Source organism: Myxine glutinosa, chromosome 10 (genome assembly GCF_964187855.1).
Source record: "Myxine glutinosa chromosome 10, kmMyxGlut1.1, whole genome shotgun sequence".
Lineage (NCBI taxonomy): Eukaryota > Metazoa > Chordata > Myxini > Myxiniformes > Myxinidae > Myxine > Myxine glutinosa.
This window is the reverse complement of record NC_136270.1, coordinates 16,409,928-16,682,337: the sequence shown is the minus strand read 5'-3', so window position 1 is coordinate 16,682,337 and position 272,410 is coordinate 16,409,928. Positions and strand designations below refer to the sequence as shown.

Genomic DNA, 272,410 nt, shown 5'->3' with positions numbered 1-272,410 from the left:
GCAGACAATGGGGAGAGGGGAGCTGGAAGGCGTGCGGACAATGGGGAGAGGGGAGCTGGACGGGTTGCGGACAATGGGGAGAGGGGAGCTAGACGGGGTGCGGACAATGGGAAGAGGGGAGCTGGATGGGGTGCGGACAATGGGGAGAGGCGAGCTGGATGGGGTGCGGACAATGGGGAGAGGCGAGCTGGACGGGGTGCGGACAATGGGGAGAGGCGAGCTGGACGGGGTGCGGACAATGGGGAGAGGGGAGCTGGACGGGGTGCGGACAATGGGGAGAGGGGAGAGGGGAGCTGGACGGGGTGCGGACAATGGGGAGAGGGGAGCTGGACGGGTTGCGGACAATGGGGAGAGGGGAGCTAGACGGGGTGCGGACAATGGGGAGAAGATAGCTGGAAGGCGTGAGGACAATGGGGAGAGGGTAGCTAGAAGGCGTGCAGACAATGGGGAGAGGGGAGCTGGACAGGGTGCGGACAATGGGGAGAGGGGACCTGGACGTGGTGCAGACAATGGGGAGAGGGGAGCTGGACGGGGTGCAGACAATGGGGAGAGTGGATCTGGAAGGCGTGCTGACAATGGGGAGAGGGGAGCTGGAAGGCGTGCTGACAATGGGGAGAGGGGAGCTGGAAGGCGTGCTGACAATGGGGAGAGGGGAGCTGGATGGGGTGCGGACAATGGGGAGAGGGTAGCTGGAAAACGTGCGGACAATGGGGAGAGGGGATCTGGAAGGCGTGCGGACAATGGGGAGAGGGGATCTGGAAGTCGTGCTGACAATGGGGAGAGGGAAAGTGGAAGGCGTTCGGACAATGGGGAGAGGGGAGGTGGAAGGCGTTCGGACAATGGGGAGAGGGGAGGTGGAAGGCGTTCGGACAATGGGGAGAGGGGATCTGGAAGGCGTGCTGACAATGGGGAGAGGGGATCTGGAAGGCGTGCTGACAATGGGGAGAGGGGAGTTGGAAGGCGTGCTGACAATGGGTAGAGGGGATCTGGAAGGCGTGCTGACAATGGGGAGAGGGAGCTGGAAGGCGTGCTGACAATGGGGAGAGGGGAGCTGGAAGGCGTGCTGACAATGGGGAGAGGGGAGCTGGAAGGCATGCGGACAATGGGGAGAGGGGAGCTGGAAGGCGTGCTGACAATGGGGAGAGGGGATCTGGAAGGCGTGCTGACAATGGGTAGAGGGGAGTTGGAAGGCGTGCTGACAATGGGGAGGGGATCTGGAAGGCGTGCTGACATTGGGGAGAGGGGATCTGGAAGGCGTGCTGACAATGGGGAGAGGGAGCTGGAAGGCGTGCTGACAATGGGGAGAGGGAGCTGGATGGTGTGCTGACAATGGGGAGAGGGAGCTGGCAGGCGTGCTGACAATGGGGAGAGGGGAGCTGGAAGGCATGCGGACAATGGGGATAAGGGAGCTGGAAGGCGTGCGGACAATGGGGAGAGGGAATCTGGAAGGCGTGCTAACAATGGGGAGAGGGGAGCTGGAAGACGTGCGGACAATGGGGAGAGGGGAGCTGGAAGACGTGCGGACAATGGGGAGAGGGGAGCTGGAAGACGTGCGGACAATGGGGAGAGGGGAGCTGGAAGGTGTGCGGACAATGGGGAGAGGGGAGCTGGACCGGGTGAGGACAATGGGGAGAGGTTAGCTACAAGGCATGCGGACAATGGGAAGAGGGGGCTGGAAGGCGTGTGGACAATGGGAAAAGGGGTGCTGGAAGGCGTGCGGACAATGAGGAGAAGGAAGCTGGATGGGGTGCGGACAATGGGGAGAGGTTAGCTCAATGGGGAGAGGGGAGCTGGAAGGCGTGCGGACAATGGGGAGAGGGGAGGTGGATGGGGTGCGGACAATGGGGAGAGGGGAGCTGGACGGGGTGCGGACAATGGGGAGAGGGGAGCTGGCCGGGGTGCGGACAATGGGGAGAGGGGAGCTGGCTGGGGTGCGGACAATGGGGAGAGGGTAGCTGGAAGACGTGCGGACAATGGGGAGAGGGGAGTTGGAAGGCGTGCGGACAATGGCGAGAGGGGAGCTGGAAGGCGTGCGGACAATGGGGAGAGGTTAGCTACGAGGCGTGCGGACAATGGGGAGAGGGGAGAGGGGAGAGGGGAGCTGGAAGGCATGCGGACAATGAGAAGGGAGCTGGAAGGTGTGCGGACAATGGGGAGAGGGGAGCTGGACGGCATGCAGACAGTGGGGGGGGGGGGGGAGGGGAAAAGAGCTGGACGGGGTGCGGACAATGGGGAGAGGGGAGCTGGACGGGGTGCGGACAATGGGGAGAGGGGAGCTGGACGGGGTGCGGACAATGGGGAGAGGGGAGCTGGACGGGGTACGGACAATGGGGAGAGGGGAGCTGGAAGGCGTGCTGACAATGGGGGGAGGGGAGCTGGACGGGGTGCGGACAATGGGGAGAGGGGAGCTGGAAGGCGTGCGGACAGTGGGGAGAGGGGAGCTGTACGGCATGCAGACAGTGGGGGTGGGGGGGCGGGGAGGGGAAAAGAGTTGGAAGGCGTGCTGACAATGGGTAGAGGGGATCTGGAAGGCGTGCTGAAAATGGGGGGAGGGAGCTGGAAGGCGTGCTGACAATGGGGAGAGGGAGCTGGAAGGCATGCTGACAATGGGGAGAGGAGAGCTGGAAGGCGTGCTGACAATGGGGAGAGGGGAGCTTGAAGGCGTGCGGACAATGGGGAGAGGGGAGCTGGAAGGCGTGCTGACAATGGGGAGAGGGGATCTGGAAGGCGTGCTGACAATGGGGAGAGGGGAGTTGGAAGGCGTGCTGACAATGGGGAGAGGGGATCTGGAAGGCGTGCTGACATTGGGGAGAGGGGATCTGGAAGGCGTGCTGACATTGGGGAGAGGGGATCTGGAAGCCGTGCTGACAATGGGGAGAGGGAGCTGGAAGGCGTGCTGACAATGGGGAGAGGGAGCTGGAAGGCGTGCTGACAATGGGGAGAGGGAGCTGGAAGGCGTGCTGACAATGGGGAGAGGGGAGCTGGAAGGCGTGCGGACAATGGGGAGAGGGGAGCTGGAAGGCGTGCGGACAATGGGGAGAGGGGATCTGGAAGGCGTGCTGACAATGGGGAGGGGAGCTGGAAGACGTGCGGACAATGGGGAGAGGGGAGCTGAAAGGCGTGCGGACAATGGGGAGAGGGGAGCTGGACCGGGTGAGGACAATGGGGAGAGGTTAGCTACAAGGCATGCGGACAATGGGAAGAGGGGGCTGGAAGGCGTGTGGACAATGGGAAAAGGGGTGCTGGAAGGCGTGCGGACAATGGGGAGAAGGAAGCTGGATGGGGTGCGGACAATGGGGAGAGGTTAGCTCAATGGGGAGAGGTGAGCTGGCCGGGGTGCGGACAATGGGGAGAGGGTAGCTGGACGGGGTGCAGACAATGGGGAGAGGGTAGCTGGAAGACGTGCGGACAATGAGGAGAGGGGAGTTGGAAGGCGTGCGGACAATGGGGAGAGGGGAGCTGGAAGGCGTGCTGACAATGGGGAGAGGGGATCTGGAAGGCGTGCTGACATTGGGGAGAGGGGATCTGCAAAGGCGTGATGACAATGGGGAGAGGGAGCTGGAAGGCGTGCTGACAATGGGGAGAGGGAGCTGGAAGGCGTGCTGACAATGGGGAGAGGGGAGCTGGAAGGCGTGCGGACAATGGGGAGAGGGGAGCTGGAAGGCGTGCGGACAATGGGGAGAGGGGAGCTGGAAGGCGTGCGGACAATGGGGAGAGGGGATCTGGAAGGCGTGCAGACAATGGGGAGAGGGGAGCTGGAAGGCGTGCGGACAATGGGGAGAGGGGAGCTGGAAGGCGTGCGGACAATGGGGAGAGGGGAGCTGGAAGGCGTGCGGACAATGGGGAGAGGGGAGCTGGAAGGCGTGCGGACAATGGGGAGAGGGGAGCTGGAAGGCGTGCGGGCAATGGGAAGAGGGGAGCTGGATGGGGTGCGGACAATGGGGAGAGGCGAGCTGGAAGGCGTGCGGGCAATGGGAAGAGGGGAGCTGGACGGGGTGCGGACAATGGGGAGAGGGGAGCTGGACGGGGTGCGGACAATGGGGAGAGGGGAGAGGGGAGCTGGACGGGGTGCGGACAATGGGGAGAGGGGAGCTGGACGGGTTGCGGACAATGGGGAGAGGGGAGCTAGACGGGGTGCGGACAATGGGGAGAAGATAGCTGGAAGGCGTGCAGACAATGGGGAGAGGGGAGCTGGACGGGGTGCGGACAATGGGGAGAGGGGAGCTGGACGTGGTGCAGACAATGGGGAGAGGGTACCTGGTCGTGGTGCAGACAATGGGGAGAGGGGAGCTGGATGGGGTGCGGACAATGGGGAGAGTGGATCTGGAAGGCGTGCTGACAATGGGGAGAGGGGAGCTGGAAGACGTGCGGACAATGGGGAGAGGGGAGCTGGAAGGCGTGCGGACAATGGGGAGAGGGGAGCTGGACGGGGTGCTGACAATGGGGAGAGGGGAGCTGGATGGGGTGCGGACAATGGGGAGAGGGTAGCTGGAAAACGTGCGGACAATAGGGAGAGGGGAGCTGGAAGGCGTGCGGACAATGGGGAGAGGGGAGCTGGACAGGGTGCGGACAATGGGGAGAGGGGAGCTGGACGGGGTGCGGACAATGGGGAGAGGGGAGCTGTACGGGGTGCGGACAATGGGGAGAGGGTAGCTGGAAAACGTGCGGACAATGGGGAGAGGGGATCTGGAAGGCGTGCGGACAATGGGGAGAGGGGATCTGGAAGTCGTGCTGACAATGGGGAGAGGGGAGGTGGAAGGCGTTCGGACAATGGTGAGAGGGGAGGTGGAAGGCGTTCGGACAATGGGGAGAGGGGAGGTGGAAGGCGTTCGGACAATGGGGAGAGGGGATCTGGAAGGCGTGCTGACAATGGGGAGAGGGGATCTGGAAGGCGTGCTGACAATGGGGAGAGGGAGCTGGAAGGCGTGCTGACAATGGGGAGAGGGGAGCTGGAAGGCGTGCTGACAATGGGGAGAGGGGAGCTGGAAGGCATGCGGACAATGGGGAGAGGGGAGTTGGAAGGCGTGCTGACAATGGGTAGAGGGGATCTGGAAGGCGTGCTGACAATGGGGAGAGGGAGCTGGAAGGCGTGCTGACAATGGGGAGAGGGGAGCTGGAAGGCGTGCTGACAATGGGGAGAGGGGAGCTGGAAGGCATGCGGACAATGGGGAGAGGGGAGCTGGAAGGCGTGCTGACAATGGGGAGAGGGGATCTGGAAGGCGTGCTGACAATGGGAAAAGGGGTGCTGGAAGGCGTGCGGACAATGGGGAGAAGGAAGCTGGATGGGGTGCGGACAATGGGGAGAGGTTAGCTCAATGGGGAGAGGGGAGCTGGAAGGCGTGCGGACAATGGGGAGAGGGGAGATGGATGGGGTGCGGACAATGGGGAGAGGGGAGCTGGCCGGGGTGCGGACAATGGGGAGAGGGGAGCTGGCTGGGGTGCGGACAATGGGGAGAGGGTAGCTGGAAGACGTGCGGACAATGGCGAGAGGGGAGCTGGAAGGCGTGCGGACAATGGGGAGAGGTTAGCTACGAGGCGTGCGTACAATGGGGAGAGGGGAGAGGGGAGCTGGAAGGCGTGCGGACAATGAGGAGAAGGGAGCTGGAAGGTGTGCGGACAATGGGGAGAGGGGAGCTGGACGGCATGCAGACAGTGGGGGGGGGGGGGGGGAGGGGAAAAGAGCTGGACGGGGTGCGGACAATGGGGAGAGGGGAGCTGGACGGGGTGCGGACAATGGGGAAAGGGGAGCTGGCCGGGGTGCGGACAATGGGGAGAGGGGAGCTAGACGGGGTGCGGACAATGGGGAGAAGGTAGCTGGAAGGCGTGCAGACAATGGGGAGAGGGTAGCTAAAAGGCGTGCTGACAATGGGGAGAGGGAGCTGGAAGGCGTGCTGACAATGGGGAGAGGGAGCTGGAAGGCGTGCTGACAATGGGGAGAGGGGATCTGGAAGGCGTGCTGACAATGGGGAGAGGGGATCTGGAAGGTGTGCTGACAATGGGGAGAGGGAGCTGGAAGGCGTGCTGACAATGGGGAGAGGGGATCTGGAAGGTGCGCTGACAATGGGGAGAGGGAGCTGGAAGGCGTGCTGACAATGGGGAGAGGGAGCTGGAAGGCGTGCTGACAATGGGGAGAGGGGAGCTGGAAGGCGTGCTGACAATGGGGAGAGGGGAGCTGGAAGGCGTGCGGACAATGGGGAGAGGGGAGCTGGAAAGCGTGCGGACAATGGGGAGAGGGGAGCTGGAAGGCGTGCGGACAATGGGGAGAGGGGAGCTGGAAGGCGTGCGGACAATGGGGAGAGGGGATCTGGAAGACGTGCGGACAATGGGGAGAGGGGAGCTGGAAGGCGTGCGGACAATGGGGAGAGGGGAGGTGGACGGGGTGCGGACAATGGGAAGAGGTTAGCTATAAGGCATGCGGACAATGGGAAGAGGGGGCTGGAAGGCGTGCGGACAATGGGGAGAGGGGAGTTGGAAGGCGTGCGGACAATGGGAAGAGGTTAGCTATAAGGCATGCGGACAATGGGAAGAGGTTAGCTATAAGGCATGCGGACAATGGGAAGAGGTTAGCTATAAGGCATGCGGACAATGGGAAGAGGGGGCTGGAAGGCGTGCGGACAATGGGGAGAGGGGAGCTGGAAGGCGTGCGGACAATGGGGAGAGGGGAGGTGGAAGGCGTGCGGACAATGGGGAGAGGGGAGGTGGACGGGGTGCGGACAATGGGACGAGGGAGTTGGAAGGTGTTTGGACAATCACAATTGGGGGTGGGGGGGGGGTTGGAGAGGGAGGAGGGGGGGGGGTTGGAGGGGGAGGAGGGGGGGTTGGAGGGGGAGGAGGGGGGGTTGGAGGGGGAGGAGGGGGGGTTGGAGGGGGGGTTGGAGGGGGGGTTGGAGGGGGAGGAGGGGTGCGGATGGGAAGCCGGTTTTTTTTTTCGAATGGGGGAGGCAGGTGTACGGCCATTGGGGAGATAGAGGAACATAGATGGGACGAGAAAGCCGAATTTACGACCCAATCTAGTTTATCACGGAGCGATGTTGCTAAGTGAAGAGTGGGGAAAACATCATGGTGAAGGTGAAATGGAGGCCCTAGGGTAGGGGATGGTGGACGTTACTGCAAATTTGCGACTTTTCCGGACGAAGAGTAACTCAAGATTTGAATGTGAATCCGTCTGGGGTATAAATGCGAATTTAAATAAAACAGGAATGGTGGAACAACAGTCGGTATCATGCAATTCAGACTTGTATCACCTGTAATGCGCGGCGCCAGGAAAGCCGAAGTAGTTACTCGCCATCTTTGCCTCCTCACCGAGGCGGCCGGACACTGCAACAGGGCAGACATATTGTCACAGGCAAACAAACGTGAACACTCAATCCGACGACGCTTCGTATGGATCAACGCTTTCTCACCGTAAGTGACCGAAACGAGAGGACAAATAGGGATCATTGAGCTGCGGTTTCCACTCGCTGCCATGAACCACTGGCGTCACGTGACCCAGCTGCGCCAGGCAAAGCCTCGTCGTTCGTCACCACGCAGTCATGACGTAAATACGGTTTATTTGTAATAACTCCCGAAGTTAAATACTTGCACCTTTGTTTAATTAGCTTTGAAAACTTCCCTTCTATGCAACAGCATAAACTGTCTGATGTTTCCACGTAACTGAGAAAAACGTGAACGAATGAGACGTCGTTTACGCGCTGACGTCATCCGTTGTTGAAGGTGTTAAAATTAAAATACAGTTGTACTGATTAATAGCGGAGATGAACGTCAACCCACTCGGGGATATTTATTTGTATGCAGGGTCGAATCTTGTGGAAGAACCAGAGCAGAATGGAATATGGAAGAAAATGAAAATGGGAAGGCAACAGCAGAGAGAGAGAGTGAGCTCAAGCAGAGAAAGAGAGAAGGACACATGGGGGTGACCAAACTGCACGCAAGCTGAAATAAACACAGCAAGAAGAAGAAGAAGAGGAAGATAGGGAGGACACAGAAAAGGAATAAACCAACCCACAACAACCTGGAAAAAGTAGTCCTTCGAAACGGGATATTTTGGGGTAGAAAAGATCATGAGTATGGCTGGGGAATAACCTTGCGAAGTGCCGTCACTTCCTGGAGCACTCTGAGTACCAGTGACGTCCTAACAATGGCTCCGCCTTTCTCACCGTCGTCAGCAGGACAATACCTAAGGAGGATTTTCCTCTTCCCCATGGATGCCAACCAATGGGGATTGAACGTGCTCTTCTCCTTTTAATTGCTGAACGTCAAGCAAGGAAACAGCACGTTGTGGCGGACACGATGGCTCGCTGGCGGTGACATCATTCCGCGCACCAAGAGGGTGTCGGCCACGCCCGAGGGGTAGGCGTGGCCTCGGGATATACACGGGGCGCGCAGCCCCGAGCACTTCAGTGCTACAGTTTGAGCTATTGAATAAAGACTCTTTTGACCCTACTCGTTGTGGCTTACCTTCGTTGGCAAATAAGTTGCGTGCGTAGCACCACGCTACATTGGTGACCCCTTTTGGTTCAGCCGTCGCTGACCACAGAACGCGCCATGGCCAACAACGCGGTAGCGGTGAAGCTCCCTGAGTTTTGGGAAGCTCAGGCCGAAGTATGGTTCATGCAGGCCGAGGCACAGTTCCAACTTCGAGGCGTAACGGCGGATGAGTCGCGTTATTACCACGTCATCGCCGCCCTCGGGCCCGGCACAGCCGCCCGAGTCGTGTCCGTCCTGCGGAACCCACCGGCTGACCACAGGTACGAGGCACTCAAGCGTCTCCTCATCGCCACGTTCGGCCTCACGGAGTGCGAGCGGGCCGACCGCCTCCTGGACATTCCCAAACTCGGCGACACACGACCATCGGTCTGGATGGACTACATGCTTTCGCTGCTGGGTGACAAAGCCCCGGATTTTTTATTCCAGGCGCTCTTTCTACGCCAGCTACCGGCACAGGTACGCCTCGCGTTGGCCGGTTCCAAAATAAAGGAACCCCGCGCTCTGGCCGTCGAGGCCGACAAGTTTTTCGTGGCTTGTGACACGCGGACGAGAGTCGGTGCGGCCGTCGCGGATCCCGAGGCTGATGCTGATGCACACCTCGTGGCCGCCGCCACGCCCCACCCACCACCACCGCGAAAGCCGCGGCCTCTGCCTCCGCCGCAAACCTGGTGCCGTTTCCACGCCAGGTTTGGCCACAAGGCTAGGAATTGTTGCCCGCCGTGCTCGTTTGACAAGTCGGGAAACTCCTGGGCCGGCGCTCGGTAGCGGCTTTGAGGGTCGGCCTTTCCGGCAGCCTCCTTTTTGTCACGGACACCTTGTCTGGGCGTCGCTTCCTCTGCAACACAGGCGCACAGGTGAGCGTTGTCCCCGCCTCCACGTCCGACAAGCGAACCGCAGGCCGGGGCCCCGCGTTGCTTGCAGCCAACGGTACACCCATACGCACATTCGGGAAGCGCTGCCTCTCCCTGCGGTTCAGAGGGCAATGCTTTCAATGGACGTTCGTTACCGCCAGCGTGCCCATGGCATTGCTCGGTGCGGACTTCCTATGTGCAAATGGGTTGTTGGTGGACGTGAAGCATAGACGCCTCGTCCAGGCCGAAATGTTCAGCTCGCTTGCTTGCAGGCTGAGCAGTTTGTTGGGCAGCTCCCTGAGCGGCTCACCGAGCGGCTTGCCAAGCGGCTTGCTGAGCGGTTCGGTCCCGGCGAGGTTGGTCTGTACGCTTCCGGCAGCGGACGAGTTCACCCGCCTCCTCGCCAGCTTCCCGGCCCTCACGCGGCCCACCTTCTCGGCGGTGGCCGTCAAGCACGGGGTGGAACATCACATCCCCACCGTCAGGCCACCGGTCTACACCCGGGCACGCCGCCTCGAGCCGACGAAGCTCGCGGTGGCGAAAGCGGAGTTCGCTACGCTGGAGCGGCTGGGCATCGTACGGCGCTCCAAGAGCACTTGGGCGTCGCCACTGCACATCGTGCTGAAGCCTGGTGGGGGATGGCGGCCGTGCGGAGACTACCGCCGCCTCAACGATGCCACCACCCCCGACCGCTACCCGGTCCCTCACATTCAGGACTTTTCCGCCCGGTTGGCGAAAATGTCCTTCTTTTCTAAGGTGGACCTCATCCGCGGATACCACCAGGTCCCCGTCAGGCCGGAGGACATACCGAAGACGGCCGTCATTACACCATTCGGCCTCTTCGAGTTTCTTCGGATGCCCTTCAGGTTGAAGAATGCGGCTCAGGCGTTCCAACGGTTGATGGACAGCGTCTTGCGCGACTTGGATTGCGTTTACGTCGACCTGGACGACATCCTCATCGCAAGCGCGTCCTGCGAAGAGCACCTCCGCCACCTCCGCACGCTCTTCGAACGCCTGGGCCAGCATGGCCTGATCGTAAACCCCGCCAAGTGCCGGTTCGGCGTCGCCGAAATCGACTTTTTGGGGCACCACGTCACCAGGCATGGGGCCACCCCCTTACCGGCAAAGGTGGAGGCGGTCAAGGGGTTTCCGCGCCCCCGCACGATCAGGGGGCTCCAGGAGTTCCTGGGCATGGTAAACTTTTACCACCGTTTCCTGCCCCGCGTCGCCCAGCTCCTGCGCCCCCTGCACGAGGCCCTCCGGGGGAAGCCGGGCAAAGGTGACGTTGTTTGGACCGAGCAGATGGACGCGGCGTTCGCGGGCGCAAAGCTCGCCTTGGCTAACGCCACCATGCTCGCGCACCCGGCGCTCGATGCACCGATCGCCCTCACCACCGACGCGTCGGACTACGTGGTGGGCGCGGTGCACGAGCAATGGGTGCGTGGTGCTTGGCAACCGCTGGCGTTTTTCAGCCGGCAGCTTCGCCCGCACGAACGCCGGTACAGCACCTTCGACCGCGAGTTGCTCGGGCTCCACCTGGCGGTCCGGCACTTCCGCCATCTGCTCGAGGGCCGTTCGTTCACGGCCTTCGTCGACCACAAGCCCCTGGTCTTCGCGATGGCCAAGGTCGCCGAGCCATGGTCGGCCCGGCAGCAGCGTCACCTCTCGGCCGTGTCCGAGTACACGACGGACATCCGGCGCGTCGCGGGAAAGGACAACCCGGTGGCGGATTGCCTTTCCCGGTCCGTCGCCCACGCGGTCCACCTCGGGATCGACTATGCCCGGATGGCGGCGGACCAGACCGCCGACCCCGACGTCCAAGCCTTGCGGACTGCCGTCACGGGCCTCCGCGTCACCGAGGTGCCGTTCGACGGCGCGGGCACGGCCCTCTTGTGCGACGTCTCCCTCAGGCGGCCTCGCCCCATCTTGCCCGCGGGCTGGCAGCGCCAGGTTTTTGACGCCTTCCACGGCCTGTCCCACCCAGGCACGAAGGCCTCCCAGAGGTTGGTTGCCGACAAGTTTGTCTGGCATGGCCTCTGGAAGGCCGTCCGTGGCTGGACCAGGACGTGCCTCGCGTGCCAGTGCGCGAAGGTGCACCGGCACACCCAGGCCCCATTGGCCCCGTTTACGGTGCCGGCACGTAGGTTCGACCACGTGTGCGTGGACCTGGTGGGACCTCTGCCCCCCTCGCGGGGCTTCACCCACGTCCTCACCATGGTGGACCGCACCACCCGGTGGCCGGAGGCCGTGCCTTTGGCGGCGACGACGGCGGCGGACATCGCGCAGGCGTTCATCGCCACCTGGGTTGCCCGGTTCGGCGCCCCCTCGGACATCTCGTCCGACCGCGGCCCCCAGTTCACCTCGGAGCTCTGGGGGGCGGTCGCGCGGGGGCTCGGGGTCCAGCTGCACCGAACCACGGCCTACCACCCCCAGGCCAACGGCCTGTGCGAGCGGTTCCACCGCTCGTTGAAGGCCGCGCTCCGGGCCACCCTCCGCGACGGCGGCTGGGTTGACCGGTTCCCCTGGGTCCTGCTGGGCCTCCGGACGGCGCCCAAGGACGACCTGCGCGCATCCGCGGCGGAGTTGGCCTTCGGACAACCGCTGCGGGTGCCGGGCGAGTTCCTCCCCTACCCCACGGCACCATGGTCCGCGGCGCAGGAGTGCTCCGCGCTGCAGGAGACCGCCCGGAGGTTCACCCTGGTGCCGACGGCGCACCACGGGCACCCGCCTACGCACGTCGCCCCGGAGCTTCGCACCGCGGAGTACGTCTTTGTCCGGCACGACGCCCACCGGACACCACTGCGGCCCCCGTACGACGGGCCTTTCCGCGTGCTGGAGACCGGGGTGAAACATTTCACCTTGGACATCGGCGGCACTCCCGACCGCGTCGTGGTGGATCGCCTCAAGCCGGCCCACCTCGACGTGGACCACCCACCGCCGGTGGCTCGGCCCCCGCGTCGGGGCCGCCCCCCTGCGGGCGGACCCCGGCACCGACCAGGCCCGCCGGCACGCCGCCCCCCGGTCCTGCACCCATCCCGGGTGCAACCGGAGGCATCCCTGCACCCCGGACACCGCCAGTCGCCAGAGGGCGCTTCGGCCGGGTCATCCGGTTGCCCCGCAAACTGGCCCTCCAGGTGCGCGGGAATTCTGGGGGGGCGCGTGTGGCGGACACGAAAGCTCACTGGCGTGAGGGCATCATTCCACGCACCAAGTGGGCGGCGGCCACGCCCAAGGGGTAGGCGTGGCCGCGGGATATACACCGGGCGCGCAGCCCGGAGTGCGCCAGTGCGGATGAGTGAGCAATGAATAGAGAGCTCGATGATAACCAAAGCGTTGTGGCCTACCTTTGTTCAACGTGTGTGCTCCCGCACCTCCCGCACCACAGTGTTACCTTTTTGATGATTCCCATTTTATGATGATTTTACCCTTTTCTTGATGTTACCCTGAGCATTTTAACTTATGTGGTGAGTGTGTTGTTCTTGTTTCCCTGCACAGACTGATCGATGCAGAAAAAATCAACTGGTGGTGGTTGGAAGTGCATGAGCAAGCGATGCTGGATATTAAAAGGCGGCGTCTTACAGATTCATACCTGGTTTCATACCTGATTCATACCTGGTTTCATACCTGAATTACAGATTCATACCTGATTCATATCTTACAGAATGTCTTACAGATTCATACCTGCTCAAGCCGTAACTCTCTTGGTGTCCAATGATCTATGATAATTTCCTTTGACATCATAATGCTTCAACATGAGCAACTACATTTCTGCCTCGCACTGCCACTATTAAATATACTTTGCCCACCACCTGTCGGCTTGAAAACGAGTGTCGCAATGAGTTGAAGTGGTGAGATGGAGATCTATACTGTTCAGGGATGTGTTCCATGACCAATAAGCTTATACAGCGCTCGCCAAGTGGCTTAAGCAGTCAAGCAAGCACTCCAACCAAACGGTTGATGAGGAACGGCTGGCTTGGCAAGCGATAGCGAGCTGATTGGTTGTTTGCGAGAGCAAGCTGCACACCACACCCCAGAACAAGAGATGTAATAAATATCACATACATGTTTCCAATTGTAGTTCTTCCTTCCATCTCTGTGTGGCATCAGAATAATAATGATGATAATAATCATGATGGTCACTGTTTCATGCTATTCAACATTATTTTTCATTCTTTGTTATTCTTTCTGTTTAATATTTTGAACAAACTTTGGTGCATCACGGGTGATGAAGGTTGTGATCAGGTTTCATCAAAATCATGTGTTTGGTTCAAGTCTCACGGACAAATTAAAGTACAGTAAATAATCGAAATTTGTCTTTGCATTTGAGGATTGGAGCATGTGGACGAATTAAATGTCAATATCTGGAATTAAAACTGAAAATGTTGAGAAATTAATGATTATTATAACTAAGCGTATTTACTTTAAGCAAGCAAGGCTGTGATCCCTCCTTCTCTATATTTATACAAGAAAATGTGAAATTGCCAAAGCATTAAACCTAACTTTTTCTACCGTTCGGATAATTATATTGAGTGAAGAAAAGATTAAGGAATGTGCCGAAAGTGTAACTTCATCGAGTGCAACGAAATTAACGAACCAGCGAGATCACCACGAAGGCTCCGGCGGCTGCAACCTCCGTTGTAACCAAAGATGGTACTCTGTCATCTTTCACTCTGAGCAAGATCGCTCACTCTGTCACCAACACGTGTGATTTGGTGTAGTATAGTATGCACTGGAGCAAAACATCCGCCATTTTAGTAAGCAAGCTCTTATGGAGTCTTACTGCTCGCTGTACGCTTTAGTGCACGTAGTACAGCGGATAAGCTCTCATATTTTAACAAATTGTGCATTTTTTGAGAAAAGCATGAAATTTCTAGCATAGTTAGTATATACCATAAGGTTTATTTTAAGATGTGGAGGGAAGTCAGATTTGACCTCTGAGGACTGTGAGAGGTCAAATCCAAAATGGCCGCCAGTCCACCGGGTCTAATGTTCTAACGCGCTTAATTGTGGAACCAAACAGTGTAGAAAAACATTATAGGTGTCATTTCCAACTAAATTGGCGATGCCCATTCATTTGGTGATACTTTTGAGATCGCCAGAACTCAAGGACATGCGTTTAGGTCAAGGTCAAATTACGTTAAATATCTATTTTTATGATACTGCAGTTGGAACTGCTATTGGAAAAAGTTCATGTGAACTTTTAAAACTTTATTTTTTTCAGGTACAGGGAGGGATAGTGTCATGTATGCAGTGCAAATATTCACCGTTGTATCCCTACACCAGGACCGGGTTGTATCCCTACACCAGGACCGGGTTGTATCCCTACACCGGTACCGGGTTGTATCCCTATTCCCTACACCGGGACCGGGTTGTATCCCTACGCCAGACCTCGGATGGCGCTGCTGTGAATCGGGCCTTGATCGGCAGAGTGAATAAACGCGTACGACTTTATGAATTTATGACTTTATGAATAAACGCGAATAAACGCGATCGCAGTTTGTCGAGATACTTTACATGGCGACGAGGATAACATCTAGACCATGACTTCTTTCGGCCATATCGATGAATTCGACCCTCATGAGGGGGATTTTGACACGTATTCTGAGCGGTTGTCTTTCTACTTCGAGGCGAACGGCATCGCGACCGAAGGCCGGATGAAGGCCGTCTTCCTGTCCGTTTGCGGAGGTGAGACGTTCAAACTCGTTAAAAACCTGATTTTTTTTTTTTTTTTTTTTTGTTGTTGTTGTATACAAGATCGAGGCTCGTGAAAGAGCTAACATTAATCACACAAAAAGACAAACCGACACACAAAACACAAAAAACAAGGGGAGCGGCAGACAAGATGGGGAGAGAGGGGGAAGGACACAAAAGAGAGGGGGAAGAGGGGGAAGGACACAAACACAACATTTGAGAGCAGGGACATCGGGAGGACTTTGGGGGAGGTGGGAGAGGATTAAAACATATGAACACTGCAAGGACTCTGGGGTGAATTACCGGGGGTAGAAAAGATCAAGGTTTTCGATTGGGGACGATAAGAGATGGTGGTGAACAGCTGTTTTAAAGACCTGGAGGGAGGAGTGGGATTGAAGGGAGTGGGGGAGTTTGTTCCAGAGGCGGGAGAAAAGGGGAATGAAAGAGTGAAGGTGAGCAGAGAGCCTAGACTTTGGCAGTTTAACCATGCTTTGAAGGAACATTGCAACCCATCTCCTTCAGTCATCTTGTGTCGGTTTAATTTTTACATGTGCAGACAGCAGCAAGGTCAGTCGATCGCAGACTTCATTGCACACCTCAAAAAACTGTCACATCTGTGAGAGTTTGAGGACACGATCGATGACATGCTTCGTGATTTGCTGGTGGTTGGCATGTCCGATGACCACACTCGTAGACGCCTGCTTGCTGAGAGAAGACTGACGTTCCAAAATGCCAGAGACACCGCCATTTCCATGGAAAGTGCTGAACGCAACGCTACAAGCATCGGTGCCACTCGCTCGTCTGGTACCAGCCCTGCTGTGAATCGGTTGGATCATGTTCAGCCAAAACGTTGGAACAAGTCTCTTCGTCAAAAGCCAGTGCAGTCTCAAACCCACAACAACTGTTTTCGGTGCAACGGAAAGCACCCTCCGGAGACGTGTCGGTTCAAAGATGCCACCTGCCATTTCTGTTCGAAAACTGGCCATATTGCTCCAGCTTGCATCACTCGCAAATCGGGAAAAGGAAAAGCTGCTGACAAGATTCATCAGTTTATCGGTTCGGAGGAACCCGAGCTTGACCAGGTGAGCTCTGTTTCCGACAACTCAGAATCGTATGACCTGCTTCATATTGATTCTCACCACAGGCGGGACCCTCTTCTTGCCAATGTTGTCGTCAACAATCGACCATTGCAAATGGAGGTCGACACTGGTGCGGCCATCTCGCTCATCAGCCATGCTGTTTTCACAAACCTGTGGAGTGATGCTGACCGACCCCATCTGAAACCTACTACCTATGGACTCTCCACCTACACAGGTGAGAAGATTGTTCCCTGCGGTACATGTGACATCACGGTGGGCTACGACAACCGTGAGTTTCACCTACCCCTGATCGTCATTCTTGGAAAGGGCCCTTCCTTACTCGGCAGGAACTGGTTGAGCATAATTCGACTGAAGTGGGAAAGCATTCACCAACTCCGGGCAGCCAACGTTTCTCCTATCGCAGCATACACACTCAAAAATGTGCTGGATACGTACCCGGATGTCTTCAAGGATGAGCTTGGAACCTTGAAAGGACATACGGCTAAACTCAGGGTTGACCGGGATGCCAATCCTATATTTTGCAGGGCTCACCCAGTCCCTTTCGCCCTGCGTGAGCGGATTGACAAGGAACTGGATCATCTTGAAAATCTGGGGATCATCGAGCAAATCCAGTATGCCGAATGGGCGGCGCCCATCGTTCTGGTCATAAAATCGGTCCATCCGCATATGTGGAGATTATAAAATGACCGTGAACAGGTGTTCTTCATTGGATAAATATCCAATCCCGAGGATCGAAGACCTCTATGCTCGTCTCACGGGAGGCAAGACTTTTACGAAACTCGATCTCAAATCCGCCTATCTACAGCTCTGCTTGGACGAGAATTTGAAACAGTATCTTACCATCAACACGCATCGTGGGTTGTACAGGTACCACCGACTTAGTTTTGGAGTGAAATCTGCACCTGGAATTTATCAGCGTGTCATGGACAGTTTGTTTGCCACCGAACGCAATGTCGTTTGTTACCAGGATGATATTCTGGTTACTGGTCGTATGGACGCGGAACATCTACAGAACCTGGAGAGAGTTCTGAAGAAGATTTCGGACTCCGGCCTACGTTTGCGTCGAGACAAGTGCAAGTTTATGGTGCCATCAGTCACGTACCTGGGTCATACGATTGATGCCGAGGGTCTACACCCGACAGATGAGAAAGTCCGAGCTATCAAGGATGCTCCTGCTCCACGAGATGTGACCGAATTGAAGTCATACCTCGGTTTGCTTCAGTTCTATGGTCGTTACATCCCGAATGTGACCGACGTTTTGGGCCCCCTTTATCGGCTTTTGAGGAAAGGAGTCTCCTGGAGCTGGGGGTTTACTGAACAATCAGCATTCCAGACCTCTAAGGATCTGCTCAAATCGTCCAATGTTCTCGTTCATTTTGATCCAGAGAAGGATCTTGTGCTGACATGCGATGCCTGTCGGTATGGAGTGGGGAGTGTATTATCACACGTGATGCGTGACGGTACGGAAAGACCGGTTGCATTTGCATCCAGAACGTTGTCCCCGGCAGAGAAAAACTATTCCCAACTTGACAAGGAAGGATTGGGAATCGTTTTCGGCGTCGGCAAATTTCGCCAGTACCTTCTTGGACATCATTTCACGATTCGCACTGATCACAAGCCGCTGATCAGTCTGTTTGGTCCAACTAAGGCGACATCTGACACACTACCGCCCAGGATCATCCGCTGGTCCCTGTTTCTCGCTGCTTATGACTACACCATATGTTATAAGCCCGGTTCGTCTATCACAAATGCAGATGCCATGAGTCGGTTACCCCTTCCAGAATCCGTTGATGATTCGCCTACACCAGGATCCATTATCGCACTGATGGATCATCTGGAAGATTGTGCTGTCGATTCCGGCCATATCCGCACTCATACTCGACGAGACCCCGTTCTGTCCAGAACTGTCCAGGCTGTACAGCTTGGATGGCATTTGCTACCTGAGGGTGACCCAGATTTTGTGGCTTTTAAAGCACGTAAAAACGAACTCAGCGTGGAAAATGGTTGCCTACTCTGGGGATGTCGTGTCGTGATCCCGAAAAATCTGCGTTCCAGGGTCATGGATGAAATCCATGACTGTCACCCCGGGATTGTGAAGATGAAGTCACTCGCCAGAAACTATGTGTGGTGGCCGAATCTTGATGCTGATATCGAACATCATGTTCGACATTGTTACCCCTGCCAGAGCACCCGGAATACACCTGCGAAAGCGCCACTGCATCCCTGGGAATGGCCCAGCGAACCGTGGCATCGCCTACATCTCGATTATGCCGGGCCTATTAACGGCAGCATGATTCTAATAATTACGGACATGCACACAAAATGGATTGATGCCTATGTGACGCGTGGTACTACGTCAGCCATTGTCATCGAAAGACTCAGACGCTGTTTCGCCACTCATGGTCTGCCCAGGATGATCGTGAGTGATAACGGTTCGTGTTTTTCCAGTACCGAGTTTGTCAAGTTCACACGTCGGAACGGCATCAAACATAAGTTTGTCAGCCCACATCACCAGGCTTCAAATGGCTTGGTCGAACGATCCGTAGGAATCATCAAATCCGGATTGCAGAAACTTCAGGAGGGAACCCTGGAAACAAAGCTGTCTCGTCTCCTGTTCAAATACCGTATCACGCCACAATCAACAACCGGTGCAGCTCCGTCTGAGTTATTGATGAAACGACACTTGAGATCGACACTTGACAATCTCAAACCAGACATATCATCAAATGTTTATCAGAGCCAGCTTAATCAAAAGTTGGTGCACGATAAGACGTCCAACAGTCGATGAATCAACATTGGAGATCCAGTGTTTGCCCGAAATTTTGGTGCAGGTGCGACGTGGCTACCGGGGGACATCATCGAGAAGCCAGGTCCACTGTCCTGTGTGATTCGCCTGCAGGACGGCCACGAAATTCGTCGACATCAGGACCACATAACCTACCGTCACTGTGAGTCGATGGAGCCTGTAGCATCGTCACAGTCAGGACAACAGTTTGACCCGCCACTGCCGGAGATCGTCGTGGCCACTCCAGCCAGCTCGGATGCCCCGAAAACCTCTGCAAACGCTACACCCTTCGTGGAGACCAAAGGAATCACCTCGGACTCTGTATCCACTGGTACACCGCGACCCAAAGGAATCACCTCGGACTCTGTATCCACTGGTACACCGCGACGCTCAATGCGTGAGAGAAAAGCACCCGACCGGTTGAATCTTTGAAGATGTTTTTTTTTCACATTGACACATGTTCTATTTTCACGTATTTTCATTATTCTCATAACCGTTTGCACACATATTTTCACATGTTTTGGAAATGTTGCTTTTGAAATGTCAATTCTGGAAATCTAGCACGTATTGCTCGTGGTAATTTTGGACTTAAAGGGGAGGATGTCATGTATGCAGTGCAAATATTCACCGTTGTATCCCTACACCGGGACCGGGTTGTATCCCTACGCCAGACCTCGGATGGCGCTGCTGTGAATCGGGCCTTGATCGGCAGAGTGAATAAACGCGTACGACAATTGATCGCAGTTTGTCGAGATACTTTACAGATAGGTACAGAACACCCAAAGACCAGAAATGATGAAAAAAAGTGTTTACACTGCAAGGAATGATGCAATAACCTCTGAAAAAAATAACTGTAGTTAACCAAGTTTGTCCACAAAAGCTTACATTTAATCAAGTGCAATGATGAAAATTGGTAATGATCAAAATCTAACAGTCTCCAGAACAGAAGCACAGTGCAGTGCACTTGAGTGCAGCTTTGGCACTTGCAGCGTCCAGTGCACCCTTTCTTGCAGCCACAGTGGATCGATTTTGGCACAATTTTGATGCTTCAGGGAGAGTGCTCCAAAGAGGCTGCCACCCAGCTGTCTCCTTTGTCCAGCCCCAGTCAGATTTTTTTTTTTTTTTTTTTTTTTTTTGTATACAAGATCGAGGCTCGTGAAAGCGCTAACATTAATCACACAAAAAGACAAACCGACACACAAAACACAAAAAACAAGGGGAGCGGCAGACAAGATGGGGAGAGAGGGGGAAGGACACAAAAGAGAGGGGGAAGAGGGGGAAGGACACAAACGCAACATTTGAGAGCAGGGACATCGGGAGGACTTGGGGGGAGGTGGGAGAGGATTAAAACATATGAACACTGCAAGGACTCTGGGGTGAATTACTGGGGGTAGAAAAGATCAAGGTTTTGGATGGGGGAAGATAAGAGATGGTGGTGAACAGCTGTTTTAAAGACCTGGAGGGTGGAGTGGGATTGAAGAGAGTGAGGGAGTTTGTTCCAGAGGCGGGAGAAAAGAGGAATGAAGGAGTGAAGGTGAGCAGAGAGTCTTGATTTTGGCAGTTTAACCATAAGAGGGTTGCAGGCAGATCTTGTGCGACCTGAAGGAATATTGGGGGGACAGAGCACAGAGAGAGCTGGGGGAGCAAGGCCGGAGAGGAGTCGGTAGAAGACAGAAAGACCACCAACCTGCCTGCGGTGAGTGAGTGAGAGGCCCTCGGCGTTGACTACATCGCAGGAGATTCCAATGATTCTGAAAGCTTTGGCCTCAACAGCGTGAAGCCGAGCAAGGTGTGAGGCAGGAGCACCAGCCCAGAGGGGGGAACAGTATTCCATTGAGCTGCGGATGAAAGCCTTGTATGTGGTGAGGAGCTCAGGTGTGCCAAGGAAGGACTTCGCACGACGGAGGATGCCCAGTCGGCGACTGGCTTTGGAGGCCAGCTTGGAAATGTGGTTTTCCCAAGAAAGATCATGGCAGATAGTGAGACCCAAAAGCTTGAGCGACAGAACTTCTTGGAGAGGATTGTTGAGAAAGTAGATGGGAGGGTTGTCCAGTCGGTCCTTTCGGAGAGACATTGTAAGAGTGTGAGATTTGTCAGGATTGAAAGACATGTTCCACTTGTTTGACCAGTCTGTGATTTTGTCCAGGTCTGCAGAGAGTGAGGAGGCTGCAGACTGCCGATCTGAGGGATGAAGAATGGAGCGACAGAGAGTAGAGTCATCAGCAAAGAGATAGAGAGGATTTTCAAGAGAGTCAGAAAGATCATTGATGAAGACCAGAAAAAGCACAGGGCCCAGAACACTACCTTGGGGAACTCCAGCCTGAACAGGAAGAGGAGATGAGAGAAACCCATTCAGGGCCACACGTTGACTACGACCAGAGAGGAAGTCCGCCAGCCATGCGTGGATATTTCCATGGATACCAAAGGAGGAGAGTTTGGAGAGCAGAGCAGGGTGCCAGACCGTATCGAAGGCACGTGAAATGTCAAGGGAGACTGCTCTAATTTCCTGTTTGGCATTGAGGACCTCCATCCATTGTTGAGAAAGCAGAAGCAGCATGTCCAGAGTAGAGTGACCATGTTGTGGTGTAACTAACTATAGGGGGGTTGCCTTTATTCACAAAACCGCAACAATACTTTTTAGTTAATTTGTAAGGCTGTTCCAAATGTTACTAGAATTAGCTACAGGGCCTACTGGCTATTATGTTTTCTTGCTAGTGCAGGCCTACTGGCTATTACAGAACACACACACACAGAAAAAAAATTAAACATTAGATCATTACACCAAGGGCATAAACATTAGTTACTGTTATGTTCAAATTAACTATAGAGGAATTTCCATGATACCACTAGCACACACTTCAAAAATGTCCAGCACATTGGCACTTGTAATAACTAGAAAGAGCAATCAGAGATTGCAGACCCTCACCAGGACGTGTTTTCCGTGGTTTTTAAGGCTTTTGTGTTAAAACAAATATGGCGGCCTAACCACGTGACCAATGATGTCATCATTTTTTTTTCTCCACCAATTTATCCCTAGATGATGCTCAAGAAATTTCATCTTGATCGGATGAAGTTTTGTACTTGTCGAATTATGACGTCATAATGGAGGAACCTATGACATCATCATTAACATATGTTATTCCACATGGATGGTTATTTACAATGAGCCATGTCTCAATTTTTTCTATTCAGCGCTTTCGGAGATATAGAGGTGCAAAGTTTTTCGGTGTTTCCAGGATGGCGCACGTACCACGTGACCTATGACGTTATAATTATCATTTGAAAATTATACATGCGAGTTGCACCAATGGCGAAAATTTCCTGTCAATCGGACCAACGGTTACAGAGAAAATCATATTTATTCTGTGCGGACAAACAAACAGACAAACAGACAGGCAGACAAACAAACGTACTCAAAAGCAAAACCCTCTCCTCTGGCGAGGGTAATAAAGGAATTTTAAAGTCCAAACAATTTATCAAATTTTCACAGGAAAGTTTGTGTAACTCTCATAGACCCATGCATTGTTAACCGAGTTCTGGAAAATTGTGCTATGGATTGTACAAGGTCATTTATGACCTCATACTTGTAGGAGTGGATAGGGTTAGCTACAGCTACACTGTATGTCTAACTGTGACAACCTGGTCTTTCATGTCATTCTTGGGTAAAATGCCAGGGGCATAGAAAAGGCCCCTTTATATAAGGACATGTGCCATGTGGCATATTATAGCAAAGAAGGGACATTCCATAGCTTGTAGAAAATGCCAAACAATACAAAATAAGGGGCATTCAAAAAATCTCATGTGCATCGTCCTTGTGTTCTTAGCAGGAACCAAGTAATGCTCTAGAAGAGTTCATATAAAAGGGCATCCTACATCTGGCAAATAAAATACATTTACTTCTTCATGCAGCTGCATGAATCAAATTGCTCCACTTTAAATTGTCGCGTGTCTACCCTGTATTGAACACCGCAGGGTGACGGATGGCCGACCGAGCTTTAACTCCGAGGCGTTTACCCAAACTATGGTGGTGTTATCTCTTCAGCACGCGCGGGGGGTGGGAGTGGGAGGTAGTGGAAGGCAGCGTGGTCCCTACCTGTACCGCCAGAAGCGACGAGGGTTTTCCGAAACACCAACAAATAAACAGGACAGACCACAAGGGATTAAAAATGCACAAATGATGATTCAATAAAAATAATGCCATACAATAAATTAAAAAAAGAATGAGACTAAATTCCTAACCGAGGAACCCTCCATACGGAATCGTATACAACACAAGGGAATGATAAATGAAAATAAATGTGTAGTGTGGTGCGTTGGCTGATACTTCGCCTGTCGTCCTTGACCGTCCACGGCCGTCACAGATTTCACGTCCCTGCACGGGAAAACACGCGTTGGCACAAAGTCACGTTCACTGCCAGCCACCGACGCGAAACGAAAAGGCCCGAGCTCCTCCCTCGTCCTTCTCGCTCGGCTGCACCGAGCTCTGACCGTCCCGAACCACTCTTGGTCTCTTTTCCCACCAGCGCACCCGAGCGCACCCGGTCCAGGAAAATGCAACCGTCATGAGCCAGCACCAAGAGAGAGAGAGAGAAAAAAGAAAATTATTTTTACTCCTTCATCTCGAACGTTCTCTCTGAAGACACACTCACTCCAATCACCGAACGACACATGCTCACCCCAACCAATCGGCCTTCAGGGCGTGGCCTCACAGTCACTCTTCGCGCCCATCGAGATGATTCGAGCTGGGTTTGCGTCAGTGGTAGTATTCGGATCTGGTCGGCGATCACTTTATTTAATGTAGGTGCTGATCGCATGGCTGGTGCGGTAAATGTCATAAGGAACGAAGGGAAAATACAGACACAATTTACACACAGGGAATTTACCCTTATACCCCAACTAATTAGCATAGCTCCACCCCTCGCATGGAGACAAATATACACTTACGTGACATCCGGGCCGGACTTAGTTACAGGAAGGTTTCTTCTTCTTCACGACAGTCGGAGCACACTACCCTATACAATTCCACCTGGACTAAGGTATTTCATTACCTACCCCCACAAACATAACAATATGAACTTTTCTAGAGCAGTACTTGGTTCCTCCTCAGAACACAAGGGTAGTCCAGCATGCACACGAGATTTTTTTGAATGCCCCTTATTTTGTATTGTTTGGCATTTTCTATAAGCTATGGAATGTCCCCTATTTTCTATACTTTGCCACATGGCACATACCCTTATATAAAGGGGCCTTTTCTATGCACCTGGCATTTTACCCAAGAATGTCCGTTCTTTTCTTTAGTTTGCTACATGGCGAATCCCATATAAAAGTGCCTTTTCTTTGCCCCTGGCATTTTTCACAAGTTACATTTTAAATGAGAATAAAATGCATTTGTTCATCATACAATACTTTATTCAAGACAATATAAAAGACTTGAAAAAGTAATGGGAAAAAATATTCAACCCAGATGGGATTTGAACCAACAACCCCAGCTTGGATTCTGATGCTTTATACGTGAGGCTATTGAGCCAGCACGTTAGAATTTTAAAATATATATCTTTTTAACGGGTATAAAGTGTGCATATATGCTTTTTTTTTTTTTTTTTTTTGGATACAACATCGAGACTCATGAAAGAGCTAACATTAATCACACAAAAAAAATGAAACCGACACATAAAACATAGAAGAAGGGGAGCGGTAGACAAGATGGGGAGAGAGAAGGAAGGACACAAACACAACATTTGAGAGCAGGGACATCGAGAGATCTGTGGGAGGGAGAGGGCTTGGGGGGAGGTGGGAGAGGTATAAAACACATGGACACTGCAAGGACTTCCAGGAAACAACAACAACAACAACATGCATTTTAAGGCCATGTTCCCTGCTAGAGCGGGGGTTAGCCTTGCGGTCCCCATGACAATCTTCTCCATTTTGCCCTATTTTCTGCATCTCTCCTTGTTAACCCCCTTGCCCGCATTTCTTCTTCCACCATCATTAGCCAAGTCTTTCTCGGTCTTCCCCGTCCTCTACTTCCTTCTACATTAACTTCCATCACTCTTCTCAATCAGTCACTTTCATCCTTCCTCAATACATGACCAAACCATCTCAACCTGTTCCTCTTCACAGCATCAATCACAGGCAATATTCCCATCATCTTTCGCAATTCATCATTTGTCTTCCTCTCTCTCAACGATACTCCACACATCCATCGAACCATTCGCATTTCCACCCTTTCCAGCCTTCGTTGCTGCTCTACGTTCATTACCCATGTCTCGCTCCCATAAATCATAACACTTCTCACACATGCAGCATACACCTTTCCCTTCAGCTTCAGCGACACTCTCCTCCTCATCAGCACGCCACTCAGTTCCCGAAACTTCTTCCATGCACATCTCACTCGAGCAACCGTTGCCGAGTCTGATCCACCTTCTCCATTCAGCATGTCTCCGAGGTAGCAAAATGTTTTCACACCTTCCAGCTTCACGCCGTCTCCAAGATCCAACTCAACATTTCCTCCATCTGCAGCTCCCTCTGTGCACACCTTACATTTGAATGTAGCTGCCACACTGGTTAATGACCCTCTCAGACCACTACATTTTTGATGAACCCACTCAGCACACATTGTACATTGAATGGAGTTCACTCCGACACCCTTCCTACACACAGCACACGGCCACTTCCCAGTTCTTTCCACCTCACCACATGCTTTACCACTTGCCATCACCTTTGTCTTTCCGATATTCACCTTCAGACCTTTTGTCTCCATACATTCCTTCCACTTGTTCATCTTTTCCTTCAGTCCATCCATACTTTCCGCAATCAACACCAGATCATCTGCATACAACAACTCCCACGGTAAACCCTCCTTTACGGTCTGAGCCAGCACCTCCATCACAGCTACAAATAGTAGTGGACTTAGTACCGACCCCTGATGCACTCCCACCTTCACCTCAAACTCACCACTGTTCCCGTCCTTCGTCCTTACAGCTGTGCGTGCTCTTTTGTACATTGCCATCACTACTCTGATCAACCATTCCTCCACTCCTAACTTCCTCAATGCCCATGTCAATACTTTGTGTGGAACCCTATCGAATGCTTTCTCCAGATCAACAAACCCAAAAAACAACTTCTTCCTCCTATCCATGTACTTCTCCTGCAACTGCCTCACAATGAAAAGCGCATCTGTCGTTCCTCTTCCTGGCATAAATCCAAACTGCATTTCGTCGATCTTCACTTTCTTCCTTATCCTCCTCTCCAACACCCTTTCCAATACCTTCATTCCATGCTCCAATAACTTTATCGCTCGGTACGAGCCACACTCCAGAGGGTCACCTTTCCCCTTGTATAGAGGGACGAGGGTACTCAGTTCCCAATCCACTGGAATGCGGCCTTCTTTCACCACCAAATTACAGATCTCTATCATTCTCTTCACACCCCAACTTCCTGCTGCCTTCAACATATCTCCCACAACTCCCGTCGGCCCTCCCGCTTTTCCACTCTTCATTGCTTTTATCGCTTCCTCAACTTCCTTCTCAGTTATCTTCTCTGCCGGTCCTAAAACTGGGTTACTCTCTATGTTGCCATCCCATTCATTCTCTGTATTCAACAGCATTTCCATATATCTTTTCCATCTTCCATTAATTCCATCTGGGTCGACAACGATTTGTCCCACTTCATCCTTCAAGCAACTCACCCCCATCACATCACACCTCTCTTTCGCTATGTGCTTTGCAATCCTGAATACTGCTTTCTGACCCTCTTCCGAATCCAAGCGTTCTCCGAACATTTTCCTACATGCCTCCTGCGCCTTTGCTACCTCTTTCTTTGCAGCCTTCCTGGCTGCCTTATAACTTTCATGCTCTGCTGTCTCTGCTCCCGTACCCTTCGCCTTCTGCCACTCTTTGAACTTCTTCCTTTTCTCGTCAATCCTCTTTCCAACCTCAACATCCCACCACCATGTTTCCGAGTGCCTCGGTGGTCCTTTTGTCCATCCACATACCTCACCAACGGCTCCCAACAGACTAGCTTTCATTGACATCCAACCACTTTCAAGCTCAACCACATCATCCTCTACCCTACTCAGCCTCTCTTTTAATGCCTCCCTTACTGTCACCTCTTTCAACCTCCACACCTTCATTCTCGGTTGGTACTTCACCCGCCGAGCTCTCCTCGCACCTTTCACCCTTATGTCGCAGACAACCAAGTGGTGCTGTGAAACAGCCTCCTCCCCCGGGATCACCTTTGTGTCCCGGAGGTGCCCCCTATCTCGCCGACGCACCATCAGGTAGTCAACGGTTGTCGTCGACCCACCTGACGTGTATGTAACAAGCTTATTGTCCTCTATCTGGAACTGAGTATTACAAATCAACAAATCAGCTCCATCAGCAAACTCCAAAATCCTTTCACCTTCTCCATTTCTCACACCATATCCGTAACCCACATGAACTCCCTCAAAACCATCCATACTCCTTCCCACATGTCCATTCAGGTCTCCTCCCACCACAACAACTTCCTCATCTTTCACGTTTTCCATCAGCTTCTCTATCGCACACCAGAACTTGTCCTTCTCTTCATCGCTTCCAGGAAAGAAGTTGGAATTTCAAAAAAGTGGATCTGGGGTGAATTATAGGGGGTAGAAAAGATCAAGGTTTTGGATGGGGTGAACAGCTGTTTTAAAGACCTGGAGGGAGGAGTGGGATTGAAGAGAGTGAGGAAGTTTGTTCCAGAGGTGGGAGAAAAGAGGAATGAAAGAGTGAAGGTGAGCAGAGAGTCTTGATTTTGGCAGTTTAACCATAAGAGGGTTGCTGGCAGATCTTGTGTGACCCGTAGGAATATTTGGGGGACAGAGCACAGAGGGAGCTGTGGGAGCAAGGCCGGAGAGGAGTCGGTAGAAGACAGAAAGACCACCAACCTGCCTGCGGTGAGTGAGTGAAAGGCCCTCAAAGTTAGCTTCATCGCAGGAGATTCCAATGATCCTGAAAGCTTTGGTTTCAACAGCGTGAAGCCGAGCTAGGTGTGAGTTAGGAGCACCGGCCCAGAGGGGAGAACAGTATTCCATTGAGGTGCGGATGAAAGCCTTGTATGTGGTGAGGAGCTCAGGTGTGCCAAGGAAGGACTTCGCACGATGGAGGATGCCCAGTCGGCGACTGGCTTTGGAGGCCAGCTTGGAAATGTGGTTTTCCCAGGAAAGATCATGGCAGATAGTGAGACCCAAAAGCTTGAGCGACAGAACGTATTGGAGAGGATTGTTGAGAAAGTAGATGGGAGGGTTTTCCAGTCGGTCTTTTCGGAGAGACATAGTTAGAGTGTGAGATTTGTTAGGATTGAAAGACATGTTCCACTTGTTTGACCAGTCTGTGATTTTGTCCAGGTCTGCAGAGAGTGAGAAGGCTGCAGACTGCCGATCTGAAGGATGAGAAATGGAGCGGCAGCGAGTGGAGTCATTAGCAAAGAGATAGAGAGGATTTTCAAGAGAGTCGGAGAGATCATTGATGAAGACCAGAAAAAGCACAAGGTCCAACAAATACACCCTTGGGGAACTCCAGCCTGAACAGGAAGAGGAGATGAGAGAAATCCATTCAGGGCCACACGTTGACTGCAACCAGAGAGGAAGTCCGCAAGCCATGCGTGGAGATTTCCATGGATACCATAGGAGGAGAGTTTGGTGAGCAGAGCTCGGTGCCAGACCGTATCGAAGGCACGTGATATGTCAAGGGAGACAGCTCTAATTTCCTATTTGGCATTGAGGACCTCCATCCATTGTTGAGACAGCAGAAGCAGCATGTCCAGAGTAGAATGACCTGGTCTGAATCCAAATTGATGATCAGAGATCAAGCCAATGGAGAAGAGGAAGGATTTGATATCCGAAGCAATGATGGATTCCATGACTTTGCTGATAATTGGGAGCAGGCTGATTGGTCTGTAGTTGCAACGGTCTATTTTTGCACCTTTTGTGTCAAGAGGTTTCCAAGAACAATGAGGTAATGTTTGCTGATTTCCAAGATGATAGCAGATGACCTTGAGCAAAAGAGAGGGTGAAGAGAACAGAGAGAGGGTGAGATAGTGCGGCAGGGCAGGATTTTAAGACCCGTGGGCTGATGCCGTCTGGTCCAGTTGCAGAATCAGAGTCGAGGTTTGACAAAAACTTCACCTTGTCAGGAGAGAAGGACACAGATTTACACATACAATATACCAGTCGAAGCGGAGAAACAAATTTTCAGTTCCCCATGTTAAAGTTGCATCCAGACAAATCGTTCCAAAAAAGGAAGGGCTGCTTTACGCCTCCCTTGATTTCCGTACAATAAGAAAATTGATGTGGTCCAATATAGTCTGGGATCCAGTCACCAAAATTTGAGAGAACCTGATATGACATGTTATACTCTTTGTTTATGTTTTTTCTATTAATTTGGACATTAAGGTCCGCTGAATGAGAGGTCTGCTCTGCCGGAAACCTTGCGAAAAAAATTTGGTGGCCATTTTTGTATATGCGCCCTTTATTTTTTGACCGACAAATGTGAAAAATGTATTTTTTCTTAAAATCCTCAGTGGGTTGTGTTGGGTGTTTCCCACACATAGACTTTACTTGGGCTGTATTTACATGGGGGCCGTTAATACCGGTTAATATACCGCCGTTAATATACAAGGCCGTTAAACAACGGGCCGCCCAGGTATATTAACGGCCACCCAAGTAAAAAAATAATATAAAATGTTTTAATTAAAAAAAAAAAAATTAAGTCATCCGTCCGAGAGAATGACGCGACCCACGACACCTGCGATTGATTAACTAGTCTAGCGGACAATCTCCCCTCGCTCTACCCCTCCCCCTCCCCTACTGACAATAATTGCGCGCTCTGCAGAGATCAAAACACAGAGAGAGAGAGCGAGAGGGTTCTCTGGACAGCTTTTCAAGACACGGAGCCGGTGGATGTTTTGGATGGATATAGCACGGACGAGGTCAAGCAACTCCTTTTCTCCTTATTGTGTAATTGTTTTCTTGACTTTCATAGTAGCTTGAATTCTATGAAAGCAAGCGGAAACTATGCTGCGTTACCTAGCTAGCTTGGTAGACCTGTATGCTAGCTAGCTTGGTGGACCTGTATGCTAGCTAGCTTGGTGGACCTGTATGCTAGTTAGCTTGGTAGACCTGTATGCTAGTTAGCTTGGTAGACCGTATGCTAAATAGCTTGGTAGACCTGTATGCTAGCTAGCTTGGTAGACCTGTATGCTAGCTAGGTAGGCAGGCACACGTGTTTGTCCAAGGCTAACGTTCGACTGTATTCAGAACTCATGCGCAGCAACATGCAGCAAAGTTGTACTGGCTAAATATGATAAGCTAATTTTTCACCAGAATGCAGGAAAATAAGTGTTTGACGCTCAAAATTTTCTGGGGGAGGACCGCCAGACCCCCTGCTAAAATTCGCACCAAATAGGCTACCACCACAAGTATATTTCAGACCTGTGGGAAACACTGGCTGTCAATAAATGCATCCCAGATACACAGAACACATGTGTTGACAACATCAAGTTGAGAAATACACTTACAAAACCTTTCCAAATGATTTAGAATCATTTTTATGCAAAAGCGCCCGCGATATTCTTTCTTTTTTTCATTATTTTCCTCTTGCTAAAAACAATTGTGGCCATTTTTGTATATGCGCCCTTTATTTTTTGACCGAAACATGTGATTTTTTTTCTTTCTTTTTCTGCTGCAGGACCTGAAGACCCTGCAGGACCTGCAGCCTGAATCATGGAGCCTGAATTCTCAACCAAGCAGCTGAAGAGAAAGCGGCCCGATACCAACTATACTGCTTGCCTAATATGTCAGAAGACAGACAGTAACGCTGGTCCTCTTCAGAAACTGACAGAAGAAGGCTATCCTGCACTCCTATATGCTGTAACCAACAGAAAGGACGATGTCTCATTCAGACTTGAGAATGAGTATGGGTGGCTTCCATATTGCTCAAAATTTCCTGGGAGCAATTGGGCATTTGATGCAGGCCACTGGAATCGAAAACATCATGGTAAAAGCTGATGTCTGTCTCCGTGGAACAGCAAACAAGATCATCAGTGGGAAAGACTACTGCGCAATGCTGCATGCCCACACTATGGTGCATGCAGCCATGTTCGCCCTACACTGGGAAGCATTTGCCAGATGGTTGATCATTGAAGAGAAGGACCTGGAGTGCATGTCTGTGCTTGCCATCAATGTCCAGCTACTCCTAGATGCCCCGTCAAAAAAGGATGTAGAGAAGGCATCTTCAGCATGTGCTGATGCAACCGACCAACTGAAAAAGCTGTCACGTTTGATGGCTGAATTTGATGAAGTATGCACGTCACCTACCACAAAGCTATGGCTAATGTACATGAACATGGTGATGATTCTGAAACGGTTCATCCACGCTGAGCGTGCAGGCCTGTGGGAGGAACACCTGGCTGAAGTAGAAAAGATGTTACCATACCTTGTAGCTGCTGGCCACTACAAGTATGTATCCTGCCTGCCCCACTACCTAGAAGCAATGAGAAGCCTACCTACACTAGCTCCGAACATCCATAGGGAATTCAAGGATGGGCAGTTCACTGTACGTCAAACAGAAGGTCGTTTCAATGGTGTCTGGACAGACATGGCACTCGAGAAAACCTACAACCGTGATACCAAGACAAAACTCTTCACTGGCATCAGTCAGCAGCCAGCGGCCATGGAGAAATACTTGCGAGCTCTTCCAGTTCTGACAGCAGTGTCAGAGCAGACAAAGGCTATGGCACACCTGGATATGGATGACACCAAACACCATGAGGACTCCAACAGCCAAGGCACAATGGAGGCTGAAAGTGTTAGGAAAATAACAGATGTCATCAACAACCAGATGATCAATCCATTCACATGTGAAGAACAGGAGCTGATGAACCTCTCACCAGGCCACAAAGCTGCATCTGCAGACTTGGTGAGCGCCCGTGAAAAAGGACTGGAGGCACTGGCTGCAGCAAGAAAAACAGACAGTGAGAAAATAGCCCCAATAAAACTTGCCACATTTGCAGCAAAGCCAAAAAAGTCACTGTCCATGGCACTCAAAACCAAGAAGGTCTACGAGGAAGAGAGTGCAGTTGTCCGAAACCTGTAATTTGTGCAGGACTTGGATGAAGACAAGAAGGTGGAGGTCTTGTCATGAGTGAACAAGTTGCCCAGCCTCCCTGTTTGAGCCAGATCCATCCCTTGACCAAGGTTATGCCATGCGTAAAGGGAACAAGGCCGACTACTTGGCTGCAATCAAGACGTCCCTTGGCAGCTCATGGAGGGAAGTGGACAGACAGCCACCGTCCGACAAGCCACCGTCCGACTGTGACTGCATCCACTTTGTTGGTGATCGATATGATGTCTCCCCAGCTGAAAGTCTGAAAGGTGAGGAACGAGAGAAGAGAATGAAGACCTGCCCCAGCAAGATGAAGGAGTACAAGCCACACGATACTCTCGCCATACCCGAATGGAAAGGCTTCGTTCACAATCCACTGAATAAAGCAAACCTGTTGAACTACATGGGAGAACCATGGGCAGCTCAGAACAAGTCACTTCCTGCAGGATGCACACTTATTCTTGGTGGAATCTTCCTTGATCCTGGTCGCACTGTCCTGTTGTCAGCAGATTGTCAGGTTGAGCTTCCAGAACTGTCCTGTGAGAAGCATGAGGAGGCAGATACCAGGATGTTTGCCCACATTGCATACTCAGTACAACATCTGCACCACAAACGGGCTGTAGTGGTGGCTACTGACACAGACGTGATCATGATGTGCATATACTACACCACACACCTAGATGGCCTGCAGGAGCTGTGGGTGAAGAAGATGGATATCTACCTAACTGCTCATGCAATCGCCGAAGCCCTGGCAGTGAAGTATGATGTTGAAGCTGCAGATCTTACATCCATGCTCCTCAGCACCTACATACTGACTGGATGTGACACAGTGAGCTATCTCTACAGAAGAGCAAAAAGGCGTGCCTACAAAACTGCCGTTGATCACCTGGCAGACCTTCTGCCCCTGTGCAGATACGGTGACCCTGAAGAAAGCCTGGATGTTCAGGAAGATGTTGTGACAGCAGCTAGGCGATACATGGTGTCACTGTATGAGAGGAGTGACTTCGGTGGTAATTTGGATGCACTGCGAGCCCATCTCTTTGGTAACATCAAAGGAGACATGCGTTGCCTTCCACCTACCGAAGATGCCTTCCAGTTACACCTTCGCCGAGCCCTGCATCAGTTGGCTGTATGCAAGCGAGCACACATGTTTCTGCCAACCTACCCTGCTGCCACTGACTTTGGCAGAGAGCTTGTCAATGGTAAGTTGGTGGCAACCATGATGCTGAAGGAGGCAAAACCTGCAGAATTCAAACGCACCAAATACTGTCACTGCAAGAAAAGCATGTGTGCCTGAGGATGCTCCTGTGCGAGAGCCAATGTGAAGTGTGTCATCGCATGTCTCTGCACCGGGGACCCCAACAAATGTTCAAGGATTGAACTCACACTCGAAGACAGTGACATGCATTACACATTATAAGTTATTTTGTTCAGTGCAATGTTAATTTCATGTGATATTACAGACGTTGTTGCCAGTAATTTTTTATTTTGTTATGTTCAACTATCTTGTTCAGTTAAAGTTTAATTTCATTTTTTCTACATACTGGTCACTAAAATCTATCCAAATTCAGCTGCGTAACGATCATTGTTTTGTTGGCTTGTCATCCTGTGTACATTTTGTTTAAAAAATCATTTTGCTGTTTTGTATTTCTTGTGTTACAAGTATTTTCTTTGGGGGCACAGGGTTCTGTTAAAATTAAAAAGATGCCTTGGCCAGGATGTTAAATAAAATGGACATAAACTACCATGATGCTAAATATACGGTATGTCTCTAGGATTTTTTAGCTAAGGGTAATAAAATCACCACAGATCCATTGATTTTGGTTTGATTTTCAGAATGTTTACTGTGGAATGACTATAATGTTTGGTGAAAAGAATGACACATTGGCTGATGTCATAACTCAGGGCATAGTTGATTACTAATGAAGTAAAGATGAAAATAATGAAAAAATGCAAAAAAAATCTGGGGTGCTTTTGGATAAAAATGATTCTAAATCATTTGGAAAGGTTTTGTAAGTGTATTTCTCAACTTGATGTTGTCAACACATGTGTTCTGTGTATCTGGGATGCATTTATTGACAGCCTACACAACCCACTGAGGATTTAAAGAAAAAAAACATCTTTCACATTTTTCAGTCAAAAAATAAAGGGCGCATATACAAAAATGGCCACAAATTTTTTTTCGCAAGGTTTCCGGCAGAGCAGACCTTTCATTCAGCGGACCTTAATGTCCAAATTAATAGAAAAAACACAAACAAAAAGTATAGCATGCCATGTCAGGTCCAACCCATTTTATTGAGCTTTTGAGCCTGTGGATCCCAGACTATTACTCATAATGATGCTGAAATTCAGGTTTAAGAATAATTACATTTTTAATACGAACAAAATTACATTTGCTCATTATTCAAGATGATATAAAAGTCTTGAAAAAGTAAGTGGAAAAATATATATTCAGCCCAGGCAGGATTCAAGCCCATAATCCCCAGCTTGTGAGTCTGATGTTTTATCCATCAGGCCATTGGGCCACCACATTAGATTTGTGTAATAATAATTTTAAGAGTTATAAAGTGTGTATATATTTTTATATATTTATTTATGTATATATATATTTATTTAATTTTAAAGAAAAAACTATAGTGTGGGGGATACCCCATAGAGGCATAATTCACTAGCACTATTGATGGTATGGGCGTGGCGTGCGCTCGGGTGTTGGAGCCACGCCCCTTTAAGAGGATCGGGAGGAAATCATGGGGGATATAAAAAGACATGAATTCCGGTCGGGTTTTAGTTCTGTGGAAATAAATGAGCCTTGAACAAGTCAAGAAGTTTTTACCCTCTCGTTGTCCGCAACTCCTACATTGGTGACCCCGTCTTGATCTTGAACGTTTTCAGAGCTTTAAAAGAACATGGCGACAAGCGCAGTTTCGATCAAACTGCCGGAGTTTTGGGAACGACAGGCTGCCGTTTGGTTTGCACAAGCTGAGGCCCAATTCTCCATTCGGAGCATTTCTGCTGACGACACTAAGTATTATTATGTCGTGTCTGCGCTCAGCGGCTCCACTGCGACCAGGGTGGTGAGCCTTCTCCAGGATCCTCCGGAGGGCGGTATAGAAGATTTCTATATTCGTTGGGGTCGGCGAGTTATGCAAGTAGTTAAATTGTACGTCAATGTGAACTTTGTTCTTAAAGCATGCAAGGAAATGTGCAAAGAACTTCGGCCAGGCAGTCAACCATCTGTGAGATGACCCAGTGACCTCCAAGGATGTGAACGCGGAGTTGGAATGTATCCCACCATTAGTGGGACTTGGGGAGGGATTTTTATCAGTTCTTTGTGTCCTCCGTAATGATAAACAGACGGACTTTGGTGCCACAAAGTCTGGAATCCACCAAGCCCTGTGTTGACCTTTGAATTCCAACCTACCAATATCATAGCAGCAGAGGTCTACTCAAGGAAAAAGCTCCGAGGCTGCGGGAGAAGAAGAAGGGAGAGAGAGAGAGAGAGAGATAGAGAGAGAGAGAGAGAGAGAGAGAGACTTTTTTTTTTTTTTGACTTTTGACGTCCTTTTATTCCAAAAAATATAAAGTGCATGGATGTACAGTGTATAAAATCAACAAAGCCGAAAACGATGAAGCGAGGAAACAATACAGATACATGCACTGATCAGTTCAAATTTTACCGAAAACAAATGCAATCTTCTGCAGCAATACTACGAAGTGTAGAAATTATGAACAATCAAGAGAAAAATAATACCAACTCGTTTTGGCGGACTTCACAGACACTTTTCAAACACCATTTTTCTACAAAGCCATCAATTTCACCCATGATCTTGGAAAACTCAAACTCATGTTTTAGCCTTGCAGCACACAGTGCATTGAAAAACGTCATGACATTGCATTGATGAATGGGCTTACCATTCCGCTTCTCCTTTCTGGACAGGTAAGTAGCAAGCTTTGCTGTAGCTACAAAAAAGCACAACAGTTCATATTCTTTGTTGTGTTGCCGTCTCTTTTTGAGCCCAAAAATAAAGGATCGAAAAGTAAATCTGAAATTCATTTTGAACGACACAAAGTCTAACCATTCAAATAAAGGAAAAAGTCTTTCACAACCAATAAAAAAATGAAAAACATCCTCGTTTACAGAACAAAAGGGGCAACATGCAGATATTGGGGCAAAATTCCATACATATGTATTGCATGGGATGATCCAGTGGGCAAGGCGCCACTGAAGATCACCTGTTCTTTTGTTAATCAGCTTACAATACATTGATTCCCATACAGGTTCATTGGGGGGCCCAGCAGGGAGTAGCCTCGTCCATCGTGCTACTCCATTTAGCGGAGGAATACCAAGAACTTGAGATAACCACCACCTATACAGGCTCTTGCTGCTCTCAGCGTGCAATACCATTGTCCCTGTGCTAACAGGTGGAAGTTCCTTGGGAAAGCAGTCAAAAATCAGTTTCGGAAACGGGGACTCGTTGGGGTGTCCAAAAGTATTCCAAGTCCAAAGTTTCTGTAGCTGATGACGTTTTTGGACAACTTTCCTCAAAATCGTTCCAATTGTCCTCTTGGACCGAATCGCCGTCAAGGTTGAAATTTCCTCCACATTCCTCCACCCGACACCGGAGTTTGGCCGAAGGTGCCATACTTTGTTTATGCCTGCCTCAATAAAGCGTTGGCACAAATGACGACTCTTGAGAACATCAGGGAAGAGAGGATTGAAGAACAGGGGTTCAACCTCGAACATCCCTGGGGAGTAAGTGTCCGCTTTACGGCTCACGGAAAGTCTTTCCCAGGCACTGAGAAGGCTCTGGTAAAATATGGGGAGCGTTGATGTATTCACGTACTTAAGGTGAGTCAGGAATACTTCGAGACCATAGCCGAGTCTACCCGCCTGCTGTAAAATATGGCAAGCCAAGGCATGGTTTGGCAGGTTTTCACCAAATAGGAGGCGTTGAATGGAGCACAGGCGAAAAGCCATGAGACGGGATCTCACGTGAACAAGGCTCTGACCACCTTCAGATGAAGTATGGCATATTACGCTTGGCCGCAGCCAATGATGGCCTCCCCAAAAAAAGTCCACAAGTTTGGCCTGTATCCTGTCCAGCAGCACTTCTGGTGGTTGCAGGCAAATAAAGCGATGCCACAACGTTGTAGCAACCAAGTTGTTTGCCACTAAGACTCGGCCCTTAAATGAGAGGTGCGGTAGGGCTCTTTTCCACAGGTTCAGCCTCCTGTCTATTTCTCCAGTCACACCTTCCCAATTCCTTTTCTCAAATTGTGTAGAGCCCAAGGACACACCAAGGTAATCAACACCATCTGCTTTCCACTCCAAGTTTTCTGGAAGAGCAGGCAGATGTGTTGAGACAGGTAGGCAACTATTAAGGTATGGCACCCAAAGAGCTTTGCTTTTCGTCCAATTAACCTTCAGAGATGAAGCCATGAAAAAGGTTCTTAAGGACTTTACAAGAGCAACAATGTCTTGGTGGTTTTTTATAATGACGCAAACATCATCTGCATAGGCCGATATAGTCATTGGTGGGCTTCCAGGAAAACAGGTCAGGCCAGAGATATTCTTTCTCAGTGTGCAAAGTAATGGCTCCACTGCTAACGCAAAAAGCAAACCTGAGACTGGGCAACCCTGCCGTACCCCCCTCTGAACCTTTATGGGGGGAACCAGTTCATTGTTCACCTTAATTACACTGGAGATGTCAGTGTACAATAGAGTTATAAAGGCCCTGAAAATTACCCCAAACCCACATGCTTCAAGAACATGGCACAAGAAAACATGGTCAATGCTGTCAAAGGCTTTTTCAAAGTCTAGAAAACATATTCCAAAATCATTTTGGTCATGGCGAGCATACATTAAATCCCGCACGAAAAAAATGTTGTCGTAAATCGAACGACTGGGGATGCAGAATGTCTGATCAGGTAAAACCAGATCACCAATGACTTTTTTCAAACGATTTGCCATTGCTTTCGAAAACAATTTATAGTCAGTGCACATTATTGAAACCGGTCTCCAATTCTCCATCCGCCGGAGATCTCCTGACTTTGGGAGAAGACTCACCACTGCTCTCCTTAGACTTAGTGGCATTACACCTTTTCGCAAGGATTCTTGGAATACAATCAATAATTCTGGGCCCAAAATTCCATGTAAAACTCAGCTGGCAGGCCATCAATTCCCGGAGCCTTTCCAGATTCCATTCCAACCAGGGCACGCTGTAACTCATCAAGGCTTAAAGGCACATCCAGCTCCAGGCGTTGAGTCTCAGTTAGGGTTGGGAGATGGGAGGTAAAACATTTTATTTTATCCTCATATATATCTTTTTTAGCAAATAGTTCAGAATAATACTTTCTAATAGTGATTTTTACCCCATCAGAACTTGTAATTTCATTCCCACTGGGGTCCTTAACTGATAAAATAAGCTGGGGAGGCTTCGTTTCAGCTTCTAAGTGAAAGAAGGCTTTGCTAGGACTATCCGATACTTTAATGCTTTTTACTCTCAGTCTAACTAGTAGTCCTGCAGCCTTCTCCTGTAATAGTTCCCGGAGTTGGGTCCTTTTTTCAAGGAGCAATTTATAATTTGTCTCATTTTCTTGCTCTGCCATTTTGTTTTGCAGTTTTAGAATTTCGGTTTCCAACTGTGCCAATGTGATTTGACTTTCATGAGTGATGTGGGAATTAAACTGTTGACAAAACAGTCGTATATGAGTTTTCATATTATCCCACCAAAGGTTAGTGGAAGCAAAGAGGGGCTTTTTTCCAACTATTGCTATCCATAGGATGCGAAAGGCTTCCTTAAACAGGGTATCATCCAAAAGACTTGTATTGAATTTCCAATAGGCGCTCCTCCGTTTGAATTGAGGGAAAGATAGGCCCATCGTGACCATGTGGTGGTCAGAGAAGATGGAAGGGGTAATAGTTGAGGAGGTTCCAATATTCCTTAATCGTGGGGTGATGTACCAGCGGTCAAGCCTCGCTAAGGATACTTGGCCATTGGAGCATCGACACCATGTAAACTGCCGGTCATTTGGGTGCATCAATCGCCATACATCCAAAAAAGCCCCACCTGAAAGAAACTGGGAGAGGTCACCATGGGCCTCGGGATGTGGTTCTGGTGAATTTCTGTCTATTTTGGGCTCTAGCGTACAATTGAAATCTCCCCCCATGCATATGCACTGATTTGGGTCAAACAAATTTAGATGGTTTATCACTTCAGTAAAGAAGGCTTTACGGTCAGTACTCTCACTTGGTGCATATACATTAAAAATAATAAGCTTCAGGCTATTGATCACCAATTCTAGGGAGGCAAAACGTCCCCGAATCACCTCCTGAAAGAGGCAAGATTCAGGTACAAGTCCTGGTTTTAACAAAAACCCCACTCCAGCAGATACAGATGACATATTACTGAAGAAACATTTACCTTTGAACATTCTGCACCAGTCATGTTCAACCTTCTCAATAATATGAGTTTCTTGCAGTAATATTACATCAACTTGTTTCCGTTTGAATAAGCTATTCACTTGGATCTGGCGGACGTGACTGGCCCCACCGCCATTTATATTGAGTGTTGCAAGATTAAGCGTCTTCATCACTCATTAGTAAATTTTGTCTGACACTGTGAGTACTCACTCTTTGCCTTTGTTATGATTTTCTTTAGTCGATGAAACTGCGATTTTGTTAGGTTTAGTTCCTCAGATTTTTTTATGACTAGTTTTGCAGCCTGAATAAAGGGAGCCAAATCAGGGAAATGATCCCCAATGATGACATTTCGCTGTCTATACGTTTCATTGAGGAATGAGAGAACAATATGGGGAGGGGTTGGGGGTTGATCTGCCATTAATTGTGATAATGCTGTTACCTCCACCTCCTCTTCCGATTCTGATAAATCAGAAAGTGGTCCAATGGGGTCTGGGTCAATACCGTTTTCTTCTCCTGCTATGCAACCTAGCCTTCCCTTGTCTGGGGGGTCCACGCAGTGCTGTGTTTGGGAAACATCAGCACATTGATTCCTGATTTCCTCAATTGGCATGAAATCATTATTCCCACATTCCTGTGGATTTATGTTTCCACCCTTATCTGCTATATTGGCAGATTTATTATGGATGTCAGCCTGTTCGGCGACATTCGCTTGGATCAATGATGCACCATTCACGGTATCGTGGCCTGAATTATTTACATCATTAACGTCGTCTGTGTGAGTAATGGAAGCGCGTTGTTTTAGCGGCTGAACCCTGATGCTCTTTTCTGGGTTTTCCTCTTTATTTATTTGGTCCACGCTTTGCAGAGAGATTCCAGGTGCATCCTGAAGAGTTTTTCCACCAACAGCCTGCAAATCGAGCACAACCTTTTTACCTGCTCCAGATGAGTCACTATCATCCGGAGCCCTTCGTTTACTCGTCCCCACTTTACTATCAGTGTCCATTTCAACATTTTGCTGAGGAGGAATAAATACGTTCACGCTTGGAACACTGGATTCACCCTCATTAGGAATTTTAAGCGGTGGCAATGCGTTAACCTCCCCCCCCACTGGGAATCTCAATTAGTGGAGCAACGTTAACCTCCATCCCACTGGGAGTATTCATTAGTGGAGCAGCGTTAACGTCCCTCCCACTGGGCGTATTCATTAGCAGAGCAACCTCCTCCTTACAAACTATGGCAGTGTGACCTGTCTTGCCACACCTGACACACGAGGCTTTGGGACAAGAACGTTTTAAATGTCCATACGCTCCACACTGAAAGCATGTTAAGGTGGTGGACGATGCGTATAGCTGGAAATTTGCCTCTTCAAAATTAATTTTGAAAGTGATGTTGAGGCCTGTGTCGTCCCCACGGTCTGGAAGGACCATATACACCTGTCTGCGGAAGCTCATTACGTGCTTAACACGTTCATTCCGACACCCAAGAGGGATTGTTGAAATCCTCGATACCATTTTACCGTACCGTGATAGCACGGTCATTAACTTGTCATTTGGGATAAATGGTGGTACGTTAGAAATAACCACTCTCGTCGCGGGAGTTAATAGCGGCGACGCCATCATAAAGTGACCGCTTTCCGTGGTTATTCCCGCACTTACCACGTCATGGACTAGTTCCTCGTCCGAAACGAACACCACCACTTTCTGGTTCATACGCGAAGCTGCACGTATATTTTCATCCCCAACAATGCTCCCCACAGCGAGGATGATGTCCTCGACAGGGACTCCATCCGGAGGCACGCACACAAACGCGTGCTTCCTGGTTAAGCCTTCAAAGTCATCGCGACGAGAGCGTGCATTCGCCATTCCGGCGAAAATACCCCCCCCCCCTCCCCTCCCCCCGCTTGTCCGAGCCGGACAAGAGGGTATCAAACCTAAATAAACGAACTAAAGTAAAAAATAAACGTGCATTATAAGCACAGAAATGGCTTACAACGCGCCGTCAACGCCAGTAGGCCGCACCCAAAATGGGCCCGCTCTCAATCCTCTCTCTCTCGAAGGCAAAGGTGTAGAACAGATGAAAACAAATGCCAAGGCACACAGGATGGAAAAGGAGAGGGAGGGGGGCAGGGGAGGGCAGGAGAGGGGGGAAACCTCACGATGGACTCACCAAAACACAGAGCAGTTGCTCACAGCCGCCATGACGCTACACCCAACGCACCGACGGCCGATAGGTGGCGACAGAGAGAGAGAGAGAGAGAGAGAGAATTCTCCCACCAAACGACGCGTCGTGTTTTGTCTGTAAAGTATAACTGTATTTTCGTGTAAATACTCTCGGCAAGATTAGTAATAAATCTCTATTTCAACTGAGTGAGTCTCGTGGAGTCTGCTTGACTTTTGGCTAAGAGAGGTGTCCAAAAGATGCCACAACAGCGGCAAGTACGAGACGCTAAAGGCCCTGCTGCTTGATAGGCCCCCGTGGAACTACGTAACTTCCGGTTAGTGCACCCTTTGTGACAACAGTCACGTGATTGGATACGTTGAAAACAAACCACAAAAGGGCACGTGTTACAGCCGGAAATTATGGAAACGGTGTAGGTTATTTGATCATAACTCGCTTAATTCTTGTCCGATCTTTAAAATTTTAACTTTCCGACAAACTAGAAGTAATTCTCTTTCTAACAATATAAAGTTTTATGAAAAATAATACGAAATGTTTGTATAGCCGCCCGCGGAACTACGTAACTTCCGGTTAGTGCACCCTTCGCGACAACAGTCACGTGATTGGATACGTTGAAAACAAACCACAAAAGGGCACGTGTTACAGCTTACTTCCGGTAGTCTCACCCTCACCTATACCTTCGAGCTCACTGAGGCCGAGCGCGCCCGTCAGCTCCTTTCTCTACCCGGGCTGGGCGACTCCAAGCCGTCAGAGCTGATGGACCACATGTTGTCTCTCCTGGGCAGCCACCGGCCATGTTTTCTCTTCAAGGAGCTATTCCTGCAGCAGCTGCCAGGACAGGTACGGTCAGCCTTGGCCAACTCGCCCGTTAAGGATTTCTGCGCCCTGGCCAGGGAAGCAGACAAGTTTTTCTCCGCCAGACAGCAATGCAGTGCGGCTGCATGGGACCCCGGCCCCGTCGAGCCTACGCCGCTGGCGGACACCGTTGCGGCCGCCATTACGGCCCAGTGGCGGAAGCCCCCAGGCTTGTGTTTTTACCACGCAAGGTTTGGTCCCAAGGCCAAGGCATGCCGGCCACCCTGCAGCTTGAGCGAGTCGGGAAACGGGGTGGCCGGCGCTCGTTAACTGCCATGAGCGTCGGCCGTTCGGGCAGTTTGTTGTTCATTTCGCACATCGACTCTGGATATAGTTTCCTCTGCGACACAGGTGCCCAGGTGAGCGTTCTGCCTGCGTCGGCATTGGACCGGGAGGCCCAGGAGTCACGACCCTGCCCTGGAAGCCGCCAACGACAGTGCCATTCAGACTTTTGGTAAACGAACGTGGCACTGTGTTTTGGCGGAAAGCGATTCACGTGGGATTTTGTCACGGCGAGGGTGTCCACCCCCTTGCTGGGCGCTGATTTTCTCTGCGCCAACGGCCTATTGGTGGATGTTAAAAATTGGCGGCTCTTTAATGCGGAGACATTCAGTTCACTTCCATGCTCGCTGAGCGGGTCCGCCTCGACGAGGCTTGCTTGCACGCTCTCGACCTCTGATGAGTTCGCCCGCCTCCTCACCGAGTTCCCGGCCCACCTTTTCGGCCGTTGTCGTCAGACACGGGGTGGAGCATCACATTCCGACCACCGGCCCGCCTGTCTACGCCCGGGCTCGACGCCTCGACCCGGGGAAACTCGTTGTTGCGAAGGCGGAGTTCGACACGTTGGAACGTCTTGGCATCGTGCGACGGTCCGACAGCCCGTGGGCCTCGCCTCTCCACATTGCGCCGAAGCCGGGTGGTGGTTGGCGCCCGTGCGGGGATTACTGCCGCCTTAATGACGCCACTACCCCTGACCACTACCCAATCCCGCACATCCAGGATTTTTCTGCCCGGTTGGCCGGTAAAGTTTTTTTTTCGAAGGTGGACCTCGTTCGTGGTTACCACCAGGTCCCCGTCCGGCCGCAGGACGTTCCCAAGACCGCGGTGATTACACCGTTCGGGCTTTTCAAATTCCTCTGTATGCCTCTTGGGCTCAAGAATGCGGCCCAGGCTTTCCAGCGCCTGATGGACAGCGTGTTGCGGGATTTGCCGTTTCTGTTCGTCTACCTGGACGATATTCTCATCGCCAGCGCTTCCAGGATGGAGCACATGCTTCACCTCCGAGCGCTGTTTGAGCGCCTCAGGCAGCACGGCTTTATCATTAACCCGGCCAAGTGCTTGTTCGGGGTGGCCTCGATTGACTTTCTTGGCCACCGCATCACGAGGGAGGGGGCCGTCCCACTGCCGTCTAAAGTGGAGGCTGTGAAGGGTTTTCCGCGCCCCCTCACCGTCAGGGCCTTGCAGGAGTTTTTGGGCATGGTGAACTTTTACCATCGTTTCGTGCCCTGTGCGGCCCAGCTGATGCGGCCCCTTTATGAGGCCCTCAAGGGCAAGCCTACCAAACGCGCCATTGACTGGACCGAGGAGATGGCCAAGGCTTTCACGGATGCTAAACTGGCCCTCGCCAGCGCAACCATGCTGGCGCATCCGTCGCCCGATGCACCGATTGCTCTTACCATGGACGCTTCGGACTACGCGGTTGGCGCCGTGCATGAGCAGTGGGTCAACGGGGCCTGGCAGCCGCTTGCTTTTTTTAGCCGGCAGCTCCGCCCTAACGACCGAAAGTACAGTACCTTCGATCGTGAGCTCCTAGGCCTCTACCTAGCTGTCCGACACCTCCGTTACCTGTTGGAAGCCCACCCATTCACAGCGTTTGTGGACCACAAGCCCTTGGTTTTTGCCATGGCCAAGGTCTCGGAGCCGTGGTCTGCCCATCAACAACGCCATCTCTCCTTCGTTTCCGAGTTTACGACGGACATCCAACATGTTGCTGGGAAGTATAACACGGTCGCTGATTGTCTGTCTCGGTCCATAGCTGGCCCGGTTCACCTTGGCATCGAATACGCCCGCATGGCGGCCGATTAGATCTCCGACCCGGATGTCCAGGCCTGCATGGCGGCGGTCACGGGGCTTCAACTGTCTGATGTGCCGTTCAGGGACACGGGCACCACGCTACTGTGCGACGTTTCCTTGGGACAGCCTCGCCTCATCGTGCCCACCAGCTGAAGAGAGCTGGTGTTCGATGCCGTCCACGGTCTTTCTCACCCGGGCAGGAAGGCGTCGCAAAAGTTGGTGGCGGCGAAGATCGTTTGGCATGGGCTCAGGAAGGATGTGCGCGATTGGGCCAACACCTGCGTCGAGTGCCAACGCTCGAAGGTGCATCGCCATACCCAAGCCCCGTTGGCGCCATTCACAGTGCCCGAGCGACGGTTTGACCATGTTAACGTGGACCTGGTGGTGCCCCTTCCCCCATCGCGGGGATTCACCCACCTCCTCACGATGGTCGATAGGACCACGAGGTGGCCAGAGGCCGTCCCGCTTACATCTACGACGTCCGCCGATGTGGCCCGGGCATTCATCGGCACTTGGGTTGCCCGTTTTGGCGCCCCCTTGGACATCTCTTCAGACAGGGGGTCGCAGTTCACTTCAGAGCTCTGGGGTGCTGTTGCCCAGGGGTTGGTGGTAAAGCTCCATCGCACGACTACATATCATCCCCAGGCTAATGGATTGTGTGAGAGGTTCCATCGCTCTATGAAAGCTGCTCTCAGGGCCAGCCTCCGGGATGACAGTTGGGCCGACAGACTCCCGTGGGTAATGTTGGGCCTCAGGACAACCCCTAAGGACGACCTCCAGTCCTCAACAGCTGAGCACGTCTATGGCCAGCCGCTGTGGGTTCCCGGGGAGTTCATTCCTGACGCCACAAGCCCCTGGTCTGCTGCCCGTCAGCAGTCGGTTCTCCAGGAGAATGCCAAGATGTTTGCACCGGTGCCCACATCTCAACATAGTTTGCCTCAGGCCCACGTCCCGCCGGATCTACATACAGCAGAGTACGTCTTTGTTCGCCATGATGCACACCGGGGCCGCTTCGGCCGCCTTATGACGGGCCTTTCCACGTCCTGGAGGCCGGGGACAAGTCCTTCGTGGTCGACATCGGCGGCAAACCGGACCACCTTTCGGTGGACCGCCTCAAGCCGGCTCACTTGGACCTAGACCAGCCCCCTCGGTTGGCCCAACCCCCACGGCGGGGCTCTCCCCCGTCCGGTAAGCCCCCGGTTGGCCCGCCTACCAAAGAAGCCGCTTACAGTTCATGCTCGGGTCATCAGGGGTCGTTTCGGCCGGGTGGTTAAGGCCCCCCGAAAACTGACATTGCCGGTGCGAGTGAATTCTGGGGGGGCGCATGTGGGGGACACCCCATAGAGGCATAATTCACTAGCACTGGACCAGTGGGTCTATTGACGGTATGGGCGTGGCGTGCACTCGGGTGTTGGAGCCACGCCCCTTTAAGAGGATCGGGCGGAAGTCATGGGGGATATAAAAAGACATGAGTTCCGGTCGGGTTTTAGTTCTGTGGAAATAAAGGAGCCTTGAACAAGTCAAGAAGTTTTTACCCTCTCGTTGTCTGCAACTCCTACAATAGCACTTAGGTGGAATTTGTTTCAAAAGCCATTAACTAGACGTATTGGCAGATGTATCTTCCAAGTTTCAGCTAGTTTCAACGTATAGTCCTTGAAATATGAGCGCCAACACATTTTGGACGGGCGGACGGACAGACAGACACCAACGTGATTTTGAGGGTTTTATGAATAAAACTTAAGAATGTGGAAACAAACGTTGCTGAAATTTGGAACATATTACTACAACGTACAAAGCATTTACTTCTGAAATTTGCAGCCGAATATGTCCAGTAGAAGCTGAGAAACATATTTTCAGTCCCCATGTTAAAGCTGCATACAGAGAAACGATTCCTTATATGAAGGGAGGGGCGCTTCGCATCTCCCTTTGATAACCTTGTAGGTAAAGGGCTTGTTTCACATTGTTGGATAATAATTTTCTTGGAAGTTGGACTCTTGACTTGAAATTTGATTTGGGTTATCGCATTGATTTATTGATTTCTGCAAGCAGATCAGGCCGTTTGGACAATCGACTTGAACAATTTATCGCAGAACAGCAAGCACTGGATCTGGAATTCGTCACCATGTTGACTGAAAAGCACAGAATTACGGTACGGTAATTTGCTTACTAAAATGGCGGCCGGGCGCTCCCTTTGGCTACTAGTACTACGCTAATTTGGTTGACCGAGTTATCTTGCACCGCTACGCGGCTCTCTACCGTCCTTGGTTGTAACACAGTAACACATCGCTCCATCAAACAGTATTTCTGATTATACACCGCCTTTTAAAGAATCACAAAGCAGGTCGCTCTAATGCAACACAAGTAGGCCGCGGGCCCACAGGGCCGAAGGCAGCTACAAATTTTGGAGATATTGTAGCTGAATAGTCGCTGAACCTCTAATAACTTGTTCTGTTGTGACTTCGACAATAGGCGCCCGCGGAACTACGTAACTTCCGGTTAGTGCACCCTTCGCGACAAGTCACGTGATTGGATACGTTGGTACAGATTGGATAAAGTACAGATTACTTGTTCAAAAATCACCAATCAAATTATTTTTCATTATTTGACCAAAAATGTCACCACTCATTCATTCCTATTTTCCCGCCACTTTTCAATTTTTTACACCCAGGTATAAAAGACAGCTGTTCGTTACCATATCAGATCATCCCCAATGCAAAACCATGATCTTTTTTTACCCTCGTAAATCTTCCCCCCCCCCCCCCGCCCTTGGAGTTTCCTTCTGTATCCATCTTGTCCACCCCATTCCTCCCCGCACCCCTTGTTTGTCTGCCTCCCTCTATCTTGGCCTTAAACTCTGTTGTTGGTGTTTCTCCCCACTCTCAACGGTTCCCTTTGTCCTGTTGTGTATTGACCCGTTCATAATACTATTACTTGCTCTTCCACGAGCCTCGACTACGTATACAAAACAAATTGTGCTAAATTAAGGAAAATTGATGTCAGATTTGAGTTTTCCATCCTTCATAGTTACACTTCTACGTTTTATGTGTTAAATTAATTGTTTCATATAATGTTTCAATTGACATACTCACAAAATTAAGTTCACGCATCATTTGTCCAAACCTGTGATTGAAAATTGTTGGTTTTGAGAAAAACGACGATTCATTTTGTATTTATTTTTGTATACAAAGTCGAGGCTCGTGTAAGAGCTAACACATAAAACACAAAAACATAAACAGACACACATAAAACATACAAAAGGGAGAGGGAGACAAGAGGGGAAGAGAGAGAGAGAGGAAAGCACACTTTGTATTTTAAAAATTAATTATAAACGAATCATCGATACCTCATCAATAAGAGTGCTCTTGTCCAATTTGATTCTATACGAAAGTATACATGTTACTCATTCAAATCCACAATTTGTTTTTGCCATATTTGGTCATATATGTGCTATAATTCCTTATTTGGACATAGTTATGTTTACTGTCCACCTGGATCTTGAACGGTTCCCTAATAAGAAGTATTTAAGACCAAATGCTGAGTTTTAACAAAAAAAAAAAAAAAAAAAAAATTGTCGACAATGGAATTTAAGCATAATTTTGGACAATGGCCATTCGACGACACGGAATCAAAGGGAATCCGTTGAGCAAATAACATATCCTTATCCAAAAAGTGACATTAATTAAAAGTACACAAACTTAAGCTTTATTGGTAGTTTGTTTGAATGCAGGCAAAAATCTGTTTCAGAAAAGCAACTTTTAACCAAGATGGATGAAGTTTTAATTCAATCCGACATCATAAATACATTACCCAACCCCCACCCCACCCATTTAAGTAAAGGGTTCACCCCCTCCATCCAATTCCTCTACCCCCCTGCGATTTAATCAACAATTCACAACCTTTCCCCCCCCCCTCTCCCTCCCCACACCCTATTTAAATCAAGAGTTCACCACTCACCACACGACACCTACTCTGTATTGACAAGAGCATATTGTTCACATCTCTATTTCGCTGCAAAAAAGACATTTCATAAAAATAAAAGATCGAGACACTAAATCATGATTTAAGATGGAAAGGATAAATTCACACCATTGTTCATCAATCACAACCATCCAGAACACTGCAAATTTAGCAGGTGAATGACTGCCAGGTGACGTGTTGGGCATTCTGCATTCAAAGCACGACGGGTTCAGACGGCAACGTCCTCATGGACTACCCAAGAGTCGGCGACTTTCACCATGCAATGAGAATTCTGTATCAACCCCTCGTTTGGAACATTAATCAGAGCAATCCTCTTACTATACATCTATATGTATATATAGAGAGGGGGAGAAGGGGACAGGGACAGAGAGAGAGACAGATAGAGGGAGAGACAGATAGAGGGAGAGACAGATAGAGGGAGAGACAGATAGAGGGAGAGACAGATAGAGGGAGAGACAGATAGAGGGAGAGACAGATAGAGGGAGAGACAGATAGAGGGAGAGACAGATAGAGGGAGAGACAGGTAGAGGGAGAGACAGATAGAGGGAGAGAGACAGATAGAGGGAGAGAGACAGACAGATAGAGGGAGAGAGACAGAGACAGAGACAGAGACAGAGAGAGAGAGAGAGAGAGAGAGAGAGAGAGAGAGAGAGAGAGAGAGAGAGAGAGACAGCAAGAAAAGAAATTAAGTGTACGAAATAAACATTGTGGATTCATGAGCCCATCTCAAATCAAAAGAACACGGAAAGGGAGGAAAAGAAAACGAAGCAAAAAATAAAATAAAGGGATTTTTTTGTCACAGTTCGAGTGATAAATAGAGCAACTTGTTCGATTAAGATTCTTGTCGAAGAGTCGGCTGCAGTGAGAACATTCCAAGCATGTTGAATATGGCCCACATGATTGCCCTGCTGTCAAGGGCCTCAGGGAATAATATTGGCGTTAAGGTTCCAACCCACCCTGCTCCCACTCCATCCCATGATCCACCCTCCCAAAACCCAGATATGTTAAGATTCGTTTCCAGAGTCATCATCATCACAAAACTCCACATCTTCTTCCTCTTCCTCAATGTCCTCATCGTAAAGATCGTCAAACATCATATCAGAACTGTTGTCCTTCGGAGCAAGTTTGGTTTTCACGCAGTACTCCGCAAGGGTCATGGGTACCCGGACCCCATCCTTGTCGGCTTCCGTTTTCGTGGCCATAACTTGCTTCCTATGGGATTGACAATCCGTTAGCAAAAGCCAATGTCTCATACAAATCTCTACGTTACTGATCATTATGGCATTTCACTCAACATTACGGGTTAACTCATTTTTTATGCTAATGACCTGCAAAGGCTGAAAAGCACCTTTTTGCTTTCTTTGGTTTTTACAGGATCTCAGAACCAAAGACTCGTCGTGGAGCTGACAGACACACAACTTGGGGGAAGTGTCACGTCGCAGGGCACTTTGGATTCCAGCGATGCCACAACTGATGGCACCGCCTTTCTCACCATACTCAATGTGGTATTTTCTAAAAAGAGGAATTTCCTCCTCTGAATAGTTGCTAAGCTATGGTTGATTGTCCGTACTCTATCGTTTTTAAATGCCGAACGTCAAGCAAGGAAGCAGCACATACCATTTTAAAAGTCTGTGGTGTGACTGGGCTAGTGTTTGAATCCTGACCTCCCAGACTTAGAGCAGACACTCTAGCCATTACATCCGAGTCGAGTTATCCCCACGCTTTTTGAAAAAGAAAAAAAAACGAGGTTAAAATTGTACCCAGCTACATCATCAGTCTGTCACACTTTGACCTCCTACACGGTTGTGCAGAAATTCACCAACCTTGGTAGTTAGGATCTCCACATGGAGATCAGTATCAAAAGAGCAGTATAATTTTGGCTACGCCCCCTGGGGCGTGGTCAGAAGGTCAAATACCAAAAATGCAATTACGGCCACATTTGCAAGCATTTAAAAAACTAGGGCATTGCCCGTACTATATCTATATCTAAAATTATATCCCCCCCCTCTATTTACATGAAATGGTTTGGTCCAAAGCGAACGGCTTGCGAGTACGGTGACAATCCCCCCCCTCTATTTACATGCAATGGTTTGGTCCAAAGCGAACGGCTTCCGGAGTTTGGTAAAGAAATCGCCATCGCGTGCACAAACGCGCAGGAAAGCGAATGAATCGCAAATTCGGTTTTATTAGTTTTAAAACATAGTTTAACGCCAACATAGTTTGCAAACGTGAAATAAATGAATACGCTCTCAAATGTGCCATCCGAGGCAGAGTGTGTCCTCCACGTTCGGCACACGCGATCGTTCGCTGCTCTCTGATTGGTTGAATCGTTTTTTGGACATAGCTCGGTAAGTAATTGTCCGATTAATATGAAACCTTGAAAAGGCACATCCTCGGGTCCCCAGCAATATACCTGGCAAGTTAAAAGTATATCGGACCCGTGGTTGTCGAGAAACAGCGGTCACAGACAAACAGACGTACAGACGTACAAACAGAGATTACTGGAATTATAGATAGATGAAACTTTGTATATGCATTTAACATTAGAGATGCACGAAATATGTAACGATTTTCTGGATTTGACCCCCGATTCATGGGTGACTTGGGGTCAAAATAGAAAAAAATATATAAACTGTATTGGGTCATTCCAGGTGGAACGTTTTGGCATCTTTCAACTTTGCTTTAGGTAAGAAGTGTGGGGATTTGCGATGGCACACCTTCAACTTTGCTCGAGTTTTAACTTGCGCTCTCCCATTCCACTTTTATTTATACCTGCTTTATTTGTCTCTACCTTTGACGGGAAAGGTTTTTTTTTTTTTGTACATTCAGGGTGTCATTCATTAAAAAAAAACAAAAAAAACTGAAATTTGGGGTGTAATTCCAAATATAAAGGTAAAAGACTTTTAAAAAGTTAAACGGAAAAAGAGTATATATGTACCTGTACACACACGCTTACACTACCAAACTATTATAGTATGCAAGAAGAGCAGACAACACGACAACGTTTGCTGGTCAGGTATTCGTGTTGTTTTGCACAGCCCCAAAAACACCAAGATAATGGTAACAAAGCCTTACCGGATTATCTGTGCGTATTCTTTGTCACGGCCTTTGCTGTCCCGCCATTTGCGGTACATTACGGAGGCATCGACATTGGCAGGGGAGAAAGTGTTCGGCTCGTTGAGCAGGGAAATGACACTCAGGAGGATAGTCCTGAAAGAAAGGAAACAAAGGAAAAAAGCCTCGACAACAGAAGGTAAAGATGTTAACACATCCCAAACAAACATGTTGATAAACATAAATATATATACTACATATATTGTTTTTTTGTTGTTGTTGTTGTTGTTTTTCCTCGCCCCCCCACACCCCCCCCCCCCCCCCTTAACAAAGTTATTCCTGGTTTTCAACTTACCCTAATATTTTGATGCAACAAGATTTTTCAACCCCACAATGCTCAATGCACGATTGAGACGTCATTATGCAGTTCTGGTTTAGTTGCCACGTCGTGAAAAAGCGAGTCGTACTCATCATCACCTTTGCCTATTAGACAACACAAGGTCACCATTAGCAGCTGCACCTTGCCTTCCATAAGAGAGATATTCGAGAGTTTATCCTTTGCGATTGTGGAGCTTTCGACAACAGGCATCGAAAAAACAAGGTGTAGACCACGTGATGTTAAACATCACCAACACTCGGCAAGGGGGAATAACGGCCAATGCATGGATTATGGAACAAGAGTCAAGTCCCAATACACCGGTTTACAGACGCGACACATTTGTCGTGCGGATCTCCCCAACTTTGACTCATCAAGTGAATATCAAATGGGTTTGAGGGTGTTCATGATAGGAATCCAATTGTGCATGAGGTCTAAAACGTGTATAAGCTTCAGGAAGACCCGATTCACGGTGCGAGCAACACCTGGCCAGACTCAAACACGAAACTTGGAACGTGGATCTCAGTAATTTGAGTGCCTATTATAATAATCGTTTTGATTGCCTCAAAATCTAATGTGTACCACAGTTTAGAATAGGTACACCGTATCCCTGCGTGTCGTAAGAGGCGACTAAAAGGGTTGGCGTCAGGAAGGGCATCCGGCCAAAAAACATCGCTCGAAAAAGGGAACCATGACAATTACAATTACACATGGGCAGAGTACAGCCCGAAGTACCGCGTGGGGGTCCTCACCCCCTCTCGTCAAAAATGAAGGTGGGGAACCCGATCGAAGCAAGGGTGGAAATCACTCCATTTATGACGAAACGTCTGATGCCCCACGTGGAGATCGATTTCTGAGGTTTGGGACATGAATGTCGGGACAATGACAGGGAGATCAGGAGAAGTGGTGGAAGTATTGGTCAGAAGAAGAGTGGACATGTGTTGTGTGCAGGAGACGAGATGGAAGGGAAGTGGTGTGAGAATGGTGAAGGCTAGGCAGGGACAGAAATACAAGTTTGTGTGGAAAGGGTGCCCAGAAGGCTGGCATGGTGTTGGTGTCCTGTTTTCTAAGGAGTTTGTAGACAGTGTGGTGAGTGTGACTGGAGTGAGTGAAAGGTTGATGGTGACAATGATGATTGGAAAGCTTTTGGTGAACGTCATCTCGGGATATGCTCCGCAGGTCGGTCAGAGCGATGAAGAGAAGGACAAGTTCTGGTGTGCAATAGAGAAGCTGATGGAAAACGTGAAAGATGAGGAAGTGGTTGTGATAGGAGGACACTTAAATGGACATGTGGGAATGAGTATATACGGTTTTGAGGGAGTTCATGGGGGTTATGGATATGGTGTGAGGAATGGAGAAGGTGAAAGGATTTTGGAGTTTGCTGATGGAGCTGGTTTGTTGATTTGTAATACTCAGTTCCAGAAAGTGGATAATAAGCTTGTCACATACACGTCAGGTGGGTCGACGACAACCGTTGACTGACCTGATGGTGCGTAGGCGAGATAGGGGGCACCTCCGGGACACGAAGGTGATCCCGGGGGAGGAGGCTATTTCACAGCACCACTTGGTTATCTGTGACATAAGGATGAAAGGTGCGAGGAGAGCTCGGCGGGTGAAGTACCAACCGAGAATGAAGGTGTGGAGGTTGAAAGAGGTGAGAGTGAGGGAGGCATTAAAAGAGAGGCTGAGTATGGTAGAGGATGATACGTTTGAGCTCAAAAGTGGTTGGATGTCAATGAAAGATAGTCTGTTGGGAGCCATTGGTGAGGTTTGTGGATGGACAAAAGTACCACCGAGGCACTTGGAAACATGGTGGTGGGATGATGAAGTTGGAAAGAGGATTGACCAGAAGAGGAAGAAGTTCAAGGAGTGGCAGAAGGCGAAGGGTACGGGGGCAGAAGAGGCAGAGCATGAAAGTTATAAGGCAGCCAAGAAGGCTGCAAACAAAGAGGTAGCAAAGGCGCAGGAGGCATATAGGGAAATGTTCAGAGAACGCTTGGATTCGGAAGAGGGTCAGAGAGCGGTATTGAGGATTGCAAAGCAGATAGTGAAAGAGAGGTGCGATGTGATTGGGGTGAGTTGCTTGAAGGATGAAGTGGGACAAATCGTTGTGGACCCAGATGGAATTAAAGGAAGATGGAAGATAAATATGGAAATAATGTTGAATGCAGAGAATGAATGGGATGGCAGCATGGAGAGTAACCCAGTTTTAGAATCGGCAGAGAAGATAACTGAGAAGGAAGTTGAGGAAGCGATAAAACCAATAAAAAACCACCTTTAGAGGCCATTTTTCCCCGCAAAGCAGGGGTTGGCCTTTTTCGGGAACCATGGTTGTTGTTGTTTTTTGGTCCCCTTTTTGAAGCAATGTTTTACGGCCGGATGCCCTTCCTGACGCCAACCCTTTTTGTCGCCTTTTACGACAAACAGGGAATTACCAGCGAACTGGTTCTCAATTTGCCGACCTCGGAAGGATGACAGGCTGAGTCAACCCCCCTGGCGTTAATTCAGCGATCGACCGGGATTCAAACCCAGGATCCTAGGATCCTAAAGCCGGCACCCTAGCCGCTAGCCCAACACCAGGGAAGCGACAAAACCAATGAAGAGTAGAAAAGCGTGAGGGCCGACGGGAGTTGTGGGAGATATGTTGAAGGCAGCAGGAAGTTGGGGTGTGAAGAGAATGACAGAGATCTGTAATCTGGTGGTGAAAGAAGGCCGCATTCCAGTGGATTGGGAACTGAGTACCCTCGGCCCTCTATACAAGGAAAAGGTGACACTCTGGACTGTGGCTCGTATAGAGTGATAAAGTTATTAGAGCATGGAATGAAGGTATTGGAAAGGGTGTTGGAGAAGGGGAAAAGGAAGATAGTGAAGATCGACGAAATGCAGTTTGGATTTATGCCAGGAAGAGGAACGACAGACGTGCTTTGTATTGTAAGGCAGTTGCAGGAGAAGTACATGGAGAAGAGGAAGAAGTTGTTTCTTGGGTTTGTTGATCTGGAGAAAGCATTCGATAGGATTCCACGCGAAGTAGTGACATGGGCATTGAGGAAGTTAGGAGAGGAGGAATGGTTGATCAGAGTAGTGATGGCAATGTACGAGAGAGCGCACAGCTGTAAGGACGAATGATGGGAACAGTGGTGAGTTTGAGGTGAAGGTGGGAGTGCATCAGGGGTCAGTACTAAGTACACTACTATTTGTAGCTGTGATGGAGGTGCTGGCTCGGAACGTAAAGGAAGGTTTACCGTGGGAGTTGTTGTATGCAGATGATCTGGTGTTGATTGCAGAGAGTATGGATGGACTGAAGGAGAAGATGAACAAGTGGAAGGAATGTATGGAGGCAAAAGGTCTGAAGGTGAATATCGGAAAGACGAAGGTGATTGGCAAGTGGTAAAGCATGTGGTTAGGTGGAAAGAACTGGGAAGTGGCCGTATGCTGTGTGCAGGAAGGGTGTCAGAGTGAACTCCATTCAATGTATAATGTGTGCTGAGTGGGTACATCAAAAATGTAGTGGTCTCAGAGGGTCATTAACCAGTGTGGCAGCTACATTCAAGTGTAAGGTGTGCACAGAGGGAACTGCAGATGGAGGAAATGTTGAGTTGGATCTTGGAGACGGCATGAAGCTGGAAGGTGTGAAAACATTTTGCTACCTCGGAGACATGCTGAATGGAGAAGGTGGATCAGACTCGGCGACGGTTGCTGGAGTGAGATGTGCATGGAAGAAGTTTCGGGAACTGAGTGGCGTGCTGACGAGGAGGGGAGTGTCGTTGAAGCTGAAGGGAAAGGTGTATGCTGCATGTGTGAGAAGTGTTGTGATTTATAGGAGTGAGACATGGGTAATTAACGTAGAGCAGCAACGAAGGCTGGAAAGGGTGGAAATGCGAATGGTTCAGTGGATGTGTGGAGTTTTGTTGAGAGAGAGGAAGACAAATGATGAATTGCAAAAGATGATGGGAATAGAGCCTGTGGTGGATGCTTTGAAGAGAAACAGGTTGAGATGGTTTGGTAATGTGTTGAGGAAGGATGAAAGTGACTGGGGGGAGAAGAGTGATGGAAATGAATGAAGGAAGTGGATGACGGGGAAGACCGGGAAAGACTTGGCTAAAGGTGGTGGAAGAAGAAATGTGGGCAAGGGTGTTAAACAAGGGGAGATGCAGAAAATAGGGTACACGACGACTAACAATTTAAATCACAAGTTTCAGTTTTTCCAACCACAACATGCACAAGTCCTCTCAACGTGACCAACAGGTGCATAAACAACATAAAGTGACGACCCAAGCAGTAGTATAAAAACTCAAGTGGGCCACATCACAATCGAATACAAAAAAATTATTCATCACAACTGCCGAAATATTCAGGTCGAGTACAAGGGTTCCACGATATGAAGCAAATGTAGGGAGCAGGGGTAGGAAGGGGGATCGTGACTGAAAAGAATGGGAACAAGTCAGTGAATAGATGTACAGGTGGACGTGCTTCACTTGTGAGCAGATTTGCAAATCACAAAACTCTTTCCTTGCACATTTCAGCAGTTATCATTAAATATCAGACTTTTTATTATCTTAAACGTGATGCAGTCAACTTGAGTTTCTGTCCACGACCGTTTGCATCTTCCAGTTGCATTGCTTATGCACCTGTTGATTACACACGACGAGGGGGTTGGTCAAGGTTGGTAAAAGCATATCTGATGACATGGTAAATCACGATTTTAGAGGCTGAAGAGATTATTTTTTATAGACCGTGTAATTTCCAGGATCTCTGAAGCAGCGGATTTGAGTCGTGGCCAGGGGAGCTAGCACAGAGAATCGCATCTGATGATTCTAACTATATAATCGCGATAACTCGTAAAAGGAATATAAATGTATCCAAAAGTATTTTTCTCAAACTCTATTTGAGATGAATCCTTAAAATTTACGTAACAAGATTCATGAACCGTGCAAATCTGAGAGGTTGGGATAGTTTTATCCAGATGCTAAGTTTAAAAGTTTTTTTTTTTTTTTACTGGTGTGTACCCCGGTTTCGAATCGGTACACTGTATCCCTGCGTTGCATACGAGGCAACTAAAAGGGTTGGCGCAGGAAGGGCATCCGGCCATAAACCATTGCCTCAAAAAGGGAACCATGACAATTACAATGACATATGGGCAGGGTACAGCCCAAAGTACCCCGTGGGAGACCCCACTCTCTCTCGTCAAAACTCAAGGTGGGGAACACGATCGAAGCAAGGGTGGAAATCACTCCATTTATGACGAAACGTCTGATGCCCTACGTGGAGATCGGTTTCTGAGGTTTGGGACATGGATTGTAGGGACAATGACAGGGAGATCAGGAGAAGTGGTGGAAGTATTGCTCAGAAGAAGACTGGACATATGTTGTGTGCAGGAGACGGAAGGGAAGTGGTGTGAGAATGGTGAAGGGTAGGCAGGGACAGAAATACAAGTTTGTGTGGCAAGGGTGCCCAGAAGGCGTGCACGGTGTTGGTGTCCTGTTTTCTGAGGAGTTTGTAGACAGTGTGGTGAGTGTGACAAGAGTGAGTGAAAGGTTGATGATGGTGAAAATGATGATTGGAAAGCTCTTGGTGAACGTCATCTCGGGATATGCCCCGCAGGTCAGACGAAGCAATGAAGAGAAGGACCAGTTCTGGTGTGTGATAGAGAAACTGATGGAAAACGTGAAAGATGAGGAAGTTGTTGTGGTCGGAGGAGACCGAAATGGACATGTGGGAAGGAGTATAGACGGTTTTGAGGCAGTCCATGGGGGTTACAGATATGGTGTGAGGAATGGAGAAGGTGAAAGGATTTTGGAGTTTGCTGATGGAGCTGGTTTGTTGATTTGTATTACTCAGTTCCAGAAAGCGGATAATAAGCTTGTTACATACACGTCAGGTGGGTCGATGACAACCGTTGACTACCTGATGGTGCGTAGGCGAGATAGGGGGCACCTCCAGAACACAAAGGTGATCCCGGGGTAGGAGGCTGTTTAACAGCACCTCTTGGTTGTTTGCGACATAAGGGTGAAAGGTGCGAGGAGAGCTCGGCAGGTGAAGTACCAACCGAGAATGAAGGTGTGGAGGTTGAAAGAGGTGCCAGTGAGGGAGGCATTAAAAGAGAGGCTGAGTATGGTTGAGGATGATGTGGTTGAGCTTGAAAGTGGTTGGATGTCAATGAAAGATAGTCTGTTGGGAGCCGTTGGTGAGGTATGTGGATGGACAAAAGGACCACCGAGGCACTCGGAAACATGGTGGTGGGATGATGAAGTTGGAAAGAAGATTGACGAGAGGAGGAAGAAGTTCAAGGAGTGGTAGAAGGCGAAGGGTACAGGGGCAGAAGAGGCAGAGCATGAAAGTTATAAGGCAGCCAAGAAGGCTGCAGCACAGGCACAGGTGGCATAGAGGAAAATGTTCGGAGAATGCCTGGATTCGGAAAAGGGTCAGAGAGCGGTATTCAGGATTGCAAAGCAAATAGCGAAAGAGAGGTGCAATGTGATGGGTGTGAGTTGCTTGAAGGATGAGGTGTAACAAATCGTTGTGGACCCAGATGGAATTAAGGAAGATGGAAGAGATATACAGAAATGCTGTTGACTGCAGAGAATGAATGGGATGGCAACATAAAGAGGAACCCACTTTTAGGACCGGCAGAGAAGATAACCGAAAAGGAAGGTTGAGGAAGCGATAAAAGCAATGAAGAGTAGAAAAGCGGGAGGGACGACGGAAGTTGTGGGAGATATGTTGAAGGCAGCGGGAAGTTGGGGTGTGAAGAGAATGACAGAGATCTGTAATCTGGTGGTAAAATAAGGCCGCATTCCAGTGGATTGGGAACTGAGTACCCTCGTCCCTCTATACAAGGGGAAAGGTGACCCTCTGGACTGTGGCTCGTATAGAGCGATAAAGTCATTGAAGCATGGAATGAAGGTATTGGAAAGGGTGTTGGAGAAGAGGATAAAGAAGATAGTGAAGATAGACGAAATGCAGTTTGGATTTATGCCAGGAAGAGGAACGACAGACGTGCTTTTTATTGAAAGGCAGTTGCAGGAGAAGTACATGGAGAAGAGGAAGAAGTTGTTTCTTGGGTTTGTTGATCTGGAGAAAGCATTCGATAGGATTCCACGCGAAGTAGTGACATGGGCATTGAGGAAGTTAGGAGTGGAGGAATGGTTGATCAGAGTAGTGATGGCAATGTACGAGAGAGCGCACAGCTGTAAGGACGAATGACGGGAACAGTGGTGAGTTTGAGGTGAAGGTGGGAGTGCATCAGGGGTTGGTCCTAAGTCCACTACTATTTGTAGCTGTGATGGAGGTGCTGGCTCAGAACGTAAAGGAAGGTTTACCGTGGGAGTTGTTGTATGCAGATTATCTGGTGTTGATTGCGGAGAGTATGCATGGTCTGAAGGAGAAGATGAACAAGTGGAAGGAATGTATGGAGGCAAAAGGTCTGAAGGTGAATATCGGAAAGACGAAGGTGATGGCAAGTGGTAAAGCATGTGGTGAGGTGGAAAGAACTGGGAAGTGGCCGTGTGCTGTGTGCAGGAAGGGTGTCGGAGTGAACTCCATTCAATGTACAATGTGCGCTGAGTGGGTTAATCAAAAATGTAGTGGTCTGAGAGGGTCATTAACCAGTGTGGCAGCTACATTCAAGTGTAAGGTGTGCACAGAGGGAGCTGCAGATGGAGGAAATGTTGAGTTGGACCTTGGAGACGGCATGAAGCTGGAAGGTGTGAAAATATTTTGCTACCTAGGAGACCTGCTGAATGGAGAAGGTGGATCAGACTCGGCAACGGTTGCTCGAGTGAGATGTGTATGGAAGAAGTTTCGGGAGCTGAGTCGCGTGCTGACGAGGAGGTGGGTGTCGTTGAAGCTGAAGGGAAAGGTGTATGCTGCATGTGTGAGAAGTGTTATGATTTATGGGAGCGAGACATGGGTAATTAACGTGGAGCAGCAACGAAGGCTGGAAAGGGTGGAAATGCGAATGGTTCGGTGGATGTGTGGAGTATCGTTGAGAGAGAGGAAGACAAATGATGAATTGCGAAAGATGATGGGAATAGAGCCTGGGATGGATGCTTTGAAGAGAAACAGGTTGAGATGGTTTGGTCATGTGTTGAGAAAGGATAAAAGTGACTGGGTGAGAAGAGTGATGGAAATGAATGTAGAAGGAAGTAGAGGACGGGGAAGACCGAGAAAGACTTGGCTGAAGGTGGTGGAAGAAGAAATGTGGGCAATGGGGTTAACAAGGGGAGATGTAGAGAATAGGGCAAAATTGAGAATATTGTCATGGGGCCCACAAGGCTACCCACAAGGCTAACCCCCGCTCTAGCAGGGAAAATGGCCTTAAAATGCCCGTTGTTGTATGTTTAAAAGTTTTTATGCCCGATCACCACCTGTTAATAAATAGTGTTTACCCACACGTCCGTTCACCCACCGTTGTCCTTTGACGAATGGTCATGGCTTGTTGGAGGTGCCACTGCCAAAACTCCGAGTTTAAACTCAAATATCTCCATTAAGAAAGGAATTGAAACATTCAGGACTGATGCCAATGTCGAACTTGTGTTGTCTAATCGTCAAAAATGAGAAAATATAAATAGATAAAAACTCTCTACGTTTTCTACCATGTAGCAAACAACTAGAGCGGCACTCGGTCGAGCACATACCTCTGCCAGGCTGTACAGTTTACATTTTGTATCCCACCGATAGGCCAGATCTACACCCGGACATTCAACAAAATCGAATCAGCTTGTTTTTGTCACCCACCCAACTCATCCACCAAGATGTGTCATAATCCATATACAACTATTTTAAATATCATGCAATATATCGTTTTTGGCCCCATCTCTCGATGGTGAAGAATCACTATAAATTTTATTTTCAGTCTCATATCTGAATTCGGATCTTCACCAAAATTGAATAAAATTCCTCCATGGCACACACCCAACCTGTCCACCAGGTTTCGTCCAAATACGCCCACAACTTTGAGATATCGTGCTGTGCATCGTCTTTGGCTTATCTCTCAATGGTGAAGAATCACTTATAAATTATAGTATCCGGATCCAAATCTTCACCAAAATTGTTTCAATTCTTCCTTGTCAAATACGCAACATGTCCACCAAATTTCGTCCGAATCAGTCCACAGCTTCTTCAGATATCCTGCTCACAAACAAACAGACAGAGATGTAAACACAGCCTCCATCAACCTTCGTTGGCGGAGATAATAACAAACATGTCAGTCGGGACTGAAAAGGAGCAATAATTTTAATAACCTGAAACACCCGCTCCCTGTGGGAGAGGCAAGGAGGAAGTTGGGAGTTGGTGGAGGCAGCATTAAGTTGGAGGTGGCCATCTCAACTTAGTAGAACGTTTCCATGCACAACCACCACTTTTGAACTTACTTGGTTCAGTGGTTTAGAAGTGCATAAAATACAGAGCACACATGTAAGTTGCCTGAGTAGTTGTCGAATCTATATGGTTTTCATACATAGAAAATAATATAACAGTGTAAATCGCTGGGACTGATAATACTCTCTCCCACTGGACGTTTCCATGCACAACCACCACTTTTGAACTTACTTGGTTCAGTGGTTTAGAAGTGCATAAAATACAGAGCACACATGTAAGTTGCCCGAGTAGTTTTTTTTTTTTTTTTTTTTTTTCCACTGGACGTGGTGCTACCAGTTACACATTTACAGATAATTTTCCCCCCACCACCTTCCCGAACCCCTGCCTTCTTTTTTTACCGCCTAAAACCCTTCCGTGCACACCCCAGTACAACCAACAAATTTCAACAAAATTCAAGTCACGCATTTGGCATTTTTCCATCTCAATCCCACAAACTCTAGAAAGAGCACTCAACGATTGCAGCTGCATGCCAGGAATTTTGTGTGATTTTATAGTACATATCTTGTAGATGTCCTCACATTCTAATTGTACATACTTTAGAGGTATGCAGTTGATAAAAAATATATAACGTGTACTACTACAACTGGCTACCACAAGGGGGCGCTTGTGGCCTATCTTAGCACACTCTGTACAGACAAACAGATCCAAATGCAATACACTCTCCTCTGGCGAGAGTAATAACATGCACAATCACACCAACCCACATACAAATATACAACTCTCTTCCACATAGACATCTTCCTCCAATAATTGGAAACGTCGCCACAGCCACGATGATGGCAAAAATCCAAAATATCTCGTAACGACGGTGTAAAAAGATTGTGGGTTTGCATTCATTATGGTGGCATTCCTTCAAATCTCGTGTTCCCCCCTCCCCCATTTTTTTCTGACTTGTTTGTTGTTTTTATTGTTTTGTGGAGGGGGGAGGGGGGAGGGGAGGTTATGGATGGTTATACCATTTGCACAACGTGGTAAATTGTGGCTCAATTGCCATTTGGAAATATTGTGCTGAAGTCCTTCGGTTCATGTATGTACAGACTTGGCATTTAATATGGAATATTTTTTTTGTGGGGGTGACCTTACTTTTCAAGATGACTTAGAACCAAAAGTTCATTGGAATTATGTTGAAATTATTCTAGATTTTGTTAATGTGACCTTTAAAAGAAACAAAAACCACATTTGACATTTCGAAGCAAATAAATTGATCCTTGAAAGTGATGTAAACTGATATCGAACTCAATTCACGGACAGTACTGTGTTAAACTTCTGTACGTTTTCCAGAAGTATCTCTTTATTTTGCACATTAGCCAAAAATTTTTTTAACAAAAACAAAAGTTAAATTATGACTGGGATTACGGACAGTAAAATTACAGTTCAGTCCTTCGTGTAACCCCCACGAGCATTCAGGAAAGCACGGACACGTTGAGTCATGCTGTTCACGAGATTTGCCAAGGTTTGGACAGCAATCGCTTGCCATGCAGTTACAATAGCCTGCTGCAATTCACACACAGAGGCAGGCTGCTGGTCCAAGTTGTCGATTTGACACGTTAATTCTGCCCACAAGTTCTCTATCGGATTCATATCCGGGGACATGGCAGGCCACTCCATATGCTCTACACCACGGTCAGCAAGAAAGTGTTGGATCATGCGAGCACGATGAGGCCGTGCATTGTCATCTTGGAAGACAAAGTTTCCTCGAAAGGCTGCACGAACAAATGGAAGCAATGTTTCTTCCAGAATGGCCCTGTGCTTGAACTGGTTCAGGTTTCCATTCAGAACAACCAGGTCAGTTTTGCCCCCTGCATGAAAAGCAGCCCAAACGGTCACCCCACCACCCCCAGCTTGGACTCTTGGCACGATACAATCTTCGTTGTAGGCTTCATGCACTTGTCTGCGCATTCGGACGTGGCCATCTTGACGATAGACCAGAAATCTAGACTCGTCACTGAAGATCACGTGATTCCAGTGTCCTGGCTGCCATTGACGGTGCTCTCTGGCCCACTGCAATCGGCGCTGGCGGTGTTGTCTGGTCAGACGTGGCTTTCTCAGGGGACGCCTGGCACGATAGCCTGCTTGAACCAGTCGTTGGTTGACTAGCCTTCTGGATACAGGCACATTTGTCAGTTGCTGCCACTCAGCCCTAAGCCGATTAGCTGACTTGGTACGGCCATTGTGGACTAACTGGTGCAGCTGGCGATCATCCCTCCTTGTGGTTCTGCGGGGACGGCCTGGCCTCGGTATTGGAGTAGGGACACCCCTCTGAGCATTTCGTTTCAGGATATTTGACACCTGACCTTGATTGATGCCATACTGCCAAGCAATAGCACGCTGTTTCATGCCGGAATGTCGTAAAGCCACCACTAAATGACAAACAGCTTGTCGAGTTGACGGACCATCTCCAGGGGAAGCGGCAATAACTTTTGTAGACGTGCAGCAGTTGTTTTCCACTAATACAGAACGCAACAACCCTTATATACCCGATTGTGAAGCCAATCGTCAAATGTACCTGTCCGTACATTTTGTCACGCCACCTGTGATATAATCCTGTTATTGACTTCTTGCTGCGACAGACAATCAGTGAAATGGTTCTTTTAACAAAGAAATCGCCGAAGCGTAAAATAAACTCACCAGATTGATATACCGAGTTCAGAAAGTAAACCCAAGTCAAGAAAAAAAAAAATTCCATATTAAATGCCAAGTCTGTATTATATTCAAATTAATAATTTACATGTACTGTATTCATATAAGCAAATATGCATTGTGAATGTTAGAAGTCCCTCTCATAAGGGTTATTTTCTTATTCTACATTATTTGCTACAGCAATTTCTCACAGCTTACAGTACACATACACTTTCTCCACCGAAGATCAGCGCAGAGGAAATGCCATTCCCTACAACCATCCTCGTAAGCGTTCTGCAAACCACCTCAAACCAGCCTGGTGGGCACCGACCGGGTCCAGAACCTCACAGAAGATGGCCACGTCCATCATAATGAAGCCTGACGGCGCAACAAAACCCGATAAGCGACAAACCACACCACAGGGCCAATCCCAACATAGCACCAGAGATTGGGGCTCTGACACGCCAATCAGTTGAAAAGAGAGAACCCCTTGACCCCCTCCAATGGACGCAGTGGGGGCCAGGGCAAATGAAACATCATAAAAGGCAGGACATACGCACACGGGGGCTTCTTCAGTACTTATGTTGGGCTTTGGCTGGAAGCTCACACAGCGCACACACTAGTCCATCCAAGTTTCCTCTTTATCTTCCCTTTCTCGCTCTTCTATTTCACTGCCTTTCATTCTTTCATCTTCTACATTTTCCATGCCTTTTTGGCACTTTTTTAAAAACCTCTAGTTTAGCAGTGCCTGGACAAAATATTACACCATCTAAACCAATCAAATTTGCTGCTCCTGCTCTCAGCGTTGGGGAATATCGAGATTCAGACATAATTGGGGCTCGTAGGAAATATAGATTGTGCTCGGAAATGCAAAGCAAGAGTTTAAGAGACCCCTCCCATGTCCTTTTTCTCAATACCGCACGGGCTAAGGTGTTCTATGAACTCCCTCGCTTTTAATATGATTCTATGCCCTTTTCCTTTGTAAATAACGCATTTTGTTGTACCTTACAATCCATGTTGCACAGCAATCCACCTTCCAATCCATGAGGTCTTGCAATCCACAGCAGAGACATTTTACGACATAAAGTGAGCTGTGCATGAATAAATGGCATTCAACAGCTTGTGGTATATTGTGGTTGTATTGTTATTTCATCCAATTCCTTTCTTCTTTATTTAAAGTTTTTTGTGAATGTGTGGGTCCAATACCAAAGAGACAATGTCACTTCCTCCCATGAGAATCACTGTAATCACTTCAACCATTATTGGCTGGCTGCTGAAACTGAAAGAAATCCAATTTGGCGATTTTGTGATCTCCCGATTTGGTACTTTAGCAATGCGTTCTGGCACCTTTGTGAGTCTTAGCAGTTCTGAAAATGTTCGAGAATGAAAGGTATGGCTTTTAAAGACCTGTGACTTATTGCTATAATAGCTTTTCAGTGTATCATTTTGCACACATTTGATAGGGCGGCCATTTATAATCCCATGCTAGGCATCCCTACATATGGAGTACTGCTGTACTCCATGATATTGTTGCAGGAATAGCACAGAAGCCAATTTAGAAAAGGAGTTCGTGGTCTGGTCCTGGCAACTTTAGTTTGACATTTTTATGCAACGGGGTCACCTCAGATCATCATTATTGGTGGATGCCAGACAAAAAGGTGTGATTGGATGTGGTTTTTGGGTATTTGATGATGTCATCCCAATAACAACTAAATACCATTTTTAAAGTCAATATTGAAGTCTCTCTGACAGTTTTTAATTGCAACAACTGTCCTTTATAGTATTTAATGTTTTCAACGATTTTGTGCTTGGAAGAAGGGGCAAAAATTTGGAAAATGGGGTGGGGGGGGGGGGGGGGGGGGGAAGGGCAGAGAAAAGGTTTTTGACAGGAATGTAGGTTTTGACTTGCAAAACTCTTCTGCAAACTCTATTCGATTTCATTCACCCTTCGTTTACCATACTATATGGTCTATTTAGCTTCTCTCCAAAGTGTTGAAAAAGTTGGCTAAACCTAAAAACCCTTTGAAAGGGCCATTTCAGACCTACCTAGCGGCATGATATTGTAAATGGAATGAACCAAACTAGATTTCACCTCTTAGTTTAGACACTGTTGATATGAGCATAAAGGTTTTTAGCCGCGTCGCAGACGCTGCTCATAGAGTGCACGCTGCTGTTGTTGTTGTTACCACCTCTTCTTCTTCTTCTTGTTCTTGTTCTTGCGGAGAAGACAAAACCTCAAAGCTCCACCCATTCTGGGAACCATAGCTCCACCCATTCTGGGAGAGCCTTCATATAAACAAATATCCACCATTTTATTAACTCGCATAGCTTTGAGGCCTGTTTTGTAGGCCCGTGGTGTCTTCCTCTCACACAGTTTTCTTTCAAATCAAATTCGATATATCATTTCATTTTTCACAGTGAAAATGTCACTGTTGTCACGGTTGCTCGAGTGAGATGTGCATGGAAGAAGTTTCGGGAACTGAGTGGCGTGCTGATGAGGAGGAGAGTGTCGCTGAAGCTGAAGGGAAAGGTGTATGCTGCATGTGTGAGAAGTGTTATGATTTATGGGAGCGAGACATGGGTAATGAACGTAGAGCAGCAACGAAGGCTGGAAAGGGTGGAAATGCGAATGGTTCAATGGATGTGCGGAGTATCGTTGAGAGAGAGGAAGACAAATGATGAATTGCGAAAGATGATGGGAATATTGCCTGTGATTGATGCTGTGAAGAGGAACAGGTTGAGATGGTTTGGTCATGTATTGAGGAAGGATGAAAGTGACTGGTTGAGAAGAGTGATGGAAGTTAATGTAGAAGGAAGTAGAGGACGGGGAAGACCGAGAAAGACTTGGCTAAAGATGGTGGAAGAAGAAATGCGGGCAAGGGGGTTAACAAGGAGAGATGCAGAAAATAGGGCAAAATGGAGAAGATTGTCATGGGGACCGCAAGGCTAACCCCCGCTCTAGCAGGGAACATGGCCTTAAAATGCATGTTGTGTATTTCATTTTTCACAGTCGCCAACATAGTTTTAGACTCGGTTGAAAAAAAACGGGAAGAAAATCCGATGAAAGTTGCCCTTTATAGAACGAAATGAATTCTCAAAGGCCTGTAACTTCAAGTCCATTGACATATATTTTTTTTAAATCGCGGCATGCTCAGTCATACACCGCCCGAAATAAGAGACGGGAAAATGCCGAGATATATATATTTTGTTTAAATCGCGGCATGCTCAGTCATACACCGCCCGAAATAACAGACGGGAAAATGCCGAGATATATAAAAAATTCGTCCATTTGATGACAATCGTCACGATGAAATATTTAATTTATACGTCGTCACAATAATGTGGAGAGAGGAGCATAGCTTCGTTCATGTGTCGCCACATACAGGAAATTGCCGAGATTTTTTTTTTTTTACATCGCGGCATGGTCAGTCATACACCGTCTGAAATAACAGACGGGAAAATGCCGAGATATATTAAAAATTCGTCCATTTGATGACAATCGTCACGATGAAATATTTAATTTATACGTCGTCACAATAATGTGGAGAGAGGAGCATAGCTTCGTTCACGTGTCGCCACACACGGGAAATTGCCGAGATATTTTTTTTTTTCAATCGCGGCATGGTCAGTCATACACCGCCTGAAATAACAGACGGGAAAATGCCGAGATATATTAAAAATTCGTCGCCACACACGGGAAATTGCCGAGATATATTTTCACTTTGCACAAAAATAACATCAAGTAATCGAATCAACAGGAATGTCCTGTGCCTATAACATCGACGTTATAGGCACAGCTGCATCGAGGCATTGTGTAACATCGACGTGGCTTTTGTTTTAATTAAAACTTTTTGTACTTGTTATGTTTATATCTGGTATGTTTTGTTCAAAACGAGTGTCATTGGTTTTCGAAAAGGTTATAATCTTAAAGACAATATATCATGACGTCACTATTTTATATATCCGGTGAGTCAGAAAAAGTATACCCCCTTTTTAAACTACAGTCACAAAATAAAGGCAAAGCAATCTTCTAGTCTGAAATTTTCTTACAGTTCCTAAAGAATGTGCATCGCTTCTCCAAAAACACCATACTATTTGAATATTTAAGACTAAATTGTTATAAAGTAAAAGGTTTACGGTTTGCACCATGTGTTGGCTCTTAAAAGAGTTATTTATATTCTTTATACTTTAAAAATAACTCAAAAGTAAAAGAAAAAACATTGGGGCAATACTCCTGGTAGGCTATGAGCCAGACCCCCCAAATTGACCGGTCGGTACCATACAGATGGAGTAAGGCTCATTGTGATTTTTAGCAAGATATATGTCCCTAGGTATGAAAAAAAAGTGATAGCAGTGTATAACTCTCGGCCATCTCTGTGTTATCACCCGAAATATTATTATACGCCCGCTTCGCTTCGCCAAAAAATGTGATATTTGCTAAAATTGGAATAAATATGTTTTTAAGGACCACAGAGTGCCAACAATTTGCATACTGGATGCCAACTAATATAGTAAAAGAAATATAGAACATTTGTGGGGGTTATTTATCAAATTTCTGATATAATGACAAAAACTATGTTAAATTTAGTGAAAAAGTGGTCGAAATCGCTTCGAGTTCAGAATTCACATTGTACATTTTTGTCAATATTTCAAAAATGAAAACTCCCAGAGTAACATTTGACCCCTCAAAATCTTCGCAAGGAACCTTCAGTCAAGATGGTTGAACGGTTGGTTGAATGGTTAGGGGGTATGGTTGAACATATTTTGAACTTTGCCAAAATATGTGCCCCAAACAACCACCATATTACAAAGTAATGATATATTCCAATGCAGTGGTTCCTTGCGAAGATTTTGAGGGGTCAAATGTTACTCTGGGAGTTTTCATTTTTGAAATATTGACAAAAATGTACAATGTGAATTCTGAACTCGAAGCGATTTCGACCACTTTTTCACTAAATTTAACATATTTTTTGTCATTATATCAAAAATGTGATAAATAACCCCCACAAATGTTCTATATTTCTATTACTATATTAGTTGGCATCCAGTATGCAAATTATTGGCACTCTGTGGTCCTTAAAAACATATTTATTCCAATTTTAGCAAATATCACATTTTTTGGCAAAGCGAAGCGGGCGTATAATAATATTTCGGGTGATAACACAGAGATGGCCGAGAGTTATACACTGCTATCACTTTTTTTTCATATCTAGGGACATATATCTTGCTAAAAATCACAATGAGCCTTACTCCATCTGTATGGTACCGACCAACCCCATTGGCTCATAGCCTATAATAATATTTCGGGTGATAACACAGAGATGGCCGAGAGTTATACACTGCTATCACTTTTTTTTTCATATCTAGGGACATATATCTTGCTAAAAATCACAATGAGCCTTACTCCATCTGTATGGTACCAACCAACCCCCTTGGCTCATAGCCTATGGTACTCACCTGGTAGAATAAACAGTATACTGCACCGACTAAGGGTATTTTAAACCAATTTCAATGGTTGCTAGAAGACAGGGCAGCATGTAGAATCATACAAACATAATCATAAGACTTTAAATAAACAAACAAAAAAATACCTATTTTGGGGGGGAAACACACACCCCCCCCCCCCCAACCCCATGTACCTCCTCAGACCCCAATTTTTGTAATGCTTTGAACAAACATTGGTACATCATGGGTGATTAAGGTTGTGGTGAAGTTTCATCGAACCTATTTTTTTTGGGGGGGGGGGGGGGGGGTAGAGGGGGGTGTCAAACCTGGACCCACTTTGACCCCCTTAGATCCCCTTAGACTTCGATTTTCTTAGTGCCATAAACAAACTTCGGTACATCATGGGCGATGAAGGTTGTGGTCAGGTTTCATCGACATAGTGTGTGTTAGTAGAGGAAATGAGCCTGAAAAATTCATTTTGAAAATCATTTCATGTTAAAAGCAGGCATCCACTGGAAACAGGTAGGGCATGGGGTGGTGCATCGGGGGAGGGTGGATGCCAACTGAGATTTTTTCGAAAAGGGTCATTTTAAACCCTTTTCTGCTAAATCAGTATTTCCGAAGTGTTGAAAAAGAGAAGAGATGTTTGTAACAATATCACATTTATTTGCCCAGCCATTTTACTCTACATGGGGTTTTTATACATCATTTTGTTGCTGATGATATTGCCTACAAAATGCATCTCAGTATTTTAAAATATATATATAATTAAGGGGTTACCATGGGTACAGTGGGGGTCAAAGGTCAACCTATGGCAAAAATATATAATTTTCTCACACTTTCTAATAGATAGGCAAAATGCCATATAAAACTAAATTTACTGGTTCTAATTGCTTTTATTTATCAATCCTCACATAGAAGAGCAGTTTTTAGTGAGGGAAGATTGATGTAATACCCCTCTGTGGGCAATTAGTGAAGGGTGAAAATTAACCTTTTCTTCAAAAATACATAGAAATTGTGAAAAAAAACCTCTGTTTTGTATTTACCGGTACATGGAATTGTTAAGTGTGATGTTATAGCATACAGTATGCATTGGAAAATGTCTGCAAACCACCATGGTCAAGATTCCTCGTATTGTTTGAGACTTTATTCTGTTTGCCAACAACCTACGGATAACATAGTTTGAACCGGGGCTCCGACTACCTACACATCTTCATCATCATCCTGTGAATTGGTGCGTGATCCCCTACAAGTGCAAGCACTAATGCAGGTCTTTTGTCCTGCACGGAAACAGCCGCATCTTTTTCCACAACCAGATGTGCAAAAGCAGCTCACAAGCTCCTTGCAAGCTTTTGGAAGAGGGCTCAGGGTCATCATATTGGGAACGAGGTTTCCACTACTATCATTCTTCCATCCACTGGTTGTTGGATCAGGCAGATCTTGCACTGGGCTTAGTGACTCCTTCCAGACAAGGCATTGGTAGTTTGCTCGACGAATATGCATTTCCAGTGCATCCTTGGAGGGGGGAAGAGCATCAAGCGAACGCTTTCCTTGAAGGAACATTTCTCGGCGAACTTGATCAATTGCCGTAAGAGGGGTGGCTTTTAGGTACAGTTTGCACACAAACTTCTCAGCGTCTTGGATCAATTGGTCACTGATGTTTTTAGACCCCATCTTCTGGAGGCATGCTGACTCTTCAGTGAACACTTTCAACGCAGTCTTCTTCCCTATACCGGCGAACTGGCTGACTGTGTCACAACCTGTTAGTGCATGGAATGCAATAATTGTCTGAATTTGGTCTTCTGGTAGTGAGATCTGATGTATGGGGATGAAGGGACGATTGGATTTCAATCCTGAACTGAACCACACCTCTGGAGATAGGTGATCTCACAGGCCCAGTGCCACAACCAGGACATCTGTGTCTCGGCATTGAAGGACACATCTCTGGTGGTAGCCCTGTAGTGTCGCATCCCTGGCATGCAGGATGATCCTGGTGTCTGCCTCTTCATGGTTTGCGTTCATGGAGTTGGTGCTCCTGCCGGTAGAAATCCATACCCTCATCAAATCCTCAAACCCGCCGGCAACAACTAATTCATATGTTGGCTGTAGCTCTTTCTCCGCCATCTCTATGAGAGATCCGGAAAGAAATGCTGCCAAGTCAGCCTTGTTGGCAGAGAGGCTGAGGAATGAGTTGAAGTTGGAGGGGAGCTTCACGTCCTTTGAACTGATGACACGTCTGATTGGGCGGGTTTTGCCGGCTCTTTTTCCCCTTGTGCCAGACTTGATGGAGACCTCCTGATACCGATCGAACACATCAACCCTGGAGTACATGGGACCAAAGCGGTTTAAGACACTGGTACAGAATACATTGCTCAGATCTCGAAAAGTCTCCGATTTCTCAGGCTTGCCAATTGCTTGTATCAGTGCAGGGCCGTCAATGATCAAGCAGGTTTTCGCTGTACTCTTGGGAAGGTTTTTTGACACTTCTATGTCCTTGGTCAGCATTTCTTGAAGCTGGGACTTGTCGGTAGAATGGAGTTTCCCATTGGTGTCTGCTAGTGCACGTGGGACTGATGAAAGCTCATGCCTCAGGATGTTATTCAGGTCTACATCTCTCCCTCCCTGTGCTGCCACAAACAGTCTTTGGATTAGATTCCTGTCAGCTTTGATCTCTTTCTGTTTGCCAGCTCAACTTGGTTGAATGCTTACTTTGTACATCCTGCTTATTGATGGTGTTTTGTTCCTAGATAATGTAGCATGAAAGTCTGTTGACTTCTCATTAAGGCGAGTGGAGACAAATGTTTCAACTAGGGATGCTCCTGTTTCACCAGCCTTGAGGACTTCTTCTTTGATGGAGTCTGGGACGACGTCCTTTGTGCCAAGGCACACCAGGTCTTCAACATGGTCCTCGGAATCGATGGACGTCCAGCCTCTGGAATTCTTTCATGATTTTGTGCAGGTCCTCGGCATCCCTCCTCAGTCTCGTGGGCCCAACCTCCTGATAACACCATTCAGCATCCATGTCCCTGTCAACATCTGTTCCAAACATCTTGTACGTTGCCTCAGCTAAACGCGATTTCTCATTATAGGTCAGACACCACTTGTCACGTGCTGCATTCCTCCTAGTGATGCCGATTATTCCACCGCTAATTTTGGATACTTTGTTGACATGCTCCAGTGCTTGGTCAACTGAAACCGGGCAAAACTTCTTCTTCGTCCTCTTGACAGTGAAGTTTCCCTCAACGAAGAGATGATGGATTGCTGGAGGGAGCTGGTGCATGTCAGCCAAGTAGACTGGGCCCCATCTTGCATAATTTGTATGGTTGTACACAGCAAACCATGGGAGCATCCTGGAAAATGACGTCAAATGTAATTCCCAGTTGCCCTCTCTCTCTGCTCGTATGAAGTTTAGCAAGATGGAGACCATATCCATGTAATTGACCCAAAATTTGAACTGAGGCCTTTGCAGTAGATCATCTTCAAATTCCTTGATTGTTAAAAGGATTGTCTCGTTCATGCTCGTCAACTGTGTGTAGGCCTTCTGTGCACCATCCATGTCGTGATCTTTGAAGGCATTGGCAACTTCAAGGGCACACGTCTTGGCGTCATGTGGAAGTGCCTTCTGACTGGCATCGCACCAAGTTTCAAATTTGGACCAGAGAATCTGCCAAAGAGCCTCCACTGCAAGCTTGTGTCCATGCACAGCTTTATTGTAAGCGTCTCCATCCATCATTTTACCTGCTGTGGTGTCCCCGAAGACCCCACTCTCTACCCAGACTTCCTTCAGGCCAGATCCCTCCAGATGTTGTCCAATGGCCTTCATAAAATTCATGATGATGTGGAAACCGCCTAGTCTGATGATGGTTTTGCTGAACTCTGCTTGTTTGAGCCATACTATCTCCTTGGCCTTGCAGTAAAGGGCTTGGTCAAAAGTCACCACCGTGTACTGCTGTCCCATTGACTCAATGATGTACTTGCATCTTGAGAGGACGGTGTAGACTGTATCTGGAGGTTAATTTTCACCCTTCACTAATTGCCCACAGAGGGGTATTACATCAATCTTCCCTCACTAAAAACTGCTCTTCTATGTGAGGATTGATAAATAAAAGCAATTAGAACCAGTAAATTTAGTTTTATATGGCATTTTGCCTATCTATTAGAAAGTGTGAGAAAATTATATATTTTTGCCATAGGTTGACCTTTGACCCCCACTGTAACCATGGTAACCCCTTAATTATATATATATTTTAAAATACTGAGATGCATTTTGTAGGCAATATCATCAGCAACAAAATGATGTATAAAAACCCCATGTAGAGTAAAATGGCTGGGCAAATAAATGGGATATTGTTACAAACATCTCTTCTCTTTTTCAACACTTCGGAAATACTGATTTAGCAAAAAAGGGTTAAAAATGACCCTTTTCGAAAGAATCTCAGCTGGCATCCACCCTTTCCCAATGCACCACCCCATGCCCTAACTCTTCCCACTGGATGCCTGTCTCTAACATGAAATGATTTTCAAATCAATTTCTAAGCCACTTTTTCACTTTCGTTTCCTCTACTATGTAGTTTCAGAGGAAAAAGCAAATTCATTTGGGGGGGGGGGGGGGGAGGGAGGGGGGGTCAAACCATTATATAATGAAACAATGAAGTATTCAGCAGTTTGAAAGACTTCCTCAGATCAATCAAATGATTCCCCTATCTCCTCAAGAAAATTGGTGCAAGACCTTGCAACGTCGAGGTCCATCTTCTTTCCAATGCCAGCAAGCGCAGAAGTCTCATCAGCTCCAGTTAATGGATGAAGAGCTGGGGAAGACATCAGCTAATTGACCACATTCCTTACCAATATCTGACATATCTATGATGCGAAAATTATTCTGTCCTCCTGTTGGAAAATAGAGTATTCCACTAAACGTTGGTGCATTTGCAGTGCACAATACACAATACAGCCACGTCTGCGTCAGGACTATGGATGATGACAACTTCATAGCCTCTTGCAAAAGCATGATTCCCATGACAAAGAAGAGTATCTGCCTCCTCGTGACTACATGGGTACAGTTGCAGTTGCAAAATCTTTTGTCATTGATGTACAACAGAGTCCATCTTCTTTTTGCATGCCAGCAAGATAGTGTGTTTGCCAAGGTTTCAGAAGGTTAGGTCCAATGCTTATCCAATGTCTGCACAAAGTCTGCCAGATTAATTTTGTTTTCTGCTGGAGTGATGATCTTTGGTCACTGCTTGGGAATCGGCATACCTGTTCCTTTGATGTTAATAATCAAGCCGTCAGATTTTTTTCGATGAATCAGCACACATTTCTTGATAGAAATTTCCCGGTATCGATCACCAATTTTATCAATTCTTGCTGCGTTCTTTGATTTTGACAGAACTCTCACAGAAAATGTACTTTGACCAATCAGTGGATGTTGTGGCTTTCTTCCCTGGTGGCACCACTCCAACCACTGATAGTTCTTCCATTCTACAACAGAAGAAATAGATGCATGCTTTAAAACAAGTAAAGACATCAATAGTTGAGCCTTATGGTTAAAATTGTCTTGGAAAAAATCATTTAATGCCATGAAAAAACAATTTCATATAAAAATTGGTTTCCCCTTCAAATTTTCCAAGAATTTTTTTTCCCTTCCACCAAAGCAAGAAATATCGTTCAAAACATTAAATACAGTACAAAAAAGGGAAGTAGTTGCAAGAAAAACCTCGATTTAAAACTGCCACAGAGACTTGAACACTGGATTAAAAGGGTATTATTTAGTCGTTTCTGAGATGACGTCATCAAAGGGCCAAAAACCACACCTAGCCACACCTTTTTGTTTGGCATCCACCAAAAATAATGTTCTGAGGTGACACAGTTGCAAGAAAAAGTGTCAAACTAAAGTTGCCAGGACCCAAAAACCAGACAACGAACCCCAAAAAAATCCAGTTTGGCTTCTGGACTAGAACAGGCATAGGGGATAACAAGCGTAAGATAGACTAGTTATATCATGCATAAACATCTAGCATAAGAGTGTGGTGTCTGTGTAAATTGATAGGACGTGTGTGGAAGTGTGTTCAGAAGCTGATAAACATGAACCCTCCATTCCATAACGTGTCTAATGCTGCCCCCATTAATCCTTTATAGTTCCCCTCGTAATCTGTCCAGGAGTTGCTTTTGAATAAATCGTTTTACCAGCTCCGCAAACCACTGTATTTACCGCTGGGCGGTGAGCTAATGGGTGTGCAGCTGCCCACTGTCACAATGAATGAATGAATGATCGTTTTAAGGCCATTTTCCCCGCTAGAGCAGGGGTTAGTTAGCCTTGCGGGCCCCATGACAATCATGGTCCCCTGTTTGAGGCAATGTTTTTATGGCCGGATGCCCTTCCTGGCGCCAACCCTTAGTCGCCTCTTACGATGCGCAGGGATACGGTGTACCTACTCTAAACCGGGGTACACACCGGGAAACTGTCACAGGGTAATGAAAAGCTAAATGGGGGAGCATGATGGTGACAAGCAGTCATTCAGTCAGTCATTACAGTTGGGCAGTTCAACAGTCAAGTCAGGAGCTGTGCGAGTCTGAAGTCAGAGTTCGTCAGTTGCATAGTCAAGAGCATAGCTCCAGTCCCGCTGAGCGAGCAGGACAACGGAGAAGGCTGCGAGAGAGAGAGACAGAGACAGAGACAGAGAGAGAGAGAGAGGGAGAGGGGAAGTGAGGGGGAGAGAGAGGGGAGTGAGGGAGAGAGAGGGAGAGAGAAGGAGGCAAATGGACAGACTGAAGATGCCAGTCCGTGCGTCGTCCAAGGACAAGCATGTGTGTGTGTGTGTGTGTGTGTGTGTGTGTGTGTGTGTGTGTGTATGTGTGTGTGTGTGTGTGTGTGTGCGTGCATGCGTGCGTGTATGTGTGTGTTGGCCAGTGCCACAAGCCTGTATGCATGCCTCTGAACCTGTGGTCTCGACCAACATGGCCAGACATCGCCACCCCACACAATTTTCGTGTGGGTAAGGAGGGGGGAGAGGTGGAATGACAATAGAGGGTAGAGGGTAGAGGGAGTTAGATAAATGGCTAGCATAAATGATAAATGTTTGGTTTCTGTGTAGAATGGCAGGACATGTGTCGAAGAGCATTTTAGTAGACCTCCAGAGTCCACACCACCAATATATATGTATGTGTGTGTGTATGCGTGTGAGTGTGTGTGTGTGTGTGCGTGTGTGTGTGTGTGCATGTCTAAGCCCTGCCATTCCGGCACCGTTAACTTTCTATGACTTCCCCATTTGGAATCTGTCTTAGTTTTTCTAATTTCTCTCACCCTCAAGCACGTTCGAGGCAGGTGAGCAGCACAAGGTGGTGTGGTGTAAATGCCCTTGCCACCGAAGAGTGGCTACGCGAACCCTCCCGAAACTACGCTGGCTTGGGAAAAGGGGGAGGTGCAGATATAAAAGGTGATGCATGGGTGCAAATAGAGCCCTGTCTATTCAGTTACTCGGGCTCTGGAAACTCCCTCGTTGCTCACTCATTCTGGCCCTGTATTTTTCTCTGTATGCTTCCGGAAAGCCCCAAGTCTTCGCGGCCAGACAGACTCGATGCAGTTTCTATGCGTCGAAAATCGAAGTAAAGATCTTTTTGGCTTTACTGGCAGATGATGTACAGCCCCAAAGACCATCCGTCACTAAATTGGTGACTGTCCAGGTGGAAGATCTGAACTCATGTTCGCCCAGTCTACAGTGGAAATCTTACCATGGTTGGATCACCATATTCATAACAATATAAGGTATGATAATAATAGGAAAATTGTTCTACAATTGGGATTAAATATTTCAATTTAAAAAGTCTATTTACCAATTATATTATTGTGAAACACCCGAGGATGACATCACAGCATCAAAGAAAAAAATTCAATACATACTAATGGAGAAGAAACGTTCAATAGCCTTTTCTGTAATGTCAATGTCATTAAAGCACGTGGGATTTTGAATGAAAGAGACAACAACAACAAAAACAACAACAAAAACAACAACATGCATTTTAAAGCCATTTTCCCTGCTAGAGTGGGGGTTAGCCGAACCATGACAATCTTCTCCATTTTGCCCTATTTTCTGCATCTCTCCTTGTTAACCCCCTTGCCCGCATTTCTTCTTCTTCCACCATCTTTAGCCAAGTCTTTCTCGGTCTTCCCCGTCCTCTACTTCCTTCTATATTCATTTCCATCACTCTTCTCAACCAGTCACTTTCATCCTTCCTCAACACATGACCAAACCATCTCAACCTGTTCCTCTTCACAGCATCAATCACAGGCTCCATTCCCATCATCTTTCGCAATTCGTCATTTGTCTTCCTCTCTCTCAACGATACTCCGCACATCCACCGAACCATTCGCATTTCCACCCTTTCCAGCCTTCGTTGCTGCTCTACGTTCAGTACCCATGTCTTGCTCCCATAAATCATAACACTTCTCACACATGCAGCATACACCTTTCCCTCCAGCTTCAACGACACTCCCCTCCTCATCAGCACGCCACTCAGTTCCCGAAACTTCTTCCATGCACATCTCCCTCGAGCAACCGTTGCCGAGTCTGATCAACCTTCTCCATTCAGCATGTCTCCGAGGAAGCAAAATGTTTTCACACCTTCCAGCTTCATGCCGTCTCCAAGATCCAACTCAACATTTCCTCCATCTGCAGCTCCCTCTGTGCACACCTTATATTTGAATGTAGCTGCCACACTGGTTAATGACCCTCTCAGACCATGACATTTTTGATGAACCCACTCAGCTCACATTGCACATTGAATGGATTTCACTCCAACACCCTTCCTGCACACAGCACATGGCCACTTCCCAGTTCTTTTCGCCTCACCACATGCTTTACCACTTGCCATCACCTTCGTCTTTCCGATACTCACCTTCAGACCTTTTGTCTCCATACATTCCTTCCACTTGTTCATCTTTTCCTTCAGTCCATCCATACCTTCCGCAATCAACACCAGATCATCTGCATACAACAACTCCCACGGTAAACCCACCTTTACGTTCTGAGTCAGCACCTCCATCACAGCTACAAATAGTAGTGGACTTAGTACCGACCCCTGATGCACTCCCACCTTCACCTCAAACTCACCACTGTTCCTGTCCTTTGTCCTTACAGCTGTGCGTGCTCTTTTGTACATTGCCATCACTACTCTGATCAACCATTCCTCCACTCCTAACTTCCTCAATGCCCATGTCAATACTTCGCGTGGAACCCTATCGAATGCTTTCTCCAAACGAACAAACCCAAGAAACAACTTCTTCCTCTTCTCCATGTACTTCTCCTGCAACTGCCTCACAATATAGAGCGCATCTGTCGTTCCTCTTCCTGGCATAAATCCAAACTGCATTTCGTCGATCTTCATCTTCTTCCTTATCCTCCTCTCCAACACCCTTTCCAATACCTTCATTCCATGCTCCAATAACTTTATCGCTCGGAACGAGCCACACTCCAGAGGGTCACCTTTCCCCTTGTATAGAGGGACGAGGGTACTCAGTTCCCAATCCACTGGAATGTGGCCTTCTTTCACCACCAGATTACAGATCTCTGTCATTCTCTTCACATCCCAACTTCCTGCTGCCTTCAACATATCTCCCACAACTCCCGTCGGCCCTCCCGCTTTTCTACTCTTCATTGCTTTTATCGCTTCCTCAACTTCCTTCTCAGTTATCTTCTCTATCGGTCCTAAAACTGGGTTACTCTCTATGTTGCCATCCCATTCATTCTCTGTATTCAACAGCATTTCCATATATCTTTTCCATCTTCCTTTAATTCCATCTGGGTCCACAACGATTTGTCCCATTTCATCCTTCAAGCAACTCACCCCCATCACATCACACCTCTCTTTCGCTATCTGCTTTGCAATCCTGAATACCGCTCTCTGACCCTCTTCCGAATCCAAGCGTTCTCCGAACATTTTCCTACATACACCTGCACGTTTGCTACCTCTTTCTTTGCAGCCTTCTTGGCTGCCTTATAACTTTCATGCTCTGCTTTTTCTGCTCCCATACCCTTCGCCTTCTGCCACTCCTTGAACTTCTTCCTCTTCTCATCAATCCTCTTTCCAACTTCATCATCCCACCACCATGTTTCCGAGTGCCTCGGTGGTCCTTTTGCCCATCAACATACCTCACCAACGGCTCCCAACAGACTATCTTTCATTGACATCCAACCACTTTCAAGCTCAACCACATCACCCTTTACCCTTCTCAGCCTCTCTTTTAATGCCTCCCTTACTGTCACCTCTTTCAACCTCCACACCTTCATTCTCGGTTGGTACTTTACCCGCCGAGCTTTTCTCGCACCTTTCACCCTTATGTCGCAGACAACCAAGTGGTGCTGTGAAACAGCCTCCTCTCCCGGGATCACCTTTGTGTCCCGGAGGTGCCCCCTATCTCGCCTACGCACCATCAGGTAGTCAACGGTTGTCGTCGACCCACCTGACATGTATGTAACAAGCTTATTATCCTCTTTCTGGAACTGAGTATTACAAATCATGAATGAAAGAGACAGCATGGGAATTAACACTATTTTAACGGCCCCAATTATTCTTGCCTTATTGTGGTCGGTCAGGGAAGGTGTTGTTTTCGCCAAAATTTTGCGAACTGGCTGGACCTTTAGATTTCGCGATATTTCATCATATGAAGTGGACTTCAAAAACCTTGTCGCTCCAATCATGGTGATCCTGATTTTGGGGTCAAAATTGATGTTCATCATGCGATTTTGAGGGTGTCCGAGTAGGCATCCAAAACCCAACTACTTGTACAATTTTGGTGCCCGACGCTAAAATTAGGTGCCTTGGGCACCCGGACACCGATTAATGTTGAGTCCTGCCTAATAACGTATTTACCAAGAATGTAATTTATGCAAAACAGCTGCTGCACACTTTGGATAATGTTTATCATGGTGAGGAAGCGAAGGTTTTTAAGAGCTGCAGCCACTCAAATGTGGTAGCAGGATGGCCTAGGCCAGCGGTCGGGAACCTATGGCTCGCGAGCCATATATGGCTCTTCCGGTGACGGCATATGGCTCCCAGACAATTTTGAGTTGAAAAAAAAAAAAAAATCAGTTTGGAACTGATTTTAAAATACTTGTGATATTTCTTAATAATACTGTGTCATTTTAAAGTAAACAGAAATTAGTTTTGAAGATAAATTTCACGGGTCACGGGTCACCCGTGGGTCGGGTCGGGAACCAATGGCTCGCGAGCATGTCCGCGTCATTGTAAAGGTGAAGAAATCAATTTTATCAGATAGCCAACTAGTTTATCCGCTTCAACCCTTGTAACGGAAAAGATGGCGAAAAGAAAAAAAGACGATGATTACCGTGCATTCCAGGCTGCGTGGACAGAGGAATTTGCATTTGGTGAGAGAGCAGGATCTGCGGTATGTCTAATATGCAATGATAAAATTGCATCGATGAAACGGTCAAATATAAAGCGGCACTTCGATACGCACCATGCTTCATTTGCATCGAAATATCCAGCGGGGGACAGCAGGAAAAGGGCATGCGAGGAGCTACAGCGGAGAGTGCAGACGAGTCAGCAGCAACTACGTGTGTGGACCAAGCAAGGTGACGGGAATTCCGCTAGCTTTGCGGGTGCTTTGGCAATAGTAAGGAATGGAAAGCCATTCACAGATGGCGAGTATGCCAAAACATTCATGCTTGATGTGGCCAATGAACTGTTTGATGACTTCCCAAATAAAGACAAGATAATCAAACGAATAAAAGACATGCCCCTGTCAGCAAGAACTGTGCACGATCGTAGCATCATGATGGCAAATCAAGTCGAGGAAACACAAATTAAGGACATAAACGCCGGGACATACTTTTCTCTCGCGTTGGATGAGTCAACAGACGTTAGCCATCTATCTCAGTGCAGTATAATTGCCAGGTATGCTGCAGGTGACACACTGCGTGAGGAAAGCTTGGCTGTTTTGCCAATGAAAGGGACAACAAGAGGAGAGGATTTATTCACGTCTTTCATGGAGTTTGCTAAAGAAAAAAAACTACCGATGGATAAACTTATTTCTGTCTGTACTGATGGTGCACCCTGTATGTTGGGGAAGAACAAAGGATTTGTAGCGCTTCTCCGTGAACATGAAAAGAGAGCCATCCTAAGTTTTCATTGCATCCTGCACCAGGAGGCGCTTTGCACTCAGACGTGTGGCCAGGAGCTTGGTGAGGTGATGTCGCTGGTCATTCGAGTGGTCAACTTTATTGTTGCCCGAGCTTTAAATGATCGCCAGTTTAAAGCTCTGTTAGAAGAAGTTGGGAATCATTATCCCGGTCTGCTTTTACACAGCAACGTGCGTTGGTTGTCAAGGGGGAAGGTGCTCAGCCGTTTTGCAGCTTGCCTGAGTGAAATCCGGACTTTTCTTGAAATGAAAGGCGTCAAGCATCCTGAGCTAGACAACACTGACTGGCTCCTGCAGTTTCACTATCTCGTGGACATAACTGGCCATCTGAACCAGCTCAATGTGAAAATGCAAGGTATTGGAAATACAATCTCATCCCTTCAACAAGCAGTGTTTGCATTTGAAAGCAAGCTGGAAGTCTTTCTCAGGGACATTGAAACAGGTCGTCTTCTGCACTTTGAAAGACTGCAACAATTTAGAGATGCATGCTTAGCAAGTGACTCCACTCAACATCTGGATCTCCAGCAGCTAGCTGGCTTTACGTCCAATCTCCTGCAGTCATTCAAAGCACGTTTTGGAGAATTTCGTGCGCGCACTGGTCTTTTCAAGTTCATCACTCATCCACATGAGTGTGCAGTGGACAAAATCGGCCTGACATGCATCCCCGGGGTCTCTATCGGAGACTTTGAGCTGGAAGTTGCTGACCTGAAGGCATCAGACATGTGGATGAGTAAGTTCAAGTCACTTAATGGAGAGTTGGAAAGTCTTGCGCGACAGCGAGCAGAGCTGGCGAGGGAACACAAGTGGACAGAAATGAAAAATCTTCAACCTGAAGACCAGCTGATTCTTAAAACTTGGAACGAGCTTCCTGTGACATACCACACAATGCAGCGTGTGAGTATTGCCGTATTGACCATGTTTGGCTCTACATATGCATGTGAGCAGTCATTCTCGCATATGAGGAACATTAAGACCAACCTACGCTCACGTTTAACTGATGGAAGCCTCAACGCCTGCATGAAGCTCAACCTCACCACGTATGAACCAGACTACAAGGCCATCAGCAAAACCATGCAGCACCAGAAGTCGCATTAAAAGTAAGACATATTTAATTTATTATACGTTAAAAATACTATATGGCTCTCAATGAAATATATTTAGAAATATTTGGCTTTTATGGCTCTCCCAGTCAAAAAGGTTCCTGACCCCTGGCCTAGGCCCGAGGGGGAAGCACACTCACCTCAGAGGTGTCTAGCCTGGATATGAATCCCTACCCAACTAAAATCTGCCATTCCGGTGTTCACAGGCAGGGCGATTCAATGTGTGAGCCTTCCTTAGGATGGACGTTAAACGGACCGTCTGTCGGAATTAGTTTGTTGACATTATGACGTGTGACGTGTACTGTGACGTGTACTGTGACGTGTGACGTGACATATGACGTGTACTCAAAGCGTCTTTGGGCTTCCTGAAAAGCGCTATATAAAATAAATGCATTATTATTATTATTATTAAAGATCGCACAGTGTGTCCTTTGCGAAGAGGCGAGCTACCACCGGCACCCTGAAGATATTACAAATTCCTTCCCCCGATGACTGCTGGGAAGGCAACAAAACCACCCAGAATAATGGGCGAAGAGTATGGTACATTTGATCGATTGAAGCTTTCAAAGGGTAGGACAACAAAATCTTGTTTTCGTTACATCGTCCACTGGGGTTTGGATATTTGCTCATTGTTAAAGTAGAGATAGGAGATTCATCAATAAGTATTGATATTGGTTACATCACAGTTTGGCTCATCTTCTTGTTCGTGAAGTTTTGTATCAATATCTGAGAGCCAACAGTTCCTAAAAGCGTACAACAATCATCACAAAATAGGTTGAGACAAGTCATTTGCTCATGGATCATTTATAGTCGGGGAAAGGTCAAACTCCGACGTAGTCACGTGAAAAAGTAAGTACACCCCATGTAAAGTTTTGACTTTTTCAACATATTTCAACATACAGCTATTTGATCTTCATTTCAACAATATTGAAAGATAAAGGTGATATAATATAACAAATATCATGAAACATTTACATTTTGTAGTCCATTGTATAATTTAAATAAACATAAATGCAAATTTCGCATGTGGAAAAAGTAAGTACACCCTTGGCTCTAATAGGTGGTATTGCCCCCTTTGGCAGAAACAACCTCAAGTAGGCGTTTCTTATAACTGTCTACCAGTCTCTGACATCGACTGGGAGAAATTTTTTCCCACTTCTCCATGCAGAATTCTTTCAGCTGTGCGATGTTTGAGGGGTTTCTTGCATGCACAGCTCGTTTCAAATCCCCCCACAACATCTCGATGGGATTTAGATCCGGGCTTTGACTTGGCCATTCCAGAACCCTCCATTTCTTTCTTTTCAGCCATTCCTTGGTGGATTTACTGGTATGTATAGGGTCATTGTCATGTTGCAAGGTCCACCTTCGGTTGAGCTTCAACTTTCCGACAGATGGCCTCACATTATCCTCAAGCACCCTCTGGTACAATGAAGAATTCATCGTGGATTCTATGATGGTGAGCTGCCCCGGCCCTGATGCAGCAAAGCTGCCCCAAACCATAATATTTCCACCACCATGCTTTACAGTTGGTATCAGGTTCTTGTGGTCAAATGCTGTCTTTGGTTTTCGCCAAACATGTCTTCTGGTACTGTGGCCAAATAGCTCTACCTTTGACTCATCTGTCCAGAGCACATTGTTCCAGAAGTGCTGGTTTTTGCCTAGGTGTTCATTGGCAAACTTTAGTCTTGCACTGATGTTCTTTCTGGACAGCAAAGGTTTCCTCCTGGCACACCTCCCATGTAGATCAAATTTGTGCAGCCTCTTTCTAATGGTAGAATCGTGCACTTTGACATCAACAGTGGCAAGAGCTACCTGGAGGTCCCGTGATGACATTCTGGGGTTCTTCGAGACTTCTTTCAGCATCTTGCAGTCTGCTCTCGGGCTGAACTTGCTGGGGCGGCCTGGCCTGAACAAGTTGGCAGTTGTTTGGAATCTTCTCCACTTGTAGATGATCTTCCGGACAGTCGAATGAATGAATGAATGATCGTTTTAAGGCCATTTTCCCCGCTAGAGCGGGGGTTAGCCTTGCAGGCCTCAATGACAATCATGGTTCCCTGTTTGAGGCAATGTTTTTTTTATGGCCGGATGCCCTTCCTGACGCCAACCCTTGGTCGCCTCTTACGATGCGCAGGGATATGGTGTACCTATTCTAAACCGGGGTACACACCGTGATCATTCATCCCAGCAAGCTGGTACTCAATTTGCTGACCTCCGAAGGATGACAGGCTGAGTCATTGTAATTGACTGTAACCCCCCTGGTGACTTGACTGTAACCCCCCAGTCAAGTCATGAATGTAAACCCCTTGGCGTTAATTCAGCAATCGACCGGGATTCGAACCCAGGATCTTAGGATCCCAAGCCGGCACCCTAACCGCTAAGCCAACACCTGAGCTGGTACACAGTCGAATGATTGATTTCAAATTGTTTGGAGATCTTTTTAAATCCCTTCCCAGACTCGTAGGCATCTATAACCTTCTTTCTGAAGGCCTCAGAGAGCTCTTTTGATCTAGGCATGGTGACGCCGCACACTTCAACAACAAAGAGCAAACCAAACGAAATGTCTGAGGTTTAAATAAGACAGGTTCCTCCAAGATCCTCTCTAACGATGTTCTAATCATTTGCACCTGAGCTGGTACACCTGATTCTAATTTTAGGTATTTGAAGTAGTGATAAATGTGGGGGTGTACTTACTTTTTCCACATGCGAAATTTGCATTTATTTTTTATTTAAATTATACAATGGACTACAAAATGTAAATGTTTCATGATATTTGTTATATTATATCACCTTTATCTATCAATATTGTTGAAATGAAGATGAAATAGCTGTATGTTGAAATATGTTGAAAAAGTCAAAACTTTACATGGGGTGTACTTACTTTTTCACTGACTGTAGAAACAAACATTAACTTAATGCTTTAAATCACTTGTTGCTTGGTGAAGGATGTTAAACATGATTCAGTGTCGCTGCAACGACAACAAGTCATTGCTGGATGAAGTCACAATGGTTCCTTCAAGCAGGTAAATATATAATCAATATTGCAATAAGCTGAAGCACCATGGACTGGGTGATCTCCAGCGAAGTGGACGAATTCGGACGAAACGTAGTGGATAAGTTGGGCAGGTGACAAGAACAAGCCGATTAGATTTTGATTAAGGTCCAGATGCAGATTCGACCTTTCATTGGGATACAAAACGTAAACCGATCAGCCTGGCAGAGATATGCGCCCTACCAGATGCCGTTCTAGTTTTACCTGTGAGCCTTCTGACAACACCGATCGAATTCAAGTTTTATGTGGTTGCATGACATGGATGATCAAGTCAGCACATGGTTCCAAATGCAATAATACGTTCAAGCAAGTAATGAGGCAGCGAGATAGAAAGATAGCAAGATTCCAACCTGACGCTCTGAGTGGGGTTCCACCGCTCCGATGGAAGCTCTCCACTCTGCGGGTCATCCACAGGAGGGTGCAATATGGAGATGCATACGTCACCATTCTGACAAACACACAGGGGGTGGGGGAGATGAGGGAGGCAGGGGAGGAGCATTTTATTCATACTACAATCAAACACGCTCGTGGCAGAAACAAAAGTATTAACGAGAAACATCAGCCTCCAATATAATAAGTGATTTTCAGCAAAACTACTTGTTTGTTGTTTTCGCAATAATTTTTTTTTTTACTCAATTGGTGTAAACGTCCTTGTTTAACCTTCCCAATTCAACAAATACTCAATGGTCACCTCCATTCTTTCATACCCCTTCTGTCTTCCTGAGTCAGTTTGTCTCGAGCTCTTCTAATCCCGTTTTGTCTATTGTCATCTCCTAAAGTGGATAAGGATACATTGGATTCCCAAACAAACTCCTGCATGAAGCTTCAATCACAGAAGACGATGACATTTGTTCTTGTACTTTCTTTAATGGCCACAACTATCCCCACATTCTTGTCGGGTTAACCAGGAGAAGTTTTTGGCACCAGTTTCAAGAACCGGCTGGCCAGTCCTGACGATCAACTGAGTAGTTGGGACAGGAATTTGTAATTTGTTCAAGGAGACGGCGATAGCTCGCTTACTCTTCGCGAAAGACACCGTGGGATCTTTAACGTCCACCAACTAATGCTTCAGAAGGGACACCTAGTTTAACGTTCATCCGAGGGCTGGCACACACAATGATGAATCAAACTGCATGTGAAAAACCTGTATGTAAGCTGATAGCAGAGTCGAGATTCAAATCCAAGCTAGACAGCTTCGAAGTGAGTGTGTGTACCTCAAGGCCATATTGCCAGCCCAATAGCCAATGACACTAATAATAACAAGTACAGATACATTCAATGCAACACCGCCCCCCTTCCCCCATGCCAAATAAATAAATAACATATCCTCCAGCGCGCGGCATTGCTGGGGTGGCTTAGGCCCCCGGCGATGCTGCCGTGCAGCAAATAGGGACAGTATTGGGAGGGAGAGGTGTACAATAATTAAGCGATTAATTGCGTAATGAAAATCAATAAACAAGAAACATAAAAGAATGATTATTTTTTTCGATACAAGATCGTCTAAGAGCTAACATTAAACACAAAAAACATAAATGGACTCATAAAACATATAACATAAAACATATAACAAAGGGAGCGGGAGACAAGATGGGAAGCACACAAGCACAACAGTAGAGAACAGGGTCATCGGAAGATTTGTGGAAGGGAGGGCTGGTGGGTGGGGGAGGGAGGGTGTACACTGTACACGGTATAAAACAAATTGACACTACTAGGAATTTCAGGAATGAAGTCGGAGATTGAAAGAGGTGGATTTGGGGTGTATTAATTGGGGTAGAAAAGATCAAGGTTTTGGATGGGGGAAAATAAGTCCTAAAGAAGATAAGACATCTAATTTCTTAATCAATTGGCTAATTGCATACCCAAACCACCAGTGTTTCATCTGAAGCTGTAAGTTTTTGTAAAATTAATTAAATAATTTTAAAAAACTTTATAGCCACATCACTTGGTCACTGTTGTTACCAGCTTCCTAGCTCAAAAGGTGCCTGAGATATTGCCCAGATGAAAAAGAAAATAAATAAATGATAAATAATGAAAAGAAATCAATAATTGTGAAATAATGAAATTATTAATCAATTGGCTAATAGAATACCGAAACCTCCACCATTTAATCTGAATCTGAAACTAAAAAAGTTAAGTAATTCATCCAATAATTAAATAATTAATCTATTAATTGATTAATCAATAAATCTAAAATATCCTTTACAGCCACATCACTTGGTCATTGTCGTGTCCAAATATCAGATTCCTAGCTCAAAAGGTGCCCAGATGAGAAAGAAAATAAATACGTACTTAATAAATCGATAATAATTAAGGAATTAATCAATTAATTAATCAAAAAATAGAAATACTGTTTTTGCCAAAGCACATGCTCACTATTGTGCCCAAATTTCAGCCTCCTAGCTTAAAGGATGGCTAAGATATCGCCTGGACAAACAAACAAGACAATAAATGTCATGCATACTTGTGAAATCCAAAGAATAAGTTGTTGGCCTATGGTGACCTCAAAATAATTGGTGGTGGAATTCAGTGACCTGGTATGCAAATCCTCTTAAAATTTCAAGTCAATCAGATGAAATTTGAGCATTTTAGAAATTTGGCCTATGTTGACCTTTCAGCATTGAAAGGTGGTGTTGACCTCAAAAATACTTGGTGGTGTTGACTTCAAAAATACTTGGTGGTTGAATTCAGTGTCCAGATATACAAATCCTCTTAAAATTTCAAGTCAGTTGGATGAAAATTGAGGATTTGAGAAATCTGGCCTATGTTGACCTCAAAAATACTTGGTGGTTGAATTCAGTGACCAGATATGCAAGTCCTCTTCAAATTTCAAGTCAATTGGCTGAAAATTGAGGATTTTAGAAAGTGCACCTAAGTTGTTGACCTTTGGCCTATGTTTTTTTTTTTTTTTTTTTTTTGTATACTGAATCGAGGCTCGTGAAAGAGCTGACATTTACTTCACAAACAAATCAACCAGACAAACAAAATATATAAAAAGAGGGAGCGGAAGACAAGATGGGGAGAGAAGGGGAAGCACACAAACACTTGAGAGCACACAACATTTGAGAGCAGGGAGATGTGTGGGAGGGAGAGGGCTTGGGGGGAGGAGGCGTGGGAAGGGGGGGGGGGGTGGTGGGAGAAGTATAAAACACAAGGACACCAAGGACTTCCAGGACAGAAGTTGGTATTTCAAAAAAGTGGAATTGGGGTGAAATTAGGGGGGGTAGAAAAGATCAAGGTTTTGGATGGGGGAAGATAAGAGATGGTGGTGAACAGCTGGTTTAAAGACCTGGAGGGTGGAGTGGGATTGAAGAGAGTGAGGGAGTTTGTTCCAGAGGTGGGAGAAAAGAGGAATGAAGGAGAGAAGGTGAGCAGAGTCTTGATTTTGGCAGTTTAACCATAAGAGGGTTGCAGGCAGATCTTGTGCGACCTGTAGGAATATTTGTGGGACAGAGCCCAGAGAGAGCTGGGGGGGCAAGGCCAGAGAGGAGTCGGTAGAAGACGGAAAGACCACCAACCTGCCTGCGGTGAGTGAGTGAGAGGCCCTTGGAGTTAGCTTCATCGCGGGAGATTCCAATGTTGACCTTTTGACCCCAAAAACAATCGGCTTCTTCCTTTTGACCAACTCTACCATTTGGTGAAGTTTCGTGAAGATCGTTTGAAAATTGTGACCTGTAGGCCGGTGACAAACAGACAGACAGACAGACAGACAGAACCACAAACGCAACCGACCAATATACAGTACTTGAAAAATCTTCGATTTTGCAAGTAACAAACAAACGGACTCAAATGCAATACCCTCTCCTCTGGCGAGGGTAATGATATGGTATTGTACAAGAATTCAAGGTAAAGTTTAAAGAAAGCTTGGTGCACATTTCATGAAGCAAAACAAATAAAGGAATCAAGCATGCACATTCAACATAAGCATATGACAAGGTCTCAAGAGCACCACAGAAGGGACAATGGTCAGATATTTCAGGAGAAAAAACATGCAAGAGCTTATTGGTGGGTAATATCCAATGTGCCAACCTCCACAACATGTCGGCAGTTTTCTTCAGAACAAGTACATGATAATAGGCTTTCCAGTTAGGTTGGAAGGGGTATTCTGTAGGCAAGCAATTGTGCCACTTCCTCAACTGCCAAGTTCCTAAGGAGGGCCTGATTGCTTTGACGCAGGCCTGGTATATTACACGATTTTCCAGACCTGCAGATCCAAAACGTAGTTTTGGTAAATATTTTATTATTGTACCAGAATTCATTACAGTGGGGGTGAGTTCTAAATTTGGGAAACAGAGGTTTGGTTCACAAACAATTGGGCCATCACCAGTGCGAGGAGATTGCTCCCAGTGCACCTTAACTCTGCGGTACACGTTAAGTATTTCACATAGTAAAGAAGATATTATGCGGTTAGACCACATGCCAACTTTATTTGCAAGTGCTGCAGCACTTAACCATCTCTTGTCAATCATTACATCAGCAACGCAATGGACACCGTTCTGAACAAAATAATCAATAAAGGAGCGTTCCGTTCTTATTCTTTTGAAAAGAGTTGTGAAAAAGAGGTTCACTGAAAAACATCTCTTTGGTGTAGGAAACATAATCACGCTCGACCAAGAAAACACGCCAAGCATTTAAAATTATATTATAAAATGGTGGAAGCAAGGACAAATCAATACATTTCATGTTAGATGAATGAACATGTTAGATGTTCATTAGAAATAGACCAGATGAAGTCTAGCATGCCAGCTTGATGGAGGAGGAGGAGGACGGTGGACCTCCAGGCTAGGTCTGATGGACCATAGAGAAGCCACCAGATTGAGGAGATGGCAAATGCCATTGCCCTGCACACGATTTTCACAAGACCATGTCCACCTTCCTCTAATGGAAGATTCAGGATCTCTGGACGGAGCCAGTGTTTTTCACTCCAGAAGAAGTTTATTACTGTCTTCTGTGTATTCAGCAGAAAGTGTTCAGGAGGCGAAATGGCTTTGATTCTGTGCCACCTTATAGATGCTGCTAAATTGTTGATGACCAGGACTCGTCCCCGGCATGAAAGCAGAGCCAGCAAGCCTTTCCATTTCCGCAGCTTTTGTTCGAGAGTCAGCGAGACCCTCCCAATTTTTCGCTTGCGTTGCTGCATCACCAATGAAAACACCAAGGTTCGTCATTCCGTTGAGGGACCAGGTGAGGTGTTTCGGAAGGACAGGCATAGGCAGCTGGCATGGGCCCATCCACATCGCCTGGCACTTGTTCCAGTTTACCAAAGCTGAAGAAGCTAAACCATAATAGTCGAAACAGTCCACCAGTTTCTTGATCTCATCGCTATTATGTACGACAACACAAATATGGTCAGCAGAGGCAGAGACTTTCATAGGTCTTGTGAGCAAATTCCTGCATCCTGTTAAGATGCTGCACACTTTGATTAAAAGAGGCTCAATGTTTAAAGAGTACAGAATACCGGATAAAGGACATCCCTGACGGATACCCCTTCCAACCTTTACAGGTGAAGTCAGTTCAGAGTTTACTCTGAGTATTGAGGAAATGCCATTAAAGAACTGTTTTTCCATGGAGAGAAAAATAGGACCAAGTCCAAAACATTCTAGGACCTTGAAAAGATATACATGACTTACATAGTCAAAAGCCTTCTCTTGGTCAAGATTGTCAAACCAAGATTGTCATTTTTTATTTTGCACACATCCTAAAGATCTCTTATTAAAAATATGTTGTCGTGTATCTGTCGGATAGGGATACAATAAGACTGATCACTTTGAATCAACAACTCTAGAAGTGGGGCGATGCGTCGAGCTAAAACTTTAGAAAATATTTTATAATCTGAAGTTAGAAGAGAGATTGGACGGCAATTATCAATGAGCTGAGGGTCTCCTTTCGTAGGTAATAAACTAATTACTGCTCTACGGAAGCTCATCGGCACGTCACCACAACGCAACAAACTAATAAAGACCTCCAATAGTTCTGGGCCTAATAAGGGCCAAAAGGATTTACAAAACTCAACGGGAGGGGGCATGTCCACTTGCTTATCTGGTTTATCCTGCACATCTGTCAAGAGGGAAACGAAACATGAGTGAGAGTCATTGTTACCCGTTTCGACCATGTTGGGCTGTTCCTTCTGAAGGCGGCAAAACCGTTATATGTGTTCCACTGCACCACAACCAAAGCACTTCAGGGTGTCGGTGGTGATATATACTTGGTAATCGCAACCATTTGAGGTGAATTTTAAAACAACATTCAACATCAACAACAACAACAATAACAACAGGCATTTTAAGGCCATTTTCCCTGTGAGAGCGGGGGTTAGCCTTGTGGTCCGGTCCCCATGGCAATCTTCTCCATTTTGCCCTATTTTCTCCATCTCCCCTTGTTAACCCCCTTGCCCGCATTTCTTCTTCCACCACCTTTAGCCAAGTCTTTCTCAGTCTTCCCCGTCCTCCACTTCCTTCTGCATTCATTTCCATCACTCTTCTCAACCAGTCACTTTCATCCTTCCTCAACACATGGCCAAACCATCCCAACCTGTTTCTCTTCACAGCATCCATCACAGGGTCTATTCCCATCAAATTTCACAATTCATCATTTGCCTTCATCTCTCTCAACAATACTCCACACATCCACCAAACCATTTGCATTTCCACCCTTTCCAGCCTTCGTTACTGCTCTACGTTCATTACCCATGTCTCGCTCCCATAAATCATAACACTTCTCACACATGCAGCATACACCTTTGCCTTCAGCTTCAACGACACTCCCCTCCTCGTCAGCACACCACTCACTTCGCAAAACTTCTTCCATGCACATCTCACTCGAGCAACCATTGCCGAGTCTGATCCACCTTCTCCATTCAGCATGTCTCCGAGGTAGCAAAATGTTTTCACATCTTCCAGCTTCATGCCGTCCGTCTCCAAGATCCAAATCCACATTTCCTCCATCTGCAGCTCCCTCTGCGCACACCTTACATTTGAATGTAGCTGCCACACTGGTTAATGACCCTCTCAGACCACTACATTTTTGATGAACCCACTCAGCGCACATTGTACATTGAATGGAGTTCACTCCAACACCCTTCCTGCACGCAGCACACGGCCACTTCCCAGTTCTTTCCACCTCACCACATGCTTTACCAATTGCCATCACCTTCGTCTTTCCGATATTCACCTTCAGACCTTTTGCCTGCATACATTCCTTCCACTTGTTCATCCTCTCCTTCAGTCCATCCATACTCTCCCCAATCAACACCAAATCATCTGCATTCAACTCCCATGGTAAATCCTCCTTTACGTTCCGAGCCAGCATCTCCATCACAGCTACAAATAGTAGTGGACTTAGTACCGACCCATGATGCACTCCCACCTTCACCTCAAACTCACCACTGTTCCCGTCCTTCGTCCTTACAGCTGTGCACGCTCACCAGATTAGATACAGCTCCCCCTGTCCTTACAGCTCCCCAGTTGTCCGACGGGGGACAACAAACCCAAGAAACAACTTCTTCCTCTTCTCCATGTACTTCTCCTGCAACTGCCTTACAATAAAAAGCGTGTATCGTTCCTCTTCCTGGCATAAATCAAAACTGCATTTCGTCGATCTTCACTTTCTTCCTTATCCTCTTCTCCAACACCCTTTGCAATACCTTCATTCCATGCTCTAATAACTTTATCGCTCGATACGAGCCACAGTCCAGAGGGTCACCTTTCCCCTTGTATAGAGGGACGAGGATACTGTTCCCAATACACTGGAATGCGGCCTTCTTTCACCACCAGATTACAGATCTCTGTCATTCTCTTCAAACCCCAACTTCCCGCTGCCTTCAACACATCTCCCACATCTCCCGTCGGCCCTCCTGCTTTTCTGCTCTTCATTGGTTTTATCGCTTCCTCAACTTCCTTCTCAGTTATCTTCTCTGCCAGTCCTAAAACTAGGTTACTCTCTATGTTGCCATCCCATTCATTCTCTGCATTCAACAGCATTTCCATATATCTCTTCCATCTTCCTTTAATTCCATCTGGGTCCACAACGACTTGTCCCACTTCATCCTTCAAGCAACTCACCCCCATCACATCGCACCTCTCCTTCGTCATCTGCTTTGCAATCCTGAACACCACTCTCTGACCCTCTTCCGAATCCAAGCATTCTCTGAACATTTTCCGATATGCCTCCTGCGCCTTTGCTACCTCTTTCTTTGCAGCCTTCTAACTTTCATGCTCTGCCTCTTCTGCCCCCATACCCTTTGCCTTCTGCCACTCCTTGAACTTCTTCCTCTTCTCGTCAATCCTCTTTCCAACTTCATCATCCCGCCACCATGTTTCCGAGTGCTTCGGTGGTCCTTTTGTCCATCCTCATACCTCACCAACGGCTCCCAACAGACTATCTTTCATTGACATCCAACCATTTTCAAGCTCAACCACATCATCCTCTGCCATACTCAAACCAGCTCCATCAGCAAACTTTGAAATCCTTTCACCTTCTAGATTCCTCACAGCATATCTGTAACCTCCATGAACTCCCTCAAAACAGTCTATACTCCTTCGCACATGTACATTTAGGTCTCCTCCTACCACAACAACTTCCTCATCTTTCACGTTTTCCATCAGCTTCTCTATTGCACACCAGAACTTGTCCTTCTCTTCATTGCTCCGGCCGACCTGCAGAGCATATCCCAAGATGACGTTCACCAAGAGCTTTCCAATCATCATTTTCACCATAATCATCCTTTCACTCACTCGTCACACTCACCACACTGTCGACAAACTCTTCAGAAAACAGGACACCAACACCATGCACGCCTTCCGGGCACCCTTGCCACACAAACTTGTATTTTTGTCCCTGCCTACCCTTCACCATTCTCACACCACTTCCCTTCCATCTCGTCTCCTGCACACAACATATGTCCACTCTTCTTCTGACCAATACTTCCACCACTTCTCCTGATCTCCCTGTCATTGTCCCCACATTCCGTCCCAAACCTCAGAAACTGATCTCCACGTGGGGCATCAGACGTTTCGTCATCATAAATGGAGTGATTTCCACCCTTGCTTCGACCGGTTTCCCCATCTTGATTTTTGACGAGAGGGGGTGAGGACCCCTACGGGGTACTTCGGTCTATACCCTGCCCATATGTAATTCTAATTGTCATGGCTCCCTTTTTGAGGCAATGTTTTAAAACAACATTCAAAGAAGAATATTCCTTTTTGAGAACCATAAATACCTGTCTACGGAAACTCATCACGTGACTGACACGTTCATCCTTACAGCCCAGGAGCATTATTAATGGAGACACACAGTGACCATATCGCTGCAGCGCTGCAAGGATTGTATCGCTATCCAGGAATGGTGGGACATTCAAAACAAGCATTCTGAGTATTGCGCTGCAATACAAGTCCCCTACCGGCAGTATGTCGTCCGGAAAACTGTTGGGGAAATTACCAAGGGTTATTTATCCACAGGTTCTGAATCGTTCCCGAATCGCTAATTACCTCAGGACGGGCTCACCTGTGATTCGCACTCGGGACTTCGATTTATACACCTTGCAGACAGGTCAGCAGAAGCACGAGAAAATAAGTTGTTGATAAAGAACCTTTCGAGTCGCTAAATATCAGTAATCTATATATATAAAACACAGTTTGTGTGTGTGTGTGTGTGTGTAATGTTACCGATAGACTCCGAAACGGAGAGGCTCACGTGCTTGATATTTGGCATAGAATCTGGGACGAACATGGCTGAGACCATATTTGACGAGATCCATATTTTTTATTCATATTTACCTTAGCGCATTTCAGCGAAGTACCCGCTAATCTCAGCCAGTGCGAGCAGCTCGCTGATTCGCTCAGAGCGATCACGTGATGTTCCATCCCGTCACACGTCACACGTCTGCACGTGATTCAGGGCGAAAAGCCATTGCGTTTTTCACCTTTATGCGACCGTGTTTTGAGTCGATTTTGTGCGATATGAATTAAATTTTAATTCATATTTCGTGTTTACGAATTCGAATACGAAGGATTTCCCCTTTCGATTTCGAATACGAATCGAATACGAGCTTGAGTCGAGAGGGCGAATGTACGGGTTGGGAATGTCCTGGTCTCCCCTCCCCCACTCGGCAATGCCGGGTACTTCTGCTAGGATCACGTGATGTTCCAACTTTGCCGCCATAATCTCACAGTTATGCGTTCGCACGTAATTCAGTTTTTTCACATTTCAGCGAGGAACATTGCCATTCACACCACATAGGTTTTCTTTCACTTTCATCTGATATTTGTGATTTATTTCAAACAAACTGTATTTCCCATCTACACGGCCATGTATTCCTATTAACGTTATGTAAAGTACATAAATTGTGTGGATTACATCATTTGTGGATGTGATAAATTGCTAGTAATGGGTGGGAGGGGCTATGACGCTATGAAACGCTACGAAGCTATGAACGATATGACGCTATGAAAATAAAAATCGCTATGAAACGCTATGACGCTATGACACGGGGCTATGAAAACGCATCGTGATGCTGTGCTCGTGAAAAAAATCGCTATGACGCTATGGAAAAAAAAATCGCTCGCTCTCCCCCCGTTCCCCTCCCCTTCTCCCTCCACCCTACCCCCTCCCCTCCTCTCCAACTCCCCTCCCTTTTCCCCATGCTCATCCCTTTCCCCCCTACCCCTTCCTTTCTGCCCTCCCCCTCCCACTCCTCTCCCCCTCTCTCCTCCCCTCCCCCTCGGTCCTCCTACTCCTCTCCTCCCCCCATCTCCTCCCCTCCCCCACCTCTCCCCTCCCCCCCATTCCCCTCCCCCGCCCGGCAATGCCGGGTACTTCTGCTAGGATCACGTGATGTTCCAACTTTGCCGCCATAATCTGTTATGCGTTCGCACGTAATTCAGTTTTTTCACATTTCAGCGAGGAACATTGCCATTCACACCACATAGGTTTTTTTCCCCTTTCATCTGATATTTGTGATTTATTTCAAACAAACTGTATTTCCCATCTACACGGCCATGTATTCCTATTAACGTTATGTAAAGTACATAAATTGTGTGGATTACATCATTTCTGGATGTGATCAATTGCCAGTAACCATCTATATCCCTCCCCTCCCCCTCCCTTCCCTCCTCCCCCTCCACCCTACCCTCTCCCCTTCCCCCTCCACCCTACCCTCTCCCCTTCCCCCTCCCTTTCCCCCATGCCCCTCCCTTTCCCCCCTACCCCTTCCTTTCTGCCTTACCCCTTCCCCTCCCTTTCCCCCATGCTCCTCCCTTTCCCCCCTACCCCTTCCTTTCTGTCCTCCCCCACCCCCCCCTCCACCTCCCCCTCCCATCCCTCTCCCCTCCTCCCCTTCCACCCTACCCCTTCCCCATCCCCATCCCCCTCCCTTTCCCCCCTACCCACCCTCCCACTCCTCCCTCCCCTCCCTCCCCCCACCCTCCCACTCCTCCCTCCCACTCCTCCTCCCCCCACCCTCCCACTCCTCCCTCCCCCCACCCTCCCACTCCTCCCTCCCCCCACCCTCCCACTCCTCCCTCCCCCCACCCTCCCACTCCTCCCTCCCCCCACTCCTCTCCCCCTCCCCCCCCACCCCTTCCCACTCCCTCCACCCTACCCTCTCCCCTTCCCCACTCCCCTCCCTTTCCCCCCTACCCTTTCCTTTTCACCCTACCCCTTCCCCATCCCCCTCCACCCTCCCCTCCCCCTGCCTTTCCCCCATGCTCCACCCTTTCCCCCCTACCCCTTCCTTGGTTTTGTAGTTGTTGCAAATTTGTGTGTAATTAGTTTTTTTTTGTTCGCGCCTCGTGCGCGGCCTGGTCTCTCCGGGCTCCCTCCCCCCCATCAGTGTTTTGTGAATATGGGTTCTTTCCTTCATAGAATTTGCTTGTTTCTTTGATTTTCTTTTCTCCCCCATACCTCTCACGAACATCTTACCCTTTTTGTCCAGCGTTTTGAAAACGGAACAAACAAATAAACAAACAAAAAAATTCTATATTAATTCTTTCTCTCCTCCCGGACACGTGCTTGTTCGCTCTCCTCCTCGTCTCGACTTGTGCCCCGCCCCCTATATCTCGTTTTTCTTCCACCTCTGCTCCTGCTTTCTCAAATCCACGTTCTTACTTAGAGACTTTTCCCAGATTGTTTTTCATGGTTTTGTTTAAATATGTTTAAACCGCAGCCATGATGCTGACGCCGCCCTCCCCCCCCCCCCCCCCCCCAGAATTTCCATGTTTTAAACGTTTCCCCGTGTATACCCTGGATTAGAATAGGTAATGGTGAGGTGGAAAGAACTGGGAAGTGGCCCTGTGCTGTGTGTTGGAAGGGTGTCGGAGTGAACTCCATTCAATGGACAATGTGCGCTGAGTGGGTTCATCAAAAATGTCATGGTCTGAGAGGGTCATTAACCAGTGTGGCAGCTACATTCAAATGTAAGGTGTGCGCAGAGGGAGCTGCAGATGGAGGAAATGTTGAGTTGGATCTTGGAGACGGCGTGAAGCTGGAAGGTGTGAAAACATTTTGCTACCTCAGAGACATGCTGAATGGAGAAGGTGGATCAGACTCGGCAACGGTTGCTCGAGTGAGATGTGCATGGAAGAGGTTTTGGGAACTGAGTGGCATGCTGATGATGAAGGGAGTGTCGTTGAAGCTGAAGGGAAAGGTGTATGCTGCATGTGTGAGAAGTGTTATGATTTATGGGAGCGAGACATGGGTAATGAACGTAGAGCAGCAACGAAGGTTGGAAAGGGTGGAAATGCGAATGGTTCGACGGATGTGCGGAGTATCGTTGAGAGAGAGGAAGACAAATGATGAATTGCGAAAGATGATGGGAACAGAGCCTGTGATTGATGCTGTGAAGAGGAACAGGTTGAGATGGTTTGGTCATGTGTTGAGGAAGGCTGAAAGTGACTGGTTGAGAAGAGTGATGGAAATGAATGTAGAAGGAAGTAGAGGACGGGGAAGACCGAGAAAGACTTGGCTAAAGATGGTGGAAGAAGAAATGCGGGCAAGGGGGTTAACAAGGAGAGATGCAGAAAATAGGGCAAAATGGAGAAGATTGTCATGGGGACCGCAAGGCTAACCCCCGCTCTAGTAGGGAAAATGGCCTTTAAAATGCATGTTGTTGTTGTTGGTCCAATTATTGCAGAGAAAATCTTTTTTTAAAGGAAATTAAAACTTACAAGCATTCTGAGTATTGCGCTGCAATACATGTCCCCTACCAAAGTTGAAAGTGCCATAACTTTGCAAAAATGATCGAATATGCAAATTTATGCACGGTTGATGCTGGTTTTCAAACTTGATCTGAGGTATGCTGAGACACGTGTCACGCCTCGCCTCGTTGATAAGCCCGCAAGGTCGCTCCGTGGAGCGGCCTGCATGTATTGCACTGTGTGAATTATATAAATGATTACCAACTCACGGTCTGAGGTACTAGCGATTCAAGAGATATCTATTTTTTTTTCTTTCGTTTAATCAACGATATCTGCCAAACCACGTGCCCAATCGCAAATTCCAAAAGGACATTTTAGTAGACCGATATGCTGATCAGATTTGTGAAGTTTCCCCTCGATTGGATCAAAAATGAGGGAGGGGCTCGGTTTTAAAGGTTCATGCTTAAAAACGTCATAACTCTGAAGCAATCAGTAATTTATTATATTTTTCGGTTCACGATCAATGATCGATGTGTATATATTTGTTGCTCGGCTTGGCTCCGTGTGCGCTGTGTCACGCTGTTGACGTTCGCGAGACGAGGCTGAGGATGCGCAGTGCGGCTTGAGGAGAACTAGAGAATAAACAAGAGATATCCATTTTTAAAAAATATTTTCGTTTAATTCACGATATCTGCCAAACCACGTGCCCTATCGCAAATTCCAAAAGGACATTTTAGTGCTGAACAGATCTGTGAAGTTTCCCCTCGATTGGATCAAAAATGAGGGAGGAGCTCGGTTTTAAAGGTTCATGCTTAAAAATGTCATAACTCTGAAACCATGTGACGCATGACGTCATGCTTGCTGACTTTTTTGTTCGTCATGGGTATGCGATTCTGCCTGCAAAGTCTGGCCTCGATCTGTTCAGCCGTTGCAGAGAAAAAGGGGTTTTCGTGTTTTCACGAAAAACAATATGGCGGCCGAACCACGTGACCTGTGACGTCATAATTACCATTAAAATATTCTACAGACCGAGTCCATCATATGGTGAATTTTTTTTTTATCTCAATCGGTCCTATTATTGCAGAGAAATTGGTTTTTAAAGGAAATTAAAACTTAAAATGGCACTGAGTTAAGGATCATCAGAATTATCAGAATTACCAAAGTTCAAAGTGCCATAACTTTGTTAAAAATGATCGAAACGTCGTGAAGTTCGAACTTGACCTGTAACTTATCATGAGGAAACCATGTACCAAGTTTGAAATCATTATCATTAAGCGCTTAGAAAAAAAGTCCGGAAAACTGTTCTTTGCGTGACGGACTGACGGACTGACGGCGTGCAAACCTATAGTACCCTCTGGTGTACACCGGTAGGGGACTAAAAATGGCACTGAGTTAAGGATCATCAGAATTCCCAAAGTTCAGAGTGCCATAACTTTGTCAAAAATGATCGAAACGTCGTGAGGTTCGAACTTGACCTGTAACTTATCATGAGGAAACCATGTACCAAGTTTGAAATCATTATCATTAAGCGTTTAGAAAAAAAGTCCGGAAAACTGTTCTTTGCGTGACGGACTGACGGACTGACAGACGGACGGCGTGCAAACCTATAGTCTCCTCCGGTGTACACCGGTAGGGGACTAATAACCACTTTCTGTGCAGGAGTATCCAAGGGATAGACCATAATAAAGTGTCCAGAGTCGAGGGACAAACCTTGTTGGACGATGAGAGCAATGAGAGCATCGGACACAAACACGATAACTCGTTTATTCATACGCAATGCCGCACGTACCTTATCAAACCCAATCACGCTCCCGATTGCAAGGACAATCGTTTCCACTGAAACACCCTCCGGTGGAGAACACGCAATACCATGCTCACGTGATAATTGCTCGAACGCTGCATATCGCTGCGAGTGAGCAGCCGCCATGTTTGAACACACGAGGCTTGAACTCGTCCTCCCAGCTCGGGAAGAGGAAGTTAGTAATGCACTCCGACTTTCCCAGCTTTGGAAAGGGGGCGTTAACAAAACAAACGAAGGATTTATAAGCGAGAAAAAAAACAGGTTTAAAATAAAACAGGTTTAAAGTGAAAAAATTAAGTTGGGAAAAAAAGGACAGGGAACCACCCAAAAACGACGATTACCCTTAACCTACACAATAAGTGTGTGTGTGTGTGTGTGTGTGTGTGTGTGCTCTTGCTCTCTCTCTCTCTCTCTCTCTCTCTCAACATAGAAGGGGAACTTTACAAACAAACAAGGACACGAAGGAGCGAAATGGGGGGCGGGGGTGGGGGGTAGGGGATAGGAAAAACAACCAAGACAGACTACTCACGACACGAATGGGGAAGCCGCCATGACAGTACACAGAGTGCACCAATGACCAGCAGGGGGGGAGAGAGTGAGTGATTGAGAGAGTGTGTGAGTGTGTGAGTGTGTGAGTGAGACAGAGACAGAGACAGAGACAGTGTGTGTGAGAGAGAGAGACAGTGTGTGTGAGAGAGAGAGACAGTGTGTGTGAGAGAGAGAGACAGTGTGTGTGAGAGAGAGAGACAGTGTGTGTGAGAGAGAGAGACAGTGTGTGTGAGAGAGAGACAGTGTGTGTGAGAGAGAGACAGTGTGTGTGAGAGAGAGAGACAGTGTGTGTGTGTGTGTGAGAGAGAGAGAGAGAGAGAGAGAGAGAGAGAGAGAGAGACAGTGTGTGTGTGTGTGTGTGTGTGTGTGAGAGAGAGAGAGAGAGAGAGAGACAGTGTGTGTGTGTGAGAGAGAGAGAGAGAGACAGTGTGTGTGTGTGTGTGAGAGAGAGAGAGAGACAGTGTGTGTGTGTGAGAGAGAGAGAGAGAGAGAGACAGTGTGTGTGTGTGAGAGAGAGAGAGAGAGGACAGTGTGTGTGTGTGAGAGAGAGAGAGAGACAGTGTGTGTGTGTGAGAGAGAGAGAGAGAGAGACAGTGTGTGTGTGTGAGAGAGAGAGAGACAGTGTGTGTGTGTGAGAGAGAGAGAGAGAGAGAGAGAGAGAGACAGTGTGTGTGTGTGAGAGAGAGAGAGAGAGAGACAGAGAGAGAGAGACAGTGTGTGTGTGTGTGTGTGTGAGAGAGAGAGAGAGAGAGAGACAGTGTGTGTGTGTGTGAGAGAGAGAGAGAGACAGAGAGAGAGAGAGACAGTGTGTGTGTGTGAGAGAGAGAGAGAGAGAGAGAGAGAGAGAGAGAGAGAGACAGTGTGTGTGTGTGTGTGTGTGTGTGAGAGAGAGAGAGAGAGAGAGAGAGAGAGAGAGAGAGAGAGAGAGAGAGAGAGAGAGAGAAGAGTGTGTGTGTGTGTGTGTGTGTGTGTGTGTGTGTGTGTGTGTGTGTGTGTGTGTGTGTGTGTGTGTGTGTGTGTGTGTGAGAGAGAGAGAGAGAGAGAGACAGTGTGTGTGTGTGTGTGTGTGAGAGAGAGAGAGACAGTGTGTGTGTGTGTGAGAGAGAGAGAGAGACAGTGTGTGTGTGTGTGTGTGAGAGAGAGAGACAGTGTGTGTGTGTGTGTGGTGTGAGAGAGACAGAGACAGAGACAGAGACAGAGAGAGAGAGTGCGTGAGAGATAAGGCCGGTGGGGTGGGGTAGCGCATGAGCAAGGGAAGGGTGGAGCAGCGCATCACCAAGGGAGGGGCTGGGGCAGCGCATCACCAAGGGAGGGGTGGAGCAGCGCATCACCAAGGGAGGGGCTGGGGCAGCGCATCACCAAGGGAGGGGTGGAGCAGCGCATCACCAAGGGAGGGGCTGGGGCAGCGCATCACCAAGGGAGGGGGTGGGGCAGCGCATCACTAAGGGAGAGGTGGGGGCAGCGCATCACCAAGGGAGGGGTGGAGCAGCGCATCACCAAGGGAGGGGCTGGGCAGCGCATCACCAAGGGAGGAGGTGGGGCAGCGCATCACTAAGGGAGAGGTGGGGGCAGCGCAGCGCCGAGGGAGAGGCGGGTAGCGCAGCACCAAGGGAGAGACAGGGCGGCACGACACCAAGGGAGAGACGGGGCGGCGCAGCACCAAGGGAGAGACGGGGAGGCGCAGCACCAAGGGAGAGACGGGGAGGCGCAGCACCAAGGGAGAGACGGGGAGGCGCAGCACCAAGGGAGAGACGGGGAGGCGCAGCACCAAGGGAGAGACGGGGCGGCGCAGCACCAAGGGAGAGACGGGGCGGCGCAGCACCAAGGGAGAGACGGGGCGGCGCAGCACCAAGGGAGAGACGGGGCGGCGCAGCACCAAGGGGGAGGTGGGACGGCGCAGCCCCAAGAGGGATGTGAGGGGAGGCACAGCCCCAAGGCGCAGCACCAAGGGGGAAGGTGGGACAGCGCAGCACCAAGGGGGGAGGTGGGACAGCGCAGCACCAAGGGAGAGACGGGGCGGCAGCACAGCACAAGGGAGAGGTGGGACAGCACAGCACCAAGGGGGAGGTGGGACGGTGCAGCACCAAAGGGGAGGTGGGATTGCACAGCACCAAAGGGGAAGTGGGATGGCACAGCACCAAAGGGGAAGTGGGATGGCACAGCACCAAAGGGGAGGTGGGACGGCACAGCACCAAAGGGGGCGGTGGGACGGCACAGCACCAAGGGGGAGGTGGAACGGCACAGCACCAAGGGGGAGGTGGGACGGCGCAGCCCCAAGAGGGAGGTGAGGGGAGGCACAGCCCCAAGGCGCAGCACCAAGGGGGGAGGTGGGGCAGCGCATCACTAAGGGAGAGGTGGGGGCAGCGCAGCGCCGAGGGAGAGGCGGGTAGCGCAGCACCAAGGGAGAGACGGGGCGGCACGACACCAAGGGAGAGACGGGGCGGCGCAGCACCAAGGGAGAGACGGGGAGGCGCAGCACCAAGGGAGAGACGGGGAGGCGCAGCACCAAGGGAGAGACGGGGAGGCGCAGCACCAAGGGAGAGACGGGGAGGCGCAGCACCAAGGGAGAGACGGGGCGGCGCAGCACCAAGGGAGAGACGGGGCGGCGCAGCACCAAGGGAGAGACGGGGCGGCGCAGCACCAAGGGGGAGGTGGGACGGCGCAGCCCCAAGAGGGAGGTGAGGGGAGGCACAGCCCCAAGGCGCAGCACCAAGGGGGAAGGTGGGACAGCGCAGCACCAAGGGGGGAGGTGGGACAGCGCAGCACCAAGGGAGAGACGGGGCGGCAGCACAGCACAAGGGAGAGGTGGGACAGCACAGCACCAAGGGGGAGGTGGGACGGTGCAGCACCAAAGGGGAGGTGGGATTGCACAGCACCAAAGGGGAAGTGGGATGGCACAGCACCAAAGGGGAAGTGGGATGGCACAGCACCAAAGGGGAGGTGGGACGGCACAGCACCAAAGGGGGCGGTGGGACGGCACAGCACCAAGGGGGAGGTGGAACGGCACAGCACCAAGGGGGAGGTGGGACGGCGCAGCCCCAAGAGGGAGGTGAGGGGAGGCACAGCCCCAAGGCGCAGCACCAAGGGGGGAGGTGGGACAGCGCAGCACCCAGGGGGGAGGTGGGACAGCGCAGCACCAAGGGGGAGGTGGGACAGCGCAGCACCAAGGGGGAGGTGGGACAGCGCAGCACCAAGGGGGAGGTGGGACAGCGCAGCACCAAGGGGGAGGTGGGACAGCGCAGCACCAAGGGGGAGGTGGGACAGCGCAGCACCAAGGGGGAGGTGGGACAGCGCAGCACCAAGGGGGAGGTGGACAGCGCAGTACCAAGGGGGAGGTGGGACAGCGCAGCACCAAGGGGGTGGTGGGACAGCGCAGCACCAAGGCCAAGGGGGAGGTGGGACAGCGCAGCACCAAGGGGGAGGTGGGACAGCGCAGCACCAAGGGGGAGGTGGGACAGCGCAGCACCAAGGGGGAGGTGGGACAGCGCAGCACCAAGGGGGAGGTGGGACAGCGCAGCATCAAGGGGGAGGTGGGACAGCGCAGCATCAAGGGGGAGGTGGGACGGCGCAGCACCAAGGGGGAGGTGGGACGGCGCAGCACCAAGGGGGAGGTGGGACGGCGCAGCACCAAGGGGGAGGTGGGACGGCGCAGCACCAAGGGGGAGGTGGGACGGCGCAGCACCAAGGGGGAGGTGGGACGGCACAGCACCAAGGGGGAGGTGGGACGGCGCAGCACCAAGGGGGAGGTGGGACGGCGCAGCACCAAAAGGGGGTGGGGCGGCACAGCACCAAGTGGGAGGTGGGACGGCGCAGCCCCAAGAGGGAGGTAGGGCAGCGCAGAACCAGGGTTGGGGTGGGTGCAGCACAGCAACAAGTGAGGGGTGGGGGTAGTGCAGCAACAAGGGAATGGCGGGGCAGTGCAGCAGGAATGGCGGGGCAGTGCAGCAGGAATGGCGGGGCAGTGCAGCAGGAATGGCGGGGCAGTGCAGCAGCAAGAGAGGAGCGTCGCAACAACAATGGAGGGTTGGGGCAGCAACAAGGAAGGTTGGGGCAGCAACAAGGAAGGTTGGGGTAGCAACAAGGAAGGTTGGGGTAGCAACAAGGAAGGTTGGGGCAGCAACAAGGAAGGTTGGGGCAGCAACAAGGAAGGATGGGCAGTACAGCAACAATGGATGGATCTGACAGTGCAGCAACAAGGAAGGTGTAGAGAAATGTTGCAGTGCAGGAACAAGGTAGGGGTGAACAGCACAGCAACAAATGAGGGATGGAGGGGTGTGGCAACAGAGCAATAAGTGAGGGCGGAGGGGTGTGGCAATGCAGGAGAGTGAAATGTTTGGCTGGATGAAAGATGAAGCAGAAAAATAGTACATTTTCCCTCAGTTGAATTTCTTCATGACAGATGCCACTGACAAGATAAGCAAGCAGTAGTACCTTTCACTAGAAAGAAGGTACAGTATTTTCGAGTGATCAAAACAGTAATCTTGGCCTACTTCTTTCACTCAGACAAAAATCTTTCAACACAAAGTAATTTGTTCAATTCCCCAAACCTATTTTCTTGGTACATCAGGAAAATAATACATCGGTGGCTTGACATTGCTGTTACCAGTCATTTAGGCACTGAATGAATGAATGAATGAATATGAATGATCGTTTTAAGGCCATTTTCCCCGCGACAGCGGGGGTTAGCCTTGCGGGCCCCATGACAATCATGGTTCCCTGTTTGAGGCAATGGTTTTTATGGCCGGACCGGTCGGCACTACTTTATAATTATTTATTTATATACAAGGTCAAGGCTCATGGAAGAGCTCGGACACATATCAGATTTGGCCAAGGAAGGAAAGGACACAATGGACTCAGTTTTTGAAAAATATTTTGGGAACTTCAACATCCACCAGCGAACGTGAGCACATGGGACACAGGGTTTCACATCTCTCCGAGGTCCTGTGCCCTCACCGATAAGTAGCGTAAAATTTGTGAAGCACTATGTCAGCACCAATTTCTGACCCCAAAGACCAATTATCAGGTCAGCAACTGAAGTCGGACCAAACAGCTCAGAGTCGAGTACACCACCTCTGATGACGGCGCGGCGCAGCACCAAGGGAGAGTTATATCATAAAACTACATTTCATTTTCCTGCTCCAGCGTCAAAAGACTTCCCTTTGTGGAGGTGAAGGTGAGGCATGATGTACATCATTTATAAACAGTCTGCTCATCCTCTACTTAAAGTGCATCGTGCTGCCCTGGGCACCGTCTCATTGACCGGATTTGTGTTGAGACGGCATGAAAAACTGAGTCGATCAAGCCTAACTTACTTTTTTCCTTTGTTTTTGAAATATCGATTTCTAAGGGCTCACTTTAAATAATGTCCCATTTTTTTAACCTAGAAAACTACCACAAATAAAGGTTCGAGATATTTTCCAACAGACCTCTGAGGTTCCACCCGACTACTGCTGCCTGAGAACCCACCACTTACATATTCACTCTTCGATTCATTTCAGGAGATACTAGAATGGCACTCAGTAGAGAGCATACCTCCACCTAGTTGGCCATATCACTCAATGGTGAAGAATCACTTAAAATATTCTACTGGCTGGACCCGGATCGGGATCTTCACCAAAATTGAATCGATTCTTCCTTATCACACACACACCTTGTCCAACAAGTTTCGTCCAAATCCATCCAAAACCTTTTGAGATATCCTGCTATTTTTGTTTTTAGCCCAATCTCCCAATGGTGAAGACAACAACAGGCATTTTAAAGCCATTTTCCCTGCAAGAGCAGGGGTTAGCCTTGCAGTCCCCATGACAATCTTCTCCATTTTGCCCTATTTTCTGCATCTCCCCTTGTTAACCCCCACGCCCGCATTTCTTCTTTGGCCATCTTCAGCCAAGTCTTTCTCGGTCCCCCCCGTCCTCTACTTCCTTCTACATTAATTTCCATCACTCTTCTCAACCAGACACTTTCATCCTTCCTCAACACATGACCAAACCATCTCAACCTGTTTCTCTTCACAGCATCCATCACAGGCTCTATTCCCATCATCTTTCGCAATTCATCATTTGTCTTCCCCTCTCTCAACGATACTCCACACATCCACTGAACCATTCGCATTTCCACCCTTTCCAGCCTTCGTTGCTGCTCTACGTTCATTACCCATCTCTCGCTCCCATAAATCATAACACTTCTCACACATGCAGCATACACCTTTCCCTTCAGCTTCAACGACACTCCCCTCCTCGTCAGCACGCCACTCAGTTCCCGAAACTTCTTCCATGCACATCTCACTCAAGCAACCGTTGAAGAGTCTGATCCACCGTCTCCATTCAGCATGTCTCCTAGGTAACAAAATGTTTTCACACCTTCCAGCTTCACGCCGTCTCGAAGATCCAACACAACATTTCCTCCATCTGCAGCTCCCTCTGTGCACACCTTACACTTGAATGTAGCTGCCACACTGGTTAATGACCCTCTCAGACCACTACATTTTTGATGAACCCACTCAGCGCACATGGTGAAGAATCACTTAAAAAATTCTCATATCCGAATCCATATTCAGATCTTCACCAAAATCGAATCTATTTGTCCTTGTCAGACACCCAACCTGTCCACCACGTTTCGTCCAAATCCGTCCACAACTTTTTGAGATATCCTGCTATGTATCGTTTTTGGCACTATCTCCCAATAGTGAAGAATCACTTAAAAAATTATAGTAGCCAGATCCGAATCCAGATCTTCACCACAATCTAATCATTTCATCCTTGTCACATACGCTACATCTCTGCCAAATTTCATCCGAATCTGTCCACAACTTTTTGAGATGTTTTTTCACAAATGGACAGACAGACAGACAGACAGGGGTGAAAACATAACCTCCATCCACCTTTGGTGGTGGAGGTAAAAATACAGGGAAAATAACCCATTCTGAAAGCATTCCATTCCACCCCATCATCTATTTTCTTGGCATTATGACGTCACAGTTGTCTGTCAGGTGAACTGCCACACTCGCATGAATCTCAGTAGTTTTCTTGTCGGTGTTCATGGCAGATGCACACCCAGCCCACGCTTGCCTCATAGATGTTCGGATGCCACATCTTGGTGAGAAAGCGAAAGGTCGGAGGAGAGTAAGGGTAGTCCTTTGGGAATTTCATTTGTGCCTTGGAAAGGGACAGCGGTGACAAGAAATGATCATTCCTACAATCTTACGCCACTTATTATGGATAAGAACAAAGGCAAACCCCCCCAAATTAGCCTTCATTACTCCCCTAAGCCTCGTTACCTAATGTTACTTTATTACCTTGAAGTATCCACCTTCATAGAGGGTGTTCGGTGGTCCAAATATGGCCACCTCCCAGTTGTAGAGGTCTGACTCGTCCACAAGCGTGATGGCAAAGCCCTCCATAGGCTCCTCCTGCAAACCCTTGAGCTCCAAAAGCAGGGCCTTCTGAGAGCTGGACATCTGCGGAGAAGCCATGATGGAGGCAGGGAGGGAGACACCGGAGAAAAAGGAGGAATAAAAATAAAAAGGAAAAGGGGGAGAGGGTGGGGGCATCCGTTGAACTACTGGGCAATGGGATGATACATACACTGGATTTTTAATGATTCAAATCAGAGAAACGTGAGCTGAAAAGCCACGAAAGGAAAGGTAATTAGGCAGAAGGAAAACGGTTAACGGTGAAAGAACGAAAGACAAAAATAAATAAAGACAGGAGGGAGTAGGACAGTTAAGAGAGGGGGAGCAAAACCGCGAAAAGTGCGAGGCGAGAATAAAAACATGAAAGATGAATAGATGTGTGCTGTCAGGGGGTAATAAGATAACGAATGACGGAATGAAGTAACAAAAGACGAAAGAAGGAAAGAGAAGAGCAGCTCAAGCCGGCGGCCAAGCCGCAGCAGCTGGAAATGGCTTCCGATACCTTTTCCGGTCGTAGACACGCCCACTTCCGACAAAACACGCTCACGCGACGGCTCCTCCAGAGGCGTCATTACCAAGTAGCTTCTAGAGCGCTCGCTAAGCGGCTTAAGCACTCAAGCAAACACTTCAAAGAAACGGTCAATAAGGAACGGCTGGTTTGGCAAGCGATAGCAAGCTGATTGGTAAAGGAACACACGCCTGGCTCCTCCCTATTCCGAAGGATTCCAGTTTGCGTGCTTACGTCACAAAACGACGCTCATCTCAAAACAAGTATTAAAAGGGCTTATTTATAGATGTAAGATCGCAATAAATAACGCACTGCGTCTTCCTTGTGCACACGGAAATTTGCTGGTACAACCGATACAGTTTCTCCATTTTTCGCCTGCTACACCGCAAAAATTACTTTATCTGTAGAATTCCATTGGATTAACTTAAGTCTTAAAGAAAGAGACGATCACATGGGTTCGCTGTAAACCGACCGCATTGTAAGGGCGAAGTCTTGGTACCAAAGCACCACCACGCATGTTCTTTTTGCCAGAAGAACCTTTCTGCTTTAATTTCAATGAGCTTTGCGGCTCCATCAATGATCTGAATTCTCATGCATGTCTTTGCCAACCGGTTATACCAAGATTCTATGTAAGTAACGGTAACAATCATTTAACTAAACGCCACAACAAAACAAGATTGTCATTTGACCACACATTTTAAAATGAACTCCCCCACAACACTTTGGACTCCCGAAAGGTATGATGGCAATTACAACATTCACTATACCTATTATTTGACGTTTGCTCTTGCAAGAACCGTTTTTTATTTCAAACTGATCTCGTAATCGAGGCTCTTGTTGGAGCTTGCACACAGACAGGTACCGTACAAAGTTAACTTGAACAACACTCGGTAGACCCGCCAAACTGAACAGTTTACGTTTTATATCCACTGACAGGTCCGATCTGGATTGGGACCTGAACCAAAATCGAATTGTTTTGTTCTTGTCAGAAACCCAACCTGCCCACCAAGTTTCCTCCAAATCCGTCCACAACTTTTTGAGATATCGTCCGATATATCATTTTTGATCCTATCATTTATCAATCAATAGTGAAGATTAACTTAAAAAAAAAAAATTTTTCTCTGATCCGGATCCTCATTCGAATCTTTACCAAAAGCGAATCAATTCGTCTTTGTCACACACCAAACCTATCTACCAAGTTTCCAAATCTGTCCACAACTTTTTGAGATATCATGTTCACAGACAGACAAACAGACAGACAGACACAGGCAGACAGACAAAAGACAAGCAAAAAGACAGATAACAGACAGACAAACAAATACACAGACAACCAAAATACAAGCAAACAGACAGACAAACAAAAGCCAAACAAACAGACAGACAAACAAAAGACAAGCAAACAGACAGACAAACAAAAGACAAGCAAACAGGCAGACAAAGAAACAGACAATGTCTCTCCAAAAAGACTGTCTGGACAACCCTCCAATCTACTTTCTGAACAATCCTTTTGAAGAAGTTCTGTTACTCAAGCTTTTGGGTCTCATTATCTGCCATGATCTTTCCTGGGAAAACCACATTTCCAAGCTGGCCTCCAAAGCCAGTCGCCGACTGGGCATCTTCCGCCGTGCGAAGTCCTTCCCTGGCACACGTGAGCTCCTCACAACATACAAGGCTTTCATCCGCAGCACAATGGACTACTGCTCTCCCCTCTGGGCTGGTGCTCCTGCCTCACACCTAGCTCGTCTTCACGCTGTTGAAACCAAAGCTTTCAGAATCATTGGAATCTCCCGCGATGAAGCTAACTCCGAGGGCCTTTCACTCTCTCACCGCAGGCAGGTTGGTAGTCTTTCTGTCTTCTACCGACTCCTCTCTGGCCTAGCTCCCCCAGCTCTGTCTGCGCTTTTTGTCCCCCAAATATTCCTACAGGTTGCACAAGATCTGCCAGCAACCCTCTTCTGGTGAAACTGCCAAAATCAAGACTCTCTGCTCACCTTCACCCCCTTCATTCCTCTTTTCTCCCGCTTCTGGAACAAACTCCCTAACTCTCTTCAATCCCACTCCTCCCTCCAGGTCTTTAAAACAGCTGTTAATCACCATCTCTTATCTTCCCCCATCCAAAACCTTGATCTTTTCTACCCCCGCTCATTCACCCCAGATCCACTTTTTTGAAGTACCGACTTCTTTCCTGGAAATCCTAGCAGTGTCCATGTGTTTTATACCTCCCACCCCTCCGCCCCCACCCTTCCCACGCCTCCTCCCCCCAAGCCCTCTCCCTCCCACAGATCTTCCATTATCCCTGCTCTCAAATGTTGTACTTGTGTGCTTCCCTCTCTCCCCCCATCTTGTCTCCCGCTCCCTTTATCATATGTTTAATGTGTCCGTTTATGTTTTTTTGTGATTAATATTAGCTCTTACACGAGCCTCGATCTTGTATACAGAAAAAAAAGAAAAAGACAAACAAGAAGACGTCATGCAGAGCATGATGTTTGCAAAATCCACCTCTATCCCCAAAAAGGTTGCCATGGATACATCAAATTCACCATTTCATTAAGATTAAAATTGACGATCTGAATCAAAGCTCGTGTCAATCAGATTAAACTTGATGATTTTTCAGATGAAAATTAATATTAGAAGTTTGACCTTGAGTTGACCATTGACCTTTTGACCTCAAAAATAGTTGGTTTCCCAATTCAGCGATGCACTGTGCAATTGCTATATAATTTTCAAGTCAATCGGGTGAAAATTGACAGTTTCAGATGAATATTGATGATTTTGGGAAGTTTGACCTTGAGTTGACCTTTAACATTTTGACCTCAAAAATAATTGGTTTCCCAATTTATTGAGTCAATGTGCAAATGCTGTTCAAAAAATGAACTTTGACCTCAAAATCAATAGGCTTCTTCCTTTTGACCAACTCTACCATCTGGTGAAGTTTCGTGAAGGTCGGTTTAAACTTGTGACCTGTAGGTGATTGACAGACAGACAAACAAACAGACAAACAGACAGAATAATGCACAATACCAATCAATATACTTGATAAATCTTCCATATTGCATGTAACTAACACACAGACAGACAAAACATTTTCTGAACTTAACAGCTATTAATGCAGTGTCTTTTACACCACCTTATTTAACTTTAACATGGCCAAGTACTGCTAAACATAAGGTTTTTGAAAGTGCCAAGAAAACGATTTGTGTTCTACAGTATTCAAATATATAATGCAATTTAAATAAAATAAAGGTTTTAAAGGCTGTAAAAAAAAAACATTTTCTGAACTTCACCACCATTGATGCAGCATCTTTTACGCCACCTTATTTAACACATTACATTAGTTCTTCATGACTGCTGTTTGTGTCTTTCATGACGTCCTTTAAAACGAGTTTCCCGTTTGAAATTATTTGTGTTTGACTGGCCAGACAGGCAGACAGACAAAGTAATTGCCTTCTCTCTGTGCGTACATGATCGGGGTGAGATTCCGTAAATTTTGTCAATTTAAGAGCCAAAGGAATTCCAATAGTACGTACTTTATAGACACACTCACATTCTAATTGTACAGACTGTACTTCATATAAGTACTGAGTTGAAAAAACGATGACGTTCAATACTGGCTACCACCAAGTAGCATTTGTGGCCACTTGGTGGTAATAACTTGCTACGTTAGTCTACCAAATGCAATACCCTCTTTTCTGGCGAGGGCAACAAATCCCACAACTGGAAGAATCTAAACTTTGCAATATCCAGAAGAATATCACAACATGCACAGAAAGACAAAAAATATTGGACACACACAGACAGAGGACACAGACAAAAATCATACAATATACACAAAAAAGACAATACACAAACAGATAAGACACAGAGACACAGACACACCTCTCACTCCGATTTCCTGTTCTTCATCTGCTCCCTTAAAGCCCATTACCTCCACCACCGAAGGCGGACGGAGGTTATGTTTGCACCCCTGTCTGTCTGTCTGTTAGTAGGGAATCTCAAAACGTAATCGATGGATTCGGACCAAACTTGGTGGACAGGTTGGATGTGTGACAAAGACGAACTGATTAGATTTTGGTGAAGATCCGCATGTTGATCTGGATACGAGAATATTTTAATCTTTTAAAGTGATTCTTCACCATTGAGAGATAAGGGCCAAAAACAATATATAGCATGATATCTCAAAAAGTTATGGATGGAATATGACAAAACTAGGTGGATGAGTTTGTTTGCTGGCAAGAACAAGCCGATTGGATTTCGGTTCAGGTCAGCATATCTGGCTTATCAACAACAACACAACAACATGCATTTTAATGCCATTTTCCCTGCTAGAGCGGGGGTTAGCCTTGCGGTCCCCATGACAATCTTCTCCATTTTGCCCTATTTTCTGCATCTCCCCTTGTTAACCCCCTTGCCCGCATTTCTTCTTCCACCATCTTTAGCCAAGTCTTTCTCGGTCTTCCCCGTCCTCTACTTCCTTCTACATTCATTTCCATCACTCTTCTCAACCAGTCACTTTCATCCTTCCTCAACACAGGACCAAACCAGCTCAACCTGTTCCTCTTCACAGCATCAATCACAGGCTCTATTCCCATCATCTTTCGCAATTCATCATTTGTCTTCCTCTCTCTCAACGATACTCCGCACATCCGTCGAACCATTCGCATTTCCACCCTTTCCAGCCTTCGTTGCTGCTCGACGTTCATTACCCATGTCTCGCTCCCACAAATCATAACACTTCTCACACATGCAGCATACACCTTTCCCTTCAGCTTCAACGACACTCCCCTCCTCATCAGCACGCCACTCAGTTCCCGAAACTTCTTCCATGCACATCTCACTCTAGCAACCGTTGCCGAGTCTGATCCACCTTCTCCATTCAGCATGTCTCCGAGGTAGCAAAATGTTTTCACACCTTCCAGCTTCACGCCATCTCCAACATCCAACTCAACATTTCCTCCATCTGCAGCTCCCTCTGTGCACACCTTACATTTGAATGCAGCTGCCACACTGGTTAATGACCCTCTCAGACCACTACATTTTTGATGAACCCACTCAGCGCACATTGTACATTGAATGGAGTTCAATCCGACACCCTTCCTGCACACAGCACATGGCCACTTCCCAGTTCTTTCCAACTCACCACATGCTTTACCATTTGCCATCACCTTCGTCTTTCCGATATTCACCTTCAGACCTTTTGTCTCCGTACATTCCTTCCACTTGTTCATCTTTTCCTTCAGTCCATCCATACTTTCCGCAATCAACACCAGATCATCTGCATACAACAACTCCCACGGTGCACCCTCCTTTACGTTCCGAGCCAGCACCTCCATCACAGCTACAAATAGTGGTGGACTTAGTACCGACCCCTGATGCACTCCCACCTTCACCTCAAACTCACCACTGTTCCCCGTCCTTCGTCCTTACAGCTGTGCGTGCTCTTTTGTACATTGCCATCACTACTCTGATCAACCATTCCTCCACTCCTAACTTCCTCAATGCCCATGTCAATACTTCGCGTGGAACCCTATCGAATGCTTTCTCCAGATCAACAAACCCAAGAAACAACTTCTTCCTCTTCTCCATGTACTTCTCCTGCAACTGCCTCACAATAAAGAGCGAGTCTGTCGTTCCTCTTCCTGGCATAAATCCAAACTGCATTTCGTCGATCTTCACCTTCTTCCTTATCCTCCTCTCCAACACCCTTTCCAATACCTTCATTCCATGCTCCAATAACTTTATCGCTCGGTACGAGCCACACTCCAGAGGGTCACCTTTCCCCTTCTATAGAGGGACGAGGGTACTCAGTTCCCAATCCACTGGAATGCGGCCTTCTTTCACCACCAGATTACAGATCTCTGTCATTCTCTTCACACCCCAACTTCCTGCTGCCTTCAACATATCTCCCACAACTCCCGTCGGCCCTCCGGCTTTTCTACTCTTCATTGCTTTTATCGCTTCCTCAACTTCCTTCTCAGGTATCTTCTCTGCCGGTCTTAAATTGGGTTACTCTCTATGTTGCCATCCCATTCATTCTCTGTATTCAACAGCATTTCCATATATCTTTTCCATCTTCCTTTAATTCCATCTGGGTCCACAACGATTTGTCCCACTTCATCCTTCAAGCAACTCACCCCCATCACATCACACCTCTCTTTCGCTATCTGCTTTGCAATCCTGAATACCGCTCTTTGACCCTCTTCCGAATCCAAGCGTTCTCCGAACATTTTCCTCCATGCCTCCTGCGCTTTTGCTACCTCTTTCTTTGCAGCCTTCTTGGCTGCCTTATAACTTTCATGCTCTGCTTTTTCTGCTCCTGTACCCTTCGCCTTCTGCCACTCCTTGAACTTCTTCTTCTTCTTGTCAATCCTCTTTGCAACTTCATCATCCCACCACCATGTTTCCGAGTGCCCCGGTGGTCCTTTTGTCCAGACACATACCTCGCCAACGGCTCCCAACAGACTATCTTTCATTGACATCCTACCACGTTCAAGCTCAACCACATCATCCTCTACCCTACTCAGCCTCTCTTTTAATGCCTCCCTTACTGTCACCTCTTTCAACCTCCACACCTTCATTCTCGGTTGGTACTTCACCCGCCGAGCTGTCCTCGCACCTTTCACCCTTATGTTGCAGACAACCAAGTGGTGCTGTGAAACAGCCTCCTCCCCCGGGATCACCTTTGTGTCCCGGAGGTGCCCCCTATTTCGCCTACGCACCATCAGGTAGTCAACGGTTGTCGTCGACCTACCTGACGTGTATGTAACAAGCTTATTATCCTCTTTCTGGAACTGAGTATTACAAATCAACAAATCAGCTCCATCAGCAAACTCCAAAATCCTTTCACCTTCTCCATTTCTCACACCATATCTGTAACCCCCATGAACTCCCTCAAAACCGTCCATACTCATTCCCACATGTCCATTTAGGTCTCCTCCTACCACAACAACTTCCTCATCTTTCACGTTTTCCATCAGCTTCTCAATTGCACACCAGAACTTGTCCTTCTCTTCATCGCTCCGACCAACCTGCGGAGCATATCCCGAGATGACGTTCACCAAGAGCTTTCCAATCATCATTTTCACCATCATCAACCTATCACTCACTCTAGTCACACTCACCACACTGTCTACAAACTCCTCAGAAAACAGGACACCAACACCATTCACGCCCTCCAGGCACCCTTGCCACACAAACTTGTATTTCTGTCCCTGCCTACCCTTCACCATTCTCACACCACTTCCCTTCCATCTCGTCTCCTGCACACAACATATGTCCACTCTTCTTCTGACCAATATTTCCACCACTTCTCCTGATCTCCCTGTCATTGTCCCTACATTCCATGTCTCAAACCTCAGAAACCGATCTCCACTTCGGGCTGTACCCTGCCCACATGTAGTTGTAATTGTCATGGTTCCCTTTTTTGAGGCAATGTTTTTATGGCCGGATGCCCTTCCTGACGCCAACCCTCTTTGTCGCCTCTTACGACACGCAGGGATCCGGTGTACCTCTTCTAACCAGGGTACACACCGGGATAAAGCTTTGAATAAAACCAAACGGGTTTAATCCCGAACAAATAAACGGAGAATGAAATCAATAATAACTACAGGGTGGGCCAAAAGTAACCATACATAGGGAAAATAAACACTTTTATGAAATTACTCCAATAACGTAAGTTTTGCCGATTAACCTCTCCATTGACGTAAAAATTGGCTTCATCGGTAAACAAGATCCCAGATGAGAAGTTTGCGTCATCGTTCAATTTGCTTAATGCCCATTCACAAAATTCCATCCGTCTATCCGGGTGCTGCGCCATATGCAATTTGTATGGACTAGGGCGTGCCCGCACGTACGTGCTTGCCCGTACGTGCGTGCTAAAAAACATGCGTGCAAACAACAACAACAAAAAAAAACTTTGAAACCACGTGGCAGTAACGACCACAGAACCCCCCCCCCCCCCTCTATTTACATGAAATGGTTTGGTCCATTCGCAAAGCCAAAGCGAACGGCTTGCGAGTACGGTGACCATACCTTGGGAACCACTTGTCCGATTAATTTCAAACCTTGAAAAGGCACATCCTCGGGTCCCCAGCAATATACCTGGCAAGTTTCAAGTATATCGGACCGGTAGTTGTCGAGAAACAGCGGTCGCATACAGACAGACACACACACACACACACACACACACACACACACACACAGAGGGTTTTTATCGGATTTATTTTACTTTATTGTATATACAGGGTGGGCCATAAGTAGCCATACATAGGGTTTTTAAAAGTGGTCGCAGACGTGCAGCCACAGATGAAGATACAACGGACAGAATACTAACAGAGCTTACACGGAGTCCCCTAAAAAGTACACGGCGGTTGTCTGCAGAAAGCGGTATCAGCAGATCGAGTATCAGGTGCATTTTGAAAGCAAACAAATGTCATCTCTATATAATTCCAGCAATGACATTTGTTTGCTTTCAAAATGCACCTGATACTCGATCTGCTGATACCGCTTTCTGCAGACAACCGCCGTGTACTTTTTAGGGGACTCCGTGTAAGCTCTGTTAGTATTCTGTCCGTTGTATCTTCATCTGTGGCTGCACGTCTGCGACCACTTTTAAAAACCCTATGTATGGCTACTTATGGCCCACCCTGTATATACAATAAAGTAAAATAAATCCGATAAAAACGAAGGCGTCAAGTCACAAGCACAGACGGGGCGAGGGACACAAAATGGCGACTTATCTCTGGCGGCAGCGGTTGAGAGGATGGGCACGGAGCAGGCGATGAGAGGCTGGGCACGGAGCAGGCGATGAGATGAGCAGGACGACGCAGAGATGATGAGGAGACGAACAGGAACATCAACAGGCAATGGTGGAGGATGATAACACCAAGGCCAAAGCAGGCAGGCAGGATGACCTTAAAGTTCTCCTTCTTCGGAAGACCAATCTCCTCAGAATACCAGTTCTCACCAAAAACGTGAGCCCCTCTCCTCAGGCTCGCGGTACAGTTAATTCTCCTCAGACTCGCGGTACAGTTAATTCTCCTCAGGCTCGCGGTACAGTTAATTCTCCTCAGGCTCGCGGTACAGTTAATTCTCCTCAGGCTCGCGGTACAGTTAATTCTCCTCAGGCTCGCGGTACAGTTAATTCTCCTCAGGCTCGCGGTACAGTTAATTCTCCTCAGACTCGCGGTACAGTTAATTCTCCTCAGGCTCGCGGTACAGTTAATTATCCTTCGGCTCGCGGTACAGTTAATTCTCCTCAGGCTCGCGGTACAGTTAATTCTCCTCAGACTCGCGGTACAGTTAATTCTCCTCAGGCTCGCGGTACAGTTAATTCTCCTCAGACTCGCGGTACAGTTAATTCTCCTCATCCTCAGGCTCGCGGTACAGTTAATTATCCTTAGGCTCGCGGTACAGTTAATTCTCCTCAGGCTCGCGGTACAGTTAATTCTCCTCAGGCTCGCGGTACAGTTAATTCTCTTCAGGCTCGCGGTACAGTTAATTCTCCTTAGGCTCGTGGTGCAGTTAATTCTCCTCAGGCTCGCGGTACAGTTAATTCTCCTCAGGCTCGCGGTACAGTTAATTCTCCTCAGGCTCGCGGTACAGTTAATTCTCCTCAGACTCGCGGTACAGTTAATTCTCCTCAGGCTCGCGGTACAGTTAATTCTCCTCAGACTCGCGGTACAGTTAATTCTCCTCATCCTCAGGCTCGCGGTACAGTTAATTATCCTTAGGCTCGCGGTACAGTTAATTCTCCTCAGGCTCGCGGTACAGTTAATTCTCCTCAGGCTCGCGGTACAGTTAATTCTCCTCAGACTCGCGGTACAGTTAATCCTCCTCAGGCTCGCGGTACCATTGACTCAGACACATATATTTTCACTTTGTCCTTGCATAAGGACTGGCAGGCAAATCTCCTAAAATCTTTTTATATGTTCAGCCTCCTGGAGATGTACTGACTTCTGAGGCTCCTGGGCCTCACACAATCATCTATTTATCTGTCTTGGACAGCTCACATCTCCAATCTGGACCCGAAGCTACCCACCACTTCTGGAACTCTTCTCATGGCCAAGTACTTCCTCTGCAGGCCACAACACATAACAGTATACAGAACATTCATACAGTTTCATGAAACACACTCTCCACTGTGGGCTCATTCTGCTGTTCTGCTTCGTCGTTGCTGCTTCCCATTGTGATTGGAATCTTGGATAAGGAAGATGAGTCTCAGGATCTTCTTGCTCATCATAGCCAGGTTTGTGGCCTTGCAGGTTTTTTAACGACTCTCACCCTTCTCCTGCAATTCCGCTCCTTTTACAGGTGCATCCGTTTGTTGTCATCCCACTGTTTGCCCTTTGCCCCCTGCTGTTCTGCTTTTTCAAGTGCATTGAAACCTGTATATAAAAATGTTTTCGATATTAATAACAAGAACTGTATTTAATATATACTGTGAACAAACCAAAACAGTAATATATTTATACACTGTGTAAGATTTCAACCTAGGATACTGGAATCATGAACACTGGGTTTAGATGGGATTGCTAAACAGGCTCTCTTTCTCTCTCTCTGATGTACCATCCCCTTCGCAGAGTGTCGGTGCCACGGAAACAGCTTCATGAGCAAGGGTTATACTGGGTGGTTTGTTATTGCCTTCCCAGCAGTAGTTAAGGGCAGGAATTTGTTCATAGTACGGCGATACCTTGCCTACTCTTCGCAAAGGACACCATGGGGTCTTAACTCTTAGATGCAGGCGTCAAAAATCCGACATAAACGCAGCCATTGGGCCTCGGAGGCCCAACGGGTGTATTCGTGGTTTTTTTTATTTTTTATTTTTTATAGATTTTTTTTCTTTCATCTCCTTTATCAATCCAAGTCGATGCTCATGAATGTGTATTTGCTCAGAAAATGTGAATCATTGATCCTATTAGTTGGATGAATCCTTTTTTTTTTTTTGCAAAATTTTTTTTTTGTTCTTGGTTTTTCAACTTTTTTTCTCTAAAAAGTTGAGTTTCATGGAGGAGTATTTGCTAAAAAATATGACTCACTAATCCTTTTATTTAGAATGTATATGTCCACAACTGTCAAAAATCCTACACCTATGCAGCCATTGGGCCTCGGAAGCCCCACGAATGTATTCGTGTAAAGTTTTTAAATTTTCATCTTTTTGTCTCTGAATTATTTGTAACCAAGTTATAGGAGCATATAATGAGGCTCATATCAAGAAAATAATGATATAACATAGAAGTACAACAACATTTATGTGGGGCCTCGAAGGCCCCAGGCCTGCATTCGTGTCGGATTTTCGGGTTATAAGTGAAGAATGAAGATTTTCCCACGAGCCTGAATGAATTTTTTAAAATTGATGTCACTGAATTTTGTGTAACAACATGAAAGTCAGTGAAAATGAGGCTCATTCCAAAAAAAAAATTGTACAGCATAGTTTTTGCAACAACAAAAACCTTGTGGGCCTCCGAGGCCCAATCACTGCACCCAAGGGTTAAACGCCCACCAACGAATGCTGGCAGACGGGACAGTTTATAGCTGGGTCGGAATTCAAACCCAGGCTAAACAGCTTTGAGGTGAGTGTGCGTTATCTCTAGCTCCTAAGTCGAAGCCATCATGCCAAACAGGCTAACCTCAGGTTTGTAACAACAACAAAAAAATTCAAGCCCAAGCTTCAGCTAACCTCATTTGAAGTGACATGTTGTTCCCATCTGAGCATTTTCTACATGATGCTGGGACCCCAAGTTCAAAATCCCAAAGTAAATGCTGTTGTCCTGCATACAATAGGCCTACATGTATAAACTCCTCCACAAGCTCTGGAAACCACAAAAGGTTATGGAGGCAACGATGCATCCATTTGTTACCTCTGCCACCAAAGGTGTACTGAGATTGTGGTTTCACCCGTTTGTTTGTCTGTGAACAGGATATTTCAAAAAGTTAAGGACAAATTCAGACGAAACTCGCTGGACAAGTTGGGCGTGTGACAAGGACGATTTTTTTTTTTTTTTTGTATACAAGATCGAGGCTCGTGAAAGAGCGAACATTAATCACACAAACGATTTTGGTTCCTCATTTTGGTTCCCCACACAAACGATTCGATTTTGGTGAAGATCCCAATCCGGATACGAGAATTCTAAAAATGATTCCTCACAAATGAGAGATAGGGACAAAAACGATATCTCAAAAAGTTGTGGATGGATTATGACAAAATTTGGCAGATGAGATGGGTATGAGATAAGAACAAGCTGATTCGATTTTGGTTCAGGTTCGGATTCAGATCTGGCCTATCAGTGGGGTACAAAACGTAAACTGGTCAGCCTGGTGGAGGTATGCTCTCTACTGAGTGTCATTCTAGTTGTTGTTTTTGTAGCTTTGGTCCCTCGTCAAGCAAAACCATCAGCAGAACTCAAGTATCCAGCAGTGTCTGCCGAACACTCCTTGATATGTCGTGTAGAGAAGGGATGTTGAAGAGGTGTCCGTGTTGGACCATGGAGGTGCAACTCATCATCATATGTATTTTAGTATTTATATGTGGTGGTTTGTGGGGCAGATAAACAGAGGGCACAGGCACATGTTGGGTTTAGTCTGGATTGGAGCCGATGTTGATATTGCATAAGGGAGGGGTGGTGTCTACACGGCAGTCAAGCCAGATGGACTCTCATTTCACGACCACGTGTTGCTTCAGAAGAGTGAATTTAGGGGAGAGGGGACATGAGGATATTGTTTGAGTGACGATGTTCTACGGACTGTGATAATAGATAGTTGCGAATTTGACGGCGCATGGAGGTGTATTGGGGGAGGTTGGTATAATATTAAGGATATGAGAGTAATGATGAGCAGTTGTACATTTAATGTCGTTGGGGTGGAGGATGGGTGGTCTTGGAGTGACATGGGTGAGAAGGTTGTTGAGCTGTAGAGTCGATGAATTGAGGACCTTTCATATTTTAGGAGTACTGTTTTACAATTGGGAGTACTTTTGTTTCAGCATCTAAGTACGCTACCTCTGTAGATCTTGTAAAACCTGTTGCTATTGTTACGGATTCGTCACTTCCGTTGTTGTGGTTTTCATCCACTGTAAACATTTTTGATTAAATGTATTATTATTATTGTTGTTTGAGGGAAATAGCAATTATTATTGTCCAAAGGTTAAAAGGTTAATGTTTTAAATGAAACAGGAACCGGACGGCGACGAAGAGGAAGAGGAAAAAAAGAAGGCGGAGCGAGTGGAGTCGGACAAGAAGCATAGTTGCTTTGTGGTCTGGAGCAAGAGTCACGAGTGAACTTTGGGTTTCCCAGGAAAGGGATTCCTGCGACAGAGTTGTTATCGCTGTGACAGATTAACCTGCGTGTCAGGTTTTGCGGTTGATTCCGAAGAGAATCATTGAAGGGCCGTTACGTCTCGAGAACGGGCCGTCAGCCATTTTGCCTCGCGCGCTTTGCGCGTCGAGCAAGGTTTCTTTGCTTCGTTAGCCATTTTCACCGCTTTCAGACGTATCTGGTGTGTGTGTGTGCAACGTGGCTTTTGAAGATTAATTTGCTGTTCGCCGACTGTGAGCCGTGGAACGTCCATACCCGAGGGTGTGATTTCCCCGTCGCCTGGAGGGCGCCTATGGATTTCCCAGTCGCCTTTGCACAGCTTTGGCAGCAGGACTGTAACTGCCAACCCAACGGGATTCTGGTCTCGATTGGACATCGTTCTGACGATCGCTGGAGCGGATAGAGACATTGGGAATCTTCTTCTTTTCACTCACTTGGAGCACAGTGAGTTATATTGTACGAACCTGATGGTACCATCATAGGAAATATATATTGGTTGTACAATTGATTACTATTGTTGTTGTACTGTTATTCTTGTGTGATCTTAATACAATACTCGTTTGTTTGTAACAATTGGTGTGGCTTCACCATTGATCTTTGACATACAGAATAACACATTTTTTCTGCCGTGACTCCTCTCGGGGCTCGGAGGTACACCGTGACCAGGGGGTTGGGGAGGAGCACGTAACAGAAATTGGGGGCTCGTCCGGGCTAGAATTCCCTAACATTCTCGTCCGGGATTAAATTCCCTAACATGCGTCCGGGATAGAATTCCCTAACATTCCCAAAATTCCCAAATTTGGAATTTTTCTAATATTCCCAAATTTTTCAAAAAAAATTTGTAAATTTTTTTGTGTGAAGGTTAACAGGTGTTAACTGATAGTCACCATGGTGTTTGACGCAGAACAGTTTGCGGCGTCCCCTAATGAGGCACAGTTCCAAGCGATAAAAAGATCGGAACTCTTGATATTGGCCAAACATTTTAACTTGGAGGTCCGAGCTCATATGAAGAAAGCAGAGATGCAGACATTGGTGGTAGAATCTCTGGTGGGACAAGGAACATGGACAGAGGTAGCCTTGGATTGGTTACCCAAGGAAAAAGAAAATGTGGAGCTCCGGAAAATGGAGATGCAACTGCAGAGCCAGGAAAGGTTAAAAGCAGAGGAAAGGAGAGCTGCAAGGGAACTCGAGTAAAGAAGAGTATAACAGGAACGAGAACTCGAGGAGAGAAGAGCAGAGGAAAGGAGAGCTGAAAGGGAACTCGAGGAAAGAAGAGTAGAACAGGAACGAGAACTCGAGGAGAGAAGAGCAGAGGAAAGGACAGCTGATAGGGAACTCGAGGAAAGAAGAGTAGAACAGGAACGAGAACTCGAGGAGAGAAGAACCGAGGAAAGGAGAGCTGAAGAGGAAAGAAGAGCAAAGGAAAGAGCAGAGGAAAGGAGAGCCAAAAGGGAGTTAAAGGAACGTGACATGGAGTATCAGAAGGAACTTAAACTCAAGGAGCTGGAATTAATGGGAGAACGGAGAGAAGTCGTATCCATGCCGGCTAGTTTGACAACTAGTCAGAACACTTGGGATGTTGGTGGCATGTGAGGCTGGTTCCACCCTTCAATGAAAAGGAGGTAGCCAAGTTTTTTTTACACTTTGAGAAAGTGGCTCAAATGCTAAAATGGCCTGTGGGGTCCTGGACTATGTTAGTGCAAAGTGTTCTGGTGGGTAAAGCTCAAGATATCTATTCGGCTTTACCGATTGACCAATGTGCAGATTATGAGATAGTGAAGAAAACCATTCTCAAAGCCTATGAATTGGTCCCTGAAGCTTACCGGCAAAAATTCAGGAATGCCAGGAAGAGGGAGAGTGAGACCCATGTGGAGTTTGCCAGAATGAAGGAAACCATGTTTGATCGGTGGTGTGATTAGAAGGGGATTGGGAAAGACTTCAAACTGTTGCGACAATTGATCTTGGTGGAGGAATTCAAACAGTGTGTCCACACGGACATTAAAGTACATCTGGATGAAAAGAAAGTACCAGAGTTGTATGAGGCAGCAACCGTGGCAGATGACTATGCCTTGACACACAGGATGGGGTTCCACAAGCCTAACTTCCCGCCTAGAGTTAGCCAGGGGAGTTATGGTAAATCCGGTGCGGAGAACAAATATTCATGGAGGCGGCCTAGAGATGACTATGGGGACAAATCTGATACCGCGACTTTTAGGGATCAGAAGACTACAGTTCCAAGACAGACTTATCTTCCGGGGGGCCCGAGGCAGACCTCGAGTTTTTCCTCCGGGCCTACTTGCGCTTTTTGCAAGAAACCTGGGCATTTGATGTCCCAATGTTACGCCCTGAAAAGGAAAAATCAGGAGCGGAGTCAGACTAGTACAACTCCGAATGCATTGGCAAATGCGAGAAATCGTCCTTGGAGGACAGTGCCTTGTGAAGATTCCCCTGCCAACGTTACGGCATCACAGAACGACCTTGTTCAAGAGGGTTACAAACCTTTTATTTCAGAGGGGTTTGTGTCACTGGATGGAGACTTGACTAACCAGAGACCTGTTAGGGTATTGAGGGACACAGGAGCACATCAATCTTTCATGCTTGAGGGCATTTTGCCATTGTCAGAGAAGACAGCAACTGGTGTTAGTGTTATTTTACAGGGGGTTGGTGGATATGTTAAAGCTCCACTTCATGTCATCCATTTGAAGTCTGATTTGGTATCAGGACCGGTCACCGTAGGTTTACAAGCCACTCTCCCTGTAGAGGGAATCTCTTTTATTATCGGGAATGATTTGGCCGGTGGTCAAGTTTCTGGTAACCCAATGTTGGTTGAAAAGCCCAGTATGGAAAATAACACCACACAGCTAGAGCAGGAGATTCCGGGTATCTTTCCATCTTGTGCAGTGACTCGTGCTATGGGTAGGAAGCGCTCTGAAGAGAAGAAGGAAGGCGATGTGGATTTGGGTTCTTTAGAGGTATTGGAGGAAAATTTGGAAAGAGGTAATAGGAAAGGGAGTGACATCAAGGAACTTAAGGAAAAGGTGGTATCTGGAACCAAAGAGGAAATGGAGTGTCCGTCGGAGACATCTGGGAACGAGGTTGAGCAAACAGTGTTGGTCCGAAACAGACTTGTTGAAGAACAACACAGAGATTCGGAGATTAATTGGTAAAGCCGTTACAGAGGAAGAGGCTATGAAGATACCTGTTGGTTACTTCATGAAAGGGGAAATACTCATGAGAAAATGGAGACCACCGGAGGTGCCAGCAAATGATGAGTGGAAAGTGGAAAGTTCATTACCAAATTGTGGTGCCACCGCCGTACCGGAAGGAGATATTGAGTTTGGCGCAAGAAACACCTTTGGCCGGGCACCTTGGAGTGAACAAGACCTGTAACAGAATATTGGTACATTTTTTCTGGCCTGGATTGCGACGTGATGTGGCGGAGTTCTGCAAATCTTGCCATTCTACCCAGCTGGTGGGAAAACCTAATCAGAAAGTCCCATCCGCACCTTTAAAACCCATTCCAGCTTTTGAAGAGCCATTCAGCCGTGTCATTATTGACTGTGTAGGCCCTTTACCCAAAACTAAGGCTGGACATCAGTATTTGTTGACCATCATGTGCGCTTCCACAAGGTTCCCAGAGGCAGTGCCTCTTAGAAAAATTACTGCGGCAGTTATTGCGAAGGCCTTGATTAAATTTTTCACTTTGGTTGGCCTACCTAAGGTCATCCAGTCTGATCAGGGTTCCAATTTCATGTCAACGCTTTTTCAGCAAGTGGTACACCTGTTGGGGGTGGAGCAAGTAAGATCAAGTACTTACCATCCCGAGAGCCAAGGGGCGTTGGAAAGGTTTCACCAGACATTGAAGAATATGATCAGGACGTATTGTTTTGAATGTGACAAGGATTGGGATGAAGGAATACCCTTATTGTTGTTTGCTACGAGGGAATCTGTTCAGGAGTCATTGGGGTTCAGTCCTTTTGAACTTGTGTTTGGACACACAGTGCGAGGACCGTTGAAATTGGTGAAAGAACAGTGGTTACAGGAGGAGTCACAGTCAACAGTGGTAGAGTATGTGTCAACAGTTAGGCACAGATTGGCAAAAGCTTGTGAAGTTGCGAGAGGAAACTTGAAAGTGACACAGGATAAAATGAAAGTGAGACATGACAAGAAATCTCAGATAAGAAATTTCAGTCCTGAGGACCGAGTGTTAGTGTTGCTTCCTGTTCCAGGTCAGCCACTACAGGCTAGATATTTTGGTCCCTATGCAATCGAAAGGAGCGTTAATGAAAGAGATTACATGGTGACAACTCCCGACCGACGGAAAAAGCGGCAGCTGTGTCATGTCAACCGACTGAAGAAATATTATGGGAGGAAGCCTGTGGAAGAAATGGTTCCTGTCTCACCTGTCGTGCCTGTAGTCGGGGTGCAAGAGAATCCAGAGGTTGACGCCGGTGTGAAGTTTGATAACTTTGATGACCAGGCTTGTCCCATATTGATGAACACAGAAGTGTTTAGTCATTTAGATGAGAAATTAGGTCATTTGACGAGGGAACAACAAGGACAACTGTCCAGCCTAATCTTTGAGTTTGCACATTTGTTCACAGATGTACCTGGTCGTACTGACCTGGTATATCATGATATTGAGGTGGGGGAAGCCACTCCTGTGAAGCAACACCCTTATCGGATGAACCCTGTGAAGATGGAGTATCTTCGGAAGGAGGTTCAGCATATGTTGAAGAATGACATCATCGAACCAAGCAGCAGTGAATGGAGCTCACCATGTGTGTTGGTTCCAAAACACAATGGCAGTTTTCGCTGTTGTACGGATTTAAAACGGGTTAATGCAGTGACCAAGACCGACTCATATCCCATCCCGAGGATTGATGACTGTATTGATAGAATAGGCCCAGCTAAATTTGTAACTAAGTTTGACTTGCTGAAAGGGTATTGGCAGATTCCTTTTACTGATAGAGTCAAGGAAATCTCGGCTTTAGTCACACCAAATGCGTTGCATCAGTACAAGGTTCTTCCCTTTGGATTGAAAAACGGGCCTGCTACATTTCAACGGCTGATTAATAAGCTTATTGCAGACCTTGAAAGGGTGGAGGCTTATCTGGATGATGTCATCATCCGCACCATGACCATGGAAGATCATATGAAACAAATCCATGCATTTTTCAAAAAAACTGACCGAGGCAGGGTTGACCATCAACTTATCTAAGAGTGAGTTTGTAAAGGCACAGGTGGTGTTCCTAGGCCATGTAGTAGGACAGGGTCAGGTGCAACCAGTGACAGCCAAGATAGAAGCCATTGATCGCTTCCAAGTTCCAAAAGGGAAGAAGGAGCTTATGAGATTCTTGGGTATGGCTGGTTGGTACCGGCGGTTCTGCAGGAATTTTTCTGATGTGGTAGCCCCTTTAACGAATTTGCTGAGGAAAGAGACCAAGTTTGTTTGGGATGACAAATGTCAGGCTGCCTTTGCCCACGTCAAAGCAATATTAATGAGCTCTCCTGTCCTAGCAGCCCCGGATTTTCAAGCACCTTTCAAGTTGGCCATTGATGCAAGTGATGTGGGGGCTGGGGCAGTTCTATTACAGGAGGTTGAGGATGGAGTGGATCACCCGGTATGCTACTACTCCAGAAAGTTTAACAAACATCAGGCAAATTATGCCACTGTGGAAAAAGAGACCCTTGCTCTCCTGCTAGCGCTTCAGCATAATGAGGTGTATCTGGGAACTACTACCTTCCCTATAAAAGTCTTCACTGATCACAACCCCTTAACCTTCATTCAAAAAATGAAAACTAAAAACCAGAGGTTGATGAGATGGAGTTTGGCTTTGCAGGAGTTCAACTTGGAAATTGAGCATGTAAAAGGCAGGGACAATGTCGTTGCTGATGCTTTGTCCAGAGTGAACTAACTTTGGAAATTTCTGTAGGTGGTTTGGAAGTTTTGTTGCTTTATTTTGGGAAATATTAATTATCGTTGCTCACGGGAATTGATGATTTGGGTGTGAGTTTTACTTTTGTTTGTTAAAAGAGTTTTTGCCTGCAAAGAAAGTTTTCACTATGTTCAAACTTTCTTTCTTGAGGGGGGGAAGTGTTACGGATTCGTCACTTCCGTTGTTGTGGTTTTCATCCACTGTAAACATTTTTGATTCCATGTATTATTATTATTGTTGTTTGAGGGAAATATTGGACAATTATTATTGTCCAAAGGTAAAAAGGTTAATGTTTTAAATGAAACAGGAACCGGACGGCGATGAAGAGGAAGAGGACAAAAAGAAGGCGGAGCGAGTGGAGTCGGACAAGAAGCATAGTTGCTTTGCGGTCTGGAGCGAACATTGGCGAGCAAGAGTCACGAGTGAACTTTGGGTTTCCCAGGAAAGGGATTCCTGCGACAGAGTTGTTATCGCTGTGACAGATTAACCTGCGTGTCAGGTTTTGCGATTGATTCCGAAGAGAATCATCGAAGGGCCATTACGTCTCGAGAACGGGCCGTCGGCCATTTTGCCTCGCGCGCTTTGCGCGTCGAGCAAGGTTTCTTTGCTTCGTCAGCCGTTTTCACCGCTTTCAGATGTATCTGGTGTGTGTGTGTGCAACGTGGCTTTTGAAGATTACTTTGCGGTTCGCCGACTGTGAGCCGTGGAACGTCCATACCCGAGGGTGTGATTTCCCCCGTCGCCTGGAGGGCGCCTTTGGATTTCCCAGTCGCCTTGAGGGCGCCTTTGCACAGCTTTGGCAGCAGGACTGTAACTGCCAACCCAACGGGATTCTGGTCTCGATTGGACATCGTTCTGACGATCGCTGGAGCAGATCGACTTTGGCTTGAAGCCGGAAGCAACTTTGGCTTGAAGCCGGGAATTAGAGACATTGGGAATCTTCTTCTTTTCGCTCACTTGGATCACAGTGAGTTATATTGTATGAACCTGATGGTACCATCATAGGAAATATATATATCGGTTGTACAATTGATTACTATTGTTGTTGTACTGTTATTCTTGTGTGATCTTAATACAATACTGGTTTGTTTGTAACAATTGGTGTGGCTTCACCATTGATCTTTGACATACAGAATAACACATTTTTTTCTGCCGTGACTCCTCTCGGGGCTCGGAGGTACACCGTGACCAGGGGGTTGGGGAGGAGCACGTAATACTATCTTGAGATCCTTGTTTTGCATGTTTTGTAGATTTTTATGGTCTGAAGAAGCGGTGGCCCAGCTTGGGCTGGTATAATTGATGATAGTCCAGATGCACCGTTTGTCGGTTGGTGGAAGTGATTTTTTTGTGTTGTCCAAAGGTTGTATTAGTGAGTGCTTTTAGTGTGTTAATTTTGTGGTTAACCTTGGCAGTGAGTTGAACTGTGTGTTGTGTAAAAGTTATATGGGTATCCAAGGTGATGCCCAGTAATGTTGGATGTCTGGAAAGAGGAAGTTGTTGATTGAAGAGGGTAATGGTTGGATGTATGTACATTGGATTCACGTCTATCTGGGGTGAAAAGGGTTACAGAAGATTTGGGTGGTGGAGATGCAGTCATGCGGTTCAGTTTGAGGCAGTTTTCAACAATGCAGACATATTGCTGAAGAATGTTGGTAGCTTGAACAAAATTGGACTGGTGTGAGGAAATGGTTAGATAATCTGCATATGATAGAAGTAGTGAGTCTGCTTGAGGGGTGGAAGGTCATAGAGGAATAGATGGAATAGCGAAGGAGATAGTAGAGCTCTGTGGGACACCGTTAGTCTGAGTCTGAAAGACTGAAAGAAGAGAGTGTGGTAATTATTTATTTAAGCTTGACGACCGGATGTCCAGAAAGTTTGCGAGCCATTTCTTATTGTTTGCATGCATATGGGTGTTGATTACTATTTTGTTCTATGAGAATATGGCGAGGTACTGTGTCAAAAGCTTTATTCATATATATTGTCATGAGAACAGTTCTCAGTGGGGATTGTTTATCGAAGCCATCGATAATGTACTGTATTGTGTTGATGTAGAGAGATGAATGGTTGTTGAATGTAGGAGAGAAAGCCATGCTGTGATGGGGCTAGAAAAATAAAAGGGTAGATATTATTTAGGACTAGTACAAAAGCTCGTCAAAAATGACAGGTTGGAACAGTTTTTCGATGGTAGAGCGGCCTAGTGTCAGGTGTGCTTATAACTTCTTTATTCATGAGACATCCTACGGACGTAAATGAACACTCGTTTTACTCTGCGTGCGTTGCACATCACGTGCAGCGAATTTCACCTCCCTGTGTTTCGTATTTATTGTTATTTTTTTTAAACGCTTCTGTACATCACCCTTGAGGCTCGGTTTGCAAGTCACCATCTACAATTCTGCATTCTCTCATAGTAGAGAAGTAATTACTGTTATTTTTGGTCCTCGAGGTCTTTTGGGACCTCAGGGTCTTATGGGTCCTCTGGATCTTTTAGGTTCTCAGATTTTTTGGGTCATCCGGTGTCTTTGGGTGTGGAGAGGGGGTCTAGTGGGCTATTTGTGATCAACAAGGATATTTAAATGGTCTACAGAGTGGCCACAAAGTCCCTATGCATGCAGTTTGAATTGTTAGAATTTATCTGTATGCTCCCTTCCATTCTCCGCACAAATTTGAATTTTTCTCCATGTTCTTCTGGACATCTTCCATGTTGAGGATTGGAGGTCATAAAAGTAGCCCCTGACAACTGTTTTGAGGTCTTCAACTGCTGTTAGGCAGAGATGAGAAATTTCCTCTTTCACAATATCCCAAAGCGAGTTGTCACATGTTGTTAAGTCCGGACTTTGAGGAGGCCACACCATCTCAGACCCTTGTCCAATTCATCGTCCACTGAATTTGTTGTCAAGATATTCTCTAACAGCGGGAGCAGAATGTGCTGGTGCACAATCTTGTTGCAGGATATCTGTTGCCTCGAGAACTCTCTCACGCAGTTGTGGAACAAACCACATCTGAAGCATGTTCAAACAAGCATTCTGAGTATTGCGCTGCAATACATGTCCCCTACCGGCAGTCTGTCGTCCGGAAAACTGTTGGGGAAATTACCAAAGTTCAAAGTGCCATAACTTTGTCAAAAATGATCGAAACGTCGTGAAGTTCGAACTTGATCTGTAACTTATCATGAGGAAACCATGTACCAAGTTTGAAATCATTAGCATTAAGAGTTTAGAAAAAAAAGTCCGGAAAACTGTCTTTCCGTGACGGACTGACAGACTGACAGACGGAGGGACGGAGTGCAAACCTATAGTCCCCTCTGGTGTACACCGGTAGGGGACTAATAAGCAATGTGATTGACACTTGTATCAAAAGAATATGGCCCTATCAAGTGATCTTCTGAAATTGCTGCCCACTTCATGACATGAGGAGGTTGCTGTTCAATTTCCTCATAAAAATGAGGATTTTCTTTGCACCAAAAATAAACATTCCTGGATCGATTGCTGAGGTAAATAGCACACTCATCCGAAAAAAATACACTTCATCTTGATTAAATGGTGGGAAATCGCTGCAGAAGAGCCTTGCTCTAAATCAAGTCAAATCAAGGACACTCCCTGTTGAAAAAGCCTTCTTTCTCCCATGCCCGCATCGTGTCGCGCATAGGAGCTGGCTTATCGAATCTCTGCAAAAATCTTGTCCTTATGTCTTCAAAACTTGCTCCTTCTTGTGCGCGGTCATGAACCCAAACACAAGTAATCAGTCTCTCTTCTATCGTGTACTCACTGGTGTCCGTCGTACTGAAGCCGTACCTGGAAAACAAATAAGTAACAGAGGACACACTATTATGCATAGGGACTTTGTGGCCACTCTGTAGTTCTGGAATTAGTGTAGCTCTTCTGCCTTGGTTTTGGTTGGTTAACTAGGAGGGTTTTTGCAGTGAAATCCCTTCTGATTATAAAGTGAGGGATATTTTGTCGATTGGTAAGTTGGAGATGGTATCGTGGTGGGCACGAGTTTGGTAGGGGGTAAATGTTGATGCTTCTGTGAATTTTTCCAATTTTATTTCCATAGAGGTGATTTCAGTGGTATTGTTTTTAGGAAGTGGCTGGAGGACGTCTGTAGTGGCATTGGAAAATATTATGTTTTGTGCATGAAAGTGATGAGCCCTCCACCACCTCATCAATTATGTCTGATGAAACAGTGGTTGAAGAAGATTTGGGACAATTTGGAGGCATCGTTGGGTGAAATTTATTGCTTTGTGATAGGACAGCCACAGGTAGATTGTGACCTGTAATCTTTATAACGAAGGTAGGTAGGTTTGTACATTTGAGATGGAGCCATTTGTTACATCTCATGCAGAGAACCAAGTAGTGTCGGTTGGTGATTATAATGTTGCATGTAGGGCAGATGTAGATGGGTGGACCAGGATTGGGTAGTTCAATGTCTCAAGCAACTAGAAGATGCAGGTGGCTGGAGACACCTGTATCTCGAAGAATAAATGAAAAAAATGTAATCTCTTTGCGACTTTGCTCGAGTCCGCCATCTGTAGTTTTTCCATAGTAGGATTGCAGCGGAGAAGATGATAAGGATCATCTGCTTCTTGAAGTAGGAACCACCACACAAAGGCGATCCTCTCCAGCTCCATCCATTTGCTACATATATAAATACGGCACAATGTGTGACCCACCCTTCTCACCTCCTTATAAAACATGTTGCGTGGTTGCAATCACTGTTGAATTCATAGACCAACATACCCCGTGCAGTCTTAACAAACAAGGACATGGGCGGGGTCTGCGAGCAGCAAATTTGATTGGTTGTGATGACGTAGAATGCCGTAATAGTTGTCCAATTACTGCTAAACTGAAGGTTTTTTAAAGTGCCAAAAAGGTGATTTGTGTTCTCCAGTGTTCAAGGATATAATTCAATTTTAAAAAATTGAAGATTTTCAAGTTTGTAAAAAATAAATTCTGGAAGTTTACCGCCACTTATGCAGCATCTTTTACATCATCGTATTTAATACGTTACATCAGTTATTTGTGCCTATTGTTTGTGTCCTTTATGATGTTACTAAAAACAGCAAGCTTCCTGTTTGGAATAGATTTTCAATTTTGTTTGATTGCCAGGCCGGCAGACAGAGTGAAAAGAAAATCTCACTCCTATCTGCGCATGTGTGATCGGGACAAATTCAGAGACAAAGTACTGATAAACTACAGGTTCATTTTCCAATTCATGTTCGAAATATAACATTCAATTTAATCAAGTTGTTCCTGGATCATCAACTGAGGTTTGTGAACAGACAGCCAAAGTGAAACAATTGCTTAACCCCGCTTTTCGCTTCGCGTGCGTGGGGTAAAAATAAATAACAGGAAGAAATTGGATTATTGCTTTTGAAAAGATTTATTTAAATTGCAGTGACAGGGTGCAAAACAGTGTTTTGAATCAGTAAGTAGAAACACTGCAAAAGTAAAACAATCAGCCTGTTGACTCAAGCCCAAGGATTGAAAGGTGTGCCAGATCATAATGACTATTCTTTTTATGAAAATATCACAATAGAGCATTTTCATTATTTCTATCCAACAGATGCCAAAGAACGTACAGGCTGCCTGGTTGAACAAAGGGCCACTTTGACCAAGGTTTCAAATAATTTCAACTGCTGCCCAACTCATGCAGAACATCTGCTTGTGTACTCATCATAAAAACAACTATGTCAAAGTCAAGAAAAACACTGGGGAAGTTGTAGAAGTCTCCAACCTTTGCATCTCAATTGGCACCCCGTTACAGCTAGAGTTGGAGGTAGAAACTTCGCACAAGTTGTGTTATTTGAACCTCGGCACATACTTACCCAGCTCAGCAGATGACATGTTGTGTTATTCTTTATATTTGTGAACCGAGAGGATTAAATTGCAGTGACATATGCAAAAACCACCATCTGAGACTTGTCGGCAATCATCTTGCAGCTGCTGCCAATGTGACGAAGACGAGATCACACAATAAATACTTCGTCCTTATGCACATAAGGATACAAATATGTCATTCGAGCAAAGACGGTGGTGATTGATGTGCAAAGCGTGCATTGTACTCATTCTTGAGCGTTTTAACTTTAGTATGAACACTTCTGTCAGTACCAGTGGTGAAACAGTCAAAGTTCAACAACACTCTATGTGAAAAGCAACGCGCACAAACCAGAAGCACAATGTGCTGCAAAGCAGAATACTCAAGAGTGCATGACAGGTAATGCCACGAAACCCACGTCTGTGTACGAGATCCACCACAGTCCCATTTCTGTCACTTGGCCCAAAAAGGCGAGCCGATAGCGATGGCGATGTTCAATCAAAATGTCTACCTTTGTATGCATAACTTGCTCGCCAACGCTCTGTCCCCAACTGCAGTAAAGATACAAATAATAAAAACAATAAATAAACAAAGGCAGTAATAAAGGGCAATATCAACCAAACCAGTCAACTCAAACGTGGTTCTCCTGGAAACTCAAAGAAAACAATTTCTGTTGTATTTCTAATGTTGTGATAAAATATCAGCATTCATATTGTGCAGGTAAAAACCTTACCACGCTCGTTTCCTTCACAAAATATCTCCTCTCAATCACCTGGGATTCAAAAAAAAAGTAAAAAAAATAATAATGTACAGTGATAGTTTAAAAATAAAACAAATAAACACTCAACAAACAGCCTATCCACAACAGCTACATTAGAAAATAGGTTTGATTGCGATGACATTGTTCAAAAGAAATTGTTACACTGCAATAAATTTAGTAAAGTCCAAAGTGTGGATGAGCAAACCAAACGTTGCACAATACAATGAGATTACAGACTATGCCAAACATGTGGCCAGCAAACGAAACCATCAAATAAGCACAAAATAGGGGAAGAGGGCCCTTTTCAGAGTGCATAAGGAAGGAGTTAGGGTGATGGTGGCAATAGGGATTGAAGATACGATAGGAGGAAAGAACCACGAGTGGGTGTGTGGGCGATAGGAGGAAAGAACCACGAGTGGGTGTGTGGGCGATAGGAGGAAAGAACCATGAGTGGGTGTATGGGCGATAGGAGGAATGAAACACGAGTGGGTGTATGGGCGATAGGAGGAATGAACCATGAGTGGGTGTATGGGCGATAGGAGGAATGAAACACGAGTGGGTGTATGGGCGATAGGAGGAAAGAACCACGAGTGGGTGTATGGGCGATAGGAGGAAAGACCCATGAGTGGGTGTGTGGGTGATAGGAGGAATGAAACACGAGTGGGTGTATGGGCGATAGGAGGAATGAAACACGAGTGGGTGTATGGGCGATAGGAGGAATGAAACACGAGTGGGTGTATGGGCGATAGGAGGAAAGAACCACGAGTGGGTGTATGGGCGATAGGAGGAAAGACCCATGAGTGGGTGTGTGGGTGATAGGAGGAATGAAACACGAGTGGGTGTATGGGCGATAGGAGGAATGAAACACGAGTGGGTGTATGGGCGATAGGAGGAAAGACCCATGAGTGGGTGTATGGGCGATAGGAGGAATGAAACACGAGTGGGTGTATGGGCGATAGGAGGAATGAACCATGAGTGGGTGTGTGGGCGATAGGAGGAAAGACCCATGAGTGGGTGTGTGGGTGAAAGGAGGAATGAAACACGAGTGGGTGTATGGGCGATAGGAGGAATGAAACACGAGTGGGTGTATGGGCGATAGGAGGAAAGAACCATGAGTGGGTGTATGGGCGATAGGAGGAATGAAACACGAGTGGGTGTATGGGCGATAGGAGGAATGAACCATGAGTGGGTGTATGGGCGATAGGAGGAAAGAACCATGAGTGGGTGTATGGGCGATAGGAGGAAAGAACCATGAGTGGGTGTATGGGCGATAGGAGGAATGAACCATGAGTGGGTGTATGGGCGATAGGAGGAATGAAACACGAGTGGGTGTATGGGCGATAGGAGGAAAGAACCATGAGTGGGTGTATGGGCGATAGGAGGAATGAAACACGAGTGGGTGTATGGGCGATAGGAGGAATGAACCACGAGTGGGTGTATGGGCGATAGGAGGAAAGACCCATGAGTGGGTGTGTGGGTGATAGGAGGAATGAAACACGAGTGGGTGTATGGGCGATAGGAGGAATGAAACACGAGTGGGTGTATGGGCGATAGGAGGAATGAAACACGAGTGGGTGTATGGGCGATAGGAGGAAAGAACCACGAGTGGGTGTATGGGCGATAGGAGGAAAGACCCATGAGTGGGTGTGTGGGTGATAGGAGGAATGAAACACGAGTGGGTGTATGGGCGATAGGAGGAATGAAACACGAGTGGGTGTATGGGCGATAGGAGGAAAGACCCATGAGTGGGTGTATGGGCGATAGGAGGAATGAAACACGAGTGGGTGTATGGGCGATAGGAGGAATGAACCATGAGTGGGTGTGTGGGCGATAGGAGGAAAGACCCATGAGTGGGTGTGTGGGTGATAGGAGGAATGAAACACGAGTGGGTGTATGGGCGATAGGAGGAATGAAACACGAGTGGGTGTATGGGCGATAGGAGGAAAGAACCATGAGTGGGTGTATGGGCGATAGGAGGAATGAAACACGAGTGGGTGTATGGGCGATAGGAGGAATGAACCATGAGTGGGTGTATGGGCGATAGGAGGAAAGAACCATGAGTGGGTGTATGGGCGATAGGAGGAAAGAACCATGAGTGGGTGTATGGGCGATAGGAGGAATGAACCATGAGTGGGTGTATGGGCGATAGGAGGAATGAAACACGAGTGGGTGTATGGGCGATAGGAGGAAAGAACCATGAGTGGGTGTATGGGCGATAGGAGGAATGAAACACGAGTGGGTGTATGGGCGATAGGAGGAATGAACCATGAGTGGGTGTATGGGCGATAGGAGGAAAGAACCATGAGTGGGTGTATGGGCGATAGGAGGAAAGAACCACGAGTGGGTGTATGGGCGATAGGAGGAATGAAACACGAGTGGGTGTATGGGCGATAGGAGGAAAGAACCACGAGTGGGTGTATGGGCGATAGGAGGAAAGAACCATGAGTGGGTGTATGGGCGAGAGGAGGAAAGAACCATGAGTGGGTGTGTGGGCGATAGAAGGAATGAAACACGAGTGGGTGTATGGGCGATAGGAGGAAAGAACCACGAGTGGGTGTATGGGCGATAGGAGGAATGAAACACGAGTGGGTGTATGGGCGATAGGAGGAAAGAACCACGAGTGGGTGTATGGGCGATAGGTAGGAGGAAAGAACCACGAGTGGGTGTATGGGCGATAGGAGGAATGAAACACGAGTGGGTGTATGGGCGATAGGAGGAAAGAACCATGAGTGGGTGTGTGGGCGATAGGAGGAAAGAACCATGAGTGGGTGTATGGGCGATAGGAGGAAAGAACCATGAGTGGGTGTATGGGCGATATGAGGAAAGAACCATGAGTGGGTGTGTGGGCGATAGGAGGAAAGAACCACGAGTGGGTGTGTTGGCGATAGGAGGAAAGAACCATGAGTGGGTGTGTGGGCGATAGGAGGAATGAACCACGAGTGGGTGTATGGGCGATAGGAGGAAAGAACCACGAGTGGGTGTGTGGGCGATAGGAGGAATGAACCAAGAGTGGGTGTGTGGGCGATAGGAGGAATGAAACACGAGTGGGTGTATGGGCGATAGGAGGAAAGAACCACGAGTGGGTGTGTGGGCGATAGGAGGAAAGAACCATGAGTGGGTGTGTGGGCGATAGGAGGAATGAAACACGAGTGTGTGTATGGGCGATAGGAGGAATGAAACACGAGTGGGTGTATGGGCGATAGGAGGAATGAAACACGAGTGTGTGTATGGGCGATAGGAGGAATGAACCACGAGTGGGTGTGTGGGCGATAGGAGGAAAGAACCACGAGTGGGTGTGTGGGCGACTGGAGGAAAGAACCACGAGTGGGTGTGTGGGCGATAGGAGGAAAGAACCACGAGTGGGTGTGTGGGCGATAGGAGGAAAGAACCACGAGTGGGTGTGTGGGCGATAGGAGGAATGAACCACGAGTGGGTGTGTGGGCGATAGGAGGAATGAAACACGAGTGGGTGTATGGGCGATAGGAGGAAAGAACCACGAGTGGGTGTGTGGGCGATAGGAGGAAAGAACCATGTGTGGGTGTGTGGGTGATAGGAGGAATGAAACACGAGTGGGTGTGTGGGTGATAGGAGGAATGAAACACGAGTGGGTGTATGGGCGATAGGAGGAAAGAACCACGAGTGGGTGTGTGGGCGATAGGAGGAATGAAACACGAGTGGGTGTATGGGCGATAGGAGGAAAGAACCACGAGTGGGTGTATGGGCGATAGGAGGAAAGAACCACGAGTGGGTGTATGGGCGATAGGGGGAAAGAACCATGAGTGGGTGTGTGGGCGATAGGAGGAAAGAACCATGAGTGGGTGTGTGGGCGATAGGAGGAAAGAACCACGAGTGGGTGTGTGGGCGATAGGAGGAAAGAACCATGAGTGGGTGTGTGGGCGATAGGAGGAATGAAACACGAGTGGGTGTATGGGCGATAGGAGGAACGAACCACGAGTGGGTGTGTGGGCGATAGGAGGAATGAAACACGAGTCGGTGTATGGGCGATAGGAGGAGAGAACCACGAGTGGATGTGTGGGCAATAGGAGGAAAGAACCACGAGTGGGTGTATGGGCGATAGGAGGAAAGAACCACGAGTGGGTGCGTGGGCGATAGGAGGAAAGAACCACGAGTGGGTGTGTGGGCGATAGGAGGAAAGAACCACGAGTGGGTGTGTGGGCGATAGGAGGAAAGAACCACGAGTGGGTGTATGGGCGATAGGAGGAAAGAACCATGAGTGGGTGTGTGGGCGATAGGAGGAAAGAACCACGAGTGGGTGTGTGGGCGATAGGAGGAAAGAACCACGAGTGGGTGTGTGGGCGATAGGAGGAAAGAACCACGAGTGGGTGTGTGGGCGATAGGAGGAAAGAACCACGAGTGGGTGTGTGGGCGATAGGAGGAAAGAACCACGAGTGGGTGTATGGGCGATAGGAGGAAAGAACCACGAGTGGATGTATGGGCGATAGGAGGAAAGAACCACGAGTGGGTGTATGGGCGATAGGAGGAAAGAACCACGAGTGGGTGTGTGGGCGATAGGAGGAAAGAACCATGAGTGGGTGTGTGGGCGATAGGAGGAAAGAACCACGAGTGGGTGTGTGGGCGATAGGAGCAAAGACCCACGAGTGGGTGTGTGGGCGATAGGAGGAAAGAACCATGAGTGGGTGTGTGGGCGATAGGAGGAAAGAACCACGAGTGGGTGTATGGGCGATAGGTAGGAGGAAAGAACCACGAGTGGGTGTATGGGCGATAGGAGGAAAGAACCACGAGTGGGTGTATGGGCGATAGGAGGAAAGAACCACGAGTGGGTGTGTGGGCGATAGGAGGAAAGAACCATGAGTGGGTGTGTGGGCGATAGGAGGAAAGAACCACGAGTGGGTGTGTGGGCGATAGGAGCAAAGACCCACGAGTGGGTGTGTGGGCGATAGGAGGAAAGAACCACGAGTGGGTGTGGGGGCGATAGGAGGAAAGAACCACGAGTGGGTGTGTGGGCGATAGGAGGAAAGAACCACGAGTGGGTGTGTGGGCGATAGGAGGAAAGAACCACGAGTGGGTGTGTGGGCGATAGGAGGAATGAACCACGAGTGGGTGTGTGGGCGATAGGAGGAATTAACCACGAGTGGGTGTGTGGGCGATAGGAGGAATGAACCACGAGTGGGTGTGTGGGTGATAGGAGGAAAGAACCATGAGTGGGTGTGTGGGCGATAGGAGGAAAGAACCACGAGTGGGTGTGTGGGCGATAGGAGGAAAGAACCACGAGTGGGTGTGTGGGCGATAGGAGGAAAGAACCACGAGTGGGTGTGTGGGCGATAGGAGAAAAGAACCACGAGTGGGTGTGTGGGCGATAGGAGGAAAGAACCACGAGAGGGTGTGTGGGCGATAGGAGGAAAGAACCATGAGTGGGTGTGTGGGCGATAGGAGGAATGAACCACGAGTGGGTGTGTGGGCGATAGTTGGAATGAACCACGAGTGGATGTATGGGCGATAGGAGGAATGAACCACGAGTGGGTGTGTGGGCGATAATAGGAAAGAACCACGAGTGGGTGTGTGGGCGATAGGAGGAAAGAACCACGAGTGGGTGTGTGGGCGATAGGAGGAATGAAACACGAGTGGGTGTATGGGCGATAGGAGGAATGAACCATGAGTGGGTGTATGGGCGATAGGAGGAAAGACCCATGAGTGGGTGTGTGGGTGATAGGAGGAATGAAACACGAGTGGGTGCATGGGCGATAGGAGGAATGAACCACGAGTGCGTGTATGGGCGATAGGAGGAAAGAACCACGAGTGGGTGTATGGGCGATAGGAGGAAAGAACCATGAGTGGTGGTGTGGGCGATAGGAGGAAAGAACCATGAGTGGGTGTATGGGCGATAGGAGGAAAGAACCATGAGTGGGTGTATGGGCGATAGGAGGAAAGAAACACGAGTGGGTGTATGGGCGATAGGAGGAAAGAACAACGAGTGGGTGTATGGGCGATAGGAGGAAAGAACCATGAGTGGGTGTGTGGGCGATAGGAGGAAAGAACCACGAGTGGGTGTATGGGCGATAGGAGGAAAGAACCATGAGTGGGTGTATGGGCGATAGGAGGAAAGAACCATGAGTGGGTGTGTGGGCGATAGGAGGAATGAAACACGAGTGGGTGTATGGGCGATAGGAGGAAAGAACCACGAGTGGGTGTATGGGCGATAGGAGGAATGAAACACGAGTGGGTGTATGGGCGATAGGAGGAAAGAACCACGAGTGGGTGTATGGGCGATAGGTAGGAGGAAAGAACCACGAGTGGGTGTATGGGCGATAGGAGGAATGAAACACGAGTGGGTGTATGGGCGATAGGAGGAAAGAACCATGAGTGGGTGTATGGGCGATAGGAGGAAAGAACCATGAGTGGGTGTATGGGCGATATGAGGAAAGAACCATGAGTGGGTGTGTGGGCGATAGGAGGAAAGAACCACGAGTGGGTGTGTTGGCGATAGGAGGAAAGAACCATGAGTGGGTGTGTGGGCGATAGGAGGAATGAACCACGAGTGGGTGTATGGGCGATAGGAGGAAAGAACCACGAGTGGGTGTGTGGGCGATAGGAGGAATGAACCACGAGTGGGTGTGTGGGCGATAGGAGGAATGAAACACGAGTGGGTGTATGGGCGATAGGAGGAAAGAACCACGAGTGGGTGTGTGGGCGATAGGAGGAAAGAACCACGAGTGGGTGTGTTGGCAATAGGAGGAAAGAACCACGAGTGGGTGTATGGGCGATAGGAGGAAAGAACCACGAGTGGGTGTATGGGCGATAGGAGGAAAGAACCACGAGTGGGTGTGTGGGCGATCGGAGGAAAGAACCATGAGTGGGTGTGTGGGCGATAGGAGGAAAGAACCATGAGTGGGTGTGTGGGCGATAGGAGGAAAGAACCACGAGTGGGTGTGTGGGCGATAGGAGGAAAGAACCATGAGTGGGTGTGTGGGCGATAGGAGGAATGAAACACGAGTGGGTGTATGGGCGATAGGAGGAAAGAACCACGAGTGGGTGTGTGGGCGATAGGAGGAATGAAACACGAGTGGGTGTATGGGCGATAGGAGGAAAGAACCACGAGTGGGGGTGTGGGCGATAGGAGGAATGAACCACGAGTGCGTGTATGGGCGATAGGAGGAAAGAACCACGAGTGCGTGTATGGGCGATAGGAGGAAAGAACCACGAGTGGGTGTGTGGGCGATAGGAGGAAAGAACCACGAGTGCGTGTATGGGCGATAGGAGGAAAGAACCACGAGTGGGGGTGTGGGCGATAGGAGGAAAGAACCACGAGTGGGTGCATGGGCGATAGGAGGAATGAACCACGAGTGCGTGTATGGGCGATAGGAGGAAAGAACCACGAGTGGGTGTATGGGCGATAGGAGGAAAGAACCATGAGTGGTGGTGTGGGCGATAGGAGGAAAGAACCATGAGTGGGTGTATGGGCGATAGGAGGAAAGAACCATGAGTGGGTGTATGGGCGATAGGAGGAAAGAAACACGAGTGGGTGTATGGGCGATAGGAGGAAAGAACAACGAGTGGGTGTATGGGCGATAGGAGGAAAGAACCATGAGTGGGTGTGTGGGCGATAGGAGGAAAGAACCACGAGTGGGTGTATGGGCGATAGGAGGAAAGAACCATGAGTGGGTGTATGGGCGATAGGAGGAAAGAACCATGAGTGGGTGTGTGGGCGATAGGAGGAATGAAACACGAGTGGGTGTATGGGCGATAGGAGGAAAGAACCACGAGTGGGTGTATGGGCGATAGGAGGAATGAAACACGAGTGGGTGTATGGGCGATAGGAGGAAAGAACCACGAGTGGGTGTATGGGCGATAGGTAGGAGGAAAGAACCACGAGTGGGTGTATGGGCGATAGGAGGAATGAAACACGAGTGGGTGTATGGGCGATAGGAGGAAAGAACCATGAGTGGGTGTATGGGCGATAGGAGGAAAGAACCATGAGTGGGTGTATGGGCGATAGGAGGAAAGAACCATGAGTGGGTGTATGGGCGATATGAGGAAAGAACCATGAGTGGGTGTGTGGGCGATAGGAGGAAAGAACCACGAGTGGGTGTGTTGGCGATAGGAGGAAAGAACCATGAGTGGGTGTGTGGGCGATAGGAGGAATGAACCACGAGTGGGTGTATGGGCGATAGGAGGAAAGAACCACGAGTGGGTGTGTGGGCTATAGGAGGAATGAACCACGAGTGGGTGTGTGGGCGATAGGAGGAATGAAACACGAGTGGGTGTATGGGCGATAGGAGGAAAGAACCACGAGTGGGTGTGTGGGCGATAGGAGGAATGAAACACGAGTGTGTGTATGGGCGATAGGAGGAAAGAACCATGAGTGGGTGTGTGGGCGATAGGAGGAATGAAACACGAGTGGGTGTATGGGCGATAGGAGGAATGAACCACGAGTGGGTGTGTGGGCGATAGGAGGAATGAACCACGAGTGGGTGTATGGGCGATAGGAGGAAAGAACCACGAGTGGGTGTGTGGGCGATAGGAGGAAAGGACCACGAGTGGGTGTGTGGGCGATAGGAGGAATGAACCACGAGTGGGTGTGTGGGCCATAGGAGGAAAGAACCACGAGTGGGTATGTGGGCGATAGGAGGAAAGAACCACGAGTGGGTGTGTGGGCGATAGGTGGAAAGAACCACGAGTGGGTGTGTGGGCGATAGGAGGAAAGAACCACGAGTGGTTGTGTGGGCGATAGGAGGAATGAACCACGAGTGGGTGTGTGGGCGATAGGAGGAATGAACCACGAGTGGGTGTATGGGCGATAGGAGGAAAGAACCATGAGTGGGTGTATGGGCGATATGAGGAAAGAACCATGAGTGGGTGTGTGGGCGATAGGAGGAAAGAACCACGAGTGGGTGTGTTGGCGATAGGAGGAAAGAACCATGAGTGGGTGTGTGGGCGATAGGAGGAATGAACCACGAGTGGGTGTATGGGCGATAGGAGGAAAGAACCACGAGTGGGTGTGTGGGCTATAGGAGGAATGAACCACGAGTGGGTGTGTGGGCGATAGGAGGAATGAAACACGAGTGGGTGTATGGGCGATAGGAGGAAAGAACCACGAGTGGGTGTGTGGGCGATAGGAGGAATGAAACACGAGTGTGTGTATGGGCGATAGGAGGAAAGAACCATGAGTGGGTGTGTGGGCGATAGGAGGAATGAAACACGAGTGGGTGTATGGGCGATAGGAGGAATGAACCACGAGTGGGTGTGTGGGCGATAGGAGGAATGAACCACGAGTGGGTGTATGGGCGATAGGAGGAAAGAACCACGAGTGGGTGTGTGGGCGATAGGAGGAAAGGACCACGAGTGGGTGTGTGGGCGATAGGAGGAATGAACCACGAGTGGGTGTGTGGGCCATAGGAGGAAAGAACCACGAGTGGGTATGTGGGCGATAGGAGGAAAGAACCACGAGTGGGTGTGTGGGCGATAGGTGGAAAGAACCACGAGTGGGTGTGTGGGCGATAGGAGGAAAGAACCACGAGTGGTTGTGTGGGCGATAGGAGGAATGAACCACGAGTGGGTGTGTGGGCGATAGGAGGAATGAACCACGAGTGGGTGTATGGGCGATAGGAGGAAAGAACCACGAGTGGGTGTATGGGCGATAGGAGGAATGAAACACGAGTGGGTGTATGGGCGATAGGAGGAAAGAACCACGAGTGGGTGTGTGGGCGATAGGAGGAAAGAACCATGAGTGGGTGTGTGGGCGATAGGAGGAATGAAACACGAGTGGGTGTATGGGCGATAGGAGGAACGAACCACGAGTGGGTGTGTGGGCGATAGGAGGAATGAAACACGAGTCGGTGTATGGGCGATAGGAGGAGAGAACCACGAGTGGGTGTATGGGCGATAGGAGGAAAGACCCATGAGTGGGTGTGTGGGTGATAGGAGGAAAGACCCATGAGTGGGTGTGTGGGTGATAGGAGGAATGAAACACGAGTGGGTGTATGGGCGATAGGAGGAATGAAACACGAGTGGGTGTATGGGCGATAGGAGGAAAGAACCATGAGTGGGTGTATGGGCGATCGGAGGAATGAAACACGAGTGGGTGTATGGGCGATAGGAGGAATGAAACACGAGTGGGTGTATGGGCGATAGGAGGAATGAACCATGAGTGGGTGTATGGGCGATAGGAGGAAAGAACCATGAGTGGGTGTGTGGGTGATAGGAGGAATGAAACACGAGTGGGTGTGTGGGTGATAGGAGGAATGAAACACGAGTGGGTGTATGGGCGATAGGAGGAATGAAACACGAATGGGTGTATGGGCGATAGGAGGAAAGAACCACGAGTGGGTGTATGGGCGATAGGAGGAAAGAACCACGAGTGGGTGTGTGGGTGATAGGAGGAATGAAACACGAGTGGGTGTATGGGCGATAGGAGGAAAGAACCACGAGTGGATGTGTTGGCAATAGGAGGAATGAAACACGAGTGGGTGTGTGGGCGATAGGAGGAAAGAACCACGAGTGGGTGTGTGGACGATAGGAGGAAAGAACCACGAGTGGATGTATGGGCGATAGGAGGAAAGAACCACGAGTGGGTGTATGGGCGATAGGAGGAAAGAACCACGAGTGGGTGTGTGGGTGATAGGAGGAATGAAACACGAGTGGGTGTGTGGGTGATAGGAGGAATGAAACACGAGTGGGTGTATGGGCGATAGGAGGAATGAAACACGAGTGGGTGTATGGGCGATAGGAGGAAAGAACCATGAGTGGGTGTGTGGGTGATAGGAGGAATGAAACACGAGTGGGTGTATGGGCGAAAGGAGGAAAGAACCACGAGTGGGTGTGTGGGTGATAGGAGGAATGAAACACGAGTGGGTGTATGGGCGATAAGAGGAAAGAACCACGAGTGGGTGTGTGGGCAATAGGAGGAATGAAACACGAGTGGGTGTGTGGGCGATAGGAGGAAAGAACCACGAGTGGGTGTGTGGGCGATAGGAGGAAAGACCCACGAGTGGGTGTATGGGCGATAGGAGGAAAGAACCACGAGTGGGTGTATGGGCGATAGGAGGAAAGAACCACGAGTGGGTGTATGGGCGATAGGAGGAAAGAACCACGAGTGGGTGTATGGGCGATAGGGGGAAAGAACCATGAGTGGGTGTGTGGGCGATAGGAGGAAAGAACCATGAGTGGGTGTGTGGGCGATAGGAGGAAAGAACCACGAGTGGGTGTGTGGGCGATAGGAGGAAAGAACCATGAGTGGGTGTGTGGGCGATAGGAGGAATGAAACACGAGTGGGTGTATGGGCGATAGGAGGAAAGAACCACGAGTGGGTGTGTGGGCGATAGGAGGAATGAAACACGAGTGGGTGTATGGGCGATAGGAGGAAAGAACCACGAGTGGGTGTGTGGGTGATAGGAGGAATGAACCACGAGTGCGTGTATGGGCAATAGGAGGAAAGAACCACGAGTGCGTGTATGGGCGATAGGAGGAAAGAACCACGAGTGGGTGCATGGGCGATAGGAGGAATGAACCACGAGTGCGTGTATGGGCGATAGGAGGAAAGAACCACGAGTGGGTGTATGGGCGATAGGAGGAAAGAACCATGAGTGGTGGTGTGGGCGATAGGAGGAAAGAACCATGAGTGGGTGTATGGGCGATAGGAGGAATGAACCATGAGTGGGTGTATGGGCGATAGGAGGAATGAAACACGAGTGGGTGTATGGGCGATAGGAGGAAAGAACCATGAGTGGGTGTATGGGCGATAGGAGGAATGAAACACGAGTGGGTGTATGGGCGATAGGAGGAATGAACCACGAGTGGGTGTATGGGCGATAGGAGGAAAGACCCATGAGTGGGTGTGTGGGTGATAGGAGGAATGAAACACGAGTGGGTGTATGGGCGATAGGAGGAATGAAACATGAGTGGGTGTATGGGCGATAGGAGGAATGAAACACGAGTGGGTGTATGGGCGATAGGAGGAACGAACCACGAGTGGGTGTATGGGCGATAGGAGGAAAGACCCATGAGTGGGTGTGTGGGTGATAGGAGGAATGAAACACGAGTGGGTGTATGGGCGATAGGAGGAATGAAACACGAGTGGGTGTATGGGCGATAGGAGGAAAGACCCATGAGTGGGTGTATGGGCGATAGGAGGAATGAAACACGAGTGGGTGTATGGGCGATAGGAGGAATGAACCATGAGTGGGTGTGTGGGCGATAGGAGGAAAGACCCATGAGTGGGTGTGTGGGTGATAGGAGGAATGAAACACGAGTGGGTGTATGGGCGATAGGAGGAATGAAACACGAGTGGGTGTATGGGCGATAGGAGGAAAGAACCATGAGTGGGTGTATGGGCGATAGGAGGAATGAAACACGAGTGGGTGTATGGGCGATAGGAGGAATGAACCATGAGTGGGTGTATGGGCGATAGGAGGAAAGAACCATGAGTGGGTGTATGGGCGATAGGAGGAAAGAACCATGAGTGGGTGTATGGGCGATAGGAGGAATGAACCATGAGTGGGTGTATGGGCGATAGGAGGAATGAAACACGAGTGGGTGTATGGGCGATAGGAGGAAAGAACCATGAGTGGGTGTATGGGCGATAGGAGGAATGAAACACGAGTGGGTGTATGGGCGATAGGAGGAATGAAACACGAGTGGGTGTATGGGCGATAGGAGGAATGAACCATGAGTGGGTGTATGGGCGATAGGAGGAAAGAACCATGAGTGGGTGTAAGGGCGATAGGAGGAAAGAACCACGAGTGGGTGTATGGGCGATAGGAGGAATGAAACACGAGTGGGTGTATGGGCGATAGGAGGAAAGAACCACGAGTGGGTGTATGGGCGATAGGAGGAAAGAACCATGAGTGGGTGTATGGGCGATAGGAGGAAAGAACCATGAGTGGGTGTGTGGGCGATAGAAGGAATGAAACACGAGTGGGTGTATGGGCGATAGGAGGAAAGAACCACGAGTGGGTGTATGGGCGATAGGAGGAATGAAACACGAGTGGGTGTATGGGCGATAGGAGGAAAGAACCACGAGTGGGTGTATGGGCGATAGGTAGGAGGAAAGAACCACGAGTGGGTGTATGGGCGATAGGAGGAATGAAACACGAGTGGGTGTATGGGCGATAGGAGGAAAGAACCATGAGTGGGTGTGTGGGCGATAGGAGGAAAGAACCATGAGTGGGTGTATGGGCGATAGGAGGAAAGAACCATGAGTGGGTGTATGGGCGATATGAGGAAAGAACCATGAGTGGGTGTGTGGGCGATAGGAGGAAAGAACCACGAGTGGGTGTGTTGGCGATAGGAGGAAAGAACCATGAGTGGGTGTGTGGGCGATAGGAGGAATGAACCACGAGTGGGTGTATGGGCGATAGGAGGAAAGAACCACGAGTGGGTGTGTGGGCGATAGGAGGAATGAACCAAGAGTGGGTGTGTGGGCGATAGGAGGAATGAAACACGAGTGGGTGTATGGGCGATAGGAGGAAAGAACCACGAGTGGGTGTGTGGGCGATAGGAGGAAAGAACCATGAGTGGGTGTGTGGGCGATAGGAGGAATGAAACACGAGTGTGTGTATGGGCGATAGGAGGAATGAAACACGAGTGGGTGTATGGGCGATAGGAGGAATGAAACACGAGTGTGTGTATGGGCGATAGGAGGAATGAACCACGAGTGGGTGTGTGGGCGATAGGAGGAAAGAACCACGAGTGGGTGTGTGGGCGACTGGAGGAAAGAACCACGAGTGGGTGTGTGGGCGATAGGAGGAAAGAACCACGAGTGGGTGTGTGGGCGATAGGAGGAAAGAACCACGAGTGGGTGTGTGGGCGATAGGAGGAATGAACCACGAGTGGGTGTGTGGGCGATAGGAGGAATGAAACACGAGTGGGTGTATGGGCGATAGGAGGAAAGAACCACGAGTGGGTGTGTGGGCGATAGGAGGAAAGAACCATGTGTGGGTGTGTGGGTGATAGGAGGAATGAAACACGAGTGGGTGTGTGGGTGATAGGAGGAATGAAACACGAGTGGGTGTATGGGCGATAGGAGGAAAGAACCACGAGTGGGTGTGTGGGCGATAGGAGGAATGAAACACGAGTGGGTGTATGGGCGATAGGAGGAAAGAACCACGAGTGGGTGTATGGGCGATAGGAGGAAAGAACCACGAGTGGGTGTATGGGCGATAGGGGGAAAGAACCATGAGTGGGTGTGTGGGCGATAGGAGGAAAGAACCATGAGTGGGTGTGTGGGCGATAGGAGGAAAGAACCACGAGTGGGTGTGTGGGCGATAGGAGGAAAGAACCATGAGTGGGTGTGTGGGCGATAGGAGGAATGAAACACGAGTGGGTGTATGGGCGATAGGAGGAACGAACCACGAGTGGGTGTGTGGGCGATAGGAGGAATGAAACACGAGTCGGTGTATGGGCGATAGGAGGAGAGAACCACGAGTGGGTGTGTGGGCGATAGGAGGAAAGAACCACGAGTGGGTGTGTGGGCGATAGGAGGAATGAACCACGAGTGGGTGTATGGGCGATAGGAGGAAAGAACCACGAGTGGGTGCGTGGGCGATAGGAGGAAAGAACCACGAGTGGGTGTGTGGGCGATAGGAGGAAAGAACCACGAGTGGGTGTGTGGGCGATAGGAGGAAAGAACCACGAGTGGGTGTATGGGCGATAGGAGGAAAGAACCATGAGTGGGTGTGTGGGCGATAGGAGGAAAGAACCACGAGTGGGTGTGTGGGCGATAGGAGGAAAGAACCACGAGTGGGTGTGTGGGCGATAGGAGGAAAGAACCACGAGTGGGTGTGTGGGCGATAGGAGGAAAGAACCACGAGTGGGTGTGTGGGCGATAGGAGGAAAGAACCACGAGTGGGTGTATGGGCGATAGGAGGAAAGAACCACGAGTGGATGTATGGGCGATAGGAGGAAAGAACCACGAGTGGGTGTATGGGCGATAGGAGGAAAGAACCACGAGTGGGTGTGTGGGCGATAGGAGCAAAGAACCACGAGTGGGTGTATGGGCGATAGGAGGAAAGAACCACGAGTGGGTGTGTGGGCGATAGGAGCAAAGACCCACGAGTGGGTGTGTGGGCGATAGGAGGAAAGAACCACGAGTGGGTGTGTGGGCGATAGGAGGAAAGAACCACGAGTGGGTGTATGGGCGATAGGAGGAAAGAACCACGAGTGGGTGTGTGGGCGATAGGAGGAAAGAACCACGAGTGGGTGTATGGGCGATAGGAGGAAAGAACCACGAGTGGGTGTATGGGCGATAGGAGGAAAGAACCATGAGTGGGTGTGTGGGCGATAGGAGGAAAGAACCACGAGTGGGTGTGTGGGCGATAGGAGCAAAGACCCACGAGTGGGTGTGTGGGCGATAGGAGGAAAGAACCATGAGTGGGTGTGTGGGCGATAGGAGGAAAGAACCACGAGTGGGTGTATGGGCGATAGGTAGGAGGAAAGAACCACGAGTGGGTGTATGGGCGATAGGAGGAAAGAACCACGAGTGGGTGTATGGGCGATAGGAGGAAAGAACCACGAGTGGGTGTGTGGGCGATAGGAGGAAAGAACCATGAGTGGGTGTGTGGGCGATAGGAGGAAAGAACCACGAGTGGGTGTGTGGGCGATAGGAGCAAAGACCCACGAGTGGGTGTGTGGGCGATAGGAGGAAAGAACCACGAGTGGGTGTGGGGGCGATAGGAGGAAAGAACCACGAGTGGGTGTGTGGGCGATAGGAGGAAAGAACCACGAGTGGGTGTGTGGGCGATAGGAGGAAAGAACCACGAGTGGGTGTGTGGGCGATAGGAGGAATGAACCACGAGTGGGTGTGTGGGCGATAGGAGGAATGAACCACGAGTGGGTGTGTGGGCGATAGGAGGAATGAACCACGAGTGGGTGTGTGGGTGATAGGAGGAAAGAACCATGAGTGGGTGTGTGGGCGATAGGAGGAAAGAACCACGAGTGGGTGTGTGGGCGATAGGAGGAAAGAACCACGAGTGGGTGTGTGGGCGATAGGAGGAAAGAACCACGAGTGGGTGTGTGGGCGATAGGAGGAAAGAACCACGAGTGGGTGTGTGGGCGATAGGAGGAAAGAACCACGAGAGGGTGTGTGGGCGATAGGAGGAAAGAACCACGAGTGGGTGTGTGGGCGATAGGAGGAATGAACCACGAGTGGGTGTGTGGGCGATAGTTGGAATGAACCACGAGTGGATGTATGGGCGATAGGAGGAATGAACCACGAGTGGGTGTGTGGGCGATAATAGGAAAGAACCACGAGTGGGTGTGTGGGCGATAGGAGGAAACAACCACGAGTGGGTGTGTGGGCGATAGGAGGAATGAACCACGAGTGGGTGTATGGGCGATAGGAGGAATGAAACACGAGTGGGTGTATGGGCGATAGGAGGAATGAACCATGAGTGGGTGTATGGGCGATAGGAGGAAAGACCCATGAGTGGGTGTGTGGGTGATAGGAGGAATGAAACACGAGTGGGTGTATGGGCGATAGGAGGAATGAAACACGAGTGGGTGTATGGGCGATAGGAGGAAAGAACCACGAGTGGGTGTATGGGCGATAGGAGGAATGAAACACGAGTGGGTGTATGGGCGATAGGAGGAATGAACCATGAGTGGGTGTGTGGGCGATAGGAGGAAAGACCCATGAGTGGGTGTGTGGGTGATAGGAGGAATGAAACACGAGTGGGTGTATGGGCGATAGGAGGAATGAAACACGAGTGGGTGTATGGGCGATAGGAGGAAAGAACCATGAGTGGGTGTATGGGCGATAGGAGGAATGAAACACGAGTGGGTGTATGGGCGATAGGAGGAATGAACCATGAGTGGGTGTATGGGCGATAGGAGGAAAGAACCATGAGTGGGTGTGTGGGTGATAGGAGGAATGAAACACGAGTGGGTGTGTGGGTGATAGGAGGAATGAAACACGAGTGGGTGTATGGGCGATAGGAGGAATGAAACACGAGTGGGTGGATGGGCGATAGGAGGAAAGAACCACGAGTGGGTGTATGGGCGATAGGAGGAAAGAACCACGAGTGGGTGTGTGGGTGATAGGAGGAATGAAACACGAGTGGGTGTATGGGCGATAGGAGGAAAGAACCACGAGTGGGTGTGTTGGCAATAGGAGGAATGAAACACGAGTGGGTGTGTGGGCGATAGGAGGAAAGAACCACGAGTGGGTGTGTGGACGATAGGAGGAAAGAACCACGAGTGGATGTATGGGCGATAGGAGGAAAGAACCACGAGTGGGTGTATGGGCGAGAGGAGGAAACAACCACGAGTGGGTGTGTGGGTGATAGGAGGAATGAAACACGAGTGGGTGTGTGGGTGATAGGAGGAATGAAACACGAGTGGGTGTATGGGCGATAGGAGGAATGAACCACGAGTGGGTGTGTGGGCGATAGGAGGAAAGAACCATGAGTGGGTGTGTGGGCGATAGGAGGAATGAAACACGAGTGGGTGTATGGGCGATAGGAGGAACGAACCACGAGTGGGTGTGTGGGCGATAGGAGGAATGAAACACGAGTCGGTGTATGGGCGATAGGAGGAGAGAACCACGAGTGGGTGTGTGGGCGATAGGAGGAAAGAACCACGAGTGGGTGTGTGGGCGATAGGAGGAATGAACCACGAGTGGGTGTATGGGCGATAGGAGGAAAGAACCACGAGTGGGTGCGTGGGCGATAGGAGGAAAGAACCACGAGTGGGTGTGTGGGCGATAGGAGGAAAGAACCACGAGTGGGTGTGTGGGCGATAGGAGGAAAGAACCACGAGTGGGTGTATGGGCGATAGGAGGAAAGAACCATGAGTGGGTGTGTGGGCGATAGGAGGAAAGAACCACGAGTGGGTGTGTGGGCGATAGGAGGAAAGAACCACGAGTGGGTGTGTGGGCGATAGGAGGAAAGAACCACGAGTGGGTGTGTGGGCGATAGGAGGAAAGAACCACGAGTGGGTGTGTGGGCGATAGGAGGAAAGAACCACGAGTGGGTGTATGGGCGATAGGAGGAAAGAACCACGAGTGGATGTATGGGCGATAGGAGGAAAGAACCACGAGTGGGTGTATGGGCGATAGGAGGAAAGAACCACGAGTGGGTGTGTGGGCGATAGGAGCAAAGAACCACGAGTGGGTGTATGGGCGATAGGAGGAAAGAACCACGAGTGGGTGTGTGGGCGATAGGAGCAAAGACCCACGAGTGGGTGTGTGGGCGATAGGAGGAAAGAACCACGAGTGGGTGTGTGGGCGATAGGAGGAAAGAACCACGAGTGGGTGTATGGGCGATAGGAGGAAAGAACCACGAGTGGGTGTGTGGGCGATAGGAGGAAAGAACCACGAGTGGGTGTATGGGCGATAGGAGGAAAGAACCACGAGTGGGTGTATGGGCGATAGGAGGAAAGAACCATGAGTGGGTGTGTGGGCGATAGGAGGAAAGAACCACGAGTGGGTGTGTGGGCGATAGGAGCAAAGACCCACGAGTGGGTGTGTGGGCGATAGGAGGAAAGAACCATGAGTGGGTGTGTGGGCGATAGGAGGAAAGAACCACGAGTGGGTGTATGGGCGATAGGTAGGAGGAAAGAACCACGAGTGGGTGTATGGGCGATAGGAGGAAAGAACCACGAGTGGGTGTATGGGCGATAGGAGGAAAGAACCACGAGTGGGTGTGTGGGCGATAGGAGGAAAGAACCATGAGTGGGTGTGTGGGCGATAGGAGGAAAGAACCACGAGTGGGTGTGTGGGCGATAGGAGCAAAGACCCACGAGTGGGTGTGTGGGCGATAGGAGGAAAGAACCACGAGTGGGTGTGGGGGCGATAGGAGGAAAGAACCACGAGTGGGTGTGTGGGCGATAGGAGGAAAGAACCACGAGTGGGTGTGTGGGCGATAGGAGGAAAGAACCACGAGTGGGTGTGTGGGCGATAGGAGGAATGAACCACGAGTGGGTGTGTGGGCGATAGGAGGAATGAACCACGAGTGGGTGTGTGGGCGATAGGAGGAATGAACCACGAGTGGGTGTGTGGGTGATAGGAGGAAAGAACCATGAGTGGGTGTGTGGGCGATAGGAGGAAAGAACCACGAGTGGGTGTGTGGGCGATAGGAGGAAAGAACCACGAGTGGGTGTGTGGGCGATAGGAGGAAAGAACCACGAGTGGGTGTGTGGGCGATAGGAGGAAAGAACCACGAGTGGGTGTGTGGGCGATAGGAGGAAAGAACCACGAGAGGGTGTGTGGGCGATAGGAGGAAAGAACCACGAGTGGGTGTGTGGGCGATAGGAGGAATGAACCACGAGTGGGTGTGTGGGCGATAGTTGGAATGAACCACGAGTGGATGTATGGGCGATAGGAGGAATGAACCACGAGTGGGTGTGTGGGCGATAATAGGAAAGAACCACGAGTGGGTGTGTGGGCGATAGGAGGAAACAACCACGAGTGGGTGTGTGGGCGATAGGAGGAATGAACCACGAGTGGGTGTATGGGCGATAGGAGGAATGAAACACGAGTGGGTGTATGGGCGATAGGAGGAATGAACCATGAGTGGGTGTATGGGCGATAGGAGGAAAGACCCATGAGTGGGTGTGTGGGTGATAGGAGGAATGAAACACGAGTGGGTGTATGGGCGATAGGAGGAATGAAACACGAGTGGGTGTATGGGCGATAGGAGGAAAGAACCACGAGTGGGTGTATGGGCGATAGGAGGAATGAAACACGAGTGGGTGTATGGGCGATAGGAGGAATGAACCATGAGTGGGTGTGTGGGCGATAGGAGGAAAGACCCATGAGTGGGTGTGTGGGTGATAGGAGGAATGAAACACGAGTGGGTGTATGGGCGATAGGAGGAATGAAACACGAGTGGGTGTATGGGCGATAGGAGGAAAGAACCATGAGTGGGTGTATGGGCGATAGGAGGAATGAAACACGAGTGGGTGTATGGGCGATAGGAGGAATGAACCATGAGTGGGTGTATGGGCGATAGGAGGAAAGAACCATGAGTGGGTGTGTGGGTGATAGGAGGAATGAAACACGAGTGGGTGTGTGGGTGATAGGAGGAATGAAACACGAGTGGGTGTATGGGCGATAGGAGGAATGAAACACGAGTGGGTGGATGGGCGATAGGAGGAAAGAACCACGAGTGGGTGTATGGGCGATAGGAGGAAAGAACCACGAGTGGGTGTGTGGGTGATAGGAGGAATGAAACACGAGTGGGTGTATGGGCGATAGGAGGAAAGAACCACGAGTGGGTGTGTTGGCAATAGGAGGAATGAAACACGAGTGGGTGTGTGGGCGATAGGAGGAAAGAACCACGAGTGGGTGTGTGGACGATAGGAGGAAAGAACCACGAGTGGATGTATGGGCGATAGGAGGAAAGAACCACGAGTGGGTGTATGGGCGAGAGGAGGAAACAACCACGAGTGGGTGTGTGGGTGATAGGAGGAATGAAACACGAGTGGGTGTGTGGGTGATAGGAGGAATGAAACACGAGTGGGTGTATGGGCGATAGGAGGAATGAAACACGAGTGGGTGTATGGGCGATAGGAGGAAAGAACCATGAGTGGGTGTGTGGGTGATAGGAGGAATGAAACACGAGTGGGTGTATGGGCGAAAGGAGGAAAGAACCACGAGTGGGTGTGTGGGTGATAGGAGGAATGAAACACGAGTGGGTGTATGGGCGATAAGAGGAAAGAACCAAGAGTGGGTGTGTGGGCAATAGGAGGAATGAAACACGAGTGGGTGTGTGGGCGATAGGAGGAAAGAACCACGAGTGGGTGTATGGGCGATAGGAGGAAAGAACCACGAGTGGGTGTATGGGCGATAGGAGGAAAGAACCACGAGTGGGTGTATGGGCGATAGGAGGAAAGAACCACGAGTGGGTGTGTGGGCGATAGGAGGAAAGAACCATGAGTGGGTGTGTGGGCGATAGGAGGAAAGAACCATGAGTGGGTGTGTGGGCGATAGGAGGAAAGAACCACGAGTGGGTGTGTGGGCGATAGGAGGAAAGAACCATGAGTGGGTGTGTGGGCGATAGGAGGAATGAAACACGAGTGGGTGTATGGGCGATAGGAGGAAAGAACCACGAGTGGGTGTATGGGCGATAGGAGGAAAGAACCACGAGTGGGTGTATGGGCGATAGGAGGAAAGAACCATGAGTGGTGGTGTGGGCGATAGGAGGAAAGAACCATGAGTGGGTGTATGGGCGATAGGAGGAAAGAACCATGAGTGGGTGTATGGGCGATAGGAGGAAAGAAACACGAGTGGGTGTATGGGCGATAGGAGGAAAGAACAACGAGTGGGTGTATGGGCGATAGGAGGAAAGAACCATGAGTGGGTGTGTGGGCGATAGGAGGAAAGAACCACGAGTGGGTGTATGGGCGATAGGAGGAAAGAACCATGAGTGGGTGTATGGGCGATAGGAGGAAAGAACCATGAGTGGGTGTGTGGGCGATAGGAGGAATGAAACACGAGTGGGTGTATGGGCGATAGGAGGAAAGAACCACGAGTGGGTGTATGGGCGATAGGAGGAATGAAACACGAGTGGGTGTATGGGCGATAGGAGGAAAGAACCATGAGTGGGTGTATGGGCGATAGGTAGGAGGAAAGAACCACGAGTGGGTGTATGGGCGATAGGAGGAATGAAACACGAGTGGGTGTATGGGCGATAGGAGGAAAGAACCATGAGTGGGTGTATGGGCGATAGGAGGAAAGAACCATGAGTGGGTGTATGGGCGATATGAGGAAAGAACCATGAGTGGGTGTGTGGGCGATAGGAGGAAAGAACCACGAGTGGGTGTGTTGGCGATAGGAGGAAAGAACCATGAGTGGGTGTGTGGGCGATAGGAGGAATGAACCACGAGTGGGTGTATGGGCGATAGGAGGAAAGAACCACGAGTGGGTGTGTGGGCGATAGGAGGAATGAAACACGAGTGGGTGTATGGGCGATAGGAGGAAAGAACCACGAGTGGGTGTGTGGGCGATAGGAGGAAAGAACCACGAGTGGGTGTGTTGGCAATAGGAGGAAAGAACCACGAGTGGGTGTATGGGCGATAGGAGGAAAGAACCACGAGTGGGTGTATGGGCGATAGGAGGAAAGAACCACGAGTGGGTGTGTGGGCGATCGGAGGAAAGAACCATGAGTGGGTGTGTGGGCGATAGGAGGAAAGAACCATGAGTGGGTGTGTGGGCGATAGGAGGAAAGAACCACGAGTGGGTGTGTGGGCGATAGGAGGAAAGAACCATGAGTGGGTGTGTGGGCGATAGGAGGAATGAAACACGAGTGGGTGTATGGGCGATAGGAGGAAAGAACCACGAGTGGGTGTGTGGGCGATAGGAGGAATGAAACACGAGTGGGTGTATGGGCGATAGGAGGAAAGAACCACGAGTGGGGGTGTGGGCGATAGGAGGAATGAACCACGAGTGCGTGTATGGGCGATAGGAGGAAAGAACCACGAGTGCGTGTATGGGCGATAGGAGGAAAGAACCACGAGTGGGTGTGTGGGCGATAGGAGGAATGAACCACGAGTGCGTGTATGGGCGATAGGAGGAAAGAACCACGAGTGGGGGTGTGGGCGATAGGAGGAAAGAACCACGAGTGGGTGCATGGGCGATAGGAGGAATGAACCACGAGTGCGTGTATGGGCGATAGGAGGAAAGAACCACGAGTGGGTGTATGGGCGATAGGAGGAAAGAACCATGAGTGGTGGTGTGGGCGATAGGAGGAAAGAACCATGAGTGGGTGTATGGGCGATAGGAGGAAAGAAACACGAGTGGGTGTATGGGCGATAGGAGGAAAGAACAACGAGTGGGTGTATAGGCGATAGGAGGAAAGAACCATGAGTGGGTGTGTGGGCGATAGGAGGAAAGAACCACGAGTGGGTGTATGGGCGATAGGAGGAAAGAACCATGAGTGGGTGTATGGGCGATAGGAGGAAAGAACCATGAGTGGGTGTGTGGGCGATAGGAGGAATGAAACACGAGTGGGTGTATGGGCGATAGGAGGAAAGAACCACGAGTGGGTGTATGGGCGATAGGAGGAATGAAACACGAGTGGGTGTATGGGCGATAGGAGGAAAGAACCACGAGTGGGTGTATGGGCGATAGGTAGGAGGAAAGAACCACGAGTGGGTGTATGGGCGATAGGAGGAATGAAACACGAGTGGGTGTATGGGCGATAGGAGGAAAGAACCATGAGTGGGTGTATGGGCGATAGGAGGAAAGAACCATGAGTGGGTGTATGGGCGATAGGAGGAAAGAACCATGAGTGGGTGTATGGGCGATAGGAGGAAAGAACCATGAGTGGGTGTATGGGCGATAGGAGGAAAGAACCATGAGTGGGTGTATGGGCGATATGAGGAAAGAACCATGAGTGGGTGTGTGGGCGATAGGAGGAAAGAACCACGAGTGGGTGTGTTGGCGATAGGAGGAAAGAACCATGAGTGGGTGTGTGGGCGATAGGAGGAATGAACCACGAGTGGGTGTATGGGCGATAGGAGGAAAGAACCACGAGTGGGTGTGTGGGCGATAGGAGGAATGAACCACGAGTGGGTGTGTGGGCGATAGGAGGAATGAAACACGAGTGGGTGTATGGGCGATAGGAGGAAAGAACCACGAGTGGGTGTGTGGGTGATAGGAGGAATGAAACACGAGTGTGTGTATGGGCGATAGGAGGAAAGAACCATGAGTGGGTGTGTGGGCGATAGGAGGAATGAAACACGAGTGGGTGTATGGGCGATAGGAGGAAAGAACCACGAGTGGGTGTATGGGCGATAGGAGGAATGAAACACGAGTGGGTGTATGGGCGATAGGAGGAAAGAACCACGAGTGGGTGTATGGGCGATAGGTAGGAGGAAAGAACCACGAGTGGGTGTATGGGCGATAGGAGGAATGAAACACGAGTGTGTGTATGGGCGATAGGAGGAAAGAACCATGAGTGGGTGTGTGGGCGATAGGAGGAATGAAACACGAGTGGGTGTATGGGCGATAGGAGGAAAGAACCACGAGTGGGTGTATGGGCGATAGGAGGAATGAAACACGAGTGGGTGTATGGGCGATAGGAGGAAAGAACCACGAGTGGGTGTATGGGCGATAGGTAGGAGGAAAGAACCACGAGTGGGTGTGTGGGTGATAGGAGGAATGAAACACGAGTGTGTGTATGGGCGATAGGAGGAAAGAACCATGAGTGGGTGTGTGGGCGATAGGAGGAATGAAACACGAGTGGGTGTATGGGCGATAGGAGGAAAGAACCACGAGTGGGTGTATGGGCGATAGGAGGAATGAAACACGAGTGGGTGTATGGGCGATAGGAGGAAAGAACCACGAGTGGGTGTATGGGCGATAGGTAGGAGGAAAGAACCACGAGTGGGTGTATGGGCGATAGGAGGAATGAAACACGAGTGGGTGTATGGGCGATAGGAGGAAAGAACCATGAGTGGGTGTGTGGGCGATAGGAGGAAAGAACCACGAGTGGGTGTGTTGGCGATAGGAGGAAAGAACCATGAGTGGGTGTGTGGGCGATAGGAGGAATGAACCACGAGTGGGTGTATGGGCGATAGGAGGAAAGAACCACGAGTGGGTGTGTGGGCGATAGGAGGAATGAACCACGAGTGGGTGTGTGGGCGATAGGAGGAATGAAACACGAGTGGGTGTATGGGCGATAGGAGGAAAGAACCACGAGTGGGTGTGTGGGCGATAGGAGGAATGAAACACGAGTGTGTGTATGGGCGATAGGAGGAAAGAACCATGAGTGGGTGTGTGGGCGATAGGAGGAATGAAACACGAGTGGGTGTATGGGCGATAGGAGGAATGAACCACGAGTGGGTGTGTGGGCGATAGGAGGAATGAACCACGAGTGGGTGTATGGGCGATAGGAGGAAAGAACCACGAGTGGGTGTGTGGGCGATAGGAGGAAAGGACCACGAGTGGGTGTGTGGGCGATAGGAGGAATGAACCACGAGTGGGTGTGTGGGCCATAGGAGGAAAGAACCACGAGTGGGTATGTGGGCGATAGGAGGAAAGAACCACGAGTGGGTGTGTGGGCGATAGGTGGAAAGAACCACGAGTGGGTGTGTGGGCGATAGGAGGAAAGAACCACGAGTGGGTGTGTGGGCGATAGGAGGAATGAACCACGAGTGGGTGTGTGGGCGATAGGAGGAATGAACCACGAGTGGGTGTATGGGCGATAGGAGGAAAGAACCACGAGTGGGTGTATGGGCGATAGGAGGAATGAAACACGAGTGGGTGTATGGGCGATAGGAGGAAAGAACCACGAGTGGGTGTGTGGGCGATAGGAGGAAAGAACCACGAGTGGGTGTGTGGGCGATAGGAGGAATGAAACACGAGTGGGTGTATGGGCGATAGGAGGAACGAACCACGAGTGGGTGTGTGGGCGATAGGAGGAAAGAACCACGAGTGCGTGTATGGGCGATAGGAGGAAAGAACCACGAGTGCGTGTGTGGGCGATAGGAGGAATGAACCACGAGTGCGTGTATGGGCGATAGGAGGAAAGAACCACGAGTGGGGGTGTGGGCGATAGGAGGAAAGAACCACGAGTGGGTGCATGGGCGATAGGAGGAATGAACCACGAGTGCGTGTATGGGCGATAGGAGGAAAGAACCACGAGTGGGTGTATGGGCGATAGGAGGAAAGAACCATGAGTGGTGGTGTGGGCGATAGGAGGAAAGAACCATGAGTGGGTGTATGGGCGATAGGAGGAAAGAACCATGAGTGGGTGTATGGGCGATAGGAGGAAAGAAACACGAGTGGGTGTATGGGCGATAGGAGGAAAGAACAACGAGTGGGTGTATGGGCGATAGGAGGAAAGAACCATGAGTGGGTGTGTGGGCGATAGGAGGAAAGAACCACGAGTGGGTGTATGGGCGATAGGAGGAAAGAACCATGAGTGGGTGTATGGGCGATAGGAGGAAAGAACCATGAGTGGGTGTGTGGGCGATAGGAGGAATGAAACACGAGTGGGTGTATGGGCGATAGGAGGAAAGAACCACGAGTGGGTGTATGGGCGATAGGAGGAATGAAACACGAGTGGGTGTATGGGCGATAGGAGGAAAGAACCACGAGTGGGTGTATGGGCGATAGGTAGGAGGAAAGAACCACGAGTGGGTGTATGGGCGATAGGAGGAATGAAACACGAGTGGGTGTATGGGCGATAGGAGGAAAGAACCATGAGTGGGTGTATGGGCGATAGGAGGAAAGAACCATGAGTGGGTGTATGGGCGATATGAGGAAAGAACCATGAGTGGGTGTGTGGGCGATAGGAGGAAAGAACCACGAGTGGGTGTGTTGGCGATAGGAGGAAAGAACCATGAGTGGGTGTGTGGGCGATAGGAGGAATGAACCACGAGTGGGTGTATGGGCGATAGGAGGAAAGAACCACGAGTGGGTGTGTGGGCGATAGGAGGAATGAACCACGAGTGGGTGTGTGGGCGATAGGAGGAATGAAACAGGAGTGGGTGTATGGGCGATAGGAGGAAAGAACCACGAGTGGGTGTGTGGGCGATAGGAGGAAAGAACCACGAGTGGGTGTGTTGGCAATAGGAGGAAAGAACCACGAGTGGGTGTATGGGCGATAGGAGGAAAGAACCACGAGTGGGTGTATGGGCGATAGGAGGAAAGAACCACGAGTGGGTGTGTGGGCGATCGGAGGAAAGAACCATGAGTGGGTGTGTGGGCGATAGGAGGAAAGAACCATGAGTGGGTGTGTGGGTGATAGGAGGAAAGAACCACGAGTGGGTGTGTGGGCGATAGGAGGAAAGAACCATGAGTGGGTGTGTGGGCGATAGGAGGAATGAAACACGAGTGGGTGTATGGGCGATAGGAGGAAAGAACCACGAGTGGGTGTGTGGGCGATAGGAGGAATGAAACACGAGTGGGTGTATGGGCGATAGGAGGAAAGAACCACGAGTGGGGGTGTGGGCGATAGGAGGAATGAACCACGAGTGCGTGTATGGGCGATAGGAGGAAAGAACCACGAGTGCGTGTATGGGCGATAGGAGGAAAGAACCACGAGTGGGTGTGTGGGCGATAGGAGGAAAGAACCACGAGTGCGTGTATGGGCGATAGGAGGAAAGAACCACGAGTGGGGGTGTGGGCGATAGGAGGAAAGAACCACGAGTGGGTGCATGGGCGATAGGAGGAATGAACCACGAGTGCGTGTATGGGCGATAGGAGGAAAGAACCACGAGTGGGTGTATGGGCGATAGGAGGAAAGAACCATGAGTGGTGGTGTGGGCGATAGGAGGAAAGAACCATGAGTGGGTGTATGGGCGATAGGAGGAAAGAACCATGAGTGGGTGTATGGGCGATAGGAGGAAAGAAACACGAGTGGGTGTATGGGCGATAGGAGGAAAGAACAACGAGTGGGTGTATGGGCGATAGGAGGAAAGAACCATGAGTGGGTGTGTGGGCGATAGGAGGAAAGAACCACGAGTGGGTGTATGGGCGATAGGAGGAAAGAACCATGAGTGGGTGTATGGGCGATAGGAGGAAAGAACCATGAGTGGGTGTGTGGGCGATAGGAGGAATGAAACACGAGTGGGTGTATGGGCGATAGGAGGAAAGAACCACGAGTGGGTGTATGGGCGATAGGAGGAATGAAACACGAGTGGGTGTATGGGCGATAGGAGGAAAGAACCACGAGTGGGTGTATGGGCGATAGGTAGGAGGAAAGAACCACGAGTGGGTGTATGGGCGATAGGAGGAATGAAACACGAGTGGGTGTATGGGCGATAGGAGGAAAGAACCATGAGTGGGTGTATGGGCGATAGGAGGAAAGAACCATGAGTGGGTGTGTGGGCGATAGGAGGAAAGAACCACGAGTGGGTGTGTTGGCGATAGGAGGAAAGAACCATGAGTGGGTGTGTGGGCGATAGGAGGAATGAACCACGAGTGGGTGTATGGGCGATAGGAGGAAAGAACCACGAGTGGGTGTGTGGGCGATAGGAGGAATGAACCACGAGTGGGTGTGTGGGCGATAGGAGGAATGAAACACGAGTGGGTGTATGGGCGATAGGAGGAAAGAACCACGAGTGGGTGTGTGGGCGATAGGAGGAATGAAACACGAGTGTGTGTATGGGCGATAGGAGGAAAGAACCATGAGTGGGTGTGTGGGCGATAGGAGGAATGAAACACGAGTGGGTGTATGGGCGATAGGAGGAAAGAACCACGAGTGGGTGTATGGGCGATAGGAGGAATGAAACACGAGTGGGTGTATGGGCGATAGGAGGAAAGAACCACGAGTGGGTGTATGGGCGATAGGTAGGAGGAAAGAACCACGAGTGGGTGTATGGGCGATAGGAGGAATGAAACACGAGTGGGTGTATGGGCGATAGGAGGAAAGAACCATGAGTGGGTGTATGGGCGATATGAGGAAAGAACCATGAGTGGGTGTGTGGGCGATAGGAGGAAAGAACCACGAGTGGGTGTGTTGGCGATAGGAGGAAAGAACCATGAGTGGGTGTGTGGGCGATAGGAGGAATGAACCACGAGTGGGTGTATGGGCGATAGGAGGAAAGAACCACGAGTGGGTGTGTGGGCTATAGGAGGAATGAACCACGAGTGGGTGTGTGGGCGATAGGAGGAATGAAACACGAGTGGGTGTATGGGCGATAGGAGGAAAGAACCACGAGTGGGTGTGTGGGCGATAGGAGGAATGAAACACGAGTGTGTGTATGGGCGATAGGAGGAAAGAACCATGAGTGGGTGTGTGGGCGATAGGAGGAATGAAACACGAGTGGGTGTATGGGCGATAGGAGGAATGAACCACGAGTGGGTGTGTGGGCGATAGGAGGAATGAACCACGAGTGGGTGTATGGGCGATAGGAGGAAAGAACCACGAGTGGGTGTGTGGGCGATAGGAGGAAAGGACCACGAGTGGGTGTGTGGGCGATAGGAGGAATGAACCACGAGTGGGTGTGTGGGCCATAGGAGGAAAGAACCACGAGTGGGTATGTGGGCGATAGGAGGAAAGAACCACGAGTGGGTGTGTGGGCGATAGGTGGAAAGAACCACGAGTGGGTGTGTGGGCGATAGGAGGAAAGAACCACGAGTGGTTGTGTGGGCGATAGGAGGAATGAACCACGAGTGGGTGTGTGGGCGATAGGAGGAATGAACCACGAGTGGGTGTATGGGCGATAGGAGGAAAGAACCACGAGTGGGTGTATGGGCGATAGGAGGAATGAAACACGAGTGGGTGTATGGGCGATAGGAGGAAAGAACCACGAGTGGGTGTGTGGGCGATAGGAGGAAAGAACCATGAGTGGGTGTGTGGGCGATAGGAGGAATGAAACACGAGTGGGTGTATGGGCGATAGGAGGAACGAACCACGAGTGGGTGTGTGGGCGATAGGAGGAATGAAACATGAGTCGGTGTATGGGCGATAGGAGGAGAGAACCACGAGTGGGTGTATGGGCGATAGGAGGAAAGACCCATGAGTGGGTGTGTGGGTGATAGGAGGAAAGACCCATGAGTGGGTGTGTGGGTGATAGGAGGAATGAAACACGAGTGGGTGTATGGGCGATAGGAGGAATGAAACACGAGTGGGTGTATGGGCGATAGGAGGAAAGAACCATGAGTGGGTGTATGGGCGATCGGAGGAATGAAACACGAGTGGGTGTATGGGCGATAGGAGGAATGAAACACGAGTGGGTGTATGGGCGATAGGAGGAATGAACCATGAGTGGGTGTATGGGCGATAGGAGGAAAGAACCATGAGTGGGTGTGTGGGTGATAGGAGGAATGAAACACGAGTGGGTGTGTGGGTGATAGGAGGAATGAAACACGAGTGGGTGTATGGGCGATAGGAGGAATGAAACACGAATGGGTGTATGGGCGATAGGAGGAAAGAACCACGAGTGGGTGTATGGGCGATAGGAGGAAAGAACCACGAGTGGGTGTGTGGGTGATAGGAGGAATGAAACACGAGTGGGTGTATGGGCGATAGGAGGAAAGAACCACGAGTGGATGTGTTGGCAATAGGAGGAATGAAACACGAGTGGGTGTGTGGGCGATAGGAGGAAAGAACCACGAGTGGGTGTGTGGACGATAGGAGGAAAGAACCACGAGTGGATGTATGGGCGATAGGAGGAAAGAACCACGAGTGGGTGTATGGGCGATAGGAGGAAAGAACCACGAGTGGGTGTGTGGGTGATAGGAGGAATGAAACACGAGTGGGTGTGTGGGTGATAGGAGGAATGAAACACGAGTGGGTGTATGGGCGATAGGAGGAATGAAACACGAGTGGGTGTATGGGCGATAGGAGGAAAGAACCATGAGTGGGTGTGTGGGTGATAGGAGGAATGAAACACGAGTGGGTGTATGGGCGAAAGGAGGAAAGAACCACGAGTGGGTGTGTGGGTGATAGGAGGAATGAAACACGAGTGGGTGTATGGGCGATAAGAGGAAAGAACCACGAGTGGGTGTGTGGGCGATAGGAGGAATGAAACACGAGTGGGTGTGTGGGCGATAGGAGGAAAGAACCACGAGTGGGTGTGTGGGCGATAGGAGGAAAGACCCACGAGTGGGTGTATGGGCGATAGGAGGAAAGAACCACGAGTGGGTGTATGGGCGACAGGAGGAAAGAACCACGAGTGGGTGTATGGGCGATAGGAGGAAAGAACCACGAGTGGGTGTATGGGCGATAGGGGGAAAGAACCATGAGTGGGTGTGTGGGCGATAGGAGGAAAGAACCATGAGTGGGTGTGTGGGCGATAGGAGGAAAGAACCACGAGTGGGTGTGTGGGCGATAGGAGGAAAGAACCATGAGTGGGTGTGTGGGCGATAGGAGGAATGAAACACGAGTGGGTGTATGGGCGATAGGAGGAAAGAACCACGAGTGGGTGTGTGGGCGATAGGAGGAATGAAACACGAGTGGGTGTATGGGCGATAGGAGGAAAGAACCACGAGTGGGTGTGTGGGTGATAGGAGGAATGAACCACGAGTGCGTGTATGGGCAATAGGAGGAAAGAACCACGAGTGCGTGTATGGGCGATAGGAGGAAAGAACCACGAGTGGGTGCATGGGCGATAGGAGGAATGAACCACGAGTGCGTGTATGGGCGATAGGAGGAAAGAACCACGAGTGGGTGTATGGGCGATAGGAGGAAAGAACCATGAGTGGTGGTGTGGGCGATAGGAGGAAAGAACCATGAGTGGGTGTATGGGCGATAGGAGGAATGAACCATGAGTGGGTGTATGGGCGATAGGAGGAATGAAACACGAGTGGGTGTATGGGCGATAGGAGGAAAGAACCATGAGTGGGTGTATGGGCGATAGGAGGAATGAAACACGAGTGGGTGTATGGGCGATAGGAGGAATGAACCACGAGTGGGTGTATGGGCGATAGGAGGAAAGACCCATGAGTGGGTGTGTGGGTGATAGGAGGAATGAAACACGAGTGGGTGTATGGGCGATAGGAGGAATGAAACATGAGTGGGTGTATGGGCGATAGGAGGAATGAAACACGAGTGGGTGTATGGGCGATAGGAGGAACGAACCACGAGTGGGTGTATGGGCGATAGGAGGAAAGACCCATGAGTGGGTGTGTGGGTGATAGGAGGAATGAAACACGAGTGGGTGTATGGGCGATAGGAGGAATGAAACACGAGTGGGTGTATGGGCGATAGGAGGAAAGACCCATGAGTGGGTGTATGGGCGATAGGAGGAATGAAACACGAGTGGGTGTATGGGCGATAGGAGGAATGAACCATGAGTGGGTGTGTGGGCGATAGGAGGAAAGACCCATGAGTGGGTGTGTGGGTGATAGGAGGAATGAAACACGAGTGGGTGTATGGGCGATAGGAGGAATGAAACACGAGTGGGTGTATGGGCGATAGGAGGAAAGAACCATGAGTGGGTGTATGGGCGATAGGAGGAATGAAACACGAGTGGGTGTATGGGCGATAGGAGGAATGAACCATGAGTGGGTGTATGGGCGATAGGAGGAAAGAACCATGAGTGGGTGTATGGGCGATAGGAGGAAAGAACCATGAGTGGGTGTATGGGCGATAGGAGGAATGAACCATGAGTGGGTGTATGGGCGATAGGAGGAATGAAACACGAGTGGGTGTATGGGCGATAGGAGGAAAGAACCATGAGTGGGTGTATGGGCGATAGGAGGAATGAAACACGAGTGGGTGTATGGGCGATAGGAGGAATGAAACACGAGTGGGTGTATGGGCGATAGGAGGAATGAACCATGAGTGGGTGTATGGGCGATAGGAGGAAAGAACCATGAGTGGGTGTAAGGGCGATAGGAGGAAAGAACCACGAGTGGGTGTATGGGCGATAGGAGGAATGAAACACGAGTGGGTGTATGGGCGATAGGAGGAAAGAACCACGAGTGGGTGTATGGGCGATAGGAGGAAAGAACCATGAGTGGGTGTATGGGCGATAGGAGGAAAGAACCATGAGTGGGTGTGTGGGCGATAGAAGGAATGAAACACGAGTGGGTGTATGGGCGATAGGAGGAAAGAACCACGAGTGGGTGTATGGGCGATAGGAGGAATGAAACACGAGTGGGTGTATGGGCGATAGGAGGAAAGAACCACGAGTGGGTGTATGGGCGATAGGTAGGAGGAAAGAACCACGAGTGGGTGTATGGGCGATAGGAGGAATGAAACACGAGTGGGTGTATGGGCGATAGGAGGAAAGAACCATGAGTGGGTGTGTGGGCGATAGGAGGAAAGAACCATGAGTGGGTGTATGGGCGATAGGAGGAAAGAACCATGAGTGGGTGTATGGGCGATATGAGGAAAGAACCATGAGTGGGTGTGTGGGCGATAGGAGGAAAGAACCACGAGTGGGTGTGTTGGCGATAGGAGGAAAGAACCATGAGTGGGTGTGTGGGCGATAGGAGGAATGAACCACGAGTGGGTGTATGGGCGATAGGAGGAAAGAACCACGAGTGGGTGTGTGGGCGATAGGAGGAATGAACCAAGAGTGGGTGTGTGGGCGATAGGAGGAATGAAACACGAGTGGGTGTATGGGCGATAGGAGGAAAGAACCACGAGTGGGTGTGTGGGCGATAGGAGGAAAGAACCATGAGTGGGTGTGTGGGCGATAGGAGGAATGAAACACGAGTGTGTGTATGGGCGATAGGAGGAATGAAACACGAGTGGGTGTATGGGCGATAGGAGGAATGAAACACGAGTGTGTGTATGGGCGATAGGAGGAATGAACCACGAGTGGGTGTGTGGGCGATAGGAGGAAAGAACCACGAGTGGGTGTGTGGGCGACTGGAGGAAAGAACCACGAGTGGGTGTGTGGGCGATAGGAGGAAAGAACCACGAGTGGGTGTGTGGGCGATAGGAGGAAAGAACCACGAGTGGGTGTGTGGGCGATAGGAGGAATGAACCACGAGTGGGTGTGTGGGCGATAGGAGGAATGAAACACGAGTGGGTGTATGGGCGATAGGAGGAAAGAACCACGAGTGGGTGTGTGGGCGATAGGAGGAAAGAACCATGTGTGGGTGTGTGGGTGATAGGAGGAATGAAACACGAGTGGGTGTGTGGGTGATAGGAGGAATGAAACACGAGTGGGTGTATGGGCGATAGGAGGAAAGAACCACGAGTGGGTGTGTGGGCGATAGGAGGAATGAAACACGAGTGGGTGTATGGGCGATAGGAGGAAAGAACCACGAGTGGGTGTATGGGCGATAGGAGGAAAGAACCACGAGTGGGTGTATGGGCGATAGGGGGAAAGAACCATGAGTGGGTGTGTGGGCGATAGGAGGAAAGAACCATGAGTGGGTGTGTGGGCGATAGGAGGAAAGAACCACGAGTGGGTGTGTGGGCGATAGGAGGAAAGAACCATGAGTGGGTGTGTGGGCGATAGGAGGAATGAAACACGAGTGGGTGTATGGGCGATAGGAGGAATGAAACACGAGTCGGTGTATGGGCGATAGGAGGAGAGAACCACGAGTGGGTGTGTGGGCGATAGGAGGAAAGAACCACGAGTGGGTGTGTGGGCGATAGGAGGAATGAACCACGAGTGGGTGTATGGGCGATAGGAGGAAAGAACCACGAGTGGGTGCGTGGGCGATAGGAGGAAAGAACCACGAGTGGGTGTGTGGGCGATAGGAGGAAAGAACCACGAGTGGGTGTGTGGGCGATAGGAGGAAAGAACCACGAGTGGGTGTATGGGCGATAGGAGGAAAGAACCATGAGTGGGTGTGTGGGCGATAGGAGGAAAGAACCACGAGTGGGTGTGTGGGCGATAGGAGGAAAGAACCACGAGTGGGTGTGTGGGCGATAGGAGGAAAGAACCACGAGTGGGTGTGTGGGCGATAGGAGGAAAGAACCACGAGTGGGTGTGTGGGCGATAGGAGGAAAGAACCACGAGTGGGTGTATGGGCGATAGGAGGAAAGAACCACGAGTGGATGTATGGGCGATAGGAGGAAAGAACCACGAGTGGGTGTATGGGCGATAGGAGGAAAGAACCACGAGTGGGTGTGTGGGCGATAGGAGCAAAGAACCACGAGTGGGTGTATGGGCGATAGGAGGAAAGAACCACGAGTGGGTGTGTGGGCGATAGGAGCAAAGACCCACGAGTGGGTGTGTGGGCGATAGGAGGAAAGAACCACGAGTGGGTGTGTGGGCGATAGGAGGAAAGAACCACGAGTGGGTGTATGGGCGATAGGAGGAAAGAACCACGAGTGGGTGTGTGGGCGATAGGAGGAAAGAACCACGAGTGGGTGTATGGGCGATAGGAGGAAAGAACCACGAGTGGGTGTATGGGCGATAGGAGGAAAGAACCATGAGTGGGTGTGTGGGCGATAGGAGGAAAGAACCACGAGTGGGTGTGTGGGCGATAGGAGCAAAGACCCACGAGTGGGTGTGTGGGCGATAGGAGGAAAGAACCATGAGTGGGTGTATGGGCGATAGGAGGAAAGAACCACGAGTGGGTGTGTGGGCGATAGGAGGAGAGAACCATGAGTGGGTGTGTGGGCGATAGGAGGAAAGAACCACGAGTGGGTGTGTGGGCGATAGGAGCAAAGACCCACGAGTGGGTGTGTGGGCGATAGGAGGAAAGAACCACGAGTGGGTGTGGGGGCGATAGGAGGAAAGAACCACGAGTGGGTGTGTGGGCGATAGGAGGAAAGAACCACGAGTGGGTGTGTGGGCGATAGGAGGAAAGAACCACGAGTGGGTGTGTGGGCGATAGGAGGAATGAACCACGAGTGGGTGTGTGGGCGATAGGAGGAATGAACCACGAGTGGGTGTGTGGGCGATAGGAGGAATGAACCACGAGTGGGTGTGTGGGTGATAGGAGGAAAGAACCATGAGTGGGTGTGTGGGCGATAGGAGGAAAGAACCACGAGTGGGTGTGTGGGCGATAGGAGGAAAGAACCACGAGTGGGTGTGTGGGCGATAGGAGGAAAGAACCACGAGTGGGTGTGTGGGCGATAGGAGGAAAGAACCACGAGTGGGTGTGTGGGCGATAGGAGGAAAGAACCACGAGAGGGTGTGTGGGCGATAGGAGGAAAGAACCACGAGTGGGTGTGTGGGCGATAGGAGGAATGAACCACGAGTGGGTGTGTGGGCGATAGTTGGAATGAACCACGAGTGGATGTATGGGCGATAGGAGGAATGAACCACGAGTGGGTGTGTGGGCGATAATAGGAAAGAACCACGAGTGGGTGTGTGGGCGATAGGAGGAAAGAACCACGAGTGGGTGTGTGGGCGATAGGAGGAATGAACCACGAGTGGGTGTATGGGCGATAGGAGGAATGAAACACGAGTGGGTGTATGGGCGATAGGAGGAATGAACCATGAGTGGGTGTATGGGCGATAGGAGGAAAGACCCATGAGTGGGTGTGTGGGTGATAGGAGGAATGAAACACGAGTGGGTGTATGGGCGATAGGAGGAATGAAACACGAGTGGGTGTATGGGCGATAGGAGGAAAGAACCACGAGTGGGTGTATGGGCGATAGGAGTAATGAAACACGAGTGGGTGTATGGGCGATAGGAGGAATGAACCATGAGTGGGTGTGTGGGCGATAGGAGGAAAGACCCATGAGTGGGTGTGTGGGTGATAGGAGGAATGAAACACGAGTGGGTGTATGGGCGATAGGAGGAATGAAACACGAGTGGGTGTATGGGCGATAGGAGGAAAGAACCATGAGTGGGTGTATGGGCGATAGGAGGAATGAAACACGAGTGGGTGTATGGGCGATAGGAGGAAAGAACCATGAGTGGGTGTGTGGGTGATAGGAGGAATGAAACACGAGTGGGTGTGTGGGTGATAGGAGGAATGAAACACGAGTGGGTGTATGGGCGATAGGAGGAATGAAACACGAGTGGGTGGATGGGCGATAGGAGGAAAGAACCACGAGTGGGTGTATGGGCGATAGGAGGAAAGAACCACGAGTGGGTGTGTGGGTGATAGGAGGAATGAAACACGAGTGGGTGTATGGGCGATAGGAGGAAAGAACCACGAGTGGGTGTGTTGGCAATAGGAGGAATGAAACACGAGTGGGTGTGTGGGCGATAGGAGGAAAGAACCACGAGTGGGTGTGTGGACGATAGGAGGAAAGAACCACGAGTGGATGTATGGGCGATAGGAGGAAAGAACCACGAGTGGGTGTATGGGCGAGAGGAGGAAACAACCACGAGTGGGTGTGTGGGTGATAGGAGGAATGAAACACGAGTGGGTGTGTGGGTGATAGGAGGAATGAAACACGAGTGGGTGTATGGGCGATAGGAGGAATGAAACACGAGTGGGTGTATGGGCGATAGGAGGAAAGAACCATGAGTGGGTGTGTGGGTGATAGGAGGAATGAAACACGAGTGGGTGTATGGGCGAAAGGAGGAAAGAACCACGAGTGGGTGTGTGGGTGATAGGAGGAATGAAACACGAGTGGGTGTATGGGCGATAAGAGGAAAGAACCAAGAGTGGGTGTGTGGGCAATAGGAGGAATGAAACACGAGTGGGTGTGTGGGCGATAGGAGGAAAGAACCACGAGTGGGTGTATGGGCGATAGGAGGAAAGAACCACGAGTGGGTGTATGGGCGATAGGAGGAAAGAACCACGAGTGGGTGTATGGGCGATAGGAGGAAAGAACCACGAGTGGGTGTGTGGGCGATAGGAGGAAAGAACCATGAGTGGGTGTGTGGGCGATAGCAGGAAAGAACCATGAGTGGGTGTGTGGGCGATAGGAGGAAAGAACCACGAGTGGGTGTGTGGGCGATAGGAGGAAAGAACCATGAGTGGGTGTGTGGGCGATAGGAGGAATGAAACACGAGTGGGTGTATGGGCGATAGGAGGAAAGAACCACGAGTGGGTGTGTGGGCGATAGGAGGAATGAAACACGAGTGGGTGTATGGGCGATAGGAGGAAAGAACCACGAGTGGGGGTGTGGGCGATAGGAGGAATGAACCACGAGTGCGTGTATGGGCGATAGGAGGAAAGAACCACGAGTGCGTGTATGGGCGATAGGAGGAAAGAACCACGAGTGCGTGTGTGGGCGATAGGAGGAATGAACCACGAGTGCGTGTATGGGCGATAGGAGGAAAGAACCACGAGTGGGGGTGTGGGCGATAGGAGGAAAGAACCACGAGTGGGTGCATGGGCGATAGGAGGAATGAACCACGAGTGCGTGTATGGGCGATAGGAGGAAAGAACCACGAGTGGGTGTATGGGCGATAGGAGGAAAGAACCATGAGTGGTGGTGTGGGCGATAGGAGGAAAGAACCATGAGTGGGTGTATGGGCGATAGGAGGAAAGAACCATGAGTGGGTGTATGGGCGATAGGAGGAAAGAAACACGAGTGGGTGTATGGGCGATAGGAGGAAAGAACAACGAGTGGGTGTATGGGCGATAGGAGGAAAGAACCATGAGTGGGTGTGTGGGCGATAGGAGGAAAGAACCACGAGTGGGTGTATGGGCGATAGGAGGAAAGAACCATGAGTGGGTGTATGGGCGATAGGAGGAAAGAACCATGAGTGGGTGTGTGGGCGATAGGAGGAATGAAACACGAGTGGGTGTATGGGCGATAGGAGGAAAGAACCACGAGTGGGTGTATGGGCGATAGGAGGAATGAAACACGAGTGGGTGTATGGGCGATAGGAGGAAAGAACCATGAGTGGGTGTATGGGCGATAGGTAGGAGGAAAGAACCACGAGTGGGTGTATGGGCGATAGGAGGAATGAAACACGAGTGGGTGTATGGGCGATAGGAGGAAAGAACCATGAGTGGGTGTATGGGCGATAGGAGGAAAGAACCATGAGTGGGTGTATGGGCGATATGAGGAAAGAACCATGAGTGGGTGTGTGGGCGATAGGAGGAAAGAACCACGAGTGGGTGTGTTGGCGATAGGAGGAAAGAACCATGAGTGGGTGTGTGGGCGATAGGAGGAATGAACCACGAGTGGGTGTATGGGCGATAGGAGGAAAGAACCACGAGTGGGTGTGTGGGCGATAGGAGGAATGAAACACGAGTGGGTGTATGGGCGATAGGAGGAAAGAACCACGAGTGGGTGTGTGGGCGATAGGAGGAAAGAACCACGAGTGGGTGTGTTGGCAATAGGAGGAAAGAACCACGAGTGGGTGTATGGGCGATAGGAGGAAAGAACCACGAGTGGGTGTATGGGCGATAGGAGGAAAGAACCACGAGTGGGTGTGTGGGCGATCGGAGGAAAGAACCATGAGTGGGTGTGTGGGCGATAGGAGGAAAGAACCATGAGTGGGTGTGTGGGCGATAGGAGGAAAGAACCACGAGTGGGTGTGTGGGCGATAGGAGGAAAGAACCATGAGTGGGTGTGTGGGCGATAGGAGGAATGAAACACGAGTGGGTGTATGGGCGATAGGAGGAAAGAACCACGAGTGGGTGTGTGGGCGATAGGAGGAATGAAACACGAGTGGGTGTATGGGCGATAGGAGGAAAGAACCACGAGTGGGGGTGTGGGCGATAGGAGGAATGAACCACGAGTGCGTGTATGGGCGATAGGAGGAAAGAACCACGAGTGCATGTATGGGCGATAGGAGGAAAGAACCACGAGTGGGTGTGTGGGCGATAGGAGGAATGAACCACGAGTGCGTGTATGGGCGATAGGAGGAAAGAACCACGAGTGGGGGTGTGGGCGATAGGAGGAAAGAACCACGAGTGGGTGCATGGGCGATAGGAGGAATGAACCACGAGTGCGTGTATGGGCGATAGGAGGAAAGAACCACGAGTGGGTGTATGGGCGATAGGAGGAAAGAACCATGAGTGGTGGTGTGGGCGATAGGAGGAAAGAACCATGAGTGGGTGTATGGGCGATAGGAGGAAAGAACCATGAGTGGGTGTATGGGCGATAGGAGGAAAGAAACACGAGTGGGTGTATGGGCGATAGGAGGAAAGAACAACGAGTGGGTGTATGGGCGATAGGAGGAAAGAATCATGAGTGGGTGTGTGGGCGATAGGAGGAAAGAAACACGAGTGGGTGTATGGGCGATAGGAGGAAAGAACCATGAGTGGGTGTATGGGCGATAGGAGGAAAGAACCATGAGTGGGTGTGTGGGCGATAGGAGGAATGAAACACGAGTGGGTGTATGGGCGATAGGAGGAAAGAACCACGAGTGGGTGTATGGGCGATAGGAGGAATGAAACACGAGTGGGTGTATGGGCGATAGGAGGAAAGAACCACGAGTGGGTGTATGGGCGATAGGTAGGAGGAAAGAACCACGAGTGGGTGTATGGGCGATAGGAGGAATGAAACACGAGTGGGTGTATGGGCGATAGGAGGAAAGAACCATGAGTGGGTGTATGGGCGATAGGAGGAAAGAACCATGAGTGGGTGTATGGGCGATAGGAGGAAAGAACCATGAGTGGGTGTATGGGCGATAGGAGGAAAGAACCATGAGTGGGTGTATGGGCGATAGGAGGAAAGAACCATGAGTGGGTGTATGGGCGATATGAGGAAAGAACCATGAGTGGGTGTGTGGGCGATAGGAGGAAAGAACCACGAGTGGGTGTGTTGGCGATAGGAGGAAAGAACCATGAGTGGGTGTGTGGGCGATAGGAGGAATGAACCACGAGTGGGTGTATGGGCGATAGGAGGAAAGAACCACGAGTGGGTGTGTGGGCGATAGGAGGAATGAACCACGAGTGGGTGTGTGGGCGATAGGAGGAATGAAACACGAGTGGGTGTATGGGCGATAGGAGGAAAGAACCACGAGTGGGTGTGTGGGTGATAGGAGGAATGAAACACGAGTGTGTGTATGGGCGATAGGAGGAAAGAACCATGAGTGGGTGTGTGGGCGATAGGAGGAATGAAACACGAGTGGGTGTATGGGCGATAGGAGGAAAGAACCACGAGTGGGTGTATGGGCGATAGGAGGAATGAAACACGAGTGGGTGTATGGGCGATAGGAGGAAAGAACCACGAGTGGGTGTATGGGCGATAGGTAGGAGGAAAGAACCACGAGTGGGTGTATGGGCGATAGGAGGAATGAAACACGAGTGTGTGTATGGGCGATAGGAGGAAAGAACCATGAGTGGGTGTGTGGGCGATAGGAGGAATGAAACACGAGTGGGTGTATGGGCGATAGGAGGAAAGAACCACGAGTGGGTGTATGGGCGATAGGAGGAATGAAACACGAGTGGGTGTATGGGCGATAGGAGGAAAGAACCACGAGTGGGTGTATGGGCGATAGGTAGGAGGAAAGAACCACGAGTGGGTGTGTGGGTGATAGGAGGAATGAAACACGAGTGTGTGTATGGGCGATAGGAGGAAAGAACCATGAGTGGGTGTGTGGGCGATAGGAGGAATGAAACACGAGTGGGTGTATGGGCGATAGGAGGAAAGAACCACGAGTGGGTGTATGGGCGATAGGAGGAATGAAACACGAGTGGGTGTATGGGCGATAGGAGGAAAGAACCACGAGTGGGTGTATGGGCGATAGGTAGGAGGAAAGAACCACGAGTGGGTGTATGGGCGATAGGAGGAATGAAACACGAGTGGGTGTATGGGCGATAGGAGGAAAGAACCATGAGTGGGTGTGTGGGCGATAGGAGGAAAGAACCACGAGTGGGTGTGTTGGCGATAGGAGGAAAGAACCATGAGTGGGTGTGTGGGCGATAGGAGGAATGAACCACGAGTGGGTGTATGGGCGATAGGAGGAAAGAACCACGAGTGGGTGTGTGGGCGATAGGAGGAATGAACCACGAGTGGGTGTGTGGGCGATAGGAGGAATGAAACACGAGTGGGTGTATGGGCGATAGGAGGAAAGAACCACGAGTGGGTGTGTGGGCGATAGGAGGAATGAAACACGAGTGTGTGTATGGGCGATAGGAGGAAAGAACCATGAGTGGGTGTGTGGGCGATAGGAGGAATGAAACACGAGTGGGTGTATGGGCGATAGGAGGAATGAACCACGAGTGGGTGTGTGGGCGATAGGAGGAATGAACCACGAGTGGGTGTATGGGCGATAGGAGGAAAGAACCACGAGTGGGTGTGTGGGCGATAGGAGGAAAGGACCACGAGTGGGTGTGTGGGCGATAGGAGGAATGAACCACGAGTGGGTGTGTGGGCCATAGGAGGAAAGAACCACGAGTGGGTATGTGGGCGATAGGAGGAAAGAACCACGAGTGGGTGTGTGGGCGATAGGTGGAAAGAACCACGAGTGGGTGTGTGGGCGATAGGAGGAAAGAACCACGAGTGGGTGTGTGGGCGATAGGAGGAATGAACCACGAGTGGGTGTGTGGGCGATAGGAGGAATGAACCACGAGTGGGTGTATGGGCGATAGGAGGAAAGAACCACGAGTGGGTGTATGGGCGATAGGAGGAATGAAACACGAGTGGGTGTATGGGCGATAGGAGGAAAGAACCACGAGTGGGTGTGTGGGCGATAGGAGGAAAGAACCATGAGTGGGTGTGTGGGCGATAGGAGGAATGAAACACGAGTGGGTGTATGGGCGATAGGAGGAACGAACCACGAGTGGGTGTGTGGGCGATAGGAGGAATGAAACACGAGTCGGTGTATGGGCGATAGGAGGAGAGAACCACGAGTGGGTGTATGGGCGATAGGAGGAAAGACCCATGAGTGGGTGTATGGGCGATAGGAGGAAAGAACCATGAGTGGGTGTATGGGCGATAGGAGGAATGAAACACGAGTGGGTGTATGGGCGATAGGAGGAATGAAACACGAGTGGGTGTATGGGCGATAGGAGGAATGAACCATGAGTGGGTGTATGGGCGATAGGAGGAAAGAACCATGAGTGGGTGTGTGGGTGATAGGAGGAATGAAACACGAGTGGGTGTGTGGGTGATAGGAGGAATGAAACACGAGTGGGTGTATGGGCGATAGGAGGAATGAAACACGAGTGGGTGTATGGGCGATAGGAGGAAAGAACCACGAGTGGGTGTATGGGCGATAGGAGGAAAGAACCACGAGTGGGTGTGTGGGTGATAGGAGGAATGAAACACGAGTGGGTGTATGGGCGATAGGAGGAAAGAACCACGAGTGGGTGTGTTGGCAATAGGAGGAATGAAACACGAGTGGGTGTGTGGGCGATAGGAGGAAAGAACCACGAGTGGGTGTGTGGACGATAGGAGGAAAGAACCACGAGTGGATGTATGGGCGATAGGAGGAAAGAACCACGAGTGGGTGTATGGGCGATAGGAGGAAAGAACCACGAGTGGGTGTATGGGCGATAGGAGGAAAGAACCACGAGTGGGTGTGTGGGTGATAGGAGGAATGAAACACGAGTGGGTGTGTGGGTGATAGGAGGAATGAAACACGAGTGGGTGTATGGGCGATAGGAGGAATGAAACACGAGTGGGTGTATGGGCGATAGGAGGAAAGAACCATGAGTGGGTGTGTGGGTGATAGGAGGAATGAAACACGAGTGGGTGTATGGGCGAAAGGAGGAAAGAACCACGAGTGGGTGTGTGGGTGATAGGAGGAATGAAACACGAGTGGGTGTATGGGCGATAAGAGGAAAGAACCACGAGTGGGTGTGTGGGCAATAGGAGGAATGAAACACGAGTGGGTGTGTGGGCGATAGGAGGAAAGAACCACGAGTGGGTGTATGGGCGATAGGAGGAAAGAACCACGAGTGGGTGTATGGGCGATAGGAGGAAAGAACCACGAGTGGGTGTATGGGCGATAGGAGGAAAGAACCACGAGTGGGTGTATGGGCGATAGGGGGAAAGAACCATGAGTGGGTGTGTGGGCGATAGGAGGAAAGAACCACGAGTGGGGGTGTGGGCGATAGGAGGAATGAAACACAAGTGGGTGTATGGGCGATAGGAGGAAAGAACCACGAGTGGGGGTGTGGGCGATAGGAGGAATGAACCACGAGTGCGTGTATGGGCAATAGGAGGAAAGAACCACGAGTGCGTGTATGGGCGATAGGAGGAAAGAACCACGAGTGGGTGCATGGGCGATAGGAGGAATGAACCACGAGTGCGTGTATGGGCGATAGGAGGAAAGAACCACGAGTGGGTGTATGGGCGATAGGAGGAAAGAACCATGAGTGGTGGTGTGGGCGATAGGAGGAAAGAACCATGAGTGGGTGTATGGGCGATAGGAGGAAAGAAACACGAGTGGGTGTATGGGCGATAGGAGGAAAGAACAACGAGTGGGTGTATGGGCGATAGGAGGAAAGAACCACGAGTGGGTGTATGGGCGATAGGAGGAAAGAACCATGAGTGGGTGTATGGGCGATAGGAGGAAAGAACCATGAGTGGGTGTGTGGGCGATAGGAGGAATGAAACACGAGTGGGTGTATGGGCGATAGGAGGAAAGAACCACGAGTGGGTGTATGGGCGATAGGAGGAATGAAACACGAGTGGGTGTATGGGCGATAGGAGGAAAGAACCACGAGTGGGTGTATGGGCGATAGGTAGGAGGAAAGAATCACGAGTGGGTGTATGGGCGATAGGAGGAATGAAACACGAGTGGGTGTATGGGCGATAGGAGGAAAGAACCATGAGTGGGTGTATGGGCGATAGGAGGAAAGAACCATGAGTGGGTGTATGGGCGATATGAGGAAAGAACCATGAGTGGGTGTGTGGGCGATAGGAGGAAAGAACCACGAGTGGGTGTGTTGGCGATAGGAGGAAAGAACCATGAGTGGGTGTGTGGGCGATAGGAGGAATGAACCACGAGTGGGTGTATGGGCGATAGGAGGAAAGAACCACGAGTGGGTGTGTGGGCGATAGGAGGAATGAACCATGAGTGGGTGTGTGGGCGATAGGAGGAATGAAACACGAGTGGGTGTATGGGCGATAGGAGGAAAGAACCACGAGTGGGTGTGTGGGCGATAGGAGGAATGAAACACGTGTGTGTATGGGCGATAGGAGGAAAGAACCATGAGTGGGTGTGTGGGCGATAGGAGGAATGAAACACGAGTGGGTGTATGGGCGAGAGGAGGAAAGAACCACGAGTGGGTGTATGGGCGATAGGAGGAATGAAACACGAGTGGGTGTATGGGCGATAGGAGGAAAGAACCACGAGTGGGTGTATGGGCGATAGGTAGGAGGAAAGAACCACGAGTGGGTGTATGGGCGATAGGAGGAATGAAACACGAGTGGGTGTATGGGCGATAGGAGGAAAGAACCATGAGTGGGTGTATGGGCGATATGAGGAAAGAACCACGAGTGGGTGTGTGGGCGATAGGAGGCAAGAACCACGAGTGGGTGTGTTGGCGATAGGAGGAAAGAACCATGAGTGGGTGTGTGGGCGATAGGAGGAATGAACCACGAGTGGGTGTATGGGCGATAGGAGGAAAGAACCACGAGTGGGTGTGTGGGCGATAGGAGGAATGAACCACGAGTGGGTGTGTGGGCGATAGGAGGAATGAAACACGAGTGGGTGTATGGGCGATAGGAGGAAAGAACCACGAGTGGGTGTGTGGGCGATAGGAGGAATGAAACACGAGTGTGTGTATGGGCGATAGGAGGAAAGAACCATGAGTGGGTGTGTGGGCGATAGGAGGAATGAAACACGAGTGGGTGTATGGGCGATAGGAGGAATGAACCACGAGTGGGTGTGTGGGCGATACGAGGAATGAACCACGAGTGGGTGTATGGGCGATAGGAGGAAAGAACCACGAGTGGGTGTGTGGGCGATAGGAGGAAAGGACCACGAGTGGGTGTGTGGGCGATAGGAGGAATGAACCACGAGTGGGTGTGTGGGCGATAGGTGGAAAGAACCACGAGTGGGTGTGTGGGCGATAGGAGGAAAGAACCACGAGTGGGTGTGTGGGCGATAGGAGGAATGAACCACGAGTGGGTGTGTGGGCGATAGGAGGAATGAACCACGAGTGGGTGTATGGGCGATAGGAGGAAAGAACCACGAGTGGGTGTATGGGCGATAGGAGGAATGAAACACGAGTGGGTGTATGGGCGATAGGAGGAAAGAACCATGAGTGGGTGTATGGGCGATAGGAGGAAAGAACCATGAGTGGTGGTGTGGGCGATAGGAGGAAAGAACCATGAGTGGGTGTATGGGCGACAGGAGGAAAGAACAACGAGTGGGTGTATGGGCGATAGGAGGAAAGAACCATGAGTGGGTGTGTGGGCGATAGGAGGAAAGAACCATGAGTGGGTGTATGGGCGATAGGAGGAAAGAACCATGAGTGGGTGTATGGGCGATAGGAGGAAAGAACCATGAGTGGGTGTGTGGGCGATAGGAGGAATGAAACACGAGTGGGTGTATGGGCGATAGGAGGAAAGAACCACGAGTGGGTGTATGGGCGATAGGAGGAATGAAACACGAGTGGGTGTATGGGCGATAGGAGGAAAGAACCACGAGTGGGCGTATGGGCGATAGGAGGAAAGAACCACGAGTGGGTGTATGGGCGATAGGAGGAATGAAACACGAGTGGGTGTATGGGCGATAGGAGGAAAGAACCATGAGTGGGTGTATGGGCGATAGGAGGAAAGAACCATGAGTGGGTGTATGGGCGATAGGAGGAAAGAACCATGAGTGGGTGTGTGGGCGATAGGAGGAAAGAACCACGAGTGGGTGTGTGGGCGATAGGAGGAAAGAACCACGAGTGGGTGTGTTGGCGATAGGAGGAAAGAACCATGAGTGGGTGTGTGGGCGATAGGAGGAATGAACCACGAGTGGGTGTATGGGCGATAGGAGGAAAGAACCACGAGTGGGTGTGTGGGCGATAGGAGGAATGAACCACGAGTGCGTGTATGGGCGATAGGAGGAAAGAACCACGTGTGGGTGTGTGGGCGAAAGGAGGAAAGAACCACGAGTGGGTGTGTGGGCGATAGGAGGAAAGAACCATGATTGGGTGTGTGGGCGATAGGAGGAATAAAACACGAATGGGTGTATGGGCGATAGGAGGAAAGAACCACGAGTGGGTGTGTGGGCGATAGGAGGAAAGATCCACGAGTGGGTGTGTGGGCGATAGGAGAAAAGAACCACAAGTGGGTGTGTGGGCGATAGGAGGAAAGAACCATGATTGGGTGTGTGGGCGATAGGAGGAATAAAACACGAATGGGTGTATGGGCGATAGGAGGAAAGAACCACGAGTGGGTGTGTGGGCGATAGGAGGAAAGATCCACGAGTGGGTGTGTGGGCGATAGGAGAAAAGAACCACAAGTGGGTGTGTGGGCGATAGGAGGAAAGATCCACGAGTGGGCGTGCGAGCGATGGGAGGAAAGAACCACGAGTGGGTGTGTGGGCGATAGGAGAAAAGAACCACGAGTGGGTGTGTGGGCGATAGGAGAAAAGAACCACGAGTGCGTGTGTGGGCGATAGGAGAAAAGAACCACGAGTGGGTGTGTGGGCGATAGGAGGAAAGAACCACGAGTGGGTGTGTGGGCGATAGGAGGAAAGAACCACGAGTGGGTGTGTGGGCGATAGGAGGAAAGAACCACGAGTGGGTGTGTGGGCGATAGGAGGAAAGAACCACGAGTGGGTGTGTGGGCGATAGGAGGAAAGAACCACGAGTGGGTGTGTGGGCGATAGGAGAAAAGAACCACGAGTGGGTGTGTGGGCGATAGGAGGAAAGAACCACGAGTGGGTGTGTGGGCGATAGGAGAAAAGAACCACGAGTGGGTGTGTGGGCGATAGGAGGAAAGAACCACGAGTGGGTGTGTGGGCGATAGGAGGAAAGAACCACGAGTGGGTGTGTGGGCGATAGGAGGATAGAACCACGAGTGGGTGTGTGGGCGATAGGAGGAAAGATCCACGAGTGGGTGTGTGGGCGATAGGAGAAAAGAACCACGAGTGGGTGTGTGGGCGATAGGAGGAAAGAACCACGAGTGGGTGTGTGGGCGATAGGAGGAAAGAACCATGAGTGGGTGTGTGGGCGATAGGAGGATAGAACCACGAGTGGGTATATGGGCGATAGGAGGAAAGAACCACGAGTGGGTGTGTGGGCGATAGGAGGAAAGAACCACGAGTGGGTGTGTGGGCGATAGGAGGAAAGAACCACGAGTGGGTGTGTGGGCGATAGGAGGAAAGAACCACGAGTGGGTGTGTGGGCGATAGTAGGAAAGAACCACGAGTGGGTGTGTGGGCGATAGGAGGAATGAACCACGAGTGGGTGTGTGGGCGATAGGAGGAATGAAACACGAGTGGGTGTATGGGCGATAGGAGGAAAGAACCACGAGTGGGTGTGTGGGCGATAGGAGGAAAGAACCATGTGTGGGTGTGTGGGTGATAGGAGGAATGAAACACGAGTGGGTGTGTGGGTAATAGGAGGAATGAAACACGAGTGGGTGTATGGGCGATAGGAGGAAAGAACCACGAGTGGGTGTGTGGGCGATAGGAGGAATGAAACACGAGTGGGTGTATGGGCGATAGGAGGAAAGAACCACGAGTGGGTGTATGGGCGATAGGAGGAAAGAACCACGAGTGGGTGTATGGGCGATAGGAGGAAAGAACCACGAGTGGGTGTATGGGCGATAGGGGGAAAGAACCATGAGTGGGTGTGTGGGCGATAGGAGGAAAGAACCATGAGTGGATGTGTGGGCGATAGGAGGAAAGAACCACGAGTGGGTGTGTGGGCGATAGGAGGAATGAACCACGAGTGGGTGTATGGGCGATAGGAGGAAAGAACCACGAGTGGGTGTGTGGGCGATAGGAGGAATGAAACACGAGTGGGTGTATGGGCGATAGGAGGAAAGAACCACGAGTGGGTGTGTGGGCGATAGGAGGAATGAACCACGAGTGGGTGTGTGGGTGATAGGAGGAAAGAACCATGAGTGGGTGTGTGGGCGATAGGAGGAAAGAACCACGAGTGGGTGTGTGGGCGATAGGAGGAAAGAACCACGAGTGGGTGTGTGGGCGATAGGAGGAAAGAACCACGAGTGGATGTGTGGGCGATAGGAGGATAGAACCACGAGTGGGTGTGTGGGTGTGTGGGCGACAGGAGGAAAGAACCACGAGTGGGTGTGTGGGCGATAGGAGGAATGAACCACGAGTGGGTGTGTGGGCGATAGGAGGAAAGAACCACGAGTGGATGTATGGGCGATAGGAGGAAAGAACCATGAGTGGGTGTGTGGGCGATAGGAGGATAGAACCACGAGTGGGTATATGGGCGATAGGAGGAAAGAACCACGAGTGGGTGTGTGGGCGATAGGAGGAATGAACCACGAGTGGGTGTGTGGGCGATAGGAGGAAAGAACCACGAGTGGGTGTGTGGGCGATAGGAGGAAAGAACCACGAGTGGGTGTGTGGGCGATAGGAGGAAAGAACCACGAGTGGGTGTGTGGGCGATAGGAGGAAAGAACCACGAGTGGGTGTGTGGGCGATAGGTGGAATGAACCACGAGTGGGTGTGTGGGCGATAGGAGGTATGAAACACGAGTGGGTGTATGGGCGATAGGAGGAAAGAACCACGAGTGGGTGTATGGGCGATAGGAGGAAAGAACCACGAGTGGGTGTGTGGGCGATAGGAGGAATGAAACACGAGTGGGTGTATGGGCGATAGGAGGAAAGAACCACGAGTGGGTGTATGGGCGATAGGAGGAAAGAACCACGAGTGGGTGTATGGGCGATAGGAGGAAAGAACCACGAGTGGGTGTATGGGCGATAGGGGGAAAGAACCATGAGTGGGTGTGTGGGCGATAGGAGGAAAGAACCATGAGTGGGTGTGTGGGCGATAGGAGGAAAGAACCACGAGTGGGTGTGTGGGCGATAGGAGGAAAGAACCATGAGTGGGTGTGTGGGCGATAGGAGGAATGAAACACGAGTCGGTGTATGGGCGATAGGAGGAGAGAACCACGAGTGGGTGTGTGGGCGATAGGAGGAAAGAACCACGAGTGGGTGTGTGGGCGATAGGAGGAATGAACCACGAGTGGGTGTATGGGCGATAGGAGGAAAGAACCACGAGTGGGTGTATGGGCGATAGGAGGAAAGAACCACGAGTGGGTGCGTGGGCGATAGGAGGAAAGAACCACGAGTGGGTGTGTGGGCGATAGGAGGAAAGAACCACGAGTGGGTGTGTGGGCGATAGGAGGAATGAACCACGAGTGGGTGTGTGGGCGATAGGAGGAAAGAACCACGAGTGGGTGTGTGGGCGATAGGAGGAAAGAACCACGAGTGGGTGTGTGGGCGATAGGAGGAAAGAACCACGAGTGGGTGTGTGGGCGATAGGAGGAAAGAACCACGAGTGGGTGTGTGGGCGATAGGAGGAATGAACCACGAGTGGGTGTGTGGGCGATAGGAGGTATGAAACACGAGTGGGTGTATGGGCGATAGGAGGAAAGAACCACGAGTGGGTGTGTGGGCGATAGGAGGAAAGAACCATGTGTGGGTGTGTGGGCGATAGGAGGAATGAAACACGAGTGGGTGTGTGGGTGATAGGAGGAATGAAACACGAGTGGGTGTATGGGCGATAGGAGGAAAGAACCACGAGTGGGTGTGTGGGCGATAGGAGGAATGAAACACGAGTGGGTGTATGGGCGATAGGAGGAAAGAACCACGAGTGGGTGTATGGGCGATAGGAGGAAAGAACCACGAGTGGGTGTATGGGCGATAGGAGGAAAGAACCACGAGTGGGTGTATGGGCGATAGGGGGAAAGAACCATGAGTGGGTGTGTGGGCGATAGGAGGAAAGAACCATGAGTGGGTGTGTGGGCGATAGGAGGAAAGAACCACGAGTGGGTGTGTGGGCGATAGGAGGAAAGAACCATGAGTGGGTGTGTGGGCGATAGGAGGAATGAAACACGAGTCGGTTTATGGGCGATAGGAGGAGAGAACCACGAGTGGGTGTGTGGGCGATAGGAGGAAAGAACCACGAGTGGGTGTGTGGGCGATAGGAGGAATGAACCACGAGTGGGTGTATGGGCGATAGGAGGAAAGAACCACGAGTGGGTGTATGGGCGATAGGAGGAAAGAACCACGAGTGGGTGCGTGGGCGATAGGAGGAAAGAACCACGAGTGGGTGTGTGGGCGATAGGAGGAAAGAACCACGAGTGGGTGTGTGGGCGATAGGAAGAAAGAACCACGAGTGGGTGTATGGGCGATAGGAGGAAAGAACCATGAGTGGGTGTGTGGGCGATAGGAGGAAAGAACCACGAGTGGGTGTGTGGGCGATAGGAGGAAAGAACCACGAGTGGGTGTGTGGGCGATAGGAGGAAAGAACCACGAGTGGGTGTGTGGGCGATAGGAGGAAAGAACCACGAGTGGGTGTGTGGGCGATAGGAGGAAAGAACCACGAGTGGGTGTGTGGGCGATAGGAGAAATGAACCACGAGTGGGTGTATGGGCGATAGGAGGAAAGAACCATGAGTGGGTGTATGGGCGATAGGAGGAAAGAACCACGAGTGGGTGTGTGGGCGATAGGAGGAAAGAACCATGAGTGGGTGTGTGGGCGATAGGAGGAAAGAACCACGAGTGGGTGTGTGGGCGATAGGAGGAAAGAACCACGAGTGGGTGTGTGGGCGATAGGAGGAAAGAACCACGAGTGGGTGTGTGGGCGATAGGAGGAAAGAACCACGAGTGGGTGTGTGGGCGATAGGAGGAATGAACCACGAGTGGGTGTGTGGGCGATAGGAGGAATGAACCACGAGTGGGTGTATGGGCGATAGGAGGAAAGAACCACGAGTGGGTGTGTGGGCGATAGGAGAAATGAACCACGAGTGGGTGTGTGGGTGATAGGAGGAAAGAACCATGAGTGGGTGTGTGGGCGATAGGAGGAAAGAACCACGAGTGGGTGTGTGGGCGATAGGAGGAAAGAACCACGAGTGGGTGTGTGGGCGATAGGAGGAAAGAACCACGAGTGGGTGTGTGGGCGAGAGGAGGAAAGAACCACGAGAGGGTGTGTGGGCGATAGGAGGAAAGAACCACGAGTGGGTGTGTGGGCGATAGGAGAAATGAACCACGAGTGGGTGTGTGGGCGATAGGAGGAATGAACCACGAGTGGGTGTGTGGGCGATAGTAGGAAAGAACCACGAGTGGGTGTGTGGGCGATAGGAGGAAAGAACCACGAGTGGGTGTGTGGGCGATAGGAGGAATGAACCACGAGTGGGTGTGTGGGCGATAGGAGGAAAGAACCACGAGTGGGTGTGTGGGCGATAGGAGGAAAGAACCACGAGTGGGTGTGTGGGCGATAGGAGAAATGAACCACGAGTGGGTGTGTGGGCGATAGGAGGAATGAACCACGAGTGGGTGTGTGGGCGATAGTAGGAAAGAACCACGAGTGGGTGTGTGGGCGATAGGAGGAAAGAACCACGAGTGGGTGTGTGGGCGATAGGAGGAATGAACCACGAGTGGGTGTATGGGCGATAGGAGGAATGAAACACGAGTGGGTGTATGGGCGATAGGAGGAATGAACCATGAGTGGGTGTATGGGCGATAGGAGGAAAGACCCATGAGTGGGTGTGTGGGTGATAGGAGGAATGAAACACGAGTGGGTGTATGGGCGATAGGAGGAATGAAACACGAGTGGGTGTATGGGCGATAGGAGGAAAGAACCACGAGTGGATGTATGGGCGATAGGAGGAATGAAACACGAGTGGGTGTATGGGCGATAGGAGGAATGAACCATGAGTGGGTGTGTGGGCGATAGGAGGAAAGAACCATGAGTGGTGGTGTGGGTGATAGGAGGAAAGACCCATGAGTGGGTGTGTGGGTGATAGGAGGAATGAACCATGAGTGGGTGTATGGGCGATAGGAGGAAAGAACCATGAGTGGGTGTGTGGGCGATAGGAGGAATGAAACACGAGTGGGTGTATGGGCGATAGGAGGAAAGAACCACGAGTGGGTGTATGGGCGATAGGAGGAATGAAACACGAGTGGGTGTATGGGCGATAGGAGGAATGAAACACGAGTGGGTGTATGGGCGATAGGAGGAAAGAACCACGAGTGGGTGTATGGGCGATAGGAGGAAAGACCCATGAGTGGGTGTATGGGCGATAGGAGGAATGAAACACGAGTGGGTGTATGGGCGATAGGAGGAATGAACCATGAGTGGGTGTGTGGGCGATAGGAGGAAAGACCCATGAGTGGGTGTGTGGGTGATAGGAGGAATGAAACACGAGTGGGTGTATGGGCGATAGGAGGAATGAAACACGAGTGGGTGTATGGGCGATAGGAGGAAAGAACCATGAGTGGGTGTATGGGCGATAGGAGGAATGAAACACGAGTGGGTGTATGGGCGATAGGAGGAATGAACCATGAGTGGGTGTATGGGCGATAGGAGGAAAGAACCATGAGTGGGTGTATGGGCGATAGGAGGAAAGAACCATGAGTGGGTGTATGGGCGATAGGAGGAATGAACCATGAGTGGGTGTATGGGCGATAGGAGGAATGAAACACGAGTGGGTGTATGGGCGATAGGAGGAAAGAACCATGAGTGGGTGTATGGGCGATAGGAGGAATGAAACACGAGTGGGTGTATGGGCGATAGGAGGAATGAACCATGAGTGGGTGTATGGGCGATAGGAGGAAAGAACCATGAGTGGGTGTATGGGCGATAGGAGGAAAGAACCACGAGTGGGTGTATGGGCGATAGGAGGAATGAAACACGAGTGGGTGTATGGGCGATAGGAGGAAAGAACCACGAGTGGGTGTATGGGCGATAGGAGGAAAGAACCATGAGTGGGTGTATGGGCGATAGGAGGAAAGAACCATGAGTGGGTGTGTGGGCGATAGAAGGAATGAAACACGAGTGGGTGTATGGGCGATAGGAGGAATGAAACACGAGTGGGTGTATGGGCGATAGGAGGAAAGAACCACGAGTGGGTGTATGGGCGATAGGTAGGAGGAAAGAACCACGAGTGGGTGTATGGGCGATAGGAGGAATGAAACACGAGTGGGTGTATGGGCGATAGGAGGAAAGAACCATGAGTGGGTGTGTGGGCGATAGGAGGAAAGAACCATGAGTGGGTGTATGGGCGATAGGAGGAAAGAACCATGAGTGGGTGTATGGGCGATATGAGGAAAGAACCATGAGTGGGTGTGTGGGCGATAGGAGGAAAGAACCACGAGTGGGTGTGTTGGCGATAGGAGGAAAGAACCATGAGTGGGTGTGTGGGCGATAGGAGGAATGAACCACGAGTGGGTGTATGGGCGATAGGAGGAAAGAACCACGAGTGGGTGTGTGGGCGATAGGAGGAATGAACCAAGAGTGGGTGTGTGGGCGATAGGAGGAATGAAACACGAGTGGGTGTATGGGCGATAGGAGGAAAGAACCACGAGTGGGTGTGTGGGCGATAGGAGGAAAGAACCATGAGTGGGTGTGTGGGCGATAGGAGGAATGAAACACGAGTGTGTGTATGGGCGATAGGAGGAATGAAACACGAGTGGGTGTATGGGCGATAGGAGGAATGAAACACGAGTTTGTGTATGGGCGATAGGAGGAATGAACCACGAGTGGGTGTGTGGGCGATAGGAGGAAAGAACCACGAGTGGGTGTGTGGGCGACTGGAGGAAAGAACCACGAGTGGGTGTGTGGGCGATAGGAGGAAAGAACCACGAGTGGGTGTGTGGGCGATAGGAGGAAAGAACCACGAGTGGGTGTGTGGGCGATAGGAGGAATGAACCACGAGTGGGTGTGTGGGCGATAGGAGGAATGAAACACGAGTGGGTGTATGGGCGATAGGAGGAAAGAACCACGAGTGGGTGTGTGGGCGATAGGAGGCAAGAACCATGTGTGGGTGTGTGGGTGATAGGAGGAATGAAACACGAGTGGGTGTGTGGGTGATAGGAGGAATGAAACACGAGTGGGTGTATGGGCGATAGGAGGAAAGAACCACGAGTGGGTGTGTGGGCGATAGGAGGAAAGAACCATGAGTGGGTGTGTGGGCGATAGGAGGAAAGAACCACGAGTGGGTGTGTGGGCGATAGGAGGAAAGAACCACGAGTGGGTGTGTGGGCGATAGGAGGAAAGAACCACGAGTGGGTGTGTGGGCGATAGGAGGAAAGAACCACGAGTGGGTGTGTGGGCGATAGGAGGAAAGAACCACGAGTGGGTGTATGGGCGATAGGAGGAAAGAACCACGAGTGGATGTATGGGCGATAGGAGGAAAGAACCACGAGTGGATGTATGGGCGATAGGAGGAATGAACCACGAGTGGGTGTGTGGGCGATAGGAGGAATGAAACACGAGTGGGTGTATGGGCGATAGGAGGAATTTAACACGAGTGGGTGTGTGGGCGATAGGAGGAATGAACCAAGAGTGGGTGTGTGGGCGATAGGAGGAATGAAACACGAGTGGGTGTATGGGCGATAGGAGGAAAGAACCACGAGTGGGTGTGTGGGCGATAGGAGGAAAGAACCATGAGTGGGTGTGTGGGCGATAGGAGGAATGAAACACGAGTGTGTGTATGGGCGATAGGAGGAATGAAACACGAGTGGGTGTATGGGCGATAGGAGGAATGAAACACGAGTGTGTGTATGGGCGATAGGAGGAATGAACCACGAGTGGGTGTGTGGGCGATAGGAGGAACCACGAGTGGGTGTATGGGCGATAGGAGGAAAGAACCACGAGTGGGTGTGTGGGCGATAGGAGGAAAGAACCATGAGTGGGTGTGTGGGCGATAGGAGGAAAGAACCACGAGTGGGTGTGTGGGCGATAGGAGGAAAGAACCATGAGTGGGTGTGTGGGCGATAGGAGGAATGAAACACGAGTGGGTGTATGGGCGATAGGAGGAATGAACCACGAGTGGGTGTGTGGGCGATAGGAGGAATGAACCACGAGTGGGTGTATGGGCGATAGGAGGAAAGAACCACGAGTGGGTGTGTGGGCGATAGGAGGAAAGGACCACGAGTGGGTGTGTGGGCGATAGGAGGAATGAACCACGAGTGGGTGTGTGGGCCATAGGAGGAAAGAACCATGAGTGGGTGTATGGGCGATAGGAGGAAAGAACCATGAGTGGGTGTATGGGCGATAGGAGGAAAGAAACACGAGTGGGTGTATGGGCGATAGGAGGAAAGAACCATGAGTGGGTGTATGGGCGATAGGAGGAAAGAACCATGAGTGGGTGTATGGGCGATAGGAGGAAAGAAACACGAGTGGGTGTATGGGCGATAGGAGGAAAGAACAACGAGTGGGTGTATGGGCGATAGGAGGAAAGAACCATGAGTGGGTGTGTGGGCGATAGGAGGAAAGAACCACGAGTGGGTGTATGGGCGATAGGAGGAAAGAACAACGAGTGGGTGTATGGGCGATAGGAGGAAAGAACCATGAGTGGGTGTGTGGGCGATAGGAGGAAAGAACCACGAGTGGGTGTATGGGCGATAGGAGGAATGAACCACGAGTGCGTGTATGGGCGATAGGAGGAAAGAACCACGAGTGGGTGTGTGGGCGATAGGAGGAAAGAACCACGAGTGGGTGTATGGGCGATAGGAGGAAAGAACCACGAGTGGGTGTGTGGGCGATAGGAGGAATGAACCACGAGTGGGTGTATGGGCGATAGGAGGAAAGAACCACGAGTGGGTGTGTGGGCGATAGGAGGAATGAAACACGAGTGGGTGTATGGGCGATAGGAGGAAAGAACAACGAGTGGGTGTATGGGCGATAGGAGGAAAGAACCATGAGTGGGTGTGTGGGCGATAGGAGGAAAGAACCACGAGTGGGTGTATGGGCGATAGGAGGAAAGAACAACGAGTGGGTGTATGGGCGATAGGAGGAAAGAACCATGAGTGGGTGTGTGGGCGATAGGAGGAAAGAACCACGAGTGGGTGTATGGGCGATAGGAGGAATGAACCACGAGTGCGTGTATGGGCGATAGGAGGAAAGAACCACGAGTGGGTGTGTGGGCGATAGGAGGAAAGAACCACGAGTGGGTGTATGGGCGATAGGAGGAAAGAACCACGAGTGGGTGTGTGGGCGATAGGAGGAATGAACCACGAGTGGGTGTATGGGCGATAGGAGGAAAGAACCACGAGTGGGTGTGTGGGCGATAGGAGGAATGAAACACGAGTGTGTGTATGGGCGATAGGAGGAAAGAACCATGAGTGGGTGTGTGAGCGATAGGAGGAATGAAACACGAGTGGGTGTATGGGCGATAGGAGGAATGAACCACGAGTGGGTGTGTGGGCGATAGGAGGAATGAACCACGAGTGGGTGTATGGGCGATAGGAGGAAAGGACCACGAGTGGGTGTATGGGCGATAGGAGGAAAGAACCACGAGTGGGTGTGTGGGCGATAGGAGGAAAGAACCATGAGTGGGTGTGTGGGCGATAGGAGGAATGAAACACGAGTGTGTGTATGGGCGATAGGAGGAATGAAACACGAGTGGGTGTATGGGCGATAGGAGGAATGAAACACGAGTTTGTGTATGGGCGATAGGAGGAATGAACCACGAGTGGGTGTGTGGGCGATAGGAGGAAAGAACCACGAGTGGGTGTGTGGGCGACTGGAGGAAAGAACCACGAGTGGGTGTGTGGGCGATAGGAGGAAAGAACCACGAGTGGGTGTGTGGGCGATAGGAGGAAAGAACCACGAGTGGGTGTGTGGGCGATAGGAGGAATGAACCACGAGTGGGTGTGTGGGCGATAGGAGGAATGAAACACGAGTGGGTGTATGGGCGATAGGAGGAAAGAACCACGAGTGGGTGTGTGGGCGATAGGAGGCAAGAACCATGTGTGGGTGTGTGGGTGATAGGAGGAATGAAACACGAGTGGGTGTGTGGGTGATAGGAGGAATGAAACACGAGTGGGTGTATGGGCGATAGGAGGAAAGAACCACGAGTGGGTGTGTGGGCGATAGGAGGAAAGAACCATGAGTGGGTGTGTGGGCGATAGGAGGAAAGAACCACGAGTGGGTGTGTGGGCGATAGGAGGAAAGAACCACGAGTGGGTGTGTGGGCGATAGGAGGAAAGAACCACGAGTGGGTGTGTGGGCGATAGGAGGAAAGAACCACGAGTGGGTGTGTGGGCGATAGGAGGAAAGAACCACGAGTGGGTGTATGGGCGATAGGAGGAAAGAACCACGAGTGGATGTATGGGCGATAGGAGGAAAGAACCACGAGTGGATGTATGGGCGATAGGAGGAATGAACCACGAGTGGGTGTGTGGGCGATAGGAGGAATGAAACACGAGTGGGTGTATGGGCGATAGGAGGAATTTAACACGAGTGGGTGTGTGGGCGATAGGAGGAATGAACCAAGAGTGGGTGTGTGGGCGATAGGAGGAATGAAACACGAGTGGGTGTATGGGCGATAGGAGGAAAGAACCACGAGTGGGTGTGTGGGCGATAGGAGGAAAGAACCATGAGTGGGTGTGTGGGCGATAGGAGGAATGAAACACGAGTGTGTGTATGGGCGATAGGAGGAATGAAACACGAGTGGGTGTATGGGCGATAGGAGGAATGAAACACGAGTGTGTGTATGGGCGATAGGAGGAATGAACCACGAGTGGGTGTGTGGGCGATAGGAGGAACCACGAGTGGGTGTATGGGCGATAGGAGGAAAGAACCACGAGTGGGTGTGTGGGCGATAGGAGGAAAGAACCATGAGTGGGTGTGTGGGCGATAGGAGGAAAGAACCACGAGTGGGTGTGTGGGCGATAGGAGGAAAGAACCATGAGTGGGTGTGTGGGCGATAGGAGGAATGAAACACGAGTGGGTGTATGGGCGATAGGAGGAATGAACCACGAGTGGGTGTGTGGGCGATAGGAGGAATGAACCACGAGTGGGTGTATGGGCGATAGGAGGAAAGAACCACGAGTGGGTGTGTGGGCGATAGGAGGAAAGGACCACGAGTGGGTGTGTGGGCGATAGGAGGAATGAACCACGAGTGGGTGTGTGGGCCATAGGAGGAAAGAACCATGAGTGGGTGTATGGGCGATAGGAGGAAAGAACCATGAGTGGGTGTATGGGCGATAGGAGGAAAGAAACACGAGTGGGTGTATGGGCGATAGGAGGAAAGAACCATGAGTGGGTGTATGGGCGATAGGAGGAAAGAACCATGAGTGGGTGTATGGGCGATAGGAGGAAAGAAACACGAGTGGGTGTATGGGCGATAGGAGGAAAGAACAACGAGTGGGTGTATGGGCGATAGGAGGAAAGAACCATGAGTGGGTGTGTGGGCGATAGGAGGAAAGAACCACGAGTGGGTGTATGGGCGATAGGAGGAAAGAACAACGAGTGGGTGTATGGGCGATAGGAGGAAAGAACCATGAGTGGGTGTGTGGGCGATAGGAGGAAAGAACCACGAGTGGGTGTATGGGCGATAGGAGGAATGAACCACGAGTGCGTGTATGGGCGATAGGAGGAAAGAACCACGAGTGGGTGTGTGGGCGATAGGAGGAAAGAACCACGAGTGGGTGTATGGGCGATAGGAGGAAAGAACCACGAGTGGGTGTGTGGGCGATAGGAGGAATGAACCACGAGTGGGTGTATGGGCGATAGGAGGAAAGAACCACGAGTGGGTGTGTGGGCGATAGGAGGAATGAAACACGAGTGGGTGTATGGGCGATAGGAGGAAAGAACAACGAGTGGGTGTATGGGCGATAGGAGGAAAGAACCATGAGTGGGTGTGTGGGCGATAGGAGGAAAGAACCACGAGTGGGTGTATGGGCGATAGGAGGAAAGAACAACGAGTGGGTGTATGGGCGATAGGAGGAAAGAACCATGAGTGGGTGTGTGGGCGATAGGAGGAAAGAACCACGAGTGGGTGTATGGGCGATAGGAGGAATGAACCACGAGTGCGTGTATGGGCGATAGGAGGAAAGAACCACGAGTGGGTGTGTGGGCGATAGGAGGAAAGAACCACGAGTGGGTGTATGGGCGATAGGAGGAAAGAACCACGAGTGGGTGTGTGGGCGATAGGAGGAATGAACCACGAGTGGGTGTATGGGCGATAGGAGGAAAGAACCACGAGTGGGTGTGTGGGCGATAGGAGGAATGAAACACGAGTGTGTGTATGGGCGATAGGAGGAAAGAACCATGAGTGGGTGTGTGAGCGATAGGAGGAATGAAACACGAGTGGGTGTATGGGCGATAGGAGGAATGAACCACGAGTGGGTGTGTGGGCGATAGGAGGAATGAACCACGAGTGGGTGTATGGGCGATAGGAGGAAAGGACCACGAGTGGGTGTATGGGCGATAGGAGGAAAGGACCACGAGTGGGTGTGTGGGCGATAGGAGGAAAGGACCACGAGTGGGTGTATGGGCGATAGGAGGAAAGGACCACGAGTGGGTGTGTGGGCGATAGGAGGAAAGAACCATGAGTGGATGTATGGGCGATAGGAGGAAAGAACCATGAGTGGGTGTATGGGCGATAGGAGGAATGAACCACGAGTGGGTGTGTGGGCGATAGGAGGAAAGAACCATGAGTGGGTGTATGGGCGATAGGAGGAAAGAACCACGAGTGGGTGTGTGGGCGATAGGAGGAAAGAACCATGAGAGGGTGTGTGGGCGATAGGAGGAATGAACCACGAGTGCGTGTGTGGGCGATAGGAGGAAAGAACCACGAGTGGGTGTATGGGCGATAGGAGGAAAGAACCACGAGTGGGTGTATGGGCGATAGGAGGAAAGAACCACGAGTGGGTGTGTGGGCGATAGGAGGAATGAAACACGAGTGGGTGTATGGGCGATAGGAGGAAAGAACCACGAGTGGGTGTGTGGGTGATAGGAGGAATGAAACACGAGTGGGTGTATGGGCGATAGGAGGAATGAAACACGACTGGGTGTATGGGCGATAGGAGGAATTTAACACGAGTGGGTGTGTGGGCGATAGGAGGAATGAAACACGAGTGGGTGTATGGGCGATAGGAGGAATGAAACACGAGTGGGTGTATGGGCGATAGGAGGAATGAACCACGAGTGGGTGTGTGGGCGATAGGAGGAATGAACCACGAGTGGGTGTATGGGCGATAGGAGGAAAGAACCACGAGTGGGTGTGTGGGCGATAGGAGGAAAGGACCACGAGTGGGTGTGTGGGCGATAGGAGGAATGAACCACGAGTGGGTGTGTGGGCCATAGGAGGAAAGAACCACGAGTGGGTATGTGGGCGATAGGAGGAAAGAACCACGAGTGGATGTGTGGGCGATAGGAGGAATGAACCACGAGTGGGTGTGTGGGCCATAGGAGGAAAGAACCACGAGTGGGTATGTGGGCGATAGGAGGAAAGGACCACGAGTGGGTGTGTGGGCGATAGGAGGAATGAACCACGAGTGGGTGTGTGGGCCATAGGAGGAAAGAACCACGAGTGGGTATGTGGGCGATAGGAGGAATGAACCACGAGTGGGTGTGTGGGCGATAGGAGGAATGAACCACGAGTGGGTGTATGGGCGATAGGAGGAATGAAACACGAGTGGGTGTATGGGCGATAGGAGGAAAGAAACACGAGTGGGTGTATGGGCGATAGGAGGAAAGAACAACGAGTGGGTGTATGGGCGATAGGAGGAAAGAACCATGAGTGGGTGTGTGGGCGATAGGAGGAAAGCACCACGAGTGGGGGTGTGAGCGATAGGAGGAAAGAACCACGAGTGGGTGTGTGGGCGATAGGAGGAAAGAACCACGAGTGGTTGTGTGGGCGATAGGAGGAATGAACCACGAGTGGGTGTGTGGGCGATAGGAGGAATGAACCACGAGTGGGTGTATGGGCGATAGGAGGAAAGAACCATGAGTGGGTGTATGGGCGATAGGAGGAATGAAACACGAGTGGGTGTATGGGCGATAGGAGGAAAGAACCATGAGTGGGTGTGTGGGCGATAGGAGGAAAGAAACACGAGTGGGTGTATGGGCGATAGGAGGAAAGAACCATGAGTGGGTGTGTGGGCGATAGGAGGAATGAAACACGAGTGGGTGTATGGGCGATAGGAGGAATGAAACACGAGTGGGTGTATGGGCGATAGGAGGAAAGAACCATGAGTGGGTGTGTGGGCGATAGGAGGAATGAACCACGAGTGGGTGTATGGGCGATAGGAGGAAAGAACCATGAGTGGGTGTATGGGCGATAGGAGGAATGAAACACGAGTGGGTGTATGGGCGATAGGAGGAAAGAACCATGAGTGGGTGTGTGGGCGATAGGAGGAATGAAACACGAGTGGGTGTATGGGCGATAGGAGGAAAGAAACACGAGTGGGTGTATGGGCGATAGGAGGAAAGAACCATGAGTGGGTGTATGGGCGATAGGAGGAAAGAAACACGAGTGGGTGTATGGGCGATAGGAGGAAAGAACCACGAGTGGGTGTGTGGGCTATAGGAGGAATGAACCACGAGTGGGTGTGTGGGCGATAGGAGGAATGAAACACGAGTGGGTGTATGGGCGATAGGAGGAAAGAACCACGAGTGGGTGTGTGGGCGATAGGAGGAATGAAACACGAGTGTGTGTATGGGCGATAGGAGGAAAGAACCATGAGTGGGTGTGTGGGCGATAGGAGGAATGAAACACGAGTGGGTGTATGGGCGATAGGAGGAATGAACCACGAGTGGGTGTGTGGGCGATAGGAGGAATGAACCACGAGTGGGTGTATGGGCGATAGGAGGAAAGAACCACGAGTGGGTGTGTGGGCGATAGGAGGAAAGGACCACGAGTGGGTGTGTGGGCGATAGGAGGAATGAACCACGAGTGGGTGTGTGGGCCATAGGAGGAAAGAACCACGAGTGGGTATGTGGGCGATAGGAGGAAAGAACCACGAGTGGGTGTGTGGGCGATAGGTGGAAAGAACCACGAGTGGGTGTGTGGGCGATAGGAGGAAAGAACCACGAGTGGTTGTGTGGGCGATAGGAGGAATGAACCACGAGTGGGTGTGTGGGCGATAGGAGGAATGAACCACGAGTGGGTGTATGGGCGATAGGAGGAAAGAACCACGAGTGGGTGTATGGGCGATAGGAGGAATGAAACACGAGTGGGTGTATGGGCGATAGGAGGAAAGAACCACGAGTGGGTGTGTGGGCGATAGGAGGAAAGAACCATGAGTGGGTGTGTGGGCGATAGGAGGAATGAAACACGAGTGGGTGTATGGGCGATAGGAGGAACGAACCACGAGTGGGTGTGTGGGCGATAGGAGGAATGAAACACGAGTCGGTGTATGGGCGATAGGAGGAGAGAACCACGAGTGGGTGTATGGGCGATAGGAGGAAAGACCCATGAGTGGGTGTGTGGGTGATAGGAGGAAAGACCCATGAGTGGGTGTGTGGGTGATAGGAGGAATGAAACACGAGTGGGTGTATGGGCGATAGGAGGAATGAAACACGAGTGGGTGTATGGGCGATAGGAGGAAAGAACCATGAGTGGGTGTATGGGCGATCGGAGGAATGAAACACGAGTGGGTGTATGGGCGATAGGAGGAATGAAACACGAGTGGGTGTATGGGCGATAGGAGGAATGAACCATGAGTGGGTGTATGGGCGATAGGAGGAAAGAACCATGAGTGGGTGTGTGGGTGATAGGAGGAATGAAACACGAGTGGGTGTGTGGGTGATAGGAGGAATGAAACACGAGTGGGTGTATGGGCGATAGGAGGAATGAAACACGAATGGGTGTATGGGCGATAGGAGGAAAGAACCACGAGTGGGTGTATGGGCGATAGGAGGAAAGAACCACGAGTGGGTGTGTGGGTGATAGGAGGAATGAAACACGAGTGGGTGTATGGGCGATAGGAGGAAAGAACCACGAGTGGATGTGTTGGCAATAGGAGGAATGAAACACGAGTGGGTGTGTGGGCGATAGGAGGAAAGAACCACGAGTGGGTGTGTGGACGATAGGAGGAAAGAACCACGAGTGGATGTATGGGCGATAGGAGGAAAGAACCACGAGTGGGTGTATGGGCGATAGGAGGAAAGAACCACGAGTGGGTGTGTGGGTGATAGGAGGAATGAAACACGAGTGGGTGTGTGGGTGATAGGAGGAATGAAACACGAGTGGGTGTATGGGCGATAGGAGGAATGAAACACGAGTGGGTGTATGGGCGATAGGAGGAAAGAACCATGAGTGGGTGTGTGGGTGATAGGAGGAATGAAACACGAGTGGGTGTATGGGCGAAAGGAGGAAAGAACCACGAGTGGGTGTGTGGGTGATAGGAGGAATGAAACACGAGTGGGTGTATGGGCGATAAGAGGAAAGAACCACGAGTGGGTGTGTGGGCAATAGGAGGAATGAAACACGAGTGGGTGTGTGGGCGATAGGAGGAAAGAACCACGAGTGGGTGTGTGGGCGATAGGAGGAAAGACCCACGAGTGGGTGTATGGGTGATAGGAGGAAAGAACCACGAGTGGGTGTATGGGCGATAGGAGGAAAGAACCACGAGTGGGTGTATGGGCGATAGGAGGAAAGAACCACGAGTGGGTGTATGGGCGATAGGGGGAAAGAACCATGAGTGGGTGTGTGGGCGATAGGAGGAAAGAACCATGAGTGGGTGTGTGGGCGATAGGAGGAAAGAACCACGAGTGGGTGTGTGGGCGATAGGAGGAAAGAACCATGAGTGGGTGTGTGGGCGATAGGAGGAATGAAACACGAGTGGGTGTATGGGCGATAGGAGGAAAGAACCACGAGTGGGTGTGTGGGCGATAGGAGGAATGAAACACGAGTGGGTGTATGGGCGATAGGAGGAAAGAACCACGAGTGGGGGTGTGGGCGATAGGAGGAATGAACCACGAGTGCGTGTATGGGCAATAGGAGGAAAGAACCACGAGTGCGTGTATGGGCGATAGGAGGAAAGAACCACGAGTGGGTGCATGGGCGATAGGAGGAATGAACCACGAGTGCGTGTATGGGCGATAGGAGGAAAGAACCACGAGTGGGTGTATGGGCGATAGGAGTAAAGAACCATGAGTGGTGGTGTGGGCGATAGGAGGAAAGAACCATGAGTGGGTGTATGGGCGATAGGAGGAATGAACCATGAGTGGGTGTATGGGCGATAGGAGGAATGAAACACGAGTGGGTGTATGGGCGATAGGAGGAAAGAACCATGAGTGGGTGTATGGGCGATAGGAGGAATGAAACACGAGTGGGTGTATGGGCGATAGGAGGAATGAACCACGAGTGGGTGTATGGGCGATAGGAGGAAAGACCCATGAGTGGGTGTGTGGGTGATAGGAGGAATGAAACACGAGTGGGTGTATGGGCGATAGGAGGAATGAAACATGAGTGGGTGTATGGGCGATAGGAGGAATGAAACACGAGTGGGTGTATGGGCGATAGGAGGAACGAACCACGAGTGGGTGTATGGGCGATAGGAGGAAAGACCCATGAGTGGGTGTGTGGGTGATAGGAGGAATGAAACACGAGTGGGTGTATGGGCGATAGGAGGAATGAAACACGAGTGGGTGTATGGGCGATAGGAGGAAAGACCCATGAGTGGGTGTATGGGCGATAGGAGGAATGAAACACGAGTGGGTGTATGGGCGATAGGAGGAATGAACCATGAGTGGGTGTGTGGGCGATAGGAGGAAAGACCCATGAGTGGGTGTGTGGGTGATAGGAGGAATGAAACACGAGTGGGTGTATGGGCGATAGGAGGAATGAAACACGAGTGGGTGTATGGGCGATAGGAGGAAAGAACCATGAGTGGGTGTATGGGCGATAGGAGGAATGAAACACGAGTGGGTGTATGGGCGATAGGAGGAATGAACCATGAGTGGGTGTATGGGCGATAGGAGGAAAGAACCATGAGTGGGTGTATGGGCGATAGGAGGAAAGAACCATGAGTGGGTGTATGGGCGATAGGAGGAATGAACCATGAGTGGGTGTATGGGCGATAGGAGGAATGAAACACGAGTGGGTGTATGGGCGATAGGAGGAAAGAACCATGAGTGGGTGTATGGGCGATAGGAGGAATGAAACACGAGTGGGTGTATGGGCGATAGGAGGAATGAAACACGAGTGGGTGTATGGGCGATAGGAGGAATGAACCATGAGTGGGTGTATGGGCGATAGGAGGAAAGAACCATGAGTGGGTGTAAGGGCGATAGGAGGAAAGAACCACGAGTGGGTGTATGGGCGATAGGAGGAATGAAACACGAGTGGGTGTATGGGCGATAGGAGGAAAGAACCACGAGTGGGTGTATGGGCGATAGGAGGAAAGAACCATGAGTGGGTGTATGGGCGATAGGAGGAAAGAACCATGAGTGGGTGTGTGGGCGATAGAAGGAATGAAACACGAGTGGGTGTATGGGCGATAGGAGGAAAAACCACGAGTGGGTGTATGGGCGATAGGAGGAAAGAACCACGAGTGGGTGTATGGGCGATAGGTAGGAGGAAAGAACCACGAGTGGGTGTATGGGCGATAGGAGGAATGAAACACGAGTGGGTGTATGGGTGATAGGAGGAAAGAACCATGAGTGGGTGTGTGGGCGATAGGAGGAAAGAACCATGAGTGGGTGTATGGGCGATAGGAGGAAAGAACCATGAGTGGGTGTATGGGCGATAGGAGGAAAGAACCATGAGTGGGTGTATGGGCGATATGAGGAAAGAACCATGAGTGGGTGTGTGGGCGATAGGAGGAAAGAACCACGAGTGGGTGTGTTGGCGATAGGAGGAAAGAACCATGAGTGGGTGTGTGGGCGATAGGAGGAATGAACCACGAGTGGGTGTATGGGCGATAGGAGGAAAGAACCACGAGTGGGTGTGTGGGCGATAGGAGGAATGAACCAAGAGTGGGTGTGTGGGCGATAGGAGGAATGAAACACGAGTGGGTGTATGGGCGATAGGAGGAAAGAACCACGAGTGGGTGTGTGGGCGATAGGAGGAAAGAACCATGAGTGGGTGTGTGGGCGATAGGAGGAATGAAACACGAGTGTGTGTATGGGCGATAGGAGGAATGAAACACGAGTGGGTGTATGGGCGATAGGAGGAATGAAACACGAGTGTGTGTATGGGCGATAGGAGGAATGAACCACGAGTGGGTGTGTGGGCGATAGGAGGAAAGAACCACGAGTGGGTGTGTGGGCGACTGGAGGAAAGAACCACGAGTGGGTGTGTGGGCGATAGGAGGAAAGAACCACGAGTGGGTGTGTGGGCGATAGGAGGAAAGAACCACGAGTGGGTGTGTGGGCGATAGGAGGAATGAACCACGAGTGGGTGTGTGGGCGATAGGAGGAATGAAACACGAGTGGGTGTATGGGCGATAGGAGGAAAGAACCACGAGTGGGTGTGTGGGCGATAGGAGGAAAGAACCATGTGTGGGTGTGTGGGTGATAGGAGGAATGAAACACGAGTGGGTGTGTGGGTGATAGGAGGAATGAAACACGAGTGGGTGTATGGGCGATAGGAGGAAAGAACCACGAGTGGGTGTGTGGGCGATAGGAGGAATGAAACACGAGTGGGTGTATGGGCGATAGGAGGAAAGAACCACGAGTGGGTGTATGGGCGATAGGAGGAAAGAACCACGAGTGGGTGTATGGGCGATAGGGGGAAAGAACCATGAGTGGGTGTGTGGGCGATAGGAGGAAAGAACCATGAGTGGGTGTGTGGGCGATAGGAGGAAAGAACCACGAGTGGGTGTGTGGGCGATAGGAGGAAAGAACCATGAGTGGGTGTGTGGGCGATAGGAGGAATGAAACACGAGTGGGTGTATGGGCGATAGGAGGAACGAACCACGAGTGGGTGTGTGGGCGATAGGAGGAATGAAACACGAGTCGGTGTATGGGCGATAGGAGGAGAGAACCACGAGTGGGTGTGTGGGCGATAGGAGGAAAGAACCACGAGTGGGTGTGTGGGCGATAGGAGGAATGAACCACGAGTGGGTGTATGGGCGATAGGAGGAAAGAACCACGAGTGGGTGCGTGGGCGATAGGAGGAAAGAACCACGAGTGGGTGTGTGGGCGATAGGAGGAAAGAACCACGAGTGGGTGTGTGGGCGATAGGAGGAAAGAACCACGAGTGGGTGTATGGGCGATAGGAGGAAAGAACCATGAGTGGGTGTGTGGGCGATAGGAGGAAAGAACCACGAGTGGGTGTGTGGGCGATAGGAGGAAAGAACCACGAGTGGGTGTGTGGGCGATAGGAGGAAAGAACCACGAGTGGGTGTGTGGGCGATAGGAGGAAAGAACCACGAGTGGGTGTGTGGGCGATAGGAGGAAAGAACCACGAGTGGGTGTATGGGCGATAGGAGGAAAGAACCACGAGTGGATGTATGGGCGATAGGAGGAAAGAACCACGAGTGGGTGTATGGGCGATAGGAGGAAAGAACCACGAGTGGGTGTGTGGGCGATAGGAGCAAAGAACCACGAGTGGGTGTATGGGCGATAGGAGGAAAGAACCACGAGTGGGTATGTGGGCGATAGGAGCAAAGACCCACGAGTGGGTGTGTGGGCGATAGGAGGAAAGAACCACGAGTGGGTGTGTGGGCGATAGGAGGAAAGAACCACGAGTGGGTGTATGGGCGATAGGAGGAAAGAACCACGAGTGGGTGTGTGGGCGATAGGAGGAAAGAACCACGAGTGGGTGTATGGGCGATAGGAGGAAAGAACCACGAGTGGGTGTATGGGCGATAGGAGGAAAGAACCATGAGTGGGTGTGTGGGCGATAGGAGGAAAGAACCACGAGTGGGTGTGTGGGCGATAGGAGCAAAGACCCACGAGTGGGTGTGTGGGCGATAGGAGGAAAGAACCATGAGTGGGTGTGTGGGCGATAGGAGGAAAGAACCACGAGTGGGTGTATGGGCGATAGGTAGGAGGAAAGAACCACGAGTGGGTGTATGGGCGATAGGAGGAAAGAACCACGAGTGGGTGTATGGGCGATAGGAGGAAAGAACCACGAGTGGGTGTGTGGGCGATAGGAGGAAAGAACCATGAGTGGGTGTGTGGGCGATAGGAGGAAAGAACCACGAGTGGGTGTGTGGGCGATAGGAGCAAAGACCCACGAGTGGATGTGTGGGCGATAGGAGGAAAGAACCACGATTGTGGGGGCGATAGGAGGAAAGAACCACGAGTGGGTGTGTGGGCGATAGGAGGAAAGAACCACGAGTGGGTGTGTGGGCGATAGGAGGAAAGAACCACGAGTGGGTGTGTGGGCGATAGGAGGAATGAACCACGAGTGGGTGTGTGGGCGATAGGAGGAATGAACCACGAGTGGGTGTGTGGGCGATAGGAGGAATGAACCACGAGTGGGTGTGTGGGTGATAGGAGGAAAGAACCATGAGTGGGTGTGTGGGCGATAGGAGGAAAGAACCACGAGTGGGTGTGTGGGCGATAGGAGGAAAGAACCACGAGTGGGTGTGTGGGCGATAGGAGGAAAGAACCACGAGTGGGTGTGTGGGCGATAGGAGGAAAGAACCACGAGTGGGTGTGTGGGCGATAGGAGGAAAGAACCACGAGAGGGTGTGTGGGCGATAGGAGGAAAGAACCACGAGTGGGTGTGTGGGCGATAGGAGGAATGAACCACGAGTGGGTGTGTGGGCGATAGTTGGAATGAACCACGAGTGGATGTATGGGCGATAGGAGGAATGAACCACGAGTGGGTGTGTGGGCGATAATAGGAAAGAACCACGAGTGGGTGTGTGGGCGATAGGAGGAAAGAACCACGAGTGGGTGTGTGGGCGATAGGAGGAATGAACCACGAGTGGGTGTATGGGCGATAGGAGGAATGAAACACGAGTGGGTGTATGGGCGATAGGAGGAATGAACCATGAGTGGGTGTATGGGCGATAGGAGGAAAGACCCATGAGTGGGTGTGTGGGTGATAGGAGGAATGAAACACGAGTGGGTGTATGGGCGATAGGAGGAATGAAACACGAGTGGGTGTATGGGCGATAGGAGGAAAGAACCACGAGTGGGTGTATGGGCGATAGGAGGAATGAAACACGAGTGGGTGTATGGGCGATAGGAGGAATGAACCATGAGTGGGTGTGTGGGCGATAGGAGGAAAGACCCATGAGTGGGTGTGTGGGTGATAGGAGGAATGAAACACGAGTGGGTGTATGGGCGATAGGAGGAATGAAACACGAGTGGGTGTATGGGCGATAGGAGGAAAGAACCATGAGTGGGTGTATGGGCGATAGGAGGAATGAAACACGAGTGGGTGTATGGGCGATAGGAGGAATGAACCATGAGTGGGTGTATGGGCGATAGGAGGAAAGAACCATGAGTGGGTGTGTGGGTGATAGGAGGAATGAAACACGAGTGGGTGTGTGGGTGATAGGAGGAATGAAACACGAGTGGGTGTATGGGCGATAGGAGGAATGAAACACGAGTGGGTGGATGGGCGATAGGAGGAAAGAACCACGAGTGGGTGTATGGGCGATAGGAGGAAAGAACCACGAGTGGGTGTGTGGGTGATAGGAGGAATGAAACACGAGTGGGTGTATGGGCGATAGGAGGAAAGAACCACGAGTGGGTGTGTTGGCAATAGGAGGAATGAAACACGAGTGGGTGTGTGGGCGATAGGAGGAAAGAACCACGAGTGGGTGTGTGGACGATAGGAGGAAAGAACCACGAGTGGATGTATGGGCGATAGGAGGAAAGAACCACGAGTGGGTGTATGGGCGAGAGGAGGAAACAACCACGAGTGGGTGTGTGGGTGATAGGAGGAATGAAACACGAGTGGGTGTGTGGGTGATAGGAGGAATGAAACACGAGTGGGTGTATGGGCGATAGGAGGAATGAAACACGAGTGGGTGTATGGGCGATAGGAGGAAAGAACCATGAGTGGGTGTGTGGGTGATAGGAGGAATGAAACACGAGTGGGTGTATGGGCGAAAGGAGGAAAGAACCACGAGTGGGTGTGTGGGTGATAGGAGGAATGAAACACGAGTGGGTGTATGGGCGATAAGAGGAAAGAACCAAGAGTGGGTGTGTGGGCAATAGGAGGAATGAAACACGAGTGGGTGTGTGGGCGATAGGAGGAAAGAACCACGAGTGGGTGTATGGGCGATAGGAGGAAAGAACCACGAGTGGGTGTATGGGCGATAGGAGGAAAGAACCACGAGTGGGTGTATGGGCGATAGGAGGAAAGAACCACGAGTGGGTGTGTGGGCGATAGGAGGAAAGAACCATGAGTGGGTGTGTGGGCGATAGGAGGAAAGAACCATGAGTGGGTGTGTGGGCGATAGGAGGAAAGAACCACGAGTGGGTGTGTGGGCGATAGGAGGAAAGAACCATGAGTGGGTGTGTGGGCGATAGGAGGAATGAAACACGAGTGGGTGTATGGGCGATAGGAGGAAAGAACCACGAGTGGGTGTGTGGGCGATAGGAGGAATGAAACACGAGTGGGTGTATGGGCGATAGGAGGAAAGAACCACGAGTGGGGGTGTGGGCGATAGGAGGAATGAACCACGAGTGCGTGTATGGGCGATAGGAGGAAAGAACCACGAGTGCGTGTATGGGCGATAGGAGGAAAGAACCACGAGTGCGTGTGTGGGCGATAGGAGGAATGAACCACGAGTGCGTGTATGGGCGATAGGAGGAAAGAACCACGAGTGGGGGTGTGGGCGATAGGAGGAAAGAACCACGAGTGGGTGCATGGGCGATAGGAGGAATGAACCACGAGTGCGTGTATGGGCGATAGGAGGAAAGAACCACGAGTGGGTGTATGGGCGATAGGAGGAAAGAACCATGAGTGGTGGTGTGGGCGATAGGAGGAAAGAACCATGAGTGGGTGTATGGGCGATAGGAGGAAAGAACCATGAGTGGGTGTATGGGCGATAGGAGGAAAGAAACACGAGTGGGTGTATGGGCGATAGGAGGAAAGAACAACGAGTGGGTGTATGGGCGATAGGAGGAAAGAACCATGAGTGGGTGTGTGGGCGATAGGAGGAAAGAACCACGAGTGGGTGTATGGGCGATAGGAGGAAAGAACCATGAGTGGGTGTATGGGTGATAGGAGGAAAGAACCATGAGTGGGTGTGTGGGCGATAGGAGGAATGAAACACGAGTGGGTGTATGGGCGATAGGAGGAAAGAACCACGAGTGGGTGTATGGGCGATAGGAGGAATGAAACACGAGTGGGTGTATGGGCGATAGGAGGAAAGAACCACGAGTGGGTGTATGGGCGATAGGTAGGAGGAAAGAACCACGAGTGGGTGTATGGGCGATAGGAGGAATGAAACACGAGTGGGTGTATGGGCGATAGGAGGAAAGAACCATGAGTGGGTGTATGGGCGATAGGAGGAAAGAACCATGAGTGGGTGTATGGGCGATATGAGGAAAGAACCATGAGTGGGTGTGTGGGCGATAGGAGGAAAGAACCACGAGTGGGTGTGTTGGCGATAGGAGGAAAGAACCATGAGTGGGTGTGTGGGCGATAGGAGGAATGAACCACGAGTGGGTGTATGGGCGATAGGAGGAAAGAACCACGAGTGGGTGTGTGGGCGATAGGAGGAATGAAACACGAGTGGGTGTATGGGCGATAGGAGGAAAGAACCACGAGTGGGTGTGTGGGCGATAGGAGGAAAGAACCACGAGTGGGTGTGTTGGCAATAGGAGGAAAGAACCACGAGTGGGTGTATGGGCGATAGGAGGAAAGAACCACGAGTGGGTGTATGGGCGATAGGAGGAAAGAACCACGAGTGGGTGTGTGGGCGATCGGAGGAAAGAACCATGAGTGGGTGTGTGGGTGATAGGAGGAATGAAACACGAGTGGGTGTATGGGCGAAAGGAGGAAAGAACCACGAGTGGGTGTGTGGGTGATAGAAGGAATGAAACACGAGTGGGTGTATGGGCGATAAGAGGAAAGAACCAAGAGTGGGTGTGTGGGCAATAGGAGGAATGAAACACGAGTGGGTGTGTGGGCGATAGGAGGAAAGAACCACGAGTGGGTGTATGGGCGATAGGAGGAAAGAACCACGAGTGGGTGTATGGGCGATAGGAGGAAAGAACCACGAGTGGGTGTGTGGGCGATAGGAGGAATGAACCACGAGTGGGTGTGTGGGTGATAGGAGGAAAGAACCATGAGTGGGTGTGTGGGCGATAGGAGGAAAGAACCATGAGTGGGTGTGTGGGCGATAGGAGGAAAGAACCACGAGTGGGTGTGTGGGCGATAGGAGGAAAGAACCACGAGTGGATGTGTGGGCGATAGGAGGATAGAACCACGAGTGGGTGTGTGGGTGTGTGGGCGACAGGAGGAAAGAACCACGAGTGGGTGTGTGGGCGATAGGAGGAATGAACCACGAGTGGGTGTGTGGGCGATAGGAGGAAAGAACCACGAGTGGATGTATGGGCGATAGGAGGAAAGAACCATGAGTGGGTGTATGGGCGATAGGAGGAAAGAACCATGAGTGGGTGTGTGGGCGATAGGAGGAAAGAACCACGAGTGGGTGTGTGGGCGATAGGAGGAAAGAACCACGAGTGGGTGTGTTGGCGATAGGAGGAAAGAACCATGAGTGGGTGTGTGGGCGATAGGAGGAATGAACCACGAGTGGGTGTATGGGCGATAGGAGGAAAGAACCACGAGTGGGTGTGTGGGCGATAGGAGGAATGAACCACGAGTGGGTGTGTGGGCGATAGGAGGAATGAACCACGAGTGCGTGTATGGGCGATAGGAGGAAAGAACCACGTGTGGGTGTGTGGGCGAAAGGAGGAAAGAACCACGAGTGGGTGTGTGGGCGATAGGAGGAAAGAACCATGATTGGGTGTGTGGGCGATAGGAGGAATAAAACACGAATGGGTGTATGGGCGATAGGAGGAAAGAACCACGAGTGGGTGTGTGGGCGATAGGAGGAAAGATCCACGAGTGGGTGTGTGGGCGATAGGAGAAAAGAACCACAAGTGGGTGTGTGGGCGATAGGAGGAAAGAACCATGATTGGGTGTGTGGGCGATAGGAGGAATAAAACACGAATGGGTGTATGGGCGATAGGAGGAAAGAACCACGAGTGGGTGTGTGGGCGATAGGAGGAAAGATCCACGAGTGGGTGTGTGGGCGATAGGAGAAAAGAACCACAAGTGGGTGTGTGGGCGATAGGAGGAAAGATCCACGAGTGGGCGTGCGAGCGATGGGAGGAAAGAACCACGAGTGGGTGTGTGGGCGATAGGAGAAAAGAACCACGAGTGGGTGTGAGGGCGATAGGAGAAAAGAACCACGAGTGGGTGTGTGGGCGATAGGAGAAAAGAACCACGAGTGGGTGTGTGGGCGATAGGAGGAAAGAACCACGAGTGGGTGTGTGGGCGATAGGAGGAAAGAACCACGAGTGGGTGTGTGGGCGATAGGAGGAAAGAACCACGAGTGGGTGTGTGGGCGATAGGAGGAAAGAACCACGAGTGGGTGTGTGGGCGATAGGAGGAAAGAACCACGAGTGGGTGTGTGGGCGATAGGAGAAAAGAACCACGAGTGGGTGTGTGGGCGATAGGAGGAAAGAACCACGAGTGGGTGTGTGGGCGATAGGAGAAAAGAACCACGAGTGGGTGTGTGGGCGATAGGAGGAAAGAACCACGAGTGGGTGTGTGGGCGATAGGAGGAAAGAACCACGAGTGGGTGTGTGGGCGATAGGAGGATAGAACCACGAGTGGGTGTGTGGGCGATAGGAGGAAAGATCCACGAGTGGGTGTGTGGGCGATAGGAGAAAAGAACCACGAGTGGGTGTGTGGGCGATAGGAGGAAAGAACCACGAGTGGGTGTGTGGGCGATAGGAGGAAAGAACCATGAGTGGGTGTGTGGGCGATAGGAGGATAGAACCACGAGTGGGTATATGGGCGATAGGAGGAAAGAACCACGAGTGGGTGTGTGGGCGATAGGAGGAAAGAACCACGAGTGGGTGTGTGGGCGATAGGAGGAAAGAACCACGAGTGGGTGTGTGGGCGATAGGAGGAAAGAACCACGAGTGGGTGTGTGGGCGATAGTAGGAAAGAACCACGAGTGGGTGTGTGGGCGATAGGAGGAATGAACCACGAGTGGGTGTGTGGGCGATAGGAGGAATGAAACACGAGTGGGTGTATGGGCGATAGGAGGAAAGAACCACGAGTGGGTGTGTGGGCGATAGGAGGAAAGAACCATGTGTGGGTGTGTGGGTGATAGGAGGAATGAAACACGAGTGGGTGTGTGGGTAATAGGAGGAATGAAACACGAGTGGGTGTATGGGCGATAGGAGGAAAGAACCACGAGTGGGTGTGTGGGCGATAGGAGGAATGAAACATGAGTGGGTGTATGGGCGATAGGAGGAAAGAACCACGAGTGGGTGTATGGGCGATAGGAGGAAAGAACCACGAGTGGGTGTATGGGCGATAGGAGGAAAGAACCACGAGTGGGTGTATGGGCGATAGGGGGAAAGAACCATGAGTGGGTGTGTGGGCGATAGGAGGAAAGAACCATGAGTGGATGTGTGGGCGATAGGAGGAAAGAACCACGAGTGGGTGTGTGGGCGATAGGAGGAATGAACCACGAGTGGGTGTATGGGCGATAGGAGGAAAGAACCACGAGTGGGTGTGTGGGCGATAGGAGGAATGAAACACGAGTGGGTGTATGGGCGATAGGAGGAAAGAACCACGAGTGGGTGTGTGGGCGATAGGAGGAATGAACCACGAGTGGGTGTGTGGGTGATAGGAGGAAAGAACCATGAGTGGGTGTGTGGGCGATAGGAGGAAAGAACCACGAGTGGGTGTGTGGGCGATAGGAGGAAAGAACCACGAGTGGGTGTGTGGGCGATAGGAGGAAAGAACCACGAGTGGATGTGTGGGCGATAGGAGGATAGAACCACGAGTGGGTGTGTGGGTGTGTGGGCGACAGGAGGAAAGAACCACGAGTGGGTGTGTGGGCGATAGGAGGAATGAACCACGAGTGGGTGTGTGGGCGATAGGAGGAAAGAACCACGAGTGGATGTATGGGCGATAGGAGGAAAGAACCATGAGTGGGTGTGTGGGCGATAGGAGGATAGAACCACGAGTGGGTATATGGGCGATAGGAGGAAAGAACCACGAGTGGGTGTGTGGGCGATAGGAGGAATGAACCACGAGTGGGTGTGTGGGCGATAGGAGGAAAGAACCACGAGTGGGTGTGTGGGCGATAGGAGGAAAGAACCACGAGTGGGTGTGTGGGCGATAGGAGGAAAGAACCACGAGTGGGTGTGTGGGCGATAGGAGGAAAGAACCACGAGTGGGTGTGTGGGCGATAGGAGGAATGAACCACGAGTGGGTGTGTGGGCGATAGGAGGTATGAAACACGAGTGGGTGTATGGGCGATAGGAGGAAAGAACCACGAGTGGGTGTGTGGGCGATATGAGGAAAGAACCATGTGTGGGTGTGTGGGCGATAGGAGGAATGAAACACGAGTGGGTGTGTGGGTGATAGGAGGAATGAAACACGAGTGGGTGTATGGGCGATAGGAGGAAAGAACCACGAGTGGGTGTGTGGGCGATAGGAGGAATGAAACACGAGTGGGTGTATGGGCGATAGGAGGAAAGAACCACGAGTGGGTGTATGGGCGATAGGAGGAAAGAACCACGAGTGGGTGTATGGGCGATAGGAGGAAAGAACCACGAGTGGGTGTATGGGCGATAGGGGGAAAGAACCATGAGTGGGTGTGTGGGCGATAGGAGGAAAGAACCATGAGTGGGTGTGTGGGCGATAGGAGGAAAGAACCACGAGTGGGTGTGTGGGCGATAGGAGGAAAGAACCATGAGTGGGTGTGTGGGCGATAGGAGGAATGAAACACGAGTGGATGTATGGGCGATAGGAGGAACGAACCACGAGTGGGTGTGTGGGCGATAGGAGGAATGAAACACGAGTCGGTGTATGGGCGATAGGAGGAGAGAACCACGAGTGGGTGTGTGGGCGATAGGAGGAAAGAACCACGAGTGGGTGTGTGGGCGATAGGAGGAATGAACCACGAGTGGGTGTATGGGCGATAGGAGGAAAGAACCACGAGTGGGTGTATGGGCGATAGGAGGAAAGAACCACGAGTGGGTGCGTGGGCGATAGGAGGAAAGAACCACGAGTGGGTGTGTGGGCGATAGGAGGAAAGAACCACGAGTGGGTGTGTGGGCGATAGGAAGAAAGAACCACGAGTGGGTGTATGGGCGATAGGAGGAAAGAACCATGAGTGGGTGTGTGGGCGATAGGAGGAAAGAACCACGAGTGGGTGTGTGGGCGATAGGAGGAAAGAACCACGAGTGGGTGTGTGGGCGATAGGAGGAAAGAACCACGAGTGGGTGTGTGGGCGATAGGAGGAAAGAACCACGAGTGGGTGTGTGGGCGATAGGAGGAAAGAACCACGAGTGGGTGTGTGGGCGATAGGAGAAATGAACCACGAGTGGGTGTATGGGCGATAGGAGGAAAGAACCATGAGTGGGTGTATGGGCGATAGGAGGAAAGAACCACGAGTGGGTGTATGGGCGATAGGAGGAAAGAACCACGAGTGGGTGTATGGGCGATAGGAGGAAAGAACCACGAGTGGGTGTGTGGGCGATAGGAGGAAAGAACCATGAGTGGGTGTGTGGGCGATAGGAGGAAAGAACCACGAGTGGGTGTGTGGGCGATAGGAGCAAAGACCCACGAGTGGGTGTGTGGGCGATAGGAGGAAAGAACCACGAGTGGGTGTGTGGGCGATAGGAGGAAAGAACCACGAGTGGGTGTGTGGGCGATAGGAGGAAAGAACCACGAGTGGGTGTGTGGGCGATAGGAGGAAAAAACCACGAGTGGGTGTGTGGGCGATAGGAGGAATGAACCACGAGTGGGTGTGTGGGCGATAGGAGGAATGAACCACGAGTGGGTGTATGGGCGATAGGAGGAAAGAACCACGAGTGGGTGTGTGGGCGATAGGAGAAATGAACCACGAGTGGGTGTGTGGGTGATAGGAGGAAAGAACCATGAGTGGGTGTGTGGGCGATAGGAGGAAAGAACCACGAGTGGGTGTGTGGGCGATAGGAGGAAAGAACCACGAGTGGGTGTGTGGGCGATAGGAGGAAAGAACCACGAGTGGGTGTGTGGGCGATAGGAGGAATGAAACACGAGTGGGTGTATGGGCGATAGGAGGAAAGAACCACGGGTGGGCGTATGGGCGATAGGAGGAAAGAACCACGAGTGGGTGTATGGGCGATAGGAGGAATGAAACACGAGTGGGTGTATGGGCGATAGGAGGAAAGAACCACGAGTGGGGGTGTGGGCGATAGGAGGAATGAACCACGAGTGCGTGTATGGGCAATAGGAGGAAAGAACCACGAGTGCGTGTATGGGCGATAGGAGGAAAGAACCACGAGTGGGTGCATGGGCGATAGGAGGAATGAACCACGAGTGCGTGTATGGGCGATAGGAGGAAAGAACCACGAGTGGGTGTATGGGCGATAGGAGGAAAGAACCATGAGTGGTGGTGTGGGCGATAGGAGGAAAGAACCATGAGTGGGTGTATGGGCGATAGGAGGAAAGAAACACGAGTGGGTGTATGGGCGATAGGAGGAAAGAACCACGAGTGGGTGTATGGGCGATAGGAGGAATGAAACACGAGTGGGTGTATGGGCGATAGGAGGAAAGAACCACGAGTGGGGGTGTGGGCGATAGGAGGAATGAACCACGAGTGCGTGTATGGGCAATAGGAGGAAAGAACCACGAGTGCGTGTATGGGCGATAGGAGGAAAGAACCACGAGTGGGTGCATGGGCGATAGGAGGAATGAACCACGAGTGCGTGTATGGGCGATAGGAGGAAAGAACCACGAGTGGGTGTATGGGCGATAGGAGGAAAGAACCATGAGTGGTGGTGTGGGCGATAGGAGGAAAGAACCATGAGTGGGTGTATGGGCGATAGGAGGAAAGAAACACGAGTGGGTGTATGGGCGATAGGAGGAAAGAACAACGAGTGGGTGTATGGGCGATAGGAGGAAAGAACCACGAGTGGGTGTATGGGCGATAGGAGGAAAGAACCATGAGTGGGTGTATGGGCGATAGGAGGAAAGAACCATGAGTGGGTGTGTGGGCGATAGGAGGAATGAAACACGAGTGGGTGTATGGGCGATAGGAGGAAAGAACCACGAGTGGGTGTATGGGCGATAGGAGGAATGAAACACGAGTGGGTGTATGGGCGATAGGAGGAAAGAACCACGAGTGGGTGTATGGGCGATAGGTAGGAGGAAAGAATCACGAGTGGGTGTATGGGCGATAGGAGGAATGAAACACGAGTGGGTGTATGGGCGATAGGAGGAAAGAACCATGAGTGGGTGTATGGGCGATAGGAGGAAAGAACCATGAGTGGGTGTATGGGCGATATGAGGAAAGAACCATGAGTGGGTGTGTGGGCGATAGGAGGAAAGAACCACGAGTGGGTGTGTTGGCGATAGGAGGAAAGAACCATGAGTGGGTGTGTGGGCGATAGGAGGAATGAACCACGAGTGGGTGTATGGGCGATAGGAGGAAAGAACCACGAGTGGGTGTGTGGGCGATAGGAGGAATGAACCACGAGTGGGTGTGTGGGCGATAGGAGGAATGAAACACGAGTGGGTGTATGGGCGATAGGAGGAAAGAACCACGAGTGGGTGTGTGGGCGATAGGAGGAATGAAACACGAGTGTGTGTATGGGCGATAGGAGGAAAGAACCATGAGTGGGTGTGTGGGCGATAGGAGGAATGAAACACGAGTGGGTGTATGGGCGAGAGGAGGAAAGAACCACGAGTGGGTGTATGGGCGATAGGAGGAATGAAACACGAGTGGGTGTATGGGCGATAGGAGGAAAGAACCACGAGTGGGTGTATGGGCGATAGGTAGGAGGAAAGAACCACGAGTGGGTGTATGGGCGATAGGAGGAATGAAACACGAGTGGGTGTATGGGCGATAGGAGGAAAGAACCATGAGTTGGTGTATGGGCGATATGAGGAAAGAACCACGAGTGGGTGTGTGGGCGATAGGAGGCAAGAACCACGAGTGGGTGTGTTGGCGATAGGAGGAAAGAACCATGAGTGGGTGTGTGGGCGATAGGAGGAATGAACCACGAGTGGGTGTATGGGCGATAGGAGGAAAGAACCACGAGTGGGTGTGTGGGCGATAGGAGGAATGAACCACGAGTGGGTGTGTGGGCGATAGGAGGAATGAAACACGAGTGGGTGTATGGGGGATAGGAGGAAAGAACCACGAGTGGGTGTGTGGGCGATAGGAGGAATGAAACACGAGTGTGTGTATGGGCGATAGGAGGAAAGAACCATGAGTGGGTGTGTGGGCGATAGGAGGAATGAAACACGAGTGGGTGTATGGGCGATAGGAGGAATGAACCACGAGTGGGTGTGTGGGCGATACGAGGAATGAACCACGAGTGGGTGTATGGGCGATAGGAGGAAAGAACCACGAGTGGGTGTGTGGGCGATAGGAGGAAAGGACCACGAGTGGGTGTGTGGGCGATAGGAGGAATGAACCACGAGTGGGTGTGTGGGCGATAGGTGGAAAGAACCACGAGTGGGTGTGTGGGCGATAGGAGGAAAGAACCACGAGTGGGTGTGTGGGCGATAGGAGGAATGAACCACGAGTGGGTGTGTGGGCGATAGGAGGAATGAACCACGAGTGGGTGTATGGGCGATAGGAGGAAAGAACCACGAGTGGGTGTATGGGCGATAGGAGGAATGAAACACGAGTGGGTGTATGGGCGATAGGAGGAAAGAACCATGAGTGGGTGTATGGGCGATAGGAGGAAAGAACCATGAGTGGTGGTGTGGGCGATAGGAGGAAAGAACCATGAGTGGGTGTATGGGCGACAGGAGGAAAGAACAACGAGTGGGTGTATGGGCGATAGGAGGAAAGAACCATGAGTGGGTGTGTGGGCGATAGGAGGAAAGAACCACGAGTGGGTGTATGGGCGATAGGAGGAAAGAACCATGATTGGGTGTATGGGCGATAGGAGGAAAGAACCATGAGTGGGTGTGTGGGCGATAGGAGGAATGAAACACGAGTGGGTGTATGGGCGATAGGAGGAAAGAACCACGAGTGGGTGTATGGGCGATAGGAGGAATGAAACACGAGTGGGTGTATGGGCGATAGGAGGAAAGAACCACGAGTGGGCGTATGGGCGATAGGAGGAAAGAACCACGAGTGGGTGTATGGGCGATAGGAGGAATGAAACACGAGTGGGTGTATGGGCGATAGGAGGAAAGAACCATGAGTGGGTGTATGGGCGATAGGAGGAAAGAACCATGAGTGGGTGTATGGGCGATAGGAGGAAAGAACCATGAGTGGGTGTGTGGGCGATAGGAGGAAAGAACCACGAGTGGGTGTGTGGGCGATAGGAGGAAAGAACCACGAGTGGGTGTGTTGGCGATAGGAGGAAAGAACCATGAGTGGGTGTGTGGGCGATAGGAGGAATGAACCACGAGTGGGTGTATGGGCGATAGGAGGAAAGAACCACGAGTGGGTGTGTGGGCGATAGGAGGAATGAACCACGAGTGGGTGTGTGGGCGATAGGAGGAATGAACCACGAGTGCGTGTATGGGCGATAGGAGGAAAGAACCACGTGTGGGTGTGTGGGCGAAAGGAGGAAAGAACCACGAGTGGGTGTGTGGGCGATAGGAGGAAAGAACCATGATTGGGTGTGTGGGCGATAGGAGGAATAAAACACGAATGGGTGTATGGGCGATAGGAGGAAAGAACCACGAGTGGGTGTGTGGGCGATAGGAGGAAAGATCCACGAGTGGGTGTGTGGGCGATAGGAGAAAAGAACCACAAGTGGGTGTGTGGGCGATAGGAGGAAAGAACCATGATTGGGTGTGTGGGCGATAGGAGGAATAAAACACGAATGGGTGTATGGGCGATAGGAGGAAAGAACCACGAGTGGGTGTGTGGGCGATAGGAGGAAAGATCCACGAGTGGGTGTGTGGGCGATAGGAGAAAAGAACCACAAGTGGGTGTGTGGGCGATAGGAGGAAAGATCCACGAGTGGGCGTGCGAGCGATGGGAGGAAAGAACCACGAGTGGGTGTGTGGGCGATAGGAGAAAAGAACCACGAGTGGGTGTGTGGGCGATAGGAGAAAAGAACCACGAGTGGGTGTGTGGGCGATAGGAGAAAAGAACCACGAGTGGGTGTGTGGGCGATAGGAGGAAAGAACCACGAGTGGGTGTGTGGGCGATAGGAGGAAAGAACCACGAGTGGGTGTGTGGGCGATAGGAGGAAAGAACCACGAGTGGGTGTGTGGGCGATAGGAGGAAAGAACCACGAGTGGGTGTGTGGGCGATAGGAGGAAAGAACCACGAGTGGGTGTGTGGGCGATAGGAGAAAAGAACCACGAGTGGGTGTGTGGGCGATAGGAGGAAAGAACCACGAGTGGGTGTGTGGGCGATAGGAGAAAAGAACCACGAGTGGGTGTGTGGGCGATAGGAGGAAAGAACCACGAGTGGGTGTGTGGGCGATAGGAGGAAAGAACCACGAGTGGGTGTGTGGGCGATAGGAGGATAGAACCACGAGTGGGTGTGTGGGCGATAGGAGGAAAGATCCACGAGTGGGTGTGTGGGCGATAGGAGAAAAGAACCACGAGTGGGTGTGTGGGCGATAGGAGGAAAGAACCACGAGTGGGTGTGTGGGCGATAGGAGGAAAGAACCATGAGTGGGTGTGTGGGCGATAGGAGGATAGAACCACGAGTGGGTATATGGGCGATAGGAGGAAAGAACCACGAGTGGGTGTGTGGGCGATAGGAGGAAAGAACCACGAGTGGGTGTGTGGGCGATAGGAGGAAAGAACCACGAGTGGGTGTGTGGGCGATAGGAGGAAAGAACCACGAGTGGGTGTGTGGGCGATAGTAGGAAAGAACCACGAGTGGGTGTGTGGGCGATAGGAGGAATGAACCACGAGTGGGTGTGTGGGCGATAGGAGGAATGAAACACGAGTGGGTGTATGGGCGATAGGAGGAAAGAACCACGAGTGGGTGTGTGGGCGATAGGAGGAAAGAACCATGTGTGGGTGTGTGGGTGATAGGAGGAATGAAACACGAGTGGGTGTGTGGGTAATAGGAGGAATGAAACACGAGTGGGTGTATGGGCGATAGGAGGAAAGAACCACGAGTGGGTGTGTGGGCGATAGGAGGAATGAAACACGAGTGGGTGTATGGGCGATAGGAGGAAAGAACCACGAGTGGGTGTATGGGCGATAGGAGGAAAGAACCACGAGTGGGTGTATGGGCGATAGGAGGAAAGAACCACGAGTGGGTGTATGGGCGATAGGGGGAAAGAACCATGAGTGGGTGTGTGGGCGATAGGAGGAAAGAACCATGAGTGGATGTGTGGGCGATAGGAGGAAAGAACCACGAGTGGGTGTGTGGGCGATAGGAGGAATGAACCACGAGTGGGTGTATGGGCGATAGGAGGAAAGAACCACGAGTGGGTGTGTGGGCGATAGGAGGAATGAAACACGAGTGGGTGTATGGGCGATAGGAGGAAAGAACCACGAGTGGGTGTGTGGGCGATAGGAGGAATGAACCACGAGTGGGTGTGTGGGTGATAGGAGGAAAGAACCATGAGTGGGTGTGTGGGCGATAGGAGGAAAGAACCACGAGTGGGTGTGTGGGCGATAGGAGGAAAGAACCACGAGTGGGTGTGTGGGCGATAGGAGGAAAGAACCACGAGTGGATGTGTGGGCGATAGGAGGATAGAACCACGAGTGGGTGTGTGGGTGTGTGGGCGACAGGAGGAAAGAACCACGAGTGGGTGTGTGGGCGATAGGAGGAATGAACCACGAGTGGGTGTGTGGGCGATAGGAGGAAAGAACCACGAGTGGATGTATGGGCGATAGGAGGAAAGAACCATGAGTGGGTGTATGGGCGATAGGAGGAAAGAACCATGAGTGGGTGTGTGGGCGATAGGAGGAAAGAACCACGAGTGGGTGTGTGGGCGATAGGAGGAAAGAACCACGAGTGGGTGTGTTGGCGATAGGAGGAAAGAACCATGAGTGGGTGTGTGGGCGATAGGAGGAATGAACCACGAGTGGGTGTATGGGCGATAGGAGGAAAGAACCACGAGTGGGTGTGTGGGCGATAGGAGGAATGAACCACGAGTGGGTGTGTGGGCGATAGGAGGAATGAACCACGAGTGCGTGTATGGGCGATAGGAGGAAAGAACCACGTGTGGGTGTGTGGGCGAAAGGAGGAAAGAACCACGAGTGGGTGTGTGGGCGATAGGAGGAAAGAACCATGATTGGGTGTGTGGGCGATAGGAGGAATAAAACACGAATGGGTGTATGGGCGATAGGAGGAAAGAACCACGAGTGGGTGTGTGGGCGATAGGAGGAAAGATCCACGAGTGGGTGTGTGGGCGATAGGAGAAAAGAACCACAAGTGGGTGTGTGGGCGATAGGAGGAAAGAACCATGATTGGGTGTGTGGGCGATAGGAGGAATAAAACACGAATGGGTGTATGGGCGATAGGAGGAAAGAACCACGAGTGGGTGTGTGGGCGATAGGAGGAAAGATCCACGAGTGGGTGTGTGGGCGATAGGAGAAAAGAACCACAAGTGGGTGTGTGGGCGATAGGAGGAAAGATCCACGAGTGGGCGTGCGAGCGATGGGAGGAAAGAACCACGAGTGGGTGTGTGGGCGATAGGAGAAAAGAACCACGAGTGGGTGTGTGGGCGATAGGAGAAAAGAACCACGAGTGGGTGTGTGGGCGATAGGAGAAAAGAACCACGAGTGGGTGTGTGGGCGATAGGAGGAAAGAACCACGAGTGGGTGTGTGGGCGATAGGAGGAAAGAACCACGAGTGGGTGTGTGGGCGATAGGAGGAAAGAACCACGAGTGGGTGTGTGGGCGATAGGAGGAAAGAACCACGAGTGGGTGTGTGGGCGATAGGAGGAAAGAACCACGAGTGGGTGTGTGGGCGATAGGAGAAAAGAACCACGAGTGGGTGTGTGGGCGATAGGAGGAAAGAACCACGAGTGGGTGTGTGGGCGATAGGAGAAAAGAACCACGAGTGGGTGTGTGGGCGATAGGAGGAAAGAACCACGAGTGGGTGTGTGGGCGATAGGAGGAAAGAACCACGAGTGGGTGTGTGGGCGATAGGAGGATAGAACCACGAGTGGGTGTGTGGGCGATAGGAGGAAAGATCCACGAGTGGGTGTGTGGGCGATAGGAGAAAAGAACCACGAGTGGGTGTGTGGGCGATAGGAGAAAAGAACCACGAGTGGGTGTGTGGGCGATAGGAGGAAAGAACCACGAGTGGGTGTGTGGGCGATAGGAGGAAAGAACCATGAGTGGGTATATGGGCGATAGGAGGATAGAACCACGAGTGGGTGTGTGGGCGATAGGAGGAAAGAACCACGAGTGGGTGTGTGGGCGATAGGAGGAAAGAACCACGAGTGGGTGTGTGGGCGATAGGAGGAAAGAACCACGAGTGGGTGTGTGGGCGATAGTAGGAAAGAACCACGAGTGGGTGTGTGGGCGATAGGAGGAATGAACCACGAGTGGGTGTGTGGGCGATAGGAGGAATGAAACACGAGTGGGTGTATGGGCGATAGGAGGAAAGAACCACGAGTGGGTGTGTGGGCGATAGGAGGAAAGAACCATGTGTGGGTGTGTGGGCGATAGGAGGAAAGAACCATGTGTGGGTGTGTGGGTGATAGGAGGAATGAAACACGAGTGGGTGTGTGGGTAATAGGAGGAATGAAACACGAGTGGGTGTATGGGCGATAGGAGGAAAGAACCACGAGTGGGTGTGTGGGCGATAGGAGGAATGAAACACGAGTGGGTGTATGGGCGATAGGAGGAAAGAACCACGAGTGGGTGTATGGGCGATAGGAGGAAAGAACCACGAGTGGGTGTATGGGCGATAGGAGGAAAGAACCACGAGTGGGTGTATGGGCGATAGGGGGAAAGAACCATGAGTGGGTGTGTGGGCGATAGGAGGAAAGAACCATGAGTGGATGTGTGGGCGATAGGAGGAAAGAACCACGAGTGGGTGTGTGGGCGATAGGAGGAATGAACCACGAGTGGGTGTATGGGCGATAGGAGGAAAGAACCACGAGTGGGTGTGTGGGCGATAGGAGGAATGAAACACGAGTGGGTGTATGGGCGATAGGAGGAAAGAACCACGAGTGGGTGTGTGGGCGATAGGAGGAATGAACCACGAGTGGGTGTGTGGGTGATAGGAGGAAAGAACCATGAGTGGCTGTGTGGGCGATAGGAGGAAAGAACCACGAGTGGGTGTGTGGGCGATAGGAGGAAAGAACCACGAGTGGGTGTGTGGGCGATAGGAGGAAAGAACCACGAGTGGATGTGTGGGCGATAGGAGGATAGAACCACGAGTGGGTGTGTGGGTGTGTGGGCGACAGGAGGAAAGAACCACGAGTGGGTGTGTGGGCGATAGGAGGAATGAACCACGAGTGGGTGTGTGGGCGATAGGAGGAAAGAACCACGAGTGGATGTATGGGCGATAGGAGGAAAGAACCATGAGTGGGTGTGTGGGCGATAGGAGGATAGAACCACGAGTGGGTATATGGGCGATAGGAGGAAAGAACCACGAGTGGGTGTGTGGGCGATAGGAGGAATGAACCACGAGTGGGTGTGTGGGCGATAGGAGGAAAGAACCACGAGTGGGTGTGTGGGCGATAGGAGGAAAGAACCACGAGTGGGTGTGTGGGCGATAGGAGGAAAGAACCACGAGTGGGTGTGTGGGCGATAGGAGGAAAGAACCACGAGTGGGTGTGTGGGCGATAGGAGGAATGAACCACGAGTGGGTGTGTGGGCGATAGGAGGTATGAAACACGAGTGGGTGTATGGGCGATAGGAGGAAAGAACCACGAGTGGGTGTGTGGGCGATAGGAGGAAAGAACCATGTGTGGGTGTGTGGGCGATAGGAGGAATGAAACACGAGTGGGTGTGTGGGTGATAGGAGGAATGAAACACGAGTGGGTGTATGGGCGATAGGAGGAAAGAACCACGAGTGGGTGTGTGGGCGATAGGAGGAATGAAACACGAGTGGGTGTATGGGCGATAGGAGGAAAGAACCACGAGTGGGTGTATGGGCGATAGGAGGAAAGAACCACGAGTGGGTGTATGGGCGATAGGAGGAAAGAACCACGAGTGGGTGTATGGGCGATAGGGGGAAAGACCATGAGTGGGTGTGTGGGCGATAGGAGGAAAGAACCATGAGTGGGTGTGTGGGCGATAGGAGGAAAGAACCACGAGTGGGTGTGTGGGCGATAGGAGGAAAGAACCATGAGTGGGTGTGTGGGCGATAGGAGGAATGAAACACGAGTGGATGTATGGGCGATAGGAGGAACGAACCACGAGTGGGTGTGTGGGCGATAGGAGGAATGAAACACGAGTCGGTGTATGGGCGATAGGAGGAGAGAACCACGAGTGGGTGTGTGGGCGATAGGAGGAAAGAACCACGAGTGGGTGTGTGGGCGATAGGAGGAATGAACCACGAGTGGGTGTATGGGCGATAGGAGGAAAGAACCACGAGTGGGTGTATGGGCGATAGGAGGAAAGAACCACGAGTGGGTGCGTGGGCGATAGGAGGAAAGAACCACGAGTGGGTGTGTGGGCGATAGGAGGAAAGAACCACGAGTGGGTGTGTGGGCGATAGGAAGAAAGAACCACGAGTGGGTGTATGGGCGATAGGAGGAAAGAACCATGAGTGGGTGTGTGGGCGATAGGAGGAAAGAACCACGAGTGGGTGTGTGGGCGATAGGAGGAAAGAACCACGAGTGGGTGTGTGGGCGATAGGAGGAAAGAACCACGAGTGGGTGTGTGGGCGATAGGAGGAAAGAACCACGAGTGGGTGTGTGGGCGATAGGAGGAAAGAACCACGAGTGGGTGTGTGGGCGATAGGAGAAATGAACCACGAGTGGGTGTATGGGCGATAGGAGGAAAGAACCATGAGTGGGTGTATGGGCGATAGGAGGAAAGAACCACGAGTGGGTGTATGGGCGATAGGAGGAAAGAACCACGAGTGGGTGTATGGGCGATAGGAGGAAAGAACCACGAGTGGGTGTGTGGGCGATAGGAGGAAAGAACCATGAGTGGGTGTGTGGGCGATAGGAGGAAAGAACCACGAGTGGGTGTGTGGGCGATAGGAGCAAAGACCCACGAGTGGGTGTGTGGGCGATAGGAGGAAAGAACCACGAGTGGGTGTGTGGGCGATAGGAGGAAAGAACCACGAGTGGGTGTGTGGGCGATAGGAGGAAAGAACCACGAGTGGGTGTGTGGGCGATAGGAGGAAAGAACCACGAGTGGGTGTGTGGGCGATAGGAGGAATGAACCACGAGTGGGTGTGTGGGCGATAGGAGGAATGAACCACGAGTGGGTGTATGGGCGATAGGAGGAAAGAACCACGAGTGGGTGTGTGGGCGATAGGAGAAATGAACCACGAGTGGGTGTGTGGGTGATAGGAGGAAAGAACCATGAGTGGGTGTGTGGGCGATAGGAGGAAAGAACCACGAGTGGGTGTGTGGGCGATAGGAGGAAAGAACCACGAGTGGGTGTGTGGGCGATAGGAGGAAAGAACCACGAGTGGGTGTGTGGGCGAGAGGAGGAAAGAACCACGAGAGGGTGTGTGGGCGATAGGAGGAAAGAACCACGAGTGGGTGTGTGGGCGATAGGAGAAATGAACCACGAGTGGGTGTGTGGGCGATAGGAGGAATGAACCACGAGTGGGTGTGTGGGCGATAGTAGGAAAGAACCACGAGTGGGTGTGTGGGCGATAGGAGGAAAGAACCACGAGTGGGTGTGTGGGCGATAGGAGGAATGAACCACGAGTGGGTGTGTGGGCGATAGGAGGAAAGAACCACGAGTGGGTGTGTGGGCGATAGGAGGAAAGAACCACGAGTGGGTGTGTGGGCGATAGGAGAAATGAACCACGAGTGGGTGTGTGGGCGATAGGAGGAATGAACCACGAGTGGGTGTGTGGGCGATAGTAGGAAAGAACCACGAGTGGGTGTGTGGGCGATAGGAGGAAAGAACCACGAGTGGGTGTGTGGGCGATAGGAGGAATGAACCACGAGTGGGTGTATGGGCGATAGGAGGAATGAAACACGAGTGGGTGTATGGGCGATAGGAGGAATGAACCATGAGTGGGTGTATGGGCGAAAGGAGGAAAGACCCATGAGTGGGTGTGTGGGTGATAGGAGGAATGAAACACGAGTGGGTGTATGGGCGATAGGAGGAATGAAACACGAGTGGGTGTATGGGCGATAGGAGGAAAGAACCACGAGTGGATGTATGGGCGATAGGAGGAATGAAACACGAGTGGGTGTATGGGCGATAGGAGGAATGAACCATGAGTGGGTGTGTGGGCGATAGGAGGAAAGAACCATGAGTGGTGGTGTGGGTGATAGGAGGAAAGACCCATGAGTGGGTGTGTGGGTGATAGGAGGAATGAACCATGAGTGGGTGTATGGGCGATAGGAGGAAAGAACCATGAGTGGGTGTGTGGGCGATAGGAGAAATGAAACACGAGTGGGTGTATGGGCGATAGGAGGAAAGAACCACGAGTGGGTGTATGGGCGATAGGAGGAATGAAACACGAGTGGGTGTATGGGCGATAGGAGGAATGAACCACGAGTGGGTGTATGGGCGATAGGAGGAAAGACCCATGAGTGGGTGTGTGGGTGATAGGAGGAATGAAACACGAGTGGGTGTATGGGCGATAGGAGGAATGAAACTCGAGTGGGTGTATGGGCGATAGGAGGAAAGACCCATGAGTGGGTGTATGGGCGATAGGAGGAATGAAACACGAGTGGGTGTATGGGCGATAGGAGGAATGAACCATGAATGGGTGTGTGGGCGATAGGAGGAAAGACCCATGAGTGGGTGTGTGGGTGATAGGAGGAATGAAACACGAGTGGGTGTATGGGCGATAGGAGGAATGAAACACGAGTGGGTGTATGGGCGATAGGAGGAAAGAACCATGAGTGGGTGTATGGGCGATAGGAGGAATGAAACACGAGTGGGTGTATGGGCGATAGGAGGAATGAACCATGAGTGGGTGTATGGGCGATAGGAGGAAAGAACCATGAGTGGGTGTATGGGCGATAGGAGGAAAGAACCATGAGTGGGTGTATGGGCGATAGGAGGAATGAACCATGAGTGGGTGTATGGGCGATAGGAGGAATGAAACACGAGTGGGTGTATGGGCGATAGGAGGAAAGAACCATGAGTGGGTGTATGGGCGATAGGAGGAATGAAACACGAGTGGGTGTATGGGCGATAGGAGGAATGAACCATGAGTGGGTGTATGGGCGATAGGAGGAAAGAACCATGAGTGGGTGTATGGGCGATAGGAGGAAAGAACCACGAGTGGGTGTATGGGCGATAGGAGGAATGAAACACGAGTGGGTGTATGGGCGATAGGAGGAAAGAACCACGAGTGGGTGTATGGGCGATAGGAGGAAAGAACCATGAGTGGGTGTATGGGCGATAGGAGGAAAGAACCATGAGTGGGTGTGTGGGCGATAGAAGGAATGAAACACGAGTGGGTGTATGGGCGATAGGAGGAATGAAACACGAGTGGGTGTATGGGCGATAGGAGGAAAGAACCACGAGTGGGTGTATGGGCGATAGGTAGGAGGAAAGAACCACGAGTGGGTGTATGGGCGATAGGAGGAATGAAACACGAGTGGGTGTATGGGCGATAGGAGGAAAGAACCATGAGTGGGTGTGTGGGCGATAGGAGGAAAGAACCATGAGTGGGTGTATGGGCGATAGGAGGAAAGAACCATGAGTGGGTGTATGGGCGATATGAGGAAAGAACCATGAGTGGGTGTGTGGGCGATAGGAGGAAAGAACCACGAGTGGGTGTGTTGGCGATAGGAGGAAAGAACCACGAGTGGGTGTGTGGGCGATAGGAGGAATGAACCACGAGTGGGTGTATGGGCGATAGGAGGAAAGAACCACGAGTGGGTGTGTGGGCGATAGGAGGAATGAACCAAGAGTGGGTGTGTGGGCGATAGGAGGAATGAAACACGAGTGGGTGTATGGGCGATAGGAGGAAAGAACCACGAGTGGGTGTGTGGGCGATAGGAGGAAAGAACCATGAGTGGGTGTGTGGGCGATAGGAGGAATGAAACACGAGTGTGTGTATGGGCGATAGGAGGAATGAAACACGAGTGGGTGTATGGGCGATAGGAGGAATGAAACACGAGTTTGTGTATGGGCGATAGGAGGAATGAACCACGAGTGGGTGTGTGGGCGATAGGAGGAAAGAACCACGAGTGGGTGTGTGGGCGACTGGAGGAAAGAACCACGAGTGGGTGTGTGGGCGATAGGAGGAAAGAACCACGAGTGGGTGTGTGGGCGATAGGAGGAAAGAACCACGAGTGGGTGTGTGGGCGATAGGAGGAATGAACCACGAGTGGGTGTGTGGGCGATAGGAGGAATGAAACACGAGTGGGTGTATGGGCGATAGGAGGAAAGAACCACGAGTGGGTGTGTGGGCGATAGGAGGCAAGAACCATGTGTGGGTGTGTGGGTGATAGGAGGAATGAAACACGAGTGGGTGTGTGGGTGATAGGAGGAATGAAACACGAGTGGGTGTATGGGCGATAGGAGGAAAGAACCACGAGTGGGTGTGTGGGCGATAGGAGGAAAGAACCATGAGTGGGTGTGTGGGCGATAGGAGGAAAGAACCACGAGTGGGTGTGTGGGCGATAGGAGGAAAGAACCACGAGTGGGTGTGTGGGCGATAGGAGGAAAGAACCACGAGTGGGTGTGTGGGCGATAGGAGGAAAGAACCACGAGTGGGTGTGTGGGCGATAGGAGGAAAGAACCACGAGTGGGTGTATGGGCGATAGGAGGAAAGAACCACGAGTGGATGTATGGGCGATAGGAGGAAAGAACCACGAGTGGATGTATGGGCGATAGGAGGAATGAACCACGAGTGGGTGTGTGGGCGATAGGAGGAATGAAACACGAGTGGGTGTATGGGCGATAGGAGGAATTTAACACGAGTGGGTGTGTGGGCGATAGGAGGAATGAACCAAGAGTGGGTGTGTGGGCGATAGGAGGAATGAAACACGAGTGGGTGTATGGGCGATAGGAGGAAAGAACCACGAGTGGGTGTGTGGGCGATAGGAGGAAAGAACCATGAGTGGGTGTGTGGGCGATAGGAGGAATGAAACACGAGTGTGTGTATGGGCGATAGGAGGAATGAAACACGAGTGGGTGTATGGGCGATAGGAGGAATGAAACACGAGTGTGTGTATGGGCGATAGGAGGAATGAACCACGAGTGGGTGTGTGGGCGATAGGAGGAACCACGAGTGGGTGTATGGGCGATAGGAGGAAAGAACCACGAGTGGGTGTGTGGGCGATAGGAGGAAAGAACCATGAGTGGGTGTGTGGGCGATAGGAGGAAAGAACCACGAGTGGGTGTGTGGGCGATAGGAGGAAAGAACCATGAGTGGGTGTGTGGGCGATAGGAGGAATGAAACACGAGTGGGTGTATGGGCGATAGGAGGAATGAACCACGAGTGGGTGTGTGGGCGATAGGAGGAATGAACCACGAGTGGGTGTATGGGCGATAGGAGGAAAGAACCACGAGTGGGTGTGTGGGCGATAGGAGGAAAGGACCACGAGTGGGTGTGTGGGCGATAGGAGGAATGAACCACGAGTGGGTGTGTGGGCCATAGGAGGAAAGAACCATGAGTGGGTGTATGGGCGATAGGAGGAAAGAACCATGAGTGGGTGTATGGGCGATAGGAGGAAAGAAACACGAGTGGGTGTATGGGCGATAGGAGGAAAGAACCATGAGTGGGTGTATGGGCGATAGGAGGAAAGAACCATGAGTGGGTGTATGGGCGATAGGAGGAAAGAAACACGAGTGGGTGTATGGGCGATAGGAGGAAAGAACAACGAGTGGGTGTATGGGCGATAGGAGGAAAGAACCATGAGTGGGTGTGTGGGCGATAGGAGGAAAGAACCACGAGTGGGTGTATGGGCGATAGGAGGAAAGAACAACGAGTGGGTGTATGGGCGATAGGAGGAAAGAACCATGAGTGGGTGTGTGGGCGATAGGAGGAAAGAACCACGAGTGGGTGTATGGGCGATAGGAGGAATGAACCACGAGTGCGTGTATGGGCGATAGGAGGAAAGAACCACGAGTGGGTGTGTGGGCGATAGGAGGAAAGAACCACGAGTGGGTGTATGGGCGATAGGAGGAAAGAACCACGAGTGGGTGTGTGGGCGATAGGAGGAATGAACCACGAGTGGGTGTATGGGCGATAGGAGGAAAGAACCACGAGTGGGTGTGTGGGCGATAGGAGGAATGAAACACGAGTGGGTGTATGGGCGATAGGAGGAAAGAACAACGAGTGGGTGTATGGGCGATAGGAGGAAAGAACCATGAGTGGGTGTGTGGGCGATAGGAGGAAAGAACCACGAGTGGGTGTATGGGCGATAGGAGGAAAGAACAACGAGTGGGTGTATGGGCGATAGGAGGAAAGAACCATGAGTGGGTGTGTGGGCGATAGGAGGAAAGAACCACGAGTGGGTGTATGGGCGATAGGAGGAATGAACCACGAGTGCGTGTATGGGCGATAGGAGGAAAGAACCACGAGTGGGTGTGTGGGCGATAGGAGGAAAGAACCACGAGTGGGTGTATGGGCGATAGGAGGAAAGAACCACGAGTGGGTGTGTGGGCGATAGGAGGAATGAACCACGAGTGGGTGTATGGGCGATAGGAGGAAAGAACCACGAGTGGGTGTGTGGGCGATAGGAGGAATGAAACACGAGTGTGTGTATGGGCGATAGGAGGAAAGAACCATGAGTGGGTGTGTGAGCGATAGGAGGAATGAAACACGAGTGGGTGTATGGGCGATAGGAGGAATGAACCACGAGTGGGTGTGTGGGCGATAGGAGGAATGAACCACGAGTGGGTGTATGGGCGATAGGAGGAAAGGACCATGAGTGGGTGTATGGGCGATAGGAGGAAAGGACCACGAGTGGGTGTGTGGGCGATAGGAGGAAAGGACCACGAGTGGGTGTATGGGCGATAGGAGGAAAGGACCACGAGTGGGTGTGTGGGCGATAGGAGGAAAGAACCATGAGTGGATGTATGGGCGATAGGAGGAAAGAACCATGAGTGGGTGTATGGGCGATAGGAGGAATGAACCACGAGTGGGTGTGTGGGCGATAGGAGGAAAGAACCATGAGTGGGTGTATGGGCGATAGGAGGAAAGAACCACGAGTGGGTGTGTGGGCGATAGGAGGAAAGAACCACGAGAGGGTGTGTGGGCGATAGGAGGAATGAACCACGAGTGCGTGTGTGGGCGATAGGAGGAAAGAACCACGAGTGGGTGTATGGGCGATAGGAGGAAAGAACCACGAGTGGGTGTATGGGCGATAGGAGGAAAGAACCACGAGTGGGTGTGTGGGCGATAGGAGGAATGAAACACGAGTGGGTGTATGGGCGATAGGAGGAAAGAACCACGAGTGGGTGTGTGGGTGATAGGAGGAATGAAACACGAGTGGGTGTATGGGCGATAGGAGGAATGAAACACGACTGGGTGTATGGGCGATAGGAGGAATTTAACACGAGTGGGTGTGTGGGCGATAGGAGGAATGAAACACGAGTGGGTGTATGGGCGATAGGAGGAATGAAACACGAGTGGGTGTATGGGCGATAGGAGGAATGAACCACGAGTGGGTGTGTGGGCGATAGGAGGAATGAACCACGAGTGGGTGTATGGGCGATAGGAGGAAAGAACCACGAGTGGGTGTGTGGGCGATAGGAGGAAAGGACCACGAGTGGGTGTGTGGGCGATAGGAGGAATGAACCACGAGTGGGTGTGTGGGCCATAGGAGGAAAGAACCACGAGTGGGTATGTGGGCGATAGGAGGAAAGAACCACGAGTGGATGTGTGGGCGATAGGAGGAATGAACCACGAGTGGGTGTGTGGGCCATAGGAGGAAAGAACCACGAGTGGGTATGTGGGCGATAGGAGGAAAGGACCACGAGTGGGTGTGTGGGCGATAGGAGGAATGAACCACGAGTGGGTGTGTGGGCCATAGGAGGAAAGAACCACGAGTGGGTATGTGGGCGATAGGAGGAATGAACCACGAGTGGGTGTGTGGGCGATAGGAGGAATGAACCACGAGTGGGTGTATGGGCGATAGGAGGAATGAAACACGAGTGGGTGTATGGGCGATAGGAGGAAAGAAACACGAGTGGGTGTATGGGCGATAGGAGGAAAGAACAACGAGTGGGTGTATGGGCGATAGGAGGAAAGAACCATGAGTGGGTGTGTGGGCGATAGGAGGAAAGAACCACGAGTGGGGGTGTGAGCGATAGGAGGAAAGAACCACGAGTGGGTGTGTGGGCGATAGGAGGAAAGAACCACGAGTGGTTGTGTGGGCGATAGGAGGAATGAACCACGAGTGGGTGTGTGGGCGATAGGAGGAATGAACCACGAGTGGGTGTATGGGCGATAGGAGGAAAGAACCATGAGTGGGTGTATGGGCGATAGGAGGAATGAAACACGAGTGGGTGTATGGGCGATAGGAGGAAAGAACCATGAGTGGGTGTGTGGGCGATAGGAGGAATGAAACACGAGTGGGTGTATGGGCGATAGGAGGAAAGAAACACGAGTGGGTGTATGGGCGATAGGAGGAAAGAACCATGAGTAGGTGTGTGGGCGATAGGAGGAATGAAACACGAGTGGGTGTATGGGCGATAGGAGGAATGAAACACGAGTGGGTGTATGGGCGATAGGAGGAAAGAACCATGAGTGGGTGTGTGGGCGATAGGAGGAAAGAACCATGAGTGGGTGTATGGGCGATAGGAGGAATGAAACACGAGTGGGTGTATGGGCGATAGGAGGAAAGAACCATGAGTGGGTGTGTGGGCGATAGGAGGAATGAAACACGAGTGGGTGTATGGGCGATAGGAGGAAAGAAACACGAGTGGGTGTATGGGCGATAGGAGGAAAGAACCATGAGTGGGTGTATGGGCGATAGGAGGAAAGAAACACGAGTGGGTGTATGGGCGATAGGAGGAAAGAACCATGAGTGGGTGTGTGGGCAATAGGAGGAATGAAACACGAGTGGGTGTGTTGGCAAGGAGTTAAATGGGTAGACCGAAACAGCCAAGGCAGAGCGCGCACAGGATCAAAATAACAACACACGCATACAATAAGACACGGCAACAAGCACACGATATCAACAGATAGCGACATGAATAAAAATGGACAACAATTGACGGCAGAGACGTATCCGGAACGGTTTTCTGGCAACGCCAACATTCGCAGGGGATACGCTCCTGGAAAATGCTGCGAATGTCGAATCTGAAAATGTCGGGGCATTGTTTCAATGGGAGAAAAGGGGGGGGGGGGGGGATAGGTTCCCAGAGGTTCCCGATTCACAAAAAATGCCGCTAATGTCGGGGCATTGTTTCAATGGGGAGAAATGGGGTAGGTTCTTAGTGGTTCCTGATTCATGAAAAAGGCTGTGAATGGTGAAACCGCAAATGTCAGGGCATTGTTTCAATGGGGAAGAGGAGGATAGGTCCCCGTTCGTTCCTGATTCAAAGGGGAAATTTTTTAAAGTTAAAAAAAAGACCATGAATACATGTTACAATTTCATTAAAATGCTTACAAATTCAAAAAAACAACAACAACCGACAACACCAGGTACGGTTTTTCATTCCTATTGATAAATACATCATGCAATGCAAAAAAAATAAATTATAACGAGGAATAATTATATAGAGCCATTGTATTTCACAATCAGCCTTGTGACAACTATTCTGGTGGGAATTCTCAAAACGAGCACAGTTTGAATCTTTTTACCTTGTCAAAGAATCGGCTGAGCTTGACCGCATTGGAAGAGCCAGCAGCTAAGTAACGAGGATTCGTGCAGTCCTGCAGGAAAGAAACGTTACGATCACGACTTGCACAGTCACAATGCTTTGATCCATTTCACACATCTGACAATAGTTTTGTTCGATGTTATTGGGAAAAGGCAGGACTTCATCCTTTATGTTTTTGAGTGTTGAATGGTGACATAATGGCTGATAGTCAGGGCCCTGAGGGATATTTTGGTTCAAATTCTTCCAAAAGCATCAAATTTGGCGCAGATGTTGCCCATGCCATACTCTTTCGATTTTTGACGGGCGCCAAGGGCGGTATGATCCGGGGACCATACCGGTCCATCCCGCCATGTCACCTGACCTATGACGTCATAATTAAGATATGCATCCAATCACATGGCGTACTATAAGTGGTCAAAGTTCAAAATGAATCGATCGAAAAATGAAGGCAGGGATCCATTTTTAAGGTTTTCATAAAATCCAATATGGCCGCCAGGTCACATGACCTATGACGTCATATTTATGACATGTACACAATCATGTATACATGAACCCGGATCATGATCGCACAAAAATGAAACACAAGGATATGGCATACAGTTCATAAAACATCAAAATCCGTACCTTTGTAATTACACTGATGAACTGCATATCTATCTATAATTCCAGTAATCTCTGTGTGTGTGTGTGTCTGTCTGTCTGTATGTATGTATGTATGTATGCGACCGCTGTTTCTCGACAACTACCGGTCCGATATACTTGAAACTTGCCAGGTATATTGCTGGGGACCCGAGGATGTGCCTTTACAAGGTTTGAAATTAATCGGACAAGTGGTTCCCAAGGTATGGTCACCGTACTCGCAAGCCGTTCGCTTTGGCTTTGCGAATGGACCAAACCATTTCATGTAAATAGAGGGGGGGGGTTCTGTGGTCGTTGCAAATGGACCAAACCATTTCATGTAAATAGAGGGGGGGGGTTCTGTGGTCGTTACTGCCACGTGGTTTCAAAGTTTTTTTTTGTTGTTGTTTGCACGCATGTTTTTTTGCACGCACGTACGGGCAAGCACGTACGGGCGTGCCCGTACGTGCGGGCACGCCCTAGTAATAATAATAATAATAATAATAATAATGCATTTATTTTATATAGCGCTTTTCAGGAAGCCCAAAGACGCTTTGACAGAGTGCAAAACATAATGCATAGCAAAACATAAAAACAATTGCAAAAAAAGAAGAATCAATAGGGAAATATTCAAAGCACAAAGGAGGGAGAAGGAGAGGAGATAGTCAGGGGTTAGATGCTGTGGGTTAAATGTTGAATGCAGTGTTGAACAGGTGGGTCTTGAGTGATGTTTTGAATGTGGTGAGTGAGGAGAAGTCTCTGATGGTGTGAGGTAGCGAGTTCCAGAGGGTGGGAGCAGCGATGGAGAAGGCCCTGTCCCCCCAGGATCTAAATTTGGTCCGGATGGGGGGGGGGGGGTCAGGAGGTTGGTACCAGCAGAGCGGAGGTTGTGGGTGGGAGTGTGTCTGGAGAGGAGGTCAGCCAGGTAGAATGGGGCCAGGTTATGGAGGGCTTTGTAGGTCAAGAGGAGGATTTTGTACTGGATTCTCTGGGAGATGGGGAGCCAGTGAAGCTCGTAAAGGACGGGGGTGATGTGGTCACGGGTCCGGGAATGGGTGAGTAGACGGGCAGCGGAGTTCTGAATGTATTGGAGTTTATTGGTGATTGTTGAGGGTGAACCATAAAGGAGGCTATTGCAGTAGTCCAGACGGGAAGTGATGAAGGCGTGGATGAGGGTTTCTGCAGCCACGGAGGAGAGGGATGGACGGAGACGGGCGATATTTTTCAGGTGAAAGAAGGCTGTCTTTGTGATCTGTTTAGTGTATTTGTCGAAGGAGAGGGTTTGGTCAAAGATGATGCCAAGATTCCGGATGTGAGGGGAGCTGGATACTGGGAAACCGTCGATGTTGAGGGCAAAGTTATGGGTGGACTTGGTGAGCGTTTTTGGGCCAATGATGATTATTTCAGATTTATCACAGTTAAGTTTGAGGAAGTTGATTTGAAGCCAGGATTTTATTTCAGTGATGCAGTTTGTCAGGATAGAGTGGGTGGCGGTGGAGATGGACTTGGTGGAGATGAAAAGCTGGATGTCATCAGCGAAGCAGTGGAATTGGAGACCATGACGGCGGATTAAGTGACCGAGGGGGGACAGGTAAAGGATGAAGAGGAGGGGGCCAAGAACTGAACCTTGGGGGACACCTTGGGGGAGGGGAGCAGTGGGGGATTTGCAGTTATTGATGGAGATGAACTGACGTCTGTCAGAGAGGTATGATTTAATCCAAGAGAGGGCAGTGCCGGTAATGTTAAAGGTGGTTTCAAGTCGGGTGAGGAGGATGGTGTGATCGATGGTGTCAAAGGCGGCGCTGAGGTCGAGGAGGATGAGAATGTTGAGGTTGCCAGCGTCAGAGGAGAGGAGAAGGTCGTTGGTGATTTTGAGGAGAGCAGTTTCAGTACTGTGGTTGGAGCGGAATCCGGATTGGAATGTTTCATACAGGTTATTGGCAGAGAGGTGATGTTTGAGTTGAGTGGCTACAGCGCGTTCCAAAACCTTTGACAGAAAGGGTAGGTTGGAGATGGGTCTGAAGTTATTTAGGGTGTCAGGGTTTAGTCCAGGTTTTTTCAGAATGGGGGTAACAGCAGCAATTTTGAGGGATGGTGGGACGATGCCTGTAGACAGGGAGGAGTTTATTGTTGCAATGATAAGTGGAGAGAGAGCAGGAAGGGAGGCCTTGACAAAGCTGGAGGGGATGGGGTCAAGAGTGCAGGTGGCAGCTTTCATTCCGATGAGGAGTTCAGAGAGGTCAGTAGGGGAGACTGAGGAGAATTGAGACAGGGGATGGCAGGATAAGGGGGGGGCCGGTGGTTTGAGGGGGAGCGGGTGCGGCGGTGGTCAAGCTGTTGTAGATGTTTTCAATTTTGCGTTGGAAGAATGAAAGGAAGGAGATGCAGTTGTCTATTGTGAATGACTGGGTGGTGGTGTTCAGGGGACTGAGGAGTTTGTTTATTGTAGAGAAGAGTGCTTTTGGGTTTCCGGAGCCAGAGTGGATAATTTGAGAGTAGTAGGCGGAGCGGGCGCGGGAGAGGGCATCTTTATAGTGTTGTATGTGGTCCTTGTAGGCCTGGGAGTGAACTGTGAGACCTGTTTTATTGCGGAGTCTTTCAAGTTGGCGAGCACGAGTTTTCATCAGGCGGAGTTCAGGGGTAAACCAGGGAGCAGAACGGGTGAAAGAAACTGTTTTGGTTTTTATAGGCGCAAGTTGGTCAAGGCAGGAGGAGAGAGTGTGGTTGTAGTAGTCAGTGAGGTCAGAAGGGGTGTGGAGGTCAACGAAGGGAGAAGTGGACATTTTTTCAGAGAGGGTCGATGAGAATGAGGTAGGTGAAAGAGCGTTTAGCTTACGTAAGTTGATAGTGCGATAATGCCTTGGTGCTGGGGTGGGGATGTTGATGGTCAGAGTGATGGCTAGGTGGTCAGAGAGAGTGAGGTCGGAGCCAGAGAGATGGTGCAAAATTAGTCCAGTAGAGCAGACAAGGTCCAAAATGTGACCACGGTTATGGGTAGGAAAGTTGACATGTTGAGTGAGGTTAAAGCAGGTGAGTAAATCAGTGAAGTCAGTGGTTAGCGTGGAGTCAGTGGAGTCCATGTGGATATTGAAATCACCAAGGAGGAGGATTGAGGGGGAGAGGGAACATAGCTGGGTCAGAAAGTAGGAGAAGTCAGACAGGAATGATGGGTGTGGTTTGGGAGGGCGGTAGACAACAGCCATGACTGACTGTGTGTGACCAGAGAGTTTAAAAGCCAGGTGTTCAAATGATGGAGCAGATGAGATGGAGATGAGGTTGGTCTTGATGTCTTGTCGGTGAATAACGGCAATTCCACCACCTCGGCCCTCCGAGCGTGGTTTATTGATGTAAGAATATCCATTGGGTGTGGTGAGGTTGAGCGTGTAGTAGTCCAGTGGTTGTTGCCAGGTCTCAGTGAGACAGAGAAAGTCCAGTTTATTTTCCAGGATGTAGTCGTTCAGGATGAGGCATTTGTTGTTGAGGGACCGGGTATTGAACAGGGTGAGCTTGATGTTGTTTTGTACGGCGGGTATGAATCCAGGTGATTTGGCCAGGGTTCGCAGACAGGAGGTGCGATTTTGTGCGTTGTTGTGACCAGGTGTGTTGGGACGATGAGTGGGAGTGCGCTGAGCCGACCAGAGGATGGGGATGGAGTGACCTGATTGTAAATAAACAAACTTACGACCGGAGCCACGGTGAATGTACCTGGGTCGACGCAGGAGTCCATTCGATTTGATTACAGAGATGCATGATGGGGTGGAGCGGGTTTTAAGCAGGAGAAGCCTTGCGGCGGAGTACCGCAGAGCCATGCCAGCAGGAGCGAAGGGACGAGCACGAGGCCAAGGGTGAGGAGGCGAAACAATCGTCACAACCCACGGGAGTGGGCCCGAGGAAACAGCGAAGGAGCCGAGCAGGTGAAGCCAGGAGCAGAGCCGGGACCATGCAGAGGGCAGACAGGAGCGAAGAGACGAGCACGAGGCCAAGGTTGAGGAGGCAAAGCGGCAAATGCAGCGGCAAACGACCGCCGCCGCTAATCAAGATCACGGCGGCAAACCGCCACCACCGCCGCTGCAAACAATGGGCACAACCCACGAGAGTGAGCCCGAGGAAACAGCGAAGGAGCCGAGCAGGTGAAGCCAGGAGCAGCAGAGCAGAGCCGGGACCGTGCAGAGGGCAGACTCAATGGCCAAAAATCCGCCACGACCACCAGGAAAGCAAGATACGGACAATGGTCCAGTCAGAGAAGCAGCGAGCAAGTGACGCCAGCGTCCTCTCACGACCGGACCGGAAACGGAAATCCAATTGCCTGAAATATGCAATATATGCCTGAAATATATGCCTTCATGGGCAACATCTGGACCAATGTATGCCTGAAAATTAGGAAATAGACATGTAAATATTTCCTCTAATTGTCAAAAATAAGGTCAGAGGTCGATTACCCAACCCAGAAACATAAAATGGTGAACCTCGCGTAAATCTTGACAAAAAACTCAAAAACCGACATGTTTGACTCAAACATGACCTTTAAGATGACCTTGAGGGTTGACCTTGACCTCGAATCATCAAAATAACATCATAATTGGATTCCTCGACCTCGAAAACCCCTGAAAAGTGGTATCATACATGATTCCAACCCTTTTGGTTATTTAACTGATTTTCCTCTAATCCGGGTGGCGGCCATTTAGTATTTCGCCAATATGGGGCCCCCGGGGGGGGGGAGGGGCGCCCGTCTTGGCGCCCGTCAAAAATCGAAAGAGTATGGCATGGGCAACATCTGGGCCAAATTTGGTGCTTTTGGAAGAATTTTGACCAAACGGCCCCAAAATATCCCTAAGGGCCCTGACTATGATGACATTATCAGAATGGAATGTTAACCACCAAACCTAACCTACCCCCTCTCCCCCTAAAATATCCCCAACATTCCAATACCAGGATCATCTCATTGGCCGCGAGGTCCTCGGCAAAAAAGGTAACACGAGAGAGGAGGGCAGAACGGTGGGCTTCAGGAACCTGATCCAGCTTGGTCCCAACCATAAGTAGAGGAGTCTGGGAATCGGCAAGACGCTCTCGTTCGGCCGCATCCCTAAAGGAAAGGACAATGTCATAATATACATGGCATACAGATAGACAAGATACATGGCATACAGATAGACAAGAGCTTCAAAAAGGGGACCAAAAAAACAACAACAACCACGGTCCCCGAAAAAGGCCAAACCCCGCTTTGCGGGGAAAAATGGCCTCTAAAGGTGTTTTTTTTATATACAGATAGACAAGAGAATGAGGAATGGATACAAATATGGAAGGAACATGGCTGACCCATTGGTGACGAGCACACCCGTGGGTGCAGACTCTCTATTCAGCACCTCGGCGATCCAGCCACGCAGGTTTTGACAGGACTTCTTGTTTGTCAAGTCATGTACCAAGATTATTCCTGTGAACAAACAAAGCTCTATAAACACAAGTAACCAATGACAAGGATATCATTTTACCTCGGTGCTGATTATCTACTCACCAACATGTTAGTTATTTCCCCCAAAATATATTTGAAGGTCACGTATGATTAATTAGGAAATATTATGAAAGTTATTTTCCCTTGAATTTTAGAAGACTGGAAACACCCGCTCTCTACCAGGATGGGAGCGGGGAATGATGAGGGGTGGAGGAGGAGGAGGGAGAGGGGGATTGGGGGGGGGGGGTCTTGCGTATGTGTATATCTCCATCGTTGAATTACATTTGTATTCAAAGTCCTTTTCACATTAATTATACATTTTCACACTCAATTGTTAGAATCCTTATTTATATATTATTCTCCTTATTACGCCATGTCATTATCCCTGTTACCTCCACCACCGAAGGTGTTTTCACCTTCGGTGTGTTTTTCACCTGTCTGTTTATTGCTTGCAAAATCGAAGCTTTTCAAGTATATTGGTCAGTTGACTTTGTTATTCTGTCTGTCTGTCTGTCTGTGTCTGTTTGTTTGCTTGTCAATCGCCTACAGGTCACAATTCTAAACCAATAGTCATTAAACTTTACCAAGATGTAGAGGTAGTCACAAATGAGAAGCCAATTGATTTGACATCAAAGGTCATCTTGAGGTCAAATTTTTAAAATCATCATTTTTCATCAAATTTACTTGAAAGTTGAACGGCATTTTCATATCAAGTCACTGAATTGGCAAACCAACTATTTGAGGTCAAAAGGTCAACTCAAGGTCAAAATACGAAAATCTATTTTCATCCGAAAACGGTCAATTTCATTCGATTAACCTGAAAAATAAAGAGCAATTGCATTGTGCATCTTGTTTGTTTTTTGTATACAAGATCGAGGCTCGTGTAAGAGCTAACAATCACAAAAAGACAAACTGACACATAAAACATATGATAAAGGGAGCGGGAGAAAAACATATGATAAAGGGAGCGGGAGACAAGACGGGGAGAGAGAGGGCAGCACACAAGTACAACATTTGAGAGCAGGGACATCGGGAGATCTGTGGGAGGGAGAGGGCTTGGGGGGAGGTGGGAGAGGTACAAAACATGGACACTGCTAGGACTTCAAGGAAAGAAGTCGGTATTTCAAAAAAGTGGATCTGGGGTGAATTAACGGGGGTAGACAAGATCAAGGTTTTGGATGAGGGAAAATAAGAGATGGTGGTGAGCAGCTGTTTTAAAGACCTGGAGGGAGGAGTGGGATTGAAGAGAGTGAGGGGGTTTGTTCCAGAGGTGGGAGAAAAGAGGAATGAAAGAGTGAAGGTGAATCGAGAGTCTTGATTTTGGCAGTTTAATCATAAGAGGGTTGCAGGAAGATCTTGTGCGACCTGTAGGAATATTTGGGGGACAGAGCACAGACAGAACTGGGGGAGCAAGGCTGGAGAGGAGTCAGTAGAAGACAGAAAGACCACCAACCTGCCTCCAGTGAGTGAGTGAAAGGCCCTCAAAGTTAGCTTCATTGCGGGAGATTCCAACGATTCTGAAAGCTTTGGTTTCAACAGCGTGAAGCAGAGCTAGGTGTGAGGCAGGAGCACCGGCGCAGAGGGGAGAACAGTATTCCATTGAGCTGCGGATGAAAGCCTTGTACGTGGTGAGGAGCTCAGGTGTGCCAAGGAAGGACTTCGCACGATGGAGGATGCCCAGTCGGCGACTGGCTTTGGAGGCCAGCTGGAAATGTGGTTTTCCCAGGAAAGATCATGGCAGATAGTGAGACCCAAAAGCTTGTGTGACAGAACTTCTTGGAGAGGATTGCTGAGAAAGTAGATGGGAGGGTTGTCCAGTCGGTCTTTTTGGAGAGACATAGTGAGAGTGTGAGATTTGTCAGGATTGGAAGACATAGAGTTTGGGAAGGGAGGGGCGAGGGGGGAGTTTAGGAGGGGAGGGGTGAGGCGGGAGTTTAGGAGGGAGGGGTGAGGTGGGAGTTTAGGAGGGGAGGGGTGAGGGGGGAGTTTAGAAAGTGGATCATTAATGAAAAATGAACATTTATTACAAACTGGGTTTATTGTGATTTTCAACTCAGAGATCCGTTTCAAAACGATAGAGGAGGGGTGGAATGAAGGTGAGTTTCGAGAATGTAGAAAGGAATGACTAAGAGATTGAATTTTTTTTTTGAAATGGAATGATTTGATGAGGAAATTGAAAAAAGCCTTTTAAATAGGAAAAAAAACAGCTTGTTGTAATAAACCACTGAATAAAACACTGCAGGGGAAAGTTTAAACATATTTAAACAAAACCATGAAAAACAATCTGGGAAAAGTCCCTGAAGTGAGGGCGTGGATCAGAGAAAGGAGGAAGGGTTAAATGAGTATGGAGGAAGCTAGAATTGGAAAGGCGAGTATCGGCTGGAGATGGAAGGAAGAGGTGGAAGAAAAGGAGATAAAGGGGGTGGGGCGAAACAACAAGCATGTGTCCGCGAGGAGAGAAGGAAATAATAATAATAATAATAAAAATTGTATTTAAAATGTTAGACAAAGGGTAGATGTTCGGGGAAGTTAGGGGAGAAGAGAAAATCTAAGAAATCAGCAATACAGTGAAGGAAAGAACTTAAATTCACAAAACACTGACGGGGGGGCGGTTAATAATTCCTTGGGGTAATAATTTGAAGAGGTCTAGGGAAAGGGGTGGAAGAAACAAAACAGAGTGGAAATCCACTAATTGGCAGAAGTTTGACACATCAGAAAGCAATAAAGTTCTGCAACCTCAAGACCATTCCAATGCAAATTATATCTTTTCCAGCGAATAAAGACAGGAACAGCCAAGGTGAGAGAGTTATGAAAGGAAAGTGCAGTGGCTAGTGATGAAACAACATCAATGAAAATGATCACTATTTGTTGAATGAGACATTACCATTTACACCATTGTAAAAAAGAGAACGAGTGCTCTTGATGCTGCTTGCACTTCCCACTGATCCTCCTATGTCCCACATCTCCAGGAAAAAGGTCTTTTCCAGTGGCGTCCCTTCTTTGTATTCGTGCAACTACAAAAAAAAAATTCGCATATCATATCCAAATCTACTCAATCATTTCACGGGTACAATGAGCAAATACAGACAAAAACAATTACTGCAGTAAGTTGGTATTAAAGTTCTCTGTGTACTTCACAGAAGGCAGAGTGGAGGGACTGGAGCAGATTGAGCAGCATTTATGATGAGATTTTGAGGGAAGAGTTGATGTTGTTGACCTGACCTAGGCAGCTAAATTGATGACCAGTTGTCAGTTGTGGCAATAGAGAAATACAACATGGAATAAGGACGAACATCATACTTGTAGTTGATTGCAGTACCGAATGTGGAAAGTACAATGGCAGATGGGAATATAATCCTGAAAGACCTTTTCAAGAAATTTAAACCTCAAAATTATTTTTAATTCAAAATAACATGAAATATAAGCAATAAAAAGGACCTAAATATAGGTTAATTGAACTAGAACAGTCGACCAATAGGCCTCCGCCCGCATTATTTCATCATTATGCATACTTATTATGTCCCAAGTTTGATTTAAATCCCTTCAGTTGCTTTCAAGTATCACATTTTCACCCGACATGACATCTGACCTTTGATGCTGAAATCTAATCAGTTCATCTTTGCATCATAATATATAAGTTTTTTTTTTTGTATACCAAGTCAAGGCTCATATAAGAGCTAACACATAGAACATATAATAAAGGGAGCGGGAGACAAGAGGGGGAGAGAGAGGGAAGCACAACAACAGTAGGGAACAGGGACATCAGTAGATATGTGGAAGAGAGGACTGGGGTGGGTTACACGGGATAACCAAGATGAACACAACTTGGACTTTCATTAAAGAAAACGGAATTTGAAGGAGGTGGCTTCTCGTGTAACTCCCAAAATCCAGAATCACTGCTCCTCATTTGTTCCTTTTCCCACCTGTGGAACCAAATTCCACATTCTCTCCAATCTCATTCTTCTCTCCAAATCTTGAAGACAGCTGTTCACCATCATTTGGGATCATCCCCTATCCAAATCCATGATCTTTTCTACACCCGTTAACTCACACTTACCCCTGCCCTTCCTCCCAATATAAATTTTTGCTTCTGTATCCATCTTTCCCACCAGCTGCATTATCCCCCACCCCTCAACCCCAGACCTTGCTTGGCCATTCCCCCTCTCTTTCTGCTGCTCTTTTTGTTATGTTGTGTCCTGATCAATTCAGTGTTCTAGCTCTTCCATGAGCCTTGACTCTGTATAAAAGTGGAGCATGGACAGTCCCCATAGGTTGTAATCCATGTGGAGGAAACTCTTCTTGAGGAAATACCCTGCTGAGTGCAGTGAGAAAGGTGGCGCCATTGTTGTGACGTCGCTGGTACACAGAATACTCCGGGAAGCAACAGCATTTCCCATCCGAGCTCAGTGGCTGTGTTTGTCTCATCTTCCAATCCTCTGTTGTCTCGTGTATTCGCCTGTACATCCACGTGTTTGATGTGTGTGATAGCTCCACAATGAGCCTGAGATCCTGTTTTTAAAAAAAAGTTGTGGAAATTAAAAATATAAAAGCAGCATTCAAATAATGATGAGAGCCTGGAGATACTTAAATGAGAAGCAAAATATTTTTTATTACAATTCTGAATTGAAATCAAGCCTCTAATGATGAGTAAATTCAAATCTAAGGTTACAATGCAAAATTGGAACTAAGGATTAGTCTTGCTGTCAATGCTCATTTCATTGTGTTTGACGAGGAAGGAAAAGTTAAACACAGAACACGATTTGGCTTTTTCAATCCATAGAATAATAAATAATATTTGAGAGGGTGACGATGTTTTATTCAAGTTCAGACTTCAAAGACAAATGATTATCTTCCAAATGGAAAAAAGAAACGAGTGGTTGGACTTTAGCAAACACTTAGATTAGGCTATCAATAAACAATCAAATTAAAGAATAAAGTTGCATTCAAATGCCCATTGCTTTGACCTGCGTTTTTCACTCTCACTCTGCTCATTGTTCAATCATGGCTCCCAAGTGCAAGACCAGTGCTGGAGATGCGTTGACTACCAAGAGGCAGGAAGAAAGTGATGAGCCAGAGCCAGAAAGTGGAGCTGCTCGACCCGCTTTCGAGAAGAGAGAGTGCGGCCTCTGTTGGCAGGCATTATGGCGTCAACTAATCCACCGTTCGCTACATACGGAAGGAGAAGGCGATTCGTGAGAGAGTTTCAGCGAGCGCTGTATTGAGTATGAAGGTGGTCACCCATGTCCGGAATGTCCACATGGAAAGAATGGAGAAGGCTCTCAGAATATGGATCGAGGACAACACGCAGACGAGGGACTTCATGCTGAAAACCATAATGCTGAACCATTCCCCTCACCGAGGAACCGCTAAAATGCTCACAGAGGACGAGTTTGAGGCCATTCCAAAGGTTTCTGAGGAGGAGGAGGTGGACAGTGATGAGGAAGAGGTGCCGAGGTCCAACATCACAGTACAGTTCCTGGGTGAGTTGCTGCAGGACATGCAGGCACTTGTCGACAAGGTGCAAGACGCTGACCCAGTCTTGAAGAGGTACCTCAAATTCAGGTGGGGCCTGGATGTTGCGCTGCTCCCGTACAAAGACCTACATCAGAACGTTGGGCAATCTGTCAGGCAGCTCCAAATCACCCATTTCTTCAGCCCTGCTCCCTCCACCTCAAGATCACCAGCACCCTCTCCTGCCTTCCTCTCAGCGTCATCACCAGCATTCTCACCAGCGTCCTCACCTTCTCCTATCTCTCCTGGCACTCCCTTCGTGCTCTCACTATCCCCCCTTTTTCCATTGAAACAATGCCCCACTATTCGCAGTTTCGCAATTCGCAGATTTTCCAGGAACGTATCCCCCACGAATAGCGGGGTCCCACGGTATATTGTTTTTGGTCCCATCTCTCAAAGGTGAAGAATCACTTAAAAGATTAACAATACCAAAAGTGAAACAGCGGCATAGCCGGGCTTGTAAAATATTATAAACCACAAACACACATGATTAGCTTTTTAAGCAGTCGTTAATGCTGCTTATAACATTAAACATAGAAATTTGGAGGAATCCCGACATCCGTGAGGTAATTTTTACTTACAGAACTGAGCGAAGATCTACTGTAATCTATATACCCCACAAGGGTTGGAGGTGTGCTCATTTACCAAGCAGCTAGCTAGCGCTTGCCAAGCCAGCCGTCCCTTTACGGTTTTGAATGGAGTGCTTGCTCGAATGCTTAAACCACTTGGCGATCTCTCCACAAGAAACTTGGTAAATGAACACACACCCAATGTTCTTGAGACCCGATCATAGAGAAACTACAATCTATATACCCCAAAGAGGAATGACCTTTCCTGCCGCTCTCGAAGTGAGCGGGTGTTTACACTGTAATGACATCATATACGTATTGACGTAACATGACGGCCGGACACAAAACTTCCGCTACTTTAATACATACAAGATATATAATTAACCTCCAGTAACGTTGCAGTCACGACAAAGGGATAAAGGGCCTATCTCATTGGCGGAGACATCGCCGCGACTGATTAGTCGCGGCAACTCGGGCAACTCGGGCGACTCGGGAGACCAAAAAATGGCTTGCGCTCTCACCAAGGCGACGCCAGGGCGACGTCTACGCCAGGGCGATGATATTCATCACTACTCCTTTCGCTACATTTTTTACATATTTTTGCATGTATTTATTTTAATGCAATTAAATATAAATTCAATGCAATTTAAATATACACTCACATGTAGGTAGGGGCTTCTTGATCTCCTCGAAGATGTTCTGCATATCAACAAGGAAGGTTTCAACCGCTGCTTTCTTGTATTGGTTATCTTTGTATCTTGCATACGATTTATCGTAAAATTCCGGATGATCCTCCCAGAAGTCAGCCATTGCCTCTTGATGCCCCTCTTTCCAATCATATTGTTTTCTAGTCGGATCGCCGCTGGAACCATGTTCTTCATCTTCTCTAGCATCAACTGCTGCCTCAGCATCCACAAACTGCGCTGAAGCTGCTACAACTGCTTCATCCTCCTTCTTCTTGCCCTTCCGGCCCCCACTGCCCTTGGGTGGCATGGTGGAAGGACAGTACTACTCTGGAGTTGGAGCTGTCCCCTGGCAAGACAAGATGGTGGGGCCTCTTCCAAGGCAGTACAAGGAGCAGCAGCAGTAGCAGGAACAAGTACCAAATGATGAAGACCTTGACCGGATCCTGTACCTGACTTGGACCAGGAGTGAAGGCGTCTCGATGATGCCAGCACGCGCTCAGTCACGTGGTCTCTAAAGTGGGTCAAGCAGCGTCAAGCAGCGTCGCGGAGACGTCGCCGCATCGTCGCCGCAATGTCTCCTCAGTTTCCTTGGTCTCCAGCAGGTCGCGGAGACGTCTCCCCAGTCGCGGACAAAATTAGTCTCCGCGACGTCCAAAAAAATCGAACATGTTTGAATTTCCCGCGACTTGCCGGAGACCCGGCTAGTCTCCAGGAGACGTCCCCGAGATGTCTCCGCAACCAGCGGAGACTCGAGTCGCCACCAGGTCGCCACCTAGTCTCCAGGCCAATGAGATAGGCCCTTTAGTGTTACGATTAAATTTACTATAATAATAACGTTACGTTATTTTACGAAAATTATATTATTTTTTAAAAACCCGAGATGAATTCCTTACTTCTGCTTTTACACTGCTTCAATCCATCAACTTTCCTTTCATGGCATTGGGATTCAAGTGTTATGGTTATATTTACAATAATATTATTATTATTATTACTACGAAAACGATAATACTGAAACGATACCACTGTATTAAGAAACCTGGGTTTAATTTGTCTGAAGCGGATGGTGAGTCATAACGCCTAAGGCCTATACCTACCGTATTGTTGGACGGGATGTAACGCTATTTGATGGTCATTTTAACAATCGGTTTGTTTGTGTTTCACACTCAATGAAAAACGTAGAGGTAGAGCATGGCGATTGTGATATATGACAGGTTCCACAATATGTTCGGCAGGAACGGCATATAAATCAAAATGGCGGTGCGTGGAGAGTCAGCCGCCGTACCACCGTAATGATATCAGACGTAATCACATCACCCTGTCATGTGACCAGATTCTCAGCTCCGATTGGTATATGTTTGAGGGGACAGGATTTGGATCTTCACTAAAATGTAATCAATTTGTCCTTGTCACACACCCAACCTATCCACCAAGTTTCGTCTGAATCCGTCCATAACTTTTTGAGAAATCCTGCTCACAGACAGACAGGCAGAGGTGAAAACGTAGCCTGCATCCAGCTTCGGTGGCGAAGGTAATAAAATATACTTGTAGAAGTCACCTTCGACTCTCACGAACCGGATGATTCCGATGACAAAGAAAATTCACCTGCACAACGACCAAGCATGAAAGACCACAATAACACAAGATCATAGATGATGATGATGCAAAATACAACACAGACGTGATGGGCAGAATGGCCTCTTCCTGCATCCAAGCTTCCGCTGGGATACCGTTCAGTTGATCGAGTAAACGAACATTTTAATTCGAGTTAAAAGTTAAAGGTGCATTCGTAACAGAGAAGGTTCTCACCCGCACATCCAACGAGCACCCGACGGTCCACGAGGCCTTTCCGAGAGGTTGTCCAGAGCACAACAGCTGCACAAACGAGGACTTCCCCACACCTGGAAACAGACCAATGCTTTAGTCACCAGTGTGTGTCACACACACACACACACACACACACACACACACACACACACACACACACACACACACACACACACACACACACACACACACACACACAATACCGGACGTAGTGACACACACACACACAATACCGGACGTAGTGACACACGCACAATACCGGACGTAGTGACACACTGACACACACACACACACACACACACACACACACACACACACACACAATACCGGACGTAGTGACACACACACACACAATACCGGACGTAGTGACACACGCACAATACCGGACGTAGTGACACACTGACACACACACACACACACACACACACACACACACACACACACACACACACACACACACACACACACACACACACACACACACACACACACACACACACACACACCGGACATAGTGACACACTGACACACACACACACCGGAAATAGTGACACACAATACCGGACGTAGCGACACACTGACACACACACACACACACACACACACACACACACACACACACACACACACACACACACACACACACACACACACACACAATACCGGACATAGTGACACACTGACACACACACACAATACCGGACGTAGTGACACACTGACACACACACAAACAAACACACACACACACGACGCGTACAATGGCACCGACATGGGATCATGGGTGTGTGTGTTCCATTACCAATCAACTTGTCGGGCGCTCGCCAAGCGGCTTAAGCATTCTAACGAAACGGCTGGCTTGGCAAGGCGATTGGTAATGGCAAACACTACAGACCCCAGGTACACTTTCACGAAAGACACGGGACCTTTACGAGCTTGCTAAAAGCGAAAGACGTTTATTAATATAATTCTAGCTTCTGCTTGTGTACCTGAATCTCCCAGGACAAGCAACTTCACACGCTCCAACGCCGCCATTGTTTCATTCGCATTCAAATTTGCGGCTTCTTCTTTTCCTTCTCATTATTAACCAACTGTACCCCTCTTCTTCTTCATTGCATATCATTTGCCCTTGTTTTTTTTTATCATAATTTCTTTATTATTATTCTTCCTACTATTACAATTTCAGCTTTGATATTTCTGATATTCAAGTTAATTTTGTTCTTTCGGTCGAAAGATGTGCGTCAGATACAATACATACGAGTCACGCACACGATGGCATGGACACGTACATTCGCAATGACTTGACTTGATCACATTGAGTTCCAGATTAATAAACAATAATCATTCGTCAATCAAGGATGAGGTACAAAGCTAAACGAAAAACATGCAACAAGAGCTTAACGAACAGCACATTTACCTATACACCGCCTGATTATTCCATCACAAAAAAATTAATACAGTAAGGAAATAATTCAGAGAAACATTTGAGGAAAGGTAAAGATTATGAGGACCATCTACTTACTACGTATACATTGAGTTTAGGTTTGAACTGATGCTTTATAAATGGGTGTTGTTTGGATGGGAAAGAGGTGGAGGAGGGCGAGGGGGTTGTCACACAATATTGTGTATTTATGGAATTAATACGTGTGCTCCTTTAAGTATTTGCTTTAATTTATAAACTTGTTCGATTTCTAAAGTGACACTCGAGAGCTGCATCATATTATTCGAGAGGGGTCTTTCATATGACGAGGTGGCCGAGTGGTTAAGGCGATGGACTGCTAATCCATTGTGCTCTGCACGCGTGGGTTCGAATCCCATCCTCGTCGATGACCTTTAGGTGTTCATCCTAACACTTTTACCACCGAGATCCTGTGGACGTCACGTACTTGGATTTTCCTAAAGCATTCGACGCTGTTCCACACACAAGGCTCTTTGAAAACGTGTCAGCATTTGGAAGTGAATGAAAGCTGCACAGATGGATAGTCTCGGGCCCTTAGGGATAACATCTCGGGCCCTTAGGGATATTTTGGGGCCGTTTGGTTCAAATTCTTCCAAAAGCACCAAATTTGGCCCAGATGTTGCCCATGCCATACTCTCGATTCTTGACGGGCGCCCCCCCCCCCCCCGGGGGGCCCATATTGGCGAAATACTAAATGGCCGCCACCCGGATTAGAGGAAAATCTATATATATAAAACACAGTTTGTGTGTGTGTGCGTAATGTTACCGATAGACTCCTAAACGTAGAGGCTCACGAACTTGATATTTGGCACAAACATGGCCATTGAGCCTGTTACGAACATGGTCGACCTAAAAATTTATTTCATAATATTTTTAAACCATATTTTTACCTCAGCGCATTTCAGCGAGGAATATTATGACCGGAATGGCAGAGCAGCGCGCTGATTCGCTCAGAGCGATCACGTGATGTTCCAACTTTGCCGCCATAATCTCACAGTTATGCATTCGCACGTAATTCAGTTTTTTCACATTTCAACGAGGAACATTGCCATTCACACCATATAGGTTTTTTTTTCTTTCATCTGTAGATCCATATTTTTAGCCATAATGTAGCGAACGTAGCGTAACGTAGCGATCCTTGCTCAGGATCTTCGTCAGGTTCGCGAGCGAGTTAGCCAAAACGTAAAAGTGAAAATATATCGAATTTTTTATTCATATTTAACTCAGCGCATTTCAGCGAGGAACATTATACACGGAATCTCAGCTGGTCGCAGAGCAGCGCGCTGATTCGCTCAGAGCGATCACGTGATGTTCCAACTTTGCCGCCATAATCTCACAGTTATGCATTCGCACGTAATTCAGTTTTTTCACATTTCAGCGAGGAACATTGCCATTCACACCACATAGGTTTTCTTTCACTTTCATCTGATATTTGTGATTTATTTCAAACAAACTGTATTTCCCACCTACACGGCCATGTATTCCTATTAACGTTATGTAAAGTACATAAATTGTGTGGATTACATCATTTGTGGATGTGATCAATTGCCAGTAACCAGCTATATCCCTCCCCTCCCCTTCCCTCCCGCTCCCCCTCCCTTTCCCCCCTCCCCTCCCCCTACCCTTCCCCCTCCACCCTACCCTCTCCCCTTCCCCCCTCCCCTCCCTTCCCCTCCCCCTCCCTTTCCCCCATGCCCCTCCCTTTCCCCCCTACCCCTTCCTTTCCGCCCTACCCCTTCCCCATCCCCCTCCCCCCTCCCCTCCCCTCCCCTCCCCCTCCCTTTCCCCCATGCTCCTCCCTTTCCCCCCTACCCCTTCCTTTCTGCCCTACCCCTTCACCACCCCCTCCCCCTCCCCCACCCCTCCCCCTCCCTTTCCCACATGCCCCTCCCTTTCCCCCCTACCCCTTCCTTTCTGCCCCATCCCCCTCCCCTCCCCCCTCCCCCTCCCTTTCCCCCATGCTCCTCCCTTTCCCCCTACCCCTTCCTTTCTGCCCTACCCCTTCCCCACCCCCCTCCCCCTCCCCCACCCCTCCCCCCCCCCTCTTCTCCCCTCCCCCCTCTCCTCCCCTCCCCCCGTTCCCCCCCGCTCCACTCCCCCCTCCCACCCTCCTCCCCCTCCCCCCACCCACCTCCCATCCCTCCCCCTCCCCTCCCCCCTCTCCCCCTCCCCTCCCCATCCCCCCTCTTCTCCCCTCTCCCCCTCCCCCTCCCCCTCTTCTCCCCTCTCCCCTCCCCCTCCCCCTCTTCTCCCCTCCCCCCTCTTCTCCACTCCCCCCCGTTCCACTCCCCTCCCCTCACCCCTCCCCTCCCCTCCCCCGCCCGGCAATGCCAGGTACTTCTGCTAGTCAGTTAAATAACCAAAAGGGTTGGAATCATGTATGATACCACTTTTCAGGGGTTTTCGAGGTCGAGGAATCCAATTATGATGTTATTTTGATGATTCGAGGTCAAGGTCAACCCTCAAGGTCATCTTAAAGGTCATTTTTGAGTCAAACATGTCGGTTTTTGAGTTTTTTGTCAAGATTTACGTGAGGTTCACCATTTTATGTTTCTGGGTTGGGTAATCGAACTCTGACCTTATTTTTGACAATTAGAGGAAATATTTACATGTCTATTTCCTAATTTTCAGGCATATGCAGTTCATCAGTCTAATTACAAAGGTACGGATTTTGATGTTTTATGAACTGTATGCCATCTCCTTGTGTTTAATTTTTGTGCGATCATGATCCGGGTTCATGTATACATGATTGTATACGTCATAAATATGACGTCAAAGGTCATGTGACCTGGCGGCCATATTGGATTTTATGAAAACCTTAAAAATGGATCCCTGCCTTCATTTTTCGATCGATTCATTTTGAACTTTGACCACTTATAGTACGCCATGTGATTGGATGCATATCCTAATTATGACGTCATAGGTCAGGTGACATGGCGGGATGGACCGGTATGGTCCCCGGATCATACCGCCCTTGGCGCCCGTCAAAAATCGAAAGCGTATGGCATGGGCAACATCTGCGCCAAATTTGATGCTTTTGGAAGAATTTGAACCAAAATATACCTAAGGGCCCTGACTATGAGGCATTTCTATCCGGCAGAACGCAACGAGTGGCCACTTAAATGGTGTGCCGAAAAATAAAGGGGTAAAGGAGGGGGATATTATATTTATACTGAATATACATCTTTTGGGTGGGGCTTTCACAATAACAGGCCCCACCCTTTGGGTGAGAGGAGGAGGAGGAGGAGAAATGGAGGAGGAGGAGGAGAAAGGAAGGAGGACAAATTTCACCAATCGCTATGCTCTGGGTTAGTTAGTGCAGAACAACAATACTTCTACGGAAGATTGTGCGGTGTGGGATCTCTGGCTGGCCCATCCGAGGTCGATCGGCTATCTGACGACAATGCAAACTGCCCTTGGAGCATATGACAAACGAAACCACAATGATACAGAACAATAATCGACGTGAGGGCACTTCATAAACTGATGAACCATTCGCCGACGCTGGTCGAGTTTAGCATGACCTGCGGACTCAATACAGACGCAGTGAACCAACCCAGAATTTTTTTTAGCAAATAGGATAACTGATTGGTCCTTAATTGGGCTATGCTTGTATTCTAGTAACACAGATAACTACGAGAAGACTTGCTCTGAGCTTGGATCACATGGGCCTGGCATGGGTGTGGCCTCAAATCAAAACGTCACTCTCTGGGCCTGGCATGGGTGTGGCCTCAAAGCAACACGTCACTCTCTTTGGCGTGGGTGTGGCTTCAAATCAACACGTCACTCTCTTTGGCGTGGGTGTGGCTTCAAATCAACACGTCACTCTCTTTGGCGTGGGTGTGGCTTCAAATCAACACGTCACTCTCTTTGGCGTGGGTGTGGCTTCAAATCAACACGTCACTCTCGCCCAGTAAGTGTCGGTACGGCATCATGTTTCAGCAATTTCCGAGGCTTGTTTCCCAGGTAGGGATCAACGCTGACGGCTCAAAGCGGTCTTTGCAAACAACACGATATTTTGAATGAACATATGTTTTGATGTTGAATTTGGTTGTTCCTAGGTTTTTAACCACAAATCACACGATCGGTAACACACTTTTTGTGGGTCGGTGATGCAAAAAAAACGACTTCTGAGTTCTGTAGGCAAATTCCTCAACGATTGAAACAGTTAAAAGCTTGGCACATCAGCATCTTGAATGCTAGATCGAATAACTTGCATTGAAACGCAGTCGTACACATCCGTCCATGAGTTGTGCGTGCACGAGGTCACCCAAATCAATGGAAGTAGCTCATTTGCATAACGGAAGTACAAATAGTCCGATTTTAAAACACGATTATTTGGCTTATTAGTCTCCCAATTTTTTTTATTTTAGTGCTAAATGGCGTAGGGATATCATCCTCTTAAACATCTCTTCAAAAATTTCATGATTGTGTCACTTTAAGGGGAAATACATGAGGAATGCAGAACACCAAACTTTCTGGGTAGATACTGCTGACTACACATGGAACCAAATCATTGCACAAGCTTCTTGTTCGGAGAGGCAAGAAACATAGCTCATTATACCTTTCTCCATTAAAATGTGATTGTTAAGTGGAATGGACCCCAACAGGCGACAGATCTCGGGCTGGTTCGAGTTGGGGGTGACCCAATCAAAGGATATGACCGGATAAACAGGCTGGTCTCATCAAGCTGGTGGTCAACACTGAACAGGTGATTGATGAACAGGTAGCACAGGTTGGTGATTAAACATTAGTAAGATTGTAAGAACAATGACACCAACAAAGTATCTGCGACAATAGCGCCACAGAACTTGAAGGTTGCGGAATCCGTACTCTGCAAAATGGCCGCTGTGGAAGTTCTTCAGGTCTTCTTCTTCAACACCGCACTCGGCGATATATGAGGACTGAGGAACATGGCATGATGGTAAAACGTGTTCAACGACCATTGCGATGATACACCACGTGGGGGCGGTATGGGATAACTTATAAATCGATCATATACAGGACAGACAAACTTTGTCCCTGAGCGACATTATAAATGTGTAAAATAACCCCCAAAAAAACTTTCAACAATGTTCCACGTAATGGTCTCCAGCATGGTCCAGGGAACGGCCCAGGGAGTGGTACACGGCATGGTCCACGTAGTATAGATGATAATGAACATGATGAAGTAAGCCTTGTTGTTTATCACAGGTAGATGGAAGCATTTTCCCTTCATTTTCTTTGGGTTATCGTATAGGAAGAGACGAAGTGTTCTCACATGTAGCATACCTTATATGCATAATCCTCGCAAGGAACTACAACAAGAAGGAACTTTAACGCAGGAGATGGCCCATTGGCCCACAATGCCTGCACTACAGAAACACCAGCACCACATTAACATCCCTAGATTGGTGGGGTACGTGTACCTCTGGGTCTACCCATTCGCACAGAGTGGGTCGGCTATATCTAGGGTAATACCTATCTAGGGTTAAATAAATCCATCAGGCTAGCGAGGTAATCACACTTTGGGGGTGGTGTATTGGTGGGGGCTGGTGGTCTAGTCATTGTCTACTCCACTGAAGAACTCTTCTGCACTTATTTTGTCCACGCCCCCAGAAAATGATCCAACCAGCAGCCACAGGCTGCAGAAGAACCACCACCGCCATCACCCATCTCAATCATCCGCATCTGCTAATCCTTTAACTCAATCTATGAATGTCAGTCTTTTTGAATCTGATCACTTCCCTCTCTGTCATCTACTTTACCTCCGAGATTAGTCTATAAGTTTGGAAAGTTTTGAAAGCTGACTCTTCACCCCACCATCCAAATCGATCATTTGTAAACCCATAACATAAAAACCTTCATCCAAACCTCCACCATGACATCCAAACCTCTGCCATGACATCCCTCATCCCTCACAAAGCTTCTTCCCTCTCTTCATTCCTTGAAAAAAATCACAAGCTGGCAAAACACTTGGAATAGCCTCTGCCTTTTAATCCTGACAAATCTCACACTCTCACTATCTCTCTCTGAAAGGACCGTATGGCAAACTTTTCCATCTACTTTCTTATCAACCCTCTCAAAGAGGTACAGTCACTCAAATTCCTGGGTCTCACTACCAGCCATGATCTTTCTTTGGGTAAACCACATTTCAAAGTTGGCCTCCAAAGCCAACCGCCGAATGGGCATCCTCCATCATACAAAGTTCTTTCTTGGCATTCCTGAACTCCTATCCACTGACAAGGCCTTCATCTGTAGATTGATGGAGTAATGCTCTCCCTTCCGGGTTGGCTCCCCTGCCTTATATCTTGCTCAGCTTGACGCTGCGGAAATCAAGGTCTTCAAGATTATTGGAATCTCCTGCGATGAAGCTGAGTCTATGGACTTATCACTCTGCCATCGCAGACATATCAGTGGTCTCTCTATCTAGTACCACCTCCTTTCTGGTCTTGTACCTTCTGCTCTTTCTGTGACTTGTCCCCCCACCCCCAGGTTTCTGCAGGGCTCACATGGCCCACCATCAACCCTCTCACCGCTCACTTCGACCCGTTTGTTCCTCCTTTTTCCCATCTGTGGAATCAACTTCCACATCCTCTTCCATCTCATTCCCCCCTCCAGATCTTCAAGATAGCTTGAAGATAGCTTGTTCACCACAATCTCAGATCATTCCCAATCCAAAACCTTGATCTTTTTTACCTTCATTAACTCCCACCACCCACCATCCCACCCAGATCCCTCCTAACTTTCCAGTTTTTCCTCCTTGGAATTTCCTTCTCCATGCATGTGTGTTTTTCGTCCTGTTGTTGGTTGTTTTGTCCTGATTGGTTCATTGGACTAGCTGACTATGTATACAAAAAAATTATGAATAATGTTATGTCGGGGGGTAAAGGAATATCTAGAGCCAGGTAGATCTGTATAAGTAACATGCTTCGACTGTCGCGACAGGGAATCTACCCTGCAATAAGTTCTGTGTTTTAGGCGGTTTGTCGGATAAGAGTATACCTGTGAACATACAAGGATGTTCGTGTGTTAAATAGTGTAGGGACTAAGATAAACCCCAGTGTGTCAGACCTGGTAATCATTCCTTTGTCCCTTATGGCAACGCACTCCTATAAACACTTAGATAGGTCCTTAGTGCACACATTAATAAGTTCCCCTCCCTTACCACAACGACTTTGGAAAACAGGCAGAAAGCCAGGCTGGGGCGCCGCCGATGGGGCCGCAGCCAGCCACACCACCGGCTGAACTAGCAACCAGCCTCGTGGCAAGGCTGGGAGCCACACCCAGGAGGACTGTTGACTGGGCAGGGAGAGGGGCGAGCAATACCAGGTGGGAGGCACTCGGCCAATGAGAGGGCACCAGCGAAAGGGAACATTGGAGGAGAGTGGACACAAGGTGATAAAAGGGTGCGCTGCATGACATTTTGAGCAGCTATTGGGTTCTTCACTGGTCTCTTGGGCTGCATGACATTGTGTCTCTCTTGCTCTCTCTCCCTTTTTGCCGTTCTTCTTCGCTGGTCTCTTGACGCTACACGACATATGTTGGTCTCTGCGCTTCTCTTCTTCGTGCTGACGGTTCGCTCGTGGTGCTTGGAGCGGTGCTCGGTGCTTCTGGAGCTTGGAGTGGTGCACGGACCTCGTGGGCGGTCGACGAGGAGCCTGGAGTGGGGCGTTGGCTCGGGCCTGGCGGAGCGCGTGGGCGAAGCGGACGAAGGGTTTCTTCGCGCCGGAGGAGGGAGCCGCATTGGACGACAGACCACAGACAGATAAGGACGCACCCCACAGAACATTACACGACGAGACATTTCCTTTCGTAATCCATTCCTGTGTGGCGTATTTGAAGTGAGGTGTGTGGGATCCCAATTTAGGACTATTTATTCACCATCGCGTTTCATTGTCTCGGGTTCCGGAATAAACGTGTTTCTTTTTGTACATTGAATTGGGTTGTCGTTCGTGAGTTAATTTCCCTGCAGGATCGGAGCTGCCGTCGGTTCGCCATAGGTAAGTGCTTGCTGCCTCTTCCTCTTCACTTCTTCTTCTCCCGCGTTTTATAGCCGGATCCGAGTTGGTCGTCGCCTCCGTTAAATCCGTTCGGTCTTCCGCGGTCCCTGGTGTTAACCTTGAGGGATTCGCACGACAATAATAATGGTCCCATTACCGTATTTTCCGGTGTATCAACCGCGGTTTTTTACCGACGGGAAAACCCTAAAAAAGGGGGTGCAGTTGATACACAGTAACAGAAAAATTTGTGCATTGAAAAACGATCATATCAACGGGACGTAATCTTTATATTACTTTGGGGTTGCGGGGATACAATGATGAATGATCGTCAATTATGTTACTAAGGTAGGTTCAATGCCGATTACTGCTGCCAGTCAAAATACAAGAAAGTTTGAAGTTTGTAATATTTGATTTTTCTATGCGTGTTTGTGAAAATGTGTACTTTCACTAGTCCTCTTTGAATGACAGGTCACATAGTGAATACAGTGTGCTAAATAAAGACAGGATTAAGTCACAAAACAAAAGCGTCAACATGGTAAACAGGATGTTGTGCATGGGACATTATGACGTACCTATTGTCTAACCAACGCCGCGGTAAGGCCACATAAAAATAAAAAGTTGTTGAGCGTCCTTTTTTCTTAAAAGTTCGGGTAGGGAGGGAGGTTTTTATTTTTTATATTTTTTTCCTACTTTCCATTGAGTTTTGTTGACATGGAAAAATATGAAATAAAGACTCCTTTCTCCTCAAAATGATTTTATTTCTTCATTCATCGGGTTCCATCCTGTGATCCGTGGCCGTGTCTGCAGCCAACACAAATTTGAGAAATGAGCCAAGAGTCTTTGTCACATCAGAAACTTTGCAAGCTGGTGAAACTTTCGTCATGTCAGTTTTACTGGGGCCGGCGAATACTTTGACAAAAGTACCGCGTGTATCGTCAGGCAATGGCTCCCTATCCCCATCATACTTGCCGTCTGAGAACTCTGCATAGAAGTCCGAGATTGTAACATCCAACTCGATATTGCACGCAAACCAGTCCTTCACCGTCTTGGAAGAGCCCTCACGGGCTATTGATGCGATCACAATAGGCATTTCAAGCCGATTCTATCACGAATCAATACAGATTTCAGCGGGAAAAATCTCACACAATAGCCGCCATGAATGGCTAACGTAAAATGGGTGAAGTTGCCCGAGGCACTTGCGACGCTCTGCGCAGCACGCACTGCGCATGCGGTGCAGAACGGCGCCAAATTTGAATGTGAAAAGATCGTTTTTTATGATTTTTTTCAAAATAAAAAATAAAAAAAGTTTCGGGTCGGGTGTGTTTCGTAGGGTCGGGCGGGGACGATCAACAACTCTTTTTTTTAATCTGGCCTAACCTATTGAAGTCGGCTTTGATGCCGCCGCATGGGCTGGGTGAATGTATAAAACGGAGAGGTCAACGGGGAGTTTCACCATTCGTTCTATCCTGTTCGAGCTATCAAGACCAAGATTCACCATTCGCTTCTATCCTGACCAAGACCAAGCTTCACCATTCGCTTCTATCCTGACCAAGACCACGAGATGGCACCGCGATCATTCACAGAGACGGTCTGCGGCGCTGTTGGTCGGAGTGGATGCTGTCGGGGGACAAGACCTTCACCAAGACTGGGAGGATGAGGGAGGTGGACCTCCCGATGATCTGTAGCTGGATACTGAAGGTCTGGGAGGAGTTGCCGGCAGCCATCATCGAGCGGGCCTTCCTCAAGTGCTGCATATCTAATGCCCTTGATGGCACTCAAGATGACATCATCTGGGAGGATGAAGTGGCAGTGACCGACGATGGAGAAGAGGATAACGACGACGATGATCTCGCCTACCCAGACTCGGATGATGATCTTCGTAATGTCTTCCCTGAAGAAACAGATGACGAGGACTTCTTCGGATTTTAGAGCCTAAACCCAACGGCCCTTTTCCGACGATGGAGAAGAGGATAACGACGACGAGGATCTCGCCTACCCCGACTCGAATTGGACTGAAGAAACGGATGACGAGGAGGACTTCTTCGGATTTTAGAGCCAAAACCCAACGGCCCTTTTCAGGGCCCCACATTGGCAAGAGCCAAAACCCAACGGCCCTTTTCAGGGCCCCACATTGGCAAGAGCCAAAACCCAACGGCCCTTTTCAGGGCCCCACATTGGCAAGAGCCAAAACCCAACGGCCCTTTTCAGGGCCCCACATTGGCAAGAGCCAAAACCCAACGGCCCTTTTCAGGGCCCCACATTGGCAAGAGCCAAAACCCAACGGCCCTTTTCAGGGCCCCACATTGGCAAGAAAGAATAATTATAATGTTTTTAAAATTCTCTTTCAACTCATTTCATGTATTTTCACTCTTTCTCTGTCTTCAGTTTCTCTTTCCTTTCAGCATATTTCGCTTTCCATTTTATTTATTTATTCTCTTCTCTTTTTTAAATTTTCCTGATTTTTTTTTTTTCCCTCGAAAATCTGATTTATTTTTATTTATTTTTGAAGTCGAAAATCGGGGGTGCGGTTGATACACCGGAAAATACGGTACTAATCCCTGAGGTACCCCACTACCTACTTACATCCTCCCACTCACAGCCTCTCCATTCTTCCTATCACTAATCTGGTTTCCAATCCAGTTAGCTACCTGACCAGCCATGCCACAAGCACTCACCTTGGCTAACAACCTCCTATGTGGTACCTTATCAAATGCCTTCATAAAGTCTATTATGTCCACTGCCATTCCCTCAACAAACCAATCAAAAACTGCCTAATAAAACTCCAATACATTCGTTAAACGTATACTCCTTCCCCCCCCCCCCTCCCCCCCCCCCCCCCACCCCTTTGGCAAACCCATGCTGACTGCCTTTAATTAGTTTGTAATTCATTTAAACGGTTTCTCATCTGGTGCCTTCCCCACAACTGAAGTTAAACTAATAGGTCCATAGTTTCCCAATTCTTCTCTGGATTCTTTCTTAAATATCAGTTACATTCGCTACTCTCCAATCCTCCGGTACCTGTCCTGACTCCAGTGAGGTATTAAAGATATCTGTTGACATCTTGCTTACCTGCCAGGCCACCTCCCTCAATACTCTCGAGTGCATATTGTTACAGGTTCCCCGCAAGGTGGTGTGGGAGGGGGTGGGGGTGGACGGAGGTGCTTCTCAGAACCACTTCCCGATATATATATATATATTTTTTGGTTTACAAGATCGAGGCTCATGTAAGAGCTAACATGAATCACAAAAAAACAAACGAACACATAAAACATATAATAAAGGGAGCGGGAGACAAAATGGGGAGAGAGGGGGAAGCACACAAGTACAACAGTGGAGAACAGGAACAACGGAAGATCCGTGGGAGGGAGAGGGCTGGGGGAGGAGGCTTGGGAAGGGGGGTGGGAGAAGTATAAAACACATGGACACTGCTAGAGCTTCCAGGAAAGAAGTTGGTATTTCAAAAAAGTGGATCTGAGGTGAATTAACGGGGGTAGAAAAGATCAAGGTTTTGGATGGGGGAAGATAAGAGATGGTGGTGAACAGCTGTTTTAAAGACCTGGTGGAAGGAGTGGGATTGAAGTGGGAGTTTGTTCCAGATGCAGGATAAATGACCAGAGAATTCCAGAGACCTATGACCCTGAAGCCCACATTCCGCAGATAACTCTGTGGCACCATGATGGGTTGAAGCAACCACAAACATTGTCTGAGACAATCAATTTAGGTCAGGTCCTCGAGTTCCAATCCCACGTTCCCTTCCCAGCAAATTAATCACCCCAGAGAAGGACTGTGCTTCCCAGCGCCCCACTATTACCAATCAGAACAGCCGAGCAATACTGTTAGTGCATTGTTCGCTAGTACTAACCATAACGAAATTGCAGGGCAGAACTCCCATCCACTCTTTACACACTTTCACTTTGTCTAACCAATGGAGGCAAAGACGATAGGGAAGGTTAGAAAAAGTGTATAAAAGCTTTGGCAAAGGACACGTATTTACAGGTAAAAGCAGGTATTTACAAAGCAAAAACAGTTTCACAAAGAATGATCTTATCCCTAGTGTGGTGCAGCAACTGTGGTGCAACTATGGTGTGTGGTGCAGCTGAGTGAGATGTGCAGGTGGGGGGTGTGATGTATACGGGTGCTTGTAATGCGAGTTCTGAAAAGAACTGTTACAGACTCTGTTGATACTCTGCAAACCCAGATTGAGTCAATGAGGGGTGTGAGCTGGGAGGTGCAAGGGTGCAGGATGTGTAGGGAGAGAGGTCAGTTCTGAGAAGATTCCCTGTTGACCCTTGGTTGGTTTTACAAGGCGCATTGGAGGTACAGTCCGTGGGGAGATGGCGACCACACGTGGGAGCTCGCGTCTCCGCACTCTACTTGCCTGTTGCACTGCATCCGTCTCACTGCGTTCTCAGCGCTCGGCGCTTTGCGTTCCCCAGGTGGGGCACTTGGCGTGGTTCACCTTGAAGCTGTTATCGAACCAGTGGACCTCTCCAACCAACTCTACTTGAGTTCCTCTCTCCCTTCCTCAGAACTGGAATAAACTCCTCATAACTGGACTCAACTCTCTTCTGAACTGCTCTGCCAAGGATTTTATTACCGTCGCTTATATTGCCTCTCATGTCCATTTTCGTGATGCAGCCATGCCGATTGGCTGGCGCTCTGCTGTCCAGTCATTTTTATTAGTTCCAGGGCTACTGGTACAACTCCAGCAGCGCTGAAAGTACGTGGTTGGAATCTGTAAAGAGTTGAGAAGTGTTTGAGAATGGAGTTTGAGAATGAGTGTTTGAGAATGAGGTATGAGTATGGAGTTGGAGAATGGGGAATAGAACAATGTGGATAGTTCTAACTACATTCACAACACATCTTTCCCTTCCACCAATACGAGGAGGAGGGGTAATTTAGCTAAACAAAAGTTCTCCAGATATAACTCCACTAGGGAACCCTTCTGTGTTGGATATGTCTCCCCAGGGTCTTCCAACACCGTAACACTACCCCTTCCTTTGTACCAGACCCATCCAGAGTCTGTCGGCTCCAGTGCATGTCAGGTATAGTACAGTCCCTTTAGCACAATTATCGAGCCTATCGGTTCCCTGAGTGCGACATTTTTTTGTGCAGGAACAATTTTCCTACATGTCCCAACTAAGAACAATAATGAAAACGAATCTGTTGTATAACTATTCCTACACATTCACTCTGCTCACCTATCTACACAGTTCTAAATTAAATTACTAATTTACACACATATGACCAGGTGGATTCAAACACAGTTGTACTCTGTGCACAATCATCGGTCTGGTCTACTGCTGGTCTTCAAGTGTCCTTTAGCAGATGTCCAACAGCAGGTCAGCATGCCCATAAAATAGTCCTTGGTCATCAGTACGTGAAGAAGAGCAGTCCTTGGGGAAGCATGACAAAAGGGAGGCAGGCAAACAGGCAGGGCAACAGGTAAGGCAAAGGCAAACAAAGGCAGCCATGGAAAGGCAAACTGGGCTGGCAGGTGTTGCTGGCCGGCCTCTTGTCGTACATGTACCTGAGGGGGTGGCGGTACCGGCAGATCAGATTACGGGCTCAGCCCTAGCCTAGATTGTCTCTCTAATCCCCCCATTGCCCATCCTTGTCATTGTGGCTTTTCATTTCAATTTCGTGGCTGGGCAGTGTGGCTCCACCTGCAGGACTGCCCACCAGCATAATCAAACATTGCACCCCTCGGATCGCTGAGGCCGCCACCGAGTTTACCTGCTCCATTCCGAAATATGGGAGTTCTTTCTGGCTTCCTCCCCGGAGCCCTCACTTGGCCATCCGGGTCCTCCTCATGGGTGCCTGGGTCCATCAATTCAACATGCCCCTCAGGGCCCATGACCGGCGCGCTCCTATCACCTGGGGTGCTCTCTACAGCCATACCCACCTTCAATGACCCACAATGCCAGCCTGTAAATTCATTCTTCAACACTGCAAAATACCACTTCCCACACACAGCACCAACTACAGAATGACTTCCATTAAAATTTTGTTGGATCCTACTACATGGCTAACATCTTCAAACTAGCTCCAGGTTTCCGTGGGTGGGACCCATTCCCTCCCAATCACTCATTCGCACCACCATTCATTCATTTATTCCTTCAGGTCTGCTGTACCCCAATTTATTCATTCATTCATCACATGACGCTGACGCCACGTCTTTTCTAACTTTTTCCCTCCAACTAAGTTGTGCATCCCCGTCGTCCCTTAAACTACACACGTTCCTTTCAACAACCTTACAACCAACCTTAAACTACACACGTTTTCACACGTTCGTGTCCATTGCTAAGCTACCCACATACTCAGATTAGTCTCCCCCATGTCTAAACCACTATGTCCCTACTACTCCCATCTTGTGCTCTTGTGCCTTCACATGGAGTGACCATTTACAAGTGCCCCACGTGGTTTTTTTTTGTTTGTTTGTTTGTTTTTTGTGTACTGAATCGAGGCTCGTGAAAGAGATAACATTTACTCCACAAACAAATCAACCAGACAAACAAAACATACAAAAAGAGGGAGCGGAAGACAAGATGGGGAGAGGAGGGGAAGCACACAAACACAACACCTGAGAGCAGGGAGAAGCGCGGGAGGGAGAGGGCCTGGGGGGAGGTAAATTTCTGCATTCAATTGGACGCACTGGGGACCGGGATTTCCCCCACAGAGAACCCAGCCATGTTCGCCATGCCCACTGCTCACGCTGTGAGACTTCCAAAACCTATACACGCATACGGGCCATATGGCAATTGAATCTTGGAATTGGACTGGAATCTTGGAATTGGGCTGGAATATTGGAATTGGGTTGAAATTTTGGAATTTGGCTGGAATTTTGGAATTTGGTCATTCTGACAGATTCATGAACAATGAATCTGGGAATTGGGCTGGAATATTGGAATTTGGCTGGAATATTGGAATTGGGCTGGAATATTAGAATTGGGCTGGAATATTGGAATTGGGCTGGAATATTAGAATTGGGCTGGAATATTAGAATTGGGCTGGAATATTGGAATTGGGCTGGAATTTTGGAATTTGGTCATTCTGACAGATTCATGAACAATGAATCTGGGAATTGGGCTGGAATATTGGAATTTCGCTGGAATATTGGAATTGGGCTGGAATATTAGAATTGGGCTGGAATATTAGAATTGGGCTGGAATATTGGAATTGGGCTGGAATATTAGAATTGGGCTGAAATTTTGGAATTGGGCTGGAATTTTGGAATTTGGTTATTCTGACAGATTCATGAACAATGAATCTGGGAATTGGGCTGGAATATTAGAATTTGGCTGAAATTTTGGAATTGGGCTGGAATATTAGAATTGGGCTGGAATTTTGGAATTTGGTTATTCTGACAGATTCATGAACAATGAATTTGGGAATTGGGCTGGAATATTAGAATTGGGCTGAAATTTTGGAATTGGGCTGGAATTTTGGAATTTGGTTATTCTGACAGATTCATGAACAATGAATCTGGGAATTGGGCTGGAATATTGGAATTTGGCTGGAATATTGGAATTGGGCTGGAATATTAGAATTGGGCAGGAATATTAGAATTGAGCTGGAATATTGGAATTGGGGCTGGAATTTTGGAATTTGGTCATTCTGACAGATTCATGAACAATTAATCTGGGAATTGGGCTGGAATATTGGAATTGGACTGGAATGTTGGAATTGGGCTGGAATATTAGAATTGGGCTGGAATATTAGAATTGGGCTGGAATATTGGAATTTGGCCATTCTGACAAATTAATGAACAATTAATCTGGAAATTGGGCTGGAATCTTGGAATTGGGCTGGAACATTGGAATTTGGCTGGAATATTAGAATTGGACTGGAATATTGGAATTGGACTGGAATATTGGAATTGGACTGGAATATTGGAATTGGGCTGTTCTGACAGATTCATGAACAATGAATCTGGGAATTGGGCTAGAATCTTGGAATTGGACTGGAATATTGGAATTGGGTTGGAATCTTGGAATTGGGAAATTCTGACAGATTCATGAACAATGAATCTGGGAATTGGGCTGGAATCTTGGAATTGGCCTGGTTAAATCATGCTCTGTCCTCTTGATGTACTGTCTACACAATCCAAGTGTTGAGAGTAATCATTTTGGTGGAGGGTTGGATGCAGGGAGGGATTTCACACCTTTGTGAAATGGTGATTGTTCTCTTTACACATTTTTGCATCAATATTTGACAAATTACCAACTTCATTCGCACCAGAACAGCCTCAAGCCATTCTGCTCCCATCCCCTTATTTTTGCCGTAGGTGTAACATTTGTTGATCTGACAGGTGTTCTCCAACTTGGCCTATGTGAACGAACTCTACGTTTTGAACCAAACGGATCAAATTTTAATGTATTCATCCGTCTGTAATGCCATTGAGGTACATTGACTGTCTCCTTGGTTTTTATTCCAGCAGGTCTAAGTCCATATTTTGCTTACTGGTTCACTTCTGTACTATATAACTATAGCAACTGTGCCTGTACACCATGTAGCAGATAGGGATGACGAAGGAGGACAAAGGGATGAGAGATGCACATATATATATATATATAACAATGTACATGATGGTGTCGCTGTTCTCAAAAAAGCCTTACTAAATAGAGTGGCACACCCATTTTTCGTCACTTTCAAACCTTACCTTGCCTACGTTTTTGTGCCGAGCTGGAATTACAGGGCTTTTTTATTCCAAATCCTCCACTGGACCTGGCACCTTTGGTCTATTCAACGTTGTTGTTTAAAACACCTTGTGATTCAAACATTGTTTCTACATGTTTTTTTTTGTATACAAGATCGAGGCTCGTGAAAGAGCGAACATTAGTCACACAGAAAGATAAACCGACACATAAAACATATAACATCGGGAGCGGTAGACAAGATGGGGTGAGAGGGGGAAGGACACAAACACAACATTTGAGAGCAGGGACCGAGAGACATGGAGACATCGAGAGATCTGTGGGAGGGAGAGGGCTTTGGGGGGGAGGCACGGGAAGGGGGGGGGGGGTGGGAGAGGTATATGGGAAGGGGGGGGGGAGAGGTATAAAACATATGGACACTGCCAGGACTTCCAGGAAAGAAGTTGGAATTTCAAACAAGGTGGATCTGGGGTGAATTAGTGGGGGTAGAAAAGATCAAGGTTTTGGATGGGGGAAGACAAGAGATGGTGGTGAACAGCTGTTTTAAAGCCCTGGAGGGAGGAGTGGGATTGAAGGGAGTGTGGGAGTTTGTTCCAGAGGCGGGAGAAAAGAGGAATGAAAGAGTGAAGGTGAGCAGAGAGCCGAGATTTCGGCAGTTTAACCATCAGAGGGTTGCTGGCAGATCTTGTGCGACCTGTAGGAATATTTGGGGGACAGAGCACATCGAGAGCTGGGGGAGCAAGGCCGGAGAGGAGTCGGTAGAAGACAGAAAGTCCACCTACCTACCTGCTTGTTACTTTTAAGGACAGTTTGAAAGTCTGCCATGAACAGAGCTGGGGGGGGGGGGGGGAGGGGGTTAAGTGAGGAGGAGCAAACTGAGCGTTATACAAGGTGTACCATGTCGATCTGACAGTTCGTTAAGGATCCAACTGTGTCTTTTGTGAAGCCGAGGTGAGTTATCACCGGCACCCTCAACAAATTAACATTTTCTGGTCTCGCTTACAGGGGGCACAAGTGGGTATTTAGCTTTTATGTTAAACTGCAAAACAACACATTTTATTACAAAACATTACACAAGAAACCTTATTCATGCAAATACAGTCTTGTTTTCTTCATAGAAGCGTTTTTGCACAAAAGCTTGTTGTTTGTGCACGTTTTTTTGTTGCAAGTCACTATTCTAGTGCTACAACGTGTGCGGTTCACCAATAATTTCACTAAATAGGTTTGTTATCTTAGCTGTCTTTGTTGGTTTATAGTCTACAAAAGATACCAACAAAGGAATTTTTTGTGAATATGTATAATGATACAGGCACATTTGTCAGTTGCTGCCACTCAGCCCTAAGCCGATTAGCTGACTTGGTACGGCCATTGCAGACTAACCGGTGCAGCTGGCGACATCTCTCCTTGTGGTTCTGCGTGGACGTCCTGGCCTCGGTATTGGAGTAGGGACACCCCTCTGAGCATTTCGTTTCAGGATCTTTGACACCTGCCCTTGAGTGATGCCATACTGCCGAGCAATAGCACGCTGTTTCATGCCAGAATTTCGTAAAGCCACCACTCCATGACAAACAGCATTGTCGAGTTGACGGACCATCTCCAGAGGAAGCGGCAATAACTTTTGTAGACGTGCAGCAGTTGTTTTCCACTAATACAGAACGCAACAACCCTTATATACCCGATTGTGAAGCCAATCGTCAAATGTACCTGTCCTTACATTTTGTCACGCCACCTGTGATATAATCCTGTTATTGACTTCTTGCTGCGAAAGACAATCAGTGACATGGTTCTTTCAACAAAGACATCACCGAAGGGTAAAAGAAACTCACCAGATTGATATACTGAGTTCAGAAAGTAAACCCAAGTCAAGAAAAAAAAAATATACCATATTAAATGCCAAGTCTGTATATATATATTGTTATGTTTATGGGGATAGATAACAGGATCCCATCAGGAAGGTAGGATTGTAATAATTGTAGCATGGACCATGGATGCGTAGGAGAAATCTCGATGTACTTAAGTAGAGAAACTGTAGCTTAAGATTGTTTATGTGACTTCATTAGGGGGGGGGGGGGGGGGGAGCAGGGCAGGGAAGGTGAAGCAGTGATAATTAGTGTAGGGATTAAGGTCGGGCTAATTTTCCCCAGCACGTGAGTTCCCCTCTGTAATTTTCCCTTTACGTTTTGCTGACAAGGCTGGTCATGAAAACCTCCTTTAAACAACAACCACCTCCGACAGAAACCAAGCAGAGCAGATCGGACTAAGCCCTCCCCAAAGGACCTAATAAGGAAACAGGCCATGCCCCTGAGGGACATGATTAGCCCAGAGGTTGTGTAGCGGGGTAAACTGGGAGCGACGTTCGGGGATTGGCTCTCAAGGGGATGAAGAAGAGCGCGTCTCTCTCTCTCTGCTGGTTTTTGCACGAACAAGAAGGTGCGCCATCCTGTCGATCTTGGCTGGTGGAGTTGATGCACGTTTTTGCATAGCGAGGAGCTCTTGGCTGCGTTGGTTGCGGTTGAGGAGGTTTGGGCGACTGCTGGGCTCGTGGTGGGCTGGGGTCCATGTGGTGCTTCCCCGGACGGCAGAGGGACACAAAAGAGGACCATCTCGACGACTTGCCTCATGACCCTTGGCGCCTTCGGCGCCATCATGTGTGCTCATTGAGCGGGAGGCTCTGAGCCTTGTCACCACCACTCTCCTCAAAAAGGGCCACTTGAGACCAAAGCTAAGTGCACTATAAAAAGGGCTTTTATTTTATTTTATCATACCCCTTGCCTGTTTTTGAGTCCATATGAGGAGGTACCTCAGTTAGGAATTAGGTTACCTCAGCATTCATTTTATTCTTTGGGTTATTTTCATTAAATTCATATATGTTGAATTTACTGTGGTGTTTGTGTGTTTTGTGTTTTCGAAATAAATCTGTTGGTTCAGTTCAGGTAAACGCCTCGCATCCTTCCATCTCATGCGTGCAATCACCGCCATTTTCAGCTGTTGCCTCGGGAGTAAGACTGTTTCGGCTATCTGTCACCGGTGATCTTAATCGCTGGCGACGTGACAATATACAGGGTGTTTCAAAAAGAGTGATACAACTTTAAATGTTTATTTACAAAGAAACAGAAACCTCAGGAAGGTGAGCCAAACATTTCTTGAAAGCTCATGACATGGTATTTTCTATCACTGATTGCTATTACTATAAGTCACTGCTAGAGTTAGTTAGAGGGCAAGGTCTGAAGTTGGCATTTACGCAAAATTCTTGTAATTGACGTTCTCGATGTGTGCCCCTCCGCGGTTCAGACAGGCATTGATCTTTACTCCAAAGTTCTGTCCAACTTTTCTGTAGACTCAGGTGGTTCTGCCCCACCGAAAATGCTGTTGTGGTTGTTGATGGCACCATTCAAGTGGAAATGGGCTTCATCACTGAACCACATCAAGTTGATCCAGTTTGGGTACCGCTCCATCCTGTCACTGAGCCAATTGCACATATCAAGTCTAATCATGTCATCTTGACTCAGTTTATGCCCAATAGAGATGATGTATGGGAAAAGCTTCAGTTCCTTAGTGAGGATACACCTGACTGATGTTGGTTTGATGTCCAGCTCCTGGGATCACCGGCGGTGGGACTTCTTGGGACTGTCCACTGCAGAATCCCACACAGCGTCAATGTTGGCTTGGCTCTTTATTACTGATGCTGGCCTGCCACTGTTGCCCTTGCTCTAGTTTTTGCACTGTACCCTTGTGCTCAAAATGTTTCACAATACGTTGAATGGCACAATTTGTGGGTCCATCACATGTTCTGAGGTCATATTCCCAGCAGAACCTCCGGCGGGTGTCTACATATGATTTAGTCTCATACTACAGAGCCACCACTTTTGTCTTCTGCTCCACTGTCAATGGCATAATTGAGCTCCAGAGCTAGAAATCGCAGTGAACAGATATCACGATTACACCACCAAACCCTAAAAAGGAAAACGGTATAGGTAAAAAAGTAAGGAAATGGCAGGAGGTCAAAGTTGTATCAATCTTTTTGAAACACTCTGTATATATACATTTATATTGTTGCAGATCCCGCGTTCGTCGACGTACTAAGGGGGTTTATGACCCCGTTCCTTCTCGAACTCCGGGTCCACAGGCCGCTGACCACGACTAAACTCGTGATTGACGGGTTGCTAAGCAACTCCAATCGCCAATCTCCCAGCCACACGCCGAAGAGTTTGTTGGTCAATGAATCCCAAATACCTTCAAGACACGCGGCCGAAGAAATCGGGGATCGGACCCTCGCTTTCACACACCTTATTCCGTGCCAAGCGGTGTGCGCAGTGTGGAAAGCGGCGTTACCTGACGTAATTTATGGGCCTGAATCAAGCCAAATTTGGTTTCGGATGATGCTGGGCCAATGGAGAAAAGATGATCCGACCAAGTTTGAAAGAACCAACCAAATATACAGCCTTTATTTTACAAGGCAATAGAAAGAGACGAAGATGCAGCCTTATCAATTCTTACCTAATTAATCCCCAACAGGCGCCTACATACACATACACACACACACACACACACACACACACACACACACACACACACAAACACACACACGGGATGACACACGGGTTGATTCCTGTACCAGGAAGCATGTCGCCGCCGGCTTGGCTCCGTCAGCTCCCGCCCAAACCACGGCCGTCGGGGATGCGCAACTTGCAGGTTCAGCGCCCTAACGATGAATTTCAGCGCAGGTAGGACGAGCTCCAGCAGAGGTAGGACAAACTCCAGCACAGGTAGGACAAACTCCAGTGCAGGTTGGGCAACCAGCTCCAAGATGAGTCGCAGGAGGGGTCAATGCTTGCAGGTCAGCCGGATCAGAGAGAGAGAGAGAGAGAGAGAGAGAGCGAGAGAGCTATGGGCAGGGGTTTATATCAGACCTGAAAACCTTCTTGAATGTTCCACAGCCTCCCAATGGCCGAGGCAATGATGGTAGATTGCCGGGACAAAGTCCAGACCTGATTGGCTGTTCTGCCCATGCTCAATTTCTCATTGGTTCCTGCATGCCCCGACCTGATATTGGCTGCTTGCTGGTGACGTGAGCTTGACCTGATTGGTCGCCGGCTGGTTACATGTCATTGGTCGCTTGCTGGTGACGTGGGCGGCTTGTTTAGCCACGCCTACCACAGCCGTGGTTGATCACGTGGACTGTAGTTTTAGCCACGCCTCCCTGCACATCGTTTGAATTCCCCCTACCTCAACGCATATTGGTCTGGATTATTACACAATGGGAAGGGGGCTAATCTTTACATTCAATGAGAAATAACTAACTACTGCAGGCTGCATGCTGTCATGCAATTAACTATAGGGGGTTTGCCTTTATGGCAAAACCACAACACTATATATATATATATATATATATATATATATATATTGTTGCGGATCTCCCGAAGCCCGTTTCACGTTACAAAGGGGGGATTAAACCCCTTTTTCCCCCTGGGTCTTCAAGTCCACGAGGCCGAATCGCCACTTCCGCAGCAAGCGTGAAAAAGGGTATCGGGTCGACGCCGCACGTACCTTTAACCCACGCTGCCACGAAAGCGGGAACCGGACCTCGCACGAGCCACGCTTAATCGAGTACGCCCGAACGGTATGCGTATCACGTGACTCGTGCCGTTGCTTTTATGGAACCCGATTCGAGCGGTTCGATTAGTACCATGCAAGGCCAATTAATGGAAGGGACGGGAACGGTCAAATCAGAGGAAGAACACAATTTATTTACACAATGTACAGGATTCGGATAAAGGAAAGGGGACACAGAGCAGAGGCTTAACAGTTTAACTTATTCCCAGACAAAGGGCCCCCTCACGCACACGGGGAGAGGAAGAAGAGAAGCCTGGGGCCCGGGGCTGGGCGATTGACTGACTCACGATACTCCCCGGTTCTGACTCGACTCCGATCCCGACTCCAACTGAGGTGAAGGGGTTCGGAGCAGGGTTTTATGGCTCTGCCCCGGCCTTACTCGAATGTTCCAAGCCCCACCTCTCGTCGCCGTGGTAAGCCACTCCCGTCGAGCCCTGATTGGTGGCTCGCTGCTTACCGGCCACTCCCCCTGCAGCTCCTACCTTCGGCCTTGCCAGACTTGTCCAGGCCGAGCACGTGGCATTCCAGCGCCAAAGGACCGCCCTACTCATGGGCCTGCTCAACGCAAAACTAACACAGGAAAGGAGACTACCTTACATTTACGAAGAAATAACTGAACTATCGCGAGGCTATATGATGTGGTGCGTCTACCTACGAGGGGGATTATCCTTTATTCCAAAACCACAACAATATATATATATATATATATATATTGTTGTGGATCTCAGCGCCGGCCTTTCCCCTTACCAAGGGGGGGGGGGTAGTCCCCTTGTCTTTGACTAGCCGACGGGATCCGGGGCTATGACGTTCCTTCAGGACGGCGTTAAATAGGATTGTAGGCCGAATTCCTATTACCTAAGTACCAACGCGACCTAGGAAGCAAGGAAATAAGCCCCGCTCGAATCACGGGTATAGGTGGAAACGCCGAGCGGTAGCGAACCATGACCCGAGCCCTTATCAAGGACTAGATCCGGATCCGAGCGGTTCCTATCGTGCCACGCTTACCCAATGGAGGAAATCACTGATACGGTCGAATCAGGAAAGACAAGGAATAACAGTTGGTTTATTACACTATGTACAGTACCACGAAGAAGAACACACAGTGCAGCCTTATACAGTCTTATACTTATCCCAGGACAACGGGCCCATTTCACACTCAGACACACTCACACGGGGTTGTAGACGAACGGGGCGATGGTCCAGGGATGGCGTCCATGCAGTTCGCTCTGGTCCCCGACTCGCACCGCGAAGAAGATGGTCAGGGCGGCAGAAGCTCCCCATGGGTCGTTGGCACAGATCGGACAATTACGGGGCAAACGGTAAGCTGGGCTTGGCGGTTACGCTGGCGTGGCTGCGTACGTAATAGATGAACAGGCGCTATATGATTCTGGGGAGGAGGCATACTCGGGCCGAGGTTCCAGGCGCCATCTTGGCGTGGAGCCTTTCGGTCTCCGGCACGATGACCCAACCTCCCCCGGTCGGAGCACCGCGCCCGCCAGGGGGCGAAGGTCCGACTTCTCCTACCCCCCCCTGGAATCGTGCCGTTTGCCTTTACGATGTGGCACCGACCATACAGGGCCGGACCCGGCACGAATCGTGCACGGCGCTCCTTGCGAGACCGCCGCGGCAACGATCCCCAGCGGCCCCCGCAGCACACAAAGCGCACCACGCCCCGCGAGTTCGCGTCGGCTATACGTCAGCCTAAACACTGCCCCGGTCTGCGTCGATGCTTGAGTCGCATTCTCACATCCACATGCGACCCTTTCCATACTCGCTCCACACCAAGGCGTCCCAGCGCCTCTCATACACTCCATTACTTCTGTTACTGCATGCTCTCGTGCACACTCTTCCATTCCATCCTCTGTAACACCCATGGGTGTGCACTCCTGCACACACCCAATCAGTGCACACTTACCCACGGGTGTGCAATCTCTTGTCGCACACCCAATCATGCGCTCTGGTGTGCACTCCCGCACACTCTCTTCGGCCATCGCACACTCAGTGTCACACTCCGTTCCACACTCCGTTTCACACTCTTCCCACATACACTCCGTTGTGCATTCCTCCTCGCACTCTGTAACACACTCGCGCTCCGGCGCCGGTCGCACACGCATGCCATTCACTTTCACACAGCGCACCACGGACCTTCCACGAGCGCCCGGGTTACGTCTGGATCCCAAGCGCGCTAAAAATCTTTTCGCGCCATATACATTTCTGCTATATACACTCCTGCTCACCTTGAGGATCCTCCTCTCCTGCACCAACTGCAAACTTCCATTGGGGTTAGGCAGCACGACATCACGATGTGAACACGGACTTTGAGTACATTCCATTTTTTCCTCCCGCGATTGATTTTCTAAGTCTGCCGTCTCTTCAACCACAATTTTCACTATAAATTTTCAAATTTCATTTTCCTCGACGACCGCCAGTGCTAATAAAATTTTCTCTTCTAATTCGGCGGCCGTCGGCTTTTCCATACCCCGAGTCACTATTTCTATACCCTCGGTCATTTTAATTGTGCTCTGCTCAACCCCGCTCTCCACGCGTTTCTCGCACTGCGTTACCTCGTTGTGTACCCCCACGATCTTCCCGCTCGACCTGCGATCAATGTTCTCCCCAAATTTTTTTTAATGTGGCCACCCATTTTGCTTCCAAATTTATTTATGTTACCCCTTACTTCTTCCCTCATTTCTTTCATTTCCGCCCTTGATTTGTCCCCCTCTACTTCCAATCGACCACCCATTGCATCCATCTTTTTCTCTTGGACGTCCATCCTCCCATTTATTTTATTGATGTTATCACTTAGTCCCCAAATTTCGTTTTTCTGGGCACCCATCATTTCTTTCGTTTCCTGGGTTTCGTTTTTTATTTCCTTCATTTCCTCGGTGGATTTATCACTCATTTTTTTTTAGCTCTGCCATGAATTGCGCCATGAAGGCTTGCATATCTACCACCCCCACTTGCGCAGCGGGCGCAGCCCTCGTCGCCATGTGCGAGGCGCCGCCATTTTCTTCCCCTTCTACCTCTGCTGCTGCACCCTCATCAATTGCATCCTCCATTTCTCCCACTTCTTCCCGGGGGTCCTGGGTTGATTCTAATTCCTCCTCTATCTCCTCATTTACCCCCACCGGCATCCGACCGTCTTGGTTATCCATGGCACGAATATAATTTGGTTTTTAATTAACTTTCGGCCGCTCGTAATTTTGAGTGCGTTGGGCGCACTTCGGGTCAAATCCCACTCCTGACACCAAATGTTG

General features: G+C 49.5%; 2 protein-coding genes and 1 non-coding gene across 10 annotated transcripts; 1 reads left to right on the top strand and 2 right to left on the bottom strand.

Moving 5' to 3' along the window:
• Positions 1-48,518: 48,518 nt before the first annotated feature.
• LOC137434188 (ubiquitin-conjugating enzyme E2 R2) lies at positions 48,519-109,125 on the bottom strand. Of its 3 annotated transcripts, none has more exons than XM_078785372.1 (6): positions 109,108-109,125; positions 108,489-108,650; positions 108,262-108,348; positions 86,068-86,165; positions 51,618-51,752; positions 48,519-49,754 (listed from the first exon to the last, which is right to left on the bottom strand). In XM_078785372.1, the coding sequence occupies exons 2-6, from the start codon at positions 108,648-108,650 to the stop codon at positions 49,547-49,549; spliced, it is 690 nt and encodes a 229-aa protein (XP_078641498.1). In that variant the 5' UTR covers positions 109,108-109,125; the 3' UTR covers positions 48,519-49,546. The 3 variants fall into 3 exon arrangements, with proteins under 3 accessions (XP_078641498.1, XP_067983049.1, XP_067983047.1); XM_068126948.2 differs by lacking the exon at positions 109,108-109,125 and adding an exon at positions 108,778-109,105; XM_068126946.2 differs by lacking the exon at positions 109,108-109,125 and having other exon boundaries at positions 108,489-109,097.
• Positions 109,126-133,720: 24,595 nt separating this feature from the next.
• Positions 133,721-246,740, bottom strand: RABL3 (RAB, member of RAS oncogene family like 3). 6 transcript variants are annotated; one of them, XR_013624668.1, is made up of 9 exons: positions 246,432-246,565; positions 245,428-245,519; positions 239,740-239,869; positions 236,723-236,837; positions 236,336-236,489; positions 230,769-230,840; positions 134,908-134,946; positions 134,593-134,725; positions 133,721-134,302 (listed from the first exon to the last, which is right to left on the bottom strand). XR_013624668.1 is itself a non-coding variant. In XM_078785370.1 (9 exons), exons 1-9 carry the CDS (start codon positions 246,475-246,477, stop codon positions 134,289-134,291), a joined length of 702 nt encoding a protein of 233 aa, XP_078641496.1. In that variant the 5' UTR covers positions 246,478-246,740; the 3' UTR covers positions 133,721-134,288. The 6 variants fall into 6 exon arrangements, 4 of the variants coding, with proteins under 4 accessions (XP_078641496.1, XP_067983044.1, XP_067983045.2 ...); XM_078785370.1 differs by having other exon boundaries at positions 134,686-134,725; positions 246,432-246,740; XM_068126943.2 differs by lacking the exons at positions 245,428-245,519; positions 246,432-246,565 and adding an exon at positions 241,167-241,402 and having other exon boundaries at positions 134,686-134,725.
• A 446-nt stretch (positions 246,741-247,186) lies between these two features.
• TRNAS-GCU (transfer RNA serine (anticodon GCU)) lies at positions 247,187-247,268 on the top strand. Its single transcript has one exon. It is a non-coding gene; the product is annotated as a tRNA-Ser (tRNA).
• Positions 247,269-272,410: the final 25,142 nt, after the last annotated feature.

Excerpts from the sequence above, each read along its gene's own strand:
- RABL3 (XM_068126942.2), bottom strand. The coding sequence starts at position 241,319 with ATGTACAGGCGAATACACGAGACAACAGAGGATTGGAAGATGAGACAA. Across the intron at positions 236,490-236,722 it reads GGTGTGCTCGTCACCAATGG|GGATGCGGCCGAACGAGAGC; the intron begins GTCAGCCATGTT and ends CCTTTCCTTTAG. Across the intron at positions 230,841-236,335 it reads CGGCCAATGAGATGATCCTG|GACTGCACGAATCCTCGTTA; the intron begins GTATTGGAATGT and ends TCTTTCCTGCAG.
- LOC137434188 (XM_068126946.2), bottom strand. The coding sequence starts at position 108,743 with ATGCCCCCACCCTCTCCCCCTTTTCCTTTTTATTTTTATTCCTCCTTT. Across the intron at positions 86,166-108,261 it reads GGCATCCGAACATCTATGAG|AATGGTGACGTATGCATCTC; the intron begins GCAAGCGTGGGC and ends TGTGTTTGTCAG. Across the intron at positions 51,753-86,067 it reads AACCCCACTCAGAGCGTCAG|GACTATCCTCCTGAGTGTCA; the intron begins GTTGGAATCTTG and ends CCTTTCTTTCAG.